We start from the raw sequence: 283,814 nt of genomic DNA, 5'->3' as shown, positions 1-283,814 counted from the left end.
CCCAGCTGGAGCTGGTGGGAGCCCCAAAGACGGAACATTAACTTTGGGGCAGATTGTGGCAGGTTTGTCTGTGGGATCAGCTTGTTCAAGTGGATAACTGATTGTCCCGATAGCAAGAGTATCTGAAAGCATCTGATAATATATTGCTAACTTGTATAATCTGCCTTTATCCCAGCAAATTGCCTCTGGAGGCCGAATCCTGGCAGCCAGGGCAGAAGTTGAGTGAGGCTCTGAGCTCGGCCATCAGTGCAGCACAAACCAGGAGAGCAGAGCCCCAAACGCTCCCCTGCCAGGACATGGGGCTGCCTTTGGGGTCTGCTTTGCTCTCCCCCAAAAGAGACCATTTCTCACTAATGCAAATGAAGGTAACTCATTTTGCAGGATTGGTTATTGATCCCTTCCCTGTGGATGCACTCGAGGGGAGGGAGCAAGGCCAGATGTGTTTCCTTTGTGCTGGGTTTCTCTTCACCCAGAGCCTGGTACCCTCCTGCTGCTTGCAGAGCCAGCTGCCCAGCCTGGAAATGCACCAGCATTGCTGCTGAGTGTCATTCATGGAACTTCCTTTCAATCACTTCATCTGAAGGAAAAAATAAGTTTACTGCTGACATCACAAGTCCCTTTTTCATCCATCTTACTGAGCTTCACAAAGGGGGAAATGATCCACGTGATAAAAATATGTAAAACAAGTACAACTAAAATCCTAGCTTAATATAGTGTTTATTCCATGCTGCAGGAGTACACAGACACATAATATCCCAGATTTTGAATGTATTAGGTGCTGAAAATATTTTTAGGAAAAATAAAAAAAAAAAAAGTCCTTTTTTTTCCAAGTTGCTTCAATCTCTTTGTGAGAAAAGATAACAAAGTGGGACAGAAAGCAAATGGATTGGGTTAAGAATCTGAACCTCTGGAATTCCAGCAATATAGGTTTATGATTAGATTTTAACTGGAGAACTTATTGGGCATATTGATAAAGCATCCCCATCTCCATTGCGTACTAATGCACTTCCAGCAGCACCGAGCTGGTGCTGATTAAGGCTGCTGGGATTATCTGGGATGTTATTTAGGGGGTTTGCCAGTTTGCCACTGGTCTGTCAGCTCTGGGCTCCTGCCTCTGCCTGGGGACAATGGCTGTGCTCTGGGCAAGGGGGGAAATCTGGCTGGAATATTGAGGGGGGACTGGGGCTTGGCTTTGGGCTTCACATTGAGGGATCAGGACTGCTGTGAGAGAGGAAATGATGGCCTAATTTAATATATTATTGTTATACCTTATGCATTTCTTCTATCTCATTTCAAATCCAATGTCCTCTATCCAAAGAGAGAAACCTCTCAGAGCCTGCACTGCCCATCCCCCTTACCCAGCCAAGGACATATTTAAAACTTAAGGGCAAATGTTCCATAAAACACTGCCCAACCCTTTGCAAATTCTCTGCATAACTCTCACATGCATCCTCTAACTTTAGTCCTTCCCTACTCCAAAGTTGTAATTTGCCCTCCAGTCCTTTTCTGTCTCCCTCTCTCTCTTTTTTACAATCTCTGAGATGGCAATTAGCTGCAGAGATGCACTTAGAGCTTCATTTCAATCACAGATCCCTCCTCTCAGGCTCTCTGCTGCTCTATGTTAATTTAAACCTCCTTTTGCATGAAGCATCAGGCCCAATTCTTTAATTGTTCCCTCCTTATGGGTGATTTGGCTCATGCTTCCCACCCATGGCTGTGGTAACCATAGTCCCAAAGGTGAACTGGGACGAGGTTTTGTTAAAGAAAATCCCCTGGGGCAGAATCTGTAAAGCTGAAGAAAGAAATAGCAGTACTAGAGCTGACCACCTTTTCTCTGATAGAGCTACCAGTCGACATTGTCTTCAATGTCTTTATTTGTCTAAATGTCTTTAATTGTCTAAAATCTGCATTTTAGAGGTGTCTGAGCTGAGGCAAAGAGCAGAAAGTTCCATCTGATGGATGAGGACAAAGCCAGCAATGATGTGGAGCCCAGAGGTTTGGAGCATTTGCTGCCTGAGCCATTATTCAGTTTTTCCCTGGGTGATACAGCACCACCTTCCCTTCTCCTGCAGCTCCTTGGGGTTTGTGGATTTGGTCTGAAATACATGCAGGGGATATCTTGAGTGAAACACTTCTCCTGCTGTGAAGCTCAGCTCTGCTGCCTTTAACTCTTTAACTTTTAAACAGTTTTAACTCTGTCAGTGCACATCCCAAGGCATCCCCTTTGCCCTCCACACAGAACAGGCTGAAATAAAATGGGACAGAAAGATGAGGCACCAGATATTGAGGTACCAAACGCTCTGGAGCAGCACGAGATGCCCTCGAAAATTTGAAGGAGGCTGTGCCTGTGTCCATGCCAGCAGTCCTGTCTGGAAAATGGTGCTGGGCCTGATGGCTGCAAAGCCAAAAATTGGGGATGACACTTTCCTGCTCCTCAGACTCCAAATTCCTGCTGCTGTGTATTTAGCATCCCCCTCGTGAAGTTAAAGCAGCTCATAAAAGTGTGAAGCAAAAAGTCCAAACTTACATGGGGACTGTTCCATTTTCTCTGTGTGGCCATAATGGGGTTATTTATGGGACATGTAGGAAAGATTAAAGGTTTTCATAATAAAGGAAGGCGAGAGCTCAAGAACTGGGTGCCTCCTAACAGCACTGACTCTCAAGACAGGATAAATCACCCAAGCAACCATTAAAACTTCAAGAAGATTGCTTGTAAACCTCCAAGCCATGCCAATAAAGCATATTCCTTGCCACGGAGCAGCCCAGATGGTGGAGCTCAGCAGTTTTCAGAGCTCAGGACTCCTCAGTTTAACCTTCCTGTCCCTCTCCTCAGAGGGCACGGTGCCAGTGAAGCGCTGTGGAATCCATGGGATCTCCAAATGTGGGATCACAGGGACAGCAGGCTCACTGTGGAATCCATGGGATCTCCAAATGTGGGATCACAGGGACAGCAGGCTCGCTGTGGAATCCATGGGATCTCCAAATGTGGGATCACAGGGACAGCAGGCTCGCTGTGGAATCCATGGGATCTCCAAATGTGGGATCACAGGGACAGCAGGCTCAGGAGGAGCGACCCTCCCAGTCAGAGCCCACCTCAGAGCTGGGCTCCACTTCTGCCCCCAACAACTCCGGGCCATTTTTCACTGTGCTGCTTCTTGGGGGTCTCCCATCATAACACAGTCTCAGAGACACATTTTTATGGGCTTCAGGAAGTCAGGAAAATATTTCAAGGCCCTTCAAGGTTCTGGTTCATTTGTATTTTAGAAAGTCAAGTCTGCCCATTCCTTCCACTCTGAAAGATCAAGTGAAAAGTGCAATAAATCACAGTTTAAGCCTGTGTGTGGCACAGCATCAGCCAGGGATCCTTCCCCAAGTCCTGCACCAGAGAAAAACCCCAAACTAAAATTTTTATATAATTTCTCCTCATCCTTTTGTTGTTTGGTTGTCTGGTTGGGATTTGTTCAGTTGGTTTTGTTCTGTGTCAGTTTTTTCTTCCCCATTTCTGTTTCAGGAAAATCTCACCCAGATTTCGAGCTGAGACCCCACGTGCTCAGGCTGGACAGAGACAAGTGCTGAGGAAGGTGATGAAGGAGTTAATCTGGCCCAAGAACGATTCCCAGAGATGGATCACGCCTGGTCCAAATTCTACAAGTGGATTTTCCTCATGTTTCATTTCTTTTTCAAGCCTTGCTCAAGAGAAGTAACCAGATCCAATTTTCATGTTAATTCTTAAACTTGATTGAAGAGAGGAGTAGATTTACGAAGAATCTCAGTTCTGCAGACTGCAGGCTCCCCATGGGGGTGCTCAGAGATTTTCTGGGGAATTCTGGTAACAGACTCAATTCCCACAACAACAGCTTGACTCTTACTGGGGGATTTCTGCTGTTGTTACATAATAAATCACAGTTCTTATAATAAAAATAAGGGGAATCTACCAATATTCAAACTACTGATAGTTAAGCAGCTGTTCAGATTTTGGGAAGAATTTTTTTTACAGACAATATAAGAAAGTCTTTCTGGGAGAGAAATTAAGTAAATATCTCATAAATAAATCACCCCTGGTCACCAGCTTAAATCAATGGGAGTATGAGAATGACAATCAGTGCATTGTCATTCTGGTTTTTTCATGGAGTAATTCTAAAGCTGTGCAGGAGGAATTGTCTTATTCAGCTGAAATCCATGGATCTTTGTTCAATGACTTTGGTGCAAAATGGATTTAACAACAGGAGGAGATGGACAGGAAGCTCCTGTCCATACAAACCAGGCTGTCACAGTGTCCAAAACAACCTTCAGATTTCCCATTCACCACAGGCTGCCTGCAGGCCTGGCTTTAAAATAATAAATATTCTAATCCCCTGAATGAAGGAATGAAGGAAAATTTAGAGGAGCTAGAAAAACATCTCCAAAAATTAGGCGATAATGCCATCAAGCCAAAACCCTGCCTCTTTCTGGGGAGGAAAAATTAAGAAATATCAGTGCCAAAACTCTCCCAGGTGACTTGGGTAGCAGCAGACAGGAGCACTGGGATGGGCCCAGGGGTGCTGGGGGCCATGGAGGTTCCTGGGAATTTGCCTCCCAAGCAGCTGGAGCCGTGCTGGTGGGGAAAGGAGGAGATGAGTCTGGGAAACCCCAGCAAAGCCCACCCTGCTGCCCCTCATGGCTTGCACTGCTCCAGGAGACTCGAGTCCAGCACTTGGCACCTGAGTGGGGACAGAGTTTCCTGTCTGGAGACACCAAATTGTGTCTCATGGGTGGCCAAAGTGCAGCTTCTTTGTCTGTGCGAAGGTCAAAAGCACTGAAGCATCAGACCTGCAGTCAGACCAAAGCAGGAGAAGTGAATTGGAGTATAAAAAACTGGCTGATGTCAGGCAAGGCCATGAAAATCTCATCCCTATTTATTTCTGCTCCCTTACTCCCCAGATATTTGTGTGTTGCCAGCACAGGTCGTTATCTGATTGGGTTTTTTTTTAAAGTTTCCTCCCAGAAATGCCCACGAGATTTGAAGTCAGCCTGGAAATCTTTCAAAGGACCCCAAAGATAACTGTGCTGGGTCTTCTATTGCATTTCCATTTTATGGCATCTTTTTATATTCTGCAGTAGCCTTTTCTGAATAAAAATGAGACAGCCTCTTAAGAGGCCTTTTTATTATTTGCATTTGGCAAAAACAGCCTTAATGAGCTGTTAAGAGTCATTCCCCAGTCCTATTGTTGGCGATGCATGGGAGCCTGTAAAGTGCTGAAAAGCCAAAAGACAATTTATGATCCCTGATGCTATCCCTTCCTGAGACAATCCCACAGAAAGGAAGATATCTGGGGAGTAGGAAGTCCCATTATTTAAATGCCTGAGTAACTTTTACTGGAGTCATAACTGTGGAATTTGCTATTTTCATTTCAGAGCTGCTGCGTTCCCTGGAGAGGAGCGGTGTCACCTCCTGAGCTGGAGAACAGGGGATGGATGACTCGGGGAGAATTCCCCATCCATTCACAGCTTGGAATAAATAGCACCAAATTCCACACAGGCACCAGTGGCTTTCCCAAAATCGCGTTTTTGTGGCAGCGGTTCTGAGCTCAGCACACGGGCTGGGGAGGGCAAAGGAACCCGAATTTCCTCAGCTTCCTCGCCAGGGTTACCCAGCACCATAAAATAACCAGCCAAAGGGTTTCTCCGGGCTGTGCACACAGGATGGGATGCTCTGGGCATTGCTGGCCCTCGGAAGGGAGCAGGCAGTAAATGTGGGAGGTGCTGGCAGTGCCTGGGGGTGCTGAGGGACAATCACAGCTTTGTGACAAAGGCAGAGACCTTGGGGTTAGCACTGACACCCGGACGGCTCAAGAAAACAGCAAATACTGCAGCATGGGCTGGTCCCTTCTGTAAATGACAAATGTTCGTGTTTAGCAGGCTCAGGGGTAGAGATGAGCTCAGGAACTCTGAGCTCAGGAACTCCCTCATTGCAGTTTTGTCCCTGGCACAGAATTAAGGGCTGAGCAGAGATGAACCAGCGAGGCCTTGCACCAGCAGGGCTGCTCCTGTTCTGGGAGCTGGAATCATTTCCACTCCAAAGAAAAACAAGGGAGGTAATTAAAATAATGAAGGATTTAAAAGTCTCTCTTAGGATGTTATTTTTCAGATGGGAGATCTTCTCCTCCACTGAGACATTCCCCATTCCTGGCCAGATAATCCCAGCACAGCCCAGGTGTGCAATGAGCATCCTGCACCAGGCACTAGGGCGTCTTTAAGAGGAGGGAAAAGTCCTTCAATTGCTTTCCTAAAGCACCTGGGGAAAGGGGTTGTGGTGAACAAAATAAAAATGCCAATAACCCAGCAAAGAAATGGCTCCAAAGGCTGCTGCAAGTGTGTCTGATGAGAAACTCCCTGCTAGGATCCATAAATCCAGGATACCTCTGGGACACCCCCAGGTGCTGAGTGAATTAAAAAAGAGAGCAGAAGAAGCCAAAAGCTGTTAGAAAAGAGGGTTTGTGGCCAGCTCCCACCCCTGGCCTGAGCAGGAGGGGGCTCCTTGCCTGGCATTGACAGAGGGAGCACGAATGGAAGGTTTGGTGAATTTGGGGTGCACAGAGGGACTCATCCCTTCCCTTCCCTTGGTCCTTTGAGGATGCTGGGAATCTCCAGTGGGATGGAAGGAGCAGTCCCTGATTTTGGGCACCACTCTGCTGCAAACAGACCTGGGCAGTGAGAATTCAGGCCATTGTTACACTTGGCTTTTCAGCTGCTTTCAAAGGGCACTCCATGAGCTTTATTTGGATTGAAATGTACAATTTACAACCTATTCTTTACTGAATAATCAAAAGTGTAACATGATTATGTTTCTATTTTTGTTACATGTAGTAGTCAGTTATGTTCTGCTGTAACAGAATATCGCTCAGAACTAAAGAACTCAGTCTCACCTAAAATACCAGCACAGGTTTTACTTTCTAGCTCTGTCTGCCAGGAAGTTTGATAAAGAATCTTAACCTGCAGTGATTTTTCCACTGATCTATAATTTTTTCAGGCACAATTGAATTTTGAATTCCCCTGAAGTACCAGGCTCTGACTCTGATCTCACATCCCAAAACGAGCTGACTTCAGATTCCCCCTTCTTGCACTAACACAGAGCTGCTGCATCATCTTTCCTTGTGGTGGGAACTCAGTGATGCTGCTGGGCTTTGTGTGGAATGCAATCATCAGCAATTATCCATGTGCCCAGCACTGTCCCAGCTCCTTGCAGCTCCCAGCCTGGCAGGGAACGCTGCCCTGAAGGGTGGCAATAAAGGGATGCAAGCCCACAGCAGCTGCATTCTTGGCTCTTCACTTGGCTGCTGATTCTTTACAGTGTTCTTTCCTCGGGGAACTTTATTTGCATGAAAACACGGCACAATAATTTGAGGACTGCTCACCCTGGTGATGTGCAGAGAGACAAAGCAGCTGAACTAAGCTGAACTAAGCAATCAGTTACATTTATTTATTTTTTATTTTCTGAAATCACACCTCTTTCTTTCCTCTGCTGTGACTTACAAAAGTGACTTACAGTGCCAGCTGGGTTATGCAGTCAAACGAGGAGCTCAGAGCTGCTGAAAGAAAAGGATTTTTCTGCCGTTAACTCGGGGAACAAAGCTCCCCAATAAATGAAATGTGGTGTTGTGCCGTGCACCGAGCGCTTTTGTGGCACAAATCCCACTGTTCCCAGCAGTGCTCTGCAATGCTTCACTCCGTGACCTCACAAAAATAATTGCTGAGAAGCAAATTTGCTCAGCTCTGTGCCTTTACTGGCTGGGGAATGGTGCACACAGGGATGGAGAAGGGAGAGCAGAGCTCTGCAGACCAGCCCGTGCCCGGAGGAGCCCAGGGCCCAGAGCCACGTCCCCACCTGCACCTGCTGGGGGATGCTGCTCGCCCCAAAAAACTCCAGAACCGCAATTTCAGTCCCTGCTGCTGCACAGGAAACTCTGAGCCACCTCCCCAGCCTTGTTCTCAAGTTAAAATTTCAGCTTGAACTGCCAGCTTTGCCTAATTGTTATCCCTCAGCTGAGAGCTGGAATGATTCTGAGCAGCTTTACGAGGGAATGGATCAGCCTGGTTCACTCTTCTCGGTATAAATCTGTATAAAATGTCCTGTTTGGAACTTTGGGGGTGCTTGGCATCACCTGGGGTCCAGCCTGAGCTCTGCCTCCAGCCTGGCCCAGCAGAGCATCCCAGTGCCCACCCCTGGCAGCTCCTGGGGACAGAGACAGAGGAGCAGACCCCACTATATTTATATTTATATTTATATTTATATTTATATTTATATTTATATTTATATTTATATTTATATTTATATTTATATTTATATTTATATTTATATTTATCACTGTATCACTTTATAATTTTATTTATAACCATATTTATATTTATAACTGTATAACTATATTTATAACGATATTTATAATGATATTTATATCACTATACAATATATATTATCATATATATATAATGATAGTCACTATCACTTATAATGATATTTATAATTCTATTTCTAGCGGTATTTATGTTTATTTAGATAGATATGCAAATTCGGTTTGAAGGGAGGTGAGGGAGGGAGCAGAAGCGTGGTGCTTGATGTGCATGTGATAAACCGGAGCACAAAAGCCGCTTAGGACCAGCCCGCGGAGATTAGCTAACAAGAAGCGAGCCATTCTTTTCAGGAGGCGTTATTAGCATATTTTTCATCAATACTATACTTAACAGCTACTACATAGCAGGAAGTGGTATTTAACCTCTTGTTCCAACGTAACGAGATTACTTTGGGTGGTTATGTTACATTCCATTCATAAAGAGCCTCCTGTGCCCAGTTAATTAGATTCACTGGTCCAGCATGAACTGGGAGCCAATGTGCCAAAATGGATTCGGAATATTGACATTTTAAACTGGGTTTGTCTTTAAGGCTGCGATGTAAAACTCGCTGCTGACAGACAAGGGGTGTCATTAGAAAATTGTTCCAGCTCCTGATGGACGTGGGGGTTAACTGCTGAAATGGCCAAAGTTTAAAGGAAAGCTCATTCTGAAAGTTAAAGTTCTTTGGAACAGATGAGCATCACCTGACTTTTGAGGCACAGCCAGGTGAAACCACCTTTGCCTTTATTTGGATGTAAAACACGGAGCCATTGGGGACTCTGCTGCCACAAAACTTCTGTTTTTCACTGAACTCAGTGAATTGGAAAACGACAGAAGTCAAGTTTGGAAAAAAGTATAAAGCAAGTGAGTCTTTTGGGATATTGTATTTCTATTTTAAACAATTCCCTGCTCCTAAGAGTTTCCCTTTTCAATTTTTTTTTTCCTAAAGAGTTTGTGGGTTGCAAGATGGGTACCAGGAATGTTTTTGTTGTTTGAAGGATGCAGCATTAATTAATAAAAAATAACCTGAAAGAAAAAAAACATCTTGTTACAGCTGAATTTAATTTAGCAGAGAGTTACATCAGCATCTCCCTACTGTAGCAATTGGTTTGTCCTTCCACAAAAAATCATCCAAAATAATTAAAGGAGCCTCCTTTTCCACCTTCTGGAAAACCAGGGGTTTACCTCTGTGTAAAAGAAAGGAATAAATAAAGAAGCTCATTGAATTTGGCCATTTAGCTTAACAATGCAGCTGTTTTGCTGTTTGGCTGCAGTGTTGCAGCAGATTTCATGCAGCAGCACAAAAGAGACTTTGGATTATTTTCCCCCCTTCCACCCACCTTCCCAAGAATCACCAGCACAGCCCTCACCCTCTGCATTGTTTTTAAGCCAAAGAAAAATCTCCAAGTGAACAGTGACAATGAGTTTTCATTGCCCAAGATTAAAATTAATAAATTAGGAAAAATTCAGGATGGGATTTTTTTCCCCTCCTCTATGCTGCTGCTTCAGAGAAAGTCTTAAAATCCTTTTGTTTGTGCATCTTCAGGCTGCAAAGTTAATTTAAAGGGGCACTGCCAAGGTTAGCAAGCTCAGAATTTGATTTGACTGGCTGTGTATGTTCCCTAATTGCAGTCTGCACAGTTCTACATCTTTCTATCCTGACGAGGGAAAAAACCAAAATTCCTCCAGGGAAATACATCAAAGCTGCAGGTCTGATTTCATGGGCAATCCTGCAAAATCTGCCCAGCACTTGTACAGAAGAGAGGAATGAAAATGTGATTTTTGAATGAAAACTAACTTCCTTTGTAAGGTTCCCAAAGGAATGAGTTCAGTTAAAAAGGAAAAAGGTGATGGAGGAGGAGGAGGGCTCTGTAGGTGCTGAGAACTGTGAGCACAACTGAAATGTGAAAACCAACACAGCAAGTGTTTGTCACTGGCTTAGGGGACACTTCCTATTCAAATAACTTCTGAATAGCAGCCTCAAAGTAATTTTTTTCATTTTGCTCAGGAGACATCACATACTGACTCATGACTTAAAGTCAAATCCCACGGAATTATTCCTGCAAAACAGAACGTGGAGCACCTGAGCTGGATTCTGTGTTCCCAGCAGCTCCTGGTGGATTTTCCTTGGCTCCAGCAGATTCATCACCCCTTTCTCCTGGAGTGTGCTCAGGTGAGCTGGGCTCTGGTGGGAGCTGTCCAGCAAGGGCTGCATGGAGCTGCTTCTGCAGCACCAGCAGCACACCCAGGGATGCTCTGGAAGCCCCCAGACCCTGCTTTGCTGGTTTGCATTTGAGAAAATCCGAGAAAAATTGGGGACTGAGAGTTTTCATCTTCTGGGAATTGTGCAGAGCCACAGCAGCTGCTGCAGGAAAGGGAGGGATGAGTCTCTGGAGGAGCACAAAACTCATCCAGAGCCACATCCCTGGTCCCTGCAGGCCCTGGTGCCCAGCCCTGGCTGCACAGGGGGGTCTGTCCCACCCTGAGAGGGGTCCCCTGCACAGGAGGGTCTGTCCCACCCTGAGAGGGGTCCCCTGCACAGGGGGGTCTGTCCCTCCCTGCCAGGGAAGGCTCACTGGCCATCCCAGTTTGTCTTGCTGTCAATCTGTGTGACCACACCTGCTGGTGAGATGAGCACCTGAAGAAGCCTCTCCATCTATTTCAGGCTTTCTCAAGCCTCTCTTTCCCCCCGAAGCTGTCCCAGGATCCAGGCTCCTTCCATCCCACCTCCCAGTCTAAGCCAGCCCAAGAACAAACCACATCTGCTCCAGTGTAAAAAGGAGGGATAACCACATAGGAGGGATCTGGATTTTGGCTGTCATTCAGCAAAGGATGAACTCATGTACCAATTTAAATCATTTAAATGCACTCATTCTCCTGGGGTTACTGAAATGTTGAGAGTTGGGTACAAGCACAAGCAGTTTGTTGAATCAGGACCTGAAATGGCACCTTCTGCTCATGTAAATTACACTTCAAAGTTCTGTTTGGAACATCACGGTAAAATAAATCCTTATCTTAGTGCTAGTAAAAACCAGTATTATTGGTACCTTTCCTGTAGCAATTCATGGAAAGAGAAATGCTGAACAATTGCAGCTGACCTTCCTTCTTGATCAACCTGATAATTAATAGGAATAGAGAAAAAGCCCTGTATTTCTGAGTGCTGATCAGGCAGCAAAGGCACTCCAAACATCTGAAGAAAAAACAGTTTGTTAATTGCTGTCTAGACAGTTTATTGCTGCAATAAGATCAAAACACAGAATACTGAGGTTTGTGGTATGAATCATGCAGACTAAACAATTGTTTTATTGCATTTACAGAGCACTTGATTTATAATGCAGTCAGCTCGGTAATAAAATTCCTCCGTTGTATATCCTGAATAATTTCACCTCGTTTCACATCTCCCTGGCTGAATTCTATATCGAGATGTTTTAAAATTGTCTGGATGGAGAGGGGATTAGTGCCATGTGTATATAAAGTCACTTATCTGGGGTCTCTGCAGCGTTCATCCAGCACTCCCTGCACCAGCTGGGGGATTGGGGACACCCCAGGAGCAGATTTATGGGGCTGCAGCCTCGCTGAGGGCACTGCAGGGACAGCCAGGCTGGCCCATGGCAGGAGGTTTCATCCCACTCCACCTTCCAAAAGGGATCAAGCAGGCAAGTGGCTTCTCCCCTTTTTGTTTTTTAACTTTATTACTCTACAAAAGTTGACTAAGAAGGAAGATTTATCTGTCTGCTTCTGTGGGCATCTCTGGGGGTGAAAGGGAGCTTTTTTTGGAAACCAAGAAAACTTCTGGGATGATGGGAATTCCTCTTTATTAAGCACTGATCAGTCCTGGCTCTCTAAAATCTCCCAGGATTACTTTGCTTTTCTGCTTTTAATTCCTCCTTGCTGCAGTGGCTCCGTTCCAGGGCAGCTGTGACCCTCCAGCCCGCTCCAGGGCAGAGCAGAGCATCCCTGGCACACCAAGAGCTGGACTGGGAGGGGAGGGCTGTCCCTGGCAAGGGCAGAGCAGGAATTAAGGCTGGACTCTGGCTGCAGTGTCCTTGTGGCTGATGCTGCAGTGGCAGCTCCTGGAGAGCAGCAGTGCCAAGGCAGGGAGCTGCTGCACTTCTCAAACAGACCCAGATGTTCCTGGACACCCAAACTCAGACTCCCAAGCCAGTGAAGAAGAGAAAGACGCTCAGGTAAATCCAATATTCCCCAGAATGCCCCTCCCCAGAGTCTCCTCTGCCTTCTCCAAGTGACAGAGACACGAATACGAGCAGAGAGCTGCCAAGTGCCTTTTGAAATAACTTCATTTTAGAAAGCAGCAACAATCCTAGCCAAACTCAGACCTTAGAGCCACCATGGCAGGGCAGGCTGCCAGAGTGGATGCCTCGTGGCCAGAGAGATGCTAGAAAGAGAACCTGAGGTGTGAACAGAAATCAACAATCCAGGAGCTGGCTGGTCATTTAGACCTAGAGATTTTCATGAATAGGATTGTAAAATAAATCCATGATATCCATGTCAATAATGCAGAACTGTAGTTTTGCAGTTTTGAATGTCCAGATAAATTGTTTGGTTATTTTATGGCAAAAGTGAGAATCTGTTGCTGCCTGAGAGGACTTGACACTAAATTTGTTGGTAAAAATAGCAGCAAAATGTTCTGTTTAGAGCCCAGCTTCCATGCAGGTGCAGTAAACATCTCCAGAAGGAGTGGTGTGGTTTGGTGTGGCAGGACACTGGCTCACATTCCAGCTGCCAGAGGTTTTTGGTACAAATTCAGGCAGTTTTCTGCTCAGGGTGTGCAGCAGGACGTCAGCCCCAGAGCTGGTGGCACCATCCCTGCTCATGTGGGTGCCCAGGATGCTCCAGAGCCCCCCCAGAGTCCTGGATCAGCTCCTGCTCACCCCTTTAGAAGGGCCAGAAGGCTCTGACAAGAGTCAGAGAATTCTTGTGAAGAATTTTAGGAGAAAAATAGGAGAATTTGGTTTGCCCCCTTTTCAGCCTAATTTTGATATTCTGCTCCCTGATGACCTTGAGTTATTGTTATTATTGTTATTATTTGCTATTATTATTCCAGAGAGCAGCTTCAGAGTGGGAAGCCAGGCAGGAGGGTGGCACAGCCAATGTGTCCTGTGCTCTGAGGCTGGGGACAGCAGAGCAGGGGAATTTACAGTGGGAGAGGAGGGTGAGGGAAGGATTCTGGCTGGGGAAAGGCTGGCAGCAGCCCCAGGGTGTGCCCAGCAGCAATCCCTGCCCCTCTGGCAGGGCTCCTCTGCCCCAGCAGCCCAGCACAGGCTGCTCCAGGGGGCTGGGGGCAATCAGCCCCCCGTGCTCTCTTTTACGTGGCTTTAAACACTGTGAGAAGCATTTCTGTCGTTTATTGCTGCTCAATAAAGTTTTATCTCGTGGAAGTCATGATTTATTTACTCCATCTTGCACAACAGACATGCGCTCTCTCCCACATCAGCACCCCTTTACCAGATTCATAAAATGTGTTAACAATTGGTTTAAAATTCATACAGGAGGCAGGCGCAGCTCCCTGCCAGGGCAGGGTAAAGCAGCCCTGAGGTGTGACACACGCTCTCAGGGTGTGCTCTGAGGCTCTCTCAGCACTCCAGTGCTCTCTGTGGCTGCTGCCCTGTCCAGCCAGCCCAACAGCATCTCCACATTTCCCAGTTATCACTGAGCTCCTGCTCATTTTCCTCCTCAGCTCCCAGGAAAACACAGATTGTGAGAGTGGTAAGGTTTAGAGAGTGACTGGTCACGAGTTTATCTGCAGCCTTTCAGTTTCTGCACTCCCTGTTTAACAGGGCTTTCACCTGCCCTGACAAGAGGCAGCTTTTGGCTGCTCTGGCTCTGGGTTAGGAGCAGAAAGGTGAGGTGAGAATCAAAATGAGGGTTTTTTTATCCCTCTGTGCCACTGTGGGGAAATCATCTTTGCCTGTAGCTCTTCCAGCAGTGGAAGAGCTGGTTCTGTGTGGAATATCCCTGGTTCTTCCCCCTCCCTGTGGTTTGGGGTTCCTGCACGCTCCCTGCTCACAGCACTGCTGTTCTCACCTTCCAGCACCACAGAGCCCAGCTCTGAACCCGAGGCACCAACACCCCAGCCCAGGCTCCCTGCAGCAAGATGCCCCACTCTGAACCTTGGCCAGGCAAAGAAAACTTCTGGGAACGGCACCTCAGGCTTCCTAATCCTCTGCTATCTCACGGTATTTGCATCATTCCCAGCCTAAGGAGATGTGACTCTCTGCAGTTTGCTGCTTCCCTTCCACCCCAGTTCCAGCTGGGAAAGACAGTCTGGTGTTCGAGAATTCCTGGGGAAAAATTATTGGCAATTCTGTGCTGCCCTAAATAGGAGCACTAAAATTTTGGGGTGTGGACAGGTCCCAGGCACGGGCTGCAGGCACCAAGTGTCCTTCAAAAGAGCACCCAGCTGGGTGTGCATTCCTCACCACGTTGCTACACACAGTTGTGCAATATTTGGCTTATTTGTGCAACGTAATTAATGAAACATGTCTCATTGGCACCAGCATCCCCAGAGACCCTAAAGCAAATGGGGGCCTTTGAAGCCTGAGAGGGTCCTAAAAGCAGAAAATATTTACCACAAGTTTATTAAACCAAGCTTTACTGGTAATAAATTAGCAGCTTGTAGACAGGCCCTTATCTTGAAAAGCTGGCACGGATCTATTGGGAAAATACAGCAGCGATTTTCAGCGCCCACAGCAGCTTCCAGTCTCTCATTCACCAGCTGCTGAGCACTTGGCTACCAAAAGCCCTGAGTTTGGGGGGTGAGATGTCCCTTCCTGAGGCAGCCCCTGTGCAGGAGACAGCCCCGAGCCAGGGGGCTCCCGTCCATGGGAGCTCTCAGAGGTGAAGATGCCCAGCCTTGTGACCCCTCCTGTGGCTCCTGCTCCTGCTGATCCACGGCTGGAGTGTCCTAAAGACACTGACCCCAATCTCAGCAGCTGGGCTGGGGGTGGTTGATGATGCCCCTCCATCTGCAGCTCAGCTTGTGTGAGCTCACCGTGCTGTGTGAGAGCTGCAGAGCAGCGGGGCTGTTTGTGGGTTTGCACATCCCTCACACCGCCCCATTCTATGGAAAATGATACTGGAGCCTCTCCTGAGCTGCTGAACAAAACCCCATTGTCTGAGGGTGTTGCATCCCCCACCTGCTCTGCCCAGGACCTACACTTGGAGCATCAGAGTGGAGTGAGTTCACGTGAGAACTGTTTGCTGCTATTTCTGTTTGGGTTTTTAATGGCATTTGTGCAGGTGCACAGCTTTAAAAAGGGCTTTTTTCCCAGTCTACAGAGTTGGTCCAAATTTCAGCTGGAGCAAGAGACATTCGCAGCAATCTGGACTTTTAACAGTGATCTCCAAATTTTGTGTTGCATCACTGAGAATTGTTCAGTTTTATTTAATAATGATGGGTTTGAGTATCTTTCTTTTCAATATGTTTTATAGGTGGGGGCAGCTTGTGCAGTCCAGCCAGTGCTAAATCAAGCCCAAGGCGGTTGAGAATTTGTGCAGCTTTTCATAAGTTCATTTGAGTGCAAATGCTGTCTTAGTTAATAAGCAATTATGTTTAATTGCAGAATCAGGCCTTATGTGCCAGGCAGCATAATCCTCATCCTGGTAACTGCTCAAGAGCCCCAAAACCTCTGGATTGTGGCCATGGCTTCACAGCAGCAAGGGCTCAGCGTGTTCTCACCCCAGCACCTTTCCCAGTCCCCATCCTTTGATTTTTGGGTGGTTTTGCGCTGCACCAGCTCCCAGACTGGGTGACAGAGTTCCCAGCAAGGTGTGCCAGCACAGGCAGGATTTTGGTGCAGGGAAGAGGCAAGGTGGAATCCTGGATCCCTGGAAAGCACAATTGTGTCCAACCCCACGGTGAGAGGAATCCGCAGCCAAGGTTGGTTATGGCGTCAGCTGCAGGCTGTTCCCTCGGGAGAATCCCTTCCCAGCAGGGCTGTGCACGGGGTGGATACTCTGTCTTCCGAATTCCTGGAGGGCTGAAGCTTATTTGTACATCAAACAAGGCTCAGTTGGAGGCTAGCATGCAGAATTGTCCCCCTAACACAACTCAGCTGTGTGTGTATTTCATTGCAAAGAAAATACAGCCATGCCTTGCACCAGGTTCCCTCATCAGACGCCACGACATCAGTGCTAAGTGCTCATCTGACTTCTGTGTGCTAAGAGGTGCACCAGGCAGGAGTCTGAATAAATGCAAATGTATTCAGAATAATCTGAAATATTTGGATTTGCAGGCACAGGGGGATCTGAGTCAAGCCACTTGGCCTAGTTTCTGTCACCCAAACACTAACCCTCTATAAATCATTAATTTCCAGACTGTTTATTATCCAGGGGAAGTAACAAAACAGGAGTATCACATAACACATCCTAAGAATGCCTTGTTCATTTTAAGAGCAAATAAAACTAAATAGCACCAAGTTGTTACCGATGCGGCCTACGAGGCCGAGCAGAGCACAAAAAGGGGCCTTAATCAGACAGAGGCCACAAAATAAACAGGGGCAAAAAGAAGAGGAAAAAAGGCTTTGGACAAGAGTGACCACACGTAGACATCTTCACACAGATATTCTTTGTTTGCTGTCCCAGGGCAATTGGCCGTTCCGTGGTGGGGCTGTTGGAGCAGCGATGGTTTCCACAGCTGCCCTCAGCCTCGTTTCTCACAGGAATCATTTAACACCTCTCCCTGGGCAGGGAACACAGCAGAGCCTCCCTTACAAACAATATTTATTAATTCATTCATTGCTGTGTCAGAAAAGCAAACTTCTGGCTGTTTGGGGCCCGTCCCTGATGGGTTTGTCCTGTGCCACAGGAGCTGCCTGGGACGGGGCAGGGATGGTGACTCCCAGCTGAAGATGAGGAGGAGCAGAGGGATGATTATCTGAGCCAGGATTTCTCTCAGGTTCACCTTCCCAAGCAGCTCCAGGGGTGCAGAGCAGAGCACCCAGACCCTGCCCAGGCACAGGGACCCCCCTGGCTCCAAAACGTCACCACAGAGGTGGGAGCAGGAGCAAGAAAATGGGAAAAATGAGGTGGGAATTGTGATTTATTTAGTGGCCTTTCAATGGGTAGTGCTGACAGCTGGGAAATGCAGATCTCCTGGCAGCTCTGCTAATACAGCACAGCCAGGCTCTGAGCTGCCTCAGTCCTGCTGAACCTCCCCAGCCTGACTTTTTGTCAATTTAGCTTAAATGCCTTCCAACTTCCCCTAGTAAAAAGTCCTTTTCTGGGCAATATTTCAGAGTTTATATGGAGCTGGGTGTTCTGCTGGTCACACTTGTCAGGAAGGCATTGTACTTCCAAAAGTGATGTGAGCAAAACCGTAATCCAGGCCTCACACGTTATTTTGCTCCATATGTTATTGATTTTAATCTTTTAAGGTCCCAAAATACTATATATTTACAGTTGCCCTTTAAAGTTATTGTTAGCTACAAAATATTAGAAACATAGTTTCATCTATAAAATGTATAATTAAATTAATCTTTACCATACTTTTTTTTTACCTCACACAGGAAGCATTTTAGTCTGATGAATAGCATGGACATATAATTAGTCCTTTATACCATAAACTAGATTATAACTTACACTGTCCACCCTGGCTCCAAAAATCCTTGCAGATTTTAATTCAATTGCTGCCCTTTATCTGGATGAAAGCATTTGAATTCAATTATTGGTTTGATTATTCAGGGTGGATTTGTGCCTTTGTATGGGTTAGATGTGGTGGCAGTTTTAAACACAGGTTTAGTGAGGTCTCAAATTAGGCACTTGCATCTATATTTAGGCAACTACCAGAGTTTAAATGCTGAACATCTGATTTTTGCAGCTGAGGTTTGCCTAAGCTGGGGTTTAATGGGAGTCAAGGCTGCATGATGAGAATGAAGGGACACTAATTCCGAGGTGTGTCTGAATTCCAGTGGGAACTGGGCACCTGAAATGCTCAGACTCTTTTGAAAGCCTCCTTCCACGCCTGACTGTACCCTTCAGTGCCTAAACCCCTTTCAAAACCTGGCAGGACACTTTGGGGAAGTGTTTGTCAGCAAACCCAATAAAATCTCCTCATTCTCTGTGATTTGTCCTTTCCATGCCTGGGGAACTTTCAGCACTGAGACACCCCCAGAGGCAGATCTGCCCTTTTGGATTTCAGCTGAAGATGAGTTAGATGTGGTTGCAGATTAAAGACATTTTAGAGAGGGGTTGTGAATGAGCCAGGATCTCCTGGTTTGGGGTGTCCCTCGCAGAGCTGGCTGGGGTTGATCCTGCAGCTCCTGGGGCTCTGTGGGACAGAGCAGAGCCAGGCCATTTATCCTCCTCCTCCAGAGCCAGCCTGTGTTTATAGCAGCTTGTTTAGCTTACTCCTAATGCACATCCTAGGACCCACCTCTCATACACATCCCAAGACATGTTTATGAAAATTCTTTATAAGCAAAATATTTCAGATAGAGAACAGCCTCTGCACCACAGGCTGGTTCAACACCCTCCCTGTGCATCTTTTATTTAAGAATTCAGCCTTCAGCCCACCCACAGCACCACAGCAGGACCAGCAACTGGAACACGTGGCCAGTCCTGTGCTGGTTTCGCTGTGATTAAACCTCTTGGAGATGCAAAGGTGAGTGGTCAGCTGGAAAGAGCAGCTGGGATTTGCACCCAGGTTTGGATTTAATTCTTTAAATGTGTCTTTAGAGCAGGCAGCACATCCCTCTAGAAAGTGTATCCCTGCACTGTGATCCTCCTCTGGCAGCTAATTTTGAAATCTGTTCCATCCAATGGGCTCCAATCATTGAGCTGCCTGAGCATCAACACCTGCCTTGATCCCAAAGAGATCTTGGGCTCTTACAGAGCCCCCTGGCTCTGATTGTGGGTGCTCAGCACTTCTGAAAATCAGGCAAGAGGCTTTTAAAGATTAAACAATAGTCCAACTCCAGCAGGAAGTAAAATAATTTAAAATTTGCAGAGACACATAAAAAGGGGACACGACATTCAAGAGATATTTTATTATATTAGACAGCAACTTCATAGGAAATGCTTTCTCAGGGAAGTGATTTATTCAAGTGTGGGACTCATGGCCACCAGACTGGCCATGAGCCTGCTTTGCCCTCCTCCTCATTCATATCTCACAGCAGGAAATGAGTAAATAATTCTAGTAGGTGTACTGGCCATTTTAGCCAGCCCTAAACCCACCACATTATTTGGTGAGTTGTCCAGGAAACTCAAATTGGTGAACCTAAACCACAACACTTTTAAACTGATAAATATAATGAATCAAAGGCAAATTGGCAAATCTGTGGATCTGCCCACTCAGTTAAACTCAGTCTTGCTGAGGCATCTTTGTAGCTCGAGGAATCTGTCACAGGGAGCCCATCGATCATGGGGACATCAGAATGTTTCACTTTATTCACCATTCCCTCACTTCCTGCCATCTCTCTCCCTCAGCATTTCTTTTCCTTATTCTCGATACCTTTTCCAAGCTGCAGCTCCACAATCCATTGACCTGCTGTGATCATCAGACTAAAACCAGAAAGAGACTGGAGCCCAGATTCCCAGCAGGCTGAAATCTGATTTCCTGCCTGTTTTATTCACCTATCATTGACAGGATCTGGAAAACTGAATATTCACTGAGTTTAGATGAATAAATTCCACAGAAGAGATAAACACAGCATTACACTCACAGTTTTTGGAGGAAAAAATCCCTATAGAGCACAGGCATACACACTACACTGCCAGATATTAGCTTAAGTTAACCCCAAAAGCTCCAAAATTACCTTAGAGTTATCTGAGACTTTAATATCTATGAATATATATATACACATAGGTTATATATAAATACTGGAAATATGTACATACTAGAAATATATATATACTAAAAATGTTCTGTTTACTTTCTGAGGGTTTATGACCTTAGGATGAACCACACCAAGACCCCACATTTTCAAGCTTTTCTTTATTATCCCATATTTTAAGATTACTTTAGAGATCTGCAGAAGAAAGGCTTCTCTTACAAGCATTTGTTTCTCTAGGAACTTCAGTTCTAAATGAAACCTCAAATACTGTGGGAGCTGGAAACCCGAGACCAAAGAGTTTGTATCAAGAAAGTGCTGGATATGAACAGAGAGGGCTCTGAATAGTCCTCATTCATTTTCAGAATGACCATCAGCTGGCTCTGTAATTGCAGATCCCCAAAATTATGGAAGTTTGCAAAGATTTCCCCTCACACTGTGAATTAAAACCCTTTTTACTTGGTTTTTGAGCACCCACGGATGGAACTTCCATCATATTTCAAAGATAACGAAAGTACGTGTAAGGTTTGGTTTGCATGTGAGGTTGGATTGCCAGAGTTCAAGGATCACCTGGACAACTCTCAGGTTGTCTGGACAACTCTCTGGGGTGTCTGTGCAGGGCCAGGAGCTCAGTGATCCTTGTGGGTCCTTTCCAGCTCGGGAGATTCCATGGTTCTATGGAATAAAATCAGTTTTTCCTGCAGTAAATGCTGAAAGCAGAGAGTAGAAGGGAGCTGATGGCTCACCAGGACTGTGGGGTCACAGCTCAGGTGTTCCCCATCAGCCCACAGCCAATGAGCCCCTGCACCCATCCCATCCCATCTGAGCCCCTTCTGCCCATCCCATCAGAGCCCTGAACCCCTTCATCCATCCCACCTGAGCCCTGAACCCCTTCATCCATCCCACCTGAGCCCTGAACCCCTTCATCCATCCCACCTGAGCCCTGAGCCCCTTCATCCATCCCACCTGAGCCCTGAACCCCTTCCACCCATCCCACCTGAGCCCCTTCATCCATCCCATCAGAGCCCTGAACCCCTTCATCCATCCCACCTGAACCCCTTCATCCATCCCACCTGAGCCCTGAGCCCCTTCATCCATCCCATCAGAGCCCTGAACCCCTTCATCCATCCCATCAGAGCCCTGAGTCCCTTCATCCATCCCACCTGAGCCCTGAACCCCTTCATCCATCCCACCTGAGCCCTGAGCCCCTTCATCCATCCCATCAGAGCCCTGAGCCCCTTCATCCATCCCACCTGAGCCCTGAACCCCTTCATCCATCCCACCTGAGCCCTGAACCCCTTCATCCATCCCACCTGAACCCCTTCATCCATCCCACCTGAGCCCCTTCATCCATCCCATCAGAGCCCTGAGCCCCTTCATCCATCCCACCTGAGCGCTGGGCTCTGCTGGGGAACAAGGCAAGCTTTGGAGGATGGATGTGGGAGAAGATGCTGCTGTTCTCTGGCTGTGGCACAACAGGAGAGCTGGACACCCCACTCCCCAGGACTGAGTAAGATTGCAAAGGTGAATTGAGGGATTCCTCTGTCCTTTCCCTCCTGCAGTCAGTGGCACTCCCTGGCCAGGCTGGCAGCTGCTAAAGCAGCTTCAGGGAGCAAATCCACTGCAGGGGAGGCTGCAGCACCCCTTGGGACAAGAAATCTGGTGTTTGTGCAGTGACAGGATCAAGCCTTGCCTTGTTACATGATATTTCAAGGCCTTACTAAATTCTTTATCTACACCAAACCTTATTTTGGTGCCACTGCCCCTGCTTAACTCTGCACCTCAGTATTGGAGAGGCTGCTTAACCTTGGGGAGCACCCCCAGTGCCAAGCGGGGAGCAGAGGATTTTAGGGGATTTTCAGGGAGTTATGCTCTGCTGTACAATCCATGGGGAGGCAAATCCAGCCTGGCCCAGGAAATGCATCCCAGGAACTTGGAGTACTCCTTGCAGGGCTGCTCTGGGCTATTCCAGCAGAATTCCTGGTGCTGCCCCAGCTCCATTCATACGGGCAGGGTTTGAAATAAGCCCAGCCTGGCCATGCCCAGCTCAGAGCTGCAGAGGCAAAGCCTGCCTGCTCTGGATTCAGTTTGCTTCAAGCACCACTCTGTTACTGCTGTTAAAAACAGAGCCAGACAAAGCTGGAGGGAGAAATCCCCGTGGTTCATATTTACACCCAACAGGCTTCCCCCCTTCTCCGGAAGAGTTACAAAATGCATTAATTGAGCTTCAGGGCGGCTGATAATTACATAATTGCAGACTAATTTCCCCTTTCCTAGAGGTGAAGTTACCCTGGTGGCAAAAAGACCCGCAGAGTCTTTTCAAAAGCAGAAATGCTCCTGCACAAACCAGAGCAGATCCTGGGTGGGCAGGTTTGGGGCTGGTGGGCTCTGGCCCCACATGGGGGCTGCCCCCATCCCTGGAGGGACCCACGTGTGCTTTTTGTGGCCGTGGGATGAGGAAATGACCCAGCTGAGCCTGCAGCTTTTTTTATTTTTTTTTTTCTTTACTGGGTTATTTTTCAGCCAGTGCAGCACAAAAAGAACAAAAGCGAGGTGGGAGCAGAGGCTGGTGCTGCTCACGCTGACACTCGGATGTCACCGAGCTAAACTGGCAGGTTTTGGCTCTTTGGGCCCAAAATCCTGTCCAGGTTTCCTTCCTCTGCCCATGCAGGCTGCCAGCAGGAATTTGGCTCATCCCAACCTGTAACTTCACATCAGGGCTGCAGGCTGGGCCTCCTGGGCTCTGCCATGCTCTGGTTTGACAGCCCTGAGTGCAGCGAGGGCCAGGATAAAAACCAGGGGCAGGCCGAGGGGATGGGGCCCTGCTTATTGGCAGTGCTGATTCCACTTCTGCCAGAGGCATTAGCACCCCAAATTCAGGCTCCTCAAGCCTTGATTTCACCCCAAATTGAGGTTCCTCAAGCCTTGATTTCACCCCAAATTGAGGTTCCTCAAGCCTTGATTTCACCCCAAATTGAGGTTCCTCAAGCCTTGATTTCACCCCAAATTCAGGCTCCTCAGCCTTGATTTCCCCATTTCTCACTCTCAATTCAGACAATGACTCTTCAAAGCCAGAACCAGCCGTGGGTGTTTGGTAGGGAGTGATGAGGAGGTTCCACCTGGAGTTTTCTTTGCCTCACCTGCACCCTGCAGCACCCTGCACCTTGCTGGGCTCTCCCAGCCCCAGGCAATAATTTTATGCCACTCTAGGGAGGATAAATATTTGTGCATTTTTTGAGATTACCTCATCTGGTCTCTGAAAGCCCAAGTGCTTCCCAATCTTTTGCTTCCCCTCCCCCCCAAAAATATATATATTTCTCAGCCATTTTAAAACTTGTGGCTTCAGACTCCAATAACAACTTGAAAAGGTTTGTGGGAAACAAGTCTGCAAATGTATTTAGTGTATGGAAAATGATTTTCTGAAGAACATACAAGATGTTCTATTTCACCTAATTCTCTGTATTGATTTCTGTGGCATCATCTTCTTCCTTCCCTTTTTCATCTTTTAATGCATTTCTATTTCTTCCAAACACACAAAACTCCCTGGTTCTTTTACAAAACAGAACAAAGAAGTTTTCCTTCCCAATCAGTAATTTCGTTTTCTTTTGTAATTGTAAAAAGAAACTCCTGAGAAATCAATACATTGTTTCCAAGTCATACACAACCGGGAATGGAGCAAGCTTAGTAAATAAAGGAAATTGCAATTTTTTCCTCTCTTTGGTCACCCTTTAGTACAGGCAAGGTGACTGTCAATCTCCTTGGTGCTTCCCACCCCAGCTACTCTCCCTTCCCTCCCTGAAAATTTTCAAGTTGATCCTGGAGATGAAAAGTTTGAAAAGAATTGTTCTTGGAGCCAAAATTCCTGATGTCCCAAATTACAGCGACCCCCACCCCGAAGTGGCTGGCTCCTCAGGGTAACCTGAGCCCTCTCAATTAACCAGCACCAAGATAAAGATTGCTCATGCTAAAGATGTCACATAACACCGGCCTTAGAAATTGGAAGATCTCAGCTACAGGGAAGATACCTGCTCGGCTGGATCAATAGTTTCAACATATATCAATATTTGGAGACGATTTACTCTCTTGATGTGCAAAATTGAGTGAATTTGTGCACCCGAACCTAATAAGAGCGGCTTCTTGTGGAAAAAACCTTTAATTAAAATGTATAAGGGACCATTTCCAGGTAAGAGCTCGGATCTCTTTGTGAGGCTTTTTGCCATCTGTAAAATCCCCACTCGGATTTTGGGAGCTCAGATGTGAGCTGCTTCCAGATCTTAAGGGGCAGAAAAGAGACATTTTACCAGCTTGATTTGCACCTGCAATTAAACAGACACCCAGGCCAGGCTAATTTACACTGGAACTTAATTGCAAGCATAAATCTTGTGTATACAAATGATACATAAATAAAAGCTCTCTCAGATACCCATGATCTGTTACACAAAGGAGCCAAGAGTCCCATATCTCCTTTTTATTCACATTTACAGGTCTCACTTTGGGCCGCAGAATTACTTAAATGCATTTGTCTTTTTGCCTAAAAATACCTAACTGTGGGATGGCAAAAAAATAAATCAGGACCCATTTTGTCCTGGCACACTTTGAAACAGGGATGTTGTGAACAATTAATCAGCAAAAGGGTGTGGGGAAACACGAGTGTGTGGGTTACAATTTATTAACTGTTATTCCTGTGAAGGTGCTTTGCTGCTCTCGAGTTTTGGGGAAAAGAGCCAGGACTGAGTGTTGTGAGGAACAGGTCAGGGGATTATGGTTTGCTGAGGTTGTTTTTTATTTTCTAAACCATATTTCATGTGTGGAAGGCACTTTGAGACTTCAGGGCTGAGCTGTGCACAACCACAGCAAAGCTCTTTTTGTGAGTGGCAAATTTCTGTGCAGTCCAAAGGAGAGGGTGAAGAAAGGGAACATCCAAAAAAGAACAAACAGCACCCCAGGCTGGGTGTTCCCCCTGAAAATACCTCACATAATAACTTATTTCCATATAAAATTGAGTGTTTTGGGGCTTTGGGGAAGCCTGGATAAGGAGATTGAAGGAAGGGAAGATGTGGGCTGAAGTCATTTGGTGCCTGGACCAGGCTGGAGCATCCTCTCAGCAGCGCTGGGATGTTCACAGAGGTTCAGGTTGAACTGACTGGGTACCTGGAGGGTGGAACTGAAATTCCCCTGGCTCTCAGGGCTGGCCAGTTCCCAGGCAGGCACATTCTCGTTCTTCTCCCCCGAACTGTATTCACGAGATGTTTCTCGGGCAATGAGCCTGCTGTTTTTGTGATGAGCCTGTTCTTGGTGTGACCTACTTAACCACTGGCTGGAGGCTCAGGGGAGTGAAGGCCACAAACAGGAAAAAATATCATACAAAAAAAAAAAAAAAGAAAAAAGAAAAAGAAACAAAGTTTTCAGGCTTTTGTCCTTTAGGTGCTGCAAGGTGTCAGGCACTGAGGCAGTGCTGGGAGCATTGTTCACCCAAGCGTTCCTTTCAAATGGAAATGTCTGCAAAAGCCACAAGGAGCTCTTGGATTAAACTCTGCCTCCTCCCTTATACCCCACAGTAAAACCTGAGGCCTGTTAGTCCAGGCTTAGGACTCCTAAAACTTTAAAACTTCCTAAGTGTTAAAGCTTCTTTCAGGCACAGTTTTAGCCTCATCTGGCTGTGCCACCAGCCGAGATTAAAAAGTGGCAAGGTTACATCGCCTTCGAGTTGAATGTAAGTCAGGAATCAGATTCAGGGGTCTGATTGAGGGGTTTTTATGAGTGAACTCTCTGTTAGAAAATATCTTTCTGGAGCTCCACGGGCCTGGCTGCATCCACACAGGAAACAGGCTCAAGGATTTCCAAAGGTTTGTTGATTTTTCAGCTTTCATGCTCTAAAGATATATTTCCTTTGAAGTGTCTCAAATAGGGTAGTATCCAATTATATTTGTAATCCCAATCTAATTCAATCAGGGACTCCAATTATAGCTGATCTGCCTCTTAATCTAGTTAAAGTCTGTGGAGTAGACTGGACCTTAGCTAACATAACTACATTAAAATGTAAGCTGTTGATCCAGGGATAACCAAGTTACAAGCCAGGACTAGCTGAAAAGTGGGAGGTTTGCAATGGAAATGGGCTCATCCTTGAATCCAAACCCTGCACCAGCTCTCCTCGCAGCCAAATCCCTGCCAAGATCATAATTACGAAGGGCCTTAAAAAGTACTTTTATTCTGAGCCAAGCACAACTGATTTAGCTTTGGCTGCTCGTTTTCCTCCTCTGGAATTCTTCATCCCAGCTACCCCAACACAGGGAGAGCCACATCCACAAGGGCATCACCTTGAAACTCTTTGGAGCCTTGCAGCTGCCTGGCACCTTCCCTGCTGCCCGTGTGGCCTTGGCACAGCTGGAATGGAGGGTGGCACAGCTGGAATGGAGGGTGGCACAGCTGGAGCAGCCAGGCTGGCACAGCTGGAATGGAGGGTGGCACAGCTGGAGCAGCCAGGCTGGCACAGCTGGAATGGAGGGTGGCACAGCTGGAATGGAGGGTGGCACAGCTGGAGCAGCCAGGGTGGCACAGCTGGAATGGAGGGTGGCACAGCTGGAGTGCCAGGATGGCACAGCTGGAATGGAGAGTGGCACAGCTGGAATGGAGGGTGGCACAGCTGGAATGGAGAGTGGCACAGCTGGAATGGAGGGTGGCACAGCTGGAATGGAGGGTGGCACAGCTGGAGTGCCAGGATGGCACAGCTGGAATGGAGAGTGGCACAGCTGGAATGGAGAGTGGCACAGCTGGAATGGAGGGTGGCACAGCTGGAGTGCCAGGATGGCACAGCTGGAGTGCCAGGATAGCACAGAAGGTGGCACAAATCCACCCTCACCTGTCACCCCAAGTGCTTCCTAAGGCACTCAGCTGAGCTGATACACTCAGTTGTGTCCAATCTAAGTAGAGATATCAAATGATATTAAAAGTGAAATCCTAACTTCAGCATCTCTGAAAATTCAGACAAAAATCCCTCAGTTCATTTAGAAGAATGGTGTTGGAAATGTCATCAAGGCTGGAGATAATGCACTGAAATCTCAGTTTCTTGGGACAATTCTGGCAGGCAGAACATACCTCCAGCTTTGAGTCTTGGACAGGAGATGAGCTGTAGGCAAGTTGGAATGGGGAGAAGGAAGGGATGAGCTTCTGCCACACTTTACTCTTGGTTCCAGATCTATAAATTGTGAGGAGGACAATGCTCAGAGTAAATGATTCAGATGCTGAAGAGGGATCGTTCTGTATCCCCTGCATGTCCCCTTCCTCCTGGCATAAAGAGTAGAGCACTAAATTTGATCATTTTAGATATTCAAGTCATCGTTCCAAGCTAACACTTCATTAAAAAACAACAACTCATATATTTGTATCCTTTTTTCTATCAGCTTTTATTTGGATAATTTTGTGTTGATTTCTATTCATGGTTTTAAGTGTTAATGTTTTGGTTTGGGTTTTTTCCTATTGACTTCCAACCATAACAGCTGAAGATGGGATTTAGGGATTTTTTCTTGGTGATAATTTCTTTTTTTAACTAAAAGCTGAGTTGTCAGAGACCAGATGGCACCTCCCAAACCTGCTCTGAATCTCCACTAACAGTTGGTTGCCAGTCCTTCACGAAGTGTGGCATGAACCAAATTCACCCATATGGAAAATAGCCAAATTTAGAAGTGGGATATAACTGATAAAACTAATTGGAAAAACTGCTGTAGCAGAAGAAATGGAATTAGGTCTACCACATTAAAAAAAAATGTTATTAATCATAGTCATAAAAGCAGAAAATGAAAGCTAATTTTACTAAGTAAAAGCCCCCTGCTAAGTGGTATTTTGACATCTGAAAATAATTCAGTTTCGATCTTGGTGCTCCTCTGACACAAGCGAGGAAATTGATAATTCTCTCTCGAGTTGCTGTTTCAAGCCATCTCCACACAAAGATTTTCTCTGCAAGTACCTGGAACCAAACCCAGTCCCTTGCCAGGACAGGCAGGTGTTCCTGTGCCTTTCAGGAGCTGCTTTTTGGGATAACACAGAGTGGAACAACAAATGGATTATGGAGCAGCACTGCCTGCAGTTATCCGAGGCAAGGACACAGGGGAGGGTGCTCATTTGCTACCCATTAATTCGCATTTTCACTGCCATCAGATTCAATATTTCACTGCCACATTCAGATACGGCTTGGCACTCCCTGAAAATATTAAAAAGTGCCTCAGAATCCAATTCCAAACGGTGCAGGGGATTCAGCACAGGCTGTGGCAGCCTTGATGTGCTCTCACAGCACTGCTGGCCCTACATCCCCCCTGAAATTGGGATAATAACGAGACATCCCAAGGCTCCATTACAGCAGAGTGCTAAAAGAAAGGGCTTGTGTACCTTGTCTGGGAGGAAAGGATCTCACAGGATTCCTGTTACTCTCCCTGATGTATCACTGGGCCATGAAATTCAAAGAAGACAGCAGACAAAGCCAAGTTACACCTACCTCTGATCTTAGGTTTGTTCAGAAGCAAGTAAGTGTTTGAAATTGAACAAATATTGCAGGGGAGGGGGAACATTATTCACTTCACACCCATTCCAAAAAATACCAGTGCTCCTGGGGAAAGCTGGACCTCTTACTCTCCAATTGCATCTGACATTTAACACAAGATATTGCACAAGGACACGTTTCACACAGAGAGAAATCAGAGCTGATAAAGTTTACTCCTGTGCAGGTGAAACGCTCGGGCATTTTAACAAACACCCAGAGATTTGTTTGTTTACCTCCTAACCCACATGCCTCTCATTCCTCCTGGCTGGGAGCTCCTTGGTGGGTCTTTCAAAAAGTTAAAATCCCTGTGTTATTTCCCTCGTGTGGGAGAGCTGAGCTCAGAAAGAAAGTTTCTAACTTTGGCCCAAAGCTTAGTAATGAACAGAGTACCCCATGATTATATTGGCCTGAAAACATATAAAAATCCCAGGAACATGGCTCAGGTGATAGCTCAGTGGTGTTTGCACTAACAGCTCCCACATGGAGCCACTGTTGTGGCTGCATTATCTGCAGCTGGACCAAAAGCACCACCAGGTCAAGGGGGGAGTTGTTCCCTGAGCCGTGGCTGAGGTTCCTAAAGGATTGTTCTCCATCCTTCTCCCACTCCTCAGTGTTTTCCCTGCTCAGCCCCACTCTGGTGCCCTCTGCCTTGTTGGCTGCCTCCTGGGTAAGGTTTGAACCCTAATTCTTGCTGCCAATGACCTCTTCAATTCGGATCTTTCTTCTCTCTCCAGGTGATGACTGTCACAGCATTCACACAAACTCGTGTCTTCAAAACCTCTCCCCTGTGATCAGAACTCACCAAGGTGCTCAGCAGCTGCTAGAAAGGAAGATGAAGGATGGACTGAAGGAAAACATAAACTTTATTTTGTTATACAGGAGGGAAAACATCCCTCTATTACCATCGTTATAATGGAATAACAGGTGTTTAAAGAGGAGTCTCCTGGGTTTGGATTGGGATAGAGTCTAGTCTGGAGGAGTCACTGCCCTTGCCAACATTCAATTTAACACCCTTAGGAACTGCTTCTGAATTTGAATGTCTGGGTCTCTGCACTCAACCTTGATTAACTGGCCCAACAACGAATGTTAATCACCCTGATTTACATTGCCTGCAGAGCTATGGTCAGCTTGATATCAGCAACCTGCAGCTCCCTCAACATGTTCCGACAGGGAACTTCCAGAGTCCTGCAGGCAGAGGAGGTGAGCCCTGGGAGCCTGCACTGCGAGGTTGGTCTGGCAGGGAGCTGCAGGCAGGAGCAGGGCAGCAATACCTCAGCCAACTGAACTGCTGTGCCTCAAAGAGCTTTTGTGGCTCTCCAAGCTCTAAAGATGTAGGTAACACAATGCTTTGAGTTACATTTGGATTCTGAATACATAAAAAAATACTTAAGCTTTAAACTTGTCTGTTCTTCCCAGCGGCAAACTGAGCTGGTCGGGGGAGCCAGCGCAGGATTTGAGACAATGTCCTTTACATGGGTGGGAGGCAGTAAGTGTGCACAGACACACACAAGACACATTCAGCAAACATCCCATCGGATTCTTCCACAGATGAGACCATTTTGCAGCGACATTCTGGAGGACAGGAAGTCCCAGGGCTGGGCAGAGGCAGCTGCTGGCCACAGCTCCTGGTGGCAGGAGTTCCACGTGCTGCTGAGGCAGGGCATTAAAAAATCTCCTGTTATCACCGCGAGCTGCGCCGGCTGCTCCTGGAAATTCGCCTATCAGCCACCACGCCGCAGCTCTGTTGGTGGCAGAAGATTGTTCCTCCGGACTTTTCTTAAAAAAATAAATAAAATGTCAAGCCTGAAAAGGAAGCCTGCTATTTTTCAAATCCAGGAGCTGTAATCATGCTAATCCATATGATCGTGCTAAAGCCAAGCAAAATGCCTTTTGCATATGATGTAATCAGCCAGGGCAGCCTATTTATAACCACCACAGGCTGGGAACACCTTCCCAGAAAAATACAATCAGGACAGCTTTCCCTTGGTCACATTCTTCCTCTTCCTCCCCATGTTTTTCACTTTCTTTGTGCTCTTTCGCCTACTTTTGCTGTGTTCCCTGCCTTAAATACAGCAACTTTTTAATTTTTATTTTAAACTAATGCTTCCCGTGCCTTCTATTTTATCCGTGTTTTGGAGCCGTGCTGAGTGAAATCCGTGTCCTGTGAAATCAATACCAAAACTTCTATTGATTTCATATAATATATTCCTTTAAATTCAGTACAAATGCTCCACAGGAGTTGTCTATTTTAAGTATGGATCTACTGTACATGGCTGTCAGTCTCTCAGCTGGATACATAAACCAGCATGGTTTAATAAATTCATTGGTGTGGCTTGGGAGCTTTCTGTGTAATAACTGAAAATCTGTTGGTCATACTGAGCATATCAAGTGTAAAAGGAGAGGATTCATCAATGTGAATATCTATCTGTGGATCGATTGGTATCAATCTTGTTTAACAGTCTATTTCCTCAGGACACACTTTGGGAACAAAGAGCATTTCAAACTGTTGGTTAAACAAACAAATATAGAGAAGCTCTTTGGGCAACATGGGGGTGGAGTAAACACCAGATAAAAATGGTCAGCGATTTCAAATACCTGATAATCTCTCCCATTTTATATTAGTAAATACAGAGCTTCTCTGGATGAAATGTGCCCATTAAAGTGCATCAAGAGTGGGGGTATAAAACCATTTCTTGCCTGCAGAAGAAAGTGACCTGGAAACCAAAATTTGTCCCCTGACCTCCATGTTCAGTAGCTGTCCATGGAGGAGGGTGACACCTTCTGCTCTGCAGGATCTGTGTTATCCTTAGCTAAATAAAACCCCCTTGTGAGACTTTATAAAAACAGAACCAGCCCCCGAGAGGATACAGCCCAAATCAGATGGGGATGCACCGTTTACCTTGATCTACAACATCAAGATATTTTATGCCTATCCCATCCAGGTCCCCCCTCCTCAAGCACCACCACAGTAAAGAGAACCCTGGCCAGTACTTGGCATGACCGTGCACAAGCACAGATTTAACAGGGAGTAAATGTACGGACCCCGGAGGTTTTGCAGGGTAAAAGTGCCAGTAAAGCACCAGGTGAAAGGAGCTGTGGTGTTGTGCAATGTCCTGTGGCATTGTGTGGCTGCCTGAGGTGCCATCGCTTCCTCCCTGCTGCTGGCGAGTCAGATTTGGGTTTTCCACACCCCTGTGCATCCCCTCGGGTGGATGTGTCTCGGCACAGCAGCTCTGCAGCCGGGGAACCCCGAGTGCGCAGGAAGGAAACTGAGGCACAGACCCCGCTCCATTGGTTGCTGATGAATGCAATGGCAAGTGCACACTGAGTGTGCCTTCAGCTGAACCTGATTCTCCTGAACCCTCACCCCGTGTCCTCCTCCTCCTCCAAATCAACAAAATCATCTCTTCATCAAATCAATCTCTCCAGTATTTTCCATCAAACCATTTTTCACAGACGGACCTGGGGCGTGTGCGCTGTTCTACATTAAATCAAAAATCAACCACGTGTCCCAGGAAGATTTTTGCAGTCCACATCTCCGTACATTCAAAGATCCTCACATTTTTATTTACGGGAGATCCGTGTGGCTTCCGTGGGGGTCGGAGGGGTTGGGGTGGCTCTGCTGTGCCCCTCGGGGGTTTTACAGCTCACACGGACTGTCCCCAATGTCCCACCCAGCGCCGGGGCCACCCCACTGCGGCTCGTGGGGAGGATTGACTCGTGGCTCTCCTTCCCATGGAAGCCAGCAGCCCAAACGGGGAACGAAGATGAAAATCATTCCCCTCCGTATTAACGCAGTCAACCCAGTGTGGGAAAACACTCAAAGCGCTGTTGCTTCAACTTTTCCACGGGAGCCTTGGCGTGCCCCACGTTTTTACTCGCTGCTCAGAGTACCACGGGCTCAGCTTCGCCTGCTTCCCCGAAAGCGAGACTTTAAAGAGTCCTCAAACAGCTGAAGCAAAGCAGCCTAATTACGCGCCGTCTGCATCCGCTTTTAAAGCCCCTCCATTGCCCACCCCACCGCGGGACCTCGGGCTCGCCTTCGCAGCGCTTCCCTTTGCCACCTTCTCGAGCGACAAAGGGAAGAACGCGCCTTGTCCCGGGCTTGGGCTCCCTTTAGCGGAGAGCGGGGGGGAAAAAACTCTTTAAAGCACGGCATAAAAGGCGCAGGTGAGCCAACAAAGGTACGGTGTGTGTGTACAGGCTGGATGAGCAGGGCTGTTTGTTTAGCGGGGGGGTGGCCCGGGGCTGCCCCGGCCCCGCGGGGCTCACGCCTTTGTCGCCCGCCGGGGCGGGCCGGGCGCGGGGACTACATGGCCCAGCGTGCCCCGCTGCGCGGATCAATAGGGCTGATTTGAATAATCTGTGAGCCCTTGGACTCAGGCCAATCAGCCGTCAGGGACACATGATAAATCGCAATGCATTATTGATAATCATAATTACTCTGACATGCGCATTCCGCCCAAATTTCCCAACTCTAGGAATTTGTTGTGAAGAGGAAAATAATTGCTACTATTGCATGCTCCCGATGCTGGTGCACCATGTCGCGACGGAAGCAGGCGAAGCCCCAGCACATCAACTCCGAGGAGCAGCCCCCAGATGCTGCAAGTGGTGAGCGCAGAGGGGGCTCCGGGCTGGCTGATGCGCGGCGCCGGGGAGCGAGGGGCGCTTCCCGCGGGGCTTTTTCCACCCTTGCGCTGCACCCCCCGCTCCTTTCCCCCCGCGGGCTCTGCCGGGAGCCGACCCTCGGGGTTTTTTTGTGGGGGGGCTGAGCGAGGCTCGGGTTCCGCGTTATTTTTGGGGGGTTTCAGCGTGGCGAGGCTGCGGAGCGCAGCGCTGGCGGCCCCGCAATGCCCCGCACGCCGCGGAGCCTCCGCCGGGTCCCGCGTGGGGCCGCGGCCGCGTGGGAGGGGAGCCCCAAAACCTCCCCGAGGCGGAGGGAACGGGGGGCATGGGGGTAAAGGGGTGGGGGAGCACAGGGAGAAATTACACACAACTTCGGAGGGGTCGGAAATGGCTCGGGCTGGGTTTCCTCGCTGTACTTAGCGCTCTTAGCACTTTGTCGGGAGTTAGATGGGAATTTTTGCGAGGTTTAAAAGGGGAAAAAAAAAAGGGGGAGGGGGGGGAAGAAAAGCCTCCACGCTCGGACTATTTTTGTTGGAGATCACAATCGCCCTGGACCTTTTGTAGCTTGACCTCCAGCCATCTTTGATTTCCGACTTCCCAAAATAACACCGGTGAGCTCATTGTGGGGTGTGTGCGAGCGCTTTGTATTTGGGCGGCGTGGGGGACTCCGCCACCGCGAATCGCTCTCCCCGTTTTTGGAGAGCTCGCGTTCCTGGGCCGTGCTGCGGGGAAAGTTGAAATCGTGGCTAAAATCAGCCGGGAGCTCCCGGTGGAGTGGGCGTGCAGCGGAAGGGCGGAGGGGCACTCGCCGGTGGCCACCACGGGAGCGGGGCCGGGGCTGCGGGAGCGGCGTCTCCCCGGGCCGGGCTGCGGGGCCGGGGCTCCGGGAGCGGCATCCTGCGGGGCCGGGGCTCCGGGAGCGGCATCCTGCGGGGCCGGGGCTCCGGGAGCAGCATCTCCCCGGGCCGGGGCTGCGGGGCCGGGGCTGCGGGAGCGGCATCTCCCGGGGCCGGGACTCCGGGAGCAGCATCTCCCCGGGCCGGGGCTCCCTGGCCCCGTGCGGGCTCTCTCCCCGCCCGCAGCGCGGAGCTCGGGACGCTCCCGAGGTGCCCGTGCTGCTCCCGGAGTGCGGCGGGCACGTCCCGGCTCGGGAGCGTTTGTTTGTTCGAAGTTGTTGTGGTTGTTGTGCCCAAATGTTTCCGTGTGCCCCCCAAGAACTTTCTTTGGGTTCTTTGCTTGCGTTTGGGACCGGTTTTGTTTCCGTGCCTAGAACTGATAAAAAGCCGTGCACGTTACGGGAGCTCCTTATTCCCAGCCCGCAGGAGGTTCGGGCTCTTTAATTTTTTTTCTTTTTTCCCTCCTCCCCCTTCTCTTCTTTGAGTCGAAATGTGCAATTGTTGGGTCCGGTTAATGGTGACTTAAGAAACAGCATGCTGGCCAGAAGGCAATAAATCCCATGTTTAATGCATGACTGTTTTCCTTTGTGCATATGGTTAGGTTGGGGGATGGAGGTGATGTTTCCACATGTAAATCTCTGCCCGCTGCTGGAAAGGCACCTCCGGCCCCGCGCTGAAACAAAAGGGTTAATCACTCCTGATGCGGCCGCTGGGGCGGGGGAGGCGTGCGGGAGCCAGGGAGGGAGGATCGCTCCACACCGCGCTCTCCGGGGCAATGGCCAGCTGCTTTTTTGTTATTGTTGTTCGGGCTTTTTTTTTTTTTTTTTTTTTTTTTCCCCCTCTCCTCTCTCCCCCTCCCGTTCTCAATTTTAACAACCAAACCCTGGATGAGATCCCTCCGGGGGAGCTGGGGAAGCTGTGGCCCCGCCTGGGGGATGGTGCTGCGGGTTTGGGGGATCGGGGCAGGTCCCGCGCTGAGCCCCGTCCTGCGGGATCTCCGCTCCGAAATCCAACCCGGGGCTGCGGCTCGCACCGCCCGCCAATATCCCAAACAGGCTCGATATTCCCCGCTCCAGGTGTGCCCGTAAATAATAAGTGATGAAGCTGCATAACAAAGTCGAAATTTCGCAGGGATTTGTCTGGGGCATTAGCGAGGATATACACATGATGGTAATAATAAAATCAAGCCCTTATCTCCTTTTTTTGCAAGTATTCCCTTTTTTCGCAAAGGGATTTGGGACCTACCTCTGTGAACAATGCAGCGGGTTAAAGTGTCCCGCGAACCTGGGGATCCATTAACAGGTCAAAAAATCAGCAGGTGGTCACAGGGGAATAATGCTACATACTGAAAATTAGCATTTCCACAAAGGGCTTGAAAATGCCTATTGTGCTGGATTGCTGCCATTAAAAATCGGATTCATTCTTAAAAATACAGTATCAAACTGCAACTTTTTTTCTTTTTTTTTTTCCCCTCAGGGTAAAATTAGCGTAGCTTTACTTCAATTACATCTCCGCTTCGTGCGCTGAGCTGTGTAGAACCGGGGAGGGATGTTGGACAAGGGAAGGTTGAACAAGGAAAGCCCAAGTTTGGTGGTGATTTACGTTCGATTTGGTTTGGGTTGCCCGGAGCTGCTGTCGGGGGCTGGCTGGCCCGGCCGGGAGCCGCGGCTGCGGGAGCATCCCCGCCGTGCCCGGGGTGCTGCAGCCCTGGGACGGGGCAGAGGGTGCTGGGGGTGATCCCCGCTGGTTTTTTTCCCTTTTACATAAGCGAAACACAATATTGGTAGCACGATGGAGCCCTTTTCGCCGGGCTCGGCGGCATGTGACGTTTTGACAGAGCTGCTGCTCTAACCTTTGCCTCCTCCTGCTTGCTGTGGGTGGTAAGTTGATGTCAGGCTCACAATTAGGACTCTCATGCAATTGACCTTGGCAGCGGGGTTTGTGCCGTTTAGCTCGCTCTTAAACACCGTGCGAGTGTCGAGCGGGGGGCTGGGGGGCAGCAGGAGCGGGGGGGATGATGCGGGGGTGATGATGCAGGGGGGAGTGATGCAGGGATTCAGGGTTGATGATGCAGGGGGGATGATGCAAGGATTCAGGGGTGATGATGCGGGGGGGGGGGGGGGGGGGGGTGATGCAGGAGGGATGATGCAGGAGGTGATGCGGGGGATGCCGGCGGCTCAGGTGGGTGCCGGGTGGCGGTGGCCCCGCCCGGGGTGGCGGTGGCCCGTTGGCCGCAGCACGGGCCGTGAGTGCCCTCCACCGACCGGCCCCGGCAGCGAGCGGCGCTCCCGGGGGCTCCGAGCCCTCCGGAGCCGCTCCCAGCGCCTCGGGGCGCCGCTTTCCCCGCCGCTTCCAGCGCTGCTGTGCCCGAACCAGCGCTTGTGCGCCGCGGTTTGTTCTCAATTCTCTGAGTATCCGGCTTGAAGCTGTGGATAGGCCAAAGGGTGAATTAATGAGTAGATAATAAAATAATCAAAACCTTGGGAGAGTAAGCACGTGAAGTGCTGTTGTGGGTCTAACGCGGTTCTGCCTTCTTGGATGCAAAAACGCCGCTGATGAATTCAGCGTTGAAAGCATCACGTGGAATATCTCTTAAGTTGTCAGCCCTGCGTTTTGCTTGCTCCATAAAGTGATTTTGTCACAGTTAAAATGCGTTAAACGCTGTTTGATAGTGGGAGAAGGGCGATTTGGGGCAGTTTGGGGTTCCTGGAACTCCTCTGGGAGCAGGAGAAAAGCGTCGGGCAGTGCGACCCTGAGAGCGACCCGATGGCAGAGGCTTCGTGTCTGGGAGTGCACTGCAGGCTCGGTAATCAATCCTCCTCCAGTTCATTTCAACCGGGGAACCTCATGCTTTTGTTAACCTTAAAGTAAAAGTAATTGATCAAATGTAGGTTGTGAGGAAAGTAAGCTCAGCAAAGGTATTAAAACTCCTGAATAAAAAAAGCGGGTGGGAAAGCTTGAGTTGTGTTTTATCCCAATTCGAGTGAAATAAAATTGAGAAAAAAAGGCTGTAATGGCTTAAATGAGTTGTAGGCCAGTAGCACCCTTATTGAAATCGCATCAAACTGGATTTACTTCACTCCTTTTTCCTTAAAAAAAAAAAAATAATTCTAGTGGTGTGGATTTTATCAGCCTTCCTTGTCGATGACTGCCTTGTCCTACACAATAGTGGATTTTTTCCATCCATTTGCCAGTGATTCAATCTAACCCCCCTGCTGGGTTTACTGCATTCTTCTAACTTATTGGATAACTAGATGCTGAGAGATAACATTCCTGAAATTCGGGGGTGGGGGAGATAAAAAACCCGCGGTAGAAGTGCTGTCCCTGGGAAGCCTTGGGAGAGGGTTAAGTGAAGTGCACAAGGAGTTGCTGTGGCAGGGCAGGGCTGGTAAATCCCTCCAGGGGTGGGCAGAGCTGCCCCCAGCCCTTCTTCATTCGGGGATCCTGCTCTGAGTTAGAAATCACCGTGATTTTCACAGGAGCTCTTGGGTTTTTTACAGAAACACTCAATTGCTCCTTTGTTATTCCAGCTACTGTAAAATAACCCAGCGTCCTGCTTGTGAATTTATCTAGACCCCTTTCTTTTAGCGTAAAAGGGAGAATAATGCATGACTTCGCTATTTGTCATGCGTTTCAAGCTCTGAATTGAATTTATTCACAGTCCTAAACTAATGCTTCACTGTCAGGGAAATGAAAATGTATGACAGGGCAGGGCTGCCAACCTCTCTCTGCCCGCTGCTGCCCAGCACAGGGACTTTCAGTTTTCTGGAGTTTCTTTCTCTGAGATGCCAACTGCTGCTCAGAACCAGAGAAGTTACCAGAGCTCCTCAGAATTATGAAAATGAGGAGCGTGGGCTGTGCTGGAGATTGGGAAAGGGGCATTGAGTTTAGTGTGATCTTATCAGCACAGAAGTAGAAAAATAAGAAGTATTATCAAGGGAAAGGAGATAAATGATCGGATGCTTTGAAGCAGTTAAAGGTTGAGGACTTGTCTAGACATTATCCTGGAATATCTCCTTGGGGGTGGGCAACAGTGTTTGGTGCAGATATTTCTGTGCCACTGGAAAAAGTAAAAGCTGGGGTTATTTTTTAATGTTTTGTGACGTGGAAACTGTCATTCTGCCTGGGAGAGGGGACTGGGAAAGCCCCAAACACTTAAGGATTTGGAAAATGTATTTTCATGTTTCAGTGTATTCTGTGATATAGGAAAGTAGTCCAAGACCTCTCAAGTCACTGTGGAGTGGTTCTGGAAGTTGTCTGTTTTTAACCCAGGTACCTTCTTTCCAAGTTGATCTGCTCAGACTGTTGCAAAATGAGTTTAAAATAATCTATTCTTGATCCTGGTTGATTCTGTTGACCAAGTTCTGAACCATGTAGTGCTTGTACTTGTCTGCAGGCTGGATTTCTGTGTTTTTAGAATTAAATCAGCTTTGGAGACGTCACTTTAGTGATATTTGGGATGGGAAATGTGTGCTGCTGTTCTTGTTTCTTTCACTTATGGGAGTTGTTTGAGCTGAAGGGGAAGTGTTTAATTCTCCCTGCTTAAATAGGAGGTGTCCAAACATTTTTTGATCTTAGCTGTGCTGAGAACTGCTTTCCTCCCTGTTCAAGAACTTGTGCAGGTTTGGATTTATTGCTGTGCAGATCACTGCAGAACAGGCCTCTGATACTGGAGAATTTTCCTAATTGTTCAGATGTTTAATTTTAAAAGTAAACTTTCCCATGCACTTGATGCCACACAACATTTAAAAGGTTGAAATCAGCTTTGTTGAGGACACACAGTGCCCCTGTTGGGGTAAGAAATGGCAATATCCTCCCTGGAGTGGTTTTACACCTTCCAAGGTGTACATTACAAGGTGTAACGTGCTTGAGATGTCACCTGGACGTGGTTCCCTCATGGTCAGGGCACAGCTGGGGTGCTTTGGGCACACCTTGCACAAAGCAGAGCCAGGAGAAGCTCCTGAGCTGTGGAGCCCTGCCTCGGGGGGTGGCTGTGACATGGGCTGGAGCCAGCACAGGTGAGTGCCACCCTTCTGTGTGCTCCCCTGGGGCTGGGCAGGTGAAGTCACTGTGCCCTTGGCAGCTCTCCAAGCTGGAGCAGTTACTGTGAGCTCCAGGATCTCTCAGCTGATGGGGGCTGGAATCCTGCTGGAGCCCTTCCTACCTCCCCCTCACTGGGAACTTTTCCCTCCCGAGCTCTCCTGCCGCAAGAACTGCCCCACCTCGAGTGGGCTGTGAGTTTGTTTGAAGGATGGCAAAGCTGAGCAAAAACATCCTGTTTTGGTTATAATTTCTCTTAACCTCTTGCAGGTCAGGTATTTCCCCGAATTTTTTTTTTTAATTTTTTTTTTTTTTTTGGGTCCACTTGCAAATTCTGCTCAGTCTAAGCCATGGGGTGATGGTGCTGGAAGGGCAGGAGTGGAGTTGGAGCCCAGCTTGGCTTTCCCTGCCCCTTGCCAGATGTGGTGAGCTGCAGATGTACCTGAGCGAGGCCTCCTGCCAGGATCAGAAATGCCTCCTTGTAGTTTTGCAAGCAGAACTCGTTATTTGTGTTGTTTTTAATACTCATCACCATCAATGGAGGCTCATACTTGTGTCAAGCTCTGGATTTAATAATTTCTTTGCTACTGTGTCCGTGTGGAGATTACTTTAGGGTGTGTTTGCTTTGGAAGGATTTAGGACTAATACTGGCCTTGCTTTGCTCCTGTCAGCCCTCTTGGGTTGTAATGGCAGACTGACAGTAAGAATTGCTCAAAATTCCCATCTTAACGATCTTGTATGAATTTCTGAGAGATGGTTAACAAGGAATTAGACCCTGAAGTGTAATGAGGAAATAACTCCTGTGTGATGTTTTGCTCAGTGCTGTGACGCTTCCCCTGTCCTCGTGTTCCTCTTAAGCTGTGTTGCAGGGGCTGTATAAAGGGGATTTTTTACCTGTATAAAGGGATTTGGGATAAATCTCTTTTCACTGAGCCATGTGAGAGTCCTTTTATAATTTTATTTTTTTCTTTTTTTTTGTAAACTGGACTGAGATGAAGATTTCTTTGAGGTCATGAAGGAATTGGCATGAAAACAAAGAACAGAACTTCAGATTGGTCTGTGAACTTGATTCCAGTGTCTTGTATCTTTAATTTTGCACTTCAGGTGGAGTCAGTGATCTTAATAGTGAATACTTGGTCCACATCTAGCAATTAATAATGTGACTTTCTTTTATTTTAAGGGAGTCCACAAGACGTCCCAGGTGATAGAGATGGTGAAATGAGTTCCAAAAGGTGCCGCACGGAGGAAACCAAAATCTGTGAGAAATGCTGTGCAGAATTCTTTGTTCTCTCTGAATTCCTTGAGCATAAGAAAAATTGCACTAAAAATCCGCCTGTTCTAATCATGAATGACAGTGAGGGTGCTGTCCCCCCCGAGAGCTTCTCCGAGGCTTCTCTGGGGACCTTCCCAAGTGACCGAATGGACGGCAGGGCACGCAAGGACGTTCCGGCCAAGGGCTGCGCTGGCTCTGCGGACAAGAGAGAAGGGAAACTGGATGCTGAACCGGTAGGAGGAATGTACCTTAAAATAGAGCCCCCCCTCACGCCTGCGGCTCCCGGCCTAAGCTATCTACCAAAACCCAAAGTACCGAACACTAACGTGACCCTGCAGACCATCCGCGGCACCAAAGTGGCCGTGAACCAGCGGACGTCCGACGCCATCTCCTCCTCGGCGGCCGGCTTCAACGCCATCCCCATGATCCTGGAGCAGCTGGTGTGCTTGCAGCAGCAGCAGCTCCAGCAGATCCAGCTGACGGAGCAGATCCGCATCCAGATCGCCATGATGGCCCCCCACGCCCTGCACCCCTCCATTGCAGCTGCTACTGACCCGCTCAAAGCTCTGGGCGCCCACATGTCCCAGCAGCTCTCGGCCGCCGTGGCTTTAATCGGACAGAAAGCTGGAAGCCAGAGCCTATCGCTGGAATCCTTGAAGCAAGGAAAGCTACCTCATTCTAACACTGGCATCGCAGCCGCCAGCTCGCTGGCTGCTGGGCTCTCCTCCTCCTTCCCCCTGAAGCCAGAGGGGAGCCGAGGCCTGCCCGGCTCCATCTCTCAGTTCCCAAATCCTTTGCTACCTCAGTCCTCCGGCTCGGTCATCTTCCAGAACCCGCTCTCGGCCGTCTCGTCTGTGATGGATTCCTCCAAGAAGGGGAAGGGGAAACCCCCCAACATCAGCGTGTCTGAAAGCAAACCGAACGCAGAGGAGCCGTTCTTCAAACACAAGTGTAAATTCTGTGGGAAGGTCTTTGGCAACGACAGTGCCCTGCAGATCCACCTCCGCTCCCACACCGGGGAAAGACCCTACAAATGTAACATCTGTGGGAACCGCTTCACGACCAAAGGAAACCTTAAAGTGCATTTTCAGCGTCACAAAGACAAGTACCCCCACATAAAGATGAATCCTTACCCAGTTCCTGAGCACCTGGACAATGTTCCTACCAGCACTGGGATCCCGTACGGGATGTCTGTGCCGCTGGATGAGTCCAACCTGATTGTGGACAGCAAACCTCTCCTAACAACTCTGCCTACCTCTGCGGCCCCCGGCGCACCTCAGACCATCTCCAGCCTGGCAGGCATCAAGGAGTCTCTGCCTGGTACGTTCTCAAGTGAGCTGCAGTCAAGGCCCTCTCCCGAAAGCGAGGGCGGCTCCTCCTCGTCGGGGGCGGTCGGTCACGAGTCGGGAACGGAGCAGAGCTTGAGCTCACCACAAGCTACCTGCAGCGTGAGCATCTTCCATGTAAGTGGGTCAAACGAGCAAGGCTCAGAGACATCAAAGCTCCAGCAGCTGGTTGAAAATATCGACAAAGCCACTGCTGACCCCAACGAGTGCCTGATCTGTCACAGAGTGCTGAGCTGCCAGAGCTCGCTCAAAATGCATTACCGCACCCACACCGGGGAGAGGCCGTTCAAGTGCAAGATCTGCGGCCGTGCCTTCTCCACTAAAGGGAACCTTAAAACTCACTACGGTGTCCACCGGGCCAATACCCCCTTGAAGATGCAGCATTCGTGTCCCATTTGCCAGAAGAAGTTTACAAATGCGGTGGTGCTGCAGCAGCACATCCGCATGCACATGGGCGGGCAGATCCCCAACACCCCCCTGCCAGAGCCGCCCTGCGACGGCGCCGAGGCGGATCCTGCCGCGCCCGAGAAGAACGGAGACGTCGCTCGCCCAGAGGAGACCGTGGAAAGCATCGACATGGAAGATGACGTGGACTCTCAGGACGGCCCCAGGAGCTCTTCCAAACCTCCCACTCCCTATGATGCACAATCAGAGTCGCCCGCCGCGGCCGCCGCCTTCTCTGGGGTTACGGCGCTGGAGAATCAGATGAAGATTGTCGCCTCCTCCCTGAATTTGCAGCGGCAGAGCAGTCTCAAGTCCAGTGACAACGGCTCAGCGGAGAGCGATGGCATGACCAACGACTCGTCCTCGGTGGCGGGAGATGCCGACTACCAGAACGGCAGGAGCCCCGCGGCCTCCGAGTCGGCGTCGCTGCACGCGCTGTCCCCGGCCAACAGCCAGGCTGAGAGCGTGAGGTCAAAGTCGCCTGCCTTCAACAACCAAGAGGAGCCAGGCACGGGGAGTAAATCAGAGGCTCCTGAGAATGCTCCTGCAGAAATGGAAGGAGTTGTCGGAGCTCTGGATTTAACGTACGGCAATATTGGCCGGAAGGTGATTAAGGAAGAGCCTGGGCTACACTTTGCAAATGGAGAATATGGTGAGTAATGGAAAATGCAGGGATTTGGGGTGGGGCAGTAGGAAATCGATCCTTGAAGGACCAACAGGAAACAAAGCTTCCTCAGCTTTCCCCTCTTCCTGCTCCTCTGCTTGGATAAGGGCATAGGCCCTGGAAAGTTTTCCTGACTAAACCAGGCCCAAAATTCAAAGGTTTAAGTGCTATCATCTCTTTAAAATTAATATAGACTGTGCCCTTGCTGTCTTTCATGGGCTCACTTGATATCTCCTTACAGCTCTTTGAAAATACATTTTTGTGTGTTAAGGGGAAACCCTGAAGTAGTTTGTGGGGTTTTCAGGCTCTTCAGCATTGTGGTTAAGGTTGATCAAAGTTTGACCTGAAAGATTTTCTATCTCATAAGCTCGCCAGCAAACCCAGGGATGAGCTGATTTGTTTTGGGGTATCCTAGGAAGTGTGGTGGGCTCTGCAGATGTGCTCTTCAGGCACAGGCAGCTTCAAAGGCAGGGCCTCGAGTCTCAGCCAGGCTTGGGAGGAGAATGATGTTGGGATAAGCATCGCCTTTGCTTTCTTTCCAGGTCGGAGCAGTATTCCAGCTGCTTTTGTCAGAGCCCCACCAGCCCTGATAAAAATGGAGCTGCCCAGCGATCGTCCCCTCAGCACTGGCCACTTCATTGGCCCTCCAGCTCTGTCCCCTGGGGTCGCCCCTCTCCTGGTGCCGCGCCCCAAGTTCTGCCGTCCTGCCAAACAGCACATCTGCACTACCTGTGGGAAGAACTTCTCCTCTGCCAGCGCCCTGCAGATCCACGAACGCACCCACACCGGGGAGAAGCCCTTTGCCTGCACCATCTGTGGGAGAGCCTTCACCACCAAGGGAAACCTGAAGGTGGGTCCTGTCTGTTGTCATCTCCTTTGTCTGTGAGACTAGAGATGGAAAGACTCTTTCTAATATTTGACCTGCCTTTGAGACAGCGCTGATTTTCTTTTAGTTCCTCAAATACTTATTTTTGACCCTCCTCTCCTTCCTGAGTTTCTCCACAGTTTTTTTGTGTAGGTGTTACTGAGATCACCCACAGGTCTTTGCTGCTGTCCTTGACTTTGCTTTTGGGATGGAAGGGAAGGCTTAGCCCTCACTAAGCAGATTGCTTTCTTTTTTAATTTGGATTTGGATGTGTCAAGACATAAGCATTTCATAGACAGCTACAAAACGCTGCCTGCTGAGTAAATGTATTACACAGCACTGCTTGAAATGTTGGGAGATGAGGAGGGATAAACCAGGATAATCCTGAGATGGCACAAAGTGCTTGGGGATTGTGTCTAAGCACACGCTGAAGGAGTGCTGTGAGTCTGTCCTTTTGCCAGATGAATCCTGTGGGGGACTCTGCTCCCTCACTTGCACAGGGGCTCCTCCCTCCTGTGAGAACCTCTTCAGGCTCTTCAGCCCTCCTGCATAAATGCTGCTGGGGAGAGAAAATACTCCACAGTGTGTGTGAGCAGTGCCTTGCTGGAAGCACCAGCAGGATGGGGTGTGGAAGATTTCAGCTCAAATGAACCTCTCTGCCAGATTACTCGGTGGTTTCTTGCATTACCCAGTCTTTTTTTTCATTATGGTCTGTTTGCAGCAGCTAAGGTGGCTTCTGTTCTGGGGGGAGAGAGGGTGTCTTTGCCAACACCACTTATTCCAAGTGCATTCAAACCTTCTAGCAGAGAGCCATGGTGATGTCAGGCAGTGGAATGACTGTGTCCTACACGTGCCAGGAAGGGAGCTCTGCCAAGAACCACCCAGCTTAAATATTTCCCTGAATGCAAAAGGAGCGAGCCTGACTCCTTTGGGCTGCTTGGCTGCGAGCAGAGTACAATTTGGGTACAGAAATGTGGTATTAATGCTTCTCTTCACTTTCCCCCCTTTGTCCGGAAGGTCCACGTAGGAACCCACATGTGGAACAACTCAGCCAGGCGGGGCAGGCGGCTGTCCATCGATAACCCCATGGCCCTGCTGGGGAACGACCCCAAGAAGGTGTCGGAGATGTTCCCCAAGGACATGGTGGCGCCCTCGGTGAGCATCGACCCCGCCGTGTGGAACCAGTACGCGGCCGTGCTCAGCAACGGGCTGGCCGTGAAAACCAACGAGATCTCGGTGATCCAGAGCGGGGCCCTGCCCGTGCCCATGGCCGGGGGCTCCCCCGTGAACTCTGCCCCGGCCTCCAAGGTGGACACGGCCCAGGCTGGCGCTGCCTCTGACACGGAGAAGGCTGCTGGTGCTGCAGACAGTGTGCCAAAACACCAGTTCCCTCTCTTCCTGGAGGAGAACAAAATCGCCGTTAGCTAAAGACTCGAGAGGAGTTGACCTACAGAAAGAACAAATATATATAGACACAAACATATATTTTTAAGAGATTCCACTTCGGCCTCCTATTTTCCTATTGACGTGCAAATGATTTTATGGTTGTCTTTGTAAGAGTTGCCCAGAGTACAATCATGATATTGCTTTGCAAATAGTAATTAATAAAGAATAGGATTTCCTTCTATTTGGAAAGATGCGGGTCTTGCAAAGTAGTTCTTACGTGTGACTTTAACGTGTACAGCCTTACAGAAGTTTCTACAACTTGAAATTCCAAAGGTTAGAATATTTACCTCTTTGTTTAGAGTGATAATGGGGGTTTTGAATAGAGTGGAAACAACCTACTGTTGACGGAAAAGCTTCTATTTACTGATGAGAAATGGAAACTATTAATGCGGGTAAATATCCTAGAATGTCTGCCACCCTCTTAGAACTTTTCTGTTTGGATTTTTGGCTCTGTGTGGTTTCTGAATGTACTTTTTCTTAATAATGGCTATAAAAACTACAAAGTTTTTTTTTGTTTTGTTTTTAAATTCCTTTGGTTTTTTGCCTCAGAAGTTCCATGAAAAGCAAAGTTGCTGTTTTTTTTCTTTAGTCACTGCTCCTAAGTAATTATTCTTTGTGTTGTTGACTGCTGCTTATTTAATACTACTACTAGGACAGTCCTTCAAGTGTAGTGCCAAAATTCCTGCTTCCAAAGATGTGCAGTTTTTCCCAGATGTTTTATTTCAATACCAAGAGCCCCAAACAAGCATGGGTGGGTATGTATATACTTTTGTTTTGTTTTTATTTTTTGTTGTTTTGTTTCCTCTTGAAAGGGAAGACTTGCCTTGGGAAGTCAGGTCTAAAAGCTCTGCAAGGAATCTCAGGTGGCTGTTGCAATTTGCCATGGCAGCTGGTTTCCTTAGCAAGAGACTTTTTGGGTATTTTTTATTTTATTTTATTTTTGTTTTTCATTTGGGTAATTTAGGAGATCAGTCTGTGTAAACCTGTATTTAAATATGAAGTATTCATGCTTAGGTTAAATGTTTTGTGGGTTTTTGGATGGCATTCCTACTCTGGTCATTAAGGTTTTTTTGGTGGTCTGTGAGCTTGCATTCCACCAAAATGTTAATTAATGATCCATGTGTGTTGTATGAAGGTTGCTGGGATAGTCATCTGGATTCTAAGCTATCTACCTCATTTTTTCCTTTTGTAGTTGTAGTGTCTATTTTTTCTAATAATGACCACTGTAATGACTGAGATTCAAGCAGATGCTTCCATGCACTATGTGAAACCAAAACCTGATGTATTATTAGTGGAAGCACCTGAGGAGTTGCTGGACTGACCTTTCACTATTCCTCGAACGCCTGCTGGAACTGGATGTGTAATGGGATCTGAACCAGGCTGCAAAGGGAGCATTTGGTGTGGAAGGACTGAAGGAGGGAAAGAAAACCTGGCTGTTGACTGTAGGAAATCTTCAAGTCCAGTCTCTGCTGTGGAAGGCCCCAAAAATGCAGATTTACCAAAAGTTTGTGTGAAGTTGTTGCACCTGATTCTTGCTTATGATCTCTGTATGCCGAGTTGTGCCTTTCCTGCTGGACTTGTGGGTAAGAACATACCAGTACCTGTTTACACTGTAAAATGGATATTGTTACATAGACCACGCAAAAGGCATCCCAATTGTCACGTTTCTACATTGTGAATGTATGACTTCTAAGAACTCTGTAGTTTTGAGTATCTACTGATGCGTTTCTGTTGACATTTTTGAGAATAAATTTTGGGATGGCTTTTTCACACTTGGTGCTTAACATTTTTCTGGCAAAAAAGCTTTTTGTCTCCTGAAGAGCGAGTTCAAGAGGCAGCGTGCTGCTTCACTCTGGGGACCCAAAATCCAGGAGCCAGAGTTAGGCTCCAGTTCATTACTTAGAACAACAGGAGCTAGGAAATCAGGGAGGAGTCCAAAATCCATTCCTCAGGAACAGCTGGGGTTTGATGCAGGGGTTGGGATGTGCCAGGGATGTTGATTTCCACACTGGAACAGAATGACAGGAATATGTGCAGTCATTCTTGTACTGTGATCATCCTACAGAGGGAAAAATAATATTAAGCTGTCAAATTGCCAGTGCCTGAAGATGCTGGCTGCAGAGAAAAGGGATAAATAGCTTTCCCTAAAGAGCAAAGTAAAACACTTCTGAGAACAGCCCTGATAAAATGAAAAGGTGCTGAGATCCTGATTCTTGAAACAAACCAACAAATGTGTTTTACCCTTGGGAGGTGACAGAGGAGGAAAAGGGGTGCAGAACCAGGGAACCCTAAAGCTGCACCTTCCCAACATCAGAGCTGCCTGCTCATGGTGCTCCTTGCTCAGCCCTTGGGAGTGCAAAGAAAGGCAAAGCAAACACTTTTCTCTGCCCCCAGGCTCTGTAGGGAGGGCAGGACAAGTCAGGTCCAGGAAGCTCTGTCCCTTCCAGTGCTGGGTTGGATTTCTGGCCAAGCCATGGGGGCTCTGGCTGCCTCTTCATTACCATCCAGAACAGGACAATCCCATATTCACCCCTCTGCTGCCTTTAGGGGTGTTGTTCAGCAGGCTGGACACTGGGATGAGGAGGAAAGGAGTTTTATAAAGCCTGAGTGCTGGTCCAGGAGCAAACAGCCAGGAAAGTGCTGGTGAAGCAGGACAGCAGGAGGCTGTGGCAGCTGGGATGTCCCTGCAGCTCGGGGAGTGGGGTCTGTGTGGGCTGAGCCTGCCTTGGGCTGTGAGCTGGCACAGGGCAGTGTTGGGTGCTGGCTGTGCCCAGAGCTCTGCCAGCCTCCTGCCAAGGCAGCTCCAGGCTGGAGTGGGACAAGATCCCTGCCCAAGCTGCTGCTGGATCTTCCCACAGCACTGGGTAACAGGTAGGAGCCAGGTGAGCCTGTGCCCAGAGCAGGAGCTGGCCCCCAGGGCTGTTCCTGCTGCAGGGGGTGTTTGCAGAGCAGGCAGGGCTGGGGATTACCTGTACCTGTACCTGTACCTGTGCTGCCAGGTGAGAGAGCTGAGCCAACACCTTCTGAACATCAGTGTGCTGGAACTCCCCACAGTGCAAGTGTGCTCAGCTCACAGTAACATCTACAGTTACATCTTAACAATGAAGAGAGACAGCTGATTGTGTTTTTTTGCTGCTGTGAGTCAGGAGCAGGTGTAGGGAGCTGGGCTGCTGTGAGCAGGGTGAGCCCAGGGTGTGCACTGTCTCTGCTCATCAGCCTCTCTTCTTGCCTGCAGGACTTCCTTGCTCATGTTTGTTATTGCTTACTTTGCCCCTCACACACAGGATTTGCAGGCTGTTGCTGTTGTACAAGTAGGATATGTGCTTGTATGAGCTAAGGTAAGGTCTGGCTTGCTTAAAATGTTAAATTTGAACTTAAATTTGCATTGCTTAAAAAAAACAAAACCCTAAACAGTAGCTACGTTTGCTTTACCTGAATGTAGTACCTCAAGTATTCCTCTAAAGAAAGATTTCTTTTAACCTGCCCTTTCTGTTCAAAGCTTTCCAAAAAGTCGATGGGAACTTTGAGGAGGGGATTTGACAATTGTAGATGAGCAGCTCTGGGCTGAGCTCAGTGAGGCTGATTTGCCTTTCCACAGCTGCAGTGGGGTGGGTGAATACAGTGCATGGCTGGGATCAGCACAGGGGAAGGGACCTGGTGAGGGGCTGAAACAAAGGAAGAGAGATGAGCATTACATTAATTTTCAATTTATTTTTCTGTTGAAGGCCATGGTGCTCCTTGCAGCGTTCGCAGTCTGGAGTCAGGGAAGGGGATTGTTTCTGTCTGCACAATGACTGTAGGCATTGCCCTGGTGTCTGTGAGCCCCAAGAGGCTCCTGCTCCCAGCTGAGGCTTTCTCGCTGCTTTTCTGTGCTCTGTGCTCGGCCAGAGGGCTCCCCTCTGCCTGCCCTTGGCCAGCCTCACGTGTTTGACTTCAGCTCACATTCACCACTGACCTAGAAAAGCTCCTGGCACTGCACAGCCACAGCAGGACAGGAAACAGCTCAGAGGCACAGAAAGAGCCAGCAATTACACACTCCTGGAGCCTATTACCATGCTATCTATTTTGTTATCAGGGTTTCTGCTTGCTGCACTTGGAGTTCCTTGCACAGAAAAGTCTGTGTTCTTTGCAGCATCCTGACTGCTGTTGGTGCTGGCTGCTTTATTGGAAAGCTTGTTTGTTAATGCTTGTTATAGCTGATTTTGTGCTGGACTTCCCAGGCATTCTCTGGCAGCATCACTCTCCTTTTAAACTTCTTCATTAACATATCTGATTCTCCTCTCTCACAGGCCAAAGATTCACTTCTCTGACCCAATAACTTCGTGCAGAAATTGAAGTCTCAACTCAGAATGAGAACAGGTAGATCTCATCATGGGCTTTATTTTCCGTGCTTGGTCTAGGCAAAATCCAGACATGACTAAACATTTGTGTAAGTGTCTCTCTAAAGAAAACTAAAGCCCCAAATCCAGTAACATTCACAATGCTGTTAAATATATGAGTGTGTTTATCTTGTCCCCAGGCCAGGGCACTGAGTGGGGGCTCCAGACCTCCCTGGGCAGCCCTTTCCAGAAGGGAACAAAACTGAGCAAACTGAGCTGAGTCAAAGCTCTCAGTTTATGGACTCGGGAGAATCAGAGGGCCAGGGACACAACCAGGGGGTGTTGTGAGCAGAAGGTGATGCAGGAGGAATGTATGGGGGAAAGAATGACAGATAATAACCTGTATTCTGAGTGTAAAATACAGAATCAGTCCTGAAATCTTCTATGCACCTGCCCTTCCCTGACACTCCTGGCTTTGCAGTCCTATGCATGTGATGACAGAAGCTGTTTGTAAATCAAATTACCTGGGTTGGCTTTACAGCCCTTCACAGTCCTGTCGATCCACTTGGCAAAGTTTGTTTTAGAAAAATGTGTCTCCATGCAGTCTAGATATTCAGAATACCAAACATAACTTTTTAATTTTTTTTTTTTTTTTTTGACACAGTGTTTTGGTTTTCTTTCCCACGAAACCAGTTTGATTACTCAGGTTCTTAAAGTTCAGCACACATTCAGGTGATTTGCTGCCTCGGGGTACTTAAATTTCTGTATGTACTGAAAGTATCCACCCCTCTCAAGTCCCAAAGTCCAGATCTGAAAAACATCAAATTCTTTCATTACTTATTATTCTGTTTCCCCTTCAATTCTTCAAGTCTTAAATGACAAAATAACTACGTTATGTAGGGAATTTGGGGCTGGTTTTTTTTTACTTTTTATAAAAGTTGCAAATATAAAACGTGTAACAAATGTTTTCAGTTTATAGCTTTACATTTTTTTTATCACACTTGCAGGAGGTGTAACACAAAAATAATATGGCAAGAATTCACAGAACAGCTACAGCTAATAGCCAGATCATTTCAAAAACTAACAAAACAAACATAAAATACAAGTGGGAGTTTATTTGTCTAGAAAGCCTTTTTCTTTCTTCATTTCTTAAGCTGACAGCTGTCCTAGCTGAACGACAGTTTGACTATTACGGCTTTAAAAATTAGGTGCTAAAGGGTTGTTTTCTTCTTGATCCACAACATATAATTATGCGAGGAAGAAAAAGATCCTACACAAAGACTGCACTTCCTCCGAGCAGCGTGAGCAGTATCTGCTCTGAAACTTCATTATGAGAATGCCAAATGTTCCCTGCACAGCAGAGCCCGTGGCAGTGGGAGCTTTATTGTAGTTTCCCTTAGCAAGTGTTGATGGATTTATGGAGGGCTTCATTAAATATAGGCTTAAAGGATATCCGCTATCGCCCACTTGTCAAAAGCAGAAATAATATCAAAGCCATCCGTGCAGCTCCGAGCTGCAGGTGTTAACAGTGCACGATAATCTGGGAGTGTTTAACTCCACAATTAATCGCAGTAGTCTTGTCTGAGCTCAGCCCTCTCAGAGATAAATTTCCAAGACGAATGCATCCCGTGGAGGCTGAGGGCACTTGTACAACCATCCCACCCTGCTGATGGTTTGTGTTGTGCTGTCCCAGCCAAGGGTTGTGTTTCCCTGGGATGCCTTGAGAGGCTCCCTGGAACAGAGGCTGGGCAGAGCTAAAGGAATAAAGTGGGGATTTATTAAAAGGCCTTCAAAGGATCACCTTGGGCAGTGCAAGAGCCCAGCCATGGCTACAGCCAAGATGGGCCATGGGTAACGAGTTTTCACACTTTGATCAGTTTTGGTCCATTTCCATATTGGGGTGAATTGTGCAATTCCAGCTGCAGGTGATGCAGTCCCACCCTCCAGGATTGCTCCATCAATTCGCTGTCATTTCCCTTTTTGGGCCTGAAGCTGCAGCAGTGCCCTTGGTTCTGGGGCTGGGAAAGGATTGTTGTGCCTGCCTGAGCTGTGAGGAGAGCCTGCTGACACTTTCTATGAAGTTCAGAGTTATGAATCAGTGCAGCCAGGATCTGGGAGATATGAAAGCTCCAACTTCAGGCATCACCTGGCTCCCAGTGCTCCTTCCCAGCTCCGTGTGCAGGGCTGAGCTTGGGGATGGGCGGCTTTCCCAGGCTTGCTCTGATTTTGAGGGATTGAGTGCCACAGCCCAGGCCTGTTCCAGCTTGAGAAAGAGTGATGTTTCACAGCACCAAACTCACCTCTTTGCCTGTCCCTGCTGGGAGTGGGTCAGGAACACGGGGAATTAGCCCAGTCTAGGAGCCGAGTGCTGCACGTTTGCCCTTGGCAACCAAATCCCTTCTCCTGCCTTCCTTCCAAACGGGGCAGCTGCAAATCCAGCCCTGAAACAAAGCTGCAAATACCGTGTGCAACGGGCTGTGCTTCCAGACAAAGAGGGTGCACCCTGGTGTTTGTAAAACATGCACCAATGGAACCAGGTAATAACAGGTACAAAGAATAATGGCACAACTCGGGCTGCCTGTGGAATTATAAACATTTAGTTCAACCAGTCATGCACCCTTAGTCTGAACCAACTCCTTAGATGTCAGTAATCCTCTATGTTTTGGTACTCATGCTTAGGGCAAAAGAAAATAAAGCAAACAAACCCAAAAGTAGTTCCAAAATTGAATTAATCTTTCAGGTTATAAGAAGTCAAACAGGATATAATTATTATGACTTTCCTCTGTGTTCATCAGGAAAAAAAATATAGTGCTATGCATAAAAAGCCCAATTATTTATTTAGTACAAAACTATAATGGATGAAAATTTATAGCATATTGTGCTAAATAGGTAATGAGTGCAATCTGCAAATGCATTGTCAGAACCACAGATCCATTGTTTGAGTGGGAAACTGGCACCAGGATTTGCTCCTTGGGCAGATCCCCAGAAGAGAATTTATTTCCATGTTGTTTGATCAGTGGAGCTGAGAGACCTGGGTGCACGTGGGGATCAGTGTGACCCTGGAAAGCCTCAGGTGGGGCTGAGGAATTGGTGCCATGGGCAGAGAGCAGGAGGCAAAGGAGAGGGAGGGGACGCTGCTCTGCACCACGGAACTGGGGGAGAAAGGCAAGAGGTGAGGCAGGAAAGGCTCCCAGAACCAGTGGGAAACTCTGTGGTAGAGGCTGATGGACACGAGAATTTCTGGTTTAAGATGCACCTGCAGCCAGTTGTGTCCATAGGCTGGGCTTGGCCAGGATCAGCTTCCACTTGTCTTTGTGAGCCTGAACATCAGCAGGCCGTGGGAGACTCAGTCCATAAAACAAAATCCTGCTGGCAAAGCAGATGTGCTTGTGCTGCCTGCTCGGGAAAAGGTACTGAATCATCCCAGTCAACAGCCTGGTACTGCCAGCCAACCCTTTGTGTTAAAAATGGGGTTAAAGCCTTGTTAAAAACAGGGCTCAGCCTTGGGCTTGCCAACAAACCATTCCTGGGTTTGAAATGGGATTTATGATGTGCAGTGGTGAGAACTGGGACAGCACCTGATGAACTCTCCCTACAGGACAAGCTCAGAGGAGGCCAAGTGGCCCAGCTCTGGTTCTAAGATAAATCACTTGGTGGGATCACAAGGAGGGATATAAAACTGCTTGTTTTGCTGTTAATTTAATCATCTGGAGGGGGAAAAAGTTCTGGGAGAAAAAAACCCCATGGATAATGTTTTAAAACTATGGAAAATACCTCAGCTCCTTTTAATTAGCAGTGGTGCAGTATGAATTCTGGAGCTTGCAGGGCTCCTTTATGAGCCTCAAGTTCTGTGCTTGCAAAAATAGAGCATCAAAGCAAGCCAGCAGCATCAGAAAAAAAACAAAATTGGTTTTATTTCACTTGATTTAACAATTCTAACTTCTCAGACTGAGGCTGGAGGTTTCCCCTTGGGCATTCCTTCTCAATAGGAGAATGAAAATCAAAGGCTTGGAAACCAGAAGAGCTCGTACCTGCTGTGAGTGCTGAGATCACAAGTGAATTCTTTCCAGCAAAGCAAATGTTATGCCAGAAATATGCCAAGGAGTGGGTTTGCTCCATGGGGCTACAGCCTGGTCTAGATCCTCCAGAGTGATTTTCTAGCTAGAAATCAAACATGTCTCAATACAAGGCAGAAAATCAGCACACCCATAAGGGAGGCTTTGAGCGTTTGGCTGCTCTGATGCTGTGTGAGGCTGCAGACTTTAGGATCCTCCTAAATCCTCCTTTAGGATTTCTGGGACTGAGTCACAACACTCAGTGGTTCCTCCTGCCATGGTTTTGATGTTGGAGCTGGGCAGGAGTGATGTGGAGGAGGTTCAGCTGCTCCATGTAAAGGAGGGGTGTCATGAAGTTCTGTCTGATCACAAAGGTATCAAGGGCCAAAATACAGTGCTTGAAAGAATGTTGGATGTTTTCAAACCCAGTGCCACTTTCATATCAAAGCAAATAGAAAATGGCATTTGAGAAGTTTTATTTTAATCAAGTCTGGAGGCTCAGACTGGAATTTCAGCCTGTACAACATCAGGGCAGTGGGTTTGTGGCAGTGGTACAACTACAAATACTTTTGGCCAAGTACAAGGTCCTGTTTAGGTTCTTCAGTTGCTCCTTTTATGAAGTTATGATATGCAGTGAATTCTAGCATCACTCACTTTCATATTAAAAAAAAATCAGATATAGAATATGAGAAAAAATAGAGCAAATATGTTTGGTGAGCCAAAGTGTTTGTGGGAGAAGGGATTTTTGTTTCTACTTCACTTGTCTCCATGAGGGGGCAAGAACAGTAGATTAAGAAATACGAAATTAAAACATGGTATTACTTAACTGAAATAAAGCCTAAAAATGAATTCTACAAACAGTTTTTGTAAGACAGCCCAAGTTAGGATGACATTGGAAATATCTGTCTAAACAGTCTCAGTTCAGGTGCCTGAAACTGGTGTAACTCTTCATTGTCTTGCTGAAATGTCCTCATTGCAAAATGTTAGGATGACTCTGCTTCAGCCATAAGGAAAAACATTAAATGGCAGTTGCAGCTTTTGTGCTGGTGCAATCCAGTGTAACGAGATACTGAAATCAGAAACAGAAGTGCTGGAGCAATTTGTGCCCAAATTTTCAGAAGACATCTGAATGTGGATCCAGAAACGGGCGTTGAGAGGAGGGGTGAAGGTCTCTGAGCAAGCAGGGTGCGAGCAGCAGCCCCAAAGCTCCGAGCCCTGAGCCGTGGGGTGGTGCAGAGCAGGGGAGCTCAGCCCCACAGCTCCAGTGGGATTCAGAGGAGAGGGTGTGGGAAGGGCAGGAGAGCTCGGCTGAACAGGGGCTGAGGCTGGGAGAGAACGGGAAACGAACACGGGGCGGGTGGGAATGGGCAAGATGGGAATGGGCAGGATGGGGAGAGGATGGGAACGGGGATGATGGGAATGGGCAAGATGGGAACGGGCAGGATGGGAACAGGCAGGGTGGGAATGGGGAGGATGGGGAGAGGATGGGAATGGTGAGGATGGGAATGGGTAGGGTTGGAACGGGCAGGATGGAGAAAGGGCAGAGCAGGTGAGAGCCGAGGAAGGGGCAGATCAGGGTGGGGCAGGGCGGGGCAGATCAGGGTGGGGCTGGTGGGGCAGATGAGGGTGGGGCAGGGCTGCCCGGCCCGGTCCGGGGCGGAGCGGACCCGACCCCACCCGACCCCGCGGATCCGCGGGGTGGCGGCGCTCGGGGCCGGGCCGGCGGAGCATCACCGGAGCGGAGCATCACCGGAGCCGGAGCATCACCGGAGCGGAGCATCACCGTCACCGGAGTGGGGCATCACCATCACCGGAGCGGAGCATCACCGGAGCGGGGCATCACCATCACCGGAGCGGGGCATCACCATCACCGGAGCGGGGCATCACCGGAGCGGGGTGCGGCGGTGGCCGGTGCCGCGGGGAGCGGCCGGAGGAGGAGCCGGAGCCGGCACCTGCGTGCTGGGAGCCGGCGGCGCCGGGCCGGCCCCTCGGCGGAGCCGCCAGACGGCGGCGGCCGGGCTGGGCACTGCCGGCAGCGCATCCCCCGCTCCGCCCCGAGCCGCGGCCATGACCGACAACATCCCGCTGCAGCCCGTCCGGCAGAAGAAGCGCATGGACAGCAAGCACCGCGGAGGGTGAGGGGCTCGGGAGCAGCGGAGCGGGGCGGGGGCGGCGGCCCGAGCCCGGCAGGAGGAGGAGGATGAGGAGGATGAGGATGAGGGGGAGGCAGGCGGGCGCTGACAGGTTGCTCCTGACGCCATTGCCGAGGCACGCCCGGAGCGGGGCAGGATCCAGGCGGGGAACGGGAGCGGGGACAGCCCCGGCCGGGAGCGGCTCGGCCCGGCCGCCCTTCAGCGCCGGGGCCGCGGGCACAGCGGGGCAGGAGGGGCCGGAGGGGCCGGGGCTCCTGCTTGTCATCATCTGTCCCCGCTGTACCGCACGGCCGGGCTGCAGGACACCTCGGCAGGAGCTCAGGAGCGTGGATGCTGCGTGTAACAAAGGCCCCGGCTCCCATCAACTGTATCCGCGCAGCAATCCACAGATATACAATATCCTTGTGCGCCGCCTCCCTAAAACAGACGCACGGATATGTTTATGTCCATGTTTATGTCCATGTTTGTGTCCATGTTTAGATCTATGCTTATATCCATGCTTATATCCATGCTCATATCCATGCTTATATCCATGTTTATACCGGTATTCCCATGCAGGAAGTTAAATAAGGAAAATGGTTTTCCAGCACTCTTCCATGATGAAATCGCAGCACTGTGCAGACAGGTTGGTTTGCAGGCAGCAGGGTGTACGTGGTATCCAAGTCACCTGGCTGTCAATTATCTTAATTAGCACAGCATTTCATCCGTCCCTGGAGAATTCGTTGTTTTTTTTTTTTTTTAAATGTGGCAAGTGATGTTAGCAAAATAAACCAAAATATTGAGGGAAATCTTCACTGTTAGAACAAGGGGAAATATACACGTTTGCCTTGTTTATGTTTTTGGTTGGTAGTGTGGGTTCAGGGTCCTGTAACTGACGTTGTTGTACACAGTTTATTCAGAATTAGGTTTATTCCTTGTTGTCAGGGCTGTTGCTGGTGCTGCTGTGGCAGCAGCAGGGCAGGGAGGTGTGTGTGGTGCAGCTGCAATCCTGTGTCACACGCAGCGCTGAGCCGGTGCCACAGGGTGCAGCCACCATGGCCTTGCATTTGGTGACGTGATTGAAGGGAGCGGGGCGAGGTGAAGGCCTGGGAGATTTCTCCAAGCTGCTGGAATGGTTTCTTTTCCTGGAGTTCTCTGATCTGCAGCAAGAGCCTCTTGGGTGTTCCGATGTGCTTAGTGCTGCCCAGCAGAACCTGCCCTCAGCTAACCCAGGCTATGGTTCATTGCCTGTGGATCCTGCCTGATTAGCAGCCACAGAGAGGCTTTCCAGTGCTGGCAAAAAACTCCAGCAGTGTGGAAGGAAGCTTGCCTAGGGTTTTTACTCAATAGCAGTTGAAATAAATTGGATTTGGGGTTTCTGTTTGGCGCAGTAGTTGTTTGGGAGTGGGATTTGTCATAAATGAGGAGCCCTTGTTTTAGAGAGGTGATCTCTGGGTATGTGATCAAGTGATGGATAACAAAGCATTGAAGTCAAGCCAGTCCAAACCAGTGTTAGAAACCATAGAAGAAATCATCCAGCAAGTGGAGGGGTCCCTGGTGTCACAGCCACAGTAGAGTCCTGGGAACCCTAAGTCATGATCAAGGCCTTCTTTCTTCTGTTTCCTCTGAGGAAAAACCCAAACAAAAGCCATCCAATTTATGTTCCTTGATGCATATGGAAACCCAGGACAAGCAAGTGTTGATGGGCTTCTCTTTACCATAGCCCCAACTGATTTCTACTGTGGGGGTTCCCCCACCAGTGGGGGTGAGTTTTCAGACAGATTTTTGTTGGTGTGGTCTTCTGGATTTGGGGGAGGATTTCTGGTCATGAATGACTCTATAGAAATCTTTGTTAACTCAAAAGTGAGAAATGCCTAATTCACCTGTAGGGCAGGTGCCATCCAGCCGGGCTTCCATTGCCCCCAGCCTGTGGCATGCTTTGAAAGGAAGGCAGGGAGGAACTGGCTCAGGAGCCTTGCAGGGATGAGTGATGGCTCAGACAGCTCTGGTCTGTGTCACAGAGAAGCCACGTGCTCAATGAACCGAGTGGGAGAAGTGGGGACCTGCTCCTGAGTACAGCTTCACTGTGGCTCTTCCTGCTCCCATCAAGGGCTGAGCTCTGAATTCCCGTGCTGTGTGCCTTGGATTCAGCCGTGTTCTCACCAAGGCTGGGCTGCAGCTCTCTGGAGAGCACTGGGAGCAGGGAAGCAGGGAGCAGGGAAGGCTGGCATCACCTGCACGGCTCTGCTGGGATGGGACTGAGCCCCAGCTCCCCTGGGCCCAGCGCTGCCGGGGAGGGAGCGGCGAGCTCTGGAGCTCAGCACATGACACAGGCTCTCCCCTAAATAGCTCCTGGTGTCAGTCCTCAATCCTGCAAGGCTGCTTTTCAGGCAGCACACTGCTGTGCTGATGGGAAGGCCTGGCTGCTGCAGGGGAAGCAGGCGAGGAGGAGCTCTGCAGAGGGAGCGCTTGGCGAGGCCATGGCGCTGCCTGCGCGCTCCGGCTCCGTGGGAAACGGCAAATCCCATCCCACAGTCAACACAGGCAGCTCCTGCCCTCAGCCTGCCTGTGTGGGTGTGCCTTGGCACGGGCTGCCATGCATTCCCACTGCCAGGCTGCAGGAACTGCAGCTCTGCCCCTTCCAGAGCCTGCAGCGGAACGTTCCGGAACGCTGCACGTGCCGTGTCCCATGGGCAGGTGCATGGAAGGGTGAGGTGCTCTGATTTTCTGGTGTTCTTTAGCTGTGGAAAATCCATCCCCTGCTTTTGGAATAATGTCACGTGGGGGGTTGGTTTGTGTATTAAAGGTGCAGGCACAGCCCGTGAGGGTCACAGAAACAGAATCTGAGAAATGGCCTTGGTGTAGAAGTGACTAAATATGTCAATGAACTTCAGCACTAATTTGACAAATGCTGCCTCAGCGTTGCACAAACGTGGCACTTTTTTCCCCAATGGGTGTGTTTTACATGGAAGCATTTTTCATTTTTACTTCAAATACTTCTCCGTCAAGCAGGCTGCATTTATAAATAAAACCTGCTTCTTGCTAGTGGCTGTTCACCTGGCTGTCAGTCTGCTCTTACTGCCTCTTACATCATCGCTGGGAAAGAGTTTTTGTAAGCAAATACAATCCCAGGTGGAGTGCAGAGCAGACCTGTTCTTCAGTTCCTCCTGCTCCCTTGGATCCCTCTGCAGATTAAGGGCAGCATCACTTGCAGGGCTGAGTTTCAGGTACAGTTTGCATCCAGAGAGATTCTTTGCTGTGACCCTGTTTGAGGATTTGTGAGTTTGTTTCCTGTTGTTATTTTTGCCAACTTCTGATTTAAAATGTGAATTGCTTATACAGTGCTGTATAAGCTGTCCTTGTGTATTTTTCATGGTTTTTCTGTAAGATGATAATTTTTAAAGCCCATTATTTACCCTTACTTGCTATTTTTCTATACTTCAGGGGTTATTGCAGAATTGTTTTTCAGTCCTTCAGCTGCAAAATGGAGAAATGTTTGGGAACATGTTCCTAAACTTTTATAGAAAACTGTTTACATTTCTGTAACTTTGTGATTCCAGTTCTTGGAAAGTGCACATTAATTTTATCAGCATTTCTCAGCAGCAATGTTAACTCTCAGCTGTTTTCCTAGACAGTCTTTCCCTTTCCAGGCTGTATTCTTTAGATTTCATAATGGAAAACATGTTGTTATTCCTAATAATGCAAATAATTCTCTGCCAGAAACTTCCTCCTGTGCCACGGCCTTTGCTGTGAGCAGAGAATTTTATAGTGATGGAACAGCCCCTTCCCTCATCTGCATCTCCAAACTTGTGACTTAAAAACAGGAGTGGTAGCCAGAGAAACAGCAGAACACAGAACTACACAATGCCTGCAAAATTCTTGCAGGGAGGAGCAAATAAAGTAACTGGGAAAAGCTGACAGCTCCAGTCAAAAGGAATTTTTATTTAATGAGCACCAAAGCTAATCTGAAAACACATTGGCGTGTGCTCAGAGTACTTTGTTTCTGGTGCCCATATGAATAATTTCTCTTTTTTTACATTAAGATTATTCAGTTTCCAGAGGAGAAAGGGAAAAGGAGAACTAATGATCTTATTGATTCTACCCCAGTGAAGTTTAAGACATCACTGAACATTTTAGAAATAATTAAAAATTAAGGCAATTGGTTATCTTTGGCAGGAGTGGTAAACATCTGCCTGGAAGAATGAGCACATGGTTCTGTGCTTGAGAAACAACTCTGTTCTTACCAAAACTTCATTTTAAACTTATTTCAGCTATTCATGGGCTGGCACTTGAGCAATTTGTGGGAGATAACTTTCCTGCCAGTGCAGGGTTTGGATTGCTGTGTGCCCACCAGCCAAGCACAGGAGGGGAAAACACAGAGCAGGTAATAAATAAATAATAAAATCTGTAGTTCAACAAAATAAAATAGATCATATAATAAATAAATAAAGTGCTGGGGTGGAGAAGGTGCCTTCAGACAAAAAGCTCGGAATGTTTATGGTGTAAAAGTCAGGATTTGCTGTCAGGACCTTCAGCCCTGGCATGGGAGCTCCTGGCTGAGGCTGCAGCCCCTGGGCTGGGATGGAATGGGATTCCTGGGCTGGGATCCCTGGGCTGGGATCCCTGGGCTGGGATGGAATGGGATCCCTGGGCTGGGATCCCTGGGCTGGGATGGAATGGGATCCCTGGGCTGGGATTCCTGGGCTGGGATCCCTGGGCTGGGATCCCTGGGCTGGGATCCCTGGGCTGGGATCCCTGGGCTGGGATCCCTGGGCTGGGATTCCTGGGCTGGGATTCCTGGGCTGGGATTCCTGGGCTGGGATGGAATGGGATCCCTGGGCTGGGATCCCTGGGCTGGGATCCCTGGGCTGGGTTCCCTGGGCTGGGATTCCCCGGTGCTGAGGAACCTCCCCAGTTCCAGTGTTGCAACCTGCAGCTGCCAGGGCTGGTTGTAGTATTCTGTTCACTGAGTACTACATTTTTCTGTAAATACTTCACACACCTCGTGCTGTGAGGCTGTGCAGGAGACTCCCAGCAGAAATGCTGGATATTCTTTACTTGGCCATCGATATTTGCCTTCAAAACCTGCTAGGCAGGAAGTTTTTCTTTTGTTTGTCTAATTAGGTTTTCAGTTTGCTTTCCCTGTAATTCGGGAGGTTGCAAAAACTGACTCCAGCCAGGCAGAGATTTCACAAAGCTGTTCTTTTTACTCAGCAGATTCTCCCGTGCCCTTTCTTGCTTGCTCTTGGAGCTGCATTATTTTTAGGTTGTTTCTCAAGCCCTGTAGTAGCAGAGCATTTGGAAATCACCATTTTCACAGCAGCCAGGGTGTTTGTGGTGGAAATGCTGCCAGGGGTCACCCTCTTGTCAATATTGTGATATAGGTGTGGGGGTATTTGGAGTACAATCCCTATAAGAGGCCCAACCTAAAAAATAAACAAAGGTAAATGGTTTCAGCTGCCTGATGGCAAGGACTGACTGATTTTTCCTAACTGGAAAGCACATTGTGATGAAATAGGGTGTGTGGACACTCCCTTGGGTAAAGCTGCTTTTTGGAGCCTTTTCTCTTTTGTGAAAGAAGGAAAACCACTTTTTTTCCCCCCCCTTTTTCTTTTTTACTGTAGTATTTATTTCTAGTACTTATTTCTATTATTTCAAGCCAGCAGGGCATGAAACATTAAAAATTAAATTTTGCAGGTAACCACCTTCTGTGTGGTGAGTTGTGATCTCTGCTCAGTGCACTGTGTGTGTGCTTTGGGAAGACAGGAACTTGCAGAGTGCTTTCTGCACTTCCTTCAGAAGTTATTTCTTCGTTAGCTGTGCATTGAACTGAACTTTTGGGGCAGAATTCTTGAATCAAGAATGAATCTCTGTGGTACATTCTGGAGGATGTTGTGTGAGAGCTCTGAAGCTTTTGGTGGTGGATCTGGCTGATGCTGGCTCTCCCAGAGTGAAATTCAGAGGTCTGTTGTTAAAGGAACAAGGGCACTGGGGAGAGATTGGCTTTCAGAAAGCAGCAGTGACAACAGAAAAATGCCATTTTTGGGGTCTGGGAGGTGATTTTGAACAGAGAGGCTTTTTCAAGGTGCAGGAAGGATGGCTGATACAACTCAGCATCTTTCCTGAAGGACCTGACCTTGGTTTCACTCCGTGCCTGGAGTAAGGGTTTGTAACGAGGGGCAGGGCGATTCTTGATGAAATCTGTGTGAGCAGAGAGCTCCTGGTGGCCTCAGCACCAGGCTGAGGGTCCTGGGAGGCACCTGGAGGTGGGCAGGGTGTGTGAGCCAGAGAAGTGTGTTAGAAATGAGCTGGTTAATTAACTTTGGTCCTTGTGCAGGTGCTGTGAGTGCTTGAGGTGCTGTGGGAGGAGGGAGCCGCGGCCTCGCACGGTCTGGCTCGGCCACCCGGAGAAGAGAGACCAGAGATACCCTCGCAATGTCATCAACAACCAGAAGTACAACTTCTTTACCTTTCTCCCTGGGGTAAGTGTGACTAAAGCTGCTTTTCACCCTCCCACCCCAATGCCTTCCCCGTTTTTCAGTGGTTTTACAGTAGACAAGTGCAGAATCTGGAGCTGGAGAAATGATGGGGTTGTGTTTGGTAGAGTTCATGGCAAGACTGCCTCAGGGCAGCAGCAAAGCAGACACAGACTGTCCTGAGTGTCCAGAACTGCTTCAAAACTGCCCCAGGTCAGCGTTTAGTCACTAGGAGAGCATGCAGAAATGTTTCTGGTGGTTAGTTCAACGTGCATAACATCCTCCCTCCTCTTTTTTATCTGCTTTTCTTCTTGTTTTGTTTTTTTTTAGGTGCTGTTTAACCAGTTCAAATACTTCTTCAACCTTTATTTCTTGCTCTTGGCCTGCTCTCAGTTCGTGGTTGAGATGAGGCTTGGTGCACTTTACACATACTGGGTTCCTCTGGTAGGTCATTCAAGGTTTATTTATCCAAGAAAGTTTTGGTGCTTGACAAAATGTCTTGTGCTGCCTTTTGTGTGGGGTGTAATTTTGCACCTTAAATCCTGTTTTTAATTTGCTTCCTGAGGCCTGTGCTGTGCATGTTGTAGGGTTTGGAGTTTCAGTGCAGTGAGATCCCTGGTAAAAGCCAGGAAGAAGTGAAGGGGCAGCTTTGGGACCCTGCTGTTAAAATTCTATTTGTTTTCAAGCTTGGATCTCCAGGAATTCTCTCTCAAATGCTGTTATTGCATTTGCTGTGTGAATCTGCTGCTGGTTTTGTAGGATCCTGTCCTGTAAATGATATAAATTAAATATACATGACCACAGAGGATCTCTCTCTCTGCTGTACAGGCAGTTGTGACTTGTCTGTGCCAGAAAGCAGGATAAGAAAATTCTTTGTTCATTACTGCTGTTAATAGGAGTGTTGGGGCTGGAATGACACATGAGATGACACAGTCAGTTGGAACATGTGGGAATATTTTGGGGTGATTATTTGAAGGCTCTTGAAACAGCTGAAACCTAAGCTGAAAATAGCTGATGCTTTTTTAGTTTTATTTATTTATTTATTTTATTTATTTTATTTATTTATTTATTTTATTTTATACTTATTTGTTTTTATTTTATATTATTTATTTGTTTATTTATTATATTATTTATTTATTATATTTATTATTATTTATTTATATTTTATATTTATTTTTATATTATTTATTTATTATTTATTTATTTTATTTTATTTATTTATTTATTTTATATTATTTTATTTATTTATTTTATTTATTTATTTAGCAGGTAGGAATTTCTAGGTAAATGAACAAATGCATTTCATTACAATGTTAATTAATTAGATCACACATTTAGATATATGTACATCCTAGAAAGCTGCAGTTTCACCTTGCTCCCTTCTTAAAGTTCCTTATTGACAGAGGTAGTCAGTGCCTGGTTGCAACTTTCAGCACAAGTTGTAAAAAGTTCATTTTCTCTGATGCATGAGGGGTGTTTTACCTGCTCAGTGAGTCTGAGCTAACAGTCTCTGGTAGAAACAGGATTTTGTGATACCGAGCCCGTGAGGAATTGGCTTGCATGAATTAGTTATTTTTTATATAGTGAAGGACATTATGATGTGGGCATTTCCTCCTGGCAAGAGGAAATGAAATGGCTGCTCACATGCACAGAAAAGTAGGACTGAAGCCTTAGTCAGGCCAATGTGTAATTACACCATGAGTAGTGCACAAAAATATCCTTGGAGTGTTGTTTGTGTAGGTGGAGTGTGTGTGTACATACACGTGAAGGCACATGCATTCTCTCTCTCTGTACATATAAAAAGGGGTTTTTAGAGATTTCTGTATGAATTTCTATAGAAAGAGACCTCCCAGGTGAGCTGTGCTGACTTCAGTGGCTCTGAGGTGGTGAGCACAGAGATTGGAGGGATCCTGCCTCACCCTGGACTTCTCAGGCTCAGTTGCTCTGTTGATATGGTATTTACATTCTTCAGGGAAACTTCACAAAGATGTGCTTGGGTTTAAGCTTTACAAAGATGTGCTCGGGTTTAAGCTTTACAAAGATGTGCTTGGGTTTAAGCTCTACAAAGATGTGCTTGTGGAGAGCATCATGGTAAAACTGGAAAGGTTCTTAAGCAAGCAGTGTGTTTTCAGCAGCTGCTGTGTGTTTGGTACTGGGGTTTGCACAGCAGCACATCTCACTGTATTCAGGAAGATCAGCTTAGAATAAGGAAATGCAGATTGTTGGCGCTGGCACTGATAAATATTGCTGTTATTAGAGGCAGATGTGACTTTTTTCCCTGACCTTTTGATCCCTGCTGTTTCCCCCCGTGCTCCTGGCAGGGGTTTGTGCTGGCTGTCACCGTGATCCGCGAGGCGGCCGAGGAGATCCGATGCTACATGCGGGACAAGGAAGTGAACTCGCAGATCTACAGCAAGCTCACAGCCAGAGGTCGGCTCCGTGGCTCCGGAATCCAGCCCTGCTGACAGCCAGAGCAGAGTTCAGGCCTGGGAGGGGGCTCTGGGCTCCCAGGCACGTGGCTTTGTGGCCACGCTGCTGCTGCTGCTGCTGCGGAGCCCTGGGCTCCGGGTGGCTGCTCCTGGGTGGCTCTGCTGGAGGTTGGGGTTTGCTGAGGGATTCGTGGAATGGTTTGGGTGGGAAGGGACCCTAAAATATCACCCAGTGCCTCCCCAGCCTGGCAGGGACAGCTCCACTGTCCCAGGTGCTTCCAATGTCCAGCCTGGCCTTGGGCACTGCCAGGGATCCAGGGACAGCCCCAGCTGCTCTGGGAATTCCATCCCAGCCCCTGCCCACCCTAAAGAGCCTAAAAAGACGGTGAGATTTGTTCCTCAGCTGATGCAGTTCCTCAGCCTGGCAGGATCAGCTCCTGCATTTCCATCCCCTGCAGCCCTGAGGAGTTTGGAGCCCTGGTTTGAGCTCAGCTCTGGCCATTCTTTCTGTGCTGTACCTAACAAATTGAAATTCTCATCGGAGCAATCCGCTGCTGCCTCACTATGGAGCTACTCCTAATACCATGACAAGAATGGTGAGGCCAGGGTTTTGTTTTAAAAAGGGAATGAGCTGAATCTGAGCAAGTTTTGGTCCTTTTCCATTTACAATTTCTTACTTATAAAAGTTTATTCCCCTGAATTAAGATGCAGTGATGGAAACTTCCTAGATTTTTCTTAGGTGTAGGAAAAGTGTGCTGTATTTGTAGGAATAAGGCTGCTTTTCAAATGTAATTGCTTAGGGCTGGATGTATTTCACATGCCAGGAGTTATGAGGCACCTCCAAACTGGGGAGTTTGAGTTTCTGAATATTAAATCCCCTTTTAATAACGTGTTCTTACTACAACACTTAAAATGCTTGGCAACCAACAAAAGCCTCATCCAAGAGGGGTGTACTACATCTATTTAAAGATATAAAAGAGTTGCCTTCTGGATTCTATTCAATGATCTATAAGGGGCCTGACCTCTCCTTTAGTTCTTTTCATATTGCTATTACGTTTCCCATGAATGATTTCCCTCCCCCCAGTCCTTTAACTTTTCTAATTTTGTGAAAGAAAGCAAAGAGGATTGGCAGCTGGGCACTAGCTGAAAATCTCAAGCCACTGTATTTAACATGAATTTTGTGCAGAAACAGGAGTGAGACTCTGTAGTGTAGTTTAGAGTAGAAAAAAACATAGCAAATTATTTATGATTGTCACATGGGTTGGGGAGAAAAGTAATTTTGTGTCCCTGACTGAATCTCAGTACTGAATCTTTTGGGAGGGCTGATCATCTCCTTTTCCACTGATGAAAGCCTTAGCACCTCTGGGAATTACCTGGGAGCAGGGAGGGGACTGCTGAGGCTGGGGATGGGGATCTGGGGTTTGATTTATCTCACCCCTTTATACAGTCAGGGGAAGGAGCTGCGTTTTCCAAGGAACCCATCACTTGCTGCTCAGAAATAGAAGCAGCAAATATCAAAATTAATTTGGACCAGCTGATCTAACAGTTAATTTTCAGTGTAGCTGACAGTAGGACTTGGGCTGTTTCTTTTCCTGGTGCTGTTGAGCAGCACAGGTCATGCTGCAGGGTTTGGCACAGCCCTGTGCTGAGACCTAATGACAAAAAAACCTCCACCCTAAACCTTTTTTATCTTTTTACCCAGATGATCCATTTATGTTCCAAAACGATGAAACCAGCAAACTTCAAGAAAGCAATTTTCTCTCTTTTTTTTTTTTTTTTTTTTTTTAGTGGAAAGCTCTGCATTTAAAGGAGAGTTGTTTGGATTGTTATAAAAAATAATCAAATTTCAATCCCCTATTCATAAGGCCACAAGCCTCTCTGTGTTCAGGGGTCTGTGTTCTGATCTGCTTGATGGAAAGCTCGAACTGTGCTTGCAAATTCCTGGCTTGTTTTTCTTCTGCTGCAGCCCCCCTCCCTGGGTAACACTGCATAATAGAGAGAAACTCCACAGAAAAGTGGGAAGGGACCTCCTACTGAGGGGTGCTACTTAAGATACAGATCACTGGCATTTACCAGCCATAAAAAAACAATATTTTCCCAAACTCTGCGAGTCCTGCTCCACAGCATAAGGCTACAAAAGGCAGAAGTTTGGTGCAGCACATCAAACAAACCCACCTCCCCTTCTTTTTTTTTTTAATTTTTTAGATACCTTTAACTGGTTTTAGTAAACCTCTGGCTTCATCTTTAATTCCAAATTAAGTGTTTGGATCTGTACTTCAGTGCAGCTTTGCAGGTCTGTCGTGAATTTTTGACCTAAGTGCTCACAGAGCAAAGAAGGGCATCTTTTTTGGCTAATATATTTATTACTTGAAATGATCTGCTTTTTGGTACATCCATCATGCTGCAGATTTGGTGATAAATTCAAAGACCACAGCTTAAACTGGAGCAAACTGCATTTGATTGTGTTTATTTTCTTGCCTTTAAAAAAGATAAATCAGGATAGAGCAGAGAATGAAACACATACCAGACAAATTTTAACAATAGGTTTTTTTTGAATGAGAGATCAAGACTAGTTCTATTTAAAATGTGATAAACACCAACTTCTATTCTGATTAACTTAAGGAAGTACAAACTAAAAGTGATATAAATGCTAAATAAACCTGTGTGTATTTAGAGGAAGCACATCTAGTAGATTTCTATGAAACAGAGGTTTATAATTACAAAAATAGTTAAAAAGCAGAGCAGAGAAGTGGAACAGTTGTGCTATGAGCTGGTTTTAAACCTGCATGAGAAAACATTCAATGTTTGGGTGGCAGTTTCCCCACAGAAAGAAAAGGGAATTACAGAATTCCCAGGATCAAAATAAAACTAATTCAAGTAAGTTGCTTTATGGGAGTCCTGAGTCAAAGGAAACATCTGGTCCTGGCCCTTCTTAGCAGGACGTGTGTGCACACTGCAGAGATGTCACCCACGGGGGCCAGGGAGGCTGCAAAAGCAGAATTAGCTCCCTAAAAAGGGCATCTCATTTATCCAGGAGTTGTAAAAACGTGTGCTGCTTCGAAAGGTCCCCTCTTTGTTTTACCCTCAAACAGCTGAGGTTGGGAGGGTTGTGAACAAGACAAATCTGCTCCAGCTGCTTTGGGTTTTCTCATATTGGAAAAATTTTAAAGCAGATGATCCTGTTTTCAGAATAATGATCCCAAAAGCCTTTTATGTGCGTAATGATAGGAAATCGTCACGTTACAGCTTTGTCCAGGCATTCATTTTTCTTTTGCTGAATGATTTTTTAACCTCATTAAGGCAAAGCTTACGAAAGTTTGCCTGAACGCTGCAGGTACCGCTGCTTCTACTGACAGTCCCCAGATAAATCCTTGTGATCTTTAAGGAATACAGAAAATATGGTTAAACAAATCCCCAGCTTTTTTGCACTTTGGGAATGGCTGTGCCTGTGTGGGGAGAGCACACGGGCTTTTTCTGCCCCCCTTCCTTTGCACGGGAGAATATTCAAAAGCACTTTTTGTTGTTTTGTGAATAACCGTATTAAAAGGGGAGGAAGAGATGTTATCTGTCAGACCCTTTTAGTGTCATAGTACCTAACTTTGTATAGCCCATACAGAAGACTGCCAGGGATGCTTTTTTTGATCCTCTTGGAGTGCAGCTTTTCTTTTCAAGCCCCAGCGTAATGGACTCTTAATCCCCGGTTTGCTTCCTGCCCCGGCAGAGATGTCTTTAGCCCAGCATTCGTTTTGTTTACCTTTTTTTTTTATTTAACAAAAAAACCCCCAAAAAAACCTAAAAAGAAACCTCACAAGGCAAACTCCAGAGTCCATGCAAGACCTATGAGATATTTGTGAAATGGGCCATGACTGCTTATAATTTGTAGGAATAATTACAGCATGCAAGGAAGTCTGCATTTATTAGCAGCAGTGATGAAGCATGTTGTTAAGCACACAGTGTGTCACCAAAGCAGCAGGCTGCCCCCAGCCCAGAATGGCTTTCATTGTTAATTTGGAGCAGAAACACTGAAGCATATCCTGAGAAGGATGCTAATGAAGGGACTGCCAGTAGTAAAATCCCAGTGACCTTTGTGCTTTGTGCTAATTTCTATTCCCCCTCCCTTCCCCCTCCTGCTTTCCCCCTGAGCTGCTATCTGGCCAGTTAGCCCGTGAATTTTGAGGTACAGTAGGAGTGTTGTCCGTGCCAGGGTGAGCTCCACGTGCCTCCCCCACTTCCACTCAAACCACAGCAGATTAAAGAGGCTTTTGTTGAAATATAACAGACACATCGAGGCAGGGTTCAAATTAACTGATTATAAATCACTAGTTAGTCTGAGAAGGCAAATCTAGAGCTGGCTAATGATTTGAAATTGCTAGCCAATTGTTAAATTAATCCCCTGTTTTAAAGCAACTGGGAAATGTTTGACAGCTGCACAGGAATAAATATTTACATGATTTCTGTAGGACCTGTTCTCTGCTTGTTTGGTCGGTCCTGCAGGAGGCAGAGGAGGGGTGGCAGAGCTGAGCCAGAGTCTGGAGCTGCAGCAGGGGAGGAAATGAGCCTGGATTTTGGATGGACCCACTGGACCTTCAGCTTCAGGCCTTGGCTTGAGACTCGAGCTTTACATTTCCAGGCACCTGAGGAAAAGGAGCTGGATTTGATGGTTCCCTGCTGTAACTTTGTGTTCTTGCTCTGTCATCTGCCTGATGCTGGAAGTGTTTTTGAGTTCATGAGTTGAGCAGTGCAAAAAGGAGTTTTAGGAGTTGTTTCAGAGCCATGGCTAGGGAGTGGCTGGGGCTTTCTGCACTCAGGGCTGAGGTCTGGAGCTGTTACCTGAGGAGCTCTCAGCCCTTTTTGGGAGACCCACCTCCCACTCAGGAGGTCTCCACAGGGCAGCACTGCCCAGCTCCTGTGGTGGAAACATTTCCCATTTTCTCCCCCGTAGTGCAGTGCAAGGAAGGGATGGGAGGAGCAGCACACAGCACCCCAAACCTGTCCTGCTCTGCTCTAACACCAACACCTCTCCTTTGCAGGGACTGTCAAGGTGAAGAGCTCAAACATACAAGTGGGTGACCTCATCATTGTGGAAAAGGTTTGTCTTTATATTCATCTTTTCTGTGTGAAGTACTTTTTTTCTTTTTCACGACCATAGAAAATGAGATCTTTTGAATTCCTACTTACTTTACAATACACTTAGACTATCAGGTGTTGAACACAAGTTAAAATATTTAATCACTTTACAGGGTTCCTCCACCTCACCAATAACATAATTATCTTTACAAATGAGGGCAAATCTGTAGGCATGCACCTATAACTTCATTTTTTTATTTATACTATAGCAAAAGTTTCCCTATCCTTTCTGTGACTGTTGGACAGGTTAAACACCTGGAACAAACACAGCACCCAGCTGTTTCTTTGGGTATAAGCCCTGCAGTTCTGGGAGACTCAGTGATCCATTTGTGGGTACTGGTATATACTGGTATATTTCCCCCTTTATACAACTTTTAATGTGGTTTTCTTAATCCACAGATTTTATGTTTTTCCTACCCACTGTCTGCAAGCAGCTGTGACCTCTAAAACCATTAGTGTGAAAATAGTCAGTGCAAAAAGAGAAACTTGGTAGCTGCAGATTCCAGATACAACCTTTCTGCTAACGTGGGGCTCCTTGAAAGGAAACCAGCGCTAGTTTAAGATTTCTTCATACTTCTAGAATTACTCTCCAGCCCTTTTGTAAACCTAACCCTTGAGTCTGGTCAGTGGGAGCTGGCAGCAGTTATTATCCTGCACTTGGAATTCTGCAGGGGAGCGGGTTGAGGATTGAAAGCAAGCTGAACCCCAAGCTGCAGGCTGACAAAGGAATCCTCTTTGTGCCTCTGCTGCTCTGGGGAAGGCGCTGCACACGCGTGCAGGGCTGGCTGCACAATAATGGCCTTTCTTCTCCTCCCAGAACCAGAGGGTCCCTGCTGACATGATCTTCCTGAGGACGTCGGAGAAGAATGGTAAACATCTGGAACCAATTGTCAAAATAGCCATTAACCTTTCAATGGTTGTTTGGAGAAAATTATCTTTTGGAAATGGGAAAGAAATAGATAATAGTAAAATTTTAGAGAGAGAGGGAACTCAAGTGGCTTTATGGACCACCACTTCTCAGGATGTTATACTCTAGTTTTGTTTGCTAATCAAAGAATGTAGGGGTTGAGTCCAGGGTAAATGAATCTGGTTGCATTTTAGATATATTTACTTACTGTTCAGGCTTGTTTTGTTAAGTGTGGGATAAGGAAATGTTTGATCTGAAGGATTAGAAAACAGATTAATGGGAACATTTCAAGTGTCTATAAAGTACAGCACAGAGAGCTCTGGCCTAGTGGAAGGAAAGGAATGCGATGCAGGAACGTCATCCTTCCATTATCAACCAGTGTAAGTCAGACGCTCTTTCCAGACAGAGGGATATGAATATCCTAGGGGGGAAGCCATGCCATGAGTTACCTGCAGATGTGCCTAGGACAGAGGAGGAAGGGTCCCTGACTGCTGTTCCCATCCCCAGGCTCCTGCTTCCTCCGCACGGACCAGCTGGACGGGGAGACGGACTGGAAGCTGCGGCTGCCCGTCACCTGCACCCAGCGCCTGCCCACGGCCTCTGTAAGCTCCTGCCTGCACAGTCTCTGCTTGGGAGCTGTGGACATGCTTCACCTGAGCACGTGTGGCTGCTGCAGTCCTGCTTTTTCAGGCTGTGGTTTCTTCTCTGGGGCACAGACACCTGATAAGTGCCGGGAGTGTCTCGGGTGTCACCCCAGGTGTGTTCCCTGGGGGACTCCTGGGCTGCAGTAGGTATGGAGACAAGTCAATTCCAAGTCATGCTGAGGAGCTCTTGGTGGAGCGTTCTGGTAAGGCTTTTGTAGATCATCAAGCTGTGGCTGACTGATGGATGTGTGTGTTTGACAGGACCTGCTGCAAATCCGCTCCTACGTCTACGCAGAAGAGCCCAACATTGACATCCACAACTTCGTGGGGACCTTCACCAGGGTGAGTCTGCAGGCACGGGCTTGAAATCAACCAGGGATCCACCAGGGTTTATGAAAATTCTCCATCCTGTCAGAAATTCCCCTGCCAACTCGCTCATCATCCCTCTCCAAACACCTCTGTGGGACTCTTCTCATCCTCTGCTCTTTTGCATTACTGACAAGTTTATTTTTCCCTTTTTCCCATTGTAGGAGGACAGTGACCCTCCAGTAAATGAAAGTTTAAGCATAGAAAACACCCTGTGGGCCAGCACAGTGATTGCATCAGGTAAGGTGGAGAGCCATGGAAAATTGTTTTTAAGGGAATATGTTAACAATTTTTAAAGGTATTTCTGTGATGGAATAATAATTCTGTCAGTTGGAGAAATTAGCAGTTGGAATGAGGTTTCCCCCTTGTCCTAACACCTCTGGGGAGCTGAGCTGACATCTAATTGCCTCTTGGACATTCTGAGATGAGAAAGAAGTGGAGTGGCCTTTGGGGCCCTTCTTTAGCATCTAGGACCAGAATAGCACTTAATTGCTCTGCACATTGACATCCTAATCTGTAACAGAAATGGTGTCAAATGGATTTGAGGAACAGAAGCTGAGATGAAAGATTTCCAGGTAAGTGCTTCCATTGAGTTTATCCTATATACTCTCAAAAAAGGGGAAAAAATCAAGTCTTTGACAGATTTTGACTCTTATATATGATAAACTCCCGAGGCCTGAGATTAATCAATGCCCCCTTGTAGAGGCTTGTCAAAGTAAAAGCCTTTTCCTCTCCTGCCCAGTGTGTCTGCAGAGTTTGCTGGGCAGTAGCTGGAGGAGAGTGGTATTCTGGAGTCCAGTTCTGGAATTAAACTTGTCAAATGGAGAGACTTGACAGTGCATTTGCAAATAAAATTTCAAAGGGTTTATGTGATTGAGTGTGTTTGAAAAGGCCATGAACCAACTGGAAACACTCCTCTTTTACAGAGCAGTGTGTCTTCAAGCTTTGTCTAGTCCTGGCAGGTGCTTCCTCTCGTTTTGACTGACTTATCAATACAATACTCAATTTTGTTTCTCCTGTGGTAATAACAACTAGCATGTTGTAGGTTATTTCTGTTAGGAGAAAAGGTGGATATTCATCTTCCTCTGCTGTGAGTGGAAGCTGTGGGGCTGTGGTGCCATCTCACTGGGGCAGCCCCTGGAAGATGAAGCAGAGCAATGTGTCTTTCTCCATCTGCTGCAGGAGGGCTGGGTCTGGCTCTGACTGTTTGCAGTGGATTTGGAGTAGCTGTGCCATCTGCTGATCTGAATTGTGATGATCTTACCACCTGCCATCTGGCTCCCGGGATTTGGTGTTGTTTTTGGGGGTGGTTTTTTTTTAAAGGAATGTTTCTCAGCATATTTTTAGAAGCCACCTCTCTTGAATCAGCCTTTTTAAAAAATAAGTCACTTGCAGCTTGTTAAAACTTTGATCCTCAGTGAGAACAGGGGAACAGTGGAGTATAAAGTAGCAATAGGCAGTAGTGCTGGTTTGAGAGTTGGTTCTCTCCATTTTTACAGACTCCTAACACTGGGCAATAGCAGCTTTGAAACTGTTGATGGTAGATAGATTTTTCTTTGTGGCTCCTAAGAGAAAACCCCTAGAAACCCTGTAATTTATGGTGCTAAACTGAATTATGTTTCTGCAAGGAGAAAATTGAGAACTTTGTTGCTCTCAGCTCTTTAGCAACAGTGGGACAGAGCATTCAAATTCACTGATGGGCTCCCAGCAGCTCCATCTGTTACAGGAAGGTAGGAGTTGGTATGATTCACTTTGTGGTAGGAGCAGTATCTAGATAAACACTGCAAGTTAATTGTAGGTTTTAAAATAAGGTAATTCTGTCTTTGAATTCATTGGATTTGCTCAGATTGTATCAGCCTTTACCAGTAAATAACCACAGCCCAGAGCTGGTTTAATTTTGACACACAAGGAAGGTCTGGTGGAGGCAGCACCAACGTGGGATTCCAAGTGGTGGGAGGAAATCCAAGAAATCCTCCATCCCTACCAACTTTTATTTGTGGTGTGGAGAGACAAGTGGAGCAAAAGGGGGTCAGGGAAAGTAGAGCACAGCTGGCTGCTCTTCCCATGAGCTGATGGAGTCTGTGGTGCTGCATCACCTCCAACCTGGGAGGATGTTTCCTGTTCCAGTCTGTTTTCATTGGTGTTGTGTTGCAGTTACCAGCTTTTTGAATTTCTGATTGCATCTGAAATTAGCCTGCTGAAAATCCTTTCCAGCTGAGAGGTATTTTTATGGAGGAAACCTTTGTGTGTGCAGGTACTGTGGTGGGAGTTGTGCTCTACACGGGGAGGGAGCTGCGCAGTGTGATGAATACCTCCAACCCAAGAAGCAAGGTATGCTGAAGAAACAGGTTTATAATAAATAACAAGGGTCAGAAACTGGTCATTTTTAAAAAGAAGGTGCTTCCAAATACTCTATGTACACACTACAAGGACAACCTCATAGGAATAATTCATATTTCCAGCCTGTGATCTAAGATAGTTACCATAACAGAACCTATTTCTCCTCATTCTTTTTTCATCCTGTTTTACTTGTGTCTTCTCACTTTTTTTAAGATTGTCAAAACCATGGTTTTATATGTTTATAATGAGACAGTCTCAGTTAGAATAGAAAAGCTTCTTCTGCTGCATTCTTCCACTGTAGCAAAGCTGAGACAGTGCAGGGATGTTTGCACAGCCTGCAGCTTTGGCAGCTGAGTCCTCTCACACCTCTGCATCCTCTGCTTAGCTTTCAGGGGATGGAAATCTCATTGAATAAGCTGGCAAGGGTATTGATTATAAATCTAAATCTGTTTGTAGTGACTAGTGGGGAATGGCTCTTTGGATGGAACGGCAGTTCACTCCTTTGTGAATATTGCACCGAGCTGATGCCTTCATCTGTGTGCCTGAAATCTCCCCTTGCTGCTGTTCTAGATTGGCCTCTTTGACCTGGAGGTGAACTGTCTCACCAAGATCCTGTTTGGGGCTCTGGTGGTGGTGTCCCTGGTCATGGTGGCCCTTCAGCACTTTGCAGGCCGTTGGTACCTGCAGATCATCAGGTTCCTGCTGCTGTTCTCCAACATCATTCCCATCAGGTAAGGGACAGCTGCCAGTGCTTGCCAGCAGAACTCTGCCTGCTCGGGGTTCCTCCTTCCTTCCTTCCAGCTCAGGCAGACTGAGCTCTGCTGCTCCTCATTTCACACCTAAGCAAGGACAGAAGTAGAAATGAAGTTACTGCTCAAACATCAGAATTGCTTTGTTGTTTCTGCTGAATTTGTTTGACTTACCCATCCACTGGCTCAGGCTGTGGATTAGGCATTTAAATTCCCTTCTGTCAGTGTTTGGACTACCTGGTTACTGTGATGAGAACAGAGCAAAAAATGGAAAAGGAGGGTGTTTTTATAGATATGTAGGGGAATTCATTTAGAGGGTGATGAAACTTTAATATTAAATTGTACCGTATTAGTCAGTAGATGAGGAACTTACTTTGCATGCAGGACTGGGATTCATTTCAGTTCCATTTTTAATCTGCTCTCTGTATCCATCACTGTTTTTATTCTGTGTCCATCTTCCCCTCAAATCAAGCTATCTGCTCTTCCCATTGTAATTTTATCATCTGTCTTTGGACCACAGTGTAATTACATTTGCTACCAGAGCACTGACTTTGAACAAACTTCTCCTGAAACTCCCCTTTGGCACCTCAGACTCACTGTGGAACTTGTTGTCCTTTCATTGCACTGTGGCAATTCACAAGGATTTTTTCCAAGGTTTACCTGGTGATACTTTTTATTTTTCTTTTTCCTGCTGTGCAGTTTACGTGTGAATCTGGACATGGGGAAGATCGTGTACAGCTGGGTGATCCGCAGAGATTCCAAAATCCCTGGCACTGTGGTTCGGTCCAGCACTATCCCTGAGCAGCTGGGGAGGATTTCCTATTTGCTTACAGACAAAACAGGTATTGCTGCAGAAAATACAGCTTTGAGTCATCTTATGCTGTTTGGATTTTGTTGTGGTTTTGGCCAGGAAAAGAGGATAATGTGAGATTTCTTTGGACTGGAAGAAATAATTTCCAGTCCATTCAATTTCCTGACAATTTTACAATATGATTTAATCAGGTTTTGAAAATTCTGCTTTTTGTTTTGTTCTGAATGTGCTCTAGGTAAGGTAGGACAGGAATATTATACCACTTAAAAGAATACTTAAAGCACGCTGCAAAAACGAAAGCTGAGGGCAAAAACAAAATTAAAATCAACTTTTTAGAGCTAGTTTTCAAGGCCAGGTTAAGATAACTTTCACAGTAGGCAGAAGCTGTCTGCTGCTGTCCTTACACTTCTGAAGCTGAGCTTGATTTGAGGGCCTGAGCTGTAATGAAAGGCTCAGTCTGACATAAAATCCTGCTCCCACTGAAGTAGTTTCCAATTCCTTTTTGGTTCCAGTGGGACCAGAGCTATGCCTGCAGCTCCTGCTGGCATTGAGTGCGGGGTGAATCTCACTCTTATTTACACACCCGCACTTTCCAGGAGCAGGAGCACTTGGGTTTAGTAATGTTGGGGTTTTTGGCAGCCTGGATGTGCTGGGGTGAGAGGCTCAGTTTGTGTGCTGGGGAATGGGGTGCTGTTCCCCTCCATGGTGCTGCTTTTCCCAGGGACTCTCACCCAGAACGAGATGGTTTTCAAGAGGCTCCACCTGGGAACGGTGGCCTACGGGCTGGACTCCATGGACGAGGTGCAGAGCCACATATTCAGCATTTACACACAGGTACAATTCACTGCCTTCCCTGACTCCCTGCTCCCAAAATCTCCCACATCACTGGGCTGATGGGGGATTCATGTGGGGTCTGCTTATGAGCTGCTTTTGGGAAAGTGTGAAGGTCACTGGATGCTTAATGCATCAATAATGTCGTGATTGCTGGTTTTGTTCTGTGGGTTGCTCACATCACAGGCAGGTGTGTGTGCCCCTGTCTGAGTCTAAATTCACTTTTATTTCGATATCCAGCAATCTCTTCTCTTTCTCCTTCCTAGCATTTATTCTTCTCTTGGTGTTGAGACCCTTAAATGACATAATTGTATTTAAAAAAGAACAAACAACCAAAAAACCCCAAATCACAAACCCCCAGACTTCAGCTTTATTTGCCTCCATTTTATACCGAATCTCTAGAGAAAACTTGACTACTGGTTAATTATTTGCCAAAGTGTCCAGTGTTTGTCAGGAGCATTTGTGTGACTGACCAGTCCAGTGTGAGAGCAGTGACTGAGTGCACTCAGCTGAGGGATTGCAGTTGGATTTTGGCAGCAGTGCTGATGAGCAGTGATACTAAATTTGAAGATCTTATGGGTCCTAATCTCTAGTGTGGAAAATAACGTGTGGAATTAGCCTGGTAATGGATATGTCTCATAAAACTTTGATAATTACCAAGTGAGATTCCTTATAATGAGAAGCATTTGCTGGCAATGATTCATTTTGAACTGTAGTTCTTATTCTTTGCTCTTATTTTTACCATGTTGTGGCCCTTTGACCTGGAAGTGAAACTTTTGTCCTCTTGACACTAAAGGTTAACAGAGCAGGAAACTGGATCACTGTGTGTCCCTTCTCCAACTGGGATAATTTAGTAATTGTGCAATTATCTGAAGACTCCCATTCTGATACTAAAAATAGTAATAAGAAATAAATGAATGTAATTAAGATTTTCTAGCTCCATACGAGTCATCTGTTTTGTGTTTTCACCAATTATATTTTCTTGCACACAAAACCCGAGTGACTCTAAATTTCCCAAACCGCTGTTTGTGGAGTAAAACGGGGTTTGCTCTGAGTTTATTGAGGTGGATGTGTCACCCCACCTCAATAAAAGAAAAAGGGGTTTTTTCTTGGTGTGCTGTCCCAACACATGAATGTTTTTGGGGCAGAGCTGCCCTGGGCTGGGCTGGGCGGAGGTGTGGGAGGGGTGCCCGGTTCCGGGGTCTGTACGAACTCAAAGCTGGTTTATTCCCCTCGGTGAGAGCTCGTTGTCTTGTCCCGTGTCCCCCCAGCAGCCTCAGGAGCCCCCGGCCGTGAAGGGGCTGTCCCTGGCCACCAAGGTGCGGCGCACCATGAGCAGCCGCGTGCACGAGGCCGTCAAGGCCATCGCGCTGTGCCACAACGTCACCCCCGTCTACGAGTCCAACGGCGTCACCGACCAGGCCGAGGCCGAGCGCCACTACGAGGACTCCTGCCGGGTGTACCAGGCCTCCAGCCCCGACGAGGTCAGTCTGGGGGCTGCCAAATCACCCCGCTGACCTTGCTGGCCGCCCCAAAACCCCGCGGCTGCGTGGGGGAGGCGCCGCGGTTTAGCGAAGGGGATAATATTTTAATGTGTTTATTGCTCTGGTTAGCTGTCGATAGACTGTAAGTGCTCTCTCAGCTGCTCTGCCTCTCTGCCTGGAGCTCCACACTGGTGTCTGGCTGTTCTGTCAGCCTCTGCATCATGGAATTTTGCCCCTGTTTCTTCACCTTTTGTCTGGGGTATATTTTTCATTTCAACGCCGTGGATCGCTTTGACCACGTTTGGTAAATTATGAGCAACCTTATCTTGTCTGGGGGAGCACAGCTTGTGGAGGAGGGTTGGAATGCTCCCACAGCTCGGCTCTGTGAGGTGTGTGACCTTCCAGACCGGTGGGAGGCTGTAAATCCCTGTCACCGTGGCACACCCCACGGGCAGGTGGGCAGAGCCAGTGGCCAGGTTAATTGTGGGGAGGGGGTGAAGTGCACAGGTTGGTTTGAGAGCAAAGCTGGGCTCTGCCAGTTCTCTGTGTGACCAGGGCTGTGCAGGTGGCACAGTGGGGAGAAGCTTTAGAGCTCTCCAGAGACTCACCGGGGACTTTCTCTGAGCATTTGGGAGATCAGGCTCAATACAGAACTTAAAGTGCTGTTTGCCATCCCCTGCAAAATTTGGGAAAGGTAATTGTGGTGTTGTTTCCTTCTGTGAGGAAGACAGGAGGAATAAAATGTGGTTTCATGTATTGCTGTGCTTCTTGGATGCTTGCTTCTTGTGTTACTTTCTTTGCACCTGAAGTTTGAGACTTCCCCTGACAATCCCAGTGACAGTGTGAGATCAAGTCACCCTTTTGACTGCATTCAGAGGGTTCTTCATGTATTGCCTCAAACAAAACCAGCTTTGCCTGATAATGGCCTTCCCACCTTTGCCATCAGAAGAGAAGCTGGCTTGCCTCATTGTCAGAGAGCTGCTTTGCCTGGAATTAAATGCCCTTGTTGGAGGCTTTTGGGACTGTTGTGCCACTGAAAAACTGGCACAGAGCTGCTCTGCACATTTACATACATTCAGAATATTCCCTACACCGTTTTTCCCCCAAAGTAGGCAGTTCATTGGTTTCAGATATATTTCTATATCTCCATTTTCCTCTGTGTGGTGTCCAGAGCTGCATTTCTGCTGTGCCCCCTGCATGGCTGTGGCTGCAGCACAGTGCCAGCAGCAGCTCCTCCCTGGGCAGGCTGTGCTGGGTGTCCTGTCCCAGGCTTTGCCTCCCTGCTCCTCTCCTGAACGTGCTGCTCTCCCCTGCAAGGAGAGCATCCTCATCCCTCATCCTTCACTTTGAGAATTCCTGCAAGGGCAGCGTGCAGAAAGCGACTGCCTGTGCACTGAAATGAGTTCTGAATGATTTCCAGATGGTCATTTCTGTGATCTGCATCTAAGTTTTTTCTTTCTCCCAAAGCATTTACAGGCTATTTTTGCACAGATTTCTGTTTATTTACATATATACTGTGGTATATAGTCAAGTCATCGATTTTTCTTTTACTTTTACTCTTTATACTGTTCTGTCTTTAAAATATTTACTCAGCAATTTGTCTGAAATACCCAGGGGATATTGTTTATTTGTTTTACTATAGCATGATAACTAATCCTTCCAAGATTATTGTTTAAATTCTTTTTTCCTTTCTTGTGATATCTTAAGTAGAGAATTACAGCAGGTTCAGAAATCAGATATGCTTTCCTTTACTGAGGAAATCTTGTCTGTGGGTCTTAGATATACAAATATTATTTAGCCGTGCTCTGTATGTCATCCTAGATGGTACAAAATGCAGGAGCTACACAAGTGGAGTCCTTGAGAAGGGAGTAATGCTGTTAAATAACATTCCCTGTAGGGGAATGGCTTTGGACTCCTGTTAAAGCCAGCCTTTGAAATCCTATATCAATAAAATATTGCCATGGCAGGGAAGGTCAGTTTATGAAATGAGTACAAAAACTTGTATTCTCTTTACTTTAACAGCAAGGGTAATTTCTACCAGTTGGCATAGGATTCATTTCCTGTAACAGAAAGCAGGATTTCCTAAATTTGTTTCCTGTGCACGCTGCTATTTAGAAGTCTTGAAGTATCTTTATTCAGATATCGGTTACAGCCTTGGGGCTCTGCGAGCCAGTTGTCAGTTGTAGCCATACAGTAACTAACAGGGGAAATGAAATAGATATAATCTGATCAGAGATAAGAGTGCCTGGGATTCCTGGGCAAACAGTCTTTAACCCTGACAACGGCGGCAGCTGCCAGGACATGAAAGGGTGCGGGATCAATTGGTCTGTGCCTGCTGTCTGCCTGCCCAGGAGCCCAGAGGGGACCCTGCCGAGCAGCTCATGGCACAGGAGGATCAATTTGTCCCTTTAGAATGAAATTTATTAGTCGATATCCACTTCAGTGGTGGCTTGGGTAATTTAATTGTCGGAGAGAGCAGAGTTGGAGGGTACTGTGCTGGGCTGCTGTGCTTTGAAATGCTCAGATCCCTATCAGGCCTGGCTTGGGTGGAGCTGCAAAATGCTGGCAAAAATCACTGATTTCCCTCATCAGTGAACATGGGCTCTCTTTAAGATGTTCTGGGGATTTCAAACCTGCTTTTAATTCTCCTTCCTCTAAGCTGGAAAAATATATTTTTGCATCTTGAATTTTTCTCATCTTTCCGCTGTGTCTGAGAGCACCTTGAGTTCTGTGTTTGCAGGGGGCAGAGCAAACCTGTTCTGCCTGACGTGGAGCTGGGATGAGCATCCCATCCCAGCCCAGAAGAGCTGTCAGTGCTCCTGGTGTCCCCTGGTGCCACCTCTGATGTGCTGCTCGTCCATCTGTCCTTCTGCACAAGGCTTTGCTTTTCAGAGCTTTCTAGGACTGGGTGAGGTGCTGGCAGGGAGGGAGGGAGGTGTCTGTGCAGAGGAGATCTTGAGCTGGGAGCAGAGGTTTGTGCCCCCAGGCCCTTGGAGCTCACCAGGGCTGCACACGCTGAGCATCACGCAGCATCGTGCTGGGAATAATTCCCAACCATTATTTATTAACCAGAGTGTTAGAAAGCCAAGCTCCATCTCTGCTCTGCGAGGCTGCTGGGAGGATTATCTAACTGCACACTTTAATGCACTGAGGATGGCTTGAAGAAACTTTGGAGAAAGATAAGCTTGAAAGAGCCTTTGATTTGTCGTAATCTTTGTGAGTAAGCCTGCACAAACTTGTTAATATTAAGCCAAATATTGATTCAAATTGACTTAAAGGTCTTTCAAGGCAAAGCCAACTCAATTGCTTTTTTTTTTTTTTTAATCTGACAATTTAAGACTACTTTATGAAAGGAAAAGTTTGGTTTAGGTTCTCTCTTAAGCTTTTGGATGAAAAGGAATAGAGTTCACAAAAGCTTCTTCAGTTACTCCCAATTGTATCAATTCATTAATAAAAGCTCAACCCACTGCAAGTATTTACAGGTTCTGATTTTATTTGTATCTCTTGTGTGTGATTTTCCAAAATCAATTTCATTTTTGACTGAAGTATTTGTGGTTGCTTCAGGCAGTAGAGGCAGAACCTGAAAGGCAGAAGGGATAATTAACCTTCAAGTCGACAGCAACCATGTGCCCAGCACTCTTGTGCCTTTGAAAATGTCACTGTAAAACACTTCCAGTATTTCATGTCTGTTTGGGGAAAGTATCCCTTGATCCTTTCTGGGGGCCAGTGATAGATGGGCTCGTGTCAGCTGCTGCTCCATCTGTTACTGCCCAGACAGCTTCTGCAGTTCAATCTCAGCCAGCTCAGGCTGAGATGGATGTGTCAGCTGAGCTGGGCACTCTGGGGCATTCTCAGGGAAGCAAAATAGGAAAAAGGTCCTCTGGCATGGCTCTGCTTGCAGCTGAGTGAACAATTGTAGAGAACTCAGTTTTGTAGGTCCTGAAACAGTGGAGGCTGCAATCAAAACGATGATTGCAGTTCAGTTAAACCTTGAACAAGCTGGGGATTGTTTTGGGGTCTTTTTTTGGGTTTTAATTTTTTGGTTTCGTAATGTTTAGGGAGAAAGGTTCTCTGCTGAGAAGTGTCTGAGCCAGCCTTCAGCTGTCTTGCTGATCACTGGAAAATTGTTGAGATTTGTTGATGAGCTGTTACTATTGAACACAGAGAATACCACAGAGCTCATTTTGATTGGGTTTTATTAATATGAATTTTTAATGTCCTTCATTAGTGTTTACAGCTTTGAAATTGTAAATTCAGGGTGAATGCATCATTTTGAATTCTGAATTTCATAGACAGCAAGTTGGGAAATCTCTCTTTCCAGAAGTGTTTGTAAAGGGCTTTCCCTGATGTGCCCAAGGAGGTTTGGGCACCCTAGGGCTGGTGGAGGATTCCAGTGCCTGCCCCTTGCTGAGGGCTGTCCTTAGGAATGAAATCATGGAATCATTTGGAGTGGAAAAGCCCTCCCAGCCCATGGAATCCCAGCCATGCCCACCCTGTCCCCAGAGCACTCAGTGTCACCTCCAGGAATTGCTGGGACACTCCAGGGATGGGCACTGCAAACCCCCCTGGGCACTTCCAATCCCTGAGCTCCCTTTCCATGGGGAAATTCCTGGTGTCCAGTGGAACGTGGCAGCAGAAGGCAGGGAGGTGACCACGTGGGCAGTGCCACAGCTGCATCAGACGTGAGCTGGGCTGCCCAAACCCTGCAAATGCGGGCAGGAAAGGGCCTGAATCGGGAAAGAGCCACTAGGATGAGCTGTGGAGGAGCACCTGTGTTTATCAATGGACCTGTTTGATAGCACCATTAATGGCTGGGGAATTAATGAATGAGGAATTAATGTCTGGGGGATTAATGAATGAGGAATTAATGACTGAGGAATTAATGACTGGGGAATTCTCTGCATCCCCTGCTGTCCCTCCCCTGCGGAGGTGTGGCAGGAGCCCTCCCATGCCCTTCTCCTCGCAGGTGGCCCTGGTGCAGTGGACAGAGAGCGTGGGTTTGACTCTGGTGGGCAGAGACCAGTCCTCAGTGCAGCTGAGGAGCCCAGGGGGGCACATCCTCAACTTCACCATCCTGCAGATCTTCCCCTTCACCTACGAGAGCAAGCGCATGGGCATCATCGTGCGGGTAAGGGCTGCTGCACCACGGGGACAGCTGGGGACAGCTGGGGACGGGCACAGCTGGGGACAGCCACACTGGGGACAGCCGGGGACAGCCACACTGGGGACAGCCACACTGGGGACAGCCACACTGGGGACAGCTGGGGACAGCTGGGGACGGGCACACTGGGGACAGCTGGGGACGGGCACAGCTGGGGACGGGCACAGCTGGGGACGGGCACACTGGGGACAGCTGGGGACAGCCACAGCTGGGGACAGCTACACTGGGGACAGCCACACTGGGGACAGCTGGGGACAGCTGGGGACAGCCACACTGGGCACAGCTGGGGACAGGCACAGCTGGGGATGGGCACAGCTGGGGACTGCCACAGCTGGGGACTGCCACACTGGGGACAGCTGGGGACAGCTGGGGACGGGCACAGCTGGGGACTGCCACAGCTGGGGGCAGCCACACTGCGGACAGCCACACTGGGGACAGCCACAGCTGGGGACTGTCACACCTGGGGACTGTCACACCTGGGGACAGCCACACCTGCGGACAGCCACACTGGGGACAGCCACAGCTGGGGGCACCTGGGGACAGTCCCACCTGGGGACAGCTGGGGACAGCCTGGCAGTGACCCTGCCCCACCTGGGCTGGCCTCCCTGCCCAGAGCATCACCCAGAGCACAGGAGGGCAGGAACAGGGCCATGCTCTCCCTCCCTGGGCAGCACCTGGGGTGAAACACTGGGAAGACTTTGGGATGTGAGCACGAGGCCAAGGGCAGGGATGGCAGGGGAGGTGGGCTGAGCTGGGACAAGGTAATCCCTGTGTTAAATCTGGGGATTCAGAGCTCCACAGAATGCACTGGGCATGCACTGAGTGCTCCCACAAATAGCTTGTGCTCCAGGGGATACCTGCAGCAAGGGCACTTCAGCACAGCAAGTGTCAATTCTCCAAATTAATTACTTCTGTAATGAAAATTATGTGGAGACTCTGGGCAAACTTTTCATGACCTAGAATAAAAATGTTATCAATAGAAGAGGGAGGACTAAAGAACCTCCCTCCCCACTGCTTTTATTGCAAGTGCTTTTGCTGAAATGCTGTTTCATCAAGGGTATAAGAGGTGGACAAACCATCAAAGCCTGGGTGAGCTTCATTAAATTGTGTTTTTATGCTGAACAGAAGTGAATGCCCTGAAATGTTCTCATCACGAGTGCAAGAGTTCTCCTTTTTCTTTTTTCCTTCATTGATTTCAAGTTTATTCCTTTTAAATTACTTGTTATTTATCTTCTCCCCCACTAGGAATTGAAAGGTTTCTAGTTTGTATTTCTCTGTTCAGATTTTGCCTGTTTTGTATTTTAGGCAAAACCAGCAAAACTCCCACTTGTGGTCAGTGTGAGCAACATCAGGCCTAGCTGCTGACTGTAAATACCTTTAAAGAAGCACTGCTCCCTCTGTGAATTGTCTTTATTTTGTAGCCATTCAGCTGCTCTAAGCCACTAAAATCAGCTCTGTGTGTGCCCTGTGCAGAATTAGGGTTGAGTAGCAGATATTGACTGCCTGAATGTTGCTTTGCCACATTTCTGTATACTCCAAAATAATATCTTCAAGCAGGGTTTTAATTTTCATTAAAAAACAAAAAGCAGCGTTTATAGATAAGCAGTTAGCAAGTAAAATTTGCTTTAATTAAACATATATGTGTGTGTGTGTAGGCACTCCATTTGGTTTGCTCCACAAGTTGAAGGGTGTTCACCTTTTCAGTGCATCTCCTAAACTGTGCTGCTTGTTAAACCACAGGAGGGGAGGGAGAGCAGCATGAAATCCCAAAGGAAATACACCCAGGGAGGGAGGTGAGGCTGCCCTCAGCACTGCAGTGAGCACACCCCAAAGGGAACCATTTCTGCTCACCTGCACAGGTATTGCCTGTTCTTACAAACTGCAATTTTACAGGTTGGGAGCCCCTGAGAGAACTTTTCCAGCCTGGGGCCAGAGTGTGAGCAGAGGCTCCCAGTGCAGTGCTGTCCCTGCAGGCACCATCTCCCTGCCCTGCCCCTAGGAAAAATCTCCTTCAGCACAGCTTCTAGTAAATAAAGCAATAGTTAATAGTGAAAACAAGTTGCAGATGTTGCCTGGTTTGGGATATTTTTGCAATATCTGAGCGTTTCCTTGCACTCAACTGTCATTTCTGTACCTGATTATTTCAGTTCTAAGAAATCCTGTGTTACCCAAGCAGCCTCCTCAGCAGAGTGTGCACAGACTTATCTTCCCCTTTGAAGAGGGCCTGTTTGTTTCACCACAATATTTTCCATTCTTCGTTTTCTTTGGGTTTTTTTTCCCCTTACCCATGTGGAATGATCTTTGTCACAGAGCAGAGATAGTGCTATTGTCATATCTGGAATTGAAAGGAGCCTTTGAACCGTGGCCAGAGGCAGAGCATGGTGGAAAAAGATGCTTCCCCAAAACAATATAACTGGCAAATCTGTGTGCAGATTTATGGAGTGATCTTGCCATGATCTGAGAACGCACTAACCTCCTCCTGAACTCGGGCAGAGGAAATGACTAATGCAAGGAGATAGCTGATACAGTATTTATATTGGACAAAAAATCTAAACTATCTTAAGCCAGCTCTGCAGCACGGGAAGTGCAGTCTTTATTCAGTTTCCTACAGAGATGTTGTTAGACACTCTTTAATCAAATAATTTCATAGATAAACCTTTACCTTTGGACACTGCCAGAAGTGGTGTGTTTTATTTAAGCAGATTCTGGTTGTTTTGGAAGAGTGACACCGGTTTTCCTCTAGGGATGTGGGATGTGTATCACTGTGTGAGGGCTGGATGTTCCAGGACATTGAAAACCACACTTGGGCTTAATTATGAGCATCTTCCTTGTGAATATCTCTGTGAGCTTGGCAAAAAATATTCAGCAAAGGAGCTTCATTATCCCTGGCTACTTCTTAATTTCCTCAGCAAAGACACTTCTTTTCTTTGTACTTTTAGTGTCCACATCAGGTGCTACATTTTGCCATTTTTTTTTCCCTGTGGAAAAAAAATTTTTCACTGTTTTGCCAGTGCCACAGGACCTGGGGTTTAACCTACTCATGTGTGAGAACCTCCACCACTTATTTCTGTAATGGTGGAACAGACTGACCCAAATATTAGGTCATAGAATGGAAGAATTGTCCACTTCGCTTTTCTTTCATTTCTCTTATTTCTAAAGTACCCTTCATTCACAGCTGTTCATTTCAGACCTTCCTGGGCTTTTTGGGTTTGCATTTTAAGTTTGTTTTCCTCCTATCCCTGGTGGCTGTCTTGGTTTTCAGAGCAGTTTGTTCCTTACTCGCTGTTTTGAGGAAATTTCCAGGGTTTCCATTAGCTTGTGATACCCAGAGCTGCGGCCTCCTCAGCTCTCTGCCTGCTTAGAAGGGACTTTTAATTTGTGATAATGTAAATATGCTTTGCTTGCAGCCTGTAAACTCCTTGTATGAGATAGGGCAGGCAGCAATCAAAGCTTTCTGTGGCAAGCATGAGCTTAATTATGATTATTCCAGGTGGTGTAACAGAGCAGGAAAACCAGAGTGATTTTTACTCTGCTAAGTTTTGTGCATCTGTTTTGTTGTTTCAGGTAAGCAGGGAGTGAAGTTTCAGGGTGAGGGCTCGAGGTTGTTCTGCAGGCACAATCAGGGCTGTCTGTGTGGAGATAAAAGCTGATCCTCCTTGTCTAGAGCATGAATTGCTGCTGCAGGAGCTGGGCTGCAGTTGAGCAGCATCTCCTGGCCCCAGACAAGAGCTGAGCTGGTGGCCCTTCACCTGCCCCAGGGCAATTCTGTGTCTGCTGTGCTGAGAATTCATCCCTGCCTTTGAGTATTCATCCCTGACTTTGAGAATTCATCCCTCCCTTTGAGAATTCATCCCTCACTTTGAGAATTCATCCTTCACTTTGAGAATTCATCCTTCACTTTGAGAATTCATCCCTCACTTTGAGAATTCATCCCTCCCTTTGAGAATTCATCCCTCCCTTTGAGAATTCATCCCTCCAAGCCCCCCCCAGAGCTGTCAGTGCCATCCCAGGCTGGAGTGCTGTGTTGTCTCTGCAGGATGAATCCACAGGAGAGATCACGTTCTACATGAAGGGGGCAGACGTGGTGATGGCTGGAATTGTGCAGTACAACGACTGGCTGGAGGAGGAGGTACGGGAGGGCTGCTCCCTCTGCTCTGCTCTGCTCTGCTCTGCTCTGCTCCAGGGATAACATCTGTGAGCCAGGTCACTGATCCTGGCAGCTCCTTGGGGTAACCTCAGCCAGTTTTATCCCCAGGAGCAGGGGGGAGCTCGGCATATTTAATGTAGAGTAAGTCCTGGGAAGAAAACGGGGTTTGCTCAAAACTGATTGACGTTCACCAAATTTGTCCTGGGCTTGATTCTGTGTCTGGATCTATTTGAGCCCAAAGGATCTGATTTCCAAACTACCTTTGGCAGCTTTGTACTGGGGTGTGTTTGTCAGGTTAGCAGTAATGTTGGCACGGAGTTCATGGAATGCCAGAGTGGTTTGTGTTGGGAGGGACCTTGAATCTCATCCCATTCCACCCCCTGCCATGGCAGGGACACCTCCCACTATCCCAGGCTGCTCCAAGCCCCATCCAGCCTGGCCTGGGACGCTTCTCTGGTGTTCAGAGAAATAGTAATAACTTGGTCTTATTTTACAGAGCTGGTTGCCAAAGTGAAGTCTACAAATCACAGGCTTATACCCTTTTACTTAGAGACAGAGAAAATTTAATCAATGGGGTTGTTTTTGCCACCCTGGTGCAGCAGAGAGGACATTCTTCCTCCTGATCCCTGGGCTGGGTCACAAACCATTGCAGATCCCCTCTTTTCTCTTGAGTTTATCAGGCACTTTATCAGATGTTATGGACTCACTGGGCTTGCTCAAATGGGGTGGTTATTTTGTTAACCTGCTATCTTACACTGCCATCTCCACACTGCTGTGCATAAATCATTTCAGTGGTGCTGCAGTTTATGGTTTACAATGTGATCCTTCTTTGCAGTGTGGTAACATGGCTCGGGAGGGCCTGAGGGTTCTTGTCGTGGCCAAGAAGTCTCTGACAGAAGAGCAGTATCAAGACTTTGAAGTAAGTTTTTATTTGTTTTTTTCCCTTTGTTTTTAGACAAACAGTCACTGAAGTGATTCTCACAGAACTCTTGTGATAATGCTGCCTCTCACCTCCCTACTGTCTGCTGGAATTGTTGTTCTAAAGTGTCTTGATATTCTTTTAGTCCAAGTTGCTTTTCAAGTGGTAGGTATGAAGTGTTCATCCCAGCAATGGCCCTCCCAAGCAGATCCTGAATCCTGGATAACCAGAATACGAAGCAGGCAGCTCCCTGGCAGCACAGGCTGTGTTCTGTGCCCAGGGCACTCCCTGGTGTATCCAGGCAGGCAGAGTGGGAAGGGGAACTGCTCAGTTAATGCAGGGATGTGCTGGAGGAGCTGCTCAGGATTCTCTGGTGCCAGGTGCTGCCTGTGGAGGGAGGGAGCTGCTTGCAGGCTCTCTGCAGGTGCCACTGCAGCAGCTGCTGTGCCTTTGTGTGCCCTGTGCTGCCCAACATCAGCAGCAGCTCCCTGGAGCATTGCTTGGTCTGTGCCAGGCACCTCGAGCTCACCTGGCCTCACCAGTTCCACCTCTGAGCCAAGGAAGCAGAGCTGCTGGGGTTCAGAGGCACCTCAGGGCTGTGTCCCTGGGGCCAGAGAGGGAGGCTGGCTCAGCCCTCGTGCCCAAAGGCAGCCTGACCCCGCTCTGTGTCCCCAGGCTCGCTACGTCCAGGCCAAGCTGAGCGTGCACGACCGCTCCCTCAAGGTGGCCACGGTCATCGAGAGCCTGGAGATGGAGATGGAGCTGCTGTGTCTCACTGGGGTGGAGGATCAGCTGCAGACAGACGTCAGGCCCACGCTGGAGACGCTGAGGAACGCTGGCATTAAGGTCTGCCTAACCCAGGGCTGCTCCAGCAGGAGCACTGAGAGCCTCTGCAGCGCCTGGCACCGTCCCACGGGCAGTAAATTCAAACCTGGGGGGCCCTGTGAGGGTTTTAAACATCACTTTGGGAGCAGAATGTGCTGCAGGCAGTAAATGTTAACACAGGAGTGTCACCTCTCGTGCTTTTCAGCCCCTGACACGCTCTGGCTCCTCCTGCAGAGAAGGGAATCCTGTGGGCACGAAGGGGAGACCTTGGGGCAATTCTTTCAGGGAGTTCATGAACCAAGGCAGGTTTGGCTGTGTTTGGGCTGTGGTGCATGAACCCCCATGCTGTACTTACAGCTGTGGATATCCACATTTTCAGTAGCCACTAGAGGGGAGTCTGAGCCAAGGGAATCAGGGGCTGGATTATTTTTTCCAGCTTTCCAGGCTCCAGCATCTCTGTGCCTCCACACCTCCACCCTGAGCTGTGCTCAGCAGAGAGGGAGCTGCTGTGGTGCCTCTGTAGGTTCTCTCTCTGAAAACTTCATCAGCCTTGCAAAAGGGGGGAAAAAAAGTGGATTAAACATTCAGTTTTGGGTAAGAAAAGTAGGTGAAAGGTCCTGGTTGTGGTTTCTCTGCTTTAAGTTGCAAAGTGAGCAAAAATCTGAAGCTGTGCTGTGAATGCAAAGCAGGGCTGAGTGTTTGGGGCTGAGGTGGGAAGGGGAGTTCAGAGCTTCCTAAAGTGCTTTTTGTTTGGGGCCACCCCATAAACAGCAGAGAGTTCAGCAGAGAAGTGAGGCCAGGGGAATCAGAGTTCCTCAGTGATGCTGTAGGGTTTTCCTTCTCCCCTTTCTCCTCACCTTGGCTGGGGCTGGTGTGGAGGTGTGGGAATCTGAGCGTTCCTTGCACTGCAGTGTTCATCAGGGCACTGCACGTGAGGAGCAAATCCAGAGGGAATTCTTGCAGTTCATCACAGGGACCATCTTGCTAATATCAAACCTTTCCAACCTCTGATTATTTAACAAGGGAATGAGTCTTTGTGGGGCGTCTTTTGTTGATGTTTTGGGATTTTCTTAAGGTCTTTTTTATTTTTCATTAAATGTTCTTGGGCAGTGTCTTGAAAGAATAAAAACACCAGTGGAAAAAACCAAACTCGCTGTGATATATTTACACTGGAGAAGGAATTCCCAGCCATTGCTGCTGACATTGCTTTCTAACTCCCTCCCCTCACCAGCACAAAATAAAAGGAGCAGTGTAGATTCAAAAAAAATTAAAAAATCTAAAAAAAAACCCTCAACCAAGTTAGCGTGTTCCAGACGTACACATCAGCACTGAGCTAACCCCAGTTGCATCATCCACATTTCAGGCTGGGCCAGGAGGGATCTTTCTGCAGCAGGGCCCGTTTGAGAAATGGCTGGGGAGGGACACATTAACACACAAATACACATTTCTTTTAGCTTGCATTTTGTGGGTTTATCAGCAGAATCTTGAAATGCTGCAGGTGGGAAAAATGTTACACAGAGTTTGTAGCTTCCTTTGTGGCTCTCTTTGAGGAGCTTTGCTTTCTTTCACGTGTGGGAATTTTCTTGCGTGTTTTAAAACAGAGTTTTTTTTAGAAGAATCATTTGTATGTGTATTTTAACAGTCCTTTTATAAGCCTGAAGGGGCAGGAGGTACTTGCAGAGGTCCTGCAGAGGTTGTTGTTAAGCTTTGTTTAACACAGGACATGTTTGGACTGTAGGTGTGGATGCTGACGGGGGATAAGCTGGAGACAGCCACGTGTACAGCCAAGAACGCCCATCTGGTGACACGGACACAGGACATCCATATCTTCAGACTAGTGAGTAACACCCACAGACCCTCTCTGAAGGGCCCCAGGCCCTGGGACAGGAGGGCTGTGAGATCACAACTGCTTTCCAGCTGGGTATTTTTATTCTTTGGACCCAGCTTTCTACCCCACGTTTTTGTTCCTGTGACTGCCTGCCCTAACTCAGTGTGCTGCCTGTCCTGGCTGTGCCACTTTTGTTCCCTCTGGGGTTTTTTGCTGTTTTCTCGCCCCAGTGAAGCACACCTTGCTCAATTCCATCCTCCCCCAGGTGACAAACCGAGGAGAAGCCCACCTGGAGCTGAACGCCTTCCGCCGCAAGCACGACTGTGCCCTGGTCATCTCGGGGGACTCGCTGGAGGTAGTGATGCCTTAAGCTTTAGCTCTCGTGTTTTCTGGATTCTGTACTAGTGTGTGACTCTGAACTTCATAGAAAGTGTCAGCAGGCTCTCCTCACAGCTCAGGCAGGCACAACAATCCTTTCCCAGCCCCAGAACCAAGGGCACTGCTGCAGCTTCAGGCCCAAAAAGGGAAATGACAGCAAATTGATGGAGCAATCCTGGAGGGTGGGACTGCATCACCTGCAGCTGGAATTGCACAATTCACCCCAATATGGAAATGGACCAAAACTGATCAGACTGTGACTCAGAGTCCACCTTGGCTGTAGCCATGGCTGGGCTCTTGCACTGCCCAAGGTGTATCCCTTAAAGGCCTCTTAACAAATCCCCACTTTATTCCTTTAGCTCTGCCCAGCCTCTGTTCCAGGGAGCCTCTCCAGGCAGGGGCAGCCCGGGAGGCTGGGCTGGTGAAAGGCTGGTGCCCAGAGAGCAGGTGTGAGGCAGGAGTGTGCTGTGTGCCCCAGGTGTGCCTCAAGTACTACGAGTACGAGTTCATGGAGCTGGCGTGCCAGTGCCCCGCTGTCGTGTGCTGCCGCTGCGCCCCCACGCAGAAAGCCCAGATCGTGCGGCTGCTGCAGGAGAGGACGGGCAAGCTCACCTGTGCCGTGGGTGAGTGACCAGCCAGGAGCACTGGCCATGGGGAGTGGTGTCTGCAGTTCCTTCTCTCTGACTCGACAGTCTGGCGTCATCTCGTGCCCCTGGAAATGGGCATTTTGGGAGAGGAGGTTTGGTGGGATGATGGAGAAGGTGATGTAAATTTCACATGTGGGAATTCAATGCCAAGCTCCTCATCGTACCCTTTCAGGTGGCATCTTTGCCAACAGAGCTTGAACTGATCAGGTGAAGTGCCACTGTTAACCAGTGAGCTTTTTTTTGGCATTGTGGATATGATGGTACCACCTACAAGTGAGAAACATCCATCACTGACCTGGGGGGCTGTTAAAACAAAGCTCAAGAACTTAAATTCAAGACTTCTATTTAAAATCTTGCTTTTGTTGGTTGGGTTAAGCGTTTCTTACACTATTCCAGTGTGGTGCAGATGACTTTGGTGGGGTTGCAGGTTGCTCCTGTTGCTTAATTCCCAGTTTTGTTTGTGCTCTGCCTTGCAGGTGATGGAGGGAATGATGTTAGCATGATCCAGGAGGCTGACTGTGGTGTTGGAGTTGAAGGAAAGGTGAGATTACCTTGTGTTTAGTGAGAATTTCTGTGGCCAGTTTTCAAGCAACTCATAAATGAATCCTCAGATATTTGTGCAAGAAAGGGAACAAGCTCCCACAAGAGTCATCATCAGACCAGTAGCCCTATCATGAGAAATAATTTGGCTACAAAGGAGACTACTGTTAAAGGGAGCTTAAATTCATTATTTTGTTCTTGGCAGAATCCCTGAATTTGTACCCTCATGGTTATTTTTGGGGTTTTTGATGTTCCAAGTGCTGGAGTTATAATTACACTGGTAAGATATACCCTACATGCACAATTAAAAACTGTTCATATCAGTTTGCAAAACAAACTCTGGGTTAGAGCTCTGATTCCTGCACCTGGAGCTGTGTGGGGCTGCAGGACTGGATTGGCAGCAGCAGACAGACTGTGCTTGCAGTGAGCCAAAACTGTGTGAACTTTTGAGACTGAGAATTTGTGTTCAGCACTGACTTGATAGGAGTGTCACGTTAACATGTGTGTTGTGAATCAGAATCCAGAGGCTGCCTTGGAGTAGAATTGGAGGCCAAGGTTCAAATGGGAATTCTCCTCTTATTTTTGCTCTTTGCTTAAAACCCACAGTGGATGGAGAAGTACTGAGGCAATTCTCTCCCTCACCTAACGTACTGCAGATATTCCTGGAAATTCTGTCAGTGATAACTTAACAATAACATGATATTCTTTGTTTCCAGGGCTGAAATGATCTCACCGTGCTTTTCCTTGCTCTTGTTCCCAGGAAGGGAAGCAGGCATCGCTGGCAGCTGATTTCTCCATCACTCAGTTCAAGCACCTGGGTCGTTTGCTCATGGTCCATGGAAGGAACAGCTACAAGAGGTCTGCAGCCCTCAGCCAGTTTGTGATCCACAGGAGCCTCTGCATCAGCACCATGCAGGTAAATGGGCTGCCAGGAGGGGGTTTCCAGAGAGGTGGAGAAGGCAAATCATAAAGGAAGGGTCTCATTTGGAATGCTGCTATTTCTTCTCCTGAAAATTTTCATGGATTAGGACTTGAGGTTGTTGCTTTGATATGAAAACACATGAGAAAAATTCCTGGTATTGGACAAGTACCAGCAACTGCTCCAAAGCACTGGGAAGGGTTGATAGTCCATTGGTCTGTCTTCATTTCAGCATCTGGGAGAACCCACTGCAGGAATGTTCTGGTTTGAACAGTGCATTTTGAAGCTGTTACTTTATCTCAGTGCCTAAAAAGCTCATTTCTTTTCTAGGCTGTTTTCTCATCAGTGTTTTACTTTGCTTCAGTTCCTCTCTACCAAGGCTTCCTCATCATTGGGTAAGAGCTCCCTTTTTTACTGGTAGTGAGGAAAAGCTCTGCACAGTGAACACTTTGGGGCTGATGAGCATGCAAGCCATGCACATCTCCACTCCTGCAATCATGCACAGCTTCAGGAGCTGCACATGAGCCCCTTCCAGTGCAGACCCTTCCAGAGACCTTTCCAGAAGGGTGGCTGTCCCATCTGTGAAGCAGCCCATCCTCCAGGAACATCCCTTGGATCCCAGTAAAAGCAGAGGGACAGTTGTTCTGGGCTGCTGTCTGTACAGCAGTGAGAGGCAGTGCCAGGATGAGGGACAAGCCAACCTTAGTTCCTGTCCAAAAACTGTCTAAAACAGGACATTGTGACTGAAATCCCAGTGTGACATAATTTAAAAAACCAGCAAATTCATCTCCACTGACTTCTGGTGCAAACAGAATCAAACCTGAGCTGTAGAGCAGACTTTGGGATGGGCACAGGGCAATGCTTGGCTCCATTAATAACCCAGTGCATTATTTGAACCAGTCACTTGTGTTTGAGTGTTCCTGATCAAAAGTCACTAAAAAGCAAATCCTGATGTTTTTTTTCCCAGCTGCAAAACTCTGGTGTGCTCCATTTGCCAGTTTTTATAATGTGTACATTATTGGGCACTTAAAGAATATTTATTTCCTTTCTGGAGCCTTGCATTTCTTTGCTCATCTCCACCTGAGATAATTTACTGTTCTTCTGCCTTCTTCCCAGGTACTCCACAATTTACACCATGTTTCCTGTGTTTTCTCTTGTCCTGGACAAGGATGTGAAGTCTGAAGTTGCAATGTTGTACCCAGAGCTCTACAAAGATCTTCTTAAGGTGTGGGAGACTCTTGTTTGTGTGTTTTGCTTTTAGGCAAGATCCTCATCATGATTTGAAACTCTAAATGTGTAAAGTCAAATGTGCTGCCAGGAGATCCAGAACTTTATCAGGCTTTTCCAGGCAAAATTCTGTTAAAGTCAAATTTGAATCAACAGATAGAACCAGAATTCCAGGCAGTTGCTTATTGAATACTGCATGAAATGCAAATTATTAAAAATGGCTGGACAAGTAGAAGTTCCATTCTGTGGGAAATTCTAGGGATTTAATATTACCAATTTGTTCCATAATAAAGGGAAAAGAGAAATTGTTGGGGAGTTGGCACTGTCCTGAAGCCAGAAAAGGGAAGAGGGGAAGGGGTACGCTCATTTAATGGAGGCAGGAGGTTATTCCAGAGTTCCTTCACTAGAAATTTGACTGGAGCATGATCTAAAGGTTTGCTTGCCCTGCCATTTTTGTAGCTTTAGCATCTAAGTCAGGTCCTTCTCCTTAGACAAAGAAAACTTTATTTTATGTTTACCATAGAAATACCAGGAAGGTAAATCTTGTCTCAGGTTCCTTTTTAATTTTTTTTTTTTCTTCCTCCCTGGAAAATGTTTTGAATAACTGGGGTATGCAGCCTGGGAACATCTTTCTCAGTTGGAGGAAAGGGTGGACTGAGTCTTCCCCAGATCCTCTCCCTCAAGGATTCCTGTAAAACAGATACCCTCAGAAGCACAGCCTGTTTTTCCAGAGCCTCAATAAGTCTCCATCTGGTTTCACTTGGATGTTGTCTCTTATGTCATAAACCACTAATTCTTCAGCCATCCTTAGGCCTGGTCTAAACATAGAGGGTTTTGTGCTGGTATAGCTGTGTTGGCTGGAGATGGTTTTTTAAATCTATCTGCCTTCAATACGAGGGTGATTTGTGTGTGTCTAGAAATACAGTATTGATGTGTATGTGTACACACACATCTTACATTCCACAGCCCTGTGACTAACCTCCCCAGCCACCTTTGCCCTGGATTAATTGTGTGTGCAGTGAGAGCCAGGTTATGCTGGGGGAGCCCTGAGCTTCCACAGCCCCTTGGTGCACCCAGAGAAATGAGAATAAATGGGCACTGCCTCTGGATTGCTTGATTTATTTATTTTTTTTTTTTTCCAAATCATCTTCCCATTCTCTTATTAATTTCTAAGCTGATCAATAAGTGAATTTCATAGAAGAAAACCCCAATGGAGCTTTGTCTTTTTTTCCCCACCCAGGGACGACCGTTGTCATACAAAACATTTTTAATCTGGGTCTTGATAAGCATTTATCAAGGTAAGAAATCAACTCCTGCTTGTGCCTTTAGATGTTGTAGCGTGTGTCACTTTCTAAGTTTTGGTGTTGCAGGAAGTTAAGTAAGGCATAAAATGAATTTCCCAAAGTATCCTTATATATATTATCCTTATATATATATTAGATAATATGTATATTTTTTTTGTCTCAGAAAATGTTGGTAGCGTTACCACAGGAAAAAAAATGATCAAAAACCCAAATATTGGCAGTAATTGGTCAAGCCTGTGATGCAGAATTCAAACCACTGTGTCTCTTCCCACGGTGCACTGCAATTCTGTGCAGGTTCCCTGCAGGGCTGTGGAGCAGAGCTCATGACTTGTCCCTTCTGGTGGGAAAACTTCTCCAATCTTTGGATTTTGCAGGTTTTTGTCATCATGGAAAATGCAGCATCTGTAGCCTTCTGTATTTTATCCAAAAATGGAAGTGGCAGTAGTTCTGGTTGCTTCACAGGCATCTGTAATTCAGGGTCAGAGTCAAGCTCATGTTCTTGATCATATCTCATGCATTCTAATTAGGTTGCTAAAGCAATTAAGTAAATACCTTAATTACAATGCATTTTCAACAGTGGATGTAGTAATTTGGGTATATATCCAAGAAGGTATTTTCTTTCATTTTAATTTTTTTTATCAAGTACCCTCAAACTGAAATACTCTCTATAAGTATTAATCAGGGGATTGTAGAAAACAGGTCAATAATGTGGAGCTAAAAGCTGAAGTGGCAAATTTCCTTGTTTTCCAAAACTCTTTATGAAAAAGAGTCAGAATAAGGGGTCAAAACAAGCAGGTAATTCTTATGGATTTAATTGAGGTTGGCATCCTCAGCAGGGAGTGAATGGAGGAGTGTAAAACCTCTGTTAGCTTTATTTCCTGAAATCCATCACAGGAGCCCTGTGACGGGGACCTTGGGATGCTGAGTAACACAAGGGCAAAGGCCAGGCTCTGGGAGAACACTCCCAAGCGGTGCAGGGCAGCAGCCAGGGGGTGATGCCATGGGGGGAAGATTCCTCCTTGAGCTGAGAGCGCTCTCTGGTTCCAGGCTTTGGCCAGGTGACTCCACCAGAGCCGTGCTCACTAGCCAGCGAGCAGCAGCCAAGCCACGGGCCAGTTGCTAGCAGAGATGAGCCCGACCAAAACTCTGAGAGTTTGGAAAGTTCGCAGCTGGGTTTGGACTGCGTGGCTCCAGCTCGGTTCCCTCGCAGGTTTTCCCTTCCGGAGGCGGCCTGAGTGATGGATGTTGGTGTGGATTACTCATGCTGCTCACATGAGTTATTTGTGCAGGTGGCCTGGAGCGAGCCCTGGCCAGCCGGGATGGGAGCACAAACAATGCCTCATTAGCAGAGCTTTAATGGGATTCTCTTAGGGGGAGGTGGAAAGGGGAGAGATCTCGGCCCAGGGGTGCAAATTGAGGCTCACTTGTATCCACTGAGCTTTTCAACACTGGGCTGCCTCTTGGCACCGAGGCAGTGTGGTAGGATATAGAAGAACTGGATATCTTTTAGCTTCTGAGTAGTGACCAAGTGCTTTTGTGGGAGGATAGAGTTTCGTGGTGTTAGAGATCTCCAGTTGCCAAAACAGCATGTATTAATTTCCTATCTCCATGTGTCTGTGAGTATGATAGACTGTTAGAAAGCTTTGGGTACCGCTGCTCTAACTTTTCCCTGTCTTCTCATCAGTTCTGTCTCCTAAATAGTAACTGATTCGTTGTCGTTACGTTCATCAGGTTTCATGAAAAACAGCCTCAAGATAGGATTGTTTCAGCCTTTCCAAGACCTAACTGTGGGTTTTAGAGCTGAGCCTGGTGTTTGACTGAAACAGTTCCATTCCCTTGCAGGCAGCATCATCATGTATGGAGCACTCCTCCTCTTTGAGTCGGAATTTGTGCACATTGTTGCCATTTCCTTCACGTCCCTGATTCTCACCGAGCTGCTGATGGTGGCACTGACAATCCAGACGTGGCACTGGCTCATGATCGTGGCTGAGCTGCTCAGCCTCTCCTGCTACATCGCTTCCCTGGTCTTCTTGCACGAGTTTATTGGTGAGGTTCAGTGCTCTCCTCCAGTCAGGTCATGGCCAGGGTGGAATTGAGCAAAAGGCTGTTGGTGGAGCCAGCAGCAGGCACAGGGACAGGGGTACCACAGTAAGCTCTGTGTGATTTGAATGCACTTTGAAGATATTTTATGGTTTCTTCCCATGGCAAAATGCTAGAGAGGGCAAAGATGGTCAGCAGAACGTGCTACCCAGTGAATCTCATCATTCTTTGAGCTCCAGCACGTGTCAGCTGTGTCGTGTAGCAGAGACCTTTATTTCCATTTGGGAATTTGAGATGGAAGATGGAACTCTCTGCTGTTGGGTTGAAAGATTTGGTCTTTTAGGCTGGGTGAAGGAGCTGTCTCCTAAAACTTGCCTTATTTTATCTGTTCACTGGGACCATTCTCTCACGGGTTTGCTTGTTGGTGGTGGTTTAGTTGCCTGAAGCAGAACTAATCCTATTCCCTGGCTGGAGAAAAAGGGTGAGGAGTTCCAGATTTCTCCAGTAACTGTCGAGTTGCAAGTATCAGACCCATGGGCTTGTTCCAGTGTTCATTCAGGAGCCACAAGATGTCACTGCTTCTTCCACAAAGCTCTTTCCTAACTGAAGACAACAGGGATAACTTCCCCCTGGCTGGATCTGTCTCTTGCATTGGTTATACCAGTTCCATTTTGAACGATTCTTTAACTCTTTTTATAAAGACTCTGAGGGGTTTTGAGTCAAGAGCTGTGTTTGCTGGGCTGGGCCAAGCAGCTGAGGCAGCTCCCAGAGTGGGAGGATCTCCCTGTTTCAGGTGGGGTTTGGGAGGGCAGTGACCTGTGACAGCCACGTTCCTTACACCCCAGTGCTCAGCACATCTCTGCCTCTGCTGGGGAGGAGTGAGGAGCCAGGTACCATATGAGCTTTGAACTTGGAGGTGGGGCAGTTTGAAGAATTGTAAAATCACAGAATGGCCTGGCTTGGCAGGGAGCTTGAAGATGATCCCGTTCCAACCCCGTGCCACGGGCAGAGGGAAGCGGTGGTAGATGGAGCTGCTTTTCTGCAGCCCTTCCCAGAAGGTTCCCCCCGCGTTTCTGACTCTGTGCTCGTTTCTCCACGCAGATGTTTACTTCATTGCCACCTTGTCGTTCCTGTGGAAGGTCACTGTCATCACCCTGGTCAGCTGCCTGCCCCTCTACGTCCTCAAGTACCTGAGACGGAGATTTTCTCCCCCCAGCTACTCCAAGCTCACGTCCTAGGGCTGCTCCTGCCCACGGAGACAGACATTGCCCAGAGACACCCCCAGCTGCCCGTCCCCATCAGGAGCCCGTGGTAATCTCTGGTACCTGCTGCTGTAGTGAGACACTTGAGACTGCCCTGAACGGCAACCCAGCACCAGAAGGGTTTGCAGGGTGGAGGCTCTGAGCTCATCCAGTTCTTGGCACTTTTGTTCTACTTACCTGGGGTCAAATGCATGGAACTGCGATGGCAATGGGTTTCTCTTGCATGGTTCAAGGTCTGTGGAAGCTGCTACCTGACCTTGGGATTTACATTTGACAATTTAAAGTGAATTTTTTAAGTGTCTGCGCTGTCCTTTGCATTGTGTTACGTTTTTTTTATGTTATTCATCTTTTTGATTTCAAGTAGTTACATTCTTCTTACATCTTGGAAATCCCTTAATGTAGGTGATGCACTGCACTGCTGACAGCTGATTCCTGATTTATGGCATGTTGTTTCCATAATGGGGCTCCAGCCTGTCGGATCTACACACACTGGAGAATCTGAGCGTGTCTGAGATTTTCCTTCCTCTGAAACGTGGTCACCCCAGTGATTTTGGAGGTATCCAGCCATTGATAAAGACACAGAAGTGGGAGCTCAAAACGAGAAAATTCAGTTTTGTTTAGCTTTTGTGCTTCCTGTTAAAAGGAGCCGGTGACATAATAGTTTTACTCTGTATTTATTTGTGTAGGAGAAAATTATCTAAACTAAGGCAAATCCTCTTTGGAACAGAACTTTGCAGTTGATCATCCTTGAAATGTGTCGACAACGTGAGAAGAGACTCGTACTGTTCTGCAGACAATGTGGCAGACGTGTCTTGAATCCTTGGAGACTGAAAGGAGAGGTCACAGAGCTGCTACTCCTCACAGCTCCATGAAATCTGTTTCCTGTTAGTGTGAAACTTTGAGGATGAGCTGCAAATAAGCAGAGGCACTCCTAGGTGGATGTTTTAATGACACACTCCCTGCAGAGAGGCAGTTTCTGGAGCCTGGCACTTGCTTGGTTCTAAAAAGCAAACCTGAATCACAGGAGTGGGCTCATACAAGGCATTAGGCTTGTGTGCAGAGCAAATTTATGTGCTTTTAATTTTCAAAAATTAAACTCAATGAGTTCTGTCATTATTATAAACTTTGGTCCACATTATCATGAGGAGAGCAACAAGTGCTTGGGCTTCTCAGCAGAAGGACAGAGATGTACAGGGACCTTTTGGAGCTGGGTTGATGCATCAGACACGGATGGGCCTTTAGTGGCAGCCATCCTTGTCTAAGGCTCTTCAGTCTGTGCTAAATTTGTTATTTGCTGTCTTCTTCCCACATCAGAGAAACCACGGGTGGAGCTGGCACTGCTTGGCGCTGTTGTTCCCTGGCTGCACAGGAGAGAAAGAGCCCAGAGCCTGAGCTCCTGTCCCAGAGCCTGAGCTCCTGTCCCAGAGCCTGAACCCCTGTCCCAGAGCCTGAGCTCCTGTCCCAGAGCCTGAGCTCCTGTCCCAGGGCAGAGCCTGAGCTCCTGTCCCAGGGCAGAGCCTGAGCTCCTGTCCCAGAGCCTGAGCTCCTGTCCCTGGGCAGAGCCTGAGCTCCTGTCCCTGGGCAGAGCCTGAGCTCCTGTCCCAGAGCCTGAGCTCCTGTCCCAGAGCCTGAGCTCCTGTCCCAGAGCAGAGCCTGAGCTCCTGTCCCAGAGCCTGAGCTCCTGTCCCAGAGCCTGAGCTCCTGTCCCAGAGCCTGAGCTCCTGTCCCAGGGCAGAGCCTGAGCTCCTGTCCCAGAGCCTGAGCTCCTGTCCCAGAGCCTGAGCTCCTGTCCCAGAGCAGAGCCTGAGCTCCTGTCCCAGAGCAGAGCCTGAGCTCCTGTGCCAGGGCAGAGCCTGAGCTCCTGTGCCAGGACAGAGCCTGAGCTCCTGTCCCAGAGCCTGAGCTCCTGTGCCAGGACAGAGCCTGAGCTCCTGTCCCAGGGCAGAGCCTGAGCTCCTGTGCCAGGACAGAGCCTGAGCTCCTGTCCCAGAGCAGAGCCTGAGCTCCTGTCCCAGGGCAGAGCCTGAGCTCCTGTCCCAGGGCAGAGCCTGAGCTCCTGTCCCAGAGCCTGAGCTCCTGTCCCAGGGCAGAGCCTGAGCTCCTGTCCCAGGGCAGAGCCTGAGCTCCTGTCCCAGAGCCTGAGCTCCTGTCCCAGGGCAGAGCCTGAGCTCCTGTCCCAGAGCCTGAGCTCCTGTGCCAGAGCCTGAGCTCCTGTCCCAGAGCCTGAGCTCCTGTCCCAGGGCAGAGCCTGAGCTCCTGTCCCAGAGCAGAGCCTGAGCTCCTGTCCCAGGGCAGAGCCTGAGCTCCTGTCCCAGAGCCTGAGCTCCTGTCCCAGGGCAGAGCCCAGAGCCTGAGCTCCTGTCCCAGGGCAGAGCCCAGAGCCTGAGCTCCTGTCCCAGGGCAGAGTCCAGAGCCTGAGCTCTCTTCTGGGAGTTGGGCTCACAGCCTCCTGTCAATTAATGCTGTTTTTCCAGAAAGATCCCTTAACATTGTCTTCATCATGACTAGATGGTGTTGGCCGTGCCACTGTTCTGGAGTCCCCAGACAGCATTTCACAGAATCATGGAATGGTTTGGGTTGGAAGGGACTTTAAACTCATCCATTTCCACCCCTGTCCTGGCAGGGACATCTCCACTGTCCCAGGTGCTCCCAGCCCCATCCAGCCTGGCTTTGGGCACTGCCAGGGATCAGGGGCAGCCCCAGCTGCTCTGGGCACCTGAGCCAGCCCTCCCCACCCTCCCAGGGAGGAATTCCTGCCCAATATCCCATCTGATTTGCTTTCATTAGTTTAAATACAAGAACCAAGAATTCCTTTTGGCCCCAGGGGGTGACTGAGCAGCCCAGTCCCTCTGGGCTCTGGGGCCCTGTCCCTCTCTCCTGTGTGTTGGTGGTTCAGTGTCCTGCAACAGCAACAGTGCCAAGCTACTGTGTGTAAATATTTGAGACATATAAATGGTAGAATTCACTGTTTCCTCAAGTCAATACAGTTTACACTGAGTGGACCATATTTGCAAACTATTAGCTTACACCAAGAAAGGGAGTGAACTGTGATTTCATCTGTATTTGTTGAATCATAAGTTTAGTAGCGTATTTAGTAGAGTTGATAGTGATCTATAGCTGTGTTTTGGGGTGTGGATTATGTTCTTTGCAGCTCGTGTTTTTGCACAAGGTAGTAAATCCAGGAAGTCATTTCTGCCTGGATATGCACTACATTTTTCAGAGCAGTCAGAGACTAAAACTGCCATCTAGCAAACAGCAGGAAAGAGGAACACTTCTATTTTTCAAGTTTAGCACTTTATGTTTGCAACCCATTTCTCTTAAGTTATTTAAAAACGTTTTTAAAAGCAAAATTTAATACATGTGTTCCTATTTACTGTACATTAAAATAAATGGATTCTCTGCTGGAAATCTCATCTTTTCCTCTAGTATGCTCATAATTTGTACTTTTGGGGAGTGAAGCATTGTTTTTTCCTTCTTCTGTGTAGTATCTTGTTTGTGGCCTTAGTGTTCTTCCTATTCCTTTATCGGTGTGAGTTATGCTGTAGCAGTTCATGTGTGACTTGTGTGCTTTGGGGCTGCTCCAGGTGATGCCCTGAGTCCCACCCTGCTCCTGCTGCCCCTGGCTCCAGGTGATGCTCTGTGTGAATCCCACCCTGTTCCTGCTGCCCCTGGCTCCAGGTGATGCCCTGAGTGAATCCCACCCTGCTCCTGCTGCCCCTGGCTCCAGGTGATGCTCCTGAGTGAATCCCACCCTGCTCCTGCTGCCCCTGGCTCCAGGTGATGCCCTGAGTCCCACCCTGCTCCTGCTGCCCCTGGCTCCAGGTGATGCTGTGAGTGAGTCCCACCCTGCTCCTGCTGCCCCTGGCTCCAGGTGATGCCCTGAATCCCACCCTGCTCCTGCTGCCCCTGGCTCCAGGTGATGCTCCTGTGTGTGTCCCACCCTGCTCCTGCTGCCCCTGGCTCCAGGTGATGCTCCTGAGTGAATCCCACCCTGCTCCTGCTGCCCCTGGCTCCAGGTGATGCTGTGAGTGAATCCCACCCTGCTCCTGCTGCCCCTGGCTCCAGGTGATGCCCTGAATCCCACCCTGCTCCTGCTGCCCCTGGCTCCAGGTGATGCTGTGAGTGAATCCCACCCTGCTCCTGCTGCCCCTGGCTCCAGGTGATGCTCTGAGTGAATCCCACCCTGTTCCTGCTGCCCCTGGCTCCAGGTGATGCTCCTGAATCCCACCCTGCTCCTGCTGCCCCTGGCTCCAGGTGATGCTCTGAGTGAATCCCACCCTGCTCCTGCTGCCCCTGGCTCCAGGTGATGCTCCTGAATCCCACCCTGTTCCTGCTGCCCCTGGCTCCAGGTGATGCTCCTGTGTGTGTCCCACCCTGCTCCTGCTGCCCCTGGCTCCAGGTGATGCTCTGAGTGAATCCCACCCTGTTCCTGCTGCCCCTGGCTCCAGGTGATGCTCTGAATCCCACCCTGCTCCTGCTGCCTGTGCTGAGCTGCTGCAGGGTGAGGTTTTGTGGCACACACTGTTCTCTTCCTGTCCCCCTGCAGTAATTGCAGGTGTGTCACAGCCCTCTCTGTCCCCTTCTCTCTGGATTTCTCTCCCCACAGAGCTTGTCCTGTTGATTTGTTTAGCTCAGCCCGTGGTGCAGTGGGAGCCCAGCCCTGCATTCAGCAGCTCCAGGCTGTGCAGGGTGTGATCAGAGCTGGCTGAGGGAGGGCAGCACCATCCCTGGTGTCCCTGGTGGTCCTGGTGTCCCTGGTGGCCCTGGTGGCCCTGGTGTCCCTGGTGGCCCTGGTGGCCCTGGTGTCCCAGGCTGTGCTGGGAGCTGCTCCAGAGGGGTTTTCCTGTGCTCCCCAATCCCAGCCAAACCCAGCCAGCCTCGGGCTCTGGAGCTGCCGAGGGGAGCTGGGTTATGGGGGACCCCCAGCCCAGGGGAATCCCTCAAGCTGCTCTGAGGGGTTCAGGTGTGAGAAAGCTGCTGCTTAAAACCCCCTGGTTTGCACAGGCACAGCCCTGCCCCAGGGATCTGAGCCCTGCAGCTCCATGTCCCAAGCTGTTCCTGTGGCATTGGGCTCATCCCACGGTGCCTGGGGCCAGCAGGAGCTGGATGGGCTCCTCATAATAAATAAATATATATTTATTCCTCCTCATAATAAATACATTTATTTATTATTAGTCATTTCATGAGTGTTAAACTCTATGATTTGCATGAAATCCTGTGGTTCACAGCTTTGCCAATATGGTCCATTACTACTGCCTACGACAACTTGTGTACTTATATGCCTTCGAGAACATTTTTAATTGTTAAAATTGTTTTAAAAATCAGTGTTAAGTTAATTTAATTTTTAATGGGGAAATGAATTCTGGTGTCAAAATGGTATTTACTGTGATGCCGATGTTTTGTACCTGTCATCCAGCTAAACAACCTGTAAATACTCCTGAGTCAAGAGAAATATGAATGCCAATTATTTATTGTTCTGTGGAGTTACATGTCGCAGATGTGTAAGAACTTAAAAGGGAATGTTGTAAAACAAGGTGGAAAAAATAAATTTTATTCAACTTCTTTACTTCCCCCCTGTATGATGCAGCTGGTCAGTCCTGGTGTGGTCAGCCAGGAATTGTGTGTGGGAATTGTCAGGATCTGGAGAAGTTGTGCTGTGGCCCTTTAACCTTTAACCTGCAAATCCAAGAAATGAGCAGAGCTGCTTGGTTAAACTCTTCCTAGAGCTGGGTTTGGTTGTGACAGGGGTGGTCACTGCTGCTGGCAGCCACTGCTGGGAATCAGGAGGGAATTGTCATTGGAACACAGATATATCCTGCCCTGGGAAGAGCAGTGATGCAACAGCATTAGGAACAGCTATTTTGGGAATGTTCTCATCCCTTGGCCATTTGATTCAGTCTGTGGCTCGGCACAAGAGCAGTCCCAGGGCCAGCAACAGGGGCAGAGGAAGGATTTAACACTGAATATTCTCCACAGGGGACACGTCAATAATGCTGAGTGCAAACACAGTGAAGCGATTTTCTACCAAAAATGTATTAGAGCCATAAACACTCTTTTTTTTAAAAAAAGAAAATCAAGAGTGCAATTGGATAAAGTAAATCTCTAACTTGGGAGACTGTTTATTGAAAGCAGTGATAAACTATCCCTCAGATCACTGACCATCTATGGAAGTGTTTCTTTTAGATTCTATATGACACAGATGCCCTTTTTAATGACTTAACTTTTTTTTTGGTATAAAGTAATTAATGCAAATATCAAATAAACCATTTTTGTGATGTTTGCACACATCAAATGAATGGTGTAGACTCCAGAAATCACAGGAACAGACTTTGCTTCCAAGTGTTACCAATTTCCCACTCTAAATGGGTTACATAAGCCCTGGTTAGTGGTTCCTTTAATTTATGGATGGTTTCTTTTTAATGGTGAAATGTGTAATTAAAAAAAGCTAGAAATAGTTTTTCTAAACTCACTCTGGAAGGGAAGGAGAATTTCAGCAATTTTTTTTTTTCACCCAAACATTGCATAATAGTAGAAATGTCAAAGATTTCCTTCGGGTTTCATTTCATTCTTCATGTGGCTGTGGTCATGCAAGAAGTCTGAACACTGCAGGGGCTGGCAGATTTTTGGAAGATCACACATCCTGGGTAAGTTTTCAGCCTGGGCTTTACCAGAGAATGCCAGTGGCCTTGTTTTTCAAATTGGGGTTGTGTTATACACTGGTGTGTCTCTGATTTGCCTTTTTTCTAAGAGAGAATAGGTGCTGGCTGGAATTGGGTGTCACTCTGAGCCTGATGGAGCTGCAGGGGCTTCCCTGCACTGTGAACCATTCAGAGAGAGGAAAACCTCGCTGATCTTCACCTTCTGATGGCTCCAGGCACTGCCACTGCCTCTTCTCCCCCACACTGCTGTGGCATCAAATGTTCTCCTGCATCTTCACCAGAGGGAGAGAAGAGCTCCTGCTCCCCCTTCCCAGGTAGGAGATGGGGCCAGAGGGAACCTGTGGTAGAGCACAGAAAGCAGAGAAGTGTTCCTGTCCTGATGATTAGACTTTCTCAGCACCTTAAACATGGGAGTCAATCTTACAGGAGAGTTCTTTCTTCCACAGAGTATTCAGATGTCTGGTTTTAAATGAGAAAGGTGACTGCAGGCTTTATAAACCTGGTTGGGAGTGTTGATAAACCCCAGTCCAAACATTTCACTGGATTCTCTTCTGTCTTCTTCTGGAACTGCAGATGCAAATCAGAGCTGTGCTAAATGTTGAAGGTGAGTGCCTGTGTGAGCTGTGAGAGTCAGAGCAGCAGGGAAGGCACCTCTGCAGCTGCTCAGGGAATGGATGGAAAGCTGGAGTGTCCAGCACTGTCCAAGGGTGATCATCAGAGCTGATGCTGGGGCTTCCTTAGGCCATGAGCATTTGATGGTCTTCAAACTCTCTGGCTGCTGTGGGGCTCTCTGGGTTATGTGGCACATCTCCAAAATTTTGCTGCTGTAAAAGTTAAAGTTAGAGATGATGAGCATCTTGCAGGATCAGGCTATGAGGAGATTGTCCTGCCCTCTCCTGCTCTTCCTCCCTTCGTGGCCCAAGACCTGAGAGGGTTACAAAAAAGAGTTTTAAAATCACTGCACTCCCACTTTAAAGCTCTTGGCTTGCTGGAATTGTCCACGTAAGGCAGAATATTGTCTGCTCTTCAGATTCTCTCAGAAAGGAGTAGTAACAAGAACAATCTGTGCAAAAGAATTTAATGCAGTAAAGATGGGGGTAATAGTCGTTCTCATTTGTCCTTTTATGTGAAACAGATTTTATTTTAAATGTACACTCTGAGTAGCTTACCCATACCCAGAGAGTTGTTTACCAGGGTAAAAACAGAGTTACCCAGAGGATAAAGAGAGCAGGAGTGGAGGTGAGGGGCTGTGCTGGGCTCTTGTGCTCAGCTCAGGACACCCTGAGCACGTCTGGGTGGCAGTGGGACACAGGGATGTCCTGCCCTGTGCTGCTGGCAGGCAGCACATCCACTCATGTGCTCCACATCTGCTCCAAAGAGCTGGGCTGAGGTGTGGAACTTCTGTCCTCTGCTGCTTCTGCTTCACCTCAGGGTCCTTTTGTACGGGTGCCTCCACCCTGTGACAAAAAGTGATGCAAGTTGCCATTGACCAGGACTATTAAAAATAAGAACAAATCAAATGCCCTGTAATGGTCTCACTGAAGCATTTCCCTGCTCCAGCAGCAATGGTGTCACTGCCATGGGGAAAACAGCTCAGAAAAGCTCTGGGAAGGGCAAGGGATGCTGCCCGCAGGGGCAGAACTCCTCTGCACCCTTGTGAATCTGAGATTAGGGTTTGGAAGAAAAAGGCACATTTATAAGGATCAGCATTCTCTCTGTCAAGTTTTAATACCTGATCTTTCCTGGAGACACCCCAGAAGGCAAATTCTCTGAGGGAAATCTCTGTTTGCAGCAGTGACCCCTGAGGAGAGGAGCTTCCCAGCACAGATGGAACGTGAGCACGGTGTTGGTGCCTCGCTGGAATACCCAGGGCTGATGTAAAGGAACAGGTCACACTCACCCACCCTCACACAATCCTCGGCTTTTGTTCAAGCCCCAGCTGAATCCCTGCCAGCTCTCATTACTGAAGCGTGGAACTAATTCTTACAAGCGCCGTGTTCTCCATAAATTGCCTTCAAAAGAAAGGAACCTCTTGTGTTTCACACGTGGGTGCCAGCCCTTTCCTCCAGCGCCCGTGTGCTCTCCCCAGCAGGAGCCAGCTCTGATTTCCACAGCCCCAGCTCATCCCTGTCCCACTCCAGCCCTCAAGAACATCATGCCACAAAGCCCTGGGTGACAGCAGGGCCCGCAGGAAATATCAGGTGTTAACATGCAATAAAAAGCTGACACGCTTGGCTGAGCTGGGATCGCAGAGCCTGGCCCAGGCAGGCCTGGCCTAATGTGGGGCTTTATAGAGGTGGCAGGTAAGGACTAATTACAGCCCCTGCTCTCCATCAGGGCTGGCTTGTCAGCTTGACTTAGGGGCTGAAGTGCCTCTGGTCACACCGGGGCTCTCTGCCCCTAAAGAAACGTGGGGAGTAAATCTGAGGTGCTGAAAGAAATACTGCAGCAGGAATTACACTGTGGGGAAGGTTTTATATGTGTTGGGGTGAATTAATGACTGGGTTTGGGGTTTTTTGGAAAGGAAAAAAAAACACAACAAACTTTGTGCACAAATACATAGTTTAAAATATATTCTCTTTCAAACGCCAGCTATTTTAACAACAGTGTAAATCAGATTTTACAGACCACATATTTCAAGTATGAAGTTCATTAAATGTGTGAAATTCTAGATTAGCTGCCGGGTGTGGCCAGAGCCCCAGTAATGAATTGTAAATTCTGTTCAGGATATAATATCAGATTCCCTTGCCCTGGCGCTGATATGAAAGGACTAAAGCCACCTTTTCTAAACAGTCATAACCTTTCTTTATAATCTTTATTTAGTTTAGCCATCATATGATATAATGAATGACTGCATCAGTGTTTCCATCCTGAACCTAATGCACAGGTGTTTAACTTCATTAATTTGTGTTTTTTTTTATTATTAAACCAACTTATGTCTCAATGTAACTGAAATCAATGCTATCAATTTATACAGCTTTTTGCCAGTGCCCTGACAGTGGGTGGTTGGCTGTCTTTAGGTTTAAGAATATCACCCTAAACTACAATTCTCTCTCAATTTGTGTGAAAAAAAAAATGGTTAATTAATGATGTTCTCGTTCCATAGACCCTTCCATGAGCTGGGAGCGAGGTGGCAGAGGGAGCAGATGTTTCCTTGTGCTGTGGTGTGCAGCTGAGGTCTCAGTGGTGCCCAGCTCCCCTGGCAGGCTCAGGCAGGACAGAATTCCAGGTGTTCTGTGCCCCAGGGATGGGCACTGCCCACAGCAGCTCCAGGGTGGATCCAGCTCGTGCCTCTGGACCTGCACAGCCTGGCCTTGTTGTTTCTTCCTCCCCCTTTCCCTCCTGCACTATCCAAAGGGAAGGAGGTTCACGAGCCGGTTCTAATCCTGATTAACCAATAACGGGAATTTTCCAGGTAGCTGGGCCTGAAAATCCAGGGCTAAGTAGAAGAATTGGCATCTCTCACTCATGGCTGTTGGTTGGAGACCTCTTCCCAAAGCAGACTTTTCAATTGGAGATGAAAAGCAAGTTCTTATTTGCAGGAAATTCAAGCAGTTCTGGTTCCAGACCCGGAGAGCTCTGTGTGGGTGGATTCTCTGGAGCTCAGTACAGGATCAGACACTCTGTAACTCAATCAAGAGAGTGAATACATTATTAACAGTTATTTAGACGAGTGCACGGTCAGGAATGAGCCTGAAGAGGTCCCACAGTGTGAGGATGCTCCAGCAGTGGCCGGGAAGGGCAGGGAGGTGCCAAATGGCAGGAGCTGGGCACCTCGGGGCTGTGCTGAGCTCCGGGAGCGCAGTGAGGACACGGCCCGAGCGTGGGAATCCTGCCCAGCCCCGCTGTGCAGCACGGCTGGGACGTGTGGAGGCTGCTCCAGGAGCCTCGTGGGCGAGGGCACACTCTCAGAGCAGTATTTACTTTGGAAGGGTGAGCAGCTTTTGTCAAAATCGCTTATTGTTGCTGTGAGACTGAAATACCTTTTGCAAGTGGAAAACAGAGATGTCTCCATGAAGTCTCTGATGATAAAATCCAGGCAGCTGCCCCAATGGCCTGAGAGCACATCCTCAGGAAGCCTTGATGCCTTATCTCCCAAAGAGCATGAGAAATAATAATAATTTCAAAAAATAATCGTTTTTATTGCCAAATGCCTGCGTGGAGCCGGGCAGGGAGGCTCATCCTCCGGCGGGGCGATGCTGTGGGCGGCTGCCAGGGGAAATCAGGGATCCCCCCGGGGCCGGGACCCCCGGGACCCCCCAAGCCCCACAGCTCTCCCCTGCCGGGCACGGAGCTGTGAGCCCGGCCGGGCTGTGCTCAGGGACAAGCTCAGCTTCCAAATCCATCCCCCGAGCCAGGGAGCTGCTCGGGGTCGGGGCCAGCAGATGCGGCTCTCCCCTGTCCCCAAAGCCAGGCACCCGCTGGGCACATCCCAGAGGGGCAGCTGGGTCGGTTTTTGGGGGGTAGGGATGCAGTCCAGAATGTGCCCCTAAAAGGAAGAGGAAGTATTCTCCTAAAGAGGGAATAAATAGCTAAAAATATTAGTTATTAATAGCTCCTTACCTCCAAAAATAAAATCCCTTAGTGATACCAAAATAAGAAAGCAAAGGAAAGTCGGAGGTATTTGGCCTTCCTTTGAAAAAGGAAGCTAAAAATAACTATATATATATAAAAATCTCTCGTTTCTAGGGAAAGTCTCTGCCCCCGCATCCAGCTTGCACAGTTATATAAGACTTGAACTACATCCCCCTCTCCTCCGCGGCCGCTCACAACGCGCTGGAGCCGCGGCCAGATGGAGAAAGGTTCCGTCAGGAAAGTTTAACTCAGCGGGGAAGCTGCAGCCAGTGGAGGACACGATTCTCTCGCTGAACTCTCCAAAAGCCTTGGAAATCTTACAGTTGTGTCATATGCTGGTTTGGGGAATGCTAGTCCGGAGGCAGCCGCCAGCCCTCTTTCACTTCTTTATTTATTTATTTTATTTATTTTTTTTTTTTTTTTTCGCGTTGCACTGAGTTTAATTTGGGTAGCAGGATTCAGCAGTTTTAAGTTGGAAAAAACTTAGTGGAAGAAGATATTTTAGGAAAAGCCTGTCATGTGAACTAGCGGGAGCCGATCAAGCCGAGCTATTAAAAGAAAGACATTGTATTTTTAGAGGCTGCAGCCTAGGGCAGCCAACCTGTGTGCCCAGAACCGCGGGCCCGGGCTGCGCCCCCGCGGCAGCTCCGCGTGGGAGGAGGCCGAGCTTTCCGTCGGGGTGGCCCATTCTCCGCTCGCTCCGGGATCCCCCTGGCACGGCCGGGTGCCCTCGGCCCCCCCGGCTCCTGGGACCCCCCTGCTCGCCCCCGGTTTGCCCCATCCCGGCTGTTCTTCACTGCCCCCGGGCCCGAAACCCCGTCCCGGCCGCGCTCTGCGCCTCCCGGTGCGGCTCTAACGGGGGTGATGCTCGGAGCCGCGGGGAGGAGATGCGACTTGCGTTAATTACTTGTTTCTCCCGGCTAGTAATTAATTAAAGTCGTTTTGCTCTCCACGCAAAGTAGCAGCTTTGGGAAACCTCGGTTTCCCTTTACTGTATCCAAAGGGGAATCCGGCGATTCCGGTGATGCTGCTGCCGGCGGGGGATGCGCTCAGAGCCGGCGGTGACACCTGTGCAGCGGATGAGGGTCTCAGGTGTGACTCCTGTGCAGGGGATACGGGGACTGAACTGTGACTCCTGTGCAGGGGATTCGGGGCTCAGGTGTGACACCTGTACCAGGGGATGCGGGGCTCAGGTGTGACACCTGTGCAGGGGATGAGGGTCTCAGGTGTGACTCCTGTACCGGGGGATGAGGCTCTCAGGTGTGACGTCTGTGTAGAGGGATGTGGGGTCTCAGGTGTGACTCCTGTGCCGGGGATGCGGGATCCTCCTGGGAGCGGAGCCGCTGCCGAGGCTTTGCGGGATCTCTCTGGTGGAGAGAGAAGGCTGTGAACGGGCAAAGCCTCCAGGTACGAGCCGGAGCTCAGGTGCAGCTTTTCGGCCCTTCCCCGCCATGCCAGGACTCAGGCAGGAACATCCAGGCGGGAGAGATGCTCAGCCCTGCCGAGGAGGCTCCCCGAGAGCCGAGGGGTGCGGGGGGGTCTCGCTGCGGGGCTCGGGGGGAGCGGTGGCCAGCGGGGTCCCCGGGCCGGGGCTCCCGGGGGAAGCCGGTTGCATAACGGGCCCGCGGGGCTGGGGAAGGTATTTCCGCCCCGACGTGTCCAAAGATGACAAAGGATAGGAAAGTGAGGTGCTCTGAGTTTCCCCGGGCTGCCTGCAGTTGCTAGCCTGCAGGACAACAAACGCGAGGAGCAGAAAGTCTGATTGCGATACCTCCTTCGAGTCGATCTGGGGAGCGAGGGAGTGAAAAATGGAAATGCGGGGCGGGTGCCAGGCAGCCCTCCGCTCTCACCCGGCCAAGTGCGGCTGCCGTGACTCAGCCGGGGCTCCGGCTGACCCCGGCGGCTCTCCCCGAGGGGCTGCAGAGCTGCCACCCTCCCCGGAGAATGCTTTATATATGTGAGCCCTTCATCCCTGCTGGGAAAGGCGCCGTGCAAGTGCAGTCGCAAGGAGGTAGCGAGCCCAGCGCCGCAGCGAGAGGCAGATGCTCCTCACACACCAGTGAAAACCATACATTGTGAGACAGCCGCAGTTCATGACATCCCCGGCTTTATTTTCCTGTTTTCTTTTGCTTTATTTTCCTGTTTATACATAGGACATGTAAACACACACGGGTTGTCTTGGTTTCGGAGGCTTCCTTGGTTATTTCACCCTTGCTAAGCTCCACGTGTATCAGTGGAAATCCATGGGGTTGCTCCTCTCCTAAATCGATCTAAAAATAGGAACAGAGAGAGGTCTGTGGAACGCCACTAAACACACTCACCTATTCTTAATTTTTCTTTTCGTCTTTGTATGAAGAATTGAGCCAGTGGTAATTAGAAGCCAAAACCTGTGCCAGTAACAAGATGGGTATTAATAGAGTGCTGGTGAATTTAAAAGACATAAATATAAGCTGGGGACTTCGCTTTTCTGAATGATTTATTCAAAGGTAAAAGCAGCAGCAGCCTGAGCTTGTCTCTGCTGGGAAGAAGGAAAACTTCTGCACAGAAGCCGCGTTGCTTTGAAAGGCTTTGCAGTTCCTGCAAGTTTTGTTTAAAAAGCACACACTGGGATTTTTAACATCATCCATATTTCTTTCTTACTCGCTCTCTAACTTTCTGCTCAACAATTAAGTGCTTGTGCTGCAGACTGAGAAAGCCGCAGAGCTGCCTTGGCCCGGAGCTGGGAGACGTCATGGATTCCTGAGTGTGAAGTTGCAGGAAAGCCCTCAGTTTGGGAGATGGAGGCGATCCAGGGGTTTCCATGGCACTGGGATAAACAGGAGGAAACAGTGAGGGAATCCCGTTATTTTACAGCATTCAAAGACTATAAACACTCGGAGCAGGGAAGGAAGTGGCCTTTCCCTCTCTAGTAACCCTCATCTCAGAGCAGAGAACTGACTTCACTTCAGGAACACGCTCAGCCCAGTTCGGATCCCTCTTTGCACCTCCAAACCCTTACTGAGGAGGCGAGCAAGAGGGGTTCCCTCTGTCCGGGCGGCACTGCTTGAAGATGGTTTAAAGGAGATTTTTATTTTTCCTTTTTTTTTTTTTTCTGTTATAGATTTTTTTTTTTTTTTTTTTTAAATTCCCGATGCAGCGAGAAACTGCCTGCAGGCTGGTACACTACCACCACATCATGAGGTCTATGGATCAAGGTAGGGTGTGAGTGCTGCCCGTCTGGGTGCTGTGTGTGTGTCCCCGTGTCTGTCCGCTCCAGGGCTCGCTCCGGGTGCGGCCCGCGGCCCCAGCCCGCTGCCCGGCGGGGTGGGCAGGAGGGGGGCACGGCCAGAGGGCCCTCGGGGAAGGGACCGGGCTGGATTTAGCTTTGCTTTGGTTTGAAGCGATCCGCCGCGGCGATACAAATCTGTCTGGAGCTGCCTCCTTTAAACTCCAGCCAGAGGGACTCTCCTCTTCCAAGCCATCACCCCGGGAGCCTCGCTGACTAACCGGGCCGCTTAACCCTTGCGCCGCCCGCCCGGCTCGGGGGCTCGGGGCGCCGCGGGCTGCCCCGGGCCCGCCGGAGGCTGCGGCAGCGCGGGCGGGGCCGGGGCTCTGTGCCCGGGGGTCCCCGGGGGTGGCCGGGGGTGGCCGGGGCTGCGGTCGGGGCCGGTGGCCGCGGGGCGGGGGAGCGGCCGGGCCGTGCTGCGGGCGGGGGTCGGGGCCGGGGGCGGCGTGCGGGGCCGCGGGACGAGGCAAGAGTTAAACGCGGAGAGAGGAGGAGCCTGCCCCGCTGTCAGCCCCGGCCCGAGCCGCCATCCCCTCCGCAGCGCGGCTGTCCCGCTGCCCGGGGGACAGGGACAGCCTTCGGGGGTGCCGCGGTTCCCTCGGGCATCCTCCGGGCTGTGAGCAGGGCGGGGCTGTGAGCCGGGCAGGGCAGGGCAGGGCAGGGCAAGGTGCGGCCGGGCTGCGGAGGCGGACGGGCTCGGCTCGCACGGAGCGGGGCACGGGGCTCCTCTCGGGGCGATGCCGGCCGGGGCTCTCCGGGCCCGGGCGGAGGATGCTCGGTGCCCTCGCCGCCCGCAGCCCCGCTCCTGCACCGCAGCCGAGCCGCAGCGAGCCCGGCTGCCCCGCTCCCCCGGGCGCTCGGAGCGCTGAGCCGGGCGGGTGGGCTGGGCTGTGACAGCGCTGCCCCTGCGGGGAGAAGGGGCCGGAGGTGCGGGAGGTGCAGAAGGGAAGGGCTTTTCCATCGGGCTCTTCCCTCGGGCCGCTCCATCCTCGGCTCCCCCGCCCGCAGCTGAGTCAGAGCCGGGGCCGCGGGGGCAGAGCGGGCTCGGGGGGACGCGGCGAGCGCTGCTGCCCTGGAGGGGCCCTGGGGAGCGGCCGCTTGTCTCCTCCTGCCGGGCCGAGCTCCCCGGGCACCTGCCAAAACACACGCGTTAACACCTACACCCAAAGGGGATCGTCCGAGGGCTCCGATTCCCGGACAAGCCAATGGAAAGGCTCTCGAGTGGCTTTATACCGCCTTAGGATCAGGCCATGGCCCTGCCTCGTGTCTCCTCGGCTTTCTCCAGACAAAACTCCCCCTCTCCTGAGCGCTCCAGCTGCTCTTAGTCACTCTCACAACAGCCCGTGGAAGTTATTTTGCTGCAGAGCAGCAAAGGGGAAGAGGAGGCTTGGTGCCCCTGTCAGTGATCTCACCTGCTGCAGGACAGCAGAGCATCAAAGCACAGGGCAGCACCACAACCCTCCCAGCGCTGGGCAGCTCTGCCTGCCCCAGGATGAAAAGCACTCATTTATTCTTTTCATTTCCAGACGGAATATTTGAGACCACAGTGGCCAGAGGAGCAGTGCAATCAGTTGCACGACAGAGCCTTGAGATGCTCCAGAAAGAACACGCTCCTGGCCCCAGGATGTATTTGTGCCTTGTGCAAATGCTTGCTCCTGTCAGTGGTGCAGGGGTGATTGCAGCAGGCTCTGCCCCAGACTTGCCTTTGTGTCACAAGGTTGCTCCCGACATTTCCAGAAGGAAAAAGCAGCATGAAACCGCAAGGGGTTAATAATTCATGGCACTTTTGGGATCGGTCTCTGCCTTTGGGAGGATTCCTGCACCCACAACAAAGTGTTGGAGTCTTACTAATGCAGGGTGTGTAAATGATGATGTGTTAATAATTTTAAGCCCTTATCCCCTTTTATGATTGGAGCAGGCTCAGGATGAGGAATGAAGGCTCTGCACAAACACCCTGCCAGCAAAAAGCTGCTTTGCTCCCCGAGCTGTGCTTCAGCAAGTCTCAGGCAGAGATCAGAGATCTTCCCCAGGTGCCCCTGGGTCCCTGTGTCATCCTGGGGTCCCACAGCTGTTAATTCTCTGTCCCCCGACCTTTCTCTCTGCCAGCCTTTGCAGCTACAGTCGGCAAACGGTTCCAGAGTCTTTTGTGCAGGGCAGGAATCACATTCACAGATGGGACACTGACAGAACTGGAGCACTCTTTTATAATATTCCAGTAGATATTCTAAGTGAAATTTCATCACTCATTTTTTAAAAAATAGCCAAGGATAATAATATCCTAGAACTTCTTTTCCACTACTGGCCTAATCTATTTTCTTTTTAAACTATGATATGTGCATTCCTTTGGTTTGCCCAGCAGACTTCAGAACTTAATGGGAACGTGGAGATATGAGCAATTTTTCCATTGTCCTTTCTTGCCAAACCACTTGAAGCTTGAAATTGGGGGGTAATATCTCTGACTCAACCTGACCCCAAAATTGAAAAGTAGTGTGTGTGTGTGTGTGTGTGTGTGTGTGTGCCTCTGAAAGGAACTACCAGATATTTCTCCCTTCTCTCTCCCTCCTTTTTTTTTCTCTAATAACACTCCCCACACTCCAGACCAAGCAAGCAGTCACTCACAGTCTGAGCTCATTTTAAAGACCTTGGATTAAGTCCATGTGCAAGTTTTAGTTGCCTGTTAAATTTCTAATGCCTGCCACATCCACCATTAGAACACTTAGATTTTTAAGACAGCATTGACTCATATTTTCTTTGAGTTTTAGCAGCTAAATAGACATGCAGCTTTCTTAATCCGCTTTTCTCTACCTCTTTTTTCTTTTAAAAAGTTTAATGTGAAAGTTTTGCAGCATTAGAGATCCAGAGTAAATTATGTATCATGTGGGACAAAAAATAATTAGCACAGACATTTGTGAGATCAAATGAAATTTCTTTATCTCAGAGCATCTTCTGATCCCTTGCATCAGTGAATTTATTGGTGCAGGGAATACAGTGGGGCAGTACAAATAGAAACTGAAAATAGTAAATGAGAAGTTATATTGGCAGTGCATTTAAACACTGAGAAATACCTTAAGTACTCTGTAACTCACAGTTTGTATTACATTAGAAGTGCTCTTTTAAGCTTTGTTTTTGGATTCCCCCAGTACCTAGGTAGTCCAGTGTTCACATTCTTTTAAAGTTTTATTAAAGTACAGCCCTGCCAAAGGCCAGCACGGATCCAACTCTGTGGAAAAGGACTCCCTCCATTCTGCAGTTCCCTGAAATGGCAGCACAGTGTATTTCCAGTTCTGCTCTGTGTGGAGCCTGCTGCAAGCATACGTGGCTGCAATTTTTGTTAATGCTGCCAAGGACAGGCTTTGCTTCAGCCCTTGAAACACCTTTTTGGCTCATGAAAACAGCTTTATAGAAAACACCCCAGGGTAATGCTGACTCCCAGATCTCAGGGTGGCTGCTGAGAGCCCAGGCAGAGCTGGGACCAGTCTCCATGATCCTGGACACAGGAGAAGAGGATCCTTGGAGAAAGGAAGGGTCTGATGTGGAAAAGACTGAGGTTTAGGACAACCAAGCAATATTTCTGGTCACTGGACACTGTGCTGCAGCCTTTAACTCCAGCCCTAATGGAAATCAAGCTTTGGGAAGCATTTGTCACGTTGTTTGGGTTTTCTTCTTTGATTTGGATGATGATTCTGAGTGAATACACTGGGCTGAAGAGCCCACAGTCTAAGTCTAGGAGCTTCCCTGCCTTTCCTTCACCAGTAATTATTAATGACAGACTGTGGGCAGTATTTGTCAGTTATGTAGTTATTAACAGCTGAAACTTAAACAATTTATAATGTTTTATTTTCATTGTGGGCTCAAGAGCCTGTTTTGGGTCTAGACTAAACTCCACTCAGCCTTTGGAAGGCTCCAGAAACTACAGCTGTCACTTGAGCTGAATTCTGCAGCTGCCTGCACCCACCAATGGCTTCGTGCCCCTCTAATATTTAGGCCAGATCTGTATTTTGTGCATTTGTAGCATTTCTGCTCGAAATGACACACAGGTAGGTTGAAACCCAGTCCCCAGAGCGTTCCAACTCCCATCTCTGTGCACTCAGAGCACGTGGAAACTCTTGTTCCTGTAGGTTGTGACCATGTGGGACCGTGTCCTCGTGTGCCCTGAGAGCTGCAGGGACACCCTCCATTAAAGCCTGGGGGCTCTTGCTCCTTCACATCTGTCAAGCTGTCTGCTGGGCAAAAAACCCTGGATCCCATCAGCTGAGCTAATTCCTTGATTTCTCTAACACTTTTCTCAGTGCTGTCTTGTCACCCTCACTCCTGGCCAGAGTCAGAATCGATGGTTACGTGTGTTAGCAGCGAAACTCCTTCGCATGGCACGCTCCTCTTGGAAAGCAAAAGGTACCTTTTCCACTTGTGGAGTGTTACTAATCCTAGGAGTAGCTAAGTTTGAAACTTCACATGCCTAACAGATTGCAGGCAAGCTGGGAAGTAAAGGATGGGACAGAGCTTTAGCAGAAGTCGGGGTTGTCTCCCCACGCCCTCCTGCCCATCACCTGTATCTCACTTAAAAAGCCCAGTGTTTTTGTTTGTGCCATTTCTTTCTGTGGCTAATGAAACTGATCCAGTCGTGCTGCGTGTGGTGTTAGCTGTGAGGATGACAGCTCTCTTTAGTGCTAAGCCAAGATCAGCAAGTATATTTTGTTTTTCTAGTGAATTTCATATAGAAGAGCCAATGATAAAAGGCCAGTGCTCAGCAAATGGAGGGGATCACTGGACAACAGATATAAACAATTCAGTTTAATAGATGTTTAAACAATTCATAACAAATCAGGCCCTTGGAGAGAGCAGCACAGGCTCCCCGAGGGGAGGCAGCATCTGCAAACACCTCAGTGAACACTGCAGGCTCACCTGCCCTTTCTCAGTCACTTTTCCCCATCCCCTGGCACTTTCCAGTAACTAATTAATGCCCCAAGGTGTGATTCGGGTGTGACTGCTCCCCACCCAACCTGATGCAGCCTCACAGCAGCTCTGGCTGCCCCCGAGGGCCCTGTCAGCCCCTGTGTGCTGTTTGTGCTCCAGGGGACCAGCCAGCACCGGGCTTCTCCAGAAACCCAGTGAAAAACCTGCCTGCAAACTGCAGGGAAACTCGGACTGCCTGTCCTCTGGACGAGCAAAAGGGTGTGATGAGGAGGCAATTTGCCGTCCCTTGGCTGGACACACTAATGAGAAAGGCAGTAGGTTACAAGCCCAGCTGCAGAGATTCTGCTTCATCTGTGCTTTAAACAGACTTTCTGTGACCTTAGGCAAGGAACGTAGGGTCGGATTTGTCTTGCAGTTAATGCCGTCGTGCTGACAGGCTTAGCAAATAAAAACAAGCTGAAGTAAACACCAAAATACTTCTTTAATGATCTCGGTCCCTCTGCCTTTGCCTCCCTGCCCTGTCTACAGACTAGGAGCATTTTTCAAACTCTCAGAGCCGATGACAGCCATCTGCACACTCACAAAGGGCACCACACAGGCAGGTGAGCGAGGGAACAGCCCTCTGACCGCAGATGCTCTGGGCACACACAGCCAGGGCCCCCAGTTACCCACAGTGAAGTCACTGCTGGCTGGAGCAGCCGTCCCAGGGCTGGAGACTGTCGGGGGACAGTGACCAGCACCCCGAGCAGGGCCAGGAGAACAGGGCATGAATGGAGTCAATGTGGAGGAGGTGGCCGGGGCGCCCTGGGTCAGCAGGGAACGCGGCGAGCGCCCATCCTCTGAACCGCTGTTTGTGAGCCAGGCAGGAGGAGAACAGAGACCTTGTGCCCGACGGACCCGACGCCTCTGAAGGTCTCCAGGCAGGAGAAGCCATCCCGTGCGAGCAGCCAGCCCGCAGCCCGCGGCGGGAGCACATGGCGAGGGATGCTCGAAGCCTGCAGAAGGCGAGGGCAGCTCTGCGCTGCCGGGAGCGGCGGGGCCCTGCAGCCCTGGGCAGAGCGGGGCTGTGTGCGGGCCAGCCGGCCGTGCCCACCGCGGGGCACCGGCGTGGGGATGCTGGACCGAAGGGCTCCTTCCCGGAGGCTCCCGGGCAGGGCCGGGGCTGGGTAGCCCGGGCTGGGTGCCCGCGTTCCCGGGCCGGTGCCGGGTGGCCGGGGTTGGGTGCCCGTGTTCCCGGGCCGGGGCTGGGTAGCCGGGGCTGGGTGTCCGTGCTCCCGGGCCAGGGCTGGGTACCCGTGTTCCCTGGCCGGTGCTGAGTGACCGGGGCTGGGTATCCGTGATCCCGGGCCGGTGTTGAGTAGCCGGGGCTGCGTGTCCGTGTTCCCGGGCCGGGCCGGTGCTGGGTGCCCGTGTTCCCGGGCCGGTGCTGGGTGACCGGGGCTGTGTGCCCGTGTTCCCGGGCCGGTGCCGGGTGGCCGGTGCTGGGTGCCCGTGTTCCCGGGCCGGTGCAGGGTGACCGGGGCTGGGTGCCCGTGTTCCCGGGCCGGTGCTGGGTACCCGTGTTCCCGGGCCGGTGCTGGGTGGCCGGGGCTGGGTGCCCGTGTTCCCGGGCTGGTGCTGTGTGACCGGGGCTGTGTGCCCGTGTTCCCGGGCCGGGGCCGGGTGGCCGGGGTTGGGTGCCCGTGTTCCCGGGCCGGTGCCGGGTGGCCGGGGCTGGGTGCCCGTGTTCCCGGGCCGGTGCCGGCTCCTCCCCGGGGGCGGCCCCGGCGCAGGTGCTGCCAGCAGCAGGAAGCTGCCCCGCTGCCGCCCGGGGCCCCGCGCCCGCCGCACCCTCCCGAGCCGGGGCATTTCTTGGGGTTTCCTCGCTTTATTCCCGGCCTTCTCCCCGCGCTCGGAGCGCTCGGCTCCCGCTCCCGGATCGCCATGAGCGCCGCGGGCCCCGGCCCCGACCCCGGCCCGCAGGAGGGGGGACCCGGGCACGGCCCCGGGCACGGCCCCGGCATGGCCCCGCCGGGCAGCCCGCAGGAGGAGTTCGACTTCTCCATCCTCTTCGACTACGACTACCTGAAGCCGATGGAAGGTTGGTGAGGAGCCGCCCCGGAGCCCCCGGCCGCCGCTCGGGGCACGGCGGCACCGCCTGGGGCTCTCGGCCGGCAGGTGCCTGCCCGGGCAGCTCGGTGGCCGAGCCGGGACCGAGCCGGGACCGAGCCGGGATGGAGCAGGGACGGAGCCGGGATAGAGCCCGGATGGAGCAGAGACGGAGCAGGGACGGAGCCGGGATGGAGCCTGGATGGAGCAGGGACGGAGCCGGGATGAAGCAGGGACGGAGCAGGGACGGAGCAGGGATGGAGCCGGGATGGAGCAGGGGATGGAGCCTGGATGGAGCAGGGACGGAGCAGGGACGGAGCAGGGATGGAGCAGGGATGGAGCAGGGATGCAGAGGGGCTCTCGCTGCCCCCAACCCCGTTCCTGCCCCGGGCGCTCCCGAGCACCCCGAGCCGGCCATGGCAGCGGGCTGGGCACCGCTGGCTCCGGCACGGACACCGGCAGCTGCAGCTAAAATCGAGGGAAAAAGAAAGATTTTTCAGACTGTTCCGCTTTTCTGAGCTTATGCTGTGATACTTAGAAGTGCAGTGACAAGTGTTCCCTGACTTTCTAAATGGTAATTCTGTCTGTTGGTGGTACCAAACAGGGACGCTTCCCATGAAATGTAGACTTGTGTAAGCCAGACAAAGCCGAAGGAGAGGACCCAGAGGGATGGTGTGTTGGGATATCGTCTCTAAGATACCTTGGTTTTGATTCTGCACGGTGGAGAGGTGGTGCTTCCCTGGGGCATCTCAGAGCTGTTGTGTTCCTCTAAAGGAGGAGACCTTTGAGGCCTGATCGTGGTGTCATTAGTGAAATGGAGAGTTGTTGCTGAGTTTTATTCTCTCTGTCCTTGTTTAAGTGTACAGATGTGCACCAGCATCGAAGCTGAGTGGGGATGGTGCATGTCAGCAGCTGGACAAAGTTGAATTTTCTTTCAAGGTTTCATGTAGATCAAAACATGCTGCAATAAATCCACGATGGGGAGGGGTTAACAGTTTTAATGAAAATTTTAGTGAAAATACACTGAATGTCAGTGAAAGCTTCAGATGCTGGTGTGTTCACATCTTTACAGTAAACAGTGCTGCTGTGAAGCCTTAGGTGGGAAGTTCTACAGGACATAATCGTACATAGGTGTGGGGTAGAAAGTTTAATCTTCAAACCACATAAATGCAGAGCAGCGTGTGCTTGTTGTAGAAGCAACTTCCTTCTTGAGCCTCCTTTCTTCACTTTTGAATGACTGGAAACCATAATTAGTAGTAATTTGGTTCCAAAGATGGAAATCATTAGCATAAAAAAAATATCCCAGCCATATATATGAGCATTGTAATCTGGAGAACATTCCCCCTGGCTTTGAAAAGGCACCAGCTCCAGGCTGTAAGCAATCCAGGATACATCCACAACCTTTCATGTACAGAAGATTAAAGAGTGTTTACATGAGAGCAGAAAATGGTCAAATTCTGAGCAAGGGCTTTATCCACATGCTGGTGGTAACTGATGCTCATTGTTTGTGTCCGATTCTGGCCCCATCTGAACTGAAATTGGACAAACAAATCCTGTGCAGAGGAGGATTCAAAGTGGAACCAAAACCAAAGGAGTGGGTCCCAGCCCTTCAGTCTGGTTCCTGCATTTGGAGTCCTCCCAGCCTGGTCTGCTCCACCCACTGCTCATGACAAGTCCTAAAATAACAAATCTATAAGCATGCTAAAAGGGATTTTTTAAATTAAAAAAAAAATGGAAAAATGTAAATTTTGGGCTTGAGGAATGGATTGGGCTGAATGCTTATTCCTGATAAATTTTTAAAAGGCTGGAATTTGACAGTATCCATCCAAGGTTGCGTTTTAAAAGTAGGACCTATATCACAACTTGTTGTCATGGGGATGCCAGAAATATCCTTCCTGAAAGTGACTGGCATTCAGTGGTGCTTGCGTGTGCCTGGGCCAACAGGAACACGGACTGTTACAAAAGCAACAGGGAAAAAAGGGTCAACAAAAATCCTGCAGTCAATATTATTAATATTAGGTGTTCCTCTTGAGGCCAACCATTTCCAAAAGCACCAATGCTGTGGAGAGTGCTTTTTGCCTTTACTCACCAGACTTTAATTAGCAATCTTCTCATGATTTGCAAACAAGAAACATCTGCTGAACTCAGGGGCTGCCCAGGTGAACAGGATTTGGGGAGTGTGGGCAAGGCATACACTGCTTTCAGGTGGAAGCTGTGATCTCATTTGGCCATTGAGGATGTTTTCTGTGTCCTTTAAACAAAAAAGTGTCAGCTGCATTCCCTGCAGAGTTCCCGTGCAGGTGTTGGTAGCGGTATCCCAAATTTTAGCTCATTTTGAACATGACAGGTGAGTTAATGAGCATTTCCAAATGAGCTCCTACAAACAGGGCTCCCAGAGGAGTAAGTTCTGATCCCTGCAGCGTGTGTTCCTCCCTAACACCTGTTGGCTGCTGTGAGAGACAAAATCCTGAACTGCAGCCAGTGCTGTGCTCCAGCAGCTCCCTCCAGGATTGCTGGGTGCTCGCTGTGTGATGATCTGCTGAGAGCTAAAGCTGCCACATCATTTTTAATGTTTGAGCTCAACCCTGGTGGGAGCTGATCCTCTGAGGGGCGTTTTGCAAATCCAGACAAAAGCTGTGCTTGAATAAGATTCCAGATGAAATCCTGCCCTGAGACAACAGGTAAAAATGCAGATGGGAAAGAGGATTTTCTCTAGACTCAGGCCCTTGCTGTAGCTCATTAGACTCTCTGACTCGCAGAATCTACAAGGTCCTGTGTGTGTAGTGTAGAGAGGGGAAGCAGGGAGCATCCATAAATATTAATGTTCCTCCAAATGCTTGTTTGTGTGTAGACAGGCTCCCAGGGACATTGCCACGTCTTGTAGGTGTCAAGCCCTGAATAATTTGCCTCATTCCTTTTTTTCTTCTCCTAGATGCAAAGCTATTAAAAGGGAAAAAAAAAACCTGAAAGTGCATGCAGTTGGGTCCTGGGGCTGGCTCAGGAACACAGGAGGCAGTGTTCAGCCCTGCCATAAAGAAACAAATATGCACATCTAGCAGAGAATTCCAGATTTCACTCAGGAAACCAGCTCTCACTCGGAGCTTCCAAGCAGTGAGTGTAAATAACAGACAACTCAGCTTTTGAAAAATGCAAAGAAGCTCTGGACTGGCCCTTTCAAATGACAATAAGCAAGTTAATTAAGAAAGAAAATAGACTCTTTTATTTATGCAAATAGGGGAGTCCAGTTAAATCCCGGGAGCCACAGGCAGAGGATGTGAGGTCAGAACCCAACTTGTGTCCCTGCCCTCCCTGGCCTGCACGGGGCTATCTTTAGCTTTTCCTAGAGGATGGTTTGGATAAACCCAGCATGGAATGCAGCCCGCTCTGCTGAGCCTTTATTCCCTAATTTCATGCTCATTGGCACGGTCACATTTGGCTTTGAAGGAGCTGCCCTGTTTTAAACCAGGCAGGGTGGCTCTCACCCAGCCACGTGTGCTCACACCGCTGTGGCCCTGGGCAGCCTCGGGAGCCTTTTCCTTTTCCTTTCTGCCCTTCAGAGGTGTGTGAAAAGGAGTTTGGTAAATCAAGGCTCAAGTCCTTTGAAACTGCAATCCCTTGATCTCTTTCACCCGTGATTCAGCCCTCCCTGGGTTCTTTAGGGTTCTCTTGAGGCTCTGTACCTGGGGAGGCTGCCTGGCTTCCAGGGGGTTGATGGAGCTGCCTGCACCCTCCTGGGCCTGGCCAGAGGAGCTGTTTTGGTGGATATTTGCAGCACAGGAGCATCCAGGACCCTGCCTCATTCCCTGCTGTGCTAAGAGAGACAGCTGTGTGGATGAAACCTGGGGGAAAAGGGGCAGTGAGAGCAGTTTGGGTGGGATCCCAGAGGGCTGGGGGATCAGACTGCTCTAGGAAGAGGAGTTGAGTGACACAGGGAAGGCTGTTTGCTGACAGTAAAGCTGCCTGAGAGCACGAGGAGATGCCAGTGCTGCCTGCATGCAAAACTCGCTTTCTTTTAACCCCTGTCAAAGCAGAAGGATCTTTTGGTACTAAATCAGAGGGTGAATCAGCAGTGAAACCTCAGGCTGGGAAATGCTTGAGTGCAGGGAGGGAGGAAGTGCTGGAGCAGCCCGTGCTGAGGAGCTGTCTGTGAGATCCCCATCAGAAAAGCAGCAGAGAGCAGAGTCCTTTGCTGGAGTATCCCAGCCTGTGCTCTGGGATGCAGGAATGGATGGACTCTTGGAGGTGGCACAGCCTTGGGAGCAGAGCTGTGTCTCTGAGGCACCTGCACAGAGCTTTCCAAGTCACTTCAGTCCCTGGGGAGCAGCTTTGCTGGGCTGACCCAGCACGTAGCTGCTCTCCTGTCAGGGGGTGCAGTGGGGAGGCAGCTGGAGCGTGGCAGGGCTGTTCCCTGCCATCCCCAGCAGTGTGAGCTTTGCTGCCCTGAGCTCCTGCAGCCCTGCCCGAGCTCGCCTCAGCAGCTCAGGGAGAAGCTTGAGCGTTGCTGGGGCTGTTCCTGAGTCCTGGGCTCTGTGTCCCACCTCTGTCTGCGAGGGCAGGGAGAAAGCAGCTGAGCTTTCTGTGCCCCTCACGAAGGCAGGGCTCGATGCTGTTTACAGGAGCAAACTGCTGCTGCTGGTGATGCTCCTGTGCTGGGGCTGTTGGCTCTGCTCTTTGCTCGAGCCCATTCCTGACCCCAGCCAGGCTGGCCGGGAGCGGAGCAGCCAGTCCCCTGCTGCTGGAGCAGGGGGATTCGTGCCGATTTCCCGCTGATTTCCACGGAAGAGCCGTTTATTTCTGGGAGCAGCACTTGCTTCTTCACCGCTGTGCATCCCTCGGCGATGAGCTCAGAGCTCTCCCTGGAGCATCCCCGGCGTTGCCATGGGGGCAGGCGGCGGCAGCCCCGGCGTGGGCAGCAGCAGCAGCCGGGACAGTGATTTCATTGTGTCTGCAGCTCTGCAGAGCCGGGACAGCTCCCCAAAGCCCCGAGCCGGGCTCCTGACGAAGCCTTGACGATGAGTCAGGGCTGCAGCCTCTCCCTGCACCGCAGCTTGGCTCGGGGCATGGCCGGGGCTGCTCCGGGCACTGCTCGGACATCCTGGTCTGATCCTGGTCTGTCCTGTCCTGTCCTGCCCTGTCTGTCAGTCCAGGCACTGCTCAGACCATCCCTGGTCCATCCTGTCCTGTCCATCAGTCCGGGCACTGCTCAGACTGTCCTTGGTCCGTCCTGTCCTGTCTGTCAGTCCTGCTGCACTGCTCAGAGCAGCCCTGGTCCATCCTGTCCATCAGTCCGGGCACTGCTCAGAGCAGCTCTGGTCCGTCCTGTCCTGTCCTGTCTGTCAGTCCAGGCTCAGATTTCAGGCTGCTCAGACCATCCCTGGTCCATCCTGCTCTGTCCATCAGTCCAGGTACTGCTCAGACCATCCCTGGTTCATCCTGTCCTGTCCATCAGTCCGGGCACTGCTCAGACTGTCCTTGGTCCATCCTGTCCTGTCCTGTCTGTCAGTCCAGGCTCAGATTTCAGGCTGCTCAGACCATCCCCGGTCCATCCCGCTCTGTCCATCAGTCCAGGCACTGCTCAGACCATCCCTGGTCCATCCTGCTCTGTCCATCAGTCCTGCCCGCAGTCCCACTGCGCTGCCAGTGTAGGGGAGATGAAATCCTGTTGGTGTTGGAGGCTGTGGGTGTTTGCTTGGCCGTGTGCCGGTGCCAGGGGCAGGCTGGGGCTTGCTGTGTGTGAGCCTGGTTATTCGTACCTGCCTCCTCCGGAGCAGAGAGGCCGGGGTGAAAGTGCTCTGTGAAACCCGGTGTTTCAGGGATAAGCAAGGAAAATGTAGGTTGTCTGAAGGCTGGTTTTTGATGGGCTGTGGGTGAGGGATGTGTTTGTTATTCAGCAGACTTTTAAAACTACACGTGCACATACAGATACGTTTGCTTTTCCTGTACCCCTCAACATGAACCCCCCGTGCTGGCTTTGCTGCTCGGTGTGTTGTGTTGGCTCTGGACCTGCTGTCTGTGTCTGGCACAGATAATTGGGATTAACTCCGTGGTGGAGCAGCTTTAGCTGCATGGGGACCTGAAAGGCTCACCTGTTCCTGAAGCTGTTCAGCCTGGAGGGGTTTTCTGCTCCTGCTGGCCTCTGCACAGATCCTGCCTGGAGCCCAGCTCGGTGCTGGTTCTGCTCCCTGGCACCAGCTGGGATGGGGTGGCTCTCCCCAGAGCCATGGTCTGGGTCTGTGGGGGGTGTGTTACTCCGCTCATTCCCGAATCTCAGCAGCAATCTCAAGGCTTGATGTGTCAGACCTGAGTGATGGGGATGACACACTGCTCCTGAGTGCCAAAGCTCTGAAATCAACCGTGCTAAAAATATGTCTGGCTCAGAAGTCAGTGACTCGTTGCTGTTTTCCTATCCCCAAAACAGCTGTGTGCTGGGATTAAAAGCCAGAGGGAACCTTAAGAAATGTGCAAGCTGGACTGTCCTGTGCAGCTCCCCTCCTGTCCCAGCCATTCTGTGTGTTGGTTTGTTTGCTCGGCTCTTGGGGTTTCCCTCTGAACATGAAGGCTCAGCAGTTCCTAAAATTGAACAGAAATCCCCTGAAAATAAGTCAAAATCTCTCTTCTTGTAAAAGTTTCACTGGGAACTTCTGCTACTTTTGCAGAAAGCACAGTCAGCTCCTGCTGCTTTCTGTGTGTTATTTTCTCTTGGGAATTTCTGTCTTGTGTCACACAGGAGTTGGAGAAAATGCTGGAACAGTAATTTAAATGTTTCAGTGAAACCTCTGATCTGTGCCCAGAGCAGCAGATAGCGTGAATTAATCCCAAATTGTGGAGCTGTTTCAGGTATTTCCTGCTGGATACACTGAAATCTTTAAAAACACCTACAAATCCTGGTAATGTTTTGCATGTTTTTGTGTGATGACAAATATTCTTCAGCTCCCAGGCTTGGGCAGCTCCAGGAGCTGATGTCCATGGGAATACCTGCCATGACTCTGCCCTCTGGGATGTTGTTGCACACCCTTGGGTGCTGGGGCCATGCTGAACTGGGCTCAGCAATGCTGCTGGGAATTCTGTGTTCTCTGGGAGCATCCCCCTGCTCTGCAGCCTGGGGATAGTTTGTAAAATGGGAATCTCTGAAAATTGAGGATTTTTGGTACCAGCAGAGAGAGGGTTCTACTGAACACTTACTTGTTATTGTGTATTTTATAATCCCTGTCTGAAAATGTTCCTTGGGCTGAAACTGGGATGTGATTGCCCTTAACCACAGGGCTGGAGTCTTCCTCCCTCTCTCTCTTCTCTAACAAATATTTGTGAATGTGTTTTCTGACTCACATGAAACCAAACTTGCTGCATGATGCAGAGCCAAACAAATCATCACACAGAACTGACTTTTCAATTTAAGAGTTTGAGCTCAGCTTTGGACCATGGAGCCTTTCCTGACTGGCTGAGTAAGGAAGGTGTTTCTTCCTCCTCCAAAAGCTGTTCCTCAACATTTGGTGTTATGTAGACCCGTCTGGTCTCAGTCCAGCTCCTAGCTGGCAAAATGTGACCAAAGTGGCAGCACTTGGGGTGTCCTTGGCAGGAGGGCAGCCCTGCCGTGGACAGAGGGGCTGACACGCTGCTGACCTGTGCAGGTGATCCCTCAGGTGAGGCTCAGGCAGCAGGAGGTGTTGGCAGTGCTCCTGTCCATGCTGCACCCGCTCTGAGCACTTGAGCTTCCCTGGCTCCTAATCTAGTACTTCTCACGGGCATTAACTGCAGTTAAAAAGAATTAAATAATAAGCTAATATCAGAGCACAACCAGTTTATAAATATGCATTTTTTTAATCCATGATTGCTCAGCTTCTGTAACAATATTTACAGTCTTAAAGAGACCCTTCTTTTTCCAGAAGAACCGACTCCACATAAAACCAACAGCCCACCCTCTGGAGTTACATACGCTCATGATGTCTTGGACTGTGGCCTCAAGCCATGCCCCCTGCCTTTTTCTAGCCTTTCTGCAGATCCCATGGGCAGATATGGACAGCCAGATAGCATAGGGCCACCACCTACACACCCTGCCAACGCTGCAGGGGCCTCTGCTCCGAGCCCTAGGATTGAAATAACTCCATATCATGAACTGATTCACTCGGGGGGTCCCTTCCGCAGCAGAGACACAGATGTTCTGTTGGTAGAACATCAGTCAAACTCAGCCACCACTAGCCCGAGGGTTACCCTGCCTGTCCCTGGCTTTGAGGGCTACAGAGAACCACTGTGTCTGAGCCCAGCTAGTAGCGGCTCCTCTGCAAGTTTCATTTCAGAGACAAATGTATCTCCTTGCACATCACCATGTGTTTCACCAAATAATGGTCCTAGTGATGACCTTTGTCCACAGTTTCAAAACATCCATACTCATTATTCTCCTAGAACCTCTCCAATAATGTCACCACGAACAAGCATCACGGAGGAAGCCTGCTTGGGACGCCACTCACCATCACCCTGTCCCAACTCAAGGTCTTCGTCACCAGGTGCAAAACGGAGGTACTCTTGCACCGAGCTGTACGGCGCTCAGCTGCCTCCCGCCTCTCCTCGGCACTCACGGACCCCCTCTCCACAGCCCTCTCCTCGCATCCCCCCGGGAGAAGACGCCTCTGCAGTTACTTACACGCAGTTGGCCAGCGCTTCCCTTTCCATGGATGCTATGAGCAGCCTTCCTACGGATCCTTCCTGCGGCGTCCCCACGAAAATTTGGAAAACCAGCCCTGATCCTTCATCCATGTCTTCCCACAAAAACAGCATTCCGTGTCACGTCTTTCAGACTGTTGACTTCCACGGGCCTTGTGAGCAGGAGGACAGGAGAAACTCAGCCCCAGAATCCATTCTGTTGGTTCCTCCATCCTGGACAAAGCAGCTGGTGCCCGCAATACCAATCTGCAGGTATGTCATCCTCCCTGTGGGTGTGTTTTCTGTGTTTTTCTCATGGTTTGGTGTCCTCTGTCGTGGCTGATGATCCCCAGGGAGCGTTTTCTTGGGCAGGTCCTGCTGCAGACCAGAGCTGAGTGCTCAGGGACAGCACTGGTTCATGGGAGCCTGGTCCATTGGGATTCTGAGATGAAAAAGTCAGGGTTTTGAGGAAACATCACCAAGGAGGTTCACTGATAGCACAGCACGCTACAGATTCAGATTTCCAAATGATTTGTCGCAATAGCAGATTGCAGATGGCCTTTGACAAAGGCTGAACACTCTGGTGCCATCCTGCTGCTCTTAAAATGCTGGGATTGCTTTTCTAAAGTCACTTACGAATTTCCATCATGAAAATGTTTTAAATGATGCCTGATTCAAAACAGAGCTCACTGCTCCAGGTCAGACTGAGCGTTTGGTCAGCTCCAGTGACTTAGTGTTGGTTGTTAATTTGTTAATTGTCCCTTAGCCCAGATCTCAGCCCTCTGTTGTCCAGCTCTGTGGCATCTGCCAGGACCGAGGCTGCCAGGTGTGTGACTGTGCCCTGCTGGCACCCTGTCAGTGCCATCCTGCTGGGCACTGGGGTTATCCCAGGGTGTTCTGACCTGCTGAACACAAACTGTGACTGAAGGAGCACAGGCTGTGACTTCCCCTGGCCTGTCAGACCGGTCCTGGCAGCAGCCTGTACTCACAGGGTAAGAGTGGTTTAAAATCCAGTGCAGGCTTTAGTGGCACATTGCAGTGCACTCATTTCATGCCACAAAACCTTATGTATTTTCATAGCAGGAAGACTAGTACCAGGTAAGAATATTTAGCATTTTATTGATGTGCACTTTAAGATTTATGGAAATCAAAACAGTTATTAACAATTATCATTGTTAATTTACACAACCAGTAGGTAATGGCAAACAGAGTTACTATTTCACAGTATGTGTTTTGTGATCCAAGTTGGAGACACAGCAAAAGTTAGATAAAAGGGAGGGATCTTTGAAAAAACGTAACTGCTACAGATATTTCTGTTTAAGAAACAGAAATATCTTATTCTCTACTGCAAGATGGGCTGACAGAAACTGTTGTCTTCTCAGCAGAGCTTGCAGTCAGACACGAGCAGTTTGGCACAATCCCATGGGAATTCACAGCAGAAAGGGTCCAGGCGGGGCACTGGGAGGAAGGAGGGATCGGGGCTTTGAGAAATCACCTTCTCAGGAGTTTCCCTGGTGCTGTGTCTCTGTGTGTGTCCCAGCTTGCCCGTGCAGTCCCTGCCGCCGCTGGAGTGGCCCCTGTCCAGCCAGTCGGGCTCCTACGAGCTGCGGATCGAGGTGCAGCCCAAGCCCCATCACCGCGCGCACTACGAGACCGAGGGCAGCCGTGGCGCCGTCAAGGCCCCCACTGGCGGCCACCCCGTGGTCCAGGTAAGGCACTGGGGATCTCCCTGGAGGAAAAGGAGAATGAGTTTATCTCTGAAATGCTTGCTGGGGGCTGTCCCTGGAAGAGGAGCGCCCTGTGAGCTCTTGATGCGCTTCACGGGTCTGAGCTGAGCCGGGGTGAAGTGAAGGATTTCGGGAAGGTTGGTTTGGATTGGCTTCTGAAGGCTCAGAAATGTGGGCAGTGTCTTTGCTACCTGGGCTGTGTAAACCTTGTGTGATCTCCTGTCATGACATAAAGTGCCTGGGAAGTCACTGCTGAAACAAGTGAGCAAAATTGAGGCTGAATTCAGGCTGCCAGTGGTGGAAAGAGCGAATTCGTCCCTTTGCTGACCCGAGGTGAATGAGCTGAACCCTTCTTGTGTTTGGAGTGTGAACAGCTTTTCCTTCACCTTTCAAAGGGTGGTATAAAATACTGGCTGAGTAGCAGCAGTGGAGCCAAGTGGGGGCACATCAGTCATTTCCCTCATTTCCCCTGTTTTCAGCCCATGTTTCCTGAAGGAAAGCCAAAGGCAGGCCGGGCTCGGGGCTGTGCTGTGTCACTGGGAGAGTGCTGGGAATGATGTGTGGGTCAGCCACAGCTACAGCCTGCACTAAACAAAGTTGGGCTGCATCCCACAGATGTTCCTGACACACTCAGGGCTTGCAGGAACCAGGAAAACATTAACATTTATGTGTAATTTCAAGCATGTGATCAATACCGCTAATTTCACTGGGTTGATTTGTGCTTAACTTCAAACATATGTTCAGTATTCCCCTGCAGGCTCACCCCCTTTTAAAATCAAGCCATAAATTGTTAAATCAATGAATTTGTTTGCTTTGATGGAGCTGGACTTACACGTATGGCCTGGGTGTTTGAGTACAGGGTGCAGGGCAATATTAAACTGCAGTCACATTGGCCACACCTCAGTAATGCAGGTGTTTGGTTTGGGTCAGACGAGCTCGTAGCCTCCTGTGGTGTGTCTGAAGCTCCCTAGAAGCAGGAATGATACCAGTCAGCCCTTGCTCCTTTCTCAGCTTGTCTGCAACTACAGGATCACTCACCTTCCCCAGGTATTCCCATCGACAGGGTCCTTTCTGCAATGAGGGAGTTCCTTGTGACATGGGGAAACAGAATTTCTTTCCTTCCTGCAATCAATATCAATCAAAGAGGCATTTATATTTTCTGTTGAAGACAGGAACCGATATTGCTAGTTTTATCATAATTTGCCATCAAGCTTGAGGATCTAAGACTATAAATTCAAATGTCCACTTTAGTTCCCCGAGCAGATGTGCCTCTGCACAGCTGTGCCTGCATCTGGGGAAAATATGGACAGTTTCTTTCTGAAGGTTTATTGTGAAGTGGGAGTATTTGTTGAATTTGTGTTCACTTGAACATAACCAGGTTCATGTGGATGCCAAGCAATGAGATAGTTGCACCTGTATGGTTTATGACATCTCAGACTGGGGGAGGCTAGTAAAATCCAAAGTTTTCATGTCAGAAGTTATTTGGCTTCAAGGGATTTATTTTTTTCCTCTCCTTCTTTCCCCTCAGTGAAGTTTAACTTCTGTGTTCTTGTCAGATGCCAACAGAGTATTTTTCTAAAATACAATCTCTTTGGAAACAAATCTGATTTTAAAAAAAAAAGCCTTCAATTAACCCTCCACATAACTAATTACCCAGCTGGACCTGCTGGCAGGAGAGATCTTGGCTGGTTTTTGCAGCACGGTGTTGGCCTGCAATATTTATTTTTTGGAAAGAGCATTTTGCATGCAGATCTCTTCTTTTGGGTGCTCTGAAGCTGCAGACCAGCAGATCTTGTATCCCCCAAGCCTTATCTTGTGGTTTATCTTTCTGATGCTGCTTCCTCTTCTTCACATGTCAAGCCCCGAGCGTTTGTGCTCGAGGCTCTGCACCAGTTGTGCACTCCAAGCACGGCAGGGGAAGAGTCTGGTGATGAAAACCTCTGGGAAGCTGGAGCAGGTGGAATGGGACTGTGGCTGTGGCAGGAGGAGGGGGAGAGGCCATGCATGCCATGGAATGTTCACATGTCTGATTTCAGGGCCATGGAGAAGCACAGGCTCCCAGCTCAGGTGTTTGAGTTGCCCTTGGGAGGAGCCTCCAGCTTGTGCTCACTGCAGAGAAACTCAGGTTTTAGGGGTGTGGGTTGGGTGTGAGTATCCTCTGGAGGTTAAAGTGCTGAGAATAGCCAGGAGATCCTTTGTAGCAAGGACAAAGCTGGAGTTTCCATGCTCCTTCCGTCCTGCAGGTCCCCCTTGGTCAGAGACTGCAGAGGAGGGGGAGGCACATTTGGTTCCCATCTCTTTTTTTCCCAAAGCTGCTTATTTGTACCCAGCCTTCCAGGGAAGGCTGTGGAGGAGCCTGTGCAGCAGGAAAGGCAGTGGCTGCTCCTGTGCAGCGAGCTTGTGGATGTGATGGGGACAGAGGTGGCAAACACAAACCTGGAGTGTTTAAATCCAACTGTTTACCTTGGTACAACATCCAAATGCAGAGCAGGGCTGCAAAACCCCAGTGCTCAGGTGAGGGCAGGGGCAGGCACAGGGACCCCCAGCCCTTCCACCCCTGTGTGCCAGGCTCCTCCTCACTTCTCTTAGAGCAGGAAAGCTGTACAGAGAGGGGCTCCTGTTCAGCACAGCCAGATCAACCTTCCCCCGGGTTTTAACTTTCAAAATTGTGGTGACTTTCACTGCCTCTTTTTATTTTTCTTATTAAAAAGAAGTTGGAATGGCAGAGTTGTTAGTGGAGCTCACAGGAGCTGCTTTACAATAACAAACGTATGTTCCACTTTCCTTTTATATTTGAATTTTGCCGTCTGTGTTTTCTTGTGGTTTCGCAGTCAAAGGAGACATTGTTTCTTAGCCTGGGCTTCCCATGGGGCTCTGACTTCTAACTGTAAGTGACTTCCAACATTCAGCTAATTCACTGGTGTGTCAGTGAAACCAGAGCCTTTGATGGAAACTCAAAACCAGCTCCCAGCGCTGTGGGGCGATTCGCGCTCTCACACGTGGGGCCGGGCTGGATCCGCTCCTGCACCAGGGGATTGCTCTGAGGGCACATCCCAGCAGCTGAGCTTGGCCTTTGCTCACCTTCCCGAGCCTCCTGTGCAGGGAAGGGCAAGGCCAGGCTGTGCTGGACCCGGCTGGAGCTGCACAACATCTCTGTGCCGCTCTCATGGCATCACCTCCCTGCTCTGGAGCTGGGTTTTGGCTCCTGCAGGGGTTTTTCCCCAGCTCACCAGCAGCGTGACAGAACAGCTGCACCTTCCACACCTGGTTTACCTGCAGGACTACAGGGCTTGTTTGTACAGTGGCTTCATTAGGGGCCTCTTGAGCTCTCGTGGATTTATTTACTGCTGTTCCATGTGCAGGGGCCAAGGCAGAGATTTCAGCTAAACCTGGGAAGTTCTCTTCAGAGCTAATATCCCATCAAATGTAAGGGTCAGCAGCCCTGATGCCATGCTGCAAGCACAGCTATAAAGCTGAGGTGGAGGTGAATGACAGGCTCTCACTGAAACTTTCAAGCCTAATTCAGAATAGCTTGCTTTTGATGGAGAGCAGTTTTGGCAGAGGTGAGGGGAAGCAGCGTGTACCAGTTTTGAGGGGGATGCCTGTGCTCAGCAGATTTTGTGGGTTAGAAATACCCCTGGATGAAGCAGATGCAAGATTTAGTTATTCTCTCCAGTAGGTTCTTGCTGCAGGACTGTGCTGTGTTTCTTTCCTATTTTTCACAAAAATGCTTTTTTGGCCAAGATATTTTCAAGATGTGGCTGACATTCAGTCCATTGTGCAGTGCCTGAGCCAAGGCCATGGTGGGTTCCTGGACCCCAAAGCCACCTTGCAGGAGGCCCAGCACTAACCCTGGCAGTGGGCTCAGCTCTGGGGATTTGGTTCAGTGCAGTCAGATCGATCATTTTGGGCTGGGATTCATCTCCAGGATGCTCCTGGTGCTGTCACCTCTTGCCCCTTTTGTCACCACAGCTGCTGTCAAGCTTTGTGCCACACCTGGCTTGCACAGGGGATGCTCCTGGGAAGGATGAGCTGAGTGTGGCAGAGGAAGGTGAGGTTTTAGAAAAGCCTCTGCTCTGCTCCAGCTGGGCTGGGGCTGGTTCCACAGTGCCTCTGACAGCTAGCAAGGGTCCAGCTTTGCTAACTGGTGCCAGAGCCATGTGCTGAGGACTCCCCCAGTGTGATTCTGTCAAAAGCATCACATTTTCACCCTCTGGTTTCCTCGTGGCACAGCGAGTTCTGTCATGCTGGGGAGGTTTAGCTCTTTAGTCAGGAGTGCTCAGGGAAGTGCTTTAATGACACAGTTGGTTTCCTTAGCCAGCTGTGAAAATGTGATCTCCAAATCCTCCTCCCTGTATGTGTGCACTGGACAGATGTGTTGTGCCTCTTTAAAACTGTCATCTGGGATGGTGAAAGCATCCTGAAGACAGGATCAGCCCTTCAGAGGGGCAGGGGGCCCAGAGAGGAATCAGCTGCTTGCACTGTGGTGTGAGGACAGTCAGGAGCAAACCCCCCTGACTGCATTCTCCCAAGAGCTGCTGCCTCTGGCCCAGACCTGCAGTAACCCCACCTGAAAGCAGAAATCCCAGTGACACACTGGGAGTCTGGCTGTTATTTACTGTAAGGAATGGCAGAGCAAGAGAGATTCAGCCCTTGGAATTTTGGCTGAACTGTCACCAAAATAAGAAACACTTCAAACTGAGTATCATGCAAAATCATAATTTAGCAGAATCAGATGTTCAAAGGATTGTGTTCAGAGGCCTTTACAGACAGCTTTGGTAGAGAGCAAAAGGAACTAAGGCAAAGATTTCCTTCTGGTTTGCGTTCTTTTGCAGTGTCCCAAGTACATTAAATTGAACAAAAACATGTGAGAAGATTCGGCTTTGTTGCTCAATGTCAGCTCTAACCAAAGCAGGCAGAGGAGCTGCTACATGATACAGTGGCTGGACGAGGTCTTTGTTGAATTCCTGACAGTTATTGATATTTCACTCTCCCTGAGACAATGCAGTGACATTTTCCATCTTGGTACGAGTATTGTTGAGCAAAGACCTCCCCAAAAAAATCCTTGACATCGCCGCAGCCAGCGGGTGTTAACGATGGGGATTAATGATGGAATCCAAGGCTGGAGCCGCTTGCAGCAGGAAAGGGGGACAGAAGCAGGGCTGTTCTCTCAGAACATCATCTCAGGGGGTGTGAGAGGTGTGGGGGCAGTGCTGGGGCGGGGGGCAGTGTTTATCTCCGGCAGGGCAGCGGGAGGAAGCGATTTCTGCCCGCCCTGTGCCCCTGGGTGAATGCTCCTCACTGCTGGCCAGGCTGCTCTGGGTCAGTGTCCGAGCTGGCCTCACACCCCTGCAGCCTCCAGGGGCCAGAGCCAGGGATGCACAGCCATGGACCAGACCTGGGCACTGAGTGCTTTGGAGCAGAGACAGTCCCCAAGCCTAGAGAATCGATTCCCCACATTGAAACTTTGCTCCAGGCCACGGCTTGCGGTGTCTAGACAGGAAAGTGCTTTAAAGATGCAGTTTTGTCCATTCCATGGACGAAATGCCCGACAGGCAGAGCTGTGTTGGGATGGATGGGAAATAAATTACTCCCCTGTACTCTCCAGAGCAGTCAGTCTCACACTGGGGCTCCTTAAAGACACCAGGAAGGTTTGCAGGTGCTGCTGCTTTTGTTGTGCAAAGCCCAGCACTGCACGGAGGCTTTTGATGTGCAACAGCTAAACTAGAAATGCCCAAGAAAATCTGGCTCTGCAAGCCAGCAGTGAAAAGACAAAGCTTGCAATGCTGCTGGGAGCTGGGGTGCTGCAGCTGCTGAGTGATGCCTCAAGTGCCAGTTTGGGCTGCCTGCAGGACAGGGTCAGCATTCCCTGTCAGCGTTCCCTGCAGCAGGGCACAGGCACCATGGGTTTCTCACTGGGCTTTGGCTGCTCATCCCCTGCAGGACCTGGGAAATCACTGCCCCTCTCTGGCCTGCCTTCTGGGTAAGAATAAAAAAGTTATTTATTTCCTATGGCTTTAAGTGCTGTGTATTTGGAGCTGGGGTGTTAATTTGTGAGGAGACCTGAGTTTTGGAACAGAGCAGGAGAAGAAGAGCCTTTCGTGTGCCTGACGTGTGCTCCTGGTGCCAGGGCCATCACAGGGGTGGTGTTGGGTGTGTAGCTGAACAAACTCAGCAGCTGAGGGCACATCTGCTCATTTTTTGCATGCAGAATGACACAGGTGCCTTCCTGCACTCAAATCCTTTCCCCATCCCCAGTGTGACTGTATCGCTCCATGGATGGAGTGCAGAATGAATTTGATCTCTGCAGAGGTGAGATGATGCTTTTAATTGTGCCACACATTTCCATGTTGTTTAGAGACCCAATCATAGCAGCAAACCAAACAAGAAAAGTCTCCTTGTTTTCTCAATGATGTTATTTGTTTATCTGCCAAAGTGCTTTGCATTTCCTCAGGTCACAGACCAGCCCATGTCTGGATGTGTGAACATTGTGAGAGTTAGGCAAAAGCAAAGTTTAAGAAAAATCTTTCAACTGAAAGAAATAGGATCTTAGAGTCCCAAAATAGAGTATGGAAAGGTACACATCATGTCTGGCTTCTCTTTCCCCTTGTGGCAAATGTGACTCAAAGGAGTTGGGTTTTTTCCAGCTCGATCTGTATACAGTTTGGGGGAGTTTTATTGTGAATAGGTCACCTTATAATACACAAAAATATTTCCTCCCAGACTTCTGTATTCATAAATCTTTCTTGAAAGAAACTGAAATCCAGATGATTTTGTTTTCTTCATGGAAAGAAGAGTGAGAAAGAGTGAAGGCCCACCTTGGTGTGGGGCTGGTGCTCCCCTGGAAGGGCTTGGGGGAAGCAGCTCTGATGAGCAGAAGAACAACACTTGAAACAGAGATTTTACAGCAGCTTGGTTGTTGCTAAGGGAGGAAAAAAATAATTTCAAAGTTTAGTATTTTAAAAAGCATTTTAAATCTTCACTTCTCAAAGTTTGTTTAAGGGTCAAATTTATTCCTCCTTTGGTTCTCCAAAGGAAGGATTGGTGCTTTGGTTAAATATTAAAGCAGCTGCCTGGCATAGTGGAGATGTTTATTGACAGTGGCACTCTTTAGCAGTTCAGTTTTAAGAGGAGACATATCTCTGAAGCACAGCTTTGATGTGTTCTTTCATTTGAGCTCACAGAGACAATTCTCTATAAGAAAGCAGCACAAATACTCTGTCCCTGCCGAGCAGGGTGAGCATCACTGTTCCCTGGTGCAGGTAAAGAGAGAGCCTGACATGGCCAAAGCTGTGCCAAATTGCTGGTGAAGATGAGTGTAAAACTCTGATTTTGAAGGTTCTGGAGTGTTTCTGTGAGCTGTTCATTTGTAGCAAGTGAAAGGTAGATGGAAATACTTACGGTGAATGATCACCTATATTAGCCCTAAAACATGTAATCAATTATCTCAAGAATGAACCCTTGTAAATGGGGACACTTCACTCTTTTAGAGATATGTTTTCTCTTTGTATTTGCATTTTATAATGCTGTTCTGATTTTACAATGATGTCATCCCACAGCATTGCCATAATACCATAAATTACAAAAAAAAAAAGTCATTTTCTTCCACTGACCAAACAACTGATTTAAAATCTGGTTCTGTGGAGGATCAGGAGGCCTTTTACTGTGTGGTTTATGCCCCTGGGCCAGCAGATAATACAGACATTGCCATATGAACAGGGAATCAATTCCTCTCTTAAGCCTGTATGCATTTATACAGCACACACCCACAGGCACGCACACTATTGGACAGCCATGAACAGTTTTGTCTTGGGAACTCATTCTGTACATGACCAAATACTTAAAATTACTTTTAAAGGTGGCCAGTATTAAACCCTGTGTATGTAGCCAGTTCTGTTACAGCTGCTACTGACTGTGCTCACTGGGGGCAGATTTTCTTTTGTAATTTATTATCTGTTTTCCTCCGTTTCAGTCTCCCACCCATAACTCTGGGATTTTCTTCTGCCAGGACAGAGGGGAGAGCAAAAGCTGCTTTGCTGTCACTGTAATAACCCTTCCTGTCCAAAGGATCCTGTTGTGTTGTAGCTGGATGCACAGAGCATTAGTCTGTCAGGCATGACAATAAACACGCTCAGGATGTAAAACCTGCTCTTCCCCCTCGCCCCTGCTGGAGACAGGATGGCTCTTGGTGGTACAGTGGCTTTGCAGGCCAGGAAATGCTGGGTTTTGAAAGTCCCATGCTTAGGGTGAATTTCCCCGTGGCTCCCAGTGGATCTGGGCTGTGGATCCCTCCATCAGTGCCTGTTCCCAGCAGATCTGTCACTCTGGCCTCTGTTGCCTTTGTCCATTTCTGGATGTGCCCATGGCTGCTGCTGTATTTATCCCATTCCTGGCCCTGCTGTGTCTCCAGTCCCAGCCCTGGTGCTCCCAGCCCAGCTCCCAGAGCCAGCTGGAGGTTCCTGCCCCGTTCCTCTCCTCCCCATCCCCATCAGGCTGGTGCCAGCCAGGTGTGGGCTGTGCCTGGGCTGGGCTCTGCACTTTGCTCTTGCACAAGCCCTGCCTGGTGCCTTCAGTGGAGCTGTTGATGCCAGGGGAGGCTGCAGGCTCAGCCCTTGGCTGGAGGGGTCTGTGGGGTCCTGTCTCTGTGAGCCTCCAGGAGATGTGCTGGCTCAGGAGCAGCTCTGGAGAGGGAGTGTCCCCTTACATCTGCCATGCTGGGGGAAGGCTGCCAGCACTGCATTGATGCTGCATGTGGTCCCCTTCCAGGGGGGAATTAATCCCTCTGTGCAAGGAGACCTCCTGCTGACTGGTGAAAAGGAAAAAAAAAGGGAAAAAAAAACCCCTGGTTTGGCCATGAATACCATTAGCTTAATCTTTCTTTTCTCTGATCTTCCAGTACTATTTGCTTTGTATGGCTTCATCAAGGTTTTGTATGTGGACAGAGTAATTGAAAACAAATTTAGCATGTCTCAGACCATAAAGTTCCCTTTCAGCTCCATCCCTGGCTATGCGGTAGATAAATGTCTGGTTCTCATTTTTGGTTATGTGAGAAATTTAGAATGGTTTGATTTGTAATTTTGAACGTTAATAAAGAAGGAGAAATTTCCTTGTCTCCTGGTCTATGGAGGCATTCTGGTTTCCTTGCAGCAAATGGTGTTTATTAAAAAAACCCAAAACAGGCAGAAGAGTCTGTGTCCTTGAGGCCTGGAAACCCCAGGCTCTAAGGCCAGCTAAGACATCCTTGTGGGGTTCAGTCCCAACCCCAAATCCCTGCCTGAACAGGTGGTGTTCTAATGCAGTGCCACAGGAATGGTTGAAGGTGAACCAACACCTGGGGGAAGGATGAGTTTCAAGGAGCAGTGAATCAATGCCAGATTACCTTTATCTATACATGTCTGCAAATGTTGGTTTCCTGAAGGCTTTGCAGGCCCAGTGTGTGAGAGCAGGTTTTTGATGTCTTGCCAGCTGCACGGGTACATGGAGAACAAACCCCTGGGCCTGCAGATCTTCATTGGCACGGCGGATGAGCGCATCCTGAAGCCCCACGCCTTCTACCAGGTCCATCGCATCACGGGCAAAACCGTCACCACCACCAGCTACGAGAAGATCATTGGCAACACCAAAGTGTTAGAGATCCCCCTGGAACCCAAAAACAACATGAAAGCAACGTAAGTAGATTTCTATTTATTAGCAAAGCCGAGGTGGATTAAGTTGGCACTGAAGTTCTGTCCCTTTGGAGAGGAGAAAGATATTCACTTAAAAGCACAATGGTGCTCTGGAGCACGTTGGGATGATTCATGAGGGCAAAACCCTTTCTACTAAAGCAGCTACAAGCACCCGGGTTAAAGCTGCTGCAGGAGTTCCCATCCATCAGGTGACCGTGCAGGCACTTCTGCTCTGTGTTCTGGTTTCTGCAGTGACTGTGCTGTAATCACTGAATGGTTTGGGTTGGAGGGACCTTAAAGCCCACCCAGTGCCCCCCCTGCCATGGCAGGGACACCTTCCACCGTCCCAGGCTGCTCCCAGCCCATCCAACCTGGCCTTGGCACTGCCAGGGGTGGGGCACCCAGTGTCTCACTAAGAATCCATCATCTGCACAGTCAGAATGGGTTTGTAGTGCACTCAGGAAAGGAAGACTCGAATCTCCAGCCCTTGTGCTGCAGGGGCACGGTGAGGAACAGGGGCAGCAGACAGGGGAAAGGTGTGGGATGCATTTTACAACATTTAATGGAATACAAAACATCTCTTCTGAACTCAGCCAAGTGCTCTGGCTGTGAAATCTCCTCTTGTAATAGGTTAACAGAAAAGCAAGTACAGGCACATCTTGTCTGTATTACTCCTTCCAGTTTTATGGAGGTAGAGGGATGAAGTGGGCACCAGTCTGAAAACTTCAGGCTTGAATGTGTGCCAGGCATGAGAGTGATTGCTCTGCAGAGGGAAGAGCTGCATCTCCATCCTTCAGAGGATCCTGACAAAACTGGCAGGGCAGTTATGTTTTAAAGCCCCCCTACTTCACTGCAAAATCCACATTCTTTCTTCATGTTTTTTTTAGAAAATATACCTCATTCCTAACGAGGAACCCTGGAATAATAAACCCCTGCACATATGCAAGGGCAAGGAACAGTGTGGCTGTAGGAAGCAGCTTGGGACTTATACCTCCCCAAATGTGATTTTAATTCATATCAAAAGAAGAGAAATGATGTGTTTTTAGAACTGATATCAAAATGGGCTGGCAATGCCTGTTTAATAGCAGTGCTCACTGCCTGCTCTGAGAACTATTGCTGAGCTTGACAAGTAAGTGTCACATTTTCCTAGCACAGCATGTTTGCAAGGTTACACTGGACTCTGCAGAAGCCAGCCTGCACTTACACCAAATATTAAGTTGCAGTGCTGATTTAAGCAATCCTAATCCTTTCACTGCTGCTCAGCCCCATCCTGCTCCCTTCACCCTCCCTTTGTGTAGGGACACAGTGGATGGGAGAATGAATATCTGCTGTGCCAGGCCCTTCCTTGCCTGGGAACAATGTCCCAGGGCTGTGGAGGGTGGTACAATGACCTGGGCCAGGCTGTAGCAGTAGCAAAAGGAGGAGACAGCAGTCTGGTTCCTGCTTTGGAGCTGAATTTCCCGAGCCTGGATGGTGCAGGCAGTGGGGATTCTGCAAGCAGCTGTCGAGCTGCTGTGATCCCCGCTGGGCTGAGCTGGGGTGCCCAGCAAGGGAGGGCGGCTGGGAGAGCTGGGCTGTCGGGAGAGCTCTGCAGAGCTCCTGCCCCAGGGTGCTTCTGCCTTCTGCACTGCCCTGCTCAGCACTGGGGGAAACCAGACTTGGGGTTTGAATGCTTGGAGAGCAGCTTCTGCTGTTTCCAGAGAGCGGGGAGAGGCCCAGCAGCATCCCTCATGAGCTGCACATCCAGGATTTCTTCCCTGTAGCTGCTGGAGCGGGAATATCCCAATCCTAACTGGGGAAACTGCACAGGGCTGTTCTTAACCCAGAGATGGAGCCCAAGCCGAGCTGGGTGCCCCTGAGAGCAGGGGTGCTGAGCTGGGGCCGTGTGTGTTGCAGCATCGACTGCGCGGGGATCCTGAAGCTGCGCAACGCGGACATCGAGCTGCGCAAGGGCGAGACCGACATCGGCCGCAAGAACACGCGTGTGCGCCTCGTGTTCCGCGTGCACATCCCCGAGCCCAGCGGCAGGATCGTGTCCCTGCAGGCCGCCTCCAACCCCATCGAGTGCTGTGAGTATCCCTGGGCCCCGCTCCTTGCCCTAACACGGCCCTCGGAGGAGCTCAGGGGGCAGGCAGCCCTGCAGGGTTGAGGGCTGTGAGGAGCCCTTGGGGCTTGTGAGGAGCCCTCGGGGCTTGTGAGGAGCCCTCGGGGCTTGTGAGGAGCCCTCGGGGCTTGTGAGGAGCCCTTGGGGATTGTGAGGAGCCCTCGGGGATTGTGAGGAGCCCTCGGGGCTTGTGAGGAGCCCTCGGGGCTTGTGAGGAGCCCTTGGGGATTGTGAGGAGCCCTCGGGGCCTGTGAGGAGCCCTTGGGGATTGTGAGGAGCCCTCGGGGATTGTGAGGAGCTCTGAGTGCCAGGTCTGGGGGATTTGCAGAGTTTGTGTATTTGCTGTTGCTGCTGGATCCTGCTGGCTCTCTGCTGATTCCTCAGGGCAGTGTGGGGTGTGTGTAGGGACACCGTCCCCGCTGGCAGGGCCTGTGAGCTGCCCGCCTTCCTGGCCTTGTTTCGAGCCAAAGCACAGTCAGAACTTGTCCTCCACAAACTGAGTTCAGAGTGGGGCTGCTCCGAGCACTGTGGCCAGTCCTGTGTGCCCAAGGAGCGAGCAGAGCAGGGCTGTGGCAGGAACACGGCTGCAGTGGAGGGACAGCTTGGATTCTGAGCCTCAGGTGCATTCTCACCATCGTTTTTTCTGGCTGTCAGTGCCAAGGGGTGCACAGCTCAGGAGGCTGAAGCAGGGAAAGCACAGGTTGTTCTGGTATTCCCCTGAGGGACAGAAGAAAACGGGCAGTTTTGTTTTCTGAGTGCAAATCCCATAAGTGTGTGAGCTGAGAGCCTCCCACTCGTTATAACTGACTGGATCCTGAGAAAGAGAGGCCTCTGATGAGGCCCCCGTGTCACAGTCATTTCTGGAAGGGCTCTGCCCACTTTACTGCTTCCTGTGCATCCTGTGATGCTTTTTGTTGTTAAATGGTGCCTTTTTGGTGGTTTGGGGATTTCACAAATATGTAATGAACAGGTTTCCTCTGCCTTTGTCGAATGAGTCACCCCTTTAGCAGAGCCTGTCTTGCCATAAGTCATGTGAAGAAAGCCATCGAGCCTCTCATGGGTGAATTGTATTTATTGAGATGCAGACTTTACTTAAAGCCAACTGCTCAGAATGAGAGGAGCCGGTTCTGGGTGGGAAATCAAACTGGCTAGTGAATTATTGATGGCAGCTTTTTAAAAAAGCAGTACAGATGAATAACCAAGGCAAGGCTGGGAGAGGATGATGGCTATGAATGATCTCTTGGCGGTGTTTCTGAGCAGGTACCAGCTGTCAGAGCATTTTAGCGGCTGAGTGACGTCTCTGGGCCCTGTGATGGGCAAGGGACAGCAGTGGGAGTAGCCAGCACCTCTGTCTGTAGGAAATGGTCCCGTTCCTCTGTGGGAGCAGATGGCTGGAACAATAGTGGCCTCCACCCCAAGCGTGTCCCTGCAGAAACAAAGGTCCATCTGCTAAAGGAAGCGCTCCCTGAGGAGCTCCTGGGTGGGGAAACTCCAGGTGTAACTCCTACACCCTGTGGGCAGGAAAACAGCGCCAGGGCAGGAGGAGGCTGGGCCTGGATCCCACAGATCACCCCCCACCTACTCAAATTCTCCTCAGGAAAAGCAAGCATGAGTAAGCCAGGCATTTCTAGGGCCCTTCCACAATGGCACGTTGTGTTTGTGCCCATCGCTGCGTTTCAAGCAGAAATCCGGGCCTGGTTTGCAGAATAAATCACAATTTTCCAAACTGTATGCACACACCTAATTTGCCTGTGCTGTGACTGCTGTGGCAGAGCCTTAAGATGTTGAGGCATTTATTCTGAGATGTCTTTGCATTGATGAGTCTTAGGGGCATAAAAAAGCCAAGAGTGGAGATACCAGTATAAGTGGCTTATTGTTAAAGGTTTTTTTTCATAATTAAAGTATTGAAATGTTGGCTGCATAGGAGACAGCGAAGCTCCTACAGGAAAAAAATGTATTTGATCCCCAAGGAAATAAAATAAGAAAGTTTTACTTTTGGAATAGTGGATATACAGGCAGTTTGGAGAGATGGGTTAAGGACTGTGCTTTCCTGAACTCAAGCTGGGTATGAGGTGATCTGGAGTAATAAACCTCTGCCATTTAGTGTGGATGTTGCATATTTAGCAGCATTCTTGCATTTCAGTAGCATTTCCTGATCCCAGCCCAGTTCTGGGAAGATAGTTAAAAGCATCAGTGCGCTCAGCCACCATTAGCAAAAATCTAAATCTGCCTAGAGGAGGTAACCTCAGTTTGTCCCTGACACCCTGCCCACCTTGCAGAGCTGCCAGGCAGTCCCAGGTAAGCTCAGGTGCCCTGCCAAGAAGGGGCACTGGGGCTGGGGGATGTCTTCTTCTTGTCCCACCTTCTGTGCTGCCGGGACTCACTTTTTCCCCCTTTGTTTTCTGCTTTGTTTGGGTGGGTTTTGACCTGGCCTCCTGAGAGCCCTTATCCCCAGGATGTCTCCTCTGGTAGCAGCAATGATGTTCCTCTGGGATAGCCCTGGTGAGCAGCAGCTCCAGGACCCCGGCCCATTCCCCTTCCCAGGGCTCCTCCTGAGCGCTGTTGCTACCAACAGAGTATCCGAGAGCTGATCCTGAGGAAGTCCCACCAGTGTCAGCAGATCATTAGCTGCAGTGAAGCAAGAACTGTGAAATAGCTGCTTTTCAGAGGGCTCTTTGCTTCCACCTCATCTGTGTCACTTTCAGCACTTGACAGATTTTCGGAGGGGATTTCACAGGTTCAGAGCATCATCCGGAGCCAGTTCCTCCCCAGGCAGCTGTGTGGGAGGGGGTGATGTGTTGTTAAAGGATCAGTTGTGCCTTAAAATGGACCTCAGACCCAGACAAGCCTGCACAATTCAGCAGCTTTTTTCTCCTGTTGATCCATCCTGAAGCCACTGAGGAGGCATTTGAAATCCCCCTGACCATTGTAGTGACAGGTGATCACCCAGCCAGGTGTGGGAAACCTCTCGTGTAGGTGTGTGCTGGAAAGGTGAGAGAAATCCTCTCCTGGGTCAGTGAACTGGCAGCGAGCCCCACGGGTGGGATCAGAGCCTGGTGTCGTGCTTGGCCTGGCCCCTGCTCCTCTCTGCTCAGGGCTGTGTCCAGATGTCCATCCCTGCTGGGACAGGCTGCTGCTCCAGGCATCAACCAGCTCCTGCTGGGCAGGCAGGGCTGTGACAGAGCTGCTGGTGACATTGCAGGTGAGGGGTGACAGTCCCTTCAGTCACAGCCACGTGGAAAATCACCCCTGGAGAGGTTTGGCACTTGCAGACCATTATTTTTGGGCCACGAGGGTGATTTCTGTAACATCAGTTCTGTTCCTTTGCCTTTCACCAAGAGCTGGAGCTCATTTCTCAGGGAGTGGGTGGTCTCTGGTGTTACTGAGAACGCTGACACTGGGCTGCCTCTCCAAGAGATGGATTTGTCATGAGCTCTGGGAGCTCAGGCTGGGTGCCCCAACATCTGCACTTGTGTTTCCACCCCTCCACTGAAGCATCCTGGAGCAGAGAAGGACAGGGTGGAATCCAGGGTAGTAGGGCAGCTTGTTCTGCTCTGTGCTGTCAGCAACCAAAAACTGCTCCTTGCACATGTCTGCGTGTGAGGCTCAGGAGTGTCCCCCCTGTGCCCCAGTTTTTATTCTAATGAATCCTTTTAAACCTTCCCAAAGCCTGTCACAGTTTTTGCTTTAGAATCCATGTTTGCTGACCCTGAGCTGTGCTCATGAATCCCTTAAAATGCAAACTTAAATTGCACTTGGCACGAGAGAAGGAGACTAAAATCTTGTTCTTATAATAGATGTTCCGAGGTGGTAAAAAAGCAAAACAAACAAAACTTATTGCTAAAGAACCGTGTGTCCATCTAGAGGAATTTAAATAGCTTCTATTATTGACCGTATTTTGTTCCATTAAATTGGGTCAAATTTCTTATTTCCCTTTAATCAATTTCCCTGGAAGTTTCCTTTATTTTTCTCTCCTTCTAGTAGATTTTCCCATAATATTAGACAATCTGAGCCTATGATTTGTGACACATTAATAACTACAGAGGAAAGAGCTAGTCATGTAGAAGAATGTTGTCTTGGCAAGGCAGCCAGTGCTTTTCCTCGGCTGGGAGTTGTGCTGCTTGGAACACAGCAGCAGGCAGGAGGGAGCCCTGCTTTTTTCAGCTAGAAAAACAGAAACAAATGGTCTCTTTGCTCTTGGGAGATACCTAGATGCAAGTTTAACCATAACCATGATTATTATGGGAGTATCGTGGTTTCCAGTTGAATTAAATGAATTTTTTCCCCCCTTTCATTTCAACTTCAAGACAAGTTGCAGTTGTTGCTGCAAGTGCAGCTGACAGAAAAACTGGTGCTTTCTCTGAAGGACCTTTTCTCTCTCTTGAAGCACAGAATGTAAAAGCTAATTCTGACAACATTTGCCACTTTGAACGTGCAACCAAAGCACTTCAGTGTTTAAGTCAGAGCCAAGGGGTAACTCCTGCTCCCTTCTTGTCTGTAGTGGTGGTAAAAGCAATCACCCCAGCAGAGCACAGTGGGCTGCTGGGCAGGGTTTCAGGAGCAGATCCCCTCCAGAAGGGACTGCAGGGAAATGCTGTGCACAGCCACAGAGATGAGTGACAGGGAAGTGAAGCAAAGCCATGGTTTTCCTGTCATTAATCACACGCTGCCTTGGTGAGCTGGCTGCGGTTCATAGAAAGTATCACACTTATCTGACACTGCTGCCATCGGAGCTTGTCGCTCCTCCTTTGCGAGGACATCATCAATTATCTGCAGAGGAGGAGGTGCAGAAAAGCTCTCTATTTTTGGTGCTTTTTGCTTGGATGGCTCTGCACAAACTGCTGATTAAGTCTTGCTGGCAGCAAATTAGAAACTGTTGTCAGTCACACTGCGTTCTTCTTTTCAGAGCGTTTAGACCACATTTTCAAGGTTTCCCCACGAGAGCTGGAAATGAGCTTTATTTACTTGGTTCATAAGTCTTCCCCTGCTCCATACTCCCACCAGGAGGTAAATGATCCCATCCCTCCCATCAGAAGTTTGATTCTCTCTAGGGTGGTGTCTTGCTGGTGTCTCCCTGGCTGCTGGAGATGTCTCCTGCCCTTGGTCCTCCCACGGCTGCCCAGCCTTTGTCTTCCTCTGCAGAGCTCAGGATGCTTCAGGGAGTGATGGAGGGGATCAAAGGCCCTCAAACATTAATGAGTTGGATAAGTGGTGAGCACAGCAGCTCTGCTCCTATCAATCCTACCACAGGCAGCTCGTGGCAAATAAACCCAGTGTGACAGCAGGAATGAAATATTTTCTTTGGCTCATTGAGGTTTGCACTGAGGTGGAAGAATTAATCCCGTAGCAAATTACACCTCTGCTATTGCTTCCAGGGGTCAGGGTTATTTTAGTAGCAGACATCCTGCTCTATCTGCTCCTCTCAAGCCCAACAGGAGTCTTGATCCATGCTTTGGATGAAGAGCCTTTGGAAGTTGGGAAAGACACATCAGGGGTGGTGAGTCCCAGCTCGAAGGCTTCCAGCAAGCTGGGGTGAACTGGGGCTGCTCTAGGCAGGGTAAGGACAGATCTGTCCAGAGAGGGATCTGAGTATTTGTTCTGGTGAGGCCACTGCACTGGGGTGCCAGTTGTGACCCCACCCCTCTTAAACAGCCACGTTTTTGGGAGTTAATCTGAGGTAGCAGTGGCTTTGTCCTCACTGAGCTGCACGTGAGCCTCAGTCCTGCTCCTCCTGTTACCACAAGGATAAAATCTCTGCTGCCTGCAGTGGGGACCACAGAGAACCCGAGGTCTGGAGTCAGTGCTGCAGGTGTTGGAGAGGGTGTGGAGGGGCTTCACTCCAGCAGGAGTTCATCACAGAATTATAGAATGTCTTGGCTTGGGACCTTAGAGCTCATCCAGTGCCACCCTGGGCACAGGCAGGGACACCTTCCACCAGACCAGGTTGCTCCAGCTGAGATTGTCCCTTGTCACCTCCCAGCAGCAATGGGTGCCACAGACTTCTCCAGGTAATCAGTTTTCCCAAAAGACCCTGTGTTTTTTTTCCCCTAAAAGCCAGATCTCCCCTCTGCTGCAAAAGGAGAGGTGTGGACACTGTGGGCAGGTGGGGAAGGTGGGCCCACCTTTGCTTGCCCTGGCACAGTCCCTGGTGGTCAGTCTGCATCCCAGGTGAGGTGTTCACTGCTGGCCCAGGCCATCCTCACCTTCTCTGCAGCTGCTGGCACTGGGAGGGGCTGAGAGCCCTGGCCAGAGTGGGAGCCTGGGTGGGCTGGGGGAGCAGAGCTCCCTGCAGGCTGAGCTCCCTGGAGGTGCTGCAGGGTCTCAGACAGTGGCTCCCCTTCTGTCTTGTGTCACTGCATGCATTGTATTTCTTGGCACCACCAATCCATGACATCTTGATTTGCAAACAGTCAAATAAAACAGAAAAATAATGTCCCCTGTTAATAGGTTGACACGCTGCTTCAGGCCAAGTGTGAGTATTTCTATAGCATTTGCTTTGCTGCCTTATGTCAGTAACTGTTGCTATTGAAAGTAAACACCCCAACTGGTTAAATCAACAGTGTTTTGTTTATTCAAAGCTCATAAACTCCAGTAGCTGTAGGTCACTTTATGAAGTGCCAACCCCTGGGGGAAGAGAAGGAATAGTGTGAAATTATTGCATGCAGTGCACCCATCATGAGCCTTAGAGGAAGGGCATTTATTAGCAATTAATATTTCTTGCAGAGGAAAAAAAAATAATCCTATTGAGGCAGTTCCACACTGAACCTTGAACCTCTTGGTGGAGATGGGGAAGGGGGTGAAGCCTTCTTACAGGCTTGGGTGAAAAAAAGGACCTTGGAAAATGGAAAATCCTGCATTTGCTCCTGCAAATGGGATTATTCTGCAGCACATCCAGGCCCAGCAGGTCTGCACCTCCTCTTGTCTCAGGGCAAGCTCAGTTCTGGAGATGCCCAAAGTCAGGCCAGGTGCAGCAGCTCCAAACCTAATTGAGATGGGTCAGAGTCACATCCAGGCTAAAATTTGTCCTTCCTCATGTCAAAAAAGCCTTGGAAACCACTGATCTGTGGATGGCAGGTACCAAGCTCTCTATTAACATGATGAAGCTGGAAAGAGATGTCGGTTAATCTGGAATTTTGATGATTTAGGATGTTTTGGAAGTGAAATTTGGTGATTGAATAGGAATAAAGTGTGTCCAGGGCAATGCTTAAATACTTAAATGTTTTCTCTTGACTGTTGCAGACATGCTTTTTGATGATTGCTATTTAAGTGTCATTTTGTCTTAAGCCTTTGAGGTTACAGATCTGTCTTTGTGATAAATCCAATTAGGAACCCATTAAAAATGTTAGAATTTTGGGAAAGAAATTATCAGCTTCTTTAATAATAATCCAAATATATATTCTTAACTGGCAGCATATTAGCCCAAATGTTATATACTTGAAAAGAACAAGGAGTCCTAAGGTAGTTTTAAATAGATTTCAAAAATGCCTCTCAAATGGCTTAAAAAAGTTACAACTCTTGAATTACCTCTGTTCTTTAATAAGAGCAAAACCTCTGTCTTGTGACTGAAGGGTTCAGCAGAGCTAGAAAAGTTGCTGTGAAAGGTTTAATGCTTGATTTTTCTCACCAAACATTCCAACGTTTTCTCCAGGTGATGAGAGAATTCTGTCAGTGCGAGGGCTGCAGAGCAGAGGAGCAGTGCCAGGTCAGGTCACAGCCTGCCTGCCTGTGATCAGGGCCAGCCCTGCACATCCAGCATCTCATTTCCTCATTTTTGGCTCAGCAGCCAGCGGTGTTCAGTGAAGACACAAGTGCTCAGGGTCTCTGTCAGGGAGAGCTAAAACCCAGCCAAGGCAGCTGGGGAAGAGATGAGCAGGATCCTCTGGAGGCCCTTCCAGTTGGGGTGGATGAATCTGGAGGAGTTTGAGTGCAGGTCATGAACTCACAGTTCACCAGCCCCAAGCTGCTGCCCACCTGCTCTGCTCACAGGGAAGCTCCTGATATTTTCCAGCTGTCTGAGCAGTTCTCACATCTTCACTTTCTTCAGCTCCCGTCTCTTGATGGCAAGCACTTGGGATGGCTCTGCAGGGATGGTGGCCAGGGCTCCCCAGAGCTCTCCTGACCATGAAAGTGGCTGTTCTAATGGGATCAGAGGAAAGGAGCTGGAGAGATGCTGCTGTCCTGATTTTTCTGGCTGGGGGAGGAGAGAATAACTTGCTAAAGTCACACTCCAAATTCGTGGCCAAGAACAGTAAAGACCTTAGAAAGCCTTGATGGCATCCGTGTCCATCTGGATCCCGCCCTACCTTGCCTTGCCTTTCACAGTCAGACTGTCTGTGACACAGGGCCCTGCTCCTCAGATGTTCAGGCCTCTGCAGAACATGCTTGGAAGAAGCCTGGGCTGCAGCAGTCCTGGTGTGACCCCTCCTGATCACGGCTGGGGCTTCGTGGCTGCCCCTCCTGCGAGCCAGGGCTCGGTGCCCGCACACGGGGATGGAGATGGAGCTGTTGTTGGCAGCCCCCTGTGGGAGGCAGTGGGATTTTGGAGAAGAGGTTCATTTTTATTTTTTTTTCCCCTCTGAAGGAATTCAGTGTTATTCAGTGGAATCCTCTGTGCAGGTGGAATTTTTGGGCTCTAGGGCTGTAGTGTGCCTGCACTTGAAAATTTGGCCGTTGACTTGGAAACAGGCATGGGCAAGTTTCAGCTCATTCATCCAAGCTGTCCTTTCTCAAGGACAAGGAGCAGGGCCAGCACAGCTGAGCCACTGCAGCCAACTCCTGAATGTTTCCAAATAAAATGCCTTGAGTAAGTTTATTTTTCCCTCTCAGACCTAAATTTAGCACCCTGGAGAAGCTGCTTTGGCAGTCAGCGGATGGTAACGATGACAAGATCAATCTGTGGATAGTTCTGGGAAGATCTGGAAAGTCCTGGTAAAACAGAGCTGGTTTCATTCATGTTTGCAATTTGTCCACAGCCCAAAGGTCTGCTCATGAGCTTCCAATGGTTGAAAGACAAGACATTGACAGCTGCCTGGTTTATGGAGGACAGCAGATGATTCTCACTGGACAGAATTTCACAGCAGAGTCCAAGGTGGTGTTCACAGAAAAAACATCAGGTAAGGCAGGTTTTTCCCAACTTTCCCTAACAGGATAAGGCAGATCTGTAGTGCCAAATCTCATCATTAGATTTGTGCTTGTGATTAACTCTACTCAAGTGAGTAGTTCCATTCAAGTTCATGTAAGTAAATCCATGTGAGTAAAGTTGCACTTGGGAGCAACTATTTGTGTTGTTGCTTCACAAGAATCCAGGCACTGGGAATCAGCAGGGACAGGATTTGTTATCAGAGAAAGGAGATGAGCACTTCATGTTCCTCTGTGCTTGTTTCATCTCGTGTTTAGTGAATGCTACTGTAGAAATCATCATTGAAATGAACATTTTGTTACTGATGTGAGCTACAGGTGTTTTGTTCCCTTTAGAAATCTGTAGAGAAAAAACATGGGTTTTTTTATATAAAATTATTTTTATGCACGTAATGAGATACAAGAATCCATCCCTTCTCCTCCCATATTTTTTATTGTAAACTTTGTGTTCCCTTTGTGCTGTTAAGAAAACTTGGTGCTTGGAAGTTTTCTGTCAATGAACTGAGGTAGAGGCATCTTAAGTGATATATCAGGTGACCTGCAAGGAGTTTAAGAGACTGCATTGCCCAAGTGAGCAGCATGTGCATGGTCTATGGGTAATGCCACTGGAAAAAAGTGAGAATCAAGCCAAAAATGAATGTACATTCATGAACATCCATGGGCAGCAGCTGCTGACATGGGGGGCAAAAAGCATTCTGTAGGTCCCAGCTCCTTCCCACACCAGCAGCAAGCCAGGCTGCTTTTGCAGGTATGAAAGGCTCTGAAGAGCTGTGGAGGTTCAGCTGAGCCTGTGCAGCCAGAGGAATTCTTTTGGCACGCTCTGTTTCCTTTCAAGCCCATGGATTAATTCCTTCCCACTGTGCTGCCACTGTTCCACCATGTCAGCGCCTCGGGAAGGGACATGGGAACATCTTGGCAGCCTGCAGTGCTACCTGTCCCAAGAATGTTTTGCAGTAACTACAGGAGATGATCCACACTCAAAGGAGGTGGCTCCTGATGCCATTTCGAGGAAACATCCCAAAAGCCCTGCCCCTATTTCCATACGAGAGCAGAGAAGGCTCTGGCTGGAAGAGATGTTAGAAAGTAAAAAGAACAACAACATTTTCCACACTAAATCCAAAGCTTTTCTTCGCTGCTGGGGAAACTGCAGGGTTTTTTTCCTCTTATTTTACCTCCTGGTAGGGGAGAGACAGGACTGATCCCAGCGGCAGTGCCCAGTCTGGAGCAGGGATTTGCTTGCTGGTGTTCCATATCCTGCCTTTCCCCAGCCTCTGCAGGCAGTCTCAGTCTGCTGGACGCTGAATAAAGGATTGGCAGGAGGGCACTTCAGAGGATGGGAGGTGCAGAGTCAAATCCTTGGGCTGACTCAGGAGTCTGTGTGGTTTGCAGTGGTTATCTGGGGGACTCGTGCTGAGTGGTTCTCTGTGTGCTCCAGAGTGCAGCAGCACCTCTGAGAGAGGTGCCCCAAATGCTTCTAAATGAAGATTTCTTTATTTAGTAGGTATGTCCTGAGGTGAGGAAGGTTAAGAAGCTGAGCTGGACATGCAGATCATGCATGGGCTGAGTGCAGCAAACTGAGAATTGCTTTCTCCTGGCTTGTCAGAGGCTGAGTGTCCCAGCTCAGCTGAAAATCGGGATCTCCTGAGACTTTGAGCCTCCCTCATTCTGCACTGTAGACAGCTTTAAATATCTAGGATATTTAGGATATCTAGGATATTTAGGATATCTAGGATATCTAGGATATTTAGGATAGCTGGATGTCTGTCTGTGGTTGCCACTGCTGGGGGCTGCAGGAGCCCGGAGCAGTGAGCCCGGCCGTGCAGCCCCAGGTGCCGATGGAGCAGTGCTGGATGGAAGGAGCAGCAGCTCAGCCAGGGCTGCCCTGCCCTGCAGAGCCCGTGCAGAAAGTGCTGAGGAGCTGCTCAGGGCCAGGCTGAGCCACAAGCAGCGTGCTGGGGGTGGGTGGCAGCCCAGCTCTGCCTGAGCCCAGCCGCAGCGCGCTGTGTCTCTTCCAGAGCGCGCCGCTGCCCGGAGCCTGTGAAACAATCACACCTTTGTCGAGGCAGGAAGATGCAGCAAGCTCTCAGGGGAAGCTTGGTTTGCTTAGAGTTTCATTTTAACAGCTCACAAACCTTGTCTGTGCTAGCAGGTGGTGCTGGATTTCCCATTTTGCCACTGGTTTTAGCTGTGCTGATAACACAGAGAGCAGCGGTGTAGGTGATTGAGTCAGGTAACCATCCCACACCTTTGGGCACGCCAGGCTCCACAGAGCTCCTTGGCTTGGGTGTCCAGTGTTTAAGGTGAGAGTGGCAAGGCTCTTTTTCTCTCACCCCCCCAAAAAAAATCCTTCTGCAAGGATTTTTGTGCAGCCAGATTTTCTCCTGTTAATTGTTCCTCCAAACTCTGGGTGCCCCTGGGATCTGGGTGAAGCGGGACTGGGAGGGCGTCAGCTTTACAAAACCCAGGGAGCTGCATTTTGGGGTCACAACTGTAAATTATATTTCATCCCTCAGGGGAACATTCAGAACCTCTTTCCATTTCCTCTGGAGCTTGCAGACAATTCTTCACCCACCGTTAACAACACAGAGGAACGTGGAACTGGTCACATTTGTGACAAAAATACACGTCTCCGTGAGCAGGAATGAGCAGGATCCATTTGGCTTTTCACAGAACTGCAGATATGTATATTTTCCCATAGAAATACCTGGAAAAGAAGGGCAATTCCCAGAAGTGTGTGGGGATGTCGCTGTGAGTGTCACGCGAGCCGCAGGCGGTGGCAGCGAGCTCGCCGGGGACAGGGCTGGGACATCTCAGCTTCGGCTCACGACAGGAAATGGCAGCAGGAAACGGAGTGGAGGGGCTGGAGCTCAGTGCTCTGAGGGGATAAAGTGCTTGTGTTTGAAATGCTGATGCAGAAATAGCACTCAGTTTCTGAATGCTGAGGTTTATTGGCATGCAGGCCTTGGGTTCCGAGTTCTTTTTACAGTTATCTCTTGCCGATGCACGATCATAAAATGTAGCTGCTGTGAGCCAGGGGAACTCATGAATTCCCTAAGCCCAGCACACAAAAGCAGAGTTTGGCTGATGGAGTCTGAAGATCTGAACTTGGAGACACAAAACTGAGCCCAGCTAAATTAAAATAGGTCAGAGGAAGCAACTAGATTGGGGACTGTATCCTTTTAATTTTGATCTGGGAGAGAAAGCTTGAAAAGCAGTCTTGGAGCTGTCAAGGACTTGGAATAGGGTGCAGGTCAAGGGTGTTAGTTTTTGGCTGGGGCCCAGATCTTACAGTGCAGTTAAAGAAAAGAAGAGATTTGGAATTCCCCCTTTTATTTATTTTAATTGTCATGTAATAATTTGCGGGTCAGATGCTGGTTGCATTGTGTTTACTCCCATTTGTGTACTGGTTACTGCTGCTCTGCTGTCAGTGATAGAGGAGGTTCGTGTTTCTCGGGGAGAAAAGTGCAAATGGACTGTGATTTCCCCTGCCAAGCTCTTCTGGTGGCCACATGGACACCGTGAATCATCGCTAGGACAATGTGGGTGGTGGAGGAACAACCCAAACACTGCATCCATCCTTGGAGCAGCTCCACCATAAATCTCCAGCTCGGGCAGGGTGAGGAGAGGAGGTGCTGCCCTTTGAAGTGGGGTGTGCCAGCCCCCAGGTGTGCACACCCCTGGGACAGAGCAGTGTCCAGCTCTGGAGCCCAGCAGCGGTGCTGGGACACGCGTGGCCGTGTCCTGGCTGCGGGACAGTGGGGCTCAGTGGGGCTGGGGCTCTGCACAGTGCCCAGCTGCTGCACCCCAGACGCTGGAAACGAGCCATGGAATGTGTGCCAGGGGCTTCCAGGGGTCCTGCAGGACAGTGCCCTACAGGACACCGTGCTGGGAAGGCATCAGGGCAGGTTTCACATGAAGAGAAGGCTGCTGCTGTCTTGGTTTGATGGTAAGATCATGCTCGTTGTGGGAGAGTGAAAGGAAATTCCATCTCTGTCTACAGCAGTGTTCCCCTTTTCTGCTGGGTCAGTTCCTCACCGTGCTCCAAACAGCCAGCTCAGTCCCTTTCTGTAGTCTGCAGAAAATAGCAAACTATTTTCAGCAGTTAACTCTGTGAACTTAATAATGCAACATTAATGATGCAATCTTCTCAGGCAAACTCAAGGTAAAATAGACAAGAATTTAAAAAAAAAACTTTCAGTGTTTTCCCTAGTTCATTCAAAAATGATCTTTGCTATTTGAACAAATAAACAACTTTAAATATTGAATGTGAGGGTAACCAGTATTAATCAGGAGGATTGGTTTGCCCGGTTGTGCTGTGCAAATTAGAAAGTTTCAGGGTAATGAGGCACCTTGTGCCTTTCCTTGCTGCTGTAGCTGCTGAAAGCCAGCAAACCTTTCTCCCCAAAGGTTTCCCCCTGGCTGGAATGTGCTGCCGGCCCCAGGTGTTCTTGTAATCTTCCGGGGCAATCGCCCGACCAGGGATTCCAGAAAAACACTGCAAAACAGGAAAAAATCTAAGGCTCACACAGAGAAAAATGCAGGAGAGTGTGGCTGCAGAAACGGAGTTGCCATAGCTGTTAGAGACTCAGCGAGACAGGGTGGAATCCAGTGTTTTGGAAGGTTTCCCCGTATGACACAAGATTTTGGAATTTTACAGCTGGTAAATCCTTATTAACACAGGCAGCCACTACTGGCCTGGATTCCCTGGCTCACTGTTTACTATGGGGGCGCCTGATGGAACTGTGCCTGGTCCTGATTATTCAGCTTAATTGTTTAGGGAGAATATTGAAAAATAATCATAATTCTTGGCATAAACAAAAGGCAGAGAGACAAGCTCCCATCACCTGTTGACAGAAAATTGATCATGAAGAAAGCTGGCATGGGGAGTGGAATTCCCTGTTCTCCCACTTAGTCATCGCATCCTGGTGTGACTCATTTTATTACATGGAGGTTCCCAGTGGTTTTATTTTGAGAGAAGCTTTTGTTTAATAATTTATACACACACACACACACAAAAACACACACTTATAATCTTAAAAAAACAACAAATCTATTCTGATGAATTGGCATAAGGAATCATTTGGAAGAGCTGTGGAATGAAATACTGTTCCTCCTGCTTCACTCTTCAACTACTGTATTTATGTTTTATTTTAATGGGAATTGAATTCCTCAACAATGGATGGGGAGAATTCGCCTCTAGACTTGTTCTCACTGTGCAAAATGTCAGATTTGGGGCTGGGCTGGCTGGTGGATGACTAATCCCTTGCCCTTTTACCTCCCAGACCTTGCCTTGTATCTTTGGCCTCGGTGACTCAAACTTGTGTCCTCAGTGCAGGGAAGGCACTGGCTCATAGCAAACAGAGCTCCATTAACTGCAGTGGGCAGTCTTGCTTCAGAAAGAAACAGAAATCCGTGGAAAAAAAAGGAATAAATTTAATAGTTCTACTTTTCATGAGTTTTAAATCTGTTCATGCTGTGTTTGATGGGAAGTTTGAACATTATTTTGAAGTAATAGCTTAGAAGGAGACAGCTGCAGGACCAGATGCTGAGCAACCTTGTGCTGACTTGAAGCAGAGTGACTTCCCAGCTGAAATCAGAATTTGTCCCTGAGTTTGTCTGGAATTTGTCCAGAGCAGCAGAGATTCTGGGTGAATCCCTTTAAGGTTTCTGCTTCCCAGAGTGGTTTTGTCCTACTGGAAACCATTCACTGCTCTCCCTTTGTTCTTGGGGTGGCTCTAAAAACCCTTCTTTGTTTTCCAGAGATGTCTGTCATCTCCTGATAAAAGCTGACAGAGATAATTGTTGTGCTTTTTTGGAAGACCTTCCAAGAATCAGAGTGAATGGGGACAATTCCCTGCAGGCCCAGGGGGCTGTGCAGAAATGTCAGAGCCCTGCCCCTCTGCTCACCAGGCTGGCTTTCTTTGGGGAACCAGGAACAGGTTGTTCATTAATTTGTGTAATGCTTGACTGAAAAGCAATGTGCATTTGCAGGCCTAAAATCACATGCAGGCATGGAATCCCATCCAGAATCAGCACAATAGTATATTTAGTCTTCAGCTGCAGAGAGCTGCAAAGAACATTTCCTGAGCCTCTCAGTCCATCAGTCATGCTTGTTCAAATAAAGCAGTGAGTTTGTTTCTCTGCTAGTTACTGACCCCAAAGTCATGAGTAAGGGATCCTGAATAATGTGTAAAGGCTGTAACTGGTTCAGAAAACCTTTAATTGGCTAATTAAAAAAAGTCCTATGAGGGGCTGCAGAGAATCACCCAAAATGTTCCTAATGCAGACTGACGTTTTGATTTCCCCCAGTTTGAAGCAAGACTTTTGGTATGGTCGCAGTTTGAGTTAGAAAGGGTAGAATTACCTTCTTCCAACAACTCATTCATTCCCCCAAAGAGTGCTGACACAATCAGATCTCTCATTGGGGTTTAATGCTAAGTCTCATAGCCCTGAAGCAGCACAAAAATCTCTATTTCCTGAACATTTCACTGACCTGTGGTGTTAAAGACTTGCCAACTAAGACAAACCATTAAATGAGCAGGGAACCACAACAGTAAAAATATTGCACGAGGCAGCCATGGCTGGTAAGACCTCAGGGTCTAAATCCAAGAATATTTTATCATCTTGAGTGCAACTGCTGCCCTTTCCAGCCCAGGGATTGAATTCCCTGTGCTGGAGGTACAGATTGAAAGGCACCACACACGTGGACCTGGCACTGAGTCCCTGAGTGATCTTTTGCAGTTCTCTGTCCTGTCCATTGTTGAGGCAGGTTTAATTCTGTGCAGTAAGCAGCTATCTGCACTCCTAGACTCTAGATTAAATTATTAATCAAGCTGGGGTTTAGTCTCCTGGGTTTCCAGGCAGGAGCTGTTTGTCCCCTTTGTGGCCTGCCAGAATTGTGGGGTAATTAAGGCCAGAGGGTTGATTAAGGTAATTAAGGTCTGGAGGGTTGAGCACAACCTGCTGCTCAAAGCTGAAGACGTTTCTGGTGCCCAGGCACCACCTGGGTTCCAGGGAAGAGCCTCTGGTGTGACAGGTTTTGTGCTGGGGGCTGTTCTCCACCGTCACATCAGCCTTGGGATTTTTAGTACATCCTCAAAAAAATAATCCCCTTTTTGCTGAGGACTTTCTCCAAACATCCACTTTAATTCCCTCCTAAAAAAAATTGCATTTATGCACGTTCTAAGGGTGATAAATGTGTTGACAGTTTGGTGCAGGTTTTTTCTATTCAGAATTTCCTGAAATGATCCTGAGACTTCTCAGTTTACTCCTCCTGCTCTCCAGTAGCCCCCAGAACGTGCATAATCAAAAGTTTTCTTTTCATTACCAGGAGAAAGAACATGTTAAAGTAGAGAGAGAGAGAGAGAGACTTCTGAATGCAGTTGCATCTTTCATTTTCCTCACAGCCTTCCCTCATCCTTCTGCCAAAAGCTCCCCATAATGTGCATATCCAGAGCAGTTAAAGGAAAAGCAAATATTGATTGTCTCGAGCTAAAGTGAGGCAGTGAGACAGATGGAGCCACATCATCATATTTAAGCATAAAGGTCAGGGAGTGAATGCAGAGTGCTTACATTCAACAGGGCTTCAGTGCTCAAAGAGCAGGGATTGCTGCTGCTGACAGATCTGTTAGAAACCTGCTCAGCTGCCACAAATATGGAATATATCCAAACAGAAGCATCTATCATTCTTGGAATGATAACCCCAAATACATTTATTTCTTGTTTGCTTTTTCTCATTCTTACTTTTGACCCACACAGACTTTGGACTCAGCTTGAACATAATTTGATTTTTATGGTTGGCTTCATTAGCTTTTAGTGCAGTTTCAGTGGCTCAGTTACTAAATCAAATCCCCTGTGGTTGTGGTTGCATGTGTTCCCCAGGCTTCTTGAATGTGGCACATGACTTGGAGGCCCGTTTCTGCTTTGGTTTATGCATTTTGGACCAACAAATCCTTTTGATTTCCACCTTCTTTGTGAAGCTTGTGCTGTTGTATCTGCACAGACTGTTTGAATTTAGCAGCACAGAAACAAAGATGAAAACATTCTGCCTGGAGCAAAACCAGTGTCAAATATTCCTGCTTGGCTGTCCTTGTTGCCAGGACATCTTCATGTGGCATTGCTGAGACAGCTCTGATGTGTGTCTCTGTCAGAGCTCTTACTTTATGATGTATTTTCTTGTTCTTTTTTCCTCAGAGAACTCTAAAAATTATCCTTTGGGGTGTCTAGGAGTGTGGGGAGGTTCCTTAACACACACTGGGATGGTTTCTTTTCTCGAAGGTCACCTAGGAGTCTCCCCACTGAGCATTTACTGCCTCATAATCAGACAAGGATTTGCTGGATTAACCCCTCAGGGAGGGAGGGCTGTGAGCTGAGAGCTCCAGGAAAGGCTGCCTGTGCCCAGAGGTGTCCCAGGTGTGGGGGACAGGTGAGGTTCTGTCCCCAGGGCTGGGCAGGTGAGGTTCTGTCCCCAGGGCTGGGCAGGTGAGGTTCAGTCCCCAGGGCTGGCAGGTGAGGTTCTGTCCCAGATGTGGGGAGCAGGTTTGAGGTTCTGTCCCAGATGTGGGGAGCAGGTTTGAGGTTCTGTTCCCCCCAGAGCTGTGTCCCAGGTGTGGGGAGCAGGTTTGAGGTTCTGTCCCAGGTGTGGGGAGCAGGTTTGAGGTTCTGTTCCCCCCAGAGCTGTGTCCCAGATGTGGGGAGCAGGTTTGAGGTTCTGTCCCAGGTGTGGGGGACAGGTGAGGTTCTGTTCCCCCCAGAGCTGTGTCCCAGGTGTGGGGGACAGGTGAGGTTCTGTCCCAGGTGTGGGGAGCAGGTTTGAGGTTCTGTTCCCCCCAGAGCTGTGTCCCAGGTGTGGGGAGCAGGTTTGAGGTTCTGTTCCCCCCAGAGCTGTGTCCCAGGTGTGGGGAGCAGGTTTGAGGTTCTGTCCCAGGTGTGGGGAGCAGGTTTGAGGTCCTGTCCCCACAGAACCAGGGCAGACAGGGACCCCAGGGCTGTGTCCTGGCCCCAGAGCCCAGCTGGGGAAGAGGCTGCCCAAGAGCTGGCACATCTGTCAGCTCATTGTCTGGGCCCAGCGCAGAACAAAGAGCACAACAAGAGAAAAAATGCAAAATGCATTTAAAAATACTCTTTCATTTCCCTTTTTGCCAGAAGCAGAAGTGCTTAAATAACAGAGGACAAAGGCAGCTCTTGCAGAACTTCCAAGAGTTGGGAAAAATAAAAAGCTCTGTGAGCAGGACTGGGTTTAGGAGATTTTCCCCCTCGTTCTGGGAAGCCCCAAAGCAGGCAGAGCTGCTCCTCTAAAGGAGACAGCTGCAGCACTCCCAGTCCATCAGGTCCTTGGGATCCATGTCCCCTGGCCAGTTTAAAAGCAAGCTTTCAGAAAGGTATGAGGCAATTTTTTTCCCCCCATTAGTACTTCTGCAAATTGCTTGGCTAAAAGGCTCAATGGAGTATGAGAATCAAAGGGGTAAAGATTAAAATCTTAAAAAAAAATTAAAAGAAAATAAGGAAAGCACTGCAAAAAAAATGTTTCTATATTTAAGGAATATTTGTAACCAGAGGAAGCAGGCAGTCTGTAAATGAATGTCCTGTCACTCCTGATACACTCTTACAGCACAGGGGTTAGTGTGGTGGTGTTCCAGACAGAGGGATGAAATTTTATTTTCCTCTCTAAATATAATTTTGTGTAACTCAGGATGGAGACGAGCTGCGTGGATGTAATAATTGAGGTCAGCAAAGCTTGCAGTGTTCAGGGTAGAGGCTGTCCCACATACAGTGAAGTGCTTTTGCACTGAGTGCAGTGAATATTTGGTGCTTTACCACAGCTTTAGGGCTGTCAGTGGCATTCTGTGGGAATCCAAATGGGAATCTTGGCTTAGGGCAGCAGAAAGTTTGCTGAGCTGCTGACCCAGTGTGACCATTAGGGAGTTCTGTGACCCCCTGGTGCCCTCCTCCAGTCAGGCTGGCTGGACTCAGGCCTGGTGAAAAGCAGATGTTGCACCTGTGCTAAATATTTCATTCCTCAGTTTGCCTAATTTCTACATAAACATTTAATTTTAGTATGTTTGTAAGCTCTTTCCTGGCGAGAGAAGTGTTCAGTGATGTGTTTAAATGAATTGCTGTTGCTTTTGCTTAGGACTGGGAAGGTTTGTCCTAAGGCTTGAAATTAAGTCCATTTTGAGATCTTTGCTAATTTAATGCCCTTGATTTGTCTCTCTCTCTGTTATTTAATAAGTTCTGTAAGTTAAAAAACCCCACAGTGAGGTTAATGCTGTGATATTCTTCTAGATGGGCAGCAGATCTGGGAAATGGAGGCAACGGTGGACAAGGATAAGAGCCAGCCTGTAAGTATGCAAGCACTGGGTGTGCTGTCCTGCAGCTGCTGGTCATGGGGAGCTTCCAAAGAGCATCTCAGGAGCAGAAAGAGCAGCAATGCCACCATGAGCAGTGTGTGCTGCAGAAAGAATCGATTCCTGCAGCAGCAGCCCCCAGCAGAGGCAGCCACTGCTGGATCTGTGTCCTGCAGACCCCACAGTGCCAGCCCCAGCTCTGCAGGACGCTGTCCCCAGTCCTCCTGTGCCATCCTGGGAGCTGTGTCCTCTGCAGGACACTGTCCCCTCTCTCCCTGTGCCACCCTGGGAGCTGTGTCCTCTGCAGGACTCTGTCCCCAGTGCCACCCTGGGAGCTGTGTCCTCTGCAGGACGCTGTCCCCAGTGCCACCCTGGGAGCTGTGTCCTCTGCAGGACACTGTCCCCAGTGCCACCCTGGGAGCTGTGTCCCCTGCAGGACGCTGTCCCCAGTGCCACCCTGGGAGCTGTGTCCTCTGCAGGACTCTGTCCCCAGTCCCCCTGTGCCATCCTGGGAGCTGTGTCCTCTGCAGGACGCTGTCCCCAGTGCCACCCTGGGAGCTGTGTCCTCTGCAGGCTTCAGCTGAACACTGATTTTGGGAGGGAAGGAGCCTCTCTCTGGGTTTCCCTGCTGTGGGCAGAGCTGTCAGGAGCCAGCAGTGGCACTGCCATGGGCCTGCCCTGGGTGCCAGCAGGGTCTGCTGTGCAGAAAGCAGAATCCTGCAGAACAGTGGAGTTATTGTGACAAAAAGAGGGAATTCTGCAGTGCACACTCCTTTATCAAGCACTGTGGGATTGCCAGTGCTTCTGCATTTGTCACCATTTCATGTGTTTTATTTGTAGACTTCTCTCTCCAGGTTCAGGACAGCTCCAAGTGCAGGAGGGGCACAGTCCATAACCCCAACTTGCCAAGACCAAATATCTTCTGCTCTTTTGCCATCTGCCCCTTTTTCCTCCTACCCTTCTTCATGGGGGTGAAGAGGGGACCCCTCTTGCTGTGCAGGGGGGTGTAGCAAGGGGAGCTGCACACAGCAGCTCAGCCCTGCTGCATTCCTTGCTGTCCCTGTCGTTGCAGAGCATGCTGTTTGTGGAGGTACCCGAGTACAGGAACAAGCACATCCGCACAGCCGTGAAGGTCAATTTCTACGTCATCAATGGCAAAAGAAAAAGAAGCCAACCCCAGCATTTCACCTATCACCCAGGTAATTTCACCAATCACCCACTTGTTGCTTAATTTCATGAGCAAGTTTTGATTTCCTGCTCTGTTGTTTTCTTGCCGTTCTTTGAGGATCTGAATGTTGCTAATTTAATTCAGCTCAGCAGTCAACAGCTGCTTGGTTTAAATAAGAGATGCCTGTGATTTATGATCAGGAATTTCCATCAGTTTGAGGTGTCAGTTATCTGTTATCTTGGTGATGGGCTGATGCTGCCCTGGTGGAAGTTTGCCAAGAGCCTCAGTGGGAACAGGCTCAGTCTGGGACATGATGTGACCCTCTGAAAACCATGAGTGTTGCCTTCTCTGACATGTCCAGCAATAAGAAAACATCAGATCTGGGAAAGGGCTTGGGATGGAGGAAGGCAAGCAATACATATTCTTCAGAGTGAGGCTAGTTGAGGAGAATATGAATGCTTTTCTGATGTTCTTCCTCTGGGGGATTGGTGAGCCATGTCACAATAAATGCAACAGGATTACTAATGAGATTCCCAGAATTTCTCAGCTTTGGCTAGGGGAAAAATATTGTGAGAGAATCAGAGTATTGTGTTTGTGGAAACCAGAAAGCATAAAATAACAGCATCAGATTTTATGCAAGCTTCAAATGATGTCTTAATTTGATTTATCTCTAAGGACAGGCAAACATTTGTTCCAACTCTTATTTTGGTCTCCTTCAGCCTGAAAATCTCCTGTCCTCTCCCTGAATTTATGAACTCTGTAGGGTATCTCCAGTGTGCAGGGTTTCTACTGTTGGTAAATTGTTCTGCTCTGGAATAGTATCGAGGAGCACACTTCTATTTCAATGCAATCCCTAACACAGACCACTTAGGAGAAGGAATCTTTACTTCCAGAAAGGAATTTTGCATTACCACGGTGTGGTTTCCATTGTATGGTGTTTCTGTAGTGAGTTTTGGGGAAGATTTGACCAAAAAATCATTGGAAATGTAGAGGATCATCATTGACCCCACCAGGATTCACACAGCTCTTACTAAATCATGTAATCATTAAATGATGGTGTCAGATGGGCCTTCAGCTCTCAGCACTGAGGAAACTTTGTGCAGCAGAGGCAGAAGCTCTAAAATAGTTCAGCTCTGGCTTTGGTCACTTGTGAAATGTTTGCCAGAAAGATGGGGAGTTGTTTATGTCCTGGGATTTCTACTGATTCAGTCTCTTGGAGATGGAAGCACTGCACAAAACACCTATCCATGACTTCTTATTTTGTCTGTGTTCCAGAATGGCCCTTAAATGAATTAAAACAGGAGCTGCAGTGTTGAATTTTTCAATTTTAGCAATTTGTGGTTCGTTAGTACATTTAAGATTTTTCAAGAACTCTTAGCACAGAGTTCTTGGATGAATCTTTCCTGTGGTTGCATGTGGGTGATTTATTAAACTCAGTGCTTGGGACATACGAATTTACAGACACAGATCTTGTAAAAGGCTTAAGTCTCTTGTTACTTCAAGGAAAACCTCTCTGTTTCTCCTCAGCTCGTTACGAATAACGTCCTTTGCATGCTTTATTCTAGTACCATCAATCAAAACAGAGCCCATTGATGACTATGATCCAGCCCTAATCTGCAGTCCAGTGCACAGTGCTCTGGGGACAGTAACACAGCCTTACTATTCACAGCACACGCTGGCCACCGAGTCCCCTTCCTGCCTCGTGGCCACCATGGCTCCTTGCCAGCAGCTGCGCTCAGGCCTCTCCTCTCCCGACTCACGCTACCACCAGCAGAACCCAGCTGTCATTTACCAAAGGAGCAAGAGCCTGAGCCCCAGCCAGCTGGGCTACCAGCAGCCCAACCTGATGGCCACACCAGTTGCCATAGCAGATGCCCACCGGTCCGTGCTGGTGCACGCGGGGTCTCCAGCCCAAGCTGGAGCCGTGCTGCAGCACTCCCCAGGCCACCAGCAGTCCTCTCCTGTCATCCACTACTCTCCAAACAACCAGCAGCTGAGGTGTGGCAGCCACCAGGAGTTCCAGCACATCATGTGCTGTGAAAATTTCACCTCCAACGTGTCGAGATCCAGCCAGCCCCAGGCCAGCCAGGCGCAGAGGCTCAGCCCCAGCTCGTACCCCACCGTGATCCAGCAGCAGGCGGCCCCCGGCCAGCGGGCAGCCAAGAACGGGCCACCAGGGAGCGAGCAGAAGGAGGTGCTGCCCACAGGAGTGACCATCAAGCAGGAGCAGAACCTGGACCAGGCGTACCTGGATGATGGTAAGTGCTGTGCCCCTCTCCGGGGCTGCTTGGTTGGAGGGAGGGGGCGAGGTTGGAGCTCTCAATCCCCCGTTCCTCGGCGTGGCCCCTGGGATGGGTGTGGATGTTTGCTGGGCATTCAGGCTGGATTTGGGCCTTCCATTAGGTGCATTTTTGGTAGATGTCAAAGCTCTTTGGCCACTCAGCCACGAGAACCCTCTGCTTGCCCCGTGCCACATTGAGCTGGTCCCATTTTGTTCCCCTTTGCCAAAGGTTCCATCGCCAGTTTGGAAAATGGCGGATCTGAAACGAAACACACTTCTTAATTATTTTATTATATTTCTTCATATCAGGGCAAAGTCCATTTTGTAAAATGCTCTTGTACATTTTGTACCAAAAAAAAAAAGCCCATTGAGCAATCTATCAAGGCCTGTAATGAATGGGGTAGTGCTGCAGGCAAAACCATTGCAGATGTTCTAGATGAACAGTGGGACATTGATAAGTGAAACAATGCTGTTCCTTTGTTGTGAGCCAGCTGATTTAGCCTTTAGGAATGAGCATAAGTTAGAGTAAAGCTTTCTTTGAACATATCCTGCTTATTCTTAGGTAGGCAGCTATTGGCAATCTTGTTGATTGTTTCTTTTATTAAAGCATGTTTCTGGCAGGAGGAAATCAATGCAGAATTAATAGTGCAGCTGGACACTGCAGTCACAGAGAGCAGCAGCAAACCCATCATTGATTTTAGTGGGAGCAGAGTGAGGCTGCTGGAAATGTTGCTGCAAATACAGGATGTTCATGTGCAGGAAGTAACTCTGCTCTCAGTGCAGGCAATTCAGGCCTGATGTCCTGGATGGGCACCAGGATGTGCCCTAAGCACCCGTTTTTACTGGATATTTTAATGCACTTACCTGGAGTTGTGAAACTGTGCCTGTGAAAGTTGTACTTTCTTCAGCTTGGGTCCTGAGTGCTCTGTAATGTGTGCAGCCTTCACTGCTGGGTTTGTGGGCAGAGTTTGGATGGTTTCCTCTGTTAGCTGTGTTTGCAGAGTGCTTGATGCAGCTTTGGTGCCATCACAGGAAAATCTGGAGAGTTTTTACTGGCTCCTTTCTCTGAGCAGGAGATTGTGGAGTCCTGAATTTAACTTGGGAGATTTGCTTTCCATTCAGGGAATTGAGCATGATAACAAGGCAAGGGAATCCTTCTGACAGGAGAACTAAACGCTGTTATTTAGGGTAATTTTAATATGAGAAGCTGAGAGATTCTTCCACATTTCTAAAAATACTTGGTACACCCCTTGTGTAAGAAGGAGAAAAGAAGGAATCTTGAAGTAAAAGCTAACTTCAAAGTCAAGTCACAGTTCACTTAAAAGAACTTCCAAGGTGGACTACAAAGTTAATTTTCCTGAGTTTTGAATCAGACCAGCGAGACCCAGCTGCAGCACAGCTCACCAAGAATGCACTCAGCCTCCCTAAGAGGAGCCATTAGGCAGAACAGCAGCAGTTAATAATGAAATCCCAGGCTTCTCCTTGGCCGACTGGTTCATCTTGAATTGATTTCAGCTAGAGATTAGTTTATCAATCATGCCACCCAAATCAGGCCAGGCAAGATGGGGCACATGCAGTCTCTTTACTGACCTCAGTGAGTTTATATCAGCTGGAAGTGTGACTTGGACAATTGTCATTTACTTTAGGGCTTTGCAAAGCATTTCATGCTGAAATGTTCAGGACTTGAATTGAAAAGCCACATTGTTTGCTGCTGGGTAAGAGTGACTCAGAACATAACAAAAGCCATGTTTTTCCTGACTAGAAAGTTTGGGTTTGTGCTTTATAGTATTAAAAGAAAGCCAGCCCAAAGGATTATGGAGGCTTTGCCCTTAAATCCCTTTTATCCAGAAAGCTCTTGTGAGATAAAGTGATCTGTGAGGTCTTGCAGTGATTTTCACGGGCAGACACGGATCTGGTGCTTCCCCAGCAGGCTTGGCACGAGCTGAGTGCTGCTGCTGCTGCTGCCCAGGCTCTTGGGCAATCCCTGCTCTGTCTCTCACTTCCCTTTGCTCTTCCTCCCTTCCCCCATCTTCCTCCTCCCTCTGCCTTGTTCTCCTTTCCCCGGAGTTCTGCCGGCGGTCCAGCTTCCGTCCCTTTGCTGCTGTGGCCTCCTCTCACCAGCTCTTGCCCTTATGGTTAAGCCGCAGCCTCGGTGTCCTGGGCTTTGTTTCTGTTCTGAGCTCTGCCAGGGTGACCTGGGCATGGCCAGGCTGCTGTTCCTCCTCCCTGGAGCTGCTGCCCCTCGGGGCACTGAGGGAACCCAGGCTGGCCTGGGGTGGCTGGAGCTCCATTGCTGTTGGAGTTGTTTTGGGAGTGACTCTCCTGGGGTGGCTGGAGCTCCATTGCTGTTGGAATTGTTTTGGGAGTGACTCTCCTGGGGTGGCTGGAGCTCCATTGCTGTTGGAGTTGTTTTGGGAGTGACTCTCCTGGGGTGGCTGGAGCTCCATTGCTGTTGGAATTGTTTTGGGAGTGACTCTCCTGGGGTGGCCAGAGCTCCATTGCTGTTGGAATTGTTTTGGGAGTGACTCTCCTGGGGTGGCTGGAGCTCCATTGCTGTTGGAATTGTTTTGGGAGTGACTCTCCTGGGGTGGCTGGAGCTCCATTGCTGTTGGAATTGTTTTGGGAGTGACTCTCCTGGGGTGGCTGGAGCTCCATTGCTGTTGGAGTTGTTTTGGGAGTGGTGACACCCTGGGTGTCAGGAGACCCTGGAGGATGCAGCAGGTGTCCAGGCTAGTGCTGGCAGGCAGGGATCAGCCTCAAATGCAACTGAAAGCCCTGGGGTGACAGAGCAATAAGCTCGTGAGCCAAGGCCTCACCTTAATATTATTCATAACCAAACTACCCACGATGGTAAAAGTTACCCAAACAACCACAGATGTTGACAAATAGAATGTAGTTCCTGCAGCACCCTGAGGGCACTGGGATGAACTCTTTAAAGCACAAGCTCCATTCAAGCTGTAGTTCTTTGCAGCTCTGTCTGCAATCCCCTGGTGGGGCAGGATCACGAGGGGGTGACCCAGGGCTGGGGGCTCTGATTGTGCTCTCCTGCAGAACCAGAGGCTCCTGTGCAGCCCTGGGGACACAGCTCAGCTGCCATGGCCAGTTCCCTGTCTGGGACATGAGCACGAGGCTCAATTCCACGCACAGATCGTGGTGGTGTAGCTGAAGTGTTATCACCTTGCCTGCCTTAGACTGAGATCTTTTCAGTTCAGCTGCCAGGCTGAACTTTGCAAAGAAAAACGATTGTCATTATTCAAATAGTAACTGTCTAGCCACATCTGACACTCCAAAGTGTCTGCTGGATCCAGCAGCTCTCAATTATTTTTGGTGCACAGCAATGTCTTTTGGGAGGAGAAGAGCAAGGCAGATGTTGTGTAGTGGTTTATCAGGCTGCTGATCAGTGCAGATGGTTCATAGCGAGCTCAGGTGTTTCACAGAAAACCCCAGGCACGTCAGAGATTTCTGCAGAAAGCGGCTGTGCAGGATGTGCAGTGTGGTCCTTGCACATCAGCCAGCGCTGGAGATCACTCCCTGACCAGCTGAGTGTTGGTGTGTGTAGTTCTGCTCCTCCTGCAGCACTCAGAGTGTGTTCCATCCCTGCACTTCCCTCCTGTGTTCTATCATTCTACAACAAGAAAACCCTCAGTCTGTCCCCACCGTACTGGGAGGTGAAACTCAAATCCCTTCTTTCCTTCACGTTCAGGAGGGAGCTTTCACTTCTGGCCAGCTCTGTTCTCCTTGGGCAGGGATTGCCTCCAGGGCTGTCCTGGGACTGTCAGAGCCCAGAGTGCTGCTCCAGGGGAGTCCTGGCTGGATGCTGGCACATCCTGAGCATCCTGCTGTGCTGGAGGGGGTGACAGAGCTGCTCTGGGGGCTCCACTGGGAAAGCCTCTGGAGCTGCACTGGCAGCTGGTCCTGCCTGGCTGGAGAGAAGCTGCTTTTCTCTCTAAACACTGACTCGAGCCCATGCACAGGCAGCACAGAGGATGCTGGCTTTAGGGGCATATTTTAGGTTGGTTTGTTGTTGTTTTCATCTTGTGTCCATGCACAGAGTTGAGTAGCAAGACAGGGCAGAGGGAAGATGTTCTTGTTTCCTGGCATTTTTGATGGGGGTGAATTTGAATCCTACAAATGGGCTGGGGTTCAGTTTCGAGCAACAGTTTGCATCTAAAAAAGCCATGCTCTGTTTTTAATTAGAACTACTTTTCATAGAAGGTGTGGTCATTTCTGCTCAGGCAGAGTTTTGACTAAGAGTGAAGCCTGTATGTTCTCCAAAACACTTTGCTGAAATGCTCTAGCAAATCTATGTATTCATCAGGCTCATTCCTGAAGCTCTGACTCACATTATTACAGATTTTCTATTCTCTGCTGGGACCTTGCAGCACTCCCTGGGTACTCTGCAGCTTTCTCTTTGGATCACTGCTCTTGTAGGTTTGTGTTGTGTTAGGATCTCCATGCCCCTGTCCTATACATTGCTTTTCTAGAGGCAGGATAAAAAGAGAGCAGAAAAGTGATTTTTCTCCCCAAACCCTGGAGTCTGTTGGCAGGAAGCAGAAAGATCAGTCTGTTAGGAGGAAGGTCTGGGTTGAGTCTGAGCTTGGTCTTTCAGCAAAGTATTTAACTTCCCTGTACTTCAGTTTACCATTATTAAAAAGTGCCTTATCCTTCCCTCTTGTACAGTTAAGCATTAATTAATTTGTATTAGTAACACACACATGGATTCTCAGAAAAGCCCCTACACTTGCATACCTGAATAGGAATTAAGTATTGTTATAGCAGGCTCCATCTGATCTTCTTCACCTCTAGAAACAATTCCCAGTTAAAAAGCCCAGACAAATCCAGCCCCATTTGAAGACTGCCCTTTCCCCAGCAGCCTTTCTGAGCAGCTGCCTCAAAGCATGCAAAGCAAAACAAAGCGAGAGAAAGAAAAACCCATCCATCCCAAATCAGCAGTAGAGGAAGGAAGAGAATGAATCGAGTGATTAAAACCATCGGTTCCGCTGGCACCTCTTTGTTCTGGAGCTCAGGAATCTTTAATTGGCGCAGCGAGTGCCCACAGGCGAGAGCTGTGTCACAAAGCGTTTCCTGTGCAGAGCACGAGGAACAGGCAGAGCCCAGAGCTGCTCGGGGGGCACGAGGGCTCTGCTGCCCCTCCATGGGCAGGGTCTCACCAGGACCTGCTGCCCCAAGCCCCCCAGGTGCAGGGCTGGAGGTTTGAAGGTTCCCCTTTGAAGGCTGGCTGTTATCAGCCAAAAGCGCTCCCTTCTCAGCAGGCATCAGGCAAATTTCGGTGATGGTTTTGAAATACTGGCAAAGAGTTACTTGAAAAAAAAAAGAACTTGTTCGTGCAGTTGGGAATTGAAAGCTTCTAAACCACAATAAAGTGCTTTCCCAGACTTGCTGTCCATTTAGTCCAAGCTCATGGCATTCCTTAGACAGTCTGAATCACAGGCAGCAGCCAGCTCTCACAAAGAACACCATAGACACCCATCTGTTGGGAGGCATCTGCCAAAATAGACCATACATTTACTTTTATTCCTTCAATCCACTTTCAGTTTAAAGGGATAATAACAAAAACATTTTTCACTCCAGTGCAGAGCAATGGTAATGAATTGAAGTTATTCCCCTGCAGAAAGAGGCAGACAGTCTAGTCCCCAGCTCTCACAGAGGGGTGAAGCAGGATCAGAGCTTTTGAGGGACTTGGCTCCAGCTGAGGCAAAAACTGGTAACAAAACTGTGACTTTCCTGAGGAATCCCAGACTCGCAGGTCCCCCAGATGTGCAGGAGCTGGGGCAGCACTGGCTGTGCTGTAGGTGAAAACAGGTAAAGAGAGGGCCAGGCAGAGCTCCTCTCCTTCCCCTGCCTTTCCCCAGGCTCATCCTTTCACTCCTGCCTGTCCAAGGCTTGGGGGTGCTTCCCTGAGCATCGATGGCTGGCAGGTCACCAGAGCTGGGCCAGCTCTGCCAGGAGCATCCTCATTCCTTGGGGACAATCTGGAGACAGAGCAAAGCTGGTGTGTGAGGAGAAGGCATCTTCCTGCAAGCTGGGAGGGACTCTGGGTGCTTCACACAGAACTTCTTTCAGTGCAGTCAAAATCACAACAGTTTTGACAACAGTTTTTTAAAATGGTGACTTTGGTGATGAGAGATGCACGGGTAGAAAATGGTTCATATAATGTGTGTAAAGTAGGGAAGGGGATTAACTCATTCTGGTGCTAAATTCTCCATTTTGCATTGAACAGAGGAGTGCTCTCTGGAAACCTCGAGCAGGGCTTGTTTTACCCTCCAGCAGCTCACCACAGAGCTGTGCTGGTTAAGGTGGTTGGGTTATTTTTTTTTTTTAATTTTATTTTGCTAACACAGCTATTATGGTGAAGGGCCTCATAGAGACACAGCTCTGCTGCAGTAAAAGCCTGGAATCAGCACAGCTCAGGCCAAGCCAGGGAACCAGCAGCAGCTCCTCCACTGGAGGGGTTTGTGGGGTGGCTGTGCATGGCCACACATTTGTGGGGTTTATTCCTGCTGGGGTAGCTGACAGAACAAATATGAACGTGAATATGGGGAAATAGAAAAGATTTTTATGGGTCAGCAATTGTACAAGCTCAGCCTGCTTGCTTGCTCTGTTGACCACCTCAGAATGAATCCCAGTAATTCCCAGCAGAGGTGGAGCACTGAGCTGGGCTCATGTCCAGGCTTTGCTGAGAGGAGTTGTACCTGCAGCAGGGTGAGTGTTTGCCCTCACAGGTAGGGAGGGTGATAAAACCCTCATAATGAGGATTTCATCCCTTCAGAATGAGCATGATGTAATTGAATATTCATCACTGAACCAGCTCACATCCACATGGCAGCTCCAGGCTTTTGCAAATTCTTTGCAATTTCATTGCAGTTCTTGGAATATGAATAGCAATTTAAAAGTCCCTGTGCAGGTGACTTTTCTTACTGAACTTTTCAGGTCCAATCCAAGAAAAGAACAAAATGTTAAAAATACAAACCTGGATGTTTTGGGTTTTCAAAATTCAGACAGACAAAAATGATGCAACTTTGAGGGCGGGAGGCTGATTGCATGATTTAAAAACCAGTCTCATGATTGTTGGAGGCCTGACTCACGAGCCCTGAACGCCTGGGTTTGGCATTGCTGCTCCTCACAGTTTCATTTGGTACAAATTGGGTTAATATTAGGAATGTGCAGAGGTGGGGAAAAGGTCTTTTCTCCCCTTAAAACTCAATGAAATAATTGGGAGGATTCAGCTCCTCCTGCAGTGGCTCTTGAAAAGGCAGCTTGAGTCCTTTTGGAGCTGCACTTTGAAATGTTGGGAGCAGCTGCTCGGAAAAGTTTGGAAAACATCTGCACAATTTTTAAACTGTTGTGAAATAAAATGCCTGGCAAGAATATAACCATCTTAAAGATCTACAGTGTTTTTATGGTGCAAACTGAAAGGCAGTTATAAAGTCTTCTACTGCAGAAAAATGCCTGGATTCTCAGTGTTCCTCGCACAAGCAGAACTTTCTCAGCTCAGGTCATGTCCTGCCAGGGAGCAGGGATAGTTAGTGGGGCATTTTTTATCTGTATAGACCTCTTGTCTCACAAGAATGAAGACCTAGAATTGATTAGCTTAGAATCAATTTTTTTCTCCACCTGTTTTTCATAGTTTGTTATAAATAATAATGTAATTATTTCTTTTTAATTAACTATACATATAGAAATGTAACAGTCATTTATGATCAGTATTTATTGATAAAACTCTGGCCATTTATAAATTAAGAAAATTAGGATGAATCATCTGAATTTCCCATCTGAGTTAGTTTTCTTGTGAGAGCTCAGAGCAGTGAGAGCTGCTTTTGTGCCCAGCAGAAGCTGGTATGGCCTTACCCTGCCCAACCATTTTATTGCTGTTTCCTCACCAGTTCCAGGAGACTTCTGTGCTCACATCTGGATGCAGTGAGTGCTCAGAGGTATTTTTAAAGCAAATGTACAAGACAATCCCTTGCTGGCTGTGAGAGGTACTCGATGACCCAACAGGTCACTGCAGCTTCTGTGATGTGGAAAGCACGCAGCACATGGGGAGCTGTGCCAGTGGGAGAGCCAGGGATGGGGGAAGAACAAATACCTGGAGACCATAAAACTCCCTTCAGCACCTTAGCTCCTAGTTGGGATGTTCAGGCAGGTGCTGCCTTTCACACTCACTCTGTAATACAACTTTTTCTGTGTTTACCAAGAAACCTAAAATGTACAAACAATGCAGTTGTGTGTGAATCATCACTCCGAGTCCCCGTGGTTCAATTTTGCATGCACAGGAATGTGGGCATGGATCCAGCTGGGAATTTCACAGATAACTCCTCGCTCTGAGAGGGGTCTGCACAAAAACCTGCAATCCAAGTATTCCCAATTTTGCAAGTATTCATATCCTCCAATTTATGTGCACATCTCCAAGAGATGCTGCAGTCTGTTTGGAATTAAAACACTGATCTCTACAGATCTGCGTGACTGATGGTCTGCAAATGGCTCAAAACTTGGTCTTGGGGTGGATTTAACCAGTGTTAGGTATAAAAGAGTTAAATCTTCAGCTACTGTTAGCTGGAGTCAAACCACTGAGGATCAAAAGGCTTCACCATGAGCAGCTCTTCCTTACCCAGTGATAAACAAGGCTGACATTGTCCATCTTCTTACAGGTTCTCCTAATCCACACAGTTCCCATTTTAATCAAGCCGTGTCCTTTCGTGGATTTTTAATTTGGAAACTTTGCAGTCCAAAATACAAACTAAACTCTGCCTTCAGCTGAATAAACACTACTTCTTTAGAGTGAGATGGCAATTAAAACTAGATACAGTGAGGAAAGGATTATTGACCTCTGCCTGTGCGTGTTGGAGTGCTAGGCTTCCACCTGAGGGGGAATTTTCCCCGTGGATAATTGTCAGGGATGGAAGTAAAGGTCAGAAGGGGCTGTCCCTTGGTCCCAGCTGTAGTGTTGGGAAGGGCTGGTTGAGCACCAAGCACTCTGCACAAACTGGGCTGATGTCCCTGCAAAGTGCCAGCAGCGTGCTCCTCTCTCTGTGGTGGCTTGCTCTGACTCTGCAAGGAGTAACCTGGGCCAGGCCAAAAGCAGCAGGAAATTAGAAAAGTTTCAGTTTGCTACCATTCCCTCTGATCAGTTCTGCCAGGGGAGTCCAGTCAAAGATTCCCAAATTGTGGTGTGGTGTGGTTTGGTTTCTTAATGATGAATGACTTCATCAGTCGTGAATGAATCGAGTCAAATGTAGGACAAATAGTGAGACACATGGATGACTCCTGTGACATTTGCAATGTCTCAATGGGTGCTGGTTTATTTAGGTGGTTTCTAAATTTCCTTGGAAAGAGTGAGAATGACTAAAAGAAGGGGCAGCCACTCCATAAGTATGGGGGTCAGTGGTGAAAGTGTTGTGACAGTTAAACCTCCCTGGGCTCAGCATCTGTCATTATGAGCAGCATCACTTCTCTGGTAAGGTCTGGCTTCCAGGAGGCTCCAGAGCCACAGGGCCAGAGGCCTGGGAGCTGGACCAGACATTGCTTTCCCTTTGTGGTCAGATTCCTCCCAGTGCTGGGTCTTCAGCCACTTGTGGGCTTCCAGCTCTGCCCAGGAGGCAGCAGGGCTGTTCTGCAGTGTCCTTGTCACCAGCCCAGAGCCTGGGCTTAGGGCTTGGGGAAGTGCCCCAGATCAAGTCACTGCAGATGAAGTCATTGTAATTCGGTACAAATTGATGTTTGCAAAGGCTGGAAATAGTCTGGACACACCAGGCATCGGGCAGATCCAGGCTTAAATCAGGACTGAAGCAAATATGAGGGGAACTTTTAGCAGCTGCATTTTTAAGTTGTGATTTGGGTTGTGTATCTTTCTTCCTTAAAATTGCATTACATTTTCTCTTGCCTGATTTCTTCTGCACCCTTGTTCATTTGCTTTGAGTGGGGTGCTCTCTCCTTCCTTGGAAAAGAGTCCAAGATTGCAGCACCTGAGACTCCAGCAGGTAGACCCTAATTTTCAGCAAGGTAGGCTGGGTTACAAGAGGGCTCTCTTGAGGTCACTGTGCAGCTTCATACCCTCAAATAACTTAGTGGTGTTGTAAGATATATTTCCTTTTTTAAAAAGTGTCATTGATTTTTATACAAATTTTTCTTCAGGACAACTTTTATAGACTACTGTTAAAACACAGAACTAGTGCTATGTCTGTTTTAGAAATTAGTATCTTTGTTTTGTACTTGGTTACGCTTCATAGCTCTTCAAAAGTAGTGCAAATTTTAGATGAAGATTATGACTTCAGAGAATTTCAGGCTGTTCAGATAACAGTCTTGGTTTAGATGCAGCACTGAATGCTCCTGCAGTCTGTCATGCAGAAACACATCTCAGCTTTCAGGACCTGCTGCTGAGCACCAGTGTCTGTGCTGGAAGGAGCCTCTCCCCCGGGGGACGTTCCCTGGCAGATAATCCAGCCTGGATCCCATGAGGCTGCAGTAATTCCTTCATTTCAGCAGGCTGTGAGCAGGGCGAGCTGTTCACACTGAGCACAGCACACGCTGCTGGCTGGGGCTGCCTGCATGCAGTGCCCCAGGACCCCTGGGGACCTGATGTTCTCTGAGCCTGAGGGAATTGCAGGCTGTCAGTGGCTGATTGTTCCCAAGGGAAAGGTTCTTGGGAAATCTTGCACTCAAGGACAATATTTGTAAATTATCTTGCTTTCTCAAAACAGTTCTGTATAACTGTAGGATAGCTTGGTTTTCTCCTGTGCCACCAATGGGACAAGAGGTGATGTTCCCTTACCCAATCCTGTTAACCCTGTAGTGTAGGACCCTATAAAAGCTGAAAAGTTCAGAGAATAAAGGCCCCTTTTCCTAGCAACTCATTCTGGTGTGTGCTGTGAACCCACACTTGTACTTTGTGTCCAACAGCGACAGACCCGAGCCATGGGGACGAGGGGTGAGCAGAGCCTGCAGAGACCCTCAGGGCAGAGCTCATCAGGACAGAGCTCCTCAGGACAGAGCTCCTCAGGGCAGAGCCCCTCATGGCAGATCTCCTCATGGCAGAGCCCCTCATGGCAGAGCTCCTCAGGACACAGCTCCTCAGGGCACAGCTCCTCAGGACACAGCTCCTCAGGGCACAGCTCATCAGGACACAGCTCCTCAGGGCAGAGCTCCTCAGGACACAGCTCCTCAGGGCACAGCTCATCAGGACACAGCTCCTCAGGGCAGAGCTCCTCATGGCACAGTTCCTCAGGACAGAGCTCCTCAGGACACAGCTCCTCAGGGCAGAGCCCCTCAGGACAGAGCCCCTCAGGACAGAGCCCCTCAGGACAGAGCCCCTCAGGGCACAGCTCCTCAGGACAGAGCTCATCAGGGCAGAGTTCCTCAGGACACAGCTCCTCAGGGCAGAGCCCCTCAGGGCAGGGCCCCTCACTGCACAGCCCCTCAGGGACCCCTCTGCTCACCACAGCAGGGCACCCAGCTGCTGGCTTATCCAGGGAGTCCCTGCCCGTGGCACGGAGCAGCGAGTGAGGAAATGCATTTCTTGTCTTTGGAAAGGAGCGGCCATCGGGCCTGGACGGATCGAATTTGTTATGATAGCAAAACAAGTTCTATGGAAACCATTGTGAGCCCTGAGCGAGGCTGCCCAGGAGAGTTGGGGAAAGCCGCTTTTGTTTGTTGTGCTTGGCATCGCTCTGCTCTGGATGAAGATGCTTTAATTTTGTGGGGAGACCCAAGAGAGCATTCCTCTTTTTCCATACCAGAAAGCCTTCCAAGCTGGCATAAGTGTCCTCTCTTTCCAGCTGCTCCTTTCCAAACACACTGTGCCTCCTAAAGATAGTCTTTACAGTGGCTGGGGCTGGTGGAAAACATGAAGCCTGCATGGATTAGCACAGGAATTCATTTGGGCTGACGAATTGGGTTTCCCTCTATAAACAGCAGTAGTGTTTTCATCTTCTGGACAGCACAGCCAGCTTCACGTCCTCCTGCTCCTCACCCGGCCCTCTGCCTGTGTCCAGCCCAGCTGAGAGCACAGCAAGGCTTCTTGTGGGGGATGGAAAACAGCACGTGTTCAACGAGGTGTTTGCAGCTATCTCCCCTCTCAGACAGGCTTTTTCCAACCTTCAGAAGAATTGGTGGGGTTATTTTGTTGTTTTTTGGTTTGTTTTTTTTTTTCCTCCAGTTTATTTTTCTTTCCAGGTAAAAGGGAAATTAAAGTAGTCCCTTCTCCTGGCTTAGTGACCTTGCAAGCAGCCCACACTATGTATTTTCTTTTCTACTTTGTTTAATTTTAGGTACAATGTGCTTAGCATTTGCAGGAGTTGGGGATTCTCCAGAGAGGATTTTGCCTCCCATTCTCCTCCCAGAGCCATCCCACCCCTGCCAGGGAAGCACCCCCAGCACAGCACTGCTCCAAACACACTTTCCTGTCAGACTTTCTCTTACAGCTTACTTAGTGCATATAATGATATGGGGTTATTAATCACCCCTCGTTGTTCCTGTGCTTGCTCCAGAGGGGGAAGATGTGAAAGCAAATTTTGTGATCAGGCTGCATTTAGTGGTGGTTGGTATTTACCTGACTGTTCAGTGATTTTATCCATGTCCCTGAGTAACTGAGCGTGGAATTGGAGTTGTTGTGGGTAAAAATGGGGGATTTGGCATTCAGCTGTCAAATGGCAGATTTGTTCAGGTAGTAAAGCTCTGTCCCTTAACCTTCCCTAATCACCATGTTTTCACATCTGTAACCCACACTCCATGAAAGATTTGTTCTTTGGAAATAAGTCTGAGCAAGCCCCCACCTCCTCATAACACTGCAGTCCTCCCTGCCCTTTCACTCTGATCCAGCCTGTTCTCTTTCTAAATCATAGACAGCATTGATTTTTCATATCACAAGATGGGATTTTAAAAAACCAACTGCACAAAAGCAGAAAACCAGAAAGTGGGTAGCAGTGCCGTAATGGTTTGCAATGTTATTGATGAGCACACAGATTTGTGCAGTCTCCACACTCCCCTGGTGTGATTTCAGGGGAGTTTAGCCCCATTCCCATCAGAGTGAGGAGGGGGCTGCCCATGGGGAGCCCCAGGGTGCTCTCAGGACAGGCTTTCCTGTCTGGGTCCTCCAAGCAAACCTGCTGGCTGCCAGGGGTTTGCAGCTGGAGCATCAGCCACACGAGGCAAACAAAACCCTGCAGATTTCCAGAAGGCTAACAGCTGGATGCAGATGACATTCTTGAATTAAGAAAAGCCCAGAGCAGTTCTCTCTGGCCCCTTGCCATGCTGGGCAGTGGCAGGGCCAGGCTGGGCACCACTGGGGGAAAAAGAAAACAGCTGGGGGTGTTTCTGGGCACCTAGAGACGAGAAGGGGGGAGTGCTACTGGGGACACTCACCCAGCCACAGAAATTGCCTCTCCATGTGGCCAGAAGGCTCAGCCCTGTCTCTCCTGAGGGTCAGCAGTGACCAAACCCTCTGGAGACTCTGCTGGCTGTCTCCACTCACCTGGTGATTTTCCAGCCCAAAGATAAACTGTGTGATTATTTTCAGTGTCGATTAGTCACGCTGAGGGGACCCCAAGGAAAGCCCGTGGTGTGACCTGTGTGTGACCCAGCACGCTCCCAGCCCACCAGCAGGATGTTGGCTGCTGACTCGGCCATGAGACATAACCCAGCTCTGCTGGAGGGGGCTCTCTCAAGGCCTCTGGGTGCTGTCAGTTCAAAACAGGGGAAGTTTTCAGCTCTGTGGTGCTCCTTCTGCCCTCTCCCAGTACCCACTGTGGCATGAACTTGTTCTGAAGTTACCAAGGCTGAACCACCCTCTTCAACTTGAGCAAATTTTAGCTTCTTGGCCGAAGAGCAGAAACACGTAACCTTTGGGATAGTCTGCTTTTTCCCATCACTTCCATGTTTAGGTCTCTTGATGTGTCATTTCTGTAGTACCTGGGATATTCCCTCCCCTTCAGGGCTGTTGTGGTGCCCCTGGGCTTGGCGATGCCATGGCCAGCAGGGAGCCCCAGTGCCAGGCAGTCCTGCAGTGCCAGGGGACACCCAGAGCTGGGACAGGCTCTGCATGTGGCTGCAGCCCTGGCCAAGTGTCTGATCTCTGGAGGTGTTGGGAGCCCAGGTCAGGATGGACACATCCCGCTGCAGTGTTTGGTTTGTGCCCTACAGAGCCTGTGGCAGGGTGCAGCATGGTGGCAGCCAGCCCTCAGAGCTGTCCCAGCGGCTGTGGCAGTGCTGTCACTCCGTGGGGTGATGGTGCTGAGGTCCCATCACAGCACTGCAGGGCCACACCAGGAGCCTTCCTCAGGTGCTGCTGCGAGAGCGTGGGTGGGGTCAGCCAAGGCAGCCCTCAGCAGGACAGAACCCTCCTCTCTCTGCTGGGCATCCCAAAGAGCATTCCCTTAGGGCATCCCAAAGAGCATTCCCTTAGGGCATCCCAGTAACTGTTCCCTTAGGGCATCCCAGTAACTGTTCCCTTAGGGCATCCCAATAACCCTTCCCCTTAGGGCATCCCAAAGAGCATTCCCTTAGGGCATCACAGTAACTGTTCCTTTAGGGCATCCCAATAACCCTTCCCTTAGGGCAGCCCAAAGAGCGTTCCCTTAGGGCATCCCAGTAACTGTTCCCTCAGGGCATCCCAGTAACTGTTCCCTTAGGGCATCCCAAAGAGCATTCCCTTAGGGCATCCCAGTAACTGTTCCCTTAGGGCATCCCAGTAACTGTTCCCTCAGGGCATCCCAAAGCCCCTCCCCAGTCCTGCTGCAGGACATCCCTGTGGTGCTCTGGAGGGGTGACACCAGTTTGTCCCTGGGTGTATTTTTGTGCCTGGCTGGCTGACCCCAGTGCTGAGCGAGCTCAAGGTCCCTTTAGGATCGCGGGCTCGAGGTGGCTCCGCGTGTGTGAGCCGGGCTTTTCGCTCCTGTTGGCACTCAGGAGCTCCTTCCAGCACTGCTCACAAGAGCTCCTGGGCACTGCCCTTCGCCCTTGCTGCTGCTGTGTGTTCCAGCTGTGGTGGCTGCTTCCCCACTGCAGCACAAACAGTGTTCCCATTGAATCCGCCTTCCCAGCCAGCTGCTGCTGAAAATGTGCGCTGTGCTCCGATGAGATCATGTCAAACGTAAGCAAGTTTTATCTTTATTTTAGGCAAGAGGGTGTTTTATCGTGCTGTGGTTCCAAAGCCGCCGTTGTTAGGTTGGAATTCTCCCAGGAAGTGTAGCAGTGCCTGGTTAAATGCAAAGTAATAGCTTCAATATGAGCCGCAGACACAGGGCTCTGAGCTGGCTGTGCAGACTTGTGTTTAAAGGAGAGCGTGGTTACACAGCTGCTGAGAACTTGGGAGAGATCAGGAGGGGCCTGCCAGGTATCCCAGCTCTCTCAGTGTGCCCCTGGAGCGATGCCCTGAGCACAGGATCACCTCCTGCCCGGGCTGCGTGGGGATGCACACAGCTCCCAGACCTCACAGCTGGAAAACTGGGGATGGCTCATCCTTAAATCCCAGCAAGGATCCCCTGGGCCAGTCTCTTTGGGTGGTGGTTCCTACATCTTGATCTGGAATTGGGATATCTGAAATAATTGAGGGAGATCTGGAAATAATTGAGGGCTAATTTCTGAGCAAATGTAGGTTATTGCTGTTGTGGTGAGGTTAGGAATTGCCCAGCCTCAATAATATGGGCTGCACTTCAGCTAAAGGTGAACCTCCACTGGATGTGGAGGAGCTCTTTCTGTTTCTGGTAACTGATTGAATTATTTCCTCTTTTCTCTTTTCTTTTGTCTTTTTTTTTCTGTCATCTTCTCTTCCTATTGAGAACAAAAGTTTTCTCGTTCATGCCATTGATTCAGATTGAAAGTTTGCAGTCTTTGGATGATGCAGATAACATTTTTCTTGTTCCCTCAAGCTGTTTACTGTTAGATGTTCGTGGCCTTCTTGAGGAGCTACAGTATCTGCCCCCCGTGGTCTTTTGCACTCCTTTTTCCAGTTATCCGTGTCTTTTATAATTATTTCTGTCTCATGGTCTCTGATTTATACATATGCCCCATAGTATTAAATAGTATTTTTATTAGTACATTATTTTATGGTAAAAACCCCAGCACTCTGTTGTGGCAGATGCTGCTTTGAGTCCAAAGTTAAAAAAAGCAGTTCCTCCCTCAAAGGAGTTCCACTCAAAGAGCAGCATAAGAGCAAACAGCTGGGTGTGGGCAGACACACAGTATCTTGTATGTGGCACCTCCTTGACATTATTAGATGTGAATTGTAGCACTCTGTCAGTAAGCAGTTAAATATTGAATGGTCTGGATGCTTTCCAGCAGACTGGAGCAGTAAGTGCAGCCCCCAAGCACTGGGCTGCTGCTGCCAGGACCTGCAGAGCTGCTGCCCACCTCTGCCCTTGGAGGCATTTCCCTGGGGGGGAAGAGTCTTCCCCCAAGTACTCATTTGTGGAAGGATGTGGAGGCATAATAGAAAAATAATCTGTGTGTTAAAGTGATTTTGTGTGTTCCCTGCTCGGTGTGGTGCCTGTTGCCCACAGTCCTCCTGAAAATCGAGCAGATGGGAACAAATGCCTTGTGCAGGCTGGCTGGGCTGGGGCTCTGTGTGGGGCAGAGGAGCTGCAAGCAGAGATTTGCACCTTTGGGCCAGAGAGGAGCTGGGTTTGCTTGGCAGAATTGTTCACAGGCCGCTTGTGCATCTTCCCCATCACCTTAGGAAGGGATTTTCTGCTGTTTTCCCCTGAGAAGCCAGCTCAGAATTCAGTTCAGACACGTCAGGAGGGAAAGGTGGTTTGTGGAGGGGCTGGGGCTCTGCAGGAGTGCACAGGCCCTTCAGAGGGGATGCTGCAGAGTGAAGACACAGCACAAGATGAGATGCCAGAGAATTAGAGCCAGTGAATAGTTTTATGGATTAATAGACAAGCACTAGAGCTCAAGGGAGGGAAACAGATTCCATTATTGACTGTTCATCCCCTGCAAAACTGCCTAAAGGGAAGGCGAATATGGTTTGTTTTCCCTTAATTAAATATTTGTTAAATGGTTTGTTTCCCCTCAATTAAATATTTGTTCTGGTTTTTCCTTTGTGAGAGAAATAAAAAAGCAGCAGCATTGCCTATCTTGTACTTTCAGCTAATCCTGAACGTGCTGTAACTGTTCTTCTGTCCTCCCCCAATTATTTCCTGTAAAAAATAACTTCCTCGCATCCATTCTCTTTTCTCTCTCTGTTTTTGAATCACATTGCTGAATGACTCATGCTGCCCCAGTAAATAGGTTAACCCTAGGAGAATGATGAAACTGCACGGTGACATGTGGATAAAGAGAGTTGTTGCTCGTGTGCTTTCCCTGCATTTGCTGTTTTGGAGGTGTTGTGGTATCCAATACCAATTTCATCAGTTCTTAAACCATGAGGTGCTGCTGGAGGGAGAAGTCATCACCAGCCTCCTTTGGTTGTGCTGGTTTTGATCTAAAAGAAATATGTCTTAATGCAGTTCTGGATCAAATCCACAGTGTCCAAATCATGTACAATAAACCAGACACGAGCACATTTCACCCTTGTGCTTTGCAGCAGCAGCAAGAGTCAAATCAAGAGTTAGCAGTGACAAAATGAGGACTCCTGCCTTGTGTTCCTTAAGCTTCAGTCCATCAGCCCAATATTTCTGTATAGGTTTAGCCAAGTAATGTGGTTTATACAATGAACTCTGTCCCCTTCTGGTATAAGTTTTTGTGTATTTATTTATTATGTGCTCATTCTACTTGGAATATTTTACTTGGTCTCGTTGCATGTAAACTAAAGCTAAATACAAACTTCATCTTTTCTCAGTAACTCACTAACTATCAACTGGAGAGAGCCAACTCCATGACTCAAACACGTGTCCCGTCCCTTGCAACTGCAGCCAAAACTCTCTGGCATCAGAGTGCTGCAGAATGAAAGTCATATCTAAATATATGTGAGCAGAAAGAAAGTCAGTTAAAAAAAGACTTTGTTATGGAAAGCTACTACAAACCAAATCCACAGTGGCCTGGAGTTCCTCATCACACCCAGGCTGATCTAGTTTTCCACTTTCAAGGTACTGTTCCCAGAGCAGCTGCTGACACTCGTGGAGGAGCTGCACACAGCCAGCTCAGCTCCCTGCAGCCCCTTTCTGCCTCCTCAGTGGTGCCTAAACAGACCTGAGGGGTTTGTCTGATAAAGCACAGGGGATTTATCACCATCCTAGCAAACAATAGTACAGGAGCTGTTGTTCCATGTTCCTGTAGCAGTGCCAGCACTGATACCCAGAGCCAGTCCTTGCTCAGGTCACCTGGGGAGGACGTGGGCAGTGCCTGGCCCCAGGTGCCACCCTGGGCACCACCCTTGGCTCTGCTTTCAGTGTCTGCAGTGCTCTGCACTGGGCAGGAAGAGGGTGCAGAGATTGAATTCCAATGAGACTGACATAAAGAGAAACAGCCCAGTTTGCTGGGGTGCCTCTCCCAGCTCTGCTCCAAGTGTCTGACACAGCCCCTCTAAACTCAGCTCAGGGAGCCTGAGGAACTCCAGGAGCTGCCCACAGGTGTTTGCTGAAGCCTGGGGCAGGAGGAAAAGGGCATGAAATTGTTCCTGAAGGTGCCCTTTCCTCCTCCAGTCCCTGTGTAGGCAGGGTTTGCACCTGTCTTAGAATGGAGTGATGAAAAAAGGGATGGATAAGTACTGAAATCCATCGAGCAAACAGAAAATCACACTCTGGAGCAAAAGTTGCTCTTTGTCTTGCTGTTGCAGGCAGCAGCCCGGGATAGGAGCCCAGCTCAGGTGTGTGTGTGTGTGTGTGTCCTGCAAACATCACACAGGGCCTGTTTCCTGGGTCATGGAAAACCTGAACTCACCGGCTCCCAGCAAATCCCAACAGGGATCAGATGGATTAAATAACTGAGGGCACCCAGATGGCTCCCATCAGCCTGAGGACTCTTCCCTCCAGCTGCCTTTAGGGCAGCCTTTGGCAGCAGTTTGTGCAGGAGAACGTGGTGTTTGTGCTGGAATTCTCCTGCTGCCCAGGTGAGCTCAGCACCTCGTGGTGCTCTGAGGTCTGAAGGATCTAAAGTCCTGCCTGAGGACTCTAGAACACCCCTCTGGGGAATGTTTGCTCTCCTGCATCCACACACGGAGCAGAGTGGATCTGCTGGAGGGTTTAGCTCATTTTGTGGAGGTCATCATCTTCTCAGGCTGCTCTCTCCTAGCTAAGCAGGGATTATTTGAGTTCCATGAGTGTGACCTCACAGACTTTGTGCGTTTTTCAGCCCAGAGCAGATCTGACACAGGTCTGGTCCTTCAGGGATGCTTTGGCCAGGGCCATGTGGCAGGATGAGGACAGAGTCCAAGCCCTGGAGTCCCCCCATTCCCCTCTAGGTCACGCTTTTTCCTGCCAGCTTTGAGGCTGTTGGTCTGTAGTGGCTGTTGATCTTTTCTGGAAGTACAGTGGCAATAATGAAAGTGCTTAGAGAATCCTTAGTGTTTCTGAGGTGGTGGCACAGACAGATTTGTCTTTTGAGTACTTCCTTCCTGCTACTTTTGATCTACAGTGCGTTTAGGGCATTGGATTTTTTTATAGCAGAAATGCTATCTTTGTGTTTTGCTCTCTTCTTTCAGGCACACCCAGCTTCCTGTTAAACATTTTGGGTAGGGCAGTACCAAAGATACCAATTGTTTGATTTTTGCACCTCACTCTGGCACTGCACTGCAATATAAGGGAAGGACATTTAAATGTCATGAGTGCAATCCAGACCCTGTAAATCCACAGCAGTTCAGATATTGATTTCAGTTGGGACGGGCTTTAGCCAAAAATATGCATTTTATTTAGATTCTGTTTTCCATCAGATATCTGTATCATGTTGCTAAATCCATGGAAAGGTGCCAGTGGGTTTGGAGTCTCTTGATACTCTTACAGCAAAAATGCATCCTGGGACTTGAGCTGCCACTTAGTTTGAGGTCAGCAGCCTTTTCCAAGAGTTTGCTTAATTAATGGAGATGAGCTGATTGCTGCTGGGCAGGAGGGCACTGAGGAGGTTCACAGCTCACACAGCCTCTGTGGGTTACAAGCAGGACAAGGCAGGAAAGTTGCAGGGTGCATCTCCTGGCATTATTTCAGTGAGGAGGAAACCCTGGTTTTGATGTGTGATTAACCCTTTACATCTGAGAATGTCTCAGTGATTATATGGCCTCGTTTTCCAGGAGCAAAAAAAGCCTTTAACTGCTGTTGATTTCTAAACCAACCCCACACACTTCCAGTATTTTCCCCAGCACAGTTTGTTTGGCTTGGGCTCCTTGTGCCTGATGCACCCAAACTGGTGTTTCCCACACCCAAACTGGTGTTTCCCACACCCAAACTGGTGTTTCCCAGTCCAGGAGTTGCTGTGCTCTGGTGTGCAAAAGCTGCTTTTCCAGGATGCAGAATATAAAATAGGCTGTGTACTGAGTGGGAGGTTCCAGGCTATGATACGTGGCTGCACAATCCCTGGGAGCCAAGTAAAATACTTCTTTTCTATATATAGTCACCTGAAATCCAGCAGCAAAGACACTTCTGAATCTTGCACTCAAAACTTAGTTTTTAAGAAGCACTTTTTGCTCCTTAATATTGAAATTATCTTTTTTATTATTATTATTATTTCCACATGGTTTTGCAGGAGTGTCAAATGCTTTCACGATAAATTCAAAAGAAATCTAAAAAGATTAGGAAATTAAAGGAGAAAAAAAAAAAGGCAGAAAATTTTAAATACTGCCTTTTCCTGAGGAAAATAATTTACCTTATTTGAGTTTGAAGCAAAGACTGTAACTTTGATAATTTCTTTGCCCAGTTCTGTACAATTAAGGCAAAGTCTGATTTTCACAGCCACTGTGGTTGGATCTCTCAATTCAAAGGGACTGACTTTGGATCTGCCATAAATGTGTTGGATCTTACCTGGGCACGGGGCTGACAACAGTGAAAAAGTGAATTTTGCAAAAGGCAGTGAGGAGTCTGAGCTGACTCACAAGTCACAGGGACCCCCTGTGCCTCTGGAGTCTCACAGCAAATTACCAGCTTTTACCCTTTTGTCACCAATTTAGGAGTGTACATCTTTGAATATTCATTTTTAGGTAATATCAGTTGTGAAAAGAGGGAAAAAAAAGTAAAATCTAATGCTGGATCTGAGCAAACAGAAAGGTCAGTGGTTAAGATCTGCCTTATGTGTTGTGTATGCTGAAATGTCCTTTTATTAAATGATCCCACAAAATGAAAGAGTAGCTGAAAGCTGTAACATTTGGCCATGCAACTTAGGTCAAAGGTTACCTTTTTTTCTCAAAAATGGTTTTGCAAATCTTTTTCAGAGCTGATAGATACACACCTTAGCTGGATACAAAACATTATATGAAAAAGAATGACTGTGATCTTTGATCCAAGCAATCAAAAAGAAAGGTAATTGGTATTTTTCTGCCTTTTCTCCAGCTGTGTGTTTCTCTTAACCTTTATTTATTTATTTTTTCAATTAAAAAGCCATGCCCCTTTTTATTTGGCGTAGGGGGTTTAAAACATTTAATTTTATTTAATTAATTTATTTATTTTTCGTTCTTTTTCTTCCCCACTTGTGTAGCACAGAGCTGTCCTGAGGGCAGGGAAGGAGAGGTGGGGCTGTGCATGCTGGGCTGAAGCATCCCAAGGATCCCATTTATCCCAGCAGGGCAGGACCTGGCTGGCTCTGAGGGCACTCTGCAAACCCAGCCTGAGCTTTTCCCCACCAGTTCCTGCCCAGGGGTTTGCTTTGCATGTCAGAATTCCTCCTGGGCAGGGCAGGAGGTGGAATATTGCAGGGAGGAGCTGCTGGGGCTGAGCTTTGCCTGCTCTGAGGAGCCCCTCGCTGCTGGAGGATCCCCAGAGGGCACTGCCAGAGCTGGGAACATCCCTGGCATCCCTGTTATCCAGGGGATCCGTGGGATTGTCCCATTGGGCACTGTCACAGCATCCCTGTTATCCAGGGGATCTGTGGGATTGTCCCAGGGTCACTGTCACAGCATCCCTGTTATCCAGGGGATCTGTGGGATTGTCCCATTGGGCACTGTCACAGCATCCCTGTTATCCTTGGGATCCGTGGGATTGTCCCAGGGTCACTGTCACAGCATCCCTGTTATCCTTGGGATCCGTGGGATTGTCCCAGGGTCACTGTCACAGCATCCCTGTTATCCAGGGATCCATGGGATTGTCCCATTGGGCACTGCCACAGCATCCCTGTTATCTTTGGGATCTGTGGGATTGTCCCATTGGGCACTGCCACAGCATCCCTGTTATCCAGGGGATCTGTGGGATTGTCCCAGGGTCACTGTCACAGCATCCCTCTTATCTTTGGGATCTGTGGGATTGTCCCAGGGTCACTGTCACAGCATCCCTGTTATCCTTGGGATCCGTGGGATTGTCCCATTGGGCACTGTCACAGCATCCCTGTTATCCAGGGATCCATAGGATTGTCCCAGGGTCACTGTCACAGCATCCCTGTTATCCAGGGGATCCATGGAACTGTCCCAGGGTCACTGTCACAGCATCCCTGTTATCCAGGGATCCATGGAACTGTCCCAGGGTCACTGTCACAGCATCCCTGTTATCCAGGGGATCCGTGGGATTGTCCCAGGGTCACTGTCACAGCATCCCTGTTATCCAGGGATCCATGGAACTGTCCCAGGGTCACTGTCACAGCATCCCTGTTATCCTTGGGATCCATGGGATTGTCCCATTGGGCACTGTCACAGCATCCCTGTTATCCAGGGATCCATGGAACTGTCCTAGGGTCACTGTCACAGCATCCCTGTTATCCAGGGATCCATGGGGTGGCAGAGGGGTGTGAGTGTGGCAGCTGCCAGGGTGGCACTGCCCCTCTGAGGGGCTCCCAGCGGTGCTGGGACACACAGGAGGCCCCGGGAGCACACCCCACGCTCCAGCTGAGGGGGTGAGCCCTGGCTGGTGCCCACCACAGGGACCCCCACAATTCCAGCAGCCCCACTGCAGGCTGTGACAGAGGACACGCTGAAGGGTGCCCAGCCAGGCATTTCCCCAGCCTGGATGGCTGATGGCAGCTGTAATTTCAATATCTTCTTTATGATTTAATCTTTCATTATCCTTGCGTGTGTGCTTGTGGCCTCAATCAGTTCTCTCTCATTAAAGGGATCAATAGTGGTGTGCTCCAGAGCAACCAGTGCCAAGCACCTTAAATGTTTTATTTATTAATCACATAATCTTCATTTCCTCCCAGCCAGAAATGAGCAAATGAGAGCTGATACTTGAGATACGTTTTAACCACACTGCTAAAAAGAGATAGCTGGAGTTCAGAGCAGCAGGCTGGGCACAGCTCTGGGCTTCCTCTGAGGTTCAGACACAGCTCAGTTTGCTGATTTAGTTCAGCTCCTGTTGAAAGCCAGCTCTCTTGGATTGCACCTGGGCTGGGCACACGGGCTGCCAGGTCTGGAGCAGATCCCCAGAGATGTGTGAGGCTTGGGCTGGGGGTGATTCCAGGCCTGGAGAGCGAGCTGTGCCTCGGGTCCCATTCCTGGAATTCACATTCTGATGGGATTTAGGCTGCAGGTTCCAGTGCTGGGACAGGCACTGACACACGTTAGTGATGCCCAGCTTAACCCACACCTCAGGCTCCCCTCACCACCTGGATCTGGGTGAAATTCAGGGTGGCTGTGGGACATTCAGGCCAGCTGATGGCAGGGAGGGAGCTCTTGTCATTCAGGTTCTTAGAAAACACCCGATTTTGCAGGTGGCAGTGCTGGGTGTGCCTCTCTGTGGGGTTCATGCTCCAGACTGTTCCCCTGCAGCTTTTGAGCCCTGTTCAGGCTGCAGCCCCCGTAACCTCAGCCCACAGGAGCCAGTGCTGACCTCAGGGCAGGGAAAGTGAAGTTTGCAGGCTGAGTCAGCTCTTCACCACAGCATCCAACCTGCCCAGAGACACCCCAACAACCAAATCCAGACCCCTCAGAGCCTCTGCAGTGAGCTCCATTTAATTATCTGCTCACATTAATAGTTAACCCTTCCCAGATGCAGATGACTGTTGGCTCCCAGATTTCCATGGGTGTATTAGATAAAAGGAATAGATAAAACTCGTGGTACTTTTGGTAGCCCAAACAAACCTGTTGATAAATAAATGGCCTGCACCCTCAGCCCACTTGTTTCTGGAGAGGAAATGACCCTCTCTGAGAGTGGGTGCCCACTTCTTTTACCTCACTGCTATTTTTAGCCAGGGCTGTGAAAACTTTCCATTGAGAGCTGCTCCTGTCATTTCCTGGGCAGAGCAGGCAGGAAGCTGTGAGTGAGCTCAGGAGGTTCTGCTCAGAGTGGACCAACCTCCCCTCCCTCTGGCTGCTGCCTCTCACTGCACAGCAGCCCTCACCCAACACCCAGATGTTCCTCCTTCATCACAGCTCACCCCAAAGCCAGCAGCTGGCACTGCCAGGTAGGACGCTGGGCAGCAGGAGAGGGCAGGAGTTCTGCTTGTCTTGCCCAAATCATCCCCAGGAAGCACCAGTTCTGCTTCAAATCAGGCATTTCCCAGCTGGAATTAGAGAGAGCTGCTACTGGTGGGATTTTTGATGGAGTTCCTGGAGTACCCCCACATCCAGGAGCAACATGGAGCTCTGAAAAAATACACGTTTTACTTTCTCAGAGACAAATCCCAGCGTGCTGAGAGGAAGGAGGTTTCAAACCATGAATTGTAACTATTAAAAACTAATTCATGTGTTCCCCTTCCCAGAGACTTGCCAGGTTTTTTAGATAGGGGGAAGTAGTGAAATACTGTGTTAATTAATACTATGTTAATTCATGTTTGTAATAAGCATTTATTAGAAATGGGATAGAATATAGAGGAGTCTGAGAGCTGCAAACCTGTGGATTAATCAGTCTTGGGTGAGGTCTAGCTTTGGTTTGAGTTAGTCCCTATTTCAGCCCTTAAATACCAACAGGGAGAAGTCATTTAGATCTGAGTCTGAAACCTAGAAAATTTAGTTTTCTGGTTTTGAGGCAAATTTGTCAGAGTAACTGACGATGATGAATACAGCACCAAGGAGCTGCAGGTGAAATGAGTCCCAGAAAAGGCAGTTCTGGAGTTCTGCATCAAAATGTTCATGGTTTAGGTCTCCTCTAATGAAAGTGCAGAGATTTCTGCATTAAATTCTAGGGAGCACCTGAATTCTAGAGAGAGAATTGTTGTTCCAGGAGATGCCACAGGGTGCTTTAGGCAAGTGAGTGTGAAAAGTTGGCAGGAGAGATTGGCTGTTGTAAGTAAAGTGATATTGTTCTGACTTTTAAACAGACAGCAAAGTTCTTCAGTGTCTTCTCTTGAGCTTTATTAGCAAGCCTGTCCCAGCCTCTCCCGGTACCCTGGTGCTGCATGCAAGTTGTTTGTGCTACAGTCCACAAATAAATGATAATAAAGATGTAAAGCAGGTAGAGTGTAGAGTGGGATTAAAAAATACCAAACATAAACCACCCAAATGCAAGCTTTTTCACCTGAATTGCAGTCTCTGTGTTTCCATCACTATATTTCCTCCAAACCTGGCCTTTTTCAAATATTTTTCTTTCAGCCTAGTGCAATGTTCAGATGCTTAGATATCTAGAGATGTTTCTTTTTGTTTCTCCTTGGGGAAAGGGCAGTGTCTGTGCCAGAGGGAGTGTGTGTGTGAGGGATGTGGCAGGTCCTGCAGCCTCTCTCTGTTTTATGGCACCTGAACCACACTGAATGCAGTGAAACAAAAATACAGTGAAACACACACTCTCCTTCCCCCTGGCCTTCCAAAAATGTGGGACCTGGGCAGACAGGACCCTTTAGATTTTAATAAAATTAAATTATGAATGCAGAGGGGATGTTTTCAGCTCGACTGCCCAGGAATTGCTTTTACTTTTTACTTGTCGTGATGTTGGAAGTGCTTTAATGTTTCCTCCTCTTTCTTTTATTTCCCAGTTAACGAAATTATCAGGAAGGAATTTTCTGGACTCCCTGCCAGAAGTCAGACATAGAAGAAGAGATTTGTGAGACAACTTTTACCGAATCCTTCCATAAGTGACCTCTTAGATCCTTCCAGTGCCCCTGCAACCTCTGGCTTCCTTTGCAGTTCATCTCCAGGCAGAGACTCAGCGCAAGGAACAATGAATTGGCACCAAGTGACAGCCTTGGCTGAGCAACTCGCCACCTCTGTCTGTAAACAGCACGAAGGACACCCTTCCTTTCATCCAGAGATCACATTGTTCTCCTGGAACAGAGCATCTGTCTGAGGAAACACTCCAGCCTGCTGCAAACCCTCTGTCTGTGCGTCCGTCCATCGGGACCATCACCATCCCCTGAGCAGGGCTCAGAGCCCGGGGTGGACACGGGGGTGGGAAGAGGGGAACACAGAGTGAGATATTCCATGGAGGAGTGCCACCACCCTGCAGGTCACTAGCAGTGACTGGCCCTCCAGCTTTCCAAGCCCTCCTGAGAAATGTCATTGTTGTAGGGAGCTGAGGCAGCCCAAGCTCAGCCTGCATCCAGTCTGGGATCAAAAGCCAGTTTGCTCTGAGCACTGGGATTGGTATTTCAAACAGGAGATGTCAGCTGAATCCAAGAATTTTCTTCGTTTTTCCCATCAGACTGGATAGGAATTTGAAGGAGAGGGATTCTCATATCCAACCAGTGAAAAGAGCAAATCAGCAGTTGCAATGCCTGTCCCAAAGTAAAATAAACCCAGGTAAAACAGAGATTAATATATAGGAGTCACAGTAAATCCAAAGATTTTATGATTGATCCTTATTAGTATTTAGGCAGTGTATGAACACATCTCTGATATTTTCTAACAAATTGTTGCTGTTTCTTTTCATGTAGAACCTGCTCTTGGCTCATAACTTGTCTCATTTAGCAGCTGGAACATTTACTCACCCAAGCTGCAGGGGAAAATAAGTGCATCTTACAGAAGCCATACATTCCAGAGAAAATATACACTTATTTATATTCACCTGGCCTCTTTAGCTTTGCAAAGCTACCAGCAATTCCTGGAAAGGTTAAATTTCCATGGGAGGTAATATTTTGTTAGGTTTTGCTTCGTGTGTTCGAATATCCTGTCCTGACTCCTGCTTAGCACATTCCAGGTAACCACTGCCACCTGCAGCTACAAGTTAGAATATTTAGGGGAGTCAGGGCCTCCTCAGTGGGATAAAAAGGCTTCCTGAGTGGGTAATCAGTGTACAGAACAATAATGTTTTAGGAATTACATAGTAGTCTTTCCTGGCTCTGTAAATCAGGAATGCTGATATTTCCAGGAATGCAGAGCCTGAGCTCTGCTGTAGACAGCACAGTGAAACTAATCCAGTTTTCAGTTGTGTCACAGTAAATTTTGTAGAATACCAGCATGTCCACTGCTCACAGCAGGAATTAGAGGATGGGAATACAGCAGAGCAAAATTGGTTCCCCGATGTCTCAAGATTTTGCACAGTCCCTGCAGAGCACGTGCTTGGTCCAACAAAAATCTCTTCAGGACTATCAGGAAGAATGTATTTTCTGCCACTAAAAACTGGTGCTTAAACTCTGCAAGGTCTTGGGGTTTTAGAGTGGGAGACAGAAGCATTAGGTTCTTCAGAACGCCTGACCTGGGGCTCAGCTCAAATTTGGCTCTTGAACAGAAATCTGAATTCCACAAGAGCAGCTCTGAGCTCCAGATTCAGCCCAGCTCAGATGCAGAAGCAGAGCAGAGCCCTGCAGGTCCCAGCCTGGCATTAATGGCACACCCTGGCTTCTATTTCTGCTTTGTGAGCTTCCAATCTTCCACCCCAAAATGAGTTCCCTGTACCCAAACCCCAAAACTCCTGGGGTGCCCCGGTGCTCTCCTTGTGAGCTCTGCCCTGCAGAGTCCAAACCTCAGCCTGGACCTGCAGAGGTGAAAATGGCTTTTTTTAATTGCTGACTTTCACAGAAACCAGCCTTGCAGAAGAGGGGAATTCCTGTGAGGCAGCACTCAGTAGGGCTCAGACTGGCTCACACTCCTCAGAAAGCTATTTGGGATTGTTGGAAGCTGTCAGTGAGCCAGAAGCTGACACATATTAAGGGGTTTTTTAGTGCAGTCTGATGAATTGGACAATTTTGACATATTCTAAAGGCCAAAAGTTGCCTGTCAGAAGTTCTCTGCTATAGCTGAGTAAAAGAACAGACCAAATGCATCTCCGAGTTTCACACTTGGATGTTTCCAATGTTTTCCATGATCCAACCTGTAAAGTATAGGAGAAATTTAAAAAACAACCCAAAACCCCATCCACAGAGAAAAAAAAATTCCTCAAATTACTGGCAGAACCTTCTCTCTTGCTGGATTTTAAATAGAAGCTCAGAGAAGCCTAGGAAGGACTTTTTAGATCTGTGATGTGCTGCTGCTGCTGCTCTGGAGATTGCAGCAACTGCTCATCCATTTAGGAGAATTATTGTCTGAATATTTATTTTTATATAATATCAGTTTAGAAAAGAGGGGGGGAAGTAAAATCTAGTGCTGGATCTGAGCTAAGAAAAAGGTCAATGTTTAATTTCTACCTTCTAGATTCTGAAATGTCCTTTTACTAAATTAACCCCCAGAAGGAAGGAAAAATAAAACCTTGGCTTTGGAGCAAAGGCTGCACAGGAGGGAGCCAGGCAGGCAAAGCCCTGCAGTGCTGCACCCAGGAGAGCTCTGCAACCAAAATACACGAGATTTCCACTGTGCTTATGTGTTCTTCAGGCACTTTGCTATAGAAGAGGTTGGATTTATTTTGGGGAATTGGTTTTTTTTTTGGTTGTTTTTTTTATATTTTGTTGTTTGGTTGGGGTTTTTTTTTAAGAGTTTTTTTTATTTTTGGGGGGCTGATTTTTTTTTTTTTTTTTGTTTGGGGTTTTTTTTGGGCCAAAGGAGTTTTTTATGTGCTACAGGTGCTCCAGCCATGCTTGCATTGACTGTATTCCTCCCTCACCTCTCATGCATAGGAATTAATCTGTGTACAAATACAGTGTACAATGTAATTTATATAATACACCCACACAGAGAGCGACTGTTTCCAAGGGCTGGTAGTGACAGGACAAGTTGGGAATGGCTTCAAACTGACAGAGAGTAGGTTTCAGTCAGAAATTAGGATAAAGATCCTCCCTGGGAGGGTGGGGAGGTGCTGGGCTGGAATTCCCAGAGCCCTGGCAGTGCCCAAGGCCAGGCTGGGCAGGGCTGGGAGCCCCTGGGGCAGTGGGGGCTGTCCCTGCCAGGGCTGGGGTGGCACTGGGTGCTGTCCCTGCCAGCCCAGCCATGCCCTGCTCTCTGTGGGTGTGTGATTTTATCCACATCAAAATGAAATGAACCATTACAGAGCTGGGTCCCTCCTGTGCCGGCTCCCAGCGCTTGAGCAGCTCAGTGTGGAGGCTTCACCCCGTGTATTCTGTATTTTAGGGGTTCAGCCACAGCTGCCCGAGCTCAGGCTGTGCTGCCCCATCTGCTTTTCCATGCAACAGCAATTAAATAACTCAGCTTCAGCCAACTTTGTATTTATTTCCAGAGAAAAGGAGCATCCTCAGACATAGCGCTGTGCATTGTTGTCTCTAAAAAGGAAACTGGTATGTTAAAATTATATAGCTAGGCTGAAGGATTTCAATATATACAGTACTAAATTATTTCCTGTTCTTGCTGAGCAGTGTTTTTCCAGTATTAGTATTTCTGTTACTTAATACAACTTTCTCTCCGTAGAAGCACGAGCTTAACCTTGGAAGAGTTAATAGCATTTTGTGAGCAATTTGTTCTCACTTTATCTGGAAGATAGCCATATTTGCACATGAGGAAATTCTGTCTTTCCTCAGTTATCTGAATGTTTCACCACAGTGCCTTCCTGCCATTGTACCAAAGGCCTACAAATATCTTGTCTGCAGGGTGAACGACTCTAATGCATTTTCCATCAAAGCTGCACCATGTGAAGTTCATGGGGCACCTTGGAACTCAAAAGTTCATCTCTTTTTATTTGTCTTGTGTGTGTGTGTGTGTGTGTGAGAATTTTTTTTCAACTTCCATTTTTCCATCCGAGCTTTGGCTGCGAATACAGGATGAGCTTCTATAAACTTCTGCATCAAATATACGTAGAATAAAAATCATCATTCATGATATGTAAACAGTCTGAGAGTGGAATGGGAGTGGGCAGATATCAGGAAGATTTTTTTTTTTGTCAGTTACGAGTGTTGGAAGGCGAGTTTGCCAGGAGAGGAGTTGCTTGTGAAGATACTTGCAATGAAATACAAAGTCCTGGTTTGGTTTTTCTCCATGAGAATGAGCAAAATGTAAGATCTGAGCAAGAGCAGTGGAGTGAAAGTGTCTCGTGTATGTTGTTTTTATTGGGAGAAAGAATGTAGAAGAGTCATGGGTTTTGCACTTGCTTTATTTGTATCCATGTAAATATGTATTCCCATTCCCCGTAGGAATACAGCGTTTCCTGAATGTAGAGGAGTCCCAAAACCAGCACTATGTTATTCTCTATTGTATAAAAAGCTGCTGCTTCATAACATATCTAAACCAGTTCTCAAAGTAGCTAGCATGTTTTTAAAGTGTATTTTCTAGTCCATATCCTTACAACAAAAGTGACTGTGCTTTTGGTCTGACCAAATATGCAACAACTTTTGGATTAAGGTTTGTATTTATAAAGGATCAGTTTTCATTTTCTGAATGCCTTACTTTTCTATGCAATTGTTGTTGAATTGTTGTTGTCCTAAAAAAAGATGTATTTGATAAATTTCCCAAAGACTTCAAAGACAGCTTTAAACGCTTAAGAAATATGTTTCTAAATATTTCAATCTGACTTTTCCCCCTGCATTTCTTTCCAAATTGCTACTTAATAGGGAACAATGATCTGCCAGATGGGACTCAAGAAAACGACTGTCTTCATTTCAAATCTTAAACTGATTCAGATCCTCATAATTTTTGCACCACTTAAAATCATCTGCCATTCCAGTTTAGCTGCAATTCTGAGTGTTTGTTATTTATGTTCCATATTCCTGTGAAATAGGAAGAGATGCCACTGCTGGGTCTCAGTGGGGTGAATTGTAAAATTCTCCAGAAATCAACTCTTTTCCTCATCATTTACATTGCAGTGGTTTCTTAACTCTGCCATCACACGTGGAAGGTTGTAATTCTTTATTCATATAAATAATCCACCTTTTACAACGTTTGGCACCAGATTGGCACCTGTATCTTTAATACCTGCTGCATTACAATGCAGGGCTCACAGCTGATACCAACCTAACTTCCAGCCAGTGTCCAACCCACTCTGCTCTGTTTAAGGTTTGTTTAGCCATTCTCATTCTTTCAGGGGTACAAAAATATAAATTACAACCTGCACATTGCAGTAAACTTTGCCTAAAGGTGCTGATGCTGTAAAAGATGATCTCGAATGCAGAGTTACCTGGGGGAGGTTGAGTTTCTTTCTTTAACTCCTAAAATAGCAACATTGAGTAGAAAGCTCCAGAAGGACTGAGTCTCAGAAATGAATGAAGTCTGTAAAAGCCAGGATGTGCTCTTGGATCCAGCAGTTCCTGCAGGACGGCCCCTGCTCTGAGCAGGGACTGCCCTGGCGTGCTGGTGCCACCTGGGCACAGAGGATCTGGCCAGTGCTGGCCTGCCTGGCACTCACATTTTTGTCTGAGTGTGTAATTGTGAAATGATTCCCCCCAAAGTCCAGCCCTCCCTGCCCTGGATGTTCCAGTAAAGCCATATTTTACCAGACACACGAGTGAGCCCTTGTCACTCACATCATCCTAACAGATGTCTTTTGAATCAAATTGTTTGTTCAAAAACCAAACTTCTCATCATTGAAAAGGGGTTTTTATATAATTCACATTCCTACAACAACGTTGTTAACCTCCAATGTAATGATTTTTTGCTATCTGTAAAGTATTTTTATATATTGCCTGTACTATGGTAGATTAGCAATAAATGAAAGGGCATCATCTGCTGCAAGAGTGTTTGGTCTGTTCTTAAATACCCTTTGGTAAATACTTTTAAAATAAATACTAAATATATAAATATGTATTATAAATAAATATATATATAAATATATAAATAATTACTGAACACTTTAGTGCCTTTAAATACCTTTAGTGCCTTTGGTAAATGGATATCAGGGGGCTGAGTCACCCCTTGTTGTCCTTGTCACCCTCAGGATGGCAGTCAGATGCTCAGGAATGGGTTGTGTGAAAGGACTGCAGAGTGTGTTCATCATTAAATGTTCATCATTAAATGTTCATCATTAAAGAGCTGCCCAGCTCCCCTTTGGGTCAGGATCCCACCCAGGCCCTGTGGATGAGACTGAGTCACACTGAGACTTCTTCATTTCCTCTTGCTGTTTTCCCTCTTTTCATTTTCTATTCCCCCTCCCCAGTAAAGAGCCCCAGACAGCCCAGCAGGTACTGCAGAGCCTTGACCTTAACAAAGCAGTCATTCCCAGCTCTGTAAATGTCCTTCTGCATCTGCTGCTTTAGAGACTGGGCATGGACTCCATTTCACTTTTTTTTCATCTAAATCTTCATATTCTGCATTTCTCTGCTGGAGACACTAAAAGAGACATTTTCATACTGCTGTGCTGGAGGGATGCCCAGAGCCCATTATGGCCCAGTGAGAGCCGAGTTTATACAGTTCAATTAAAGACATTTACCTTAACAAAATCAATATTATCCTTTGCACTTAAACCCAGAGAATTCAAACCATATCCCATGCATTTGTTGGCCATGGAGCAAGTGTTTTGCCTTGCTTATTCACAAAAGCCTCAGAGCAGGGGCCATGTGGAAGTTCTTAACTCCCAAACCCTGCACAAAGGCTGGGAGCCTCCTGAACCAGACAGGCTTCGCCAACAAAGAAGCTGTTACTGGCTAGGAGAGAACATTTTATGATGAGCAAATATATGGCACACAGGATTTTAGCTTTATTCAGCAACAGGAAAATTTAAGTAACTTAACCTGGAAATTCCACAGCTATGGTCTGAGAACTTGAGCACCTGACCTGATCCTCTGGCTTTAATTTACGTCTTGGGGCTGAATTAAAGGACTACAACAGTACCCCAGATTTTTCGTCTTAACGGGAAATTTCCTGGATTTTGTAGACTTAACTCGCTCTTTTGTAACTCTTCAACATAGCTGACTTCTATCCCAGTTTTCAGGGTAGCAGCAAGGAAGAAAAATCCATGTTTGTAATGAACATCTGGGTCTCGTATGAGCACTCGCGTGCTCCGCCGTGTAAATACGCGATTTACAGCTTCTTTTTCTTTTTTGAAATACAAATGTAATTTAGTCAATTTAAGGAGCTGCCTTTCAGCTTCAGGGCAGATTCTTTTCTCAATACATCATCACTGGCTTGCTCAGGTGGCCAGGCTCAACTGGGCTGCTCCAAGGGAGCTTCCTAGGGAAGAGGAGCTCCCACCCATCACCATCCTCACCTTCCCTGTGCATTATTTGGACCGGCTGCTCCTCTGAGCTCAGCATCTCCTGGTGTGGAGAGGCCTGAATTAAGTTTATTCAGGGAAGGTAAAGCCATAGCAGAGGATTTGAGCTCCTACAGACCCAAAGGATAAAACTGCACAGAAAATTGCTGAGGTTGTGAGGGATCACTTACCCTAAAATCCTGGGAGAGGGAGGTGGGAGAGGCTGACACGAGCAGGTCACAGGCAGGCACCAGAGGTGACTGCAGCACAAAGGCACCTCTCTGTTCACAGACCAAAGTGCAGGCACTAAAATAAAGCCATTACCTGCTGCTCACACACTCACAAGGATGGATTTCCCTGGGTTCCTGCAGCACAGGGTGGCAGTGCCATCTGCAGGGAGCTGAGCTCTGCTGGTTCCCACCTGAGAGAGCCCAGGGGACAGCAGGGGTGGCCTGGCCATGGCAAAGCCTGGGGACAGGGGCTGGCACTGGCAGGGACCCTCGCTGTGCCCTGCTCAAAGCTGCTCCCTTCACTGCCTGATCTCTGTGCAATTCCAGCTCTCCCTCTCGGGTCCCTGAGCTGTACAAAGCGAATGTTCCTCACTCTGCACATCAGCAGACACACAGTGACCCGCTGAGAGGGTCAGGCCAGTGTTTGCCCAAACCTTTTTCTTCCAACTGAGCTGTTAAAAGAAGAAAGGAGTGATAGGGAGAGGAGTTCATCACACAAAGTGTATTTCTTGGTTGCTGAGAGACTTCAAATCTCCCTAATGAATAAACACAGCACACTTAATTTTGTTTATGAAAACAGACTTCTTGTGATGGCAGAAAGCATGAGTCAGTGCCCTGGGTGAGGGGAGAGCAGCAGCTGGAGACACTCACTGAGGAGCAACGCCTCGGAAAGCAGAGCAGCTCTCCTCTCCACGCTGCCAAGAGATGCAATTTCTGCTCTAACACAAACCACCAGGACACAGGGAGTGCGAGAAGGATTCCTCCTGACCTGGCAGTTGGCTGCTGAGCAAATCCTGCCATGAAAAGTGCAGGTCCCTGCAGGAGCAGGGGATGCTGCAGGCCCTGAGCCCAGCTCAGCACAGCCCCAGGATGCTCCTGCTCAGCTCAGCAGAGCCTGGGCTGGCTCTGGGCTCTGGTCACAGCACTGGCCCCTCACTGAAACCAGCAGAGTCACCAGGGAAGGGGGAGACACGAGACCCTGGAGGAGGAGGAATTGCTGGCTCCACCAAGGACGTTCCCCATTCACCCCTGCCTGTGTTTGGCACTCCTTTTGCACGGGCAGAATGAGCCGAGTGGGAAATGAAACTGTTCCCACGGCTTCCCAGCCTGCTGAGGGTCCTGAGGCAGCAGGAGCATCATTTCCTTCAGCTGAAATGTCTCCCCACTGGATTCACTTCCCAAGTCCCATCTCCCAAAGTGTCCCATCTCCTCGGGTGTCCAGAGCCCCTGAGGAGCCCAGAGCTGTGTCTGTGACATTGCCACTGCCACCAGCCTGGCACCTTCCTCTGCTCCAAAAACACCCCCAGCCCTCACTGTGAGCCTGCTGCTCCCTTCCCCAGCTCCCCTGATCAAATCTGCCCCAGCAGCACGAGGGGTGAAGGATCCTGAGCAAGGATCTCAGCCAGAGATGGGGACAGAGCCCCTTTGTGTGCTGGGGGTAACACACAGGGCTCTGTTCAAACAGAACGGGCCAGACACCAGCTCAACGCTTTTCCTTCCTTCCTTAAAAAAGAATTTTTAAAAAGGAGCCCGTTTTCTGGAAGGCCAAGCATGGAGGAAGGAAAGAAATTTCAATTAAAAACCTTAAATTTCAATTAAGAACCTTAAATAGCTACAATTGCTCATCTTATATTGGTAATGCCACCACATACAGCAGAGGACACAGACCAAGCTGTCCCAGCTCCCTAAAAATGTCCCACAAAGACTGAAACAAGTAGAGGTGTAAAATTCTGTGTAAAATTCCACTTTCCACATAAGGCAGAGAGGAGCCTGTCCCTGCAGTTAGAATCTTTGATGGCAAAAAGGACAATGAACCAGAAAGGAATGATGGATTTTAGCTTGTCCAATACCAAGGACCCTTCTAAGCTTTTGCCATGCAGCAGAAAGAAGTGTGGGCCCCTGGGCTTTGCTCTACAAGCACACAGTCATTATTTTCAGATATTTAAAGCAGTTCTGACAGGCCAAACTGTTGCCTGTCACACCTGCTGGCAGAGCAAGGCTGGGGCTCGTGGATTTTCATCACTAAAAATGCACCTTTAGCCAAAAAATCACCAGCTATAGAAAATATAAATCACCAGCTATAGAATAATAATAATAATAATAATAATAATAATAATAATAATAATAATAATAATAGGAGTGTAAGTTCAGCAGACTGAAAGGTCACATTTATCCAGGGTAAAATGGTGTGTGGGATGGCAGGAATTGCCCTGGGCTGTGTGGGTCAGGGTGTGCAATACACAGGCCAGGTGACCAAGGGGGATTTTCCCACTGATTTTGCAGCAGCTCCCATGAAAACACAGGTACAAAGCAGGGAGGTGTGAGTGTGAACGGCTCACAGAACCTCTGCTGTGCTCCACAGAGGGGATTTACCTGCTCTGGAATTTCTTTGTCAGTGTGATTGATGTGCTCCCCACCTGGGGGAAACTCTCCTTCCAGGGGGTTTTCCAACACCAACTGCATGCTCCACTTAAAGAATTATTTTCAAGTTGTGTTAAGTATCAAATGAAGCCCTGGATCAATCAAGGCCAGCAAGCAGCAGCAGAAACCCTTCTGCAGCCCGTGTTAGTTCCAGGCCAGTGTTTCTGTTACTGCAATTCACAGAGAAATTGCCATAAAAGACTGAAAACTCTGTGATCCAAGACCTTCTGTTGTTTTTCTTTTTGGTACCAGATTTGTCCCCTGAAGCTTAAGATGGCTAAATCACAGATGGATCCTTTTCCAGCTCCTTTGAAGTTCCTGATTAAACAGTGACTTTTCATGGATCTTCAGTACAAAGCCAATTCCTCATCTGCCACAACAGCACAAATGGAAGAGGATGTGACACCAGCCCAAACAAAGTGCCAGAAGTTTCATATAAAACCTGTGACAATTGCTCCTCTGGTTCTGACAGAAGTCAGACTTTTCAGGTTCCCTGGCTCCAGAGGATGGAGCAGAGGCAGCACCTCCCCTGGAGCATCCCTGGTACCATAAGCACCACTGGATTTCCCATTTTGCTGTGCCCCTGGTCCAGAAAGGTCTTGGCCCTTCTCAACAAACAGATACTACTAAAAACAAACCATGGTGAATAACAATTTCCCCATAAGATCCATGTGAAATACTCTATATCCAAAAGTACTTATTATTCAGGAGGAAAAAAAAATGTATTAAAAACTAATTCTGTGGTACTGAAGTTGGCTCAAACCAGCCCCCTTAAAACAAACAAAAAAAACCCTCCCTGAGCACTGTAGATTAGTTGGCTTTTCACCAAGCAGCTCTGATTGAAAATCAAAGGCAGATGTGAGGGGAAGAGCAGCAGTTCCAGCTCTCCCAGCAGCGCCTGTCGCTGGCACGCTCCCCAAAATCTCCCAGCAAACTGGTACAGGCTGGGCCCCATGGCCAGCGTGGCCATTCCATGGCCAGAGCCCTCCTGCTGTCCCTGCCCACACACCCAGAGCAGGACTGAGGCAGAGGAATCACGAGGGAAAGCTGAGTTTCCTCACTCACATCAGTGTGCAGCCCAGCCAGAGGAGCTGGGATTCATCCCGTCCTCCAGGATGGGCAGAGAGGGCAGGGAATGCAGCAGGCTGAGCAAGAGGAGCACTGGGCAGCTTTAAACTCCTCCAAAAGAGAGCTGAAGAGGAAAGAGACAGTGTGATGATAAAAGAGGTTTTGTGCTGTGCTGGCAGAGGAGCAGAATTGATGATGGGATGAGTCAGTTCCCTCTCCAGCATTAACAACCCTCAGCATCCCTCTCTTCCAAAAGCAGCCTCTGTTCGAGGTCCCTGGCTCCAACATCATCCTTGGGACAGGGATCTGTCTTCTCTCAAACTCAACTCTTCTTCTGGGGGAAGAGCAAACCACCAGAGCGCCACGACAAAAGGTTCCAGGGCCGAGGGGCTGCCGGAGAGCTGCCTGTGGGCAGGGAGAACATTCTGGGTCACAACACATCCCATCTGAATGATCCTATTCACAGCCCTAATTCCAGCCCCTTCCAGCCTGCCCTACCCACAAATACTGGGAGAACTGGACTTGAAAATCTGAACTTTGCAGGATTTTTTTGTTTTTTGGAAGTTCTTCCCACTGGGAACGCTCCCCTGCACTCCCCAGCACTCCCTGCTGCAGGAGGCCCACAGTGCCAGCACACCAGGGACACTTGGGCTCTTGGCAAAAGATGTGCAAGATGAGACCTGACTCAGAGAGCTGCTCAGCAGCAGCAGAAAAAATTCCCCTTGAAGTGTCCCACAAAAGCAGGGAGAGGAGGTAACCCTCTCCTCAATTAGCTCTCTCTGGATAGTGAAATCCTGGAATATCTCTGCAATATTGGGCAGCAGTGTGTGAGCCTGCAATAACAGCCAACCTCAGGAGCATTCATTTTACTCATTTGGTCCTTTTCTCTGTAACAAAATAATCTGAGAATGGCAATGCCATTAAAACAGAGAAGGTGGAAATAAGATCTTTGCTAAGAAACCATTCACCAGCATGGCCACAGATAAAAGATCAGCTCTGCTTCATGACTCATCTCTGAATCTATAGCGTTTTAAATACTCAAGTACTTTGAATTTTATGTGGTCACAATAAATAGCAACAGGCAATTGAATTCACATCCTCAGTGTGCAATACTTGGTTAAGGGATGCTCTCCACCATCTGCTCTCTCTTCCCCCCTTCTCTTATTCCTGCAGCATCTTGGATTTCTACCTCCTTTTTCTCCCAAGAGAGCACAGAACCCTGAAGAGCACTCCCAACAACCATCTTGAAAGAAATGAGGAAATAGTCCACGAATCTTTACAGGAACAGCTTTCATACTCTTTACACCCTTTCACCTGCAGACTTTGGGCACTGGAGGCAGGATCTCAGTGGGGTACAGCCCATGCTGGTCCTTCTTCCAGCAAGAAAACACGCTGGCTTCACTCAGCAGAACAATAAATAATAATAAATAAATTAATAACAACAAAAACTGCTCTAACATTGCACAATAAGCCATGCTGGAGTGGAAGCCCTGCACGCACAGCCCTGTGTTTGTCTGCCTGAGCCTGGCTGTGCACAAACACTCCCATTCTGCTCCAGCCCTCCCCTGAGGACAGAGCTGGGCTCCAGCCCTGCAGAGCCCTCAGGACCCGGCTGCTCACGGGCAGTGTGGGCTGGAAAAGGACCTGGACACACATTCACGAATGGCTCAGCACATCCCCAAACCTGGGGAACGTGGCCCTCCCCAGCCTGGTGGCCACTGACCCTGAAACCCAAGGAAGAGCCGTGATTTCAGTGGCAAGAACTTCAGCACAGCCATCCAGCTGCTCCAGAGCTGGGTTTTCAGCCTTTCTCCCATTGCCAGAGGGGTTTTAGTGCTCATCCAAAGCCTCCCAGTCCCTTTGTTGTGCAGTTCTGTCTGCACTGGGGCTGTCCCAGCCAGCAGGGCTGGGTCCCCAGGGGACACCAGGGTCCCTTCCTGCAGCACCCAGCAGCTCTCACCTGTTTTCTTCAGGGCTCTCAGAGCCCACCTCGCTCAGCATTTCTCTCTCACGTGTCACAGTGTCCACCCAGAGGGAAGCACCTGCAGCACTCCCCATGCCAGGGTCACTGTGGGAGGACGTGGGTGGGAATTTGGACCAGGCAGGGGCTGCTTCAGCATCAGACCTTATCAGCCACAAGCACCTGGCTTCCAGCCCTGCCTCGGAGAGGGACACAACGCGCACGTTGTTCCCCGTGCTGCTCTCCGAGGGATTCGGGACATCTGCAGCGCATTACAGCCTGCTCAAAGAAATGTTGTCTACATTAAGTACAAGTATTTAATTAGCACTTCATTTAGAGCATGTGGTACAGCTCACAGCTCCAATTTGGGCCAGAGATGATTTTCAGGGGTGGGTGGAAGCAGGGTGTGATGCCAGGAGAGCAGAGCCGCTCCCAGACCCTGCAGGGATCCTGCCCCTGAGCTGGAACTGGGGAGCAAACACAGCTCACAGGAGCCACTGGCCCAGGTGTCACACAGGACGTGGCATCCCTCCCCTGTGTGTCACCTGGGGGTGCCCCCAGGCCCACGCCAGGGACCCTGCTCCTGAGCTCTGGGGAACTGGAACTGATCCCTCCATCCCTGCCCAGCCTGAGCCCAGCCCCGCCCTGCCCGGGGAAACCCCGATGATTCAGACACCCCTGTGAGTCACCCTCCATCCATCCCTCCATCCCTCCATCCCTCTGTCCCTCCATCCCTTCATCCTTCTTCCCTCCATCCCTCCATCCCTCTATCCCTCCATCCCTCCCTCCCTCCATCCTTCCCTCCCTCCGTCCTTCCCTCCCTCCATCCCTTCTTCCCTGCCTCCCTTCTTCCCTGCCTCCCTCCCTCTCCCCGAGGAGAGGCTGATGAGCTGCAGACCAAGGCCAGCACTGTTTGGGCTGTGCAGGGTCCCCAGCCTGGCACATGGGATCCTGCTGTCCCTGGGACACTCACCCCAAATCCCACCCTAATCCCAGCCCAAATCCCACCCCAATCCCACCCCAAATCCCACCCCAATGCCACCCCAAATCCCACCCCAATGCCACCCCAAATCCCACCCCAATGCCACCCCAAATCCCACCCCAATGCCACCCCAAATCCCACCCAAATCCCACCCCAATGCCACCCCAATCCCACCCCAATCCCACCCCAATCCCACCCAAATCCCACCCCAAATCCCACCCCAATCCCACCCCAAATCCCACCCCAAATCCCACCCCAAATCCCACCCCAAATCCCACCCCAAATCCCACCCCAATCCCACCCCAATCCCAGCCCAAATCCCACCCCAATCCCACCCCAAATCCCACCCCAAATCCCACCCCAATCCCACCCCAAATCCCACCCCAAATCCCACCCCAATGCCACCCCAATCCCACCCCAATCCCACCTGCACAAACCAGCCAAGAACAGCCTCTCCAGCAACGCTCAGTGGAACTTGCCCGTGGCTCCAGTGGTTCCTCAAGGACCGGGAGATTCCAGTGTCTGTCCTGGCCTCGATATTCCCCCTTGGAGGGAAAGCCAAAGCCTCAAATGGGAGTTTCCTGCCAAGGCTGAGTCAAAAGGCATCTCCCAGGCAGACGAGCAGAGCCACTGGCCCAGAGCTGCTGCAGGGGTCCAGCTCTGGATTTCACACCTCTCAAGCCAAAGTCTTGATCTGGCCAACCTCGGATTTTTGCATCTGCTCAAATCCCCAAGTCCAGCTACTTTTGTAGTACCTACAAAAAGCACAGACAAACAAAAATCCCTTGGAACATGTAGCAAATACACTGTAATGTTATCAGAGTAAATCTCCACCAGGCAGAGCGAGCAGCTGTGGTTTTGTGGGGTTGGATACACAAATGCACACACGTTTATCTACTCCTGTACGTGGAGATCTACAAACACAGCTATTTGTGTATATATGATATAAAATCTTCCTTTGCAGTACCTAAAACTGCCATTAAAGTCAACGTGACTGTGAGGAATACACACATGAAACCACTGATTGTCACTTTGCTGCTTTATGAGCAGTGTCTCCATACTTTCTGTTCTGTAGCCATATCCTGTGCTCTCTCTTTGCAAGCGTTCTCCCTGCTGCAAGGGGCACCAAAAATCTATTTCTCACATTTAATTCTGCTAGAGTATTTCTTTCAAGTGTCACACTCCACCAGAATATGGCCATTATCATCCAGTTATCACTGGGGACAGCAAATGACACAGTTTGGGGACAAACAGCACTGCTGTCGTTTGATGTGAGACACTCAGACACAAAATTTAAATGTTAAAGGCATGGAAGGCAACACACATCTCTGGAACAGATTTCTGAGCTCCAAATACTCTCCTGTCACTCTGGGCCCTTGTAAATAGTCTCTGCCCATCTTTTTTGTGGGTACTGGAAGGTCACAACTGGGTCACCCCAGAGCTTCTCCTCTCCAGGCTGAACAATCCCAATTCTCCAGGACAGCTCTCCCAGGGTCTTGCTGGAAATGAAAAGCTTGGTCCCAGTTTGACAAAATGCAAATGCAGAAGGTGCTTGTCCTGCTCTTTGCAGTGACTGTGACACGTGTCTGCCACAGAAAGAGCAGCTGGAAAAGGCTGGATTTGCTTTTAGCATGACCTAATTCCCACTGTTGACACCCCGGGAGCTCGGAGCTCAGAGCTGGGGCTGGGTCTCGGCAGATGCAGGAGCAGCACTGAGCACCTCTGGCTGCTCCTTGGACAGGGGGGAGCTGAGTGCTGGGACAGGCAGCACATGGAGCCTCCCTGGGGGAAGCAAAGATGAGGAGATGAACAGAAGGACCAGGATCTCACGGGGGAGAAGCTCTGATTTACATTGTCCAAAGGAATGGGAACAGGACTTAACGAGGAGACAGGAGAGACATCTTGGGCTGTGATTCTGCTGGCTCCCCTTCTCCTCTCTGCATATTCCCTGGAAGTTTTCCTTGTGGCACAAACTGCTTCATGTGCATCTTGTTTACTTTTGGCCTGGATCACTTCCTTTGGAGCCAGCCCAGCCCCTGTTGGGAACATCAGATAAATCTGGATTCGTTTGAAACTCCCTTTTGGAAGAGGCAGGGTTGTCCTTGTCAACATGTCAGATTAGGAATGCTCCATTGGGTTTAATGGGGCTGGCTTTTGGTGTAATCCAAAAGACTCCATAAACTTCCATTGTAATTTATGCTCCAAGCTTACAGTTTTCAGAACTCAGATTCCCCTTCCTTTCCTTTCTTTCTGTGTTTTTTTGGAGGTAGTGGCTTCCTTTCTAAGTTGTGTTCCTTTGCTGCACATCAGATCAATTGTATCCACCAGAGAGGCTCCATTTATTCTGATGTAAGCAAGGGTTTTATCAATCTGAAAACAATACAGTTTTCATGATCTGCAACATTTAAAAATGCATCAAAGAATGAAGGGGACAAACTAGGAACAGAATATTACAGAGGAGTACCTGAAATAGCTGCAGGATCGAGTGGGACCAGATTTATTTCTCCTAACAAAGAGCTCTCAGCTGTTACTGGCAAGTGATTTTAGACACAGTGGAGCAGCAACTTCTGAAAAGTCTCTGTAGTTATTTTGCTGTTCTCTTACCTCATAGATGGATGAACTCCTCCATTCCTAAAGGAGATAAACAGGACAGCAAAAGGCATCTTTTACATTAGTAACTCACAGAGTTCTCTGAGGTATCTCTACGGCAGGCAAAGAGCTCTTAACACTGAATGAATCACAAAGGTTCTTGGATTTTTGACAGGATGGATAACCACCAATTTAGTGCTGAGCTGGCACTCAGGACATCTGGGTTTAAATCCCATCTCTGGCATCCCCAGCATCTGGCACCCACACATCCATTGTGTGACTTTGAATGAGCAACTGCCTGCCATTCCCAGCCCCTGGAGCAGGGATAATGACACTTCCTCACGCTCCCCTTTGGTCTGTCCCATCCACTTAGGTGAAGAATGAATCAGCTCAGAGCCTGTCCTTCCACAGCCGCTGGACAGCCAGCTTGGGCCTCGGAGTCAGCAGGATTTGGCCAACAGAAAATGTTTTCCAGAGATGGTTCAACCCTTTTGAAGGAGCTCAGACTGTGGAAGGGACATTCCAACCCCCTGCCATGGACAGATGCACTAGATCAGGTTGCTCCAAGCCCTGTCCAGCCTGGCCTTGGACACTTGCAGGGATGGGGCAGAAATGATGCTGAGAAAGCTCAGCACCTTGAGGAAAACATTCCCCCATAACCCCCAGAGCTGGCACAAATAAAGCTGCCAGATATTTGTAATATTTCTCGGCTATTTAAAATGTGAATATTCATCATTCTTGCAAACCAGAGCCTAATTAGAATCATAAATTATTGCTTCAGTGTAGAGCAGAGCCGCAGTTTGTGTTCTGTAGCTCATTTCACCCCGAGGAGCCCCAGTTACACCTCGAGTGCACAGCAACGAGGCACCAAGCACAACACAGGCTTTACCTTGTACAAATTGTTAAGGGACAGCCCCAAATTTCCAAGCTGGATGGCTTAAACGCATCTTTTATCCCCAAAAGGCTTTTGAAGAGGATGCTGGGCAGCAGGAGTGGGTGGGGAGGGTGTTTGTGGCAGAAGGGAAGAAGCCAGCCCTCTGTAACCTCTCACATGCCCAAAGGCTGCTGGTTTCCCTTTCAGCGAGGATCTGAGACCTCTGCAAGTTGTTTCTGAAATAAATAAAGCTCTCAGAATCACAGAATCACTTGGGTTGGAAAAGCCCTCCCAGCCCATGGAGTCCCAGCCGTGCACACCTTGTCCCAGAGCACTCAGTGCCACCTCCAGGAATTCCTGGGACACTCCAGGGATGGGCACTGCAAACCTCCCTGGGCACTTCCAGTGCCTGAGCTCCCTTTCCATGGGGAAATTCCCACTGAAATCCTATTCAGGCTGGCAGGGATGAGCACAGGAGCTCTGCAGCTCTCGGTGGTGCCCTTCCCTGGGGTGGGATGTTTGCTGAGCCTCTTCAGGTGCCTCTCTGGAAGGGTTTGTTGGCACAGGGAGAAGGAGCCCCGGCTGCTCTGCAGCCCCAGAGCTGAGGATGTGCCCAGTGCACGAGGCCTGAGCACACCAAACACATCTGGAGACGTTTCCAGCTCCAAAAGACGCTGATTTTCCCGTTTGGCAAATAAAGAGGAACGCTCATTTCCCTGGTGGGGCTGCCCTGGGACGGTCCCTCGGCCCCAGTGAAAATCCATCTGAAATTGATGGGCAGAGCATGGCCAGAGACAGGACACCAGAGCAGAGAAAAGCCAGACTCCCAGCAGCTCTGGGAAATGATACTCGAGTGCTGGGAGCTCCCCTGCTCCTGCTCTCCTCTGACATCCATCCCACTTCCATCCCATTTTCAGGTCTTTTCAACATAAGGAAAAATGACAGGGTTTAGTTCCACAAAGTGATAATTAAAAAGGAACAGTTCTACTGTGTGTGTCAAAGCATTGGGCCTATTACATCCCATTTTAAACAACAGTAATAATGGTAGTAGTAGTAATAATAATAATAATTATTGTTATTATTATTTTAGTAATTTGCAAATCAAATGTTTTCCTCAACAGAAAAATCTAGAAATCAGAAAGATATTATTTATATTTGGATTTTCATTAGATAAAATAAGTCCCCTTTTTAGACTGTTTTTAATATAAAAATAGCAGCAGGGTAAGAACTGAAATCTAAATCTGTTCTATTTGTGTTAATAACAGCTCTAATTTCACGCTGCCTCTTTCCTGCACTACCTTTTTCTATATTTCCTTTTGAGAGTTGTCCGAGATCGTAGCCTTGAATCCAAAACTTTTACCTTTTCCTTGTAGGTCCAGCTTCAAATCCCAAGGATCAAATGATTTCCTGGAATTTAGGTGTCTCTGCAATAGATCAAATACATATCTAAGAAAAAACCCTTCAGATTATTTAATATGTGTGTGTGTGTTTTAAGAATATGCAAATTTAAAGAGGAAATATGAAAGAATAACAGCTTAGGGTGAGGCATAAATTAAACAGCAGCTATTTTTAATTTTATATAAACTATTTATATATTCTCAAATAGTGCATCACTGCTGCTGATATTTTAAAGGAAGTTGAGGGAGCAATTCTCCAAGAAGCTGGACAGTTAAATGAGTAAATGAGCTTTACCTGGGGTGGGAGCAGGGAGAAAAGGAAATTCAGTGTATTTGAGTTTCAGTACATCTGTGCTCAATGAGAGGTCCTTCAACACTGAGAAACCAAAAAGAAACCGAAAAAGCAAGAAAACTTCTTTTCTTCTTGCCATTTATCCGCACAAATGAGGTGTGAGAGGCTGAGTCCCGTGAGCTCCAAACCCCTGACAGCCACAGAGATGAGAAACAAGCACTTGGCTTTACTGACTCTGGGGAAAACTTCCCCTGGCCCATAAAATCCGAATTTTAATTGTAACTCGTGCCTGTGTGAGCTTATGGCTTCTCTTCCTGATGCATCCAAAGTATTTCAAAACAGCTTTTAACTAATAATTTTAAGCTGCTGTTTTTAAAGCTTTTAAATTGAATTTCAGGTTTTATTCAAAAGCAGTTTTACACCAACTGGAAGTGAAACCAGGTGTCCTGTAAACAACAGATGCTTTCCAGCACTCCTAACCTAATAAAAACAGAAAACCTGCTGCTCTGAATGGATGCCTCCTGACTTACAGAATGGATTGAACATTTATCTATCAGGTCTCCTCTCCGAGAGCAGACTTTATAGAGCAAAATAAATCCAACACATAAAAGTCAACATTTACTAAGAAAGCATTTTAAAAGAGCAAATGCAAAGCAGCTTTAAATCTGTTCCTCACATCTAATGTTTCTGGCTGTTGATACAGATCATGACTTTTAGTTGTCATTTAAATAACTTCAGTCAATTCCCTTCAAATATTTCCCTTTCCCCGAAGCAAACAAGGGCAGAGGCTGCTAAAGCCCTGCTGCAGGGCTGTGTGCTGGGCTGGAGGATGTCTGTGGGATAAATTATCATTCTATAACTCACTTGTGTTTCTGCACAGCTCGGGAGGCGGGGAAGGCAGTGCAGAAAATGCCATTTTCCCTGGAAGCCACGAGAGGGGAGCCTTCTCCTTCTGGAGCTCAGGGAAAGGCTCCGGAGCTGCCCAGCACATGGGGAGCAGGAGGAAAACCAAGATCCTCGGCAGGGAAGTGTGGCATCCTTCTCAAAGTCAGCAAATGCATACATCCACTCAGCTAAAAACAATCCTGCCAGCTTACAGCCACACTCATTATTTATGTGCTGGAGACTCCTTGACATGAAAATTGAATTTCTATAGGAGGCCTCGGTGCTTCTCCTCCCTCACACGGGATGGGTTCCCTGGGGAATCCCGGGGATGCTGCTGAAAGGCCACGGAGTCCCAGGTGAAAGCTCCAGTGACAAAGGACGGGCTTGCTGCAGGCTGGGAGCTCATTAATTGTGGCCTCAAATGTCACATCTACAATTAAAGCTCATCAGTTTCTGCCTGTTCTCATTTCTGTGGTTTGTTATCCAGGGATGAGATCTGCACCTGCAGGACCAGCAGCTGCTGGGGGTTAAAGGGTGAGGTCTGCTCCCAGCAGGTGACAGAAACACCTGGGGTGGCCATGGGAGCCTGGAGCTCACCTGGGGTGGCCATGGGAGCCTGGAGCTCACCTGGGGTGGCCATGGGAGCCTGGAGCACAGCTGGGCTGGCCATGGGAGCCTGGAGCTCACCTGGGCTGGCCATGGGAGCCTGGAGCACACCTGGGCTGGCCATGGGAGCCTGGAGCACAGCTGGGGTGGCCATGGGAGCCTGGAGCTCACCTGGGGTGGCCATGGGAGCCTGGAGCTCACCTGGGCTGGCCATGGGAGCCTGGAGCACACCTGGGCTGGCCATGGGGGCCTGGAGCACACCTGGGCTGGTGAGGGGAGCCTGGAGCACACCTGGGGTGGTGAGGGGAGCCTGGAGCTCACCTGGGGTGGCCATGGGAGCCTGGAGCTCACCTGGGGTGGCCATGGGAGCCTGGAGCTCACCTGGGCTGGCCATGACAGCCTGGAGCACACCTGGGCTGGTGAGGGGAGCCTGGAGCACACCTGGGCTGGCCAGCAGCCCCAGGAGGTGGCCCTGTGGCTGTTTGTGCAGTGACCAGCAAAGGCCTGTGCTGGGCCCAGGAAGGTGCTGAGATGGGCAGCCAAGGCTGGCTGATGTCCCAGCCCAAGCACACGGCTCTCTCCTCTCTGCTCCCCTCTCTCCTGGGGCTGTGGATCCAGCAGATCTCAGCAGAACATTTGATCAGCTCAGCAGCAAACCCCTGCAGGGACAGAGCAGGATCTCCGTGTCTGGCTCTGCTCCGCTGTCCCCGAGCACAGACCCACAGCAGGGTCTCCAGCAGAGCTGGAGGCAGCTCCCTGAGCTCCCAGGAATGATCCAGGAATGATCCAGAGCCCATTCCCTGCTCTCAGCCTTGCTGGGAGCCCTGGCGCTGCTGCTGGAGCCGCTGCCACCTCCAGTTCTCACTGCAAGTTCGGGAGCACAAATCCTGGAGTGACTCAGCTGCTCCATCACCTTTCCAGCCCCTGCTGGTGTCAGGAAAATGAATCCACAGACACCAGAGGAGTCCAAAAAGGAGACAGAGGAGTCCTTTTGCTTTATGTGAATAAAGGGAGAGGCCACGGGCCATTCCCCTGGGATCTCTCTAATTTTTGGAGGACTCAGCCTCCTTTTTATCCCAATTTCCCAGCCATGTCCCTGTCTCTTTCCCCACTGCCTGAGGTACTTGAGAGGTACAGAATTCCCAGAGTGCCTGATACCTAACATTCCCCTCTAATGTATAACCCTCCCTCTTAATTTCTAATTCTTATGGAATTTATGGTGTTTCCCCATTGTTTCTTTCATCTTTCAACTCCCAATTTCATTTACCAGCAAACCCACAGTTTGTTTCTAAAGGCAAATATCTTTTTTTCCATTCATCAATCAGCAGAATCCTTCCCACTGTTTCTTTCATCTCCCAGCGCTGGTTTTACCTCCCAGCTGGTTTGTAAAGACAAATCCATCATTCCTGTTGCTGTCCCCTCAGCACCAGGGGACACAAACAGGCACATCCCGACCCTCACCATGTCCTGGCTTCTCACAATTCACAGGTTAAAGCTCTCCCCAGGGAAGGAGCACTTCTCACCGTCAACCTAATTTGTTTTCAGAGAAGAAACTGCACCTAATGAAAAATCTTCCCTTGAAACAGGTCCTTGGAAGAGCAAAATAATTGAGATTGTGCTCTTTATTTATCACCAGAAAGGGAGGAGGTTTTAAAGCTGTTTTGTTCTTCTTTACAGTTGCTGTCAATTTTGACCTTTCCATGTAACTCATCAGCAGTCTCTTATTTCTCCTTCTTTAAATAAAGGGAAAGAAGTAATGAATTTTAACGAAGACTTCTTATGCCTCAGTGATTCTCAGAAGTCCGAGTTAAAGTAGCACTAAGAAAACCCAAAGAGCTTCAAATGTTTGTTAAAAAGTTCTCACCCTCACCATTGATCAGCCCTCATTTTCACAGGATTTCTCGCCTCGTTACCCACAGGTTCCCCAGTCCTCCTGGCAGAAAGGACTTGATAAAACAGAAAATGAAGTAATTCAGTAAGTTAAAATGTTTGAGGCTTCTTTAAACAAGCATCATGAAGTACTAATGACATAAAAAATGTCCCACGCTTTTCACACCTTGTGGAGTTCCTCTCATCAAGAGAAATGGCTTTGGTGGAATGACTGAAGCTCTCCTTTTCTCAGCCCTTCACACCTTTTCCCCAGCCAAAGGCCCAGGTGTTGTTCTGCCCCACACTGTCAGAGTCACTATTTATTTATTATTTCTTATTAGTGATTTATCCCTGTTTTACCTTCGGAAATGCAGGGAGGGGAGCACAGCTCAGCACAAGCTGGGAGCGATTTCAGGGAAAAGCAGAGAGGGGAATGCCCAGCAGCTCCACATGCACTGAGCTATCCCGAGGCTGTTCCATTTTTCCTCAAGACACTCGGTACTATTTATCTGAGCAGATAGAGTGGCAGAATCTCCCTAATTCACCTCTTTTGGTCCATTTCTCTGTATTTAAATTTCCAGAATAAGTTGGGTAGATACTGAAAACTTTGGCTCTCCTACCCAAGCAAAGCAATCTCAGCACTTCACTTTGTAATAATACTATGTAATAATTAATGTATATTAGTTATGTAATAACTAATGTAATATTACTTTGTAATAATAAATACCAACCAGCAAAGCACCTCTTCTTCTTTGGTCACCTCAAGAAAGGAAAACCCCATTAATGCTCTTGGTTTGTCACTTTTACTATCAGCTCAGAAATGCCTGTTTCTAACAGTATTTCACTGTATTTACCAGTTTCTGCCTACAGCTCTAACTGGAACCAGGCACAAAATATCAAAACACTTTGGCACTTGCAGAGATTTGTGGGGTGGGAGAAACTGCCCACCCTCGGAGAGAAACAAAGGAAATCTCATTAATATCCATGTCTGGAGGGAGGCAGAGGGTTCTGTTTCTTTGGATTTAATCATTAATCTGGTTTTATTACTTTCATTAGTATTGTCATCCATGCTTCTGCTACTTTATACTTTACCAAGTTAATTAATGCTAAAAATTAAAATGCAGCTGCCTAAAACATCCTACCAGGAGTCAAGCAGAAAAAAATTCCCCAGAATTCTAGAAATAAAGTTTTATGAAAGGACCCGCTCTGAAAGAACTGGTTGAGCAATTTTCTTGGCTTTTAGGAGCTGATCTTCAGCAAGGTGTAGGATCTTCTAGAAAACTAGCTAGGAAAGCCAGATCTGCCTCCTATTGCAATGTCCAAACATCTCTTTGGACACCTTGGACATCTCCTTGAAATCCAGCATCTCCTTGCTCTTCTCCTTGCCTTCACACCATAAGGCAGCAAATGTGAAAGGTCATAAAAACAAAGATTTCTAAACTTATTTAATATTGAAATCTCGGCCTTCAGAGATCTCAAATGGTGAGATGAGTGGTTAAATGAGGATAAACCTCTCTACTGCACTTAAAAACCAGTTGTACCTCTGGGAAGAGCTGGATGAGAAATTATGGGGCTGCTCTGGAAGAATTTACCAGGTGTTTGAGCTGTTACTGAAATGCAACAATCCTGAGCTGCTCAAGGGGATGGGGAGAAAGAAGAAAAAGAGGAAAATCAAAAATGCTGGGGGGAGAACTAAATGCATAAATTGGCATGTTTGTGCCTATTTCCATTCTTTTCATATTTCTGAATTATTTTGGTCTTCATAAAAAAAAAATAATGGCAGCCTCAGAGGGAGAAATGCTCTGAATGCAGAGCATTTCAGGTCATGGCACAGAGTAGAATCACACAATGGTTTGGGCTGGAGGGAACATTAAACATCACCCAGTGTCCCCCAGCCTGGCAGGGACAGCTCCACTGTCCCAGGGGCTCCCAATGTCCAGCCTGGCCTGGGACACTGCAGGGATCCAGGGACAGCCCCAGCTGCTCTGGGAATCCCATCCCAGCCCCTGCCCACCCTGCCAGGGAACAATTCCTCCCTAATCTCTGAATTAACCTCCTGTCTGTCAGACTGAAGCCGTTCCCCTTGTCCTGGCTCTCCTCAGTGATTCCCAGCGTGTCGGAGGAACGGGAGCTGCAGGTGGACTCTGGAGCCCGGCTGCCACTGAGGCCTCTTCATTAGGAGAAGAGGGATGTGAAACGTCTCAGAGTACTTAACTCCAATTAACTGATTAGCTGGAGGTAAAAGCCAAGCAAACACAAGGCTGTTTGATGTCTGGAAGTCAAAGACTGCCAGCTGTCTCTGTTTGGAATCCAGAGACTGGCTGGGCTTTCCTTTCAGTGTGGCACTGGGGATGGCTGAGTTCCCTTTGGTGTGGCACTGGGGGTGGCTCAGTTTCTCTCACTGTGGCACTGGGGATGACTCAGTTTCCCTCACTGTGGCACTGGGGATGGCTCAGTTTCCCTCACTGTGGCACTGGGGATGGCTCAGTTTCCCTCACTGTGGCACTGGGGATGGCTGAGATAACTCAGTTTCCCTCACTGTGGCACTGGGGATGGCTCAGTTTCCCTCACTGTGGCACTGGGGATGGTGAGATGGCTCAGTTCCCTTAGGTGTGGCACTGGGATGGCTCAGTTTCCCTCACTGTGGCACCAGGGATGGCTCAGTTTCCCTCACTGTGGCACTGGGAATGGCTCAGTCTCCCCCGGTGTGGCACTGGGAATGGCTGAGATAACTCAGTTTCCCTCACTGTGGCACCAGGGATGGCTCAGTCTCCCCTGGTGTGGCACTGGGGATGGCTCAGATGGCTCAGTTTCCCTCACTGTGGCAGTGGGAATGGCTCAGTTTCCCTCACTGTGGCACTGGGGATGGCTCAGTTTCCCTCACTGTGGCACTGGGGATGGCTGAGATAACTCAGTTTCCCTCACTGTGGCACTGGGGATGGCTCAGTCTCCCCTGGTGTGGCACTGGGGATGGCTGAGATAACTCAGTTTCCCTCACTGTGGCACAGGGGATGACTCAGTTTCCCTCACTGTGGCACTGGGGATAACTCAGTTTCCCTCACTGTGGCACTGGGGATGGCTCAGTTTCCCTCACTGTGGCACTGGGGATGGCTCAGTTTCCCTCGGTGTGGCACTGGGGATGGCTCAGTTTCCCTCACTGTGGCACAGGGGATGGCTCAGTTTCCCTCACTGTGGCACAGGGGATGGCTCAGTTTCCCTCGGTGTGGCACAGGGGATGGCTCAGTTTCCCTCGGTGTGGCACAGGGGATGGCTCAGTTTCCCTCACTGTGGCACTGGGGATAACTCAGTTTCCCTCACTGTGGCACTGGGGATGGCTCAGTTTCCCTCACTGTGGCACTGGGGATGGCTCAGTCTCCCCTGGTGTGCCGTGGGATTTCCCTCCTCTCCCTCCCTTTTCACCTCCCCCTCTCGCTGCTATAGGTTGGACTCAATGATCTCCAAGGTCCTCTGCAGTCCATGGTGTGAAGGCATCAGCGGGTTTGGGGTGGGGCAGCCAGGTGAGACCACACCTGCCTGGGGGAGGCAGGAGCTGCCCAGGGGACAGGGACAGGACAGGGACAGGGATGGGACAGGGACAGGGATGGGACAGGGACAGGGATGGGACAGGGACAGGGACAGGGGTGGGACAGGGACAGGGACAGGGATGGGACAGGGATGGGACAGGGACAGGGACAGGGACAGGGACAGGGACAGGGACAGGGACAGGGACAGGGATGGGACAGGGACAGGGATGGGACAGGGATGGGGACAGGGACAGGGACAGGGATGGGACAGGGACAGGGATGGGACAGGGACAGGGATGGGACAGGGACAGGGACAGGGATGGGACAGGGACAGGGACAGGGACAGGGATGGGACAGGGACAGGGATGGGACAGGGACAGGGACAGGGACAGGGACAGGGATGGGACAGGGACAGGGATGGGACAGGGACAGGGATGGGACAGGGACAGGGACAGGGACAGGGATGGGACAGGGACAGGGATGGGACAGGGACAGGGACAGGGATGGGACAGGGATGGGACAGGGACAGGGACAGGGATGGGACAGGGACAGGGACAGGGACAGGGACAGGGACAGGGACAGGGACAGGGACAGGGATGGGACAGGGACAGGGACAGGGATGGGACAGGGATGGGACAGGGACAGGGACAGGGATGGGACAGGGACAGGGATGGGACAGGGACAGGGACAGGGACAGGGATGGGACAGGGACAGGGACAGGGACAGGGACAGGGACAGGGACAGGGACAGGGCTCTTGCAGTGATCCCAGGGCAGATGTGCCCAGCTGCCACGTGAACTCTGTGCTCACACCTCAGCACCACAGCTGGGCAATATTTTGAGCAGAGAGCAGGACACAGAGCTCTGCAAGGAGCTGCAGGTTCCCTTCCCCTGGCTGCCTCCTCTCAGAGCCCGCTGGGATCTGTGTCCTGTGTCCTGCAGGTTTTCAGCTGTGCTGATCAAACACTCAAACTCTCCATGTCTGCACCAGAGCACAGGCCTTGGCTGAGACCAGGGCTGACAATTCCTGCATTTCTCTATTCAATTTACTGTCTTGTTTCACTGCTTTACCTCATATGACATTTGTGCTTTTCTTCCCCAGTTTTCTTTTAACAGCACTATTGATTCAAATGGATGCAATAAATCGTTTTCAAAGAACATGTTCCTGTTTAAGATCAAATCAGAACACTCAGCCAAGTTAATTGTCTTAAAAAGTGTGCTTAGGATCAGCAGAGAAAAGTTTCTTTATTGGATCAGATTCTGATCACAGATTTAATGAGAATTGCATGGAATGACACAGGACAAATCTGGCCTTTAATATTTACAGTTCTCCAATAAACATTAGCAATTAGTTTTTAAATAGCAGTAGCAATATGCACACTATTGCTTACTGTGAAAGCTTCAGACATTTAGCATAGGACAGTTTTCTGATAAAAATAACTTTTAAACTTTGATGGACAAAGACATTAATAAAATACTAAAAATACCTTCCTATAGAGAACATAAATGTTATTTATCCCAAACCACCTGATGCCCATGTGCTTCAGAGTTAGACATTTTCCATCTATATTCAAATTGATATGCAGGCTACAGGAGATTGCTGGGATGACAGGGATCTGAGATGACTCTGATATAGAGAAAAGACCAGGAGAGAGCCTGTCCTGCCTCCAGCCAGGCAAACACTGCTGGCAGGGAAAGGGCCACAGTCCTGGGGAGATAAACAATTTCCAAAACAAGCAAACCCATTCAGAGCTCAGAAAATGATGTTCTAGGCAGCAAATGCCACCTGTAAAACAGGGGCACTGCAAACTCAGAGTGCTGCAGTGTTTCTGCACTGAATGCCAGGACAGCTCCTCGTCCTGCCCCTGACACTCCTCAGAGGAAAGGCTTCTAAACAGGCCAAGTCAGGGTGCAGAAAAATTGGTTTTGAGAACATTCTTGTTGGCCAAAGTCATTAAACCTGCAGAAAACCTGCCAGTACGGCCTGTCAAACAGCTCCAGGGGCACTTCCTTCAGTACAGCACAAAAGAATTGACATTGCAGCCTCCCATCCCACAGCAGGCTGGCACTGCAGGAGCTCTGCTCCGGGCTGGAGGGACCTGGGCAGGCAAGGCAGGTGTGTCACACCTGAGGAACAGGTTTTGTCCTGTGCTAAAGGTCCCTGGGCAGGCAAGGCAGGTGTGTCACACCTGAAGAACAGGTTTTGTCCTGTGCTGGAGGTACCTGGGCAGGCAAGGCAGGTGTGTCACACCTGAGGAACACGTTTTGTCCTGTGCTGGAGGTACCTGGGCAGGCAAGGCAGGTGTGTCACACCTGAGGAACACGTTTTATCCTGTGCTAGAGGTCCCTGGGCAGGCAAGGCAGGTGTGTCACACCTGAGGAACAGGTTTTGTCCTGTGCTGGAGGTACCTGGGCAGGCAAGGCAGGTGTGTCACACCTGAGGAACAGGTTTTATCCTGTGCTGGAGGTATCTGGGCAGGCAAGGCAGGTGTGTCACACCTGAGGAACAGGTTTTGTCCTGTGCTGGAGGTACCTGGGAAGGCAAGGCAGGTGTGTCACACCTGAGGAACACGTTTTGTCCTGTGCTAGGGGTACCTGGGCAGGCAAGGCAGGTGTGTCACACCTGAGGAACAGGTTTTGTCCTGTGCTGGAGGTCCCTGGGCAGGCAAGGCAGGTGTGTCACACCTGAGGAACAGGTTTTCTCCTGTGCCAATGCTCCTGCAGCCACGGGAATCCCTCAGCATCCCCAGGACAGGACACGGAGCTCTCCAGCTGCCTCCTGCTTACCCAACCACCTGGGGAAATCTCACTCCCAAAAAATGCTGCTCCTCAAAGATTCCAGAGGCTGGAAGGTGCCCAGGAGGATGGGAGGAATTTGATTTCCTAATTCAAAGAAAAATCTTCTCAATAATTTTACTCCAGGGCAGAGCAGAAGCCACTGCTCACCTGGCCCACACGAGCTCGCTGCCTTTGGAGCTATCCCTGCAGGGAGCACAGCACCCCGAGCCAGGGCTGGAAATACAAACACCTCTCCTTGTCAAAGGTGCTCTGAGAAAACACCTCCTCTGCACTGGCAGTTCACTTCCCTGGCAGGGAAGGATGCAGGGAGATCATTCTCCTTCCCAGGCCTGCCTCACGCCCACCCCAGGGCAGCTGAATTACAAAATGTCCCATTTGTGATAAATTTCTGCCTCCTGGTTTCCCTGTGCCTCTCTGTTGTGCACAGGAGCGTTTTAATGTGTGCAATCCTTAAATGTCAGTGTAATGGGAAGCAGATGAGTCTTTTATGACAGCAATTTTTCTTTCATTTTTCCTGCTAAAACTATGCAGCGGGAATAAAGAAAGATTTAGATGGTGAGAAGTGTGGTTTAGATCAGACATGACAATAATTCTGCCTTTAGCCAAGTGAGGCACACCAGTGCAATAAAGCACCAGCCTCCTTTCAGAGCGCTCTGATGCAAACTGAACTCGTGGAGATGAGGAGAATTCCTCGTTAGTGTTGGCCAGCCCTTCTGCTAATCAGGATTTGTTCTGGACTCACTTTGGGCTGCTGGAGCTGCCCCAGCTCTGCTGGGCACTGCACAGGACCCCAGAGCTGAGGGAGCCTGCCCTGACAGCCCCACATCCCAGGCTGCACACACAGAGGAAAACCCATTTTCATCCTGTTCCTCCTCCTGCCAGAATTCTGTACGTGGCACTTGCAGAGTCTGCAGAAGGAGCCAGGGATTTAATGAGCCTTTGGAAGCTGAATAATTTGTAGATGTGACTGTTCTGAAGCCTGTTTGCAGAGAGCTGAAAAAGCAATGTCTCTGTTTGCAGAGGAAGTTGAACCTCTCTACACTTCCCAAAAATCTTTTCAGAAAGTTCTGGAAATGCCAATTGAGCCAGACAGGCACCAGTTTGGGAAGGCCACAGACTCAGGACGTGTTCTTGTTACAGCTGCTAAAGGATGGAGATATCTGAAATCAACTGATACCAGCTCCCTCCTGCACAAGCAGATGAAATGGATTTTCTTTGCACCCTTTGGAAAACAACTTTTCAAACATTTATCTCACTGTTGTTCAGCTGAATCACAGTAAAGCCTTGAGGTGTTTCTCCTGTCAGGCTGAGGCAGCACAGAGCTCCCACTTTAAATCAAAATTGTAAGTAATAGCATTAAAAGGAAAAAACACACTCCACTAGCAGGGGAAAAAAAAAAGAAGGCAACATTTCAGCAGGTTGGGTGCTGATTTGTGAGAGCACCTGGGCTGATGTTCTTCTGTCTGGACTGAGGATCCCCTCCTCTGCTGGAGAGGGGAACAACCCCCGGTGCTGAGGGCCACCAAGAGAGTTCCAGCTGTGCCTTTCCCCCTCTGGAAACCTTTCTGCCCATCCCAGCAGGTGAAGGCAGAGCTGTCACCACTGCAGCACCTAAACCCACGTCCCTCTTGCAGAAGTTGGTGAGATATGCCCTGAATATAACAGTCCTTATCAGGAAAAGTGGGAACTGGCTCCTGAACCCTCGGAAACCTTTTCAAATTCAAGTCTCAGACTAAGGCAGAAGTGCCCCAGGTCCTGCTGGGCTCTCAGGGGTTCCCCAGCTGCTGAACACAGCTCAGGGCTCTGGAGCTCAGCCTGGATCTGAGCCTGGCACTGCAGGACATCTGTTAGAAGATGTCCTGCATCCTGGAGCTCACCTGGCTCTGTCAAAGGAGCCAGGGGATGCCCAGGGCATGTCTGCTGCTGTGAGGAGCACAGTCTGAGCACAGAGTGCCTCCCAGACCTGCCCTGGGGAGAAGCATCCCCCCAGCACTCACAGGGACCTGGCAGCTCACACCCACCACTGCTTTGGGCAAGAAACCCCCCAAAAAGGGTTTCTGCTCCAGACCTCGCCACTGCCACAGCAACACTGCACAGACAGACCCACAAACGCCCAGGAAATGCCATCTGCACATCTCCAACATGTTCTGAAGTAAAAGCAAGCAGGATTTGATCCTGGCTGTCCATCCTGGCTTTTGTCCCCGCTCACCTGAGGTCTGGCCCCACAGATGGGTTCTGTTTCCAAGGCTCACTGCCTGTCCAGCCAGTGAAACCACCCAGCAATCACCCTTAGCTCTTCATGTGCCCAGGAAGAAATCTGACATGAGATCACAACTCTTGAGAAGGAGCAGACAGGAGCTTTGTCCATGCACTGCACGAGGGAGAAGCTGCTCACAGCCCCAGCCTGGCAAAACCTCACCTGTTCCCCTGCTCAGTCTGCTCAAGAGAGCTCATGGACCGCTGCAGGAGCCTGGATTGACCCCCAGGGAATCTCTAACCTAGCTGGAATTAAAAACCTGCCCAGAACTGAGCAAATCAGCATCAATCCTCCAGACTCTGAGGGAGAACAGGACTCCTAATTTTTCTGACTCCTAATAATCTGAAGGTGGCTGATAAAAAAGAAGTCAGGAAGTTGAATAGCTGATCTGTTCAACACAGCATATTTTTAATTTCCCCTGCCTTGTTTGTGACTAAGATCTTTACCATGCTGAGCCACCTAACTGCAGCATTATTCACATGCACAATTGGAACAAAGCAGCCAACAGTTCGAAATAATTCCGTATAAAGCCAGAACAAATTGTATCATTTGCAATGCAAATGTGATTTCAAGCTTCATTAACATCTTCTTTAGGGCCTGGTGCCTGAGTAGCAGGACAGTGATGCTTCCCCAGCTCCCAGACATGTGCCAAGCACCCTGCCACCCCTCAGCTCCTTCTGCTGGGGGAGGAAACAGGAACACAACAAGCACCAAAAGCCACAGCAGGAACAGAACTTGCTCTGCTCCAGTTTGGGAGGTTAACTTTCATTTTAGTGGAGTAAATTCCTGGTGTACCCAAACATTGCCATTTCTTCTGCCTTGGCTTAAATAACTTCAGATCACAGCAGGGATGAAAATGGGAATTAATTTCCTCAAAAACAACCCAGACCCCTGTGAGCTTCCTTTTACTCTCAGGACCGAAAATGAAATCAGATTGTGAGATAAAACCTTCCTACAAAGGGAGATGTGAGATAAAACCTTCCTACAAAGGGAGATGTGAGATAAGAGCCCCAGGATTTGGCTCTTGTGGTTCCTCCTGGTGCTTCCAGCAGAACCCAAATCCTGCCCCATCCCGTGGGAGAGCAGCAGGGAACGGGGAGGGTGCAACACCCAATTTCATGGCAGGAATAAGCTGTGACCAGGGCAGGGTCACAGCCCCAGCCCCCTCAGAGCACACAGGTGACCCCATGGCAGGACCCTGCTGGCTGTGCAGTGTTTAATATCGTGATGGTAAATTACATTTAATGGAAGATATGGAACAAACACTAATGGACAGTTTGGACACAAAGCATTAGAGAGATTTAAAGGCTGCTCACAGAGGAAATTCCACTGGTTGAGTTGGTTTGTGGATTCAAGCTGATGCAATTACACCAGAGCAGCTTTTCATGGGGGTAACTGAGGTATAAACTCGGTGTAATTGGGATATTTTCATGCACTTCTTAAACTTTGTTGGCATAACTGGAGAAGTCTTCCCTTGCAAGCAACCCCCAAGGGAGGCTGAGTGGGGTTTGGGAATGCCAGATTCTGATGGAGTGGCCACGAGGGGTCCTGCTCAACCCAAAATGTTCTGCACCTCCCTCAGCTCAATGTGACAAAATGCAAATGCAAACATGCACACAGGCTGGATACAGAGATGCACGCTAAATTTAGGGAATGCAAATACTCCTCTGATTCATCTGCCCGAGGAGTGGCAGTGCAGGGATAAATCAGAGAATTGGCTCAGGCCACAGCAGCTCTGGGTTAGCCCAAACACCGCCCGTGCCCAGCTGAATGAGCGCCCTGATCCAGCCAGGCTCTGTTCTCTTGGGGCAGAGCTCAATTCCTGCTGTGTTCTGTGCTCAGCCAGGCTCTTCCCTGGCCTCTGGCACCCTCTGAAGGCTCCCCAGGGCTCTTCCCTGGGCTCTGGCACCCTCTGAAGGCTCCCCAGGGCTCTTCCCTGGGCTCTGGCACCCTCTGAAGGCTCCCCAGGGCTGGGAGCTCTGTGTGTCAGGAGCCAGGGGGACACAGGGGGCCTGGGGACAGCAGGACAGTGCCCAGGTAAGGCACAGGGCACCTGCAGGGAGGCTGAAGCACCCCCATAAAATGTTGGTTGCACAGCTCACCTGGAGCTCTTCTGGGAGAACAAAATTCTGAATGAGGAAATAAAACCCCCCATAAAAAGTTAATATGAACAGATAGATATTTGCCTTTTTGTGTGTTGGGCTCAGAACAGCAGGGCTGGAGCTGATGTGTCCCCTTGAGCCATCCTCTTCTCCAAGAAGTGACCCCTGGGTGTTTTCTCACGTGGAAGAGCGTGGGAAGCTGACAGGCTGTGGGGATGAGTGGCAGGGCTGGTGTGAGGCTGCTGTGGAGGCACAGCAGGCTCTGCTCCCTCCCAGCCCACCTGGAGCCCTGGCAGGGAGAGCAGAACAGCCTCACCCAGCCCCTGCTTTGCACCCTGAGCCATCTCTCTGTATTTCCTGAGCCCCCCCAGCCCCTGCTCGCTCTGGGGAGCTGCAGGTGCTGCTGAGAACCAGCTGGGAGGAAAATAAACTCCTCATTCCCCACCTGAGACTCGACCTGTAGCTTCTCATTGGACAGGTCCCCTCTAAATCAACACCAGCCCTTCCCAAATGCACGCATGCCATTGCTCGAAAATCTTCCATAATCGCATCTTGTGAACAAACATGAGTCATGAAGAAAATTCTGAAAGCAAAAAAGGATTCAGAATTAATCTACGTAATCATCACATTACCCTCAGCGCTGTCTAAATCCTTCCTGTAACTCACTTTGGCATTTTACTGATGAAGATAAGGGACATAAAGAGTGCAAGTGGCCAAGCTGCCTCGGGCTGTGGGCAGATGATGGAAGGAGAAAAACAAACCATTACTGAGGGTCAGCTGGAAAGGCTCCAGCAGGGCAGGGAGAGGTGGAGGAGCCAGGGGGAATGGAATCCCTTTTTTCCCTCCAGGAAATGTTTGAAGCTGAAGCACCCAGACCTGGGTCTGCAGGAGGTGAGGCTGGAGGAACCCAGAGCTCTGCCCCTGACATTTTCCTGTCCTTTGTGTAAGCAAAGCCAGGTTGTGCAGGCAGGAGGCGAGGAAAGGATGGGGAGTTAACCTGGCCCCAGAGCTGGAGCTGAGGGGGTGCAGGGCCTGCAGTGGGGAGGGGAGAAATGTGGGATTGAGGAGCTGCTGGGGCAGCACAGAGCCCTGGCAGTGCTGTGTGACACAAACACCGTCCCTCATCCCTCCCTTCCCACTCCCACAAAGTGTCAGCGAGCACACCCCAGTCTCCACAGAGTCCCACGGAAACAGGTCACCACTTCTTGTCAGATCATACCTAAAAGGCATTATACATATATTTATTTCCATCTGTTTTATAGCCTTCATCACCATAGTAACTTCTCCTCCCGTCAGTGCTGCACGGTATCTTCCTCAGGAGAGCTAAAATCCACTTTCCCTTATCAGCACTAAGGTTAGTGCCCCGTTTTCACCAGGGATTTTGGGAGCACATCCAGGGTTCCGTGCTGCCTGCTGATGGCCTGGGCCTGGGGCAGCGAGAGGCAGCTCTCCCCCAGCACAGCATCAGAAATGAGGCTGCACTGGAGCACAGAAAGAGCATTATTAATCCTTGCATTCAGTTCCATCTCATGCCAAATCAACTGCTCTGGATATTGGGTTCTTTTCTGATGCTTAAACTTTAAAAAAAAAAAAAAAAAAGGCAAGATAGAGAATATGAGTCCAAAAAGAGGCTGCAGGCACCAGTTGCTGCATATAATCACTGAAAGCTGTAGCACTGTGAATATATTTCTGATTATGTTTCAGTTTTTCATTATTAAAAATGGGCTGCAGTTGATTCATAGTTTTGCTGCAATCAGCTGAAACCCAATTACCATCACAGCACAAACCACTTCTGAGGCAGCCTGAGAGGCTGCCAGGGAGAGAGAGCCACCACCGAATTCCCAGAGCACTCCCTCTCCCCAGGGGCAAAGAGCTCATTTGGCTGGGAATTTTCTACAGGGGAAAATCTGCCTTGCCTGGGCTGCTCCAAGGAGTTGGATTTTTCCTTCCCAGAGCTGGATTTTTCCTTCCCAGAGCTGGATTTTTCCTTCCCAGAGGAGCTGGCCCCCGAGCACAGCCCTGCATCCCAGCATCACCAGAGCCTGGTCCTTCCCTGGCCGGAGCAGCCTTTGCTGGGCTCCTGCAGAGCCTCCCACGGCCCTGCTGCTCCCACTGGGCCAAATCCTGCCCTCTCCTGCTTTCCCCTCCTCTCTCAAGCCAAACCTGCTCTCAGGAGCTCACCAATTCTCATTAAAACACCGAGGGGTATCAGCAGGGTGGGAACAAGCTCTGTGTTTTTGCCAGACGTTCAGCAGCAGCAGCAGGAGCAATAATGGCTCGTCACTCTGCCCATCCCTCTTCCCTTCCTTCCCTCCCTCCAACCTGTCACTTTGCTTTGGGATTGCCCACGCAAAGAGCCAGGAAATGACTGCCATTCCCCCGAATATTAGCCGATTCATCCCTGCTTGTACCTTTGATGGATTCTTCCTACACAATTACAGCCCAAAGGGTGCTGGTAAAGTTGTAAAAAGAGTGTGGCAAGAATCCACAAATCCTTACACCACTCCTGTGTTCCACCTCTAATTAGAGGCAATTTGCATCTGCTACATGTGCACAGTGGTGCCAGAACACAGCTCAGGTTGAGAGGGGACAGATGTGAGCATCACTTCAAGGTTCTGCAGGGGGAAGAGGGAAGAGCAGGGATGGGCCAGGAGAGAAACAGAGCCCCACTCCACGTTCCTGTCCTTCAGAGCTTGGCAGTGAAGTCACATCTCCATTGGCAACATCACAATCGTCTCCACAGCAACAAATGTGATGCTGCAGATCGCTGAGATGTCTATTTTTGAAAAGGTAGGAGGAGAACACAAATGTGGAGCATGTAGGGGTTGAACAGCCACACAAGCCTAATGACTATAATGGGAGGTGCACAAAAATACTGAGACAGGAGCTGAGCAAAATCACACTCTGAAAATTTCCTCCTGGACCCCTCTGGGCATCTCACAAGCAAAGAGAGCAGAGATGTCCCCGGGGCAGCCAAATTCCCCGTGTGCCCACGGTGCCCCTGTCTCTCTGCTGGGTGTTCCCAGTGCCACAGAGCAGGAGAGGAGCCAGGATCCCTGCGTGACCCTCGGGGTGACAGGGACCAGCTGAGAAAAGGACAAGCCAAGGGTCTGCACCAGGTTAAAGTGCCTGAGAACAAGGACCTAAAAGGGATTTGCATCCATAAAACATAAAGGGATTAAACAAAGGGAAATTTGTTTTCCAAGTCTAATCTAGATGAAGCCAAAGGCTGTAAGCAGCACTGCCCTCAGCCTCCTTCAGCTGTTGCTAAAACTTCTAGGAAGTTTCTGCTATGATTTGTGCCATCCAAGGTTAAAAAACGCCTTCAGGTTAACAGTTCTTGGAAATGTTTCTGACATTTGGGACAGAATCTTAAAGAGCTCTCCAAATGCAGGGGGGCGTGAATCCAGAATGTCTTTGCCAGGCCTGGTGCTAAACCCTGCTGCTCAGGTCAGGGCTGTGCAGGGGTCCCAGCAGCTCCTCAGCAGAGAGAACATTCCAGAGGAAAGACAAGAGCCCTTCTCCTGTCCAGCCTGGAGGAAATGGGCTCGTTCCCATCGGGAGCTGCCACGGATGCCGTGGTCACTCGGGCTGTGGAGCTGTGCTGGGACAGAATGAATTCTTCATTTCTCTTGGAAAGGCAGTTCCTCAGGAGATGCAGGAGGGCTTGCCCCAGGAGGGGGAGGTGGATGCTCTGTGCTCTCCTCTGCCATTCCTGGGCTCAGAACTCCAACACCCTCAGGGAGGGATTGCTGGGGTCTGTGCAGGGCCAGGCTGGGATCAGTGACCCCCTGGATCCCTTCCAGCCAGCGGATTCTGGGAATCTGGGTATTTACCAGAGCCCTCCATGCCTGGAAAATGAGAGTGTGGGGTGAGAGCACACAAATGGACAGACCTGTGATGCCTCCAAATCCCCCCCAGCACATTCCAGCCATCACTGCTGCTCCCTGCCTTTGCAAATTGTAATCAAATTTATGCAAAACAGAACCCTGAGAAGATGAAAAAGCTGTGTTTAAACTTCATATAGGAAGTGCAGTGCAGTAAATATTTTTAATTGGTGCTGTGAGTTATGCTTTATGCTGCTTTGGCTGTGTCCTGCTATAGCTGGTGATCAGTATTTTATCACTGGAGCTGGCTGCTGCTTCCCACTGAACTCACACTAACAAGGACCAGGATATGAGAGCACCATAAATAGTGGAGAATAAATGGGAATACTTTTCTCTCCACAAATAATATATCTTTCTTCAAAATGAGTCTCTCTGCTCTGGCATGACAACAGAATTGGATTGCCTTTGGTCTATTTGGGAAAAAAACCCCAACTCTCAGAAAATGCCAATTCCTCAAAACCAGAGTAACAGATCAGTTTTTGAAAAGGGATCATCTGGAAACATTTTAGACCCCGGGAGGACTTTCAGAGAATTAAGGGCTTGTGCCATGTCTGCTCTGCTGCCCAGGGGTGTGTGGACACACACCCAGACCCCTTTTCCCTCTGGAGCAGCCTGCAGGGGTGCCCACACCCTGGGAAAAGCCTTTTGCAGGGCAGCTGGGTCTCCCTCAAGGCTTTGCAAGGCTCCAGCCTCACCTCCAGCACAGCTCAAACACTTCCTATGCCACAGCAAAAATATTTCTTTGGGATGGGAAATCAATTTCCTTCCCAACTCCATTTTTAAACAGCAAGTCAGAACAAACCCACCTACTGTTTCCTCCATGCTCTCAGAGACTTCTCTTCCCCTGCATCGTGTAAAGGCTGCAATTCAGAGCTGAGCAAGAAGTGAGACACACCAAGGAGTGGCACAGCCCTGCTCTGCTCTCTCAGCTGTGCCTGCACGGGGAGAAGAAGGCAGCAGGGAGAGCAAAACCACCCCAGCCCCTCACAGAGAGCCCCCAGCAGCATTAACCCCTCCCAACCCCAAACCCAAACCCAAACCCAACCCGAAACCCAAACCCAAACCCAAACCCAAACCCAAACCCAAACCCAACCCGAAACCCAAACCCAACCCCAACCCCAAACCCAAACCCAACCCCAACCCCAAACCCCAGCCCAACCCCAAACCCAAACCCAAACCCAAACCCAAACCCAAACCCAAACCCAAACCCAAACCCAACCCAAACCCAACCCCAACCCCAACCCCAAACCCAAACCCCAACCCCAAACCCAACCCCAAACCCAACCCAAACCCAACCCCAAACCCAAACCCAACCCCAAACCCAACCCCAACCCCAACCCCAAACCCAACCCCAAACCCAACCCAAACCCAACCCCAAACCCAAACCCAACCCCAAACCCAACCCAAACCCCAACCCCAAACCCAACCCAAACCCCAACCCCAAACCCAACCCCAAACCCAACCCAAACCCAACCCCAAACCCAAACCCAAACCCAAACCCAAACCCAACCCCAACCCCAAACCCAACCCCAACCCAAACCCAACCCCAAACCCAAACCCAAACCCAAACCCAACCCCAAACCCAACCCCAACCCCAACCCCAAACCCAAACCCAGGGACACTCCATGGGGGCCTGGCAGTGCCCCCTGAGCCCCTCAGGGCTGAGCTCTGCACCCAGAGCTGGGCAGCACATTTTGCAAAACCTGCAAACACGAAGGTGGGATCACCCCCTCGGTCAGCCCAGGGTGCAAGGGGATGCTCCCCTCCTGACAACAGATATTTACAGATCTACATCCCTCCTGGAGACATTATTTTATCTCTGATTTTTATATTGATAACAGAACATTAGCATGCACAAGTGCAATTAATATTTCATTATTTTCCTATCTCATAAAATATAGAAATTTAAATCACCAAGGAATTAGAGGAATGAAAGGAGCACTATGTTTAAGCAGCTACATAATGTGGTTGGCACCATGTAATGGGATGTGTTTAATGCAGTTTTACACAGCAGCCTTTCATCATTTACATTTGCCTCTGGCTTAATAAACTGTGCCATTCTGTTTAGGTTTGTTACAGCTGGATGTAAACATTTCCCAGGCAGCATCCCCATGAATCACACCTGGAACAGGGAAATTGGCAATCTGCATTTCCAAACATCCCTTCCAGGCTTCTGCCCCTCAGCCTACAGAGTTAGGATTGTATTTAGGAGTGTGCCAAGGGCTTCAGTGGGAATGGGCAGGCAGGAGAGCAGAGTGGCAACTGCTGGGGGGTTTCAGGCTCCCCCTGGACCCAGGAGCCATCGTGCAGGGGAGGTCCCAGGGGCTCTGGCACTGGCCTTGTGGTCACTAAAACATCCAAGTTTTAGTGCAAAACATGCTCATCTCTAAAGATAACGAAGTCAAAGCCTCCAGCAGAGCTGGGAATCACCCCCAGCTCTGTGAGGATCTGAGCAAAGAGCAGAGATGGCTGAGCTGGAGGTTTGGGTTGCAGGGAACCCTTCCTCCGGGCAGGAGGATCTGTAGGGCTGAGCAAACCCCAAAGAGCCACAGAGCAGTGTCCAGCAGAGCAGCTCCTCCTGGAGAGCAGCAGCAGCTCAGCCCACGCTCAGCTCTCTTGACTCACTGTGTATTTTTAAGTCTACAACCAGGGAGGATTTCGCAAGACAGGAATTTGCTGTACATATTAGGGAGCTGTCAAGGAACAGCCACCTTCACACGGCAGCTGTCCTTTGGGCTGCTGGGGCTGCAGAAGTGACAGAGCTGGGAGCAGGGAGCATGGAAATGCCATGACCATTCCTGACCATTCCTGACTATTCCTGACCATTCCCACCATTCCTGACCATTCCTGACCATTCCCACCATTCCTGACCATTCCAAAACCATTCCTGACCATTCCTGACCATTCCTGACCATTCCTGACTATTCCTGACCATTCCCACCATTCCTGACCATTCCTGACTATTCCTGACCATTCCCACCATTCCTGACCATTCCTGACCATTCCTGACCATTTCTGACTATTCCTGACCATTCCTGACTATTCCTGACCATTCCCACCATTCCTGACCATTCCTGACCATTCCTGACCATTCCTGACCATTCCCACCATTCCTGACTATTCCTGACCATTCCTGACCATTCCTGACCATTCCTGACCATTCCAAAACCATTCCTGACCATTCCTGACCATTCCTGACCATTCCCACCATTCCTGACTATTCCTGACTATTCCTGACCATTCCTGACTATTCCTGACCATTCCCACCATTCCTGACCATTCCTGACCATTCCTGACCATCTCCAACCATTCCTGACCATTCCTGACCATCTCCAACCATTCCTGACCATTCCTGACCATTCCCACCATTCCCAACCATTCCTGACCATTCCCACCATTCCTGACCCTTCCAAAACCATTCCTGACCATTCCCACTGTTCCTGACCATTCCCAACCATTCCCAACCATTCCTGACCATTCCCACCGTTCCTGACCATTCCTGACCATTCCTGACCATCTCCAACCATTCCTGACCATTCCTGACCATTCCCAACCATTCCTGACCATTCCCACCATTCCCACCATTCCCAACCATTCCTGACCATTCCCACCATTCCTGACCATTCCCAACCATTCCTGACCATTCCCACTGTTCCTGACCATTCCCAACCATTCCTGACCATTCCCACCATTCCTGACCATTCCAAAACCATTCCTGACCATTCCCACTGTTCCTGACCATTCCTGACGATTCCCAGGCCTGGGCTCTGGGGTGCCCAGCACAGGAGCCTGGATTTGGTGCCCAGGGACAGCAGGAAAAGGGCAGGAGCCTGGAGCTCCCCAGCCTGGAGAGCTGGCAGGGAGGGAGGTGTTGGCACCACCCTGGAGCCCAGGGAAGCTCCATGAGGAAGAGGCAGGGCCAGGGCTCTTCCCTGGGGCATCAGCAGCACCAGTGATGGGGCAGAGAGCACCCAACAAACACAGCTTTTCCCAGCCTCCAGGGAGGAAAAGACACCTGCAGGTATTTCTCTGCCCCAGTCTGGCTCCTCTGCTCCTCCAGACCAGCAGGGCTTTCAAGGAGCACCAGCAGCTCTGGGCACAGCTGGGACCTGGACAATTCCAGCTCCCTGGGAGCCCTGAGCAGCATCAGAGCTCAGACACAAATCAGACACAAATCCCCATCTCCAGCAGGACACAGGGAACAGGACCCTGACCTGCCCACAGCAGCCACTGACACTCAGAAATGAAGACAGGTGCCTTGAAAAACTCTGTTTTCCAGTGTAAACACGAGGCCAAGAGCATACAGGGAGTATTAGGTTTAGTAGCCAATAAAACAAGAATAAATTTTATAGGGATTTCTTTAAAAATCACCTTTCACAGGAATTTTTATGCCTTTCACAGGCAGAGTTTCTGATGTACTGAGGTTCACTTTAGGAGCTTGTGAGTACAGAGATCTCTGATCTCTTTCATCTTTTTTCATTAAAAATCAGTGGTTGTGCAGGGTTGCAAGTTCTCCAAGATTTTATTAAATTGGGCAACGCCAGAGGAGAAATAACAAATAATGTTCACAAGGATAAATTTGTGCTCTCATTATAAACTTCACACTCTCCTCTCAATGCTGGGTTTTCATTCTGCCCCTCTGGCACTTGCTGGCTCCTGTTCATTTTGATGTTCTTAGTCTTAATTTAAATCTAGATGCAGTGTAATCTTTGTTATATCCTATCACATACAAATCTTGTTTGGGAGTTGCTTTTTTTTTTTTTTTTTAATGAGCATGCCCAGGCATGGCTTTCATAAAATTCTGCCTAAAATGTTCTTCATACTTAAACAACAGAGTTACAAATTCAGCAGAATGGTAGCAAAAGAGGGTGAGAGGGGGGAAGAAGGAAAAGGAAATTAAACAGGTAATAAAAGAGATTTTCAGGTGAGATTTGCAGTCCAAAGCAGTGCCAGGAAGGCATTTCAGTGGAACTAAGCCATGCATTTGGCTCTGCAGAGGAGAAGGCTCTGGTAGAAATCTTCCAGCAGAGCTGAGGTGTGCAGGCTCTAGAGAATCACAGGCTCTAGAGAATCACAGGCTCTAGAGAATCACAGGCTCTGGAGAATCACAGGCTCTAGAGAATCACAGGCTCTGGAGAATCACAGGCTCTAGAGAATCACAGGCTCTAGAGAATCACAGGCTCTAGAGAATCACAGGCTCTAGAGAAAAGCAGCAGGGCCAGAGCAGTTTGGGGATGAAAGAAGTGCCCAGAGAAGGCTGTGGCTGCATCCCTGTGGAATGTCCATAATGGAAGGGGAATGTGTGGAGGAAAGCTGGAGCTCTCAGGCACCAAAACTCATGGGCAGTGACCTTGGATAGAACTAAATCTCCATCCAGGACATTATGGAGATGGAAATTTAGGATGGGGGATGCTCAGACCCTGAGCACTGCTGGCCAAGGGAAGGAAAGTCAAGGATGGCAGCAAGAAATGGGCAGGCACAAAACCTGTGCTTGTGGTCTAACCAGCCTGGGAAGGAGGTTACCCTCAGCAATTGCAGGGCACAGCAAAGCTCATTTCATTCCAAATAATTCCAAAGCTCATTTCATTCCAAATAATTCCAAAGCTCATTTCATTCCAAATAATTCCAAAGCTCATTTCATTCCAAATAATTCCAAAGCTCATTTCATTCCAAATAATTCCAGAAGATAAACCCCAGCTGCAGCCTCAACACAGGCAGGGGGGAGCCCAGGGAAAAGATGGCACTTCTGCAACACTCCTGCAATCACTGCAGTTATCCCTGAGCCCCTTCAGCAAAACTCATCAAGAAGAGTTGATGAAATCAAAAGAAATATTTCCTGAAGAACTCTTGAGAAGGGCTCAGAGATTTTTGCAGTGTTATTAAAAACGATGGGCATGATCTGCTACTAATAATATCAGGTATAATAACACACATGGTTTTAGTCCTTACAAAAAACAACTTTTCAGCACTTGTAGGATTCAATATTTCATCCCATGGAAGAAGAAAATGGACACTGGCCCTACATGGAGCAGAACTCTCCTGAGGACAAACTTTCTTACAGAGTTCTTTGCATTTTCTGCTTCCAGATGTGTTGGGAGCACAGGTTTTTCTTTGGTAAGAGGATCTCTACTTCCAGCCTGGGTAGGAATCAAAATTTACAGAGAAATGTGGAAATAATTAAAGTAGGGGGAAAAGCTACTCATGTTTTAATTTCATGCTTAGGTTCATTCAGAGTTTAAGATGAAGGGATGAGTCACCAGTTCTTATTTTACTCAGACCCAGCCCCTGGAGAGCGTTGGATTACACGGAGCTCCAGCCTGTGCTCTGCCAAGAACCACTCTGGGACACTGGCTGCCATTTTCCTGACCCTTTTCTTGGAGATTTAGCCCCAAATGCAGCAGTCCCGAGCAGAGGTTGTGGCACACTCATCACACCCTGCCCAAGGACGGGCTCCAGAGGCTCCCAGCTCCTCCTGGGACACCCAGGGCTGCTCACACAGCCCAGCCTTTGGGGTTATTGCTTGGCACGACCTGGGGGAAGCACTTCCAGCAACACCTGATGGGGAAAGAAAGGGCAGCAGGAAGGAGAAACCTGCTGGATGATTAATCATTAATTCATTAATTAATTAATTGCACCAGATTAACCACAGCTGCTGAGTTCAGAGAGTGACCTTTCCTAAAACCCCCGGTTCTCTGACAGCAGCACTGGTGAAGGAGCAGGGGCTGGGCTGTGTCTGAAGGTTCTGCTCAGGGACATTGGTCCTTCCCCAGCAGCTGCAGCAGAGCCATTCCCAGTGCTGGGAACAGGGATGGGCTCTGCTCCTGAGCAGACACTCCTGCAAGCCTCACCTCTTTTCCTTTCACATGCTCCTTCAAAGGATGGCTTTTAAAATGCAGTGCAGCCTGGGCTCAGAAAACAGGAAAACAAAGCCCAAATCCCCACTTACAGTACCTTTTATACTCCTGCTGGAGCTTGTGACGATCCTTTAAGTATGTGACACTGGTTTCACTGCTTTTAAACCTCAGCAAACACCCCTGTGATGGTAGCATGAGACCTTCCACCCCTCTGACCTCTTCAGACTTCCAGAGCCTTTATTCCTTATGTTTCAGTAATTAAAATTATACGTGGCATAGACTCCACACTTGATTTGTATCCAACTTTGGTTAAAAAAGGAAAGGTCTGACTCAGTGCCTTGTCATTCCATCTTCACAATAAAATAAAGGCTCAGAAATCATGGCCTCTTTAGTCCAGTCATTTAACCAAGTTAGGGGAAGCAGAAGAACAACAAAAAAACAAGAGGCTGAGGAAGAACAAAGACATATAAAATAAACCCCAAACACTCAGACCTTGCTTGTGGCTTTGTCAGCTCAGAAAGCAGCAAAGCAGCTGGTTTGTGTGTGCTTTGGTACAGACAACGTCACCAGGCTGTGAGGGAATCCCAGCAGTGCCTCCTCATCCTCCCCTCCCTCAGCACAGACAGCCCAGAGCATCAATCCACAGCCACAGCTGGGCTCCAGCTCTTCCCAGTGCTCCAGAAGCCCAGAGCTGACCCTGCAGCAGTGTTCTTCCCATCCAGGACACTCCAAAATGCCTTCTAAAACAAAGCTCTGGGGATGGTTCTACTAATTACAAGAAACTAACCACTTGGAGGGGTGATTTGTGCTGGCTTTTGGTGAGGACTGGTGCTCCCTGTTGTGTTCCTGCATCTTCTGAAGCTTCTGTTGAGTAAGAATTCTAAATAATCCCTCGCAGAAGTACAGCCCTCTCATCCCACGTGCAAGCTGGCAATTCCACAGCTGCAGACAACGGGAAAAGCCTTGGAAACATTGCACACCCACCTCAGCAACACCTCTGCCTTCCCACTGCTGGGGCAAGGCTCACTGCCACCGGGCCAGGGCATGGCCAGGGAGCAGGGATGGGATCCTGACCTGGAGGGATCAGGGATGGGATCCTCACCTGGAGGGAGCAGGGATGGGATCCTGACCTGGAGAGAGCAGGGATGGGAACCTGACCTGGAGAGACCAGGGATGGGATCCTCACCTGGAGAGACCAGGGATGGGATCCTCACCTGGAGAGACCAGGGATGGGATCCTCACCTGGAGAGACCAGGGATGGGATCCTGACCTGGAGAGATCAGGGATGGGATCCTGACCTGGAGAGAGCAGGGATGGGATCCTGACCTGGAGAGAGCAGGGATGGGAACCTGACCTGGAGAGACCAGGGATGGGATCCTCACCTGGAGAGACCAGGGATGGGATCCTGACCTGGAGGGATCAGGGATGGGATCCTGACCTGGAGAGACCAGGGATGGGATCCTGACCTGGAGAGACCAGGGATGGGATCCTCACCTGGAGGGACCAGGGATGGGATCCTGACCTGGAGGGATCCTCACCTGGAGGGACCAGGGATGGGATCCTCACCTGGAGGGATCCTCACCTGGAGAGACCAGGGATGGGATCCTGACCTGGAGGGATCAGGGATGGGATCCTGACCTGGAGAGACCAGGGATGGGATCCTGACCTGGAGGGATCAGGGATGGGATCCTGACCTGGAGAGACCAGGGATGGGATCCTCACCTGGAGGGATCAGGGATGGGATCCTGACCTGGAGGGATCAGGGGTGGGATCCTGACCTGGAGGGATCCTCACCTTGAGGGATCCTCACCTGGAGGGATCAGGGATGGGATCCTCACCTGGAGGGATCAGGGGTGGGATCCTGACCTGGAGGGATCCTCACCTTGAGGGATCCTCACCTGGAGGGATCAGGGATGGGATCCTCACCTGGAGGGACCAGGGGCTGCCCCAGGACCTCCTCCATCCCTCCCCACAGAAATCACTCTGCCCTCCCAGCAGGACAGACACTCTGCCTCTGCAGCTCAAAATCAGCAGCACAATAAAACAGGAATTCATTTTAATATTAAAAGGCCCTTGTCACTATTTTCGAGGTCACAGAATCACAGAACGATTTGGATTCAAAGGGACCTTAAGGATCATCTGGATCCAGCCCTTAAATACCTTCTTTCCCTTCAATCTTCCACTTGACTGAGAGCCTCTAAGCTGTTTAATTCTTCAGTGCTGGACAGAGCTTTACCCATAAACAGCAGATATTTTCTTCTGCTCAGCTTGAAAGGATAGTTTTAACTGATTAGCTCAGACATGCTCCAGAAAGAGGGTTTTTTAATTCAATTTTTTCATGAACATCGTGTTCACATTAGAAGCATCAATAACAGGGGCAGAAAGAAAAAAAAAAGGATGATTTCTCAATAATTATTAAAAAGACCAGAATTTCAATTAAAGTCATGACCAGTAACAGGAAGGGTAAGAGAATCCAATTACAGCAACTCTTGCTTCCATCAGATGCTCCATGGGGATAGAAATGACCACGTGTGTGAGTAGAAATTGCAATCTGAGATTCCACATTAGGATGTTGGCTCTGAACTGCAGCTTTGATTTTCTGCCACTTTCCCTGACCAGCAAGGTGCTTCCCCTAACTCTCACAAAATCACAGTTTATCAACAAAGGCTCTTCTGGGTTAAGAGATACCAAGAACCCATTACAAGCATTTTTTTCTCCATCCTCTCAGCGTGCATTTGAGATCTGTGAATTTGCCATCAGCTCAGCTAGATCGTGATAAGTGGCAGCAGAATTGTGCCAGCCACTCTATAAATGGAATTTTCAAGACAGAGGGAAAAAAAACCACCATGAAATGAACCAAACCAAAACAACAACTAAATCTGTGCTGTTTAATAGGATGAGAGAGGGAGAAAATTCTCGATTGTCAGAACAACTGTTGTTGTTGTGGGGGGAAAAAGGATGGCTGAGCCCAGTGTACCTTGGGCCCAAAAACAAAGAGGAAAATAAGTATTTCCTTTTTGTATCTGTCTGACTGTAGGGAAATCATCTCCGTGGCACAGTTTGGGAGTGACATCTGAGCTGAAAGGCGAGTCCTTGCAGAGGGGAGCACACACAGCACCCAGCAGTCCTGGCTGTGCAGTGATATTTACATTAATGTCCTACCCAGGCAAGCAGGAAAGGCCAAACTGAGAGAATTCTCAGAAATGAAAGGGGTGAAGCTTGAGAGGTTTCAGTGTGAGAATGAGCTGTAGTAGGAGTTTGTGAGGCCAGGTTTCTTCTGCTCCTGTGCCTCCTGGTAACTCCAGCTCTGCAAACACAACAGCCCTGGGGAAAAACCCTTCAGGCTCCAATGTCTGAGCTGGGACTCAGCATCAGCCAGCCAGGGAACCTGTGCTGAGTGCTGTGCTGCTGAGTCCTGTGCTGCTGAGTGCTGTGCTGCTGAGTGAGTCCTGTGCTGCTGAGTCCTGTGCTGCTGGGTCCTGTGCTGCTGAGTGAGTCCTGTGCTGCTGAGTCCTGTGCTGCTGGGTCCTGTGCTGCTGGGTCCTGTGCTGCTGAGTGAGTCCTGTGCTGCTGGGTCCTGTGCTGCTGAGTGAGTCCTGTGCTGCTGAGTCCTGTGCTGCTGAGTCCTGTGCTGCTGAGTCCTGTGCTGCTGGGTCCTGTGCTGCTGAGTCCTGTGCTGCTGAGTCCTGTGCTGCTGAGTCCTGTGCTGCTGAGTCCTGTGCTGCTGAGTCCTGTGCTGCTGAGTGCTGTGCTGCTGAGTCCTGTGCTGCTGAGTGAGTCCTGTGCTGCTGAGTGAGTCCTGTGCTGCTGAGTGAGTCCTGTGCTGCTGAGTGCTGTGCTGCTGAGTGAGTCCTGTGCTGCTGAGTGCTGTGCTGCTGAGTCCTGTGCTGCTGAGTCCTGTGCTGCTGGATGCTGTGCTGCTGGGTCCTGTGCTGCTGAGTGAGTCCTGTGCTGCTGAGTCCTGTGCTGCTGAGTCCTGTGCTGCTGAGTCCTGTTCTGCTGAGTCCTGTGCTGCTGGGTCCTGTGCTGCTGAGTGAGTCCTGTGCTGCTGAGTGAGTCCTGTTCTGCTGAGTCCTGTGCTGCTGGGTCCTGTGCTGCTGAGTGAGTCCTGTGCTGCTGAGTGAGTCCTGTGCTGTTGAGTCCTGTGCTGCTGAGTCCTGTGCTGCTGAGTGAGTCCTGTGCTGCTGAGTGAGTCCTGTGCTGCTGAGTGAGTCCTGTGCTGCTGAGTCCTGTGCTGCTGGGTCCTGTGCTGCTGCTCTCCACTGCAAGAGCTGCAGGACAGGGGACACCTGGCCTGGAAACGCTGCCATGGGCTGCAGTTTGTCCCTGACCCCCCAGCTCCCCTCCACTGTGGGGTTCAGGTGAGGCAGATGTCACCCCAGAGCTCAGCTGTGGTCCCCAGCACCCCTCACATGTGCCAGGGACACAGGGCTGGGGCTGCTCTGCAGCAGCTGGGAGGTTCCAGAGGCTGCAGCCAGGACTGATCCCATTCTCAGGGGTATTTAAAGTCCCACTGCTCCATTCCCAGCTGCTAAAATAGCATCACCATTAAAGGCTAAATGCTGGGACACCATATCCTTTTCCTGCAGGAAAACACAGAGGAATATTAACTAGACAGAATTGGTTCATTCTGGAATTTTACCAGGAGAAGATTGACACTCTGTGCACAAACAACCATCCCTCCCCTCCCAGAGATTTCACCTGCAAGGACCACACTGGATCTCCTCTACAGACACCAGGGACACACTCATGGAATGGCACCTTTTGGATGTTACGTTTCCAGTATGACAAAAACTTTAATTCACCCTTTATTCACAAGTCCAGCAACTTTCTGACAATGTGGCTGCACTGAAAGGACTGTGCTATTATACTCATATTTAATTTGTGATGAAAGCCAGAAGAGCCACTTCCACCCCTTGAATTCCCAGTTTTTCTGTGATTTGCTGTAAGCCACAGGGTCAGGGGTTGTTTTTCTCTGTTTCAGAAAGCAACACAAGCCAGCAACTGAACTCCAGCATTAAAACTCAGCCAGCCTGTGACAGCAGTGACACATCCCAGCACAGACTGCAGGAGAAAAGCCACTGACCACAAGAAACAAAGGACAGGTTTGGTTTTATTGAAAAGGAGAAATTTGTTTCTTAATAAGGACAAGTCATTTTATATGAAAGAATAGGAGAAAATTATTAATTTTGTTTGACCCCAAATGACCCCATGCAGCTGCAGCAAGACCTCAGTGGGATTTAGAGCATCAGGCAGAGCCTTTTACCTCCAGCCCAGTGGAAGTAACTGAGCATAAACAACACAAATAGAGATGCTCAGATGTTCCTGTCCTCACTTTAACTCAGCACACTCTGTCAGAGGGAGAACATGCTTTTGGAAATGGTGGGGGGTTTCCCAAGGACAAACAGACTTCAAAGGAAAATATCTAGTGCCACTTTTTTTTTTTTTTTTTAAGTATTAAAATGGATTTTTAGACAAATAATGGCAACTGCACAATTCCTGTCCTCATTTTCTCCTAGAGGTTCTCCCACTGATGCTTGGGCTCAGAAAATAAATAGCTGGAGAAACGAGTCACAAATCAGCAGTGGAAGGAAAGGGAGATAGGAAAAAACTATTACCTGACAGCAGATAGCTACAGAGCTCAGCATTTTTATCAATGTTTGAGTAATGGAACTTCCAAACCAGGCACAGCAGGGAGGGAAGCAGGTCAAGGCCAGGCTCTGACACTGAAAAGGATTCTGTGACAAACCACAGAGCTGCCAGAGCCCACTGGTGGCCCCCAGACACGCCTGGCTGAGGCAGTGCTGCTCTCGGTGTCACCTGGGCACGACCCACAGAAAACACCCCTGAGCTCACCTGTGTTTGCTACACAAAACACACCCCCGGGTTCAGTCCCCTCTCCAAGAACCAGCAACACTGATGGTCAGGAAGTGTCTGCTTGGTTTTATCCAGCACCTCAACCCTGGCCATCAGAGGAGCAAGCCCAGGGTGGCAGGGATGGGATATCCCAGGGGATTCAATCCCAGGGGATGCAGTGATGGGATATCCCAGGGGATGCAGTCCCAGGTGATTCAATCCCAGGGGATGCAGTGATGGGATATCCCAGGGGATTCAATCCCAGGGGATGCAGTGAGGGGATATCCCAGGGGATTCAATCCCAGGGGATGCAGTGATGGGATATCCCAGGGGATGCAGGGATGGGATATCCCAGGGGATGCAGGGATGGGATATCCCAGGGGATGCAATGATGGGATATCCCAGGGGATGCAATCCCAGGGGATGCAGGGATGGGATATCCCAGGGGATGCAGTGATGGGATATCCCAGGGGATTCAATCCCAGGGGATGCAATGATGGGATATCCCAGGGGATGCAATCCCAGGGGATGCAGGGATGGGATATCACAGTGGATGCAGTGAGGGGATATCCCAGGGGATGCAGGGATGGGATATCCCAGAGGATGCAGTCCCAGGGGATGCAGTGAGGGGATATCCCAGGGGATGCAGGGATGGGATATCCCAGGGGATTCAATCCCAGGGGATGCAATCCCAGGGGATGCAGGGATGGGATATCCCAGGGGATGCAATCCCAGGGGATGCAGGGATGGGATATCCCAGGGGATGCAGGGATGGGATATCCCAGAGGATGCAGTCCCAGGGGATGCAGTGATGGGATATCACAGGAGATGCAATCCCAGGGGATGCAGGGGTGGGATATCACAGGAGATGCAATCCCAGGGGATGCAGTGATGGGATATCCCAGAGGATTCAATCCCAGGGGATGCAGGGATGGGATATCCCAGAGGATGCAGTCCCAGGGGATGCAGGGATGGGATATCCCAGGGGATGCAATCCCAGGGGATGCAGGGATGGGATATCCCAGGGGATGCAGGGATGGGATATCCCAGAGGATGCAGTCCCAGGGGATGCAGTGAGGGGATATCCCAGGGGATGCAGGGATGGGATATCCCAGAGGATGCAGTCCCAGGGGATGCAGTGAGGGGATATCCCAGGGGATGCAGGGATGGGATATCCCAGGGGATGCAGGGATGGGATATCCCAGGGGATGCAGTGAGGGGATATCCCAGGGGATGCAGGGATGGGATATCCCAGGGGATTCAATCCCAGGGGATGCAATCCCAGGGGATGCAGTGATGGGATATCACAGGAGATGCAATCCCAGGGGATGCAGGGATGGGATATCCCAGGGGATGCAATGATGGGATATCCCAGGGGATTCAATCCCAGGGGATGCAGGGATGGGATATCCCAGAGGATGCAGTCCCAGGGGATGCAGTGATGGGGCACCTCCCCAGGAGCCTGGGTACCACTGACAGAGGCAGCACAAGGCAGCTTTGGGCCAGGAGGGCAAGTTTACCATGTGAGAAACAATATTTTCTATTCTTAAACCAGATCAATGTGAGTGCTGTGCTAACACTGCTAAATAACCTCTTACCCACCACTAATCCCCTCCTGGGCTCTCCATCCCTAAATTGGTATGACTGGGGAGTTTAAGATGCTTCTGAAATGCTTTGATTGTCTTTAGTTTTCCATTTCCTTCCCCCATGCAGCTCTTCCCTCTTCCTGAGTCAATAGAATAATGAGGATGCTGTTCTTAGGTTTAAAGCTGAGTAAGTGACATTTCTATCCATTATTTATTTGCCTGGAAATTTTCATGAATACCACCAGTGATAATCACCTAATTTCTACCGATTTATTTCTAGATCACCATCACACACCAAGTGTGCTGCAGGTAGCAGCTCAATCCAAGATTTATGAAGAGATTTTTCTTTCCATGAACGCAGAGAGCCTCAGCGTGGCTGCAGCCACAGCTGCTCTTTGAGATCCCAGGCTGGGGCCACATCTCGGTACTCACACCACGGCTGGGGATGGCAGGGTCCTGCAGGGCAGCTGCACGTGTGCTACTCACCCTGTGTAACTCTGAGTTAGCTCTGCACACAGGTTACTCACACTGTGTAACTCTGGAGTTAGCTCTGCACACAGGTTATTCACCCTGTGTAACTCTGAGTTAGCTCTGCACACAGGTTACTCACCCTGTGTAACTCCAGAGTTAGCTCTGCACACAGGTTACTCACCCTGTGTAACTCTGAGTTAGCTCTGCACACAGGTTACTCACCCTGTGTAACTCTGAGTTAGCTCTACACACAGGTTACTCACCCTGTGTAACTCTGAGTTAGCTCTGCACACAGGTTACTCACCCTGTGTAACTCTGAGTTAGGTCTACACACAGGTTACTCACACTGTGTAACTCAGAGTTAGCTCTGCACACAGGTTACTCACACTGTGTAACTCTGAGTCAGCTCTGCACACAGGTTACTCACCCTGTGTAACTCTGAGTTAGCTCTGCACACAGGTTACTCACACTGTGTAACTCTGGAGTTAGCTCTGCACACAGGTTACTCACCCTGTGTAACTCTGAGTTAGCTCTGCACACAGGTTACTCACCCTGTGCAACTCAGAGTTAGTTCTACACACAGGTTACTCACACTGTGTAACTCAGAGTCAGCTCTACAGACAGGTTACTCCCCCTGTACCACACAGAAGTGGGTTTACACGCAGGTTACTCCCCCTGTACCACACAGAAGTAGGTTTACACACAGGTTACTCCCCCTGTACCACACAGAGCTGGGTTTACATGCAGGTTACTCCCCCTGTAACACACAGAGCTGGGTTTACATGCAGGTTACTCCCCCTGTACCACACAGAGCTGGGTTTACACGCAGGTTACTCCCCCTGTACCACACAGAAGTAGGTTTACACGCAGGTTACTCCCCCTGTACCACACAGAGCTGGGTTTACACGCAGGTTACTCCCCCTGTACCACACAGAAGTAGGTTTACACGCAGGTTACTCCCCCTGTACCACACAGAAGTAGGTTTACACGCAGGTTACTCCCCCTGTACCACACAGAAGTAGGTTTACACGCAGGTTACTCGCTCTGGAGAGCAGCAGCAGCCCCAGCAGGTTTTGGAGGCGCTGCCGGGGCTGGAGCAGCCGGGGCTGGTGCTGGAGGACAGTGCCCAGCCTGGGGTGGGAGCAGAGCTGCTGTGGCACCTCCCCTGCTGCTCCCAAACCCCCCAAACACAGCACAGAGAGTTTCTTCATCCTCAATGAACATCCTCATCCTCATCCTCAGCACTCCCTGCAGCTCAGGGCTTTAAACTTCCAGTAAAGATGAGGAAGACAGGGATGTCCATGCTGGGTTTTGTTGGACATGCTGGGTAACTCCACCACACTCAGCAGGTTTTAACCAGAGAATTTCATGTTGTTTTAATACAGGACTTGGTTATAGTTCATTGAACAACCACACACGATTTGGGATGTCTTGGTAAAATGAGGGGCAGTGGGAACCACAACTGACATTTTAGACTGCACTTACCAATAAAGAATGATAATGAAGGAATAAAATACAGCTCTGGGAAAAAATGGAGCAAAGCCAAAAGACAAGCAGCATTTAATGAGTGCCATGACAACAAGCTATACATTGTGCTCAAACCAAAGACAAGCAATTGCATGTGATTGCAGACTGAAAACCAAATTTTATTTCTCACTACAGCCTCTGCCAGTTCCACAGGTCTGTATAAGCCATAATTTTTTTCATATTTTAAGAATCATCACAGATCTCCTGTAGCAGGTTGGAGGTCACAGGGCACTTCCCTATCCTGGCTCCTGTCAGAATCCTCAAAGCCTTTCTGCTCCAGGCAGGGGCCAAAGCCAAGCCCTGCTGGATTTCTGGGGATGTTTTGACTCACAGCCTTTGATACCCACATCACTCCTGATCTCACACCACCATCCACCCAAACCCCACGACTTTCATCTTCTCAACCTGCACAGCCAAAAGGATCTTGTGGCTAAAAGATATCAGAGCAGCTCACGCTGGAATTGTGCAAGAGGATTGATGAGGTTTTAGTGCCATTTAATTTGAACTCAGAGGTGAAACTGATGTTCATCTGAGTGCCAGCAGCTCTCCACACAATAAATCTGCTCTCCTGCTGTCCCAGCTCCTCCCTGAGCCATCACCCAGCAGCAATCAGCAGCAGGCCCAGGCTGCTGGGAGTTATTTTGCTCAGAATCTGACAAACTTCGCTCTGACTCAGCCTGATCTCCATTCCAAAATAGGGAAGAGGAAAGCGGCCAAGCTGAGGAGAGGAGGAGTAGGAAAGGGAGGAGCAGGCAGCTGATCTGTTTTTAGAAAGAGGAGCAAAAGGAAGCTCGGATGTCCCTGAATCCCAAGCAGAAGTAGTATTCCACTGTTGATCTTTTCTTCCCCATGAATTCAAGACTCTCCTGGGCCTTGGGATCAGAGTGGAGCAGAAGGAAGAGGCACAGCATTCCACTGGCACGGATGCAGAAGCAGTGGGGAATTACACTAAAGATGTTTTTGGTGCACCCACAACCACCAGCCATGAAGGGGATGATCAGAAATCCTGGCAAATGGCACAGGAAACCATCTAAAGGGGAAAATTCCACACCAAGGACACCCCAGCCTGTGTCAGGATCAAACAGAAGAGACTTTGCAGTCCTTATTTGATCATTTGCTCTTTCCTCTCCCCCTCTGAGCACAGTACAAGAGTAAATCCTCCCTCCCTCCCTCCCTCCGAGTCATTTGTAGAAGGAAATCTCGGTGCCCAGCTCTGCAGCCCCTCAGCATCAAAGCCTGGGACTGCTGTGAGCTGGATCTCGGGCTGCCTGGAGCCTGGCAACTATCAGAGAGAGAAATGAAGCAGAAAATAGCCAGAATAAGCACATGAGCACAAATAACACCTGGAACTGAGAATCCATGCATCCCCACAGGAAGGCAGCCGTGGAACACGGAGTGTGCTCCCTGCAAACCCACAGCAGGCACAGGGCTCTGCACTCATCTCCCTGGGGATCTGCACTGAGGGAACGGCAGGAAAACACAGCAAAGCTTTGGAGTTTGGCTCTGGTGTCATCCCCACCTCTCACTCCCCCCTGCCTGCCTGGATGCCAACCAGGCCCTTTACAAAACCCTTCAAGGGCTTGAAACACGTTTTTTCTTAATGCCAGAGCTACTGCTCATGTTCAGCTCTTGCTTCATTGGGACCAGGGACCAGGAGCCCTCAGCCTTTCCAGGGCTGCTTCATTCCATAAAAGAGACATGGAAAAGGCTCCCCAGTCCCCTTTGTCCTTGTGGGACCACAGGAAGGGGACTGGGACTGGAACTGGGACTGGGACTGGGACTGGGACTGGGACAGGAACTGGGACTGGAACTGGGACTGGGACTGGAACCGGGACAGGAACTGGGACTGGGACTGGGACTGGGACTGGGACTGGGACTGGGACTGGGACTGGGACTGGGACTGGGAGCTGGAACTGGGACTGAGACTGGGACTGGGACTCAGACTGGGACTGGGACTGGGACTGGGACTGGAACCGGGACTGGGACCAGGAAAGGGACTGGGACTGGGACAGGAACTGGGACTGGGACAGGAACTGGGACTGGGACTGGAGCTGGGACTGGAACCGGGACAGGAACTGGGACTGGGACTGGGACAGGAACCGGGACTGATACCAGGACTGGGACAGGAACTGGGACTGGAACCGGGACAGGAACTGGGACTGGGACAGGAACTGGGACTGATACCAGGACTGGGATGATCTCTGCCCCGCCCCAGAACTCTCACCTGCAGCAGGTAATACAGAGTGCAGGTAATAACAAAGCTTCCCAAGGACCTGATTATGTCCCCAACATTCCTGCACTCCTGCAGCTGCTTTAATCCTCCCAATGCTGGGATTCTTCAAAATAAACAACACGGTGCGTTCCCACCACCATTAAATGTAATTAATGGATACAATTGGTCAGCCAAAGATAAAATCCTCTGGCAGAAAGTCCATAGCAATGTACATTTGAGTCTGGTTTTTGGAAGTATTTTATTTATTTGGCACCTTTGGCTTTGTTTTTTATTCATCATAATCCTTTTATCCCCTGAAATCTATATTGATTCCATTTCAAACTCTGCTCTTAATCTCATTTAATACATATAGATGTTAGACCATTTCATATTCCAGTTGCCTGGGAAGTTAACAAAACCATCTATTTATAATCCCATTTTTCATTTAAATATTTTTTCAAATTCTGTTTTCAGCACTCTCACTCATCTGGTTTCCTTTATTCTGAGCCTAAATAAACGTGTATCATGTAAATAATAAATACCCAAATTGTACCTGCAAAGTGCTGATTCCCAGATTTGTGTGTCTGATTTGGGACCTCTCAGGCCCCCACATGAGGGTACAATATTGGCACAGGATGAGGCTCCTCATTTGTGGGCCCTGCATGCCTACAAACAGCTTTTTATTTTCTACCCACAGCAACTCTGTTTGTGCATTCAGAGCCATTGACTCCTCCTGTCCATTAGGCAAGGGGTTATGTGAATGTTTTACTGAAAAACAGCAGGGAAAAATCAGAGTATAGGTATGTGAGCAAGGAAGACTGATCTGAACAACCTGAACCCTCATTTCTCAAGCAGCTGCAACTTTCATTGATGCTTAAATCCAACTGAAGTCAAGCATGTGAAGCAACAGCAAAATCATTTCTCTATATATTCAAGAGATTTTCATCCCAAGGGTTGCTGAAGAGCTTTTCCAAGATACATAATGAGAGATAAATCAATGGATCTCAAGAGAGAGAGAGAGAGAGACTGCTTCTGGGCTGGAATTTGATACATTTCTGTAAAAGAAACTTAGAAAGGATGGGCAGAATATGATGTGCATTAAAATTGCAATTAAATACAGAGCTGGGACACAGGGGTGACATCACAGGACTTTCAAAAGGCACTTGCATTGCCACAAGATCCTGCTAAGGTCCAGATAAAAATAAAACATCATCTTTAAACAGCTAAAAGAGCTCATTAGCAGAGCCCCACACTCCCTGGTTGCTGGGGACAGCCATGAATGAGGGCACAGCCTCCATCCCTGCTCTCCTCCCCAACAGAAATCCTCACCTGGGGCACAGGGCAGAGGAAAACCTGAGCTGGGAGCTGGCTCCTGGCTGGAAAATGGGTAAATAATGGCCAGCAGTGTTATCCCCCTTCCCACAATGAGGTTTTTGTTACTGGGTGATCCCTACATCCTTCAAGGTGGAAGCTGCCTTGAGGGCCCAGCAGGTCCCTGGGACAAGCAGCAAATTCCAGTGCAGCAGCTCCAGGGAGCACCTGGCCAAAGGAACCTTCCCCCAGCCCTGTCCCAAGGACATTCCTCACGGATCCTGAGGAATAATCAGCTCTGTGGAGAGCCAAAGGAACCTTCCCCCAGCCCTGTCCCAAGGACATTCCTCACGGATCCTGAGGAATAATCAGCTCTGTGGAGAGCCAAAGGAACCTTCCCCCAGCCCTGTCCCAAGGACATTCCTCACGGATCCTGAGGAATAATCAGCTCTGTGGAGAGCCAAAGGAACCTTCCCCCAGCCCTGTCCCAAGGACATTCCTCACGGATCCTGAGGAATAATCAGCTCTGTGGAGAGCCAAAGGAACCTTCCCCCAGCCCTGTCCCAAGGACATTCCTCAGGGATCCTGAGGAATAATCAGCTCTGTGGAGAGCCCTGCTCAGAGCAGCACGCTCCAAACTTTCCCTCTGCAGTTAATGTGCCACAACAAACTCTCCTCTCACCCACCCTGGCAGGACCTTTCCCTGCAGAAGGGAATTCCTGAATCCCTGCAGGGTCCCTTCACCTCCTTCAAACACCCCTGGAAGCTCCCACCTCCTTTCATCAATCAATCGAGGTGAAAAGCTCATTTCAAACCTTGTTCAAACTGTTCTATACACCGAGTGAGCAGGGAAAATAATTATAAATGTATTATAAACAATATTTATCAGCGAACATCCTTGTAGAGAGAGGGAAGAAAATCATGGTCAAATGTTGTTATAACTGTGGGATACCTTTCCCCTGAATAATAATAATAATAATTAGAGATCTGTGCACAGAATATGGTGTGGAGCAGAAACAGCTCAGAAGCCTCAGGTCACAGCCTGGAGAGAAACAAAAACTCCCTCAGATCAATATCAGCAACCAGGAAAACCCATGGCAGGTTTGGATTTTGCAAAGCCACTGGAAATCAGACCAGGAGCTCTTCTCATCTCAGACCCCAAAGTTCAGAGGAATATTCTAATATTGATTTGGCTCTAAACACCTCCCTTGGAACAGCAAGCCCAAGAGAAGAAAGCCAGGCACATGAAATAATGAAAATAAAGGAAAATCTTTAAAGAGAAAGTTTTAATTCTTACCAAAAAGAAGAGAAAAACCCAACCAACCAACAAAATACACCAAAAACCCTCAACAAACAAACCCAACCCAGCTCAGTCGTTACATCCCTTTCCAAATTCTCTCTACAACTCTACTTTGAAGATATTTCTGCCTTGAAAGAAGTAATTTTAATGTAAAATTATTCCATAGCATTTGCAGTTGAAATCTGCCTCTGCAAGGACTACTCACTAGTTCATTTTGAAGAGAGAGAATAAAATGCAAAGGAAATGTTTATTTCTGTAACATCAAAAGTCAGCTGTAATTTAATTAGCAGCTATGGCAGATTACAAGATTTGTGATTCCTCCAATAAAGACAGATTTATTTTTTTAGGGGCAATTAACACAAGACCAGATGTGAAGCCTTGAAATTCAGAGAGAACAAAAGTGGGAGGTGGAGTTGACAATAAAAACGCAGGAAGAGGAAACAAATAAGTTGTTTTCTAATTTTTATCATAGTTGTCCTTGCTTGGGGGGAGCCAGGTTACTGGGACAGGCAGAGCAAATGACTGGAAGTGGTGCAGTGGTGGAATTCCTGCTCTCCATGCCCCTCTGTTCAAAGTTATTTATTTATTAAAAAAAATAAATTACCCGTAGCAGTATTTTGGGGGTTCGTGAACTTTTATTATTTGTTGCATTTAATAAGAGCAGGGAAAGAAAAAGGTCATGTCTTGACTGGAGTGGCTTGTAAGTGAATTTATCAGCAAAACACAGAAGCTGAAGATAAAGACAATCCACGTTTAGTTGCTGTATTTGATTGTTTTCCTTGTGGCTTAATAGTGTAAATTAAAAGAGAGCTTAAATGTTAGCACCAGTGACAAGATGGCACATCCAAAATTATAAGGAAGCAAATAAAATGATTCATGTGGAATTTTGAAATATCTCAAAATATGTCAGCCAGCAGATGTCACAAAACCTGCAGGGGATGATGCACTGCACCAAGAGAAGGGCAAGGCTCTGGCAAAGCACAGCATGGCAGGAAATTATCCTACCAGTCCCCATAAATCTCAGGGCCCGGGAAGGAAAGGAATAAAACACACCAAAGACAAAACAAATTGAGATTTTCTCTGCCACCATCTACCTCAAAGGAGAAATGGAGCGTTCAAGACCAGCATCTTGAGCATGGCAGAAAATAAAAGCTGCCATGAACTAAAAAAGAGCATTCAAAAATCTCTAGGGCCAGTCTGACCTTGCCTAAGTGTGACAAGGTCAGCGTGCTCAGCATCACCCCCTGACACTACAGACCGAGCAGTTACTTGGACTGTCAGCAGAACAAATTCCCAAATATCGATTTTTATTCACACACAAAATGCAACCAATCCCATGTGAAAGGCACCATTCAGAACAACTAGAAAGTACTTTCCCCATGGTTCTGCCAAATGCATTTCCATGTACTCAAGGAACACAGGAAATGAGTGTGAATTCATTTCTATCCCAGCTTGATGCTGACAGCAAAATGCTCAGCCTAAGAAGTGATGCTCAGTAAAGAACTGGACAAAACCTGACCCAACTCAGCCAGCAGTGAGGCAGCAGAGTGTGCTTTTATCCTGGGCAGGAAAGAGCCCCAACACAGAAACTCTGTCTGGAGAGCCTTGAACACCTCTGAAGGCCCTGCAGGAACATTACTGCTCCTGACTCTGGATTTATTCCCTGGCATCGCAGGGATGAGGAGCTCTGGCAAAGCTTCACCCCCAAACCAGGGCAGGGACGAGCCTTTGGCAGCAGAGGGACTGCAGAATGTTAGGAGAGTGCTCCAATTAATTAATCCAATTAAATATCAGCAGTAAGAGAGGTTAATAAAGAGAAGGACAGATTTTCAACCTCTCTGACCTTGAGTTGTTAATGAAGTGGAAATCCTCTCCCTAGGAGCTGTGGTTGCTTGGTGGAAGCGAGAGAGTCTGCAGGAGAAGCTGCAGAGCAGGCACAGCATCCTGTTTATCTCCTTCTGGCCAGGGATACAATCCGGGAATATGGGAAATATGGGGCTCCTAGCTCCAAGCAGCTTGTGACATATAGAAAGGAAACAGAAGTGGTTTTTCAGTCAGAGCACCCACTACGTCCAAAATAACAATCCACCCTATCCACTCTGACAAAATAACACATAATAGAACTAAAACTGTGCTGACAAAAATAGTCTGTTAAGCTTCCCATTCCTCTGAGGCCTGCAGTCTATTTTTGCTGCTGAGAGCTGAAGTTACACACGCCCCACCGAAGCTGCCTCGGCTCAGCCACTTGAAAGAAGCAGCCTGCAGAGCATTAATAATTCATCTGATTGAGTTTAGCTGGCACATTCAGCAACCAAACTGCACCAAACTCTCCTGTGAGGAAGGAGAGAGGAGCTGTTGCAGAAGGATATTTCCTGCTTTGGGCAGGCTCCTGTAAGTTTTTCTGCTCCATGTGTTTATTGGTGATGAAAAGATGCCTCGGGCAGCCCAAGGCGCTCACGTCGCACCAGGGCAGGAAAAGAAGAGACATCAGAAGGGTGAAATTTTCCATATCAACCATGACCCACCAATCCAAGTTACTTCTGATGACTCTGTGCTCTTTGATAGTCCTTTTGAGAAGTTATCCTGGCAAAGACCTCTGGTGCCATCCCTCCTTTTTCCACTCAGCCTTAAAAATGAGCAAAGCTGAGACGCGGCTCACACGTGACACATCCCATTATTTGTGTTGAGACAAGGCACAAACAGCTTCAAAAGCAAAGTCCCTGCTGCCACACCAGCACATCATTAACTTAGCCCTACATTTAAGTCCATTTCTTTCACTTTCAAAATATTTTCTAGCAAATGGGACTGAATTAAACCTCTGGCAGCCTCCAGGTTTATTCACTCTATCGATCGCTCTGGAGATGAGTGGGAGTAATTATTTTGAAAAGGTTCATTCTCCAGAGTGAGGATGGAGAATGTTAAATGCACTCAAACTGGTGAATAACAGACAGCTGAAAGTGAGAGAAGATGCAGCTATGAATGACTGAAATGGAAATGCACAAAGGACTGCAGCAGCAATTTGTGATGGCACAGAGGGGATGTTGAGAATGCCCCAAAGCAGAGATTCCTTCTGAGCTGAGACGGGAAAGGCCCAGCTTTATTCCTTGTCAGACCTGTTCCCTGCCACGAGGGACTGGGAGAGTTGCAGTTTTTATTGTCACAAACAGTGTCCTGGACAGCAAACCTTGCCTCTGGCTGAGCAGAGCTGGCACTGAAGCACAGCCAGGGCAGCCCCAGCCCAGCACAACCTCCCCCAGGACAGGGGACAACAGCTTCAGACCCGTGTGCTGAGGCAGGAAAATGATTTATTATCTAAAAGGATTTGTCCCAGCTTAGTTACAATATTGGGTTTTAGTGTAACTAACACAGGCCCTGTGAGGCCCACAATTACCTTTTCTATTACAGTTAAAAGTGCAGGTGTCAAAGCCTGAGAAAGATGATAATCCATGGGCATTAATCATCCCAGCACCTGGGGACACAAAGCTCTGCAAATCCAGGACACAATGTCTGGCAAAACATGTCCAAGAGAAAATCCATGGGCTGAGGTTTCAGCGAGAGGAGCTGCACCTCACAAATAACTTTGTGCTTTCAGCTCTCTGCTTATGTGTAATTATATATATATATTTATATATATATAAGCTATAGCTTCTTAACAGATGGGAAAAATCCATAAATTAGGTCTCTCTGGCATTAATTTGTTGGTGCTTTTTCATTTGCATGAAACCAACCTTAAGTAAATTGTGTTTAGGAGAAAAAAACAAAAAAAAAAACCCAAGATCTTTCACCATATTGAACTTCACCATCTCATAGAACAGGTCATTCATTGAATCATTATTGGATTATCTTCCAGTAATTAAGTCTCTTCAGTATAGCAGTTATTCATCTGAGTAGGTCTTAAAATACCACAGCAAGAGAGCATTAGCAACCACTTTTAGAAAAGTAATTCAGTCTAAAGAAGATGGAATATCATTTGTCCTTCCCAGTGTGTTATTCTGGCCCCCAAAAACCTCAGGTCCTGCTGGAGCAACCAGAATGGCTCAGAAACACTTCTCACCACACAGGAGACCTCCTCTTCTCCCAGAAAATTCAGAATTTCAGCAGGGTGCTCATTTTCCTGGTTTTTACAACTGTTTGTGCCACTCCACTAGAAAATGAACAGCCAGGTCTGTCCCACCCAGACTGCTCATCACTTCGATATCTCGGGAGCAAATAAACCACACAATGGAATTTTCCACAGTTTTTTCAGAATGTGTGGACCGAGCCATTTTTCTTAAAAAGGCATCCAATACATTTTGACTGATTTCCTCTTTTCCAACTGACAGATTTGTCCATGCAGGAAGAGAGGAATCTGATGGTTTGGGGATTTCCAGGCCTTCAATGCTGCAAATCCCAGGGCTGCAACCGTCAGGAGGACCCAGACAAATTGCTGCTGGACAGGCTCCGTTCAGCCAGCAGCACTGCACATATTCTGTCAGATAAAAGCCAGTAAATATCAGATATTCTGTCAGATAAAAGCCAGTAAATATCAGATATTCTGTCAGATAAAAGCCAGTAAATATCAGATATTCTGTCAGATAAAAGCCAGTAAAGCCATGAGCAGAGCACATCATCACTCCTGGTTCCTGTCCCAGTGCAGCCTGTGCTCCTCCAGAGCCCCAGCTCTGCACAGTGCCCCACAGCCACTCCAGGTTTGGTCCATGGGGTGATGGATCCGCAGCACGGGAGCAGCTCCTGGTTCAGAATCAGGTGATGGAACAGCCAAGGATTCCAGCCCATGAAACAAAACTGTGCAGCCAGAGCAGAGATTTCACCCGTGGAAAGGAGAAGATCAGAAAAGCTGGGAGCAGTTGCAGGTTTTGCAGGGGAGCTCCTGGCAGGGTGGGCTCTGCTCTGAATGGCTCCCACAGGCGAAGCCAAATAAAGAAATACAAATTGCTCACTGACCCTGCCTAAATCCCTGAGAGAAGCACAGGGAGCAAATCAGGCAGCTGATGGATCAGTTTGCTCCCTGCCCTCCCGGCCCCAGCAGACACTGGGGTGTTTCACACTGGCAGAAATGGTTTATGAGGAGGAGAAAGTCACCCCTCACACTAAAGGACTTATTTTGCTTTACCCCTCATAATTCAGGCTGCCTGCTTTTGCTCCTTTCTGCAGTCCCACATCTATATGGGCTTGTATTGAGGAGTTGCCTGGCACAAAGCCAGCATCATTTGCCTCCTCTTTGATGCCAAATGCTCTTGCTTTTTACATCTCCCAGGATCCCAGGCACAGCCCAGCAGCCATCTGCAGAGCTCTCCCCTCCTCCCCACAAGTTTCAATTATTTTGCCATCTAAGCAGCAGTTACTCTAACACTGAGCTGCAATTCCCAGGGGACTGCAGCTCTCCTGCAATTTGTCTGGAGCTCTGGCCAAGCTTCTTTCCCATTTTCGGGTGTTATTCCAATCAGCTGAACACCACCGGTGTCGTGTAACCTCACAATTCCTGGATGAAGCTGTTTGGAGTCCTGTAGCTTATTTCCTTCAACACTTTTGAATAAATTATAGCTCTGGACACCAAAAGATCTCATTAAACTGATAAATACTCAAAAGATAGGAGGTTTTTTCAGCAGCTCTTTCCATCCCAAGAGAGAAGGATTGCCTGGGAGCTGCAGGGGTAGAGCTCTCCAGGGTGCCTCCCCCTGTCCTTTCTTTTCTCCTCTAATTTGTCCTCCAGTTTTGATGTCTCCAGGCTCCCTGCTCACACCTGCTCAGCAGAAGGGGTGGTGTGGAAGCGTGGAGAGTAAAACCAACCTCGTTACTGTGATAAGCAAAGAGTAGTATTTGTTGAGGATGAGGAATTTCGCATTTCTGTGTTAATTTCAGTTCTGTTTATTTTCTGGCCTGGCACTCCCCAGCTGAAGTTAAAAGCTGATGTTATGGCCTATCACACTGCAGAAATTCATGACTACACAAATCACCAGTCCAACGTTGTTCCCACCTACACAGAGCTGTGCAGGCATGGACAGATTCCTTTGGAACATAATTTAATCACCTTAACAAGGAGAAAGAATTGCCAGCCTCTGCTGCACCTTGTCTGGTGCTGTCACAGGACTCAGCCAGGACCCTGCCAGCTCTGTGTGCAGACCTGCCAAAGCATCACCCCCAAAAAGGCCAAGCTGGTGAGAACAAAGCAGCCAAAGCGGTGCCAGCGAGGAGCCAAGCGCAGCCTTCCCCCTGCAGCTGCAGCAGGAGCTGCTCAGGGAACACCTCTGAAAAGCAGCCAGCACATCACAGCCAGCACTCACTCTGCTGGCTTTGCCATTTATTCAGGTTTGGAGCTGGTGTTTGCTTTATTTTTAACTCAGAGGCCTGGCTTTGCTGCCCTGTCCTGTGGCATGGCTGTGATTGTGAGCACGGTGATGCTGACCCTGGCCAGGCTGCTCAGCTCACTGCAGACATCAGAGCCCTGTGTCTGGATAATCCCATCTCTGCTGCACCAGCGAGGATGGGCTGATGGTAAATGAAAGGAACAGAGAGGGAAAAACCTCACTCCTCTTGCTGGCAGCTCTGGTGAAGTGAGCTGGGAAGTGTTACCTAAAAAAAGCCCCCAATTCAGACAACAAATGAACACAAAGCCAGAGGTGCTGCAGCCCCACTAACGGGGCAGTTCCCTTTCCTCTGACTTGCAAACCCCTCTTTGCTGGGATTAAAATGATTTTACAGCCACATGAAGCTATGGGAGGCCCTCGTGTTTGTTTCTGTGTTTGTACAGGGGAAACCAGCCACGCCTGATCCAGCTGAAGGAGGGAGCTGAGAGCATCCCCAGGGAGCTGCCAGGGCTCTCCCTGTCCTGGACCCACCCCTTTGTAACTCCTGCTAAACCAATTTATTGTGACATTCCTCGTGCCTGATTCCCTGGTCACCCTTTGCTCTACAAATGCTGCTGCAGACAGAGAAGCACACAAGGACTGGGATATCCCTGGTTCCTGATAGAATTGTTCCTGTTGGCTTCATTTATTCAGCCAATTTATAAAGAATGAGAACATAAAGGGAGCATTAAAACAGGCAGAAGTCTCACACTTGAAATCAATTTCAATCAAACACCAGCCACGTTCTCACAAACAAGCCCACCCATCACAGAACTACAAATAGTTATTTACAGACACAGCTTTTCTGAGGCCAGAATAATGTATCAAGCACTAGAATTTAATTCCCTTTTCCAGTCTGGAAACTGAGCACATTTCCATTTCCACAGGCAAATATTAGTTAGGTGCAGATCTGTATTATTTCCATGAACATTCAGCTTCCTAGTGACAGCTACAAGGAAAAAAATCTGCTGCCTGCAAACCAGGCTCTGCAAGCTCCTAAAGCTGCACTGCTGGTTCCAGCACTGCATGCAGGCTTAGAGGGCTGTGTTTGATTTAACCCCAGATGTTCATGTAACAGAACCAGCAGCAGCATCTTCTCCAAGCTTCATTTCATCCCTTCATTGCTGTGGAGCTGCTGCTTTCTGAATTTCTGTGGAAATTCAGATACTAAGCGCAGATTTGGATTGAATGTCCCAGTGGTGAACAGATTCCAACATTTTCCTCTAGGTCACCTTTTAACTGACACCAGCACATATTTCACACCTCTACAAACTCCTGAACACACCAAATCCTTTCCTTTGGAGGCTGAGAATTCACGAGGCTGCACCCAAAAGAAAAGGAAAACTTCCCCAAGGGTCACAAACGTTCTATGGCTGATTAATCTCGAGCCTGAAACAACATCTCCCTAAGAGGGAAGAGAGCAGGGACCTCAATGCTGAGATTTAACATCTGCTGTGGAGAAGTGAAGGTAGTAAAAAAGCCACAGAATATGAAATAATGTTGTGAATAAATGGAGAATTCAAGAGAAAGGCTCAAGTCCCTAAGCACTGTTATTTGAAACTTGCAGTGAATGAGGGACAGAAGTTTTCTGGGCATTAATGTTAAAGTTTTATTGAAGTTTCTGTTCTGAGTGTCGGTGATAAAATTTGGTGCACAAACCTTCAGAGCTTAGAGAGACATTAAATTATTTATGGCTGAAAAAGTACAAAATACCAGACCAAATTACAGAGAGCCAGGCTATGCCAGATGTTCACGACCATGGGTATTTTCAGTCCTTAATTAAAAGAAGAAACAAGAACAAGAAGTCCCAAGTCACAGTCATTACAAAGCTTTGAAGGAAAAAAACTAAAACAAGTTTCTCATGATTCTTTAGGGACTTAAGTGCCCAAAAAAGTGGGCAATTAACCATGTAAGAACACATCTCTTCAGGGCTTTAATTAAATGTGACTCATCCAAATCACAACTGTCTTGGAAACTCCAGGTTCTCTTCTCAAGGGGGAGAAACCCAGGTTTTACAACAGGCACAAAGCTGAAAGTTCAGAGCTGGGAGGACACATGTGCAGAGGAATGGATGCCAAGGAGCAGATAGAGAGAATTTTCAGGCTGTGCCATGCAGTGGACATCTGCTTTTCCTGCCAAGGGGAGGGTTTACAGGAAGAAGCAGTTTTTCAAGAGAATTGGAAATTATAATAAACACAAATGTGAACTCCAGCCCCCTCAGGAAAGAGTAATGCAGGCCTATTTCTCCATTTCAGAGGAGAGCAAGACTTTTTTATTTTACAGACACTGGGAGTGGTTCTTTCAGACTCAACAGATGCTCTTCACTGAGCTCTTGCTCACAGGTGGGCAGGGAAATGTCCTGGCTCCTGCCCTCTGCAGAGCAGCCCAGAGGGTTTGGGGGGATGATCCAGATGTGGCAGTGTTTTCAGAGGAAATCAGGACATTTTGGAGCACAAAGTTTTCTGCTTATGCAGAGTAGTTTATTCAGGTTATTCTCCAATCCCTCCAGGCCTTTCTGCAGCACAGGCAAGGGGCTGAACACTGCATTTCCCAACCCAAAGCCTTGTGTCACAACAATGGCAGTCAAATACCTTCAGTTTTAAGAGGGAATTGAACTCAAGTTTTTAATTACAGCTAAACTGTCCCCAGCCTGATGAGGGTGAGTCCTCAAACACAGCACAGGGGTGAGCAAACACAGCAGAGAAGTGACTGCAATGAATAAATTGCACTCCAAACATTTCCAGACTGCCCACTTGTCTTAGATCCTGTTTTCAACCACCCATCCATGTTCTTTACAGCTTCCTTTCCCTGCAAGGACCTTTATGGGCTTTGAGACAAGGGAGGCAGCAGTACTAAATAGGATTTGTGCAGCTGACACTTACCCCAGGGGTCATCCTGCCCTGGCTGAAGCACAGATTGTTCTTGCTGCAGGGAAAGTCTGCACAAAACGGTCACTGAGCAGCTGGGGCTGCAGGAAAAGATCCATTTCACTCTGGGACATTGAACCACACTTGAACTTTCAAAAACCTAATTTTCTTGGGGATCAATATAGTCAATACAGGTGTTAAGGGGAGAAGAATTACATTTGCTGTACTTGTGCACTGCCTGATAACCCCAGACAGCTCTGGCTGCCGGCTCTGCTCTCCCATGGATCCAGAGGAAATTCTGGATGCACAAAAGAGGGAAAAGGCTCAGTGGACACAGCCTTACAGGTGCCACAACCTGGAGTTATTGCCTCCAGTGACTCCTGTCACGCTGCTCTCCCCTCCCACCCCTCCTGTATCTGACAATTCATTTTCTGGCATATTAAAGCAATGATTATTAATGGTGCCACAGCTGAACATGTCAGTGGTTGTGATCAGCTCAAGTTCTCCTCAGCAGATAAATATTTTCCTATAAACCTAGCAACACCGGATTTATGGAGAAAACTGTCAGCTTCCCAGTGAAGAAACTATATCTTCTCAAACATTTGTGCAGTGTGTAGTAAAACATAACCTTGATCCAAATATAAAAAGTGTTTAGGTAGGAGATGAAAGGGGTGGTTTCTTGAATTAGAAATAATATCCTAGCCAGCAGTTATTCATGAAAGTGGAGTCTTAATATTTACTTAGGCTTTAGCAGCACTGATTTGCAGTAGGATTTATTAACTTTTCAAATGCTGCACGGTGTACCTGGGCACTGAAATGCTCCCCAGCAGAAGCTCACCTGAAGTTGGGTCTGTCAGAAGTGTCTGTTTAAAACATTCAGCTGGGCTTGATTCTGCCTCACCTGCAATCAAGGTTTAAAATCCTCCTTTCCAGATTAAAGAGCAGGGTTTGCTCACAGACAGCAGGTCCAGGACAGGTTCTCAGAGCCCTGCCCAGAAATGTCTGTGGGCAGCACCTGAATCCCCCCGGCTGCTCTGGGTTCCTGTGGCAGGGACAGATCTGTCCTGGCCCAGGGGCAGCTCAGAGGTCCCAGGGGTGTTCTGCAATGCCAGGACCCCTGGGACTCTTCCCAAAAATCCCAACACTGCCAAACCCAGAGAGGGAGCTGAGAAACCCTCAGCCAAAGCCAGGGGCAGGCAGCTTCACTCATGCACAAACCACACCAGAAATCATCTGCTGGCACTTTTTCCTGCATGTCCAAGAGCTGTGTGGATGGCTCCTGATTCCAGCTGTTCACAGGATCCAAAACTATTCCCTGCCTTGCACTGTGTGCAATACTCACTGTATTTTACATTGCAGTGATTGAAGCCCTGACAAAACTCAGCAAACAACTCACGGCACGGCACTAAGAAGTTTACTACAAACCTTCTCTCTGCTCAGTTTGTGTGCAGAGTGTCTGTTTTAATAAATCTGGTTTTGAAAACATGTATCTAGCTGAAGATTTCCTTTAAAAAACAAATCAGATGTTATTTACACAACAGAAGCTGCCCATTTTTTTTATGGCATCAGGCTCACAAACGTGCTTGGAGAATTTTGCAGTTGAATGGTGAAAGAGCAAAATGCATCAAGCACCAGAGATGTGAAAGTCTTTCAGATGGGAGCAGGGATCTGGAGCCAGAGCAGGTGCTCAAGAAACACCAAGTTCTGTCTCGGAGGCACCAAGCTCATCAATAATGGATTCCTCAGTATTAAGCTGCATTTCTTCCCCATTTAAAGTTTGATACAGCTTGTTCATTTGCAGGAGATATTTTTTCCCCCGAGGAGCCCCAGCACTTTGTTGTCACAGTTCCTAGAAGTTCTCTGCTGGCGCTTGGCCCAGACAAGTTGTTACTGAGCACACGCCTTTGTTATTGCTGAAAGACAGGAGATGTGACAATTCTGATCATGAACAAGTGCTGGGTGCTCCAAGGGACACTGCCTGTGTTCTCAGTGCTCCACATGATACCTTCAGCATCTCCAGACTCCAAGCTGAACTTGCCACAAGGAGAACTTCAAGGTGAGAAGTTCTCCCTCCTCTTCTGCAGAGCCTGACACCCACGGACCTCACACAAGCACTGCAGAGCTGCAGAGACCCAGGTTTCCATCTGGAAATGGTCAGTGCTGAGGCACTGGAGTTAGTCTGGCTTGCTGGGACCCTAATCCCAGGGTTGGGCTGGTGCCTGGTCCCCTGGCACAGCTCTGGGCTGGTTTCAGAGCTGTTGTTTAGGTCGTGCTGTGGATTTCTGCAGTTTTCCCCACTCAGACTCACACAGAGCCTCTCTGTGCTGTCACTTGGCTCAGCCCCACTGAGGTGTCACACCCAGGAAGACAGATCTCATTACAAGCTTCCAGATACCCCGAGTTCTCCTCGTTAGACTCATCAGAGGATTTTGCCAAGCAGAAACCATTTGGTTTTCCTTCTCATGTCTGGGGACCTGGCTGCCCCCTGCTCAGGACCCTGCAGGCAGCACAGGGGGCTGCTCTGGACACCCACCCAGCACCCCCAGAGCCCTCCCAGCACCCCCAGAGCCCTCCCAGCACCCCCAGAGCCCCCACCCAGCACCCCCAGAGCCCTCCCAGCACCCCCAGAGCCCTCCCAGCACCCCCAGAGCCCCCACCCAGCACCCCCAGAGCCCACCCAGCACCCCCAGAGCCCACCCAGGACCCCCAGAGCCCCCCCAGCACCCCCAGAGCCCACCCAGCACCCCCAGAGCCCCCACCCAGCACCCCCAGAGCCCACCCAGCACCCCCAGAGCCCCCTCCCAGCACCCCCAGAGCCCACCCAGCACCCCCAGAGCCCTCCCAGCACCCCCAGAGCCCACCCAGCACCCCCAGAGCCCTCCCAGCACCCCCAGAGCCCCCCCAGCACCCCCAGAGCCCCCACCCAGCACCCCCAGAGCCCACCCAGCACCCCCAGAGCCCTCCCAGCACCCCCAGAGCCCCCACCCAGCACCCCCAGAGCCCTCCCAGCACCCCCAGAGCCCCCACCCAGCACCCCCAGAGCCCACCCAGCACCCCCAGAGCCCCCACCCAGCACCCCCAGAGCCCCCACCCAGCACCCCCACCCAGCACCCCCAGAGCCCCCACCCAGCACCCCCAGAGCCCACCCAGCACCCCCAGAGCCCTCCCAGCACCCCCAGAGCCCCCACCCAGCACCCCCAGAGCCCTCCCAGCACCCCCAGAGCCCCCACCCAGCACCCCCAGAGCCCTCCCAGCACCCCCAGAGCCCCCACCCAGCACCCCCAGAGCCCACCCAGCACCCCCAGAGCCCCCACCCAGCACCCCCAGAGCCCCCACCCAGCACCCCCACCCAGCACCCCCAGAGCCCCCACCCAGCACCCCCAGAGCCCTCCCGGCACCCCCAGAGCCCCCACCCAGCACCCCCAGAGCCCTCCCAGCACCCCCAGAGCCCCCACCCAGCACCCCCAGAGCCCTCCCAGCACCCCCAGAGCCCCCACCCAGCACCCCCAGAGCCCTCCCAGCACCCCCAGAGCCCTCCCAGCACCCCCAGAGCCCTCCCAGCACCCCCAGAGCCCTCCCAGCACCCCCAGAGCCCCCACCCAGCACCCCCAGAGCCCTCCCAGCACCCCCAGAGCCCACCCAGCACCCCCAGAGCCCCCACCCAGCACCCCCAGAGCCCTCCCAGCACCCCCAGAGCCCCCACAGCACCCCCAGAGCCCCCACCCAGCACCCCCAGAGCCCCCACCCAGCACCCCCAGAGCCCTCCCAGCACCCCCAGAGCCCTCCCGGCACCCCCAGAGCCCCCACCCAGCACCCCCAGAGCCCTCCCAGCACCCCCACCCAGCACCCCCAGAGCGCCCACCCAGCACCCCCAGAGCCCTCCCAGCACCCCCAGAGCCCCCTCCCAGCACCCCCAGAGCCCTCCCAGCACCCCCAGAGCCCACCCAGCACCCCCAGAGCCCACCCAGCACCCCCAGAGCCCTCCCAGCACCCCCAGAGCCCCCACCCAGCACCCCCAGAGCCCTCCCAGCTCCCCCAGAGCCCCCACCCAGCACCCCCAGAGCCCTCCCAGCACCCCCAGAGGGGCTCAGAGCTGCTGCCACTGCTGGGTTCACACCCAGAGCTCCACTCAAGGCTCACGAGCAGCCACTCGCAGTGGCACTGACCAAACTCAGATGTGAGCTCCAACACAACATCCAGCTCCTGCCAGCTCGGCTGGAAACTCCCTCTGCAAAATGAAAACCACCAGTTAAACTGCTGTGCCTTCATGTCCACCTTGGAAAGCACAGGCCAGCACTGTGAGCCCCCAGGCAGAGCCTACCTGAGGTTCTTTATTTCTCATTTTCATCCAGGGGGGCACTCAGAGTCACTGCCCAGCAGTGGGGTTCAGCACAGAGCTGCAGCCCAAGGGCCCCATCCGTGCTGGAGATGCCACAGAACCCTGCTCTGCCCCAGGGGGACCAGCAGCACATTGTGCTGAGTGTTTGGAACACACCTTAAAGAGCTCACAGCGAGGTTCAGCTTCTTCTGATGGCAGGAAGGACTTGGGGACCCTGAAGTGATGGAGGCTCTGACACAGTGAGAGTGTGAAATTAAACACAAATGCTGCTGGAAGAGCCCTGAAACACAGCATTTACTCTGTGCTTGCAAATACACTCCGTGCTGAAGACAAACTGCTACTCATGTTATCGGTTTTGAGGTTTGTAAGTGTTTTCCAGCCAGAATTCTCTGTGGGAATGGTTTGATCTCTTCAGTGCTACTGAATTCCCAGAATCAAGTCAGATCCAATAACACAGTGCAGCTTGAAAACAGAATATTTGTTTCTAACCCATTTCTGAACGATTTTCATTACTAATATTGAAGATGTGAGGATCAGACAGCCATTGTAGCAAAGACTTCAGGGGTTTTCTATAAAGCTTGGGAAATTCTGTGAGGGAGGAACAAGAACTTTACACTGCCAGTGTGAGCACAGATCTGAAGTGTGTATCAGCAGGCAGTAAAGGTGCAATAACATCAGCTTTTGCAGGAGGATGGAAGCCAGAACTGGGTGCTGGGTGGGCTCACGAATTCCCAAATGTTCTGTCACCTCAGGCAGAGGTGCTGGAGGAGTCCAGAGGCAGCTCCAGGAGGTGCTGAGCCCTTAGAGCCATGTAAGCTGTCAGAAGTGAGGAGCATTGCAGAGTGCTGCTGTTCATTACTGCCCAAGGAAACCCCCCCATGGCAATGGGTAAAGGGCTCCCTTCACAGCCCTCGTACCAGGCTCTGCTCTCTCCATCCTCCTCTGAATCCCAGAGTGAGCAGAGCTGTAATTTCTCCTGCCTGGAAGCTCCCACAGGTTTGGCTGAGCTGCAGAACATTGTCCTCCCCAGCAGCTCCTCTGGAACAGCTCCTTTGCCAGGAGGAGCTCTGGCAGCTCAGGAGAGGGGCAGGAACCCCTCCCCAGCCCACCCAGCCCCTCCTGGCAGGGGAGGAGGGAGCAAGGAGAACATTCCTGGAGATGCAAGGAGCACACGAGGCCTCCAACACATTATTGTGGTTTAAAAACAGAACACAGAGCTAAGCCTGGCCTTTGGAGCCAGCATTACCCACAGCAATCCTGCTTTCAGCAGCAGCTACACAGGAAGGTGAGTTAACCTAAGAGTGAGGCACAGTAAAACCAGACCCAACAAGCCCCAACATCAGTCTTGAACTCTCATGTCATGAAAACAAAAGTACAACACAGCCCAAGGGATGAGATCTGGACCATCTTCACCTAAACTGGAGCTCAGCATCCGCTTCACTACAGGTTATTAAATGCATAATTTGGTACAAATCAAAAGGTGCTCTTGAGAATGCTCAAGTGGCTTCCCCATTCTATTAAAGTGTTTGAGGATGGAAGTTCTTAATTGTCATGAAATCCATCTTCTAATACACCCAAGATCAAAATTAACAATTTTATAGCCAGTGTTGACAAACTGCTTTTCTTCTGCCACGACAGAAGAAAATGTGTTTAGCAGATGCTTTCCAAACATCTTTACATAAACATTAAAATGTTTATTAAAAAAATCATGTGGTACAGTCACCTCATGCTACCAGAGGCAAAAAGCTCTTTGTCACCAGGGAAATCATTTCAGCAGCCCCACGTGCACCAGACCAGTCCTGACACTGCTCAGTGCAGCTCCAAGTCTTTACACAGTCAACTTCCCTACCCAGAAATCACAAAAAGCATTAATGATTGCAATGTCTCATTAATTAGTGGTAAATACAGGTGAATCAGGCAGAACAGCCAACTCAGTAGAACTTCTGGTGCTCACAGCATGTTAATACGTTGCTAATTAAGACCATCAGCACTCCTTTTAATTAATATATTGGCTTGCTTAAGATTTAATTGAAAAGCTCTCGCTTTTCCAATTCAGAACATGTACCAGGCAAAGACTGTACAAAAGGCAAAATGAGCTTTGTTTGTGGGGATAAATTCAGCATTTTAGCTCCCAGCTCATTCCAGCTCCCAGACCAGGATGGGAACGTGAGAGAAGCCCAAAGGGAACACTTGGGAATGTGTGCACACTCACACTCTGAGCTCCCTTGGGATGGGAAAGGAGCTCTAGAGGTGACACAGGGGCACCAGAACCAGGAGAACCAAAGATTCCTGTGTCACTTGGTGCCTCTGGAGCCAGAGACTGACATTCACTGACATCCACAGAGCTTTGTCTCCACAATTACAGATCTGGAGAGCAAATCCTTGGGGGACAGGACTCCTTCAGCCTCCTGTCTCATGAAGTGCAAGTTCCAGACTGAATCAGTGAATCACTGGTTTAAATGTCTATCTCCAAAGGCAAAATGAGAACTATTTCTACTGCATTTTTTAAAAACAAAAAGCACTCAGTGTATCCTCCCATCTGCTTTCTTCTGCACTTGAATCACTTCAAACCTAACTGAGCTTCTGAGCAAGTTGTGTTTAACACAAATACCCTGAAGAGCTGTTGAATTGAGATTCAGAAAGTGTCAGATAGAACCTCCAGAGAATTTTCCTACAGGCAGAAGAAGGAGATGAGAAACAAAACTATTTCCATTTTCCCTCGCTAGAAATATTTCAAAACATTAGAAAAATATCTAAGTGGTTTACATATATTAAACCTGAACAGGGAAATGCCTTTAAATTGCACAGAAACTTCAGTTTCATGGAGTTACAGAGCAGTTTATCAATCCTTAAATCATAATCCCATTCCCACTTTAATTCCCTCTCTACAATACTGGTTCCCCTCGAGACTGAACATTTCCAGGAACAAGAGATTTCCAGGGAACAGAAGGGAGCTGCATCTGAGAACTTCTGCCAGGAGCTTGCAGTGAATCCTTCCCGTGGACCAAAGGCACAAAATCCCCAATTGCTGGGATCAGCCCATGGCCTGTGTCTGTCACAGAGTGCTGGTGGCTGAGCCCCTCCTCACTGGGGGATCAAACATCCACTGCTCCTCTCCCCAGGGATGGAGCTCAGCCCAGCCCACAGCCACAGGAGCCTGGCTGCTCTTTGCCATTTGCAGCACTGTGCTCAGGATTCCCATCTCAAACCTGCCTTCAATTATCTCAAAAACAACACTCAGAGCTCATTTCCCCCAGCAAGGGGGCAGAGTGAGAGGGAATTGCCCTGTGGGCACTGGGGCTTGTGCCAGAGCTGGACCCACTCACATCCCAGTACCCCCTTCCCAAAACAATTCCCAGAGAAAGAGAAATTCTCCCCAAAGGGGCTCTCTAGAACCTGCCCCACTTCATCTTCTAAAAAGAAAAGAGCAAAAAGTCTCCAGCCATTACATTTTCTTTCCAGGGGAATGATGCAGTGATGGAGACACCCCAGGACTGCAATCCCTCCCTGGCTGGTGTTCCTTGAAGGGCTGAAATCCAAATAAGAGAGTGCCTGGGAGGGAGAATGGAGGGGGAAGGATAGAAATAGAGGCATTAACAAGGACAAATATTCTGTTGGTAGGCAGGCTCATGATGGAAGGGGGATTATGATTAAAGAAACCTCAAGAAGACAACTTTAAAACAAAGAGAAGAACTGCCCAAGTTACAAGACCCAAACCCAAACAGAGCTGTCCTGGCAGAGGAGGCTGCATCTCCAGGGCCCCTTACATGGCAAATCCCCGAGGAATCCCAGCTTTGTTTGGATTTCATGTTGCCTGTCAAGGGAGCACGAGTGCTCTGTACATCTCCGGGGTTTGCTCACATTTCCCTTGATCTTGGGGAGTTTCAGGTTTATTTTTAAGGCCTTTTTTGGGAGGGGAAGCACAGCCTGGCTGTGTCACAAGTGTGGACACAGGCAGCAGCAGCAGCCAGTCCTCCCAGGGATCAGGTCTGGCAGCACAGGGAGGAGCAGGGACAGGCAGGAATCACCATTCAGGGGCTAAAACCTCTTCTCTGACATGAAATGTGCTGCTGCTGCATTTCTCTCAGCCAGCTGCTCCTTGCCAGCTTCCCTGCTCCACTCTCAGCAGGGCACTGTGGGTTTGTGCAGACACAAAACACCTCCAAGCACCACCACAAACCATCTGAAACGGGACACCTCGAGTTGTGCTGATAAATCAAATTGCTGCTGTTCATGCTGCTTTAAACAGAAATGTTTTACTTTAGCCTGTCCTGGGTGCCTCCTGAGGAAGCTGCTGCTCCCCCTCCATCACAGCTCCAGCTCAAGGCTTGGCATGGAATTACTGGGCAGCAGGAAAAATGCATCACTCCCAGGTCTCCACCTGTGGATCAGCTACTTAACCAGTCACCTATTTTTAGCTCTGCCAGGCAATCAGGATGCTGTTCACAAAACACTTCACCTTAAAATAAAATTGCTCTCCTCAAATGATGTTGTCAGGTTTTGTTATTTTCGCTTTTAATGCGAAGCCTCAAATAAAAGATAAGGTTTGTTGAGAAAGGAAAGACTGTTCTTAATGGGAGAGAAAAATGAATGCATAATAGGCTAAATGTTAGTGATTATTGCTGGGAAAAGATGCTGAGATGTAATGGACATGAGATAAGGGGTTGGCAAACTGGGGAGAAGCGAGGGAAGGAGCAGCAGTGCCTGTCACAGGCACTTGGAGCAGGAGTTTGAAGCTTGAAGGAGCCTTTCCGTGGCCACAGCCTCATCCCTGAGAGCCTCAGGGCTTTTAAAGGTGATTTCTTCAGAGCCTGCAGAGCTCCCAGGGGGCTCAAAGGACTGTCCCAGCCTGGGGGAGCTCACACCCAAATCCCAGCTCCAACACAATTCCCAACACCAAACCACCCTTGTGATTCCTCTGCCAGGCTCCCACCCTGCTGGCACCTTTCCCTTCTCCCCTCTGACCCCTCAGACCCCACACACAAATTTCACTCCTTTCCAGGCTCTAAAAGCCTTTTCCAAAGCACAAGTGTTCCTTGAGCTGCCCACTCTCCCTGATCCCCACAAGCCCTGGCACTTTCATCTCCTCAGATTTGAGATGAATGGGACAGTCTGAGGTTTGGAGAGCTTTGCAGGCAGGTGCTGCTCTCTGGGCTGTTTGTGTCAGCACAGAGAAGTGTCCATCACAGCAGGGTCACTGTGGGTGGCTCAGAGCACCCCTGGCCCTGCCAGAGACGTTTGGGGAGCAGGATAAACCCCAGGCAGCTGCATCCCAAGTGCTCAGCGTCTCTCAAGGCACCAGCTGGAGAATGGAGCTACATTTGTGTTGCCAAAACCCAGGAGGGGCACAATTAACCTTGCAAAGTGACAAGAGAATCCTTTGCTGTACCACAAATCACCTCCATCCTCAGCAGAGTTTCTGACTTTCACACAGTCCCATTTGCAGAAGGGATTCATCTTTATCTGAAACTGTAATTGAATGCCAGTAGTTACCTTGGTGACATTTAAAAATCTATCCCTGTGCTTTGCTGTCAACACTTTATAACACAATAAAGTGCCTCGTGGAGAAAGTCAGAACACAGCTTAGGGAATAGTTCCTATGACAACTCCATGGATCAAGGGGATGGCAGAGATCCCCAGTGTCCAAAGGACAGCAGCACAGCCAGAGAAAGTCCAGGCTGAAGTCAGTGCTCTCCTAAAGCTCTGCTGAATGCAGCTTCAGCCCAGCTCCAGCCATCTCTGAAATTAAACAAAACACTTCTCCAGGTACAACTATTTTCACTGAAATTGCCCAGAACCCTGACATTTATCAGGCAGTCAGTCCAAATGATTCCAGCAGGCCTCTGCTGGGACTGATCATTGCCAGGGAGGGAGAGCCACACTTGCTGTGAATGTTGTTTGTTGTACTTCAAGTGTTAAATACAAGTGGGAAATTGAATTATTGACAAAACCAGGATTCCCATTCTGCTTATGGCAGCACATCCTGTGAGATCCTGGGACAGAGGGCACTGGGTTCTCACTCCCCCTGTGGTTTTTTTCCAGGTTTATCGTTCACCAGAGGCAGATTTGTTTCACAGCCCCATCTCTCCAGGAGAAGCAGGGAGAGGAGCTTGGCTGAGGCTCAGCATTGCTGAGGAAAGGCCCCACTGCCCAACTCCACCTCTTCCTCCTGTGTTCTTGCCTTTCCCTTTCTCTTCCTTCCAGTTTCCTGGGGCAGCAATCTCCTCCCCAGCACAGCCCTGGGACTCCATCCCTGCTCCTCTGGGCTCACAGCACAGGAACATCTGGCTCATCAGCCCCTGGAGCACAGAATTCATTCTGTCCTGCTGTAAAACTAAATCTGAGCACTGGTTTATTTGGAAAAGGCTCCAAACCCAGCTGTCCATGGGCTCTCCCCAGCCCTTGGCAAAGCTGTGCACGTCCTCTGTAGCTGTCCCATGTCTACACTCAAAGTCCTCGATCCATTTCCAGGAGACAAAACCCAGCCTGCCCTGAAGATAAGGCTGAGCTTTTCAGCTGCTCTGGCTCTATCAGCAGAGGAGTCCATCAGAAACCCACGTTATTCATTTCATTAAAGAGCATTTTGTACCCACACAAAAGCACAGACCCTGCTAAACACACTCAGGCAGGTATATGAGAAGTTAAAAGGGCACATCTCAATCAGAAAATGCAACAAAAACCGTGGCTCTTTGGCACTCCCTAAAGATGCGAGAAGTTTCATTGGAATTTCAAACAGAGGGAACAAACACGAGCAGACTGATAATAACAACAGGCCTGAGAAAGGCAAACCAGGTAAACCAAGAGATTATAATCTTGCCCTTCAGTAAAGTTCTTTTCACCTGAAATCCACTCAGTGTGGAGATAATCTTGCCACTGGAGACCACAAAAGAAAAGTTATTTGCATACAGAATAGGCTCACAGAAAATTAAACTGCTGTGCAAAACCAGAGCTTATTATGCAAGAAATGTGATAAGCTAAAACATACAAAAAATCCTCCTCAAGATCTGAGCAACATGAGCTAAAAATACCTCTATTGCATGTCATTTACAAATTCAAAGGGTTGTTTAGGCTGTGTTTAGATTGTGATCAAACAACACTTGATACATTTTTTTTCCACTTGTGATTAAAGATAGTGCTGGATTTTAGGTGTTCTGATTGCTTTCCTCACTTCATTTTTATTGCTATTTTTAATTTGCACTTGATGTTCCGTGCACTGAAAGCAGCCAGCAGTGCTGGGAGGGCACCAAAGTCCTGCTCACGTTGTCCTGCCAGGGCAGGAGGGATGGTTTGGAGCAGCCCTGATCTCCACTCCAGGGAGAGAAGAACGGTGCTGCCAGCCCTGGGTTTGCTCTGTGCTCACCCCTGGGGCTGGGATGGGATGGGCAGCACAGCCCCCTGTGCTCCCACACCTGCTGAACACCAGCACCAAAGATCTTCTCCATCCCAACCCCCCCAGGCTCCCCTGGAGTCAGGGCAGCTCCTGCACCAGAAATGCTGGGCAGGCAGAGGGCAGGGGAATTGAGAGTCTCAGCATAACTCCTCAAACTTTCCATTCTTTCCAACTGCAAACAACAGAGCTCAGTGGCGTGATGAAAAATTCTCAACCATAAATTTCCATCATTTTTCTGTTACATAACATGATTTATCCAAAGCATGCACCGCTCTCATTCCAGTTTCCACTGGAGTCAATAGAATTATAAGTGTTCAGCACCTCTGAAAAACCAGGACATGCTTATTCATGGGTATAAAATTTATGGTACCCAAATTAGAATATTCTGTCCTTAAGTTCTGTGCAGAGCTCCTTCCCCTTCTGCGTGGACATTAGTGCAGCAACGCTGACATTTACCCCCAGCTCTTCAGTGATTGCCCAGGACTGCTCACACTTGAAACAAGCACCACAAACTCCTCAACTCCTGGCTCTGGAGAGCTCTTCTGCCCACCCAGCAGGTCACAGTGGCTCCAGGCAGTATCCCTCTCTGTTGGAGTCTGAGATACAGACTGTGTGCCCTTGCTTTTAATATTTAGTTCCAGGATTCAAAGAAACACTGAATTTCATATAATATGAAATTCATGTGCATGTTTTCATGGTGACACATGAAAACAAATGTTAAAGTTAGATAGGAAATGTGTAAATGTGTAGATTAGAAAGTTTCTTAAATCACTGGGTGAAAAAGTAGTTTAGAGAACAGGAGACAAGATGGAGGATTTAGGGTGTTGTCTCTTGTCCTTCTTTCTTCTTCATGTTCCTCTCCTAGGGGTGTTTGGGTAGTAGTAGGTGATTGGGTAGAAAATGTCAGAGTGCAGCACACAGGTGTTGGGTCATTGGGTCACTAAGAAAAATAGCTTGGTTGGCATCTGTTAATTGGGTAAATGGACATATAAAAGACCTTGAAGAAGATCTTTGTTGGCCATTTTACCCCTTTTCTATCATAGTGCACATAGCTCCTTGTACCTTGTAATGCTGATAACAAAAAATAAACAACTGAGACCGAACGAGAGAAAAAACCGCCTCCCCCTCATCAATCTTCAGTTCAAAGGGAAAAAGAACCCAAATCAAAAAGTCCCTAAAGAGACACCTCTCTACCTGAGCTCTTACATCCATGAGGTGTTGGAAAGGAATGACTGCCAGAGATGCTCATGTACAGCCCCAGTTATGCACCAAGAGCAGCCATCACCTGGCAAGGACAAGAGGAAAGCCAAAGCAGAAAGCAAATGAGTAGGAAATCCACTGTCCTGGAAGCTCTGCTCAGCCTCGTGGCTGTTTTCTCCACTATTCACCAATCCCTCTTTATGTGTCCTTTGCACAGAGCCTTCCTTCTTGAGGGTGCCTCCAGTCCTTCCCTCAGGATGTCACAGCTTTGGCTGGTCAAGGCTGGCAGTGAAAACCCAATCACAGATTTTTTGTTTCCTCAGAGCACAGGTGGAAATCAAAGCCCAGCCCAGCGGTGCTGAGAGCCCCTGGGATCTGTGCCAGGTTGAGGTGAGCTCACCTCCAGCTTCCCCCAGTGCTGAATGCCAGGGCTGTGAGGAGCCAGCCCTGGTTATCCCAGGATGCTGAGAGCTTTGGCACTGCCAGGTCCCAGGATCCCAGAGCTGCATCCTGTCTCTCCAGCCCTGCAGGGAGGCTCTGTGGCCGTGTCCCTCACAGCAGGGCTCAGCCAGGGCCAGCAGCGTGTCCAGCACTGCCTTCTGCTCACAGCCACAGCTCCCCGGGCTTCCTCCTGCCAGGGAGGCTCCCCAGTGCTGGGGACAGCCCCATGGGCTCTGCTCAGCAGCATCTGAGTGAGCAGAGTCCTTTTTCCTGCAGGGCTGAGCAGAACCTCTCCAGGGCTGTGCAGAACAGGGCTGTGCATCTCCCGGCAGCCAGAGCAGCACCACCCTCACAGCTGGATGAGGAACGGTTCTCTGGGGCTGGGAGAGCACCAGGGACAGTGGGAAGGGGATCTTCTCCTTCCTCTCAGTGAACAGATCCTGGTTTTCCTCGGTCCCCTGGGCCCAGATGGGGCAGATGGGTCCCAGCAATCGCTCCGTGCCACACGAATGTGCTCGGAGGAAAACTCCTGCAGCACCAAGAACGGGGCTGTCACACGAGTCCAGGAACAACAGCTTGTGTGTTCACATGTCCAAGTTTCAGATTCCTTCAGAAAACAGGAGGGCAGTCTAATCCTTCTGACTTTGAATCCCTGAGGAAAGGTGCCTAACGTGCTTGTCAGGCTGACAAGGACACACAGACCTTGTCCCCCTCAAACCAGCTCGTGCCAGGTCCACTCCACATCCCCAGACCCTGCAGGTCTAAGGGACTTTATAAGAGATGCCTTTGCAGGTGATCAGACAGCATGAAATTCAGTGATTAAACAGAGCTGGCACATCCTGCAAAAGATAAAAACCAAAAAACAGCCCCGAGTTTTGCAATTGCAGCATTTAAGTTAAAAATAATCAGGCTGGTAGAATTACATAAACTCAAGTTTTGTACAAGTTCTTAAACATAAGAGTCCAAAATGGCCTAAAGCTCACCTGAACACAATCCCCCTGGACCCCCTGAGAGATGTCATCCCTTCCCTTCAGTCAAGCACATCAGGTAATCTGAGATTTTGTGCACAGAGACCCCCAGCAGCAGTGGGGAGAAGGTACCAACCTTCAGAAGGGGCACTGGCCTAAGAAACACCATTTCTGGAACAACATCTCCCAGTTTCCCTGTTCTTTCCTTTGTATCTTCCAGCACTGGGCCCTCTGCCCACTGAAGCCACCTTTGCAACCTCCCCAGCTCCACCATGGAAAAAACACATCCTTGCTCCAAAGGTCCATTTAGGGGATCCAGTTTTCCTTGGGAATTCTGTTCATCCAAGGATCAGGATTTACAAAGTCCCTCCAACCTCCCTCTAAATAAAGAATTGACCAGAGGGCTTAGCCCAGCACATTTCCAGAGCAGTCAGCACATCCAGGCCATGGACAGGGACTTTCTGTCCCCAGGGAGGCAACAGCAGAGCCCTTCCCTTTGCATCATTTCCATTTGTGCCAGAGCCCACATCCCTGTGGCATCTCCCCAGTTACACATCCTGTAAAACAATGCACCTTCACTGCTTAATCCACCACTATTCCAGGAACAGCTCCCCCCTCCAGCCAAGCAACATATGGCCCTTCAGCATCCTGCCAGAGGGAAGCCTCCAGGCTAGAAATTGGATGACAAAACTGGAGGGAAAAAAAAAAAAGTTGAGAAATTTCCCAACCAAACTTGTTTCCTAGAAGATTTCAGCCTGGGCTGATAAGTACGATTAGAAAAATTAAGAAGCTTTTCCACCTTTCAGCTAATTCAGGGAGAAAAGGTGATGGATTTCCTGCCACCCCACTTGTTGTCCATGGCACCTGGAGGGGCTGGGTCCTTCTCCAAGCCTCAGAGCTCGGGGTTGCAGCAGTTTCCTGTGGCTGCAGCTTGATGTGCTCACCATGAGGTGACAATTCTGACCCTGTTACCTGGGAGGAGGTGTGGGAACACCTTGTGAGCACAGAGACAAGGGGGAATTGTTCTTTTCCATTTGCTAAAGCATTCCTGCAGTTTTCTCATGGCCTGGGTGATGCAGCACTCAGAACTGGGCAGAAATGGTTCCCAGGGGAGGAGATCCCCAGGGGACAGGACAGGAGATCCCCCAGGGGACAGGAGAGGAGATCCCCAGGGGACAGGACAGGAGATGCCCAGGGGACAGGAGAGGAGATCCCCCAGGGGACAGGAGAGGAGATCAACCCCTGCCACTGACCCCCAGGGGACAGGAGATCCCCCAGGACAGGAGATCCCCCAGGGGACAGGAGAGGAGATCCCCAGGGGACAGGACAGGAGATCCCCCAGGGGACAGGACAGGAGATCCCCAGGGGACAGGACAGGAGATCCCCCAGGGGACAGGACAGGAGATGCCCAGGGGACAGGACAGGAGATGCCCAGGGGACAGGACAGGAGATCCCCCAGGGGACAGGACAGGAGATCCCCAGGGGACAGGACAGGAGATCCCCCAGGACAGGACAGGAGATCCCCCAGGGGACAGGAGAGGAGGTCCCCCAGGGGACAGGAGAGGAGGTCCCCCAGGGGACAGGACAGGAGATCCCCCAGGGGACAGGACAGGAGATCCCCCAGGACAGGACAGGAGATCCCCAGGGGACAGGAGAGGAGATCCCCCAGGGGACAGGAGAGGAGATCCCCCAGGGGACAGGAGAGGAGATCCCCCAGGGGACAGGACAGGAGATGCCCAGGGGACAGGACAGGAGATCTCCCAGGGGACAGGACAGGAGATCCCCCAGGGGACAGGACAGGAGATGCCCAGGGGACAGGACAGGAGATCCCCCAGGGGACAGGACAGGAGATCCCCCAGGGGACAGGACAGGAGATCCCCCAGGGGACAGGACAGGAGATCCCCAGGGGACAGGACAGGAGATCCCCCAGGGGACAGGACAGGAGATCCCCCAGGGGACAGGACAGGAGATCCCCCAGGGGACAGGACAGGAGATCCCCAGGGGACAGGAGACCGATCCCCAGGGGACAGGAGATCAACCCCTGCCACTGACCCCCAGGGCAGCTCCACCCTGCCCAGCCAGAGCTGAGCCTGTCCTGCCCCTTTCTGAGCCAGCCAAGAACAAACACCTGTGAGTGATGGGTGTGACCTTGGTGACACCAAAAACACCTTCAAGGTCTTTTCCAACCCAAGTGATTCTGTGAAGGAGCAGATGCAAGCCTCACTTCCAGGAAGCTGTTTCTAGAACATCACCCTGACAAAGCCAACCAAACCTTTCCCCAGTTTTCTGGGGCTGCTGCCCATCAGGGACAGTCTGAGTGCTGCAGCCCAGGAACTCAGGATAGTAGTTGTGAGTTTTTTCTTAAATATGAAAAAATTAAATCCACTGAAAACACAAATTACTGATTTTCCACAAAATTAGCGGTCTCAACTAATACTTTAGATATGTCTTGAGTCCATCTCCTCCTGCATAATACAACATTTCTGTTGCCCTCACTGCTGCTCAGGCTGGGGGTAGCGAGGCCAGCAGAGGGTTTGAGGGGAGGACAGGCAGGTCCTGTCCCTTCCCAGCTCTTCACCCCCAGCACAATGATCTGTTTATGGAGCCCAACACACACGTGGGCGGTTCAGCTTAAAAAAACTAATATTAGGTATCATGTGTTACAAAGTAAACTTTTCACAGGGAAGATGTTTCTATAGTAACTCATGTTTTTCTAGCCACACATTTCACATCAGGGTTGCCCTGGAAACAGAACTATAGAGATGTGTTCAGCAAATAAGTTGTCAATAGCTTTTTCTGCAGGCCCTGCACTCTGCCCCTGTCAGCCTGAGCACAGCACCCTGGGGAGACTCCAGTTCCCATGGGAGTGTGGAATCCTCCCTGCCCGTGAACCACAGCATCATTTCCCCCATGCCACGCTTCTCAGAGCAAGTGAAATGGTCCTGGGGCAGGTTAGAAACCCAGAGAGCTCAGTCCTGCTGAAAGGAGAGCATCAGTGAAACACCTTCATCTGCAGGAGAGCGGTGGAATTACCCTGCTGGAAAACCTGAGCACTCAAACCTCACAGGGACCTCGGGGTGCTGCTGGGACAGGTCAGGGGGACATCAGCTCACGCCAGGGAGCAGTCTGGACCTCCCTGGCTTTGAGAATATATTTAGGATGAAGCATTCCCAAGGGTAACGTACAGACTCCCACTCACCTCCAAGGAAAGTCTGCAAAAAGATCACAGCTCTAATCTGGCATTTACATAGTAGCTGGGATTTTAATTACTATTTGTTCAGCACCTCACCATTCATTCAGCAGCAGCCATTTGTGCACCTGCAGCACTGGCACTGCTCCTGACCTTTGCTTTCCCACTTCTCTTCCCTGGTTTTCCCTCCCAGCTCCCACCAGCCCCAGCAGCAGATGCTGATATCCATTACAGCAGAGCCCTTGCAGGCTGCTCTCTGCCTCACCTTCTCTTAGGAGGAACCTTTGCTCCTCCAGGCAGCTCTTGGCACCTCCTTGTTGGCTCAAACACAAGGAACCCAAATCCCCCATCCAGAGATGCCACCTGAAGGGGGAGAAGCTGCAAGTGACCCCTCAATCAGCTCCAGATTTATCAGCAGTGGCTCACAGCTCTGTGCCCTCCCAGGACTGTCCTTCAGACAGAACCTGCTCAAACAGCTTGAAGCATTTCACATGGCAGCAAAGGAACAATTTGCTCAAGTGCCCTTGTATTTAGGCTCCAAGTCAAAACCTGCTCCAAAAAAGGACAAAACCTCCACGATGCTGAGACCTGAGGGGGGAGAGACTGAAATTCCCCTGCTGAACAGGCTCTAAGGACAAGCCCTGCACAATTCCCATTGCCACGAGTGCCTCCAGTGCTGCTTTGCATTCCCAGCGTGTTCCCTGTGCTCGGGAGGTTGAGATGCTGGGCTTGGGGCTGCCACATGGAACTGCACTTAATCCAGGGAAAAATCAGTGTCACTTAATCCAGGGAAAAAAATCAGTGTCACTTAATCCAGGGAAAAATCAGTGTCACTTGATCCAGGGAAAAAAATCAGTGTCACTTAATCCAGGGAAAAATCAGTGTCACTTGATCCAGGGAAAAAAATCAGTGTCACTTGATCCAGGGAAAAAAATCAGTGTCACTTGATCCAGGGAAAAAAATCAGTGTCAGTGGGCTGTAGAGGTCCAGTGCAGATGGACCTGGTGTCCCTAATGGAAGGGTCATTTCTGCTCCATTCTCCAGAGAGAGCTACATGAAAATATCATGCTGGGGTGTGTGATAAAATCTGGTTTTTCAAGCTCATCCTCCAACCTGCGGCAGCACTGGTTCGAGTATTTTAAATTATTTCGTATTTCTGTAAGTATGCAGTGGAATAACACTGAATATGACACCCTCCCTATTTCACACTCTGCCCCCTCCTACCTGCTACGAACAGAAGGAGCAGCAACACAGCTCCTGGTGCTTCATTCTGAGGTGTTACAACAAGACAGTCCAGATTCAAATGTCTTTAAGGAATAATTTTCAGGAGCAGAGCGATGGTATCCTTGTTCCCACTAAAGACTCAACAGAATAACCTAAAACAAATTAATAAAATGTACCTGGGGTGCCCCATAATGGGAATTTTGAAGGAGCCACGTACCAGGAGTGATGGAAAGGAAATATCTGAGCTTTGAAAAATGCCACCAGAATTGCAAAATAGCATTAGATGGGCCTGGGCAACAATTGGAGAGTGACCTTAAAACTCCTGTGCTGACAGACTGTGAGTTACAGTGAATTTTACTAATTCATATACACAGGTCCTGCTCAGCCTGGCCTCGGTTTGCCTGCAAAGCCTTAGGCTGGAATCTGCTCAAGCCAGGAGCTGCTTGCACATGCCCAGGAAATGCTAAATATAAACTGGACAATGTGCAGATAAATCATTTTAATGAACGTTTTAGGTCAAGGCCCAGGTCTTTGTTTGCACCTACAAAGGACCAAGGGGACAGTGAACACCTGTCCCAGGTACAAGTCCTGGAACACTACTGCAGCTCAAACAGCACAAGAAGCCTCACTAACCCAAAACATCCTAACTCTGTAGCACTGAAAAACCAGTTAATTTCCTCTCTAATGAAGACAGAAAATAAGTCTCACTAGAATTAATCACTGCTTGCATCATATTGCCCCATAGCTCTAAATCTCTCCTTTTAGCACAGTTTTAAAAGCAGATTTTCAAGGGCACTGCCTCTTGATGAAGACCATTCCCTACATGTCCTTCAAACACTTTAGATTATTTCATGAGTAGGGGAAGAATCTGTAAATCAGGATTTGCAATGAGATCATTTCACCATAATCTTTTCATTCATTGGACAGGCTTTGGGTCAAAAGAGCCAAGAAATTAAGTTCAAGACCAAAAAGGGTCCACACTAACAGACTGCTCACATTCCAGTGTCATCCAACATTTCCTAGCTACTCAGTTATTTCTGATTCTGGTCTTCTCATTCTGTCCCCAGCTGAATCTAACCTCCCAAAATAAGAACTCCCTGGGATTATTAATAAAATTATTAATTACAGCTAGGGCCTGTTTGCCTCCTCCTTCCCAGCTGTGTCTCAAAGGGAGCAATACCCGAACACGCTGCCTGAGGGCAAGGATCCGCTCCCCAAAGTGAGAGCAGAGCAGCAGAATCACTCTGAAATGCACCTTTACACCTGGATCACACTGTGCAGGAGCTTTCACCTCTCCAAGGGTTATTTTCTTGGCACTCGAGGTCATGCCCCAAGATTTGGGTGAACATTTGAGTGTGCCAAGCACCGAGTGTGCCCGAGCACCTCCCAGCAGAGATGTTGAAGTTTAATCACCAAGGACCAGAGCTTGGGGCTGTCCCTCAGATTAGATTTATCTCAGTAGTGCAGCTCTCAGTTGCAGGCTGTGAAATCCACATTCAGTCCCTTGAGATCCAACATTCCAGCCAGAGATTTCAGCTGCTCCCACCTCTGGCTGCCACAGGTGAAGGTGTCAGGTCCTGTGTCCGTGTTTCTTCTGAGGACAGGCTGATCCTACTTTTAGTTCTCTTTATTCCAAACAAGCAAAATTCCAAATACTTCAAGTTTCCTCCTAACTTCCACCCCAAACAGGTTCCACCCTCCCCAGCCCCTCCTTGGGGGGTGGCACCAGTGACCCAAACCGTGCTGCCATTCTCGTGCTCTGGCTGGAAGGAACACTGCCCTGCCCTCAAACCCTTCTCCCAGCAGAGCACCAGGTTCTCACCCCTTGCACAGACACCTCAAACTCTCCCTGTTTGCACTCACAGAGGATCCCCAGATCCAGCCCAGCCCAATTCTCTGCTCTGTCACCACTCCCCATCCGCCAGGTCTCTGGGATAATGTCAGTGTTGGAGTTATCCAGGCTGGTGGAGGGTTTGGTGATGAATTGTGTTCCAGAAGCTGGCAGAGCCTGAGCTGCCCCTGATTCGCTCTGCTCATTAAATCAGGGAAATGAGATGGGGTCATTAGAGCTCTGCTTAACTAGGAACAATCAGGGGCTTACAGAACTCCTTTAAATGCACAGAAGGTGCCCTTAGGAGAAGAGTGGAGTTTGGTGCTGGGTAAGCTCATTCCCCTAAGCAAAGAGAAGCAGTAATGAACACAGGAAAAAAAAAATAAAAATCCAGTCTCTCAAAGGCACAGAAATGCCTCAGAAGGGGCCCCCTCGCTGCAGCTGCTGCTCTCAGTGGCCAGAAGCAATTCCTGCCACAAAATTAGCTTTTCCAAATGGCAGAACCAGAAGGTGGCAAACTGTGACCTGTTCCCAGGCTCATACACTAACAAAACCTCCTGCAAGCATTTTTTTTTTTAATTATTCTTAGGAAAACTTCAAGCACACAGGCTGGAAAATAGTTACATTCTTAATACAGAGGAAAACTACTACCCTGCAGTCCAATCACACAAACAAATAGAATAATAAAGCAGGTGACATTTCCTATTAGCAATCTCCACTGGTTGTGTTTGCAACTCTTGAGAAGCAAACTAGCAAAAATACCAAGCCTGTTTTGTTAAGATGGTGAATAAATTGGATGCTTGTTAAGCCCTGATTGCTTCTTAAATATTTGCCTAGATGTGAATGTCTTGAGAGAAGGAGGTTAAAGCCTTTTCAGTCTGATCCTGTGAGACCTGAATACAAAGCCCATCTTGTAAAATGCCCTCCTGCTCGTGTGAAGTCTCCCAGAATCAGCTTCATGACTGAAACAGGTCTGAGCTCACTGTGCCACTGGGCTCAGAACCCAAATATGAAATATTCATTCAGAGTTGGGCTTCCCAAGTTGCTCTGGATGCTTCCTCCCCTCCTCGTTTTTGCTCTTTTAGCTCCATGGCGTTTTCCCCTGCACCTGGATGATCCCAGTGATCAGCAGCCTGGCATCTCCAGGTGGATTCACCCTCCCAGCCTGCAGGTGTGTGAGCACATGCATGCCCTGCACAGGTTTTGTGCCAGGAAAATGGATTATCCCCAGCTCTGCCACTGCCTTTTCCCATGGTCATTTTGTCCCAGCAGGCACAGGACCTCTGGAAACCCCTTGGGATGGTTGATGTTCAGGGTGTGAACAGAGAGGGGGAAACAAAGCACTAAAGAAAGCCAATTTTACTCTTTCAAAGAGAAAACCAGACAAGACCTCTCCACAAACTCCAACTGGCTGCCCTCCATCCCCCTGTGTGAGGAGCTGCTCTGGCACCAGCAGTGCCCATCTGCACTGCTGGTGCCAGATGGGCACTGCTGGCATCCCCTCTGGGGGTGGCTGCAGCACAGGGGTGGTGTTCCTGCAAGCCAAAAAGCCTCAAACCCCTAAACCCAGCTGCAAGTGTGCTGTCACCATCACAGGAGCTATAAATAAACCCCAAATCACCAAAACTCTCATGCCAGTATAATTTCAAATGAGCCTGGACAGAAAAGATCAGCCTCCCTGGGCTTGCATGCTTGGTTCTAATAGCATTGACTGCCTGGTAACAAGATGAAGAGCTCTTATAAAAAGAGACAAGCAGCAAGAAATTGTATTATGTACTAATACCCCCCTTACTGACAGCACTTATCTGCAGGACTGAGGGCTGCACAGAGAAAGGGAGTTAAAAGCTCTGCTATCATCAACCACGGCTCTGCCTCCTGCACCAGAGGGATCCACGCAGGGTTTGTGCCTCCAGTGGGGCCAGGGCAGCTGCAGGATTGAGTTCACACAGGGCCAGACACAGAGCTCAGCAAGGAAAGCTCCCAGGGCAGGTTTCTGTGCACCCACACATCCCTCCCAACACTCAGTCTGTCCTTCCATCCTTCCATCCATCCATCCATCCTCCCTTCCCAGCAGCAGCCGCCCTGCAGAGCCTCTCTGTGCTCAGGGACCAAGGCTGTGCCCAAGGAGAGTTTGGCATCACAGGAAACAGCAGCAGCTCAGAGCTGAGCCCTAAACCCCCTTACCTGCTCTGGATCCTTCCCATCTGATCTCAAACTCAGCAGCAGCTCAGAGCTGAGCCCTAAACCCCCTTACCTGCTCTGGATCCTTCCCATCTCATCTCAAACTCAGCAGCAGCTCAGAGCTGAGCCCTGAACCCCCTTACCTGCTCTGGATCCTTCCCATTTCATCTCAAACTCAGCAGCAGTTTGTGATTCAGTCTCTTCTTACATGAGGAACTGAAAATTGATGGCTGAACGTGCTCCATTCCAGAGCTCCAGCTTGGCCTGAAATTCAAGTGCTACTGGAGTTTTAAAAAAATATAAAATAAAAAGCCAGGAAAGTGAGACCAGCACATGGCAGGGAGGAAAGCAGCAGGGGCAGCTTTTCTGGGAATGAAGGAAAGCAGGAAGAACACCTCACCCCAGACACAAGATTTTGCTTTCAGCTGTTCAGTAACGAGGGTTAAATACCCCTGAACGGCTACAGGTGTGACCAAAAAAAATGCAGAAGTAAAATGCTGATTTTTAAAAAGAAATCAACATATTCTTCAGAAAAGCAAAACAACTTTAAGCCCTTTTTAAAGGGAATATCTTTAACTAGCCCCCAAAATAATGTGAGGACTGTTGAGCCAGCACGTGGCACAGCCCTGCTGCTGGGGGTTCATGGAGCAATATCCTGCTCTCTTCCAGAATTTGTTTTTTAAGCTTGCCTTAAAGGTCTAAAGAAAAATCTAAGAGGCTGCTACTGCAAAAATACCTTTTCAAATTCCTGCTTAGATCAGCTGAATGTGCTTTGGGTTTGGATTGCCCTGGATCCTCTCCCAGACACGGTGCCACATCCTGCCATGGGGACAGAGCTGCACCTCTGGAGCCCATCAGAGCATCACTGGAACATTCTTGCTCCTTTTTCTCCCCAAATCCCCACCTGAGGAGCAGCTCAATTGTGACTCTCACCACTGACCCATCAAACTTCCTTAAACAAGAAGATCTGTAGTAAACAAAGAAGAGAGAAGAAAGAAACCAGTGAAGTTTTACAGTTTAGAAAGAATAATTCAAATAAAGCAATCCCTTTTGGAGAAACACTAGACACACATGCAGCCCTTTTGCATAATCTGTTGTTTGACAGCATTCTTAAACTAAGTAAGACCACTAAAAGCAAGAGTAAAATTAAAGAGTAAATATATGGGACTGAAGTAGATTTCATGACAGCAGCAGGGAAGAGAAGCTAAAGATGTTGGTCAGAATGACAGGGTTTTGTTTAAGAACACGTGTACTGCTTTGTAGCTGGGAGAAGAAAAATTGATTTTCCAGACACTGCTATAAAACATGCCAAGAAGCCAGAGCAAACCAAAGAAAACACCAGCTGCAACTGGATAATAAAACATCCCAAATTTTCCATGTATGTCCATGTATGGCAGGAAGAAATTACCCTGTACTTAACTTTGCTCCCTCTGTCGCAGGTCAAAGGACAAGAAACATGAAGAGAAAGCAGAATAAAGTATCAGAACCCCTGGGCAAAGAGAATTGTCAGCAGGGAGGAGCTGAGGAGCAGCCTGGGAGCAGCAGCCTGTGCCCAGTCCTGGGCAGTGAGCCCTGTGAGCCCAGCAGGGATGGGATGGATTGTGGAAAACTCCTGGATGGAAACCCCATCCTGGCCACTGAGGCTGACTCGTACCTGGTGACAGGAAATATGCTTCAAGGCCTTAAAAGTATAAAAGAGAATGACAAGAAAATACAATTAACTGGTTTTGTTTAAGATTGAATAACTGCCTCGTCCTTTCTTTGCTGTTTTTCATCCAGTTTAAAGGCTGCAAAGAGAGTAAGGCTGAAAAGAACTGGGAAAGCTGCAGCTCAGCTCAGTATGGATCAAACATTGTGGTATTTCCCA

The 283,814-nt window shown here is 48.9% G+C and overlaps 4 protein-coding genes and 1 long non-coding RNA gene across 13 annotated transcripts; 4 read left to right on the top strand and 1 right to left on the bottom strand.

Moving 5' to 3' along the window:
• The first annotated feature begins 33,140 nt into the window (after window positions 1-33,140).
• On the top strand, window positions 33,141-47,061 carry SALL4 (spalt like transcription factor 4). The gene is made up of 4 exons (XM_058850897.1): window positions 33,141-33,300; window positions 40,432-42,966; window positions 43,521-43,828; window positions 44,861-47,061. Exons 1-4 carry the CDS (start codon window positions 33,231-33,233, stop codon window positions 45,269-45,271), a joined length of 3,324 nt encoding a protein of 1,107 aa, XP_058706880.1. The 5' UTR covers window positions 33,141-33,230; the 3' UTR covers window positions 45,272-47,061.
• An 8,451-nt stretch (window positions 47,062-55,512) lies between these two features.
• ATP9A (ATPase phospholipid transporting 9A (putative)) lies at window positions 55,513-100,613 on the top strand. Of its 3 annotated transcripts, none has more exons than XM_058850693.1 (28): window positions 55,513-55,798; window positions 62,133-62,277; window positions 62,602-62,715; window positions 64,593-64,701; window positions 69,731-69,789; window positions 70,645-70,696; window positions 71,242-71,336; window positions 71,640-71,720; window positions 71,909-71,984; window positions 73,999-74,075; window positions 74,655-74,815; window positions 75,533-75,675; window positions 76,366-76,478; window positions 77,750-77,959; window positions 82,926-83,087; window positions 87,157-87,249; window positions 88,103-88,186; window positions 88,862-89,032; window positions 90,750-90,848; window positions 91,105-91,194; window positions 91,696-91,840; window positions 92,341-92,405; window positions 93,165-93,320; window positions 93,654-93,718; window positions 94,440-94,548; window positions 95,791-95,848; window positions 97,697-97,900; window positions 98,996-100,613. In XM_058850693.1, the coding sequence occupies exons 1-28, from the start codon at window positions 55,731-55,733 to the stop codon at window positions 99,130-99,132; spliced, it is 3,141 nt and encodes a 1,046-aa protein (XP_058706676.1). In that variant the 5' UTR covers window positions 55,513-55,730; the 3' UTR covers window positions 99,133-100,613. The 3 variants fall into 3 exon arrangements, with proteins under 3 accessions (XP_058706676.1, XP_058706677.1, XP_058706675.1); XM_058850692.1 differs by having other exon boundaries at window positions 55,514-55,798; window positions 77,747-77,959; XM_058850694.1 differs by lacking the exon at window positions 77,750-77,959.
• A 749-nt stretch (window positions 100,614-101,362) lies between these two features.
• On the top strand, window positions 101,363-105,148 carry LOC131585022 (uncharacterized). Of its 7 annotated transcripts, none has more exons than XR_009278847.1 (5): window positions 101,363-101,484; window positions 101,561-102,740; window positions 103,316-103,555; window positions 103,605-103,913; window positions 103,968-105,148. It is a non-coding gene; the product is annotated as an uncharacterized LOC131585022 (long non-coding RNA). The 7 variants fall into 7 exon arrangements; XR_009278845.1 differs by adding an exon at window positions 102,835-102,883 and having other exon boundaries at window positions 103,365-103,913; XR_009278848.1 differs by having other exon boundaries at window positions 101,364-101,484; window positions 103,316-103,364; window positions 103,411-103,913.
• An 8,736-nt stretch (window positions 105,149-113,884) lies between these two features.
• Window positions 113,885-120,494, bottom strand: LOC131585157 (collagen alpha-1(I) chain-like). Its single transcript, XM_058850969.1, has 2 exons — window positions 119,467-120,494; window positions 113,885-114,788 (listed from the first exon to the last, which is right to left on the bottom strand). Exons 1-2 carry the CDS (start codon window positions 120,492-120,494, stop codon window positions 113,885-113,887), a joined length of 1,932 nt encoding a protein of 643 aa, XP_058706952.1.
• NFATC2 (nuclear factor of activated T cells 2) lies at window positions 120,451-194,501 on the top strand. Its single transcript, XM_058851006.1, has 10 exons — window positions 120,451-120,649; window positions 128,541-129,567; window positions 130,835-131,003; window positions 140,487-140,689; window positions 142,583-142,755; window positions 151,763-151,903; window positions 162,213-162,268; window positions 163,347-163,473; window positions 165,008-165,700; window positions 191,647-194,501. Exons 1-10 carry the CDS (start codon window positions 120,493-120,495, stop codon window positions 191,700-191,702), a joined length of 2,802 nt encoding a protein of 933 aa, XP_058706989.1. The 5' UTR covers window positions 120,451-120,492; the 3' UTR covers window positions 191,703-194,501.
• Window positions 194,502-283,814: the final 89,313 nt, after the last annotated feature.

The sequence above is a fragment of the Poecile atricapillus genome, chromosome 15 (genome assembly GCF_030490865.1).
Source record: "Poecile atricapillus isolate bPoeAtr1 chromosome 15, bPoeAtr1.hap1, whole genome shotgun sequence".
Taxonomy (NCBI): Eukaryota; Metazoa; Chordata; class Aves; order Passeriformes; family Paridae; genus Poecile; species Poecile atricapillus.
Note: the sequence above shows the minus strand (reverse complement) of the source record. Positions and strands in the feature narration are given on the sequence as shown.

Bases quoted from the DNA above. Each gene is read 5' to 3' on its own strand.
- SALL4 (XM_058850897.1), top strand. From the start codon at position 33,231: ATGTCGCGACGGAAGCAGGCGAAGCCCCAGCACATCAACTCCGAGGAG. The intron at 42,967-43,520 runs GTGAGTAATGGA...CTTTCTTTCCAG, and splicing joins CTTTGCAAATGGAGAATATG to GTCGGAGCAGTATTCCAGCT. The intron at 43,829-44,860 runs GTGGGTCCTGTC...TTTGTCCGGAAG, and splicing joins CCACCAAGGGAAACCTGAAG to GTCCACGTAGGAACCCACAT.
- ATP9A (XM_058850692.1), top strand. From the start codon at position 55,731: ATGACCGACAACATCCCGCTGCAGCCCGTCCGGCAGAAGAAGCGCATG. The intron at 71,721-71,908 runs GTGAGTCTGCAG...TTCCCATTGTAG, and splicing joins TCGTGGGGACCTTCACCAGG to GAGGACAGTGACCCTCCAGT. The intron at 90,849-91,104 runs GTGAGTAACACC...ATCCTCCCCCAG, and splicing joins ACATCCATATCTTCAGACTA to GTGACAAACCGAGGAGAAGC.
- NFATC2 (XM_058851006.1), top strand. From the start codon at position 120,493: ATGAGCGCCGCGGGCCCCGGCCCCGACCCCGGCCCGCAGGAGGGGGGA. The intron at 129,568-130,834 runs GTATGTCATCCT...TGTGTGTCCCAG, and splicing joins CCCGCAATACCAATCTGCAG to CTTGCCCGTGCAGTCCCTGC. The intron at 165,701-191,646 runs GTAAGTGCTGTG...TTTATTTCCCAG, and splicing joins CCAGGCGTACCTGGATGATG to TTAACGAAATTATCAGGAAG.
- LOC131585157 (XM_058850969.1), bottom strand. From the start codon at position 120,494: ATGGCGATCCGGGAGCGGGAGCCGAGCGCTCCGAGCGCGGGGAGAAGG. The intron at 114,789-119,466 runs GTCCGTCGGGCA...GTGTTTTGGCAG, and splicing joins GAGACCTTCAGAGGCGTCGG to GTGCCCGGGGAGCTCGGCCC.